The 288,358-nt window shown below is 36.9% G+C and overlaps 15 protein-coding genes, 1 long non-coding RNA gene and 2 pseudogenes across 29 annotated transcripts in view; 11 read left to right on the forward strand and 7 right to left on the reverse strand.

Moving 5' to 3' along the window:
- Nucleotides 1-5,421: 5,421 nt before the first annotated feature.
- LOC127792215 ((-)-germacrene D synthase-like) lies at nucleotides 5,422-8,058 on the forward strand. The gene is made up of 7 exons (XM_052322652.1): nucleotides 5,422-5,575; nucleotides 5,667-5,925; nucleotides 6,011-6,383; nucleotides 6,487-6,705; nucleotides 6,804-6,942; nucleotides 7,017-7,265; nucleotides 7,489-8,058. Exons 1-7 carry the CDS (start codon nucleotides 5,438-5,440, stop codon nucleotides 7,780-7,782), a joined length of 1,671 nt encoding a protein of 556 aa, XP_052178612.1. The 5' UTR covers nucleotides 5,422-5,437; the 3' UTR covers nucleotides 7,783-8,058.
- A 38,772-nt stretch (nucleotides 8,059-46,830) lies between these two features.
- On the forward strand, nucleotides 46,831-49,442 carry LOC127792214 ((-)-germacrene D synthase-like). 2 transcript variants are annotated; one of them, XM_052322650.1, is made up of 7 exons: nucleotides 46,831-46,998; nucleotides 47,090-47,348; nucleotides 47,434-47,806; nucleotides 47,915-48,133; nucleotides 48,232-48,370; nucleotides 48,445-48,693; nucleotides 48,926-49,442. In XM_052322650.1, the coding sequence occupies exons 1-7, from the start codon at nucleotides 46,861-46,863 to the stop codon at nucleotides 49,217-49,219; spliced, it is 1,671 nt and encodes a 556-aa protein (XP_052178610.1). In that variant the 5' UTR covers nucleotides 46,831-46,860; the 3' UTR covers nucleotides 49,220-49,442. The 2 variants fall into 2 exon arrangements, with proteins under 2 accessions (XP_052178610.1, XP_052178611.1); XM_052322651.1 differs by lacking the exon at nucleotides 47,915-48,133.
- Nucleotides 49,443-79,894: 30,452 nt separating this feature from the next.
- Nucleotides 79,895-83,716, forward strand: LOC127792696 (septum-promoting GTP-binding protein 1). Its single transcript, XM_052323320.1, has 6 exons — nucleotides 79,895-80,410; nucleotides 81,014-81,134; nucleotides 81,252-81,348; nucleotides 81,431-81,470; nucleotides 82,275-82,358; nucleotides 83,271-83,716. Exons 1-6 carry the CDS (start codon nucleotides 80,081-80,083, stop codon nucleotides 83,433-83,435), a joined length of 837 nt encoding a protein of 278 aa, XP_052179280.1. The 5' UTR covers nucleotides 79,895-80,080; the 3' UTR covers nucleotides 83,436-83,716.
- Nucleotides 83,717-92,062: 8,346 nt separating this feature from the next.
- On the forward strand, nucleotides 92,063-95,255 carry LOC127792264 (homeobox-leucine zipper protein MERISTEM L1-like). Its single transcript, XM_052322716.1, has 9 exons — nucleotides 92,063-92,144; nucleotides 92,300-92,355; nucleotides 92,801-93,241; nucleotides 93,324-93,425; nucleotides 93,701-93,901; nucleotides 94,018-94,171; nucleotides 94,343-94,614; nucleotides 94,702-94,797; nucleotides 94,923-95,255. The coding sequence occupies exons 1-9, from the start codon at nucleotides 92,063-92,065 to the stop codon at nucleotides 95,253-95,255; spliced, it is 1,737 nt and encodes a 578-aa protein (XP_052178676.1).
- A 1,043-nt stretch (nucleotides 95,256-96,298) lies between these two features.
- On the reverse strand, nucleotides 96,299-114,242 carry LOC127792168 (probable protein S-acyltransferase 19). Of its 2 annotated transcripts, XM_052322562.1 has the most exons (9): nucleotides 113,937-114,241; nucleotides 111,554-111,667; nucleotides 110,547-110,954; nucleotides 99,725-99,793; nucleotides 99,552-99,623; nucleotides 99,350-99,478; nucleotides 99,171-99,251; nucleotides 98,716-98,919; nucleotides 96,299-97,730 (listed from the first exon to the last, which is right to left on the reverse strand). In XM_052322562.1, exons 1-9 carry the CDS (start codon nucleotides 113,979-113,981, stop codon nucleotides 96,657-96,659), a joined length of 2,196 nt encoding a protein of 731 aa, XP_052178522.1. In that variant the 5' UTR covers nucleotides 113,982-114,241; the 3' UTR covers nucleotides 96,299-96,656. The 2 variants fall into 2 exon arrangements, with proteins under 2 accessions (XP_052178522.1, XP_052178523.1); XM_052322563.1 differs by lacking the exon at nucleotides 111,554-111,667 and having other exon boundaries at nucleotides 113,937-114,242.
- A 4,101-nt stretch (nucleotides 114,243-118,343) lies between these two features.
- LOC127791389 (protein FAR-RED ELONGATED HYPOCOTYL 3) lies at nucleotides 118,344-142,855 on the forward strand. 6 transcript variants are annotated; one of them, XM_052321241.1, is made up of 10 exons: nucleotides 118,344-118,598; nucleotides 123,361-123,425; nucleotides 138,997-141,154; nucleotides 141,240-141,296; nucleotides 141,568-141,636; nucleotides 141,729-141,797; nucleotides 141,885-141,953; nucleotides 142,041-142,091; nucleotides 142,182-142,269; nucleotides 142,369-142,855. In XM_052321241.1, exons 3-9 carry the CDS (start codon nucleotides 139,043-139,045, stop codon nucleotides 142,239-142,241), a joined length of 2,487 nt encoding a protein of 828 aa, XP_052177201.1. In that variant the 5' UTR covers nucleotides 118,344-118,598; nucleotides 123,361-123,425; nucleotides 138,997-139,042; the 3' UTR covers nucleotides 142,242-142,269; nucleotides 142,369-142,855. The 6 variants fall into 6 exon arrangements, with proteins under 6 accessions (XP_052177201.1, XP_052177202.1, XP_052177204.1 ...); XM_052321238.1 differs by having other exon boundaries at nucleotides 118,345-118,598; nucleotides 138,937-141,154; XM_052321240.1 differs by having other exon boundaries at nucleotides 118,346-118,598; nucleotides 138,937-141,154; nucleotides 142,185-142,269.
- On the forward strand, nucleotides 136,173-136,922 carry LOC127792265 (UBP1-associated proteins 1A-like). Its single transcript, XM_052322717.1, has one exon. It carries the CDS (start codon nucleotides 136,173-136,175, stop codon nucleotides 136,920-136,922), a length of 750 nt encoding a protein of 249 aa, XP_052178677.1.
- Nucleotides 142,856-143,093: 238 nt separating the features above from the next.
- LOC127791391 (uncharacterized) lies at nucleotides 143,094-186,188 on the reverse strand. Its single transcript, XM_052321245.1, has 12 exons — nucleotides 185,783-186,188; nucleotides 179,727-179,822; nucleotides 178,928-179,031; nucleotides 166,692-166,864; nucleotides 166,542-166,619; nucleotides 162,228-162,350; nucleotides 161,389-161,477; nucleotides 157,010-157,115; nucleotides 151,709-151,806; nucleotides 144,615-144,875; nucleotides 144,241-144,324; nucleotides 143,094-143,439 (listed from the first exon to the last, which is right to left on the reverse strand). The coding sequence occupies exons 1-12, from the start codon at nucleotides 185,870-185,872 to the stop codon at nucleotides 143,425-143,427; spliced, it is 1,317 nt and encodes a 438-aa protein (XP_052177205.1). The 5' UTR covers nucleotides 185,873-186,188; the 3' UTR covers nucleotides 143,094-143,424.
- A 3,971-nt stretch (nucleotides 186,189-190,159) lies between these two features.
- LOC127792266 (early nodulin-like protein 1) lies at nucleotides 190,160-192,071 on the reverse strand. Its single transcript, XM_052322718.1, has 2 exons — nucleotides 191,703-192,071; nucleotides 190,160-190,858 (listed from the first exon to the last, which is right to left on the reverse strand). The coding sequence occupies exons 1-2, from the start codon at nucleotides 191,938-191,940 to the stop codon at nucleotides 190,392-190,394; spliced, it is 705 nt and encodes a 234-aa protein (XP_052178678.1). The 5' UTR covers nucleotides 191,941-192,071; the 3' UTR covers nucleotides 190,160-190,391.
- Nucleotides 192,072-194,811: 2,740 nt separating this feature from the next.
- Nucleotides 194,812-203,026, reverse strand: LOC127791443 (putative beta-glucosidase 41). 4 transcript variants are annotated; one of them, XM_052321324.1, is made up of 13 exons: nucleotides 202,566-203,026; nucleotides 202,283-202,349; nucleotides 201,532-201,590; nucleotides 200,693-200,768; nucleotides 200,493-200,564; nucleotides 200,110-200,200; nucleotides 199,578-199,833; nucleotides 199,331-199,446; nucleotides 199,018-199,241; nucleotides 198,882-198,913; nucleotides 198,664-198,766; nucleotides 198,390-198,498; nucleotides 194,812-194,888 (listed from the first exon to the last, which is right to left on the reverse strand). In XM_052321324.1, exons 1-13 carry the CDS (start codon nucleotides 202,722-202,724, stop codon nucleotides 194,840-194,842), a joined length of 1,413 nt encoding a protein of 470 aa, XP_052177284.1. In that variant the 5' UTR covers nucleotides 202,725-203,026; the 3' UTR covers nucleotides 194,812-194,839. The 4 variants fall into 4 exon arrangements, with proteins under 4 accessions (XP_052177284.1, XP_052177285.1, XP_052177282.1 ...); XM_052321325.1 differs by lacking the exon at nucleotides 194,812-194,888 and adding an exon at nucleotides 197,755-198,291 and having other exon boundaries at nucleotides 200,693-200,778; nucleotides 202,566-202,647; XM_052321322.1 differs by lacking the exon at nucleotides 194,812-194,888 and adding an exon at nucleotides 197,786-198,291 and having other exon boundaries at nucleotides 202,566-203,024.
- Nucleotides 203,027-205,530: 2,504 nt separating this feature from the next.
- Nucleotides 205,531-206,976, forward strand: LOC127792267 (uncharacterized). Its single transcript, XM_052322719.1, has 3 exons — nucleotides 205,531-205,887; nucleotides 205,981-206,709; nucleotides 206,803-206,976. The coding sequence occupies exons 1-3, from the start codon at nucleotides 205,531-205,533 to the stop codon at nucleotides 206,974-206,976; spliced, it is 1,260 nt and encodes a 419-aa protein (XP_052178679.1).
- Nucleotides 206,977-207,952: 976 nt separating this feature from the next.
- Nucleotides 207,953-211,980, reverse strand: LOC127792269 (protein MAIN-LIKE 1-like). Its single transcript, XM_052322720.1, has 6 exons — nucleotides 211,660-211,980; nucleotides 211,203-211,579; nucleotides 210,908-210,971; nucleotides 210,731-210,820; nucleotides 210,392-210,598; nucleotides 207,953-208,069 (listed from the first exon to the last, which is right to left on the reverse strand). Exons 1-6 carry the CDS (start codon nucleotides 211,978-211,980, stop codon nucleotides 207,953-207,955), a joined length of 1,176 nt encoding a protein of 391 aa, XP_052178680.1.
- A 19,693-nt stretch (nucleotides 211,981-231,673) lies between these two features.
- LOC127792616 (organelle RRM domain-containing protein 2, mitochondrial-like) lies at nucleotides 231,674-235,969 on the forward strand. Its single transcript, XM_052323198.1, has 4 exons — nucleotides 231,674-231,926; nucleotides 235,042-235,110; nucleotides 235,213-235,319; nucleotides 235,687-235,969. Exons 1-4 carry the CDS (start codon nucleotides 231,749-231,751, stop codon nucleotides 235,786-235,788), a joined length of 456 nt encoding a protein of 151 aa, XP_052179158.1. The 5' UTR covers nucleotides 231,674-231,748; the 3' UTR covers nucleotides 235,789-235,969.
- Nucleotides 235,970-240,351: 4,382 nt separating this feature from the next.
- LOC127792490 (uncharacterized) lies at nucleotides 240,352-242,544 on the reverse strand. 3 transcript variants are annotated; one of them, XR_008021142.1, is made up of 4 exons: nucleotides 242,133-242,544; nucleotides 241,255-242,045; nucleotides 240,906-241,130; nucleotides 240,352-240,742 (listed from the first exon to the last, which is right to left on the reverse strand). It is a non-coding gene; the product is annotated as an uncharacterized LOC127792490 (long non-coding RNA). The 3 variants fall into 3 exon arrangements; XR_008021143.1 differs by having other exon boundaries at nucleotides 240,352-241,121; XR_008021141.1 differs by having other exon boundaries at nucleotides 240,352-241,130.
- Nucleotides 242,545-245,313: 2,769 nt separating this feature from the next.
- LOC127792272 (DExH-box ATP-dependent RNA helicase DExH6-like) lies at nucleotides 245,314-248,586 on the forward strand (annotated as a pseudogene).
- On the forward strand, nucleotides 247,648-251,132 carry LOC127792492 (DExH-box ATP-dependent RNA helicase DExH6-like; annotated as a pseudogene).
- On the forward strand, nucleotides 251,128-252,723 carry LOC127792273 (DExH-box ATP-dependent RNA helicase DExH6-like; the record flags this gene model as incomplete). Its single annotated transcript, XM_052322725.1, is given in 3 exon segments — nucleotides 251,128-252,059; nucleotides 252,061-252,078; nucleotides 252,080-252,723. Coding segments are annotated over 3 exon segments (1,500 nt in total), but the record flags the coding sequence as incomplete, so codon positions are not given.
- A 2,271-nt stretch (nucleotides 252,724-254,994) lies between these two features.
- Nucleotides 254,995-288,358, reverse strand: part of LOC127792493 (DExH-box ATP-dependent RNA helicase DExH6) — a 34,137-nt gene continuing 773 nt past the window's right edge. The window contains exons 1-14 of one of the 2 annotated variants that reach the window (XM_052322990.1): nucleotides 281,405-281,558; nucleotides 281,240-281,330; nucleotides 280,749-281,061; nucleotides 280,524-280,598; nucleotides 280,080-280,124; nucleotides 268,233-268,323; nucleotides 268,062-268,120; nucleotides 264,510-264,671; nucleotides 261,125-261,177; nucleotides 260,068-260,101; nucleotides 259,813-259,902; nucleotides 258,731-259,729; nucleotides 255,896-256,978; nucleotides 254,995-255,775 (exon numbers count right to left, since the gene is read on the reverse strand). In XM_052322990.1, the coding sequence (XP_052178950.1) occupies nucleotides 255,407-255,775; nucleotides 255,896-256,978; nucleotides 258,731-259,729; nucleotides 259,813-259,902; nucleotides 260,068-260,101; nucleotides 261,125-261,177; nucleotides 264,510-264,671; nucleotides 268,062-268,120; nucleotides 268,233-268,323; nucleotides 280,080-280,124; nucleotides 280,524-280,598; nucleotides 280,749-281,061; nucleotides 281,240-281,265 (3,399 nt within the window). In that variant the 5' untranslated portion in view covers nucleotides 281,266-281,330; nucleotides 281,405-281,558 and the 3' untranslated portion in view covers nucleotides 254,995-255,406. Of the gene's footprint in view, nucleotides 255,776-255,895; nucleotides 256,979-258,730; nucleotides 259,730-259,812; nucleotides 259,903-260,067; nucleotides 260,102-261,124; nucleotides 261,178-264,509; nucleotides 264,672-268,061; nucleotides 268,121-268,232; nucleotides 268,324-280,079; nucleotides 280,125-280,523; nucleotides 280,599-280,748; nucleotides 281,062-281,239; nucleotides 281,331-281,404; nucleotides 281,559-288,358 lie in introns of those variants that run through there. The other variant, XM_052322989.1, reaches the window with a different exon arrangement.

Below are 288,358 nucleotides of genomic sequence, written 5' to 3' on the forward strand. Positions count from 1 at the left end.
CACATGTACACACAAGCCATGTAACGCAACAACGCATCAGTGCACCATAATAAAACACATACCGGTCCTTGGGGCCCACATAAAACACCTGGCACCCAAGTCCCATACCAACCTGCCGCTGCCCTGGACGGTAACAAATACCTCCAGCAAACCTGTGCGCACTGTCCCGGGGCGGTACTCCCATCACCCGTATCCTTGCTGGTACTCCCGACAGCCGAGCCACAGGCTCCCTCGGAACGGTACTCCCGTCCGAGAACTAATAACTACCAGTAACCATGCAATGCATATAAAATGCAAGGCGTAATGAGCATCAACATGATACAAGGCCCCCATACATCCAGGCATCAGGCCATGCTCCGCCCACGTAGTAAATCACACGCGATGCATATGCCCGTGCTGGATGCAATCTGACCAATCTAAAATGTCCGTGATCAAGCATAACCAAATCATGATAATCCCATCATGCAGCCCGTACCCATGTGCATACCAAACCATGCAACAAAGATAAAATACATTGTAATCAGGCATGCTATAATCACATAACGGTAGAGCTAGTCAACAGTGTCTGACACCGGTCAGTCGTCAGTGACCAGGAGAGACCATCTAACTGCCTAAAATAGACCATACAACAGTCACACCGTCACCGTACAGCTAACCCTTGCCCCCACTGTCCAACCACTCTAGCCAATAAATAACCGAAAATCTAATAATAATACCCGACAGCTAAGAACCTAGTCCCGGGTGAGTACGACATCATTCCCATAGGCTTGGAGGTGATACAAACCCCCGTAGGCAACCAACGAATAATACCCTCGAAACCAGATTAATAAATTAAATTATTAAACACACCGTTTAAATTCCATAATTTATTAACAGCCAAATCCAATGAAGGGAGGTCAAATAAATTGACATCGAAAGAATCGACAATGAGGGTATAAAGAACTTGCCTTTCCGGAGATAGCCTTAAGCTCAATTTGACCAAACACGGTCAAAGTTATACAAACTGCAATATTCCAATTATTGACAAAATTAATAAAATTGGGCCCCAAATAAAATTTCAACCTCAGAAAATATTAATTACTAGTTTAATTACATACCTGGATAATTAAATCGCTAATTAAACAGGATTTAATTTGAATTTTGAAGTCCAAATTTTTGAAATTTTCCTCCGCGAGCTGCTGTTTCTTTCTGTAAATTTCTTACTATTCAAAGCACCAAAATCACGCCCGAAATCGGGCAAAAATTTGGCCGAATTTAAGTAGAGCAGGGGGGGCCACGTGGCAGCGCTGGGGAGGCCGCTGGAAAGGCCACCGCCATTACCGAAACGACGTCGTTTTGACGTCTATGGCTGAATTAAATCAGCCAAAAATCCCCCCCTCGCGCGCAGCCCCCGCGATTCGAACCCAAGACCACCTCGCACGCCCGCGACCACCCGCGCCACCCGCACGCCTTTAACCTATATGTGTAACCATTAAATTCAAAGGATACTTTTTGCCTTTTCCGAGATTCACGCCAGCCACCCCTATCTTTCATTTAATTACACAATCACCCACTAAATTAATTACAGAAATGCCCGAACTTTCTGAAAATCACACAAATTAATTTATTCTAATTTTTTTCTTTTTCCAGAAATTCCTAAATAACAAAATTAATTATCCTAATTTCTTATTTCCATAAAAATCACATAATTTAATTTTATTTAATCCCAACAACTTATTTTAATAATTCTTTTAAATCCAATTACCCCAAAATTAATTTAATTACCATATACGGGCGTTACATTTCACCCATTCGGTAAGGCGCTCAGTAGGGCTATCTGGCCTTGTAGAACGACTCTGCTAACTTTAACTTAGTACTATACTACCTTTAAATAAGTGTCCACAATGTCTCTAGAACACAGATCAAATAATTGGGTCAGGGAGCACAATTAATGTTTGACCTTCAAGTTCATTGTTAATGACTCCTTGATTTATAACAAAATCTCCTTTATCATAAGAAAGCAAATTTAATTGTTGTTGATGAAAATTTATTTAAATGGAAACTTGTTTTCAAGTTTTTTTTATACTGTTAATGTAATGACCCGAAAATTTTTCTCATTTTTTTTTTCCACATAGCGGAAGCAAAATAAATATTATACACCATAAGTTCATCTAATACAATCAATAGGGGTTTATTCATCCATAATTCCCAAAAAGTTCAATGATCTTTAGCATTAAAAAAAAAAAATACAACAATTTTGCCCCTACACTCAAAATACCCCCAAAGACTTTTTCAATCGTGATTGTTCCGTACAGAAATCTACCCAATGAGGATCAAGCTCCACTAAACTCACCCTCAACCCCTGCCTTCCCTTTACCTAGAATGATGTGAAAACAAGTATGAGCTGCAAGGCTGAGCAAATATAATTTAAAAATGAACGAAAATTCATAGGAACCGAAGCAAGTGATGGATTTACCTATTTACATTAAACACACTCACATTATGCCTCACTATATCATATAAAAATGTAAACATTCATAAATGCACACATATGGCTCTTAGTCCCACATAAGTCATATTGACACCATGGCCTAAAAATACGTATACATGACTTATGGTCATATATTTGCAAATATAAATATAAAATATTAAATTATAGACCGAAGTCCTTCCTCACGTTAGACTTATGTCTACTGAGATTTCGGCATAAAAGCCTTCCAATATGAGCCAAAGCTCCCTCGTGTCAGACTTTCGTCTACCAAGCTTATGGTATAATAACCATCCTCATATATACTTAAACAATTTCATAGAATAAAAATTCATACATGATAATACAAGTTAATCATATACTCATACATGATCATATATTATGCATCTCATCATGCTCGTGAATATACATTTATAACATATAATCTCAATCGTGATTAACCATAACGTGAAATCAATTAATATACATATTAATAACTAACATGATTTATGATTATCTATTGTTATATATATATATATATATCATATGTATATATTTCATATACTTGAATTAATTAAACAGAATCAGAGGGAAAGAAAAGAAACGGAAGATGGCCACCTAAAAATGCATTAATTGGGCTCCACCTTATCAATCTTTTATATAGTATTATAATATATATATATATATATATATACATAATAGATATACTTAATCTTGGCAGCTTGCACGTTGGAGGCTATCTCCCATTTCAATTTCCTGTTTGCAACTCGCATGATTATGCGAGCTGCCTCATCTCTATTTTATTTTATTTTATATCATACAATATCAGATATATAATCATATTTCAATTTTTCTTTTCATTTCGTTAGGTCTATCTGTTCATAATTCTTTTATTTCTTAATAACATATTATATACTAACTGTACAAATTATAACAAGTAATTTTATTCATGTGTATAATTTTTATATCAATGAGAGGGTAATTTAAAGGCTATCAAAATGTTAGTACTACCAATAGTATTAATAAAGCAAATAATCAGCATAACCTATATTATAAATCACACATACAGAACGTCCTGATATAAATATGATTAATCATAGATCAAGCAGACAAAGAAGCTTGAATCATCAAAAAATTATAGAGCTTACCACAACAAAGAACACCATTCCCTTTAAAAATATAGGGTGAACCGAAATCATATTTTCAAGATTAAATAAGATAGACATGCAAGAATTATAATATCAAATTTATTAAAAAAATAAAAAAATAAATTTTCTAAAATGAAAAAAAAAAGGTTTAAGAACTAAAAAAAATACAGAATGAAAAGAGTATGAATTTGCATCTAACAATTTAAAGAGTATAAGAACCTGTCTCAAAACAAAAGAGACATAGAAACTTGCAAGGGATTAAGAACTTGCATCAATAAAAATAAGGGAATGAAACTTGCATTAACGAGAATAAAAGAAATGAACTTGCCTTAATATTTTTTCTTTAGTTGTCGCAGTAAGCTTAGGAGCTTTCAAGATAAGAGGAGAAGATCAAGTGAATTAAACAGACGGCAGAACAGAAGAAAGAAAAAAGGATAGAACAAAGGCAACTAAAAATTTGAAGCAGAATGTACTTAAGTGTGTTCTACACTCATCAATTAACAGAGGAAAAATGCAAAGATTGGGAAGGGCTCACGCTGTTGCTGCCCTCTTCTCTTTCTTTTATTAATTACAATACATTATTATATTATATAAGATATATATTTATCAAATGGACAACACATGGGAGAAAGAGAGTGGAGGAGGAGAATATATATGTCTAATATATATATATACATATTAATTACTTTAGCAGAACACAGCACATGGGAGAGAGAAAAGAGTGAAGGGAAAGGTCCGCTGGCCAGAGAATTCCACTAACTTCTTCCATCTCCTTTGTATATTAATATAATATTATACTATTTTGTTTATTTTAATACCACATAATAATTTCTTAACACACATATATATATTTTATCGTGTACATACTTTACAGCAACCCTCTTTGATTTTACTAATATAATATGGGACACAATATATATATATATATATTCACGCATATAGCATATACTTGAGGCCTTGGAAACTATGTCTGCAAAAGCATATACTTGAGGCCTTGGAAACTATGTCTTCAATTCCCTTTGCAATAACTTATATATTATTTACATATATTTACAATGGCAGGACATGGGAGGAGAAAGAAAAGGATGGTGGTGCGGCCCAGGCGCAGGAACATTCTACCAACAACTTTAATTTTTCCATTTTCTTTGCTTAATGAATTATATAATATACCCATCCTCCATTAACTCTCATTTGAATATATATCCTAATAAAATATATCTTATAATATATTTAGATATGGCATTGCACGGCAGCCCGCTTTTTCTTTTCTATCTTCCTTCAGCTTCTCTTGTTCATATATTATATGTTATACATATTCCCCATTAGTTTCTTTCCCATTAATATGCAGGTCCAAGCTCTCAAATTTTAAATCTTATTTTTTATTAAAATATAAAATCATATATATATATATATATTATACATTAAATTAACAACTTCATGTAAGCTACAACCTGCTCTCTCACTATTTTCTTTTTTTTTTATATTATCTATTATTTATTTTAATATTATAATACCTAATTGGAGGCTTTAGAAAAAGCCCTCTAAATTCCACCTTAAACACTTAATAATAATTTAAATCCTAAAAATTTCACAAACTCTCTATCACTAATTCAGTCAAAGCTACAATAAATTTAATGTCCTCTATTAAATTCCTCAAAACCCCAAATCTCCAATAAACAAAGACACAAGAATTCATTTTTCCCTAACTCAAAATATCGGGATGTTAATTATAGGAAATTAATTAACAATGCCATGTAGGGGAATCATGTGAGGGGACATTCTTGCTATAAATGTCAATCCCAGTAGAAGCTCATGGCTCTCATGTTCAAAATAAAAGAAAAAAATGGAATTGTCTGTTCCTCTTTCTGCCGTTCCGGTTGCACAGAATCGTGTGGCTCCGGAGATCACCCGCCGCTCGGCCAATTTCCATCCTACTGTCTGGGGAGATCATTTCCTCGCATATGCTTCTTCCCAAGTTCTGGTATCAAGATAATGTAGAGAGAGTTGCATTTTTGTGATGATGAAAATGAATTAATTGGCTAATTGGGTTGGTGGTGTTGTTGATTTGGCAGGACGCGAAGGCACAGCAGCAACACGAGCAGCTGAGAGATGAGCTCAGGAAGACACTGTCCAGAGCTGCTTCTGCCGACTTGATCGATGCCATCCAACGCCTGGGCGTGGCTTACCATTTCGAGAGCGAGATCGAGGCAGCATTGCAGCGCATGCACCGGACCTGGCATCATCAACGGCTCGGTGACGCCGGCGATAGTGTTTACGGCACTGCTCTCACTTTCCGGCTACTCAGACAACACGGGTTTCCTGTGTCTTCTGGTAATTAACCAATCTGTTGCTTCGTTTAACAGCGTGTATATATGTATGGATGATGATGCATCAATGCCATGGACCAAACAACCAGATGTGTTCAAGGAACTGAAGGGAAGAGACGGCCAGTTTAAGGAATTCTTAACGAGAGATGTGGAGGCACTGCTAAGCTTGCACGAGGCTGCGCATCTCAGGGTGAGGGGAGAAGACGTCTTGGATGAGCTAGTCGCCTTCACCACTGCCCATTTGGAGTCTTCCCTACCGGACCTAGGCGATGCTCATGCCGGCAAGGTGATACATGCTCTAAACCAGCCCATCCGGACGGGCCTGACAAGGGTAGAGGCAAGGAGCTATATCTCTTTGTTTGAGCCAAAAGGCCATGATGATACACTCCTCCTGGACTTTGCCAAGTTAGATTTCAACCTGTTGCAGAAGCTACACCAAAAAGAGCTCAGTGAGATCACAAGGTTCTTCTGCTATCCAACAATATACTAAGTCAAAATAATAGAATTTTGTTACGTAGTTTGAGTTGGAAATGATTTGCATGTAAATGATATATATATTTTTTAGGTGGTGGAAAGATTTAGATGTGCAAAAAAAGCTGCCGTTTGCAAAAGATAGACTAGTGGAGGGCTACTTTTGGATAATGGGAGTGTATTTCGAACCCCAGTATGAGCTTGGTAGAAAGATGCTAATCAAAGTGGGTGTTATGATCTCTATTATAGACGACGTATACGACGCTTATGGCACTTTGGAAGAACTTGCCCTCTTCACTGATGCAATTGAAAAGTTTGATTTTGTTCACCTTGAAATAATTCATTAAACTCGTCATGCATGCATGAATTGAAATGGATCCCTCTAATGAGGTCCAATTGCTTGATTTTTAGGTGGCATGTTAGCGCTACACATCAACTTCCAGAGTACATGAGGCCGTGTTACGAAGCATTGCTTGATGTTTACGACATGATTGAGGAGGAGATGGCCAAGCAAGGGAGGTCTTATGCCGTCGACTATGCAAAATCAACCGTAAGTTTTGCTGGTTCTTGTTTAATTTTTCTCATCAAACGGCCATTAATTAATGTTGAGGTTAAATTTCTTAGATGAAGAAGCTGGTGAGGGCCAACTTTGAGGATGCCAAATGGTTCCACCGAGGCTACACTCCATCCATGGAAGAGTACATGCAAGTGGCGCTCATAACCTGTGGTTATGAGATACTTTCGACCAATTCATTTGTTGGGATGGGTGATTTGGCCACCCAAGAGGCCTTTGATTGGGTGTCAAGTTGCCCTTTAATTGTTAGGGCTTCCTCTGTTATATGTCGGCTCGCGAATGACATTGTTGGCCACAAGGTAGTTGACTGAAACATTAAGCTTTTTGGTAAAATTTTTGTTGTTTGTGACTTGATGGAGTCATTTATATGATGAGTGATTATGTTAATTCTATATAGACTAAGCAAGAGAGAGGACATGTAGCCTCGACTATGGAATGCTACATAGAACAGTATGGATATAATGAGTATATATTTGTATACATGCATTAGATATAATGAGTTGTTATGTTAATTCTATATAGTTTGAGCAAGAGAGAGGGCATGTAGCCTCTGCAGTGGAATGCTACATGGAACAATATGGAGCATCAGAGGAAGAGGCAGTGGTGGAACTTAAGAAGCAAGTTGGAGAAGCATGGAAGGACATTAATGCAGAGATGTTGCAGCCAACTAAAGTGGCAATGCCTCTGCTTGTACGAGTCCTCAACCTTGCCAGGGTGATAAACGTTATGTACTCGCATGGAGATGGCTACACTCATTCTGTCACCAACGTTAAAGATATTATCACCTCCTTGTTTGTTCAAGCTGTCCCAACATAAGCCCTGTTGTTCTCAACTAAGCAGTGTCTACGCATTATTGTTGCAAAATAACGTGGAAACAATGTTTCCAAATGCATGTTTTGATAAGGTTACGTTTGTATTCATTCATCCCTGCATATATTGATGATGCTTAAGGACGGATCACCAAAGTCTGCTTTAAGATCAATGCCTACAAGAAAAGGCGAGGCTAGATCCCCCGATTTGGCTTTCTGATGCTCAGTTTACTGTGAAGCACCAGCAAGTAAGAAACAAGAAAGTTAGAAGGTTTGTACTTGTGAGGGGAGGGGGGGGAGTGTTCCTATCATGTTGAAGGCATTCATATCCATTAATTCAATTCAATGCAGCCTTTTCCTTTTGCCTGTTCCTTCTATTTTCGTACATCATCTGCGGCCGCAGATCGGCCACGAACAGTGAAGTGGGCCACTTGTCTTCTCTTATTTTTTTAATAAAGAAAAAAAAACTGTGACACAACTATTTGGTCGATAAAGTGGGAGATTACAGTGATAATACATGGATTAGTCATCAATTGCATTTATACAATTTGATACAGTCTTTGAGATATGTACATAGATATAAAATAAAAATTATTATTTCAAAAGTTATTTCGATCCACACAACTACAATATTTAAGTTAATAGAGAATTCAGCGAACAACAAAGAATTATGAGAATTATATTGAATTCTCGTACTTTTGTCTCGTCTCGTAAAATCCTTTTATATATCTTTTGGAAATTGGGATTTACTTTATAATGAGAATGATTATAAAAATGAGCTGGTTTTGCCCGTATTATAAAGAATTAGTTGATTCCTAGTTATTTTTATGAGTTTTGGATTGAATTAAACTACAATTATTGAATAAGTGTGAGTTATTTCGATCTAAGTTCATAGTGGTTCGGACACATGCCATCAATAAGATTGGCAATGCTCATCGTGTAATTCTTTATACTAGGCTTGAAATTTTTTTGTCCCCTAAATCTTAAAAATTTATCTCAAGTTGAGGACTTTGAGACAAGCCTTCAGAATCTTCTTCTACTCAAACTATGTGAGTCATGACAAGTAAATGATGACCGTTTTTTATCTTGTCTGGAGAATATCTTAGATTTGGATTGAGTTCTCTTATTCTACTTTATTTCGTATTTTTTAAGATATGCTTGCTCAAGTGTTTTATTCCCTACGAGTATCTAAGGCCTTAATTAGCTAGTTATCTTATCAAAGTCAAATATAAAGTTCATAAGGTGTTACTTTTAGCATGATTTTGATTATTTGAATACTATCTATTATTTTTTAATGCACAAATAATTTATTTTATTTATAAGATTTATTGAATATTTCAACTGATATTAGTCACAACCTATTCTTATATTGATAATCTATCGAAGAGATTTGAAGTTATAATTTGACTTTATAAACTAAGAGGTGAATCCGAATACTTCTCTGTTTTAAGTATAATTAAAGTCTAGCTATAAAATCACAATGGTACAAATCCAGTAAGCACTATGTGATGGATTCTAACATTAATAACTTATGGAGGAAGTTTTCGTAAAACTGACCAAATACCCCTACCACTACCCTTTAATAGGTTAGTTGATATGTCGTAAAACAATTCTTTATTATTAATATTAATAAGGCTATTGGTTTTTTTAATCCTTATTATTATTATTATTATTATTATTTTAGATATTGTAATACCCGGGAATAATTTGAGGATAAAAATGATATTTGATAAGGGGCATAATGGAATTTTAGAAAAAATAAGACTATAAAGTACACTAACACAGCTTTGAACGACCGAATTAGTCAGAAGGAGTACCCCGGACCCTAAATAGCCAAGGAAAACGGTATAGTATCGACGAGTGATTTAAATTATGATTTTTAGTGATAAAAGAAATGAGATCGGGAACAGTTTTCGGTATAGCAAAAATACAGCTGCCAATTAGGTCATATTATCGAATTGTTATAGACGATGTCCAAAAAATAAACAGAGTGTGTCTAGGACTAATATTTGATGTATAGAACAACCCTTAAATGATTTCAGGTTGAATCGAGTGGATTTGAGGTCAAAACGATCAATCGGGCCTAAGTATAATTTTCTAAATTTACCCGAGAGGGGTCAAAACGATACTTTTTCGGAAGTTTCAAGGGAGAAATAAGAAGTACAAATCTTGACGGTCTTAGTGATGATGTTGGGAAGATCAAGGGCTTGAGGATAAGGACCAAAATGCAAAAGGAAATTTTTAAGGGGCTAAATTGTAATTTTTAAAAATCTGCCAAAGCATGGCAGATCTGGCCGTGGATTCGGCAGGAAAATTGGGAGATTTGGGCAGCAAATCTCATCAAGGCATGGCCTAGGGTAGTCTAAGAGGCGTCTGGAATGAGTTTTGGCCGGAAATCGGCCACGTGGGGGTAGGTTTTGGCCTATAAATAGCCAAGGGTTTCGACCGAATTTGAAGCAACAAATCGCTCAAGTTTGAGGGAGAATCGAGGGAAGCCAATAAGGGGCTTTTGATCCTTGAGGCGAGGGGAGCATTTCTGATAAGTTTCGTGAATTTTCGAGGTGTTTTGAGGGTGATTCGATGGCTGATCGGAAAGCTAGGCGGACCGCCTACCGCCGCCTGTAACCGATCGTTTAGTGGGTTTTCCGGTGGCCTTTCGGCCTAAAACCAGTGGGGTCAAGATCGATTGGATGTGGGCTTTCGATCGGTGTAGGAAAATCGGGCATCGAAGCATCTCCGGCAACCGGAGAAAGGAAGAAGATGACCGGTGCGTGACTGTCATTCGCCAGCCCAAACCCTCTTGCCCACTCGCCCGCGCGTGGGGGCGCGTGCCACCTAGGTAATTTCCAATTTTTTTTCCAAAATTCTTGCAAAATTATTTTATGTATATTTATGTAAAAATATTTGAGAAAACAGTTGTATAGATAATTATTTTATTATTAGTGAGAAAAAATAGGAGAAAAATGAGAAAATGTGAGAAACATTAAGGAGAAAATTATATTTTGATGATTATTGGATGATCATGGTACCTTGCGGCTTGAGGTGAAGTGACTCGTGAGAAGTTCAAAGAGGGCACGCAAATCGAGGTAGGCACGCAAATCGAGGCGTACCGCGTTTGTCAAAAAGAATTTGAAATTTCACCTAAAAGTGAGTGGTTCTACCCGAAAAGACTTATAGTTGCATGTGAATGGTTTACTGTGAGTGTTCATCCCTATGGCTTGGTTTATTGTGGTGGTTTGTCCAAACGGTTATTTACACATACATTGAATTTCGTACGATAAATTGTATACATCGAAATGTTGATTTTAAGTTATGCATGTTATGATTTTCGGCATTGGCATGTTGTGTTGTCCATGTGGGAGGTGGGTTGTTAACCTGTGACGTGGCTCTCGAGTGTCAGCACTCAGAATGCGTGCCAAGGGTTAGTGCTATGTGACCCACTTGGGACGGGGCTGAGACGGACTTCACTCTACGGTACTCAAGTGGCGAGGCTGAGAGTGGACACCACCCCAGGTTCCTTTGAGCAATAGCATTAAGGCCGAGGTGTCGTGGATTTTGGGGATGGTGCTGATGTGACACTCTTGGGGCTAGGGTTGCATTGGGTTTGGAATGCTTTTGAGTTGGAGCGTAAAGCCTAACAATGACAATGGGGTGATTCCCGAGTTTATATGTCGAGGTTGTCCCTCTTAAGTAGGATTGGTTTGCCAATGGGTCGGTGTGGTCGTGTCGCCTTTAGAGAGATTGCATTTTCCCCGATTAAGGATAAGTGCTATGTGGGATTCTCTTAGGCTGGGGCATGTCGGGATTTATCGGTTTTATATATGATTTTGCATATCTGCATGAAAATATTTTTGAACTCTCACTTAGATGATTCAGCATCTAATTTGGACTATGTCCCTGGAATATTCAAATGTTCCAGGTGAATGCAGTGGCGCCCAGGGAAATAATGTCATCGAGATGTAGCTGCTATGTTTAGTTTTCGTAGGTTTTTGTCTATGAATACGATGTTCAGAGGTTATGTAATATTTTGATATTTTCATGTGAAACATTGATTTGGTTATTGTAAAAGGAATTGTCAGTTATATATCATTGAGGTTTCGATCTTGCTTCCGCTGATGTGATTGATAATATCTGTCTTAGTCTAAATTTTGACATGCTAAGAGGGTACGATCGGGATTGTCGGGAAATGTCTATGATGAGAGGTTTATGTCATGTATATGATATTGAAAAAAAAAAATTCTGAAATCTCGAGGTAATGCACGTTGTGGGAAAACGGGGCGTTACAGTTGGTATCAGAGCAAACTAGCTAAAACCCCGATTGGAGACTCAAGGGTACTGGTAGGGATTGAGAATGACTGAGTCAGTAATGGTTACGTAATCTAGCTATCAAGATAGGTTTGCAAATAGGTGATGTGAATCATTGAGGTTCAAGTATTAGAATGATTTGGTATTTACCATGGATCCTAGGGAAATGAGAAACCTAGGACGGTTCGGTTAATGTTATTGAAAATAGAGTCTAAAGATTCTGATGATTGAGATTACGTCTAAGAGAGTATTGGTGTGTTCCTTTTCTAGATGGTGAAAACTCGAAGAATCACAGATCTCAATGAACGAGATGAGGAAAGCGGTAGTAGCAGTCATCGAGGTCGCTCTGTGAGTCACGCCACGAGTAGTCGCCGTAGTCGCTCTACGAATTTTGCTGCAAGTAATCACCGTAGCCGTTCGACAAATCGCGCCGCGAGCAGTAGACGACAAGAAGAGCAATCAGGTCCTAGTGAAAGTAGGCTTGATCGAATAGAGCGAATCTTAGAGGGCGAGCTGACACATGTAACGAGGAACGAGCCACCAAGGCGCGCCTTCCATGTGCTGGATCAGTATCGACAACAAAGACCCCCGGTGTTTAGAGGAAAAGCGGGAGATGACCCTAGTGCAACTGAGTACTGGATAGAGCAAACTGAGAAGCTGCTTCAACATCTGTAGTGCAGTGACGAAAAGAAGGTTAATTGCGCCACATTCATGCTAGAGGAAGAGGCTGCACGATGGTGGCAATCAGCCCAGCGGGCTCTGCAAAGGATACCCAGGCAAGCAGCGCATGATCCAAGGCCGAGACAAGCTCAGCCGATAACCTGGGAAGCATTCAAAGAAGCTTTCAATGCTAAGTACTTTCCCCAAAGCTGGAAGGAAGAGAAGACTTGGGAATTCATGAAGTTGAGGCAGACTTATTAGATGTCAGTAACTCAATACGATGTCAAGTTTACCCAACTGATCAGGTACGTGCCTATGTACGAAACTGACGAGAGGCAGAAGGCACAGAAATTTGTGGGTGGATTGAAAGTGGATCTACAACAAGCTCTCAGCTCATGTACCATCAACACTTACAACGAGGCGCTGGACAGGGCTCTGACCACCGAGATGAACTTATTGCGTGTAGGACTGATAAGATCTAATGAAAAGAAAAAAGATTCGAAAGCCACGGAGCATAAGTCAGGAGGGAAGAATTTCAAAGATAGCAAACTGTGTCCTCGATGCAATAAAGAACACCTAGGAAGAAATTGTTCGCGAGGGCATGTCAAGTGTTTTTCATGCCGCGAAAAAGGACATAAGGAGAAGGACTGCCCTAAGAAGAAAGATGTACCTCCAACTGGGAATCGAACGGGGATCACATGCTACTCGTGCAATCACCCGGTCATTATGCTAGCGAATGTCCGAAAAGACAAAAGATGGATCAACCCGGGAAGATAAACATGATGCCAGGACCTCGTACCGGACGAGTCTATTGCCTAGAAAAAGAAAATGAAGAGGTTTACCCTGGCTTGGCAAGAGATGACGAAGAGACCCATCCGACAATGACCAAAGGTATGTCAATTTAATTCAGGTTGATTTTTAATGCATTCATAGCATATGCATTAGCTTGGAAGTAAACTTGGAAACTAGGTCCAGAGATAAGGTTAAGACTTGAAATCTATAACATCAGAAGCAGATATTAAGAGCATGCAGATTATGTTAAGATGATGAAAGTCATGAGGTAAATGACTGTATGAATCAAGTGTTGCCTACTAGGAATCGGTTGTCAACCACGTTACCTGAAAGAGTTAAAGCATGATGTAGGGTGTCGATTAGAAAATCAAAGATTGGGAGATGTAATATGTTATTTTAAGAATCAGTCTGAAAGGAATTCGGATCTCCTGAAGACAAAAATAAAAGTGATTACGGCAAGAAAATTGTGGTATATAGGCCATTTTGGGGAGATGTGTAACTACCTGTAAGTGAGCTGCAACTAGAAATTATGTGAGAAACACGTAAGCAATAAGCATGTAATAAAAGCAGATTGGGATAATTGATTGAGGTATTTAGGGCATTTAAATTGGAAGTTGTATCAATATCAATGATGATAAGTGCAAAATTTCGAGGACGAAATTTCTTTAAAGGGGGGAGAATGTAATACCCGAGAATAATTTGAGGATAAAAATGATATTTGATAAGGGGCATAAATGGAATTTTGGAAAAAATAAGACTATAAGGTACACTAACACAGCTTTGGACAACCGAATTAGTCAGATGGAGCCCGGACCCTAGATAGCAGAGCAAAATGGTATAGTATCGACGAGTGATTTAAATTATAATTTTTAGTGATAAAAGAAATGAGATTGGGAACAGTTTTTTATGTATAGAACAACCCTTAAATGATTTCAGGTTGAATCGAGTGGATTTGAGGTCAAAACGATCAATCGGGCCTAAGTGTAATTTTCTAAATTTACCCGAGGAGGGTCAAAACGGTAATTTTTTGAAAGTTTCAAGGGAGAAATAAGAAGTACAAATCTTGAGGGTCTTAGTGATGATGTTGGGAAGATCAGGGGCTTGAGGATAAGGACCAAAATGCAAAAGGAAATTTTAAAGGGGCTAAACTATAATTTTTGAAAATCTGCCAAAGCATGGTAGATCTGGCCGCGGATTCGGCCGAAAAATCGGGAGATTTGGGCAGAAAATCTCGTCAGGGCATGGCCTAGGGTAGTCTAGGAGGCGTGTGGGATGAGTTTTGGCCAGAAATCGGCCACGTGGGGGTGGGTTTTGGCCTATAAATAGCCAAGGGTTTCGGCCGAATTTGAAGCAACAAATAGCTCAAGTTTGAGGGCGAATCGAGGGAAGCCAATAAGGGGCTTTTGATCCTTGAGGCGAGGGGATCATTTTTGGTAAGTTTCGTGAATTTTCGAGGTGTTTTGAGGGTGATTCAAGGGCTGATCAGAAAGTTGGGCGAACCGCCTACCGCCGCCTGTAACTGACCATTTGGTGGGTTTTTCGATGGCCTTTCGGCCTGAAACCAGTGGGGTCAAGATCGATTGGATGTGGGCTTTCGATCGGTGTAGGAAAATTGGGCATCGGAGCATCCTCGGCAACCGGAGAAAGGAAGAAGATGACCGGTGCGTGACTATCACGCGCCAGCCCAAACCCTCCAACCTACTCGCCTGCGCGTGGGGGCGCGTGCCACCTAGGTAATTTCTGATTTTTTTTTCCAAAATTCTTGGAAAATTATTTTATGTATATTTATGTAAAAATATTTGAGAAAATAGTTGTATAGATAATTATTTTGGATTATTAGTGAGAAAAAATAGGAGAAAAATGAGAAAATGTGAGAAAAATTGAGAAAATTATATTTTGATGATTATTGGATGATTAGGGTACCTTGCGGCTTGAGGTGAAGTGACTCGTGAGAAGTTCAAAGAGGGCACGCAAATCGAGGCAAGCACGCAAATCGAGGCGTATCGCACTTGTTAAGAAGAATTTGAAATTTCGCCTAAAAGTGAGTGGTTCTACTCGAAAAGACTTATAGTTGCATGTGAATGGTTTACTGTGAGTGTTCATCCCTATGGCTTGGTTTATTGTGGTGGTTTGTCCAAACGGTTATTTACACATACATTGAATTTCGTACGATAAATTGTATACATCGAAATGTTGATTTTAAGTTATGCATGTTATGATTTTTGGCATTGGCATGTTGTGTTGTCCATGTGGGACGTGGGTTGTTAACCTGTGACGTGGCTCTCGAGTGTCAGCACTCGAAATGCGTGCCAAGGGTTAGTGCTATGTGACCCACTTGGGACGGGGCTGAGACGGACTTCACTCTACGGTACTCAAGTGGCGAGGCTGAGAGTGGACACCACCCCAGGTTCCTTTGAGCAATAGCATTAAGGCCGAGGTGTCGTGGATTTCGGGGATAGTGCTGATGTGACACTCTTGGGGCTAGGGTTGCGTTGGGTTTTGGAATGCTTTTGAGTTGGAGCGTAAAGCCTAACAATGACAATGGGGTGATTCTCGGGTTCATATGTCGAGGTTGTCCCTCTTAAGCAGGATTAGTTTGCCAATGGGTCGGTGTGGTCGTGTCGCCTTTAGAGAGATTGCATTTTCCCCGATTAGGGCTAAGTGCTATGTGGGATTCTCTTAGGCTGAGGCATGTCGGGATTTATCGGTTTTATATATGATTTTGTATATCTGCATGAAAATATTTTTGACCTCTCACTTAGATGATTCAGCATCTAATTTGGACTATATCCCTGGAATATTCAAACGTTCCAGGTGAATGCAGTGGCGTCAAGGGAAAGAATGTCATCGAGATGTAACTGCTATATTTAGTTTTCGTAGGTTTTTGTCTATGAATACGATGTTCAGAGGTTATGTAATATTTTGATATTTTCATGTGAAACATCGATTTGGTTATTGTAAAAGGAATTGTCGGTTATATATCATTGAGGTTTCGATCTTGCTTCCACTGATGTGATTGATAATACCTGTCTTAGTCTAAATTTTGACATGCTAAGAGGGTACGATCGGGATTGTCGGGAAATGTCTATGATGAGAGGTTTATGTCATGTATATGATATTGAAAAAAAATAAATAAATAAAATTTCAAAATCTCGAGGTAATGCACGTTGTGGAAAAACGGGACATTACAGATATTGTATCAAAAAGTTCAAAGGTTGACCACACAACCTGTTGGGCCAATTTTTGTGGGCTCTAGTCACTTGTTGAGCCCAATATTAAATTTGGGCCAAACTGATATTGGGCTAGCTTGGTCTCAAATTGGTTCTCCACTTACAGAAAATGGACGTTAAGGGTGGTCTCTACAACCCATGTACAGATTGTCGGGTTTTCCCTGGATCCGAACCCTAAGTCTAGGCTCATATTACTAGCAATATTTGTATTTATTTATATTATTATGTAAGAAAACATCATCTTTTAATAGTGGTGTGCAAAGAGTCGAACCAAACCAAAATCAAGTAACCAAATTAATCAAATCGGGAGAGAAAACTAAACTGAACAAACCAATTAAACCAAATAACTGAGCTAACCGATAATAAAACTAACTAAACATAAATCATATAAACCGAACCAAAAACTAAAAATCGAACTAACACAAAAAATCAAACTTTCTAATAGACTGAAAAAACTGAACTAACTGAGTGACAAAAAAAAAAAAACTGAAAATCGATTATGAACTTCAAGCACTAATTCAAGAAAAGATTTAAAAAAATGATACCGTTTTATAATTCAATCAATTTGATTAGTTCGGTTATTTCGATACAGAAAATCGAATTTCTTAAAAAATATATAACTAAATCGAACCAAATCATTACAAGAAAATAACCTAACTAAATCGTCAAGGTGTTATAAATCTCATTGATAAGGTGTTTTCCTAAAATATATATATATATCATTAAGGAATATTATCTGAACAGTTTACAAATATATGAAGTTAAAACTACAACTAGGGGTGGCAATTTGTGGTGGCAGGTCGTAATCGTGTCGTGTCAAGACACATGTATAACAAGTATCAGGCTAACCCAAACACGACCCGTTTAATAATCGTGTCAAATATCTTAAACCCGAACACGACACGTTTATTAAACGTGTAACACGACACGACCCGTTTAACTAAACGTGTCGTGTCGTGTCGTGTCGTGTCACCTGTTAATCTGTGTAACCCATTTAATTTAAACGGGTCGTATTGTGTCACCCGTTAAATGTGTTATTTAGTTTTAATCAAGTTATTTCGTGTATAATTGTGTTAACGTTTTCAGATCAACCCACTAACCCTTTTAATTAAACATGTCATTTCGTATATAATCGTGTTAACATGTTCGGGTCAACCCGTTAACACGTTTAATTAAACTTGTTATTTCATGTCTAAATGAGTTAGACGGGTTGACCCGTCTAAGACATGAAAATAATCGTGTCATAAACAGGTTCAGCCCTGGACCAGGGCAGTCAGTGCGACCGCCCTGGGCCCATTATTCAAGGGGCCCAAATTGTTTTTAATAAATATTATATTATATTATTATAATTATTAATTAATTTAATATTTAAAAAAAAATCCTCAACGCCCAACAATGCTGGGCGGACTTCAAGTCCGCTTCCTTCAGCGGACTTGAAGCTTGCTTAGACTAAAAATTTATTTTATATTATAAAAGAATTTATTTTTACTTTAGATATTCAATATATAGAGAAATTTTTTGTTTTTTTGATTGGATGAAAAAAAAATTATTTTTCTCAATGAAAAAGAACGTATTGAATTATTATAAATATTCATCTTGTTTATATATTGTAGCATTTTATTCTAAATTTTAATTTATTAAAATTTGCATCGATAAAATTTATTTGACTTGAATGTAAGGGTGGCAATACGGGTTGGCGGTCGTAATCGTGTCGTGTTGAGACACACGTATAACACGTATCAGGCTAATCCAAACACGACTCGTTTAATAATTGTATCAAATTTCTTAAAGTCAAACACGACACATTTATTAAACGTGTAACACGACACGACCTGTTTAACCCATTTAATTAAACGTGTCGTGTTGTGTCGTGTCACCTGTTAAGCTGTTTAACCCGTTTAATTTAAATGGGCCGTGCTGTGTCACCTGTTAAACGTGTTATTTAATTTTAAACGTGTTATTTGGTATATAATAGTGTTAACGTGTTCAGATCAACTCACTAACCCTTTTAATTAAACGTGCCATTTCGTATATAATCGTGTTAACATGTTCGAGTCAACCCGTTAACATGTTTAATTAAACGGATAATTATATATATAAAGAGGTTAAACGAGTTGATCCGCCTAAGACACGAAAATAATCGTGTCATAAACGGGTTGACACGTTTTTAACCCGAACCCGATTAACCCCAACCCTAACCCGCTTAACTCCATGTCATATCATGTCGTGTAATCGGGTCGTGTTCAAAATTGTCAACTCTACTTGAATGTTAAATTTTTAGTTAATTTGAACATATTAGGTCTTGGTTAAAAAATAAGAGTAAATTCATCACTAAATTTAAATATATATACGAGGGTCTAAATTTTACTTTTGCCCTAGGCCCTAAAAACTTGAGGACCGGTATTGGTCATAAACGGATTGACCCGTTTATGACCCAAACCCGATTAATTCCAACCCTAACCCACTTAACTCTGTATCGTGTCATGTCATGTAATCGGGTCGTGTCCAAAATTGTCAGCCTAACTACAAGATACTTCAATGAGTTTGTTTTCTTATAAATATAAATGTAAAATATTAATTTTGGTTTATGCAATATTATATCTTTGGAAGATGTCACTTTTATGTCGTGTGTATGTTACATCAACATCTTGGAAAAAAAATAAAAAATAAATTCTTCATCAAGTTTAATACTATAATTATAAGCAAAAATAGCATATCATTACATGTGTACAATTATGTCTTCCAAAGACTAGTGGTGTGCCCTGATATGGTGCAAGGGACGTGTATGTAAGTTACTTTTGTCTTGATCTATTTTGTGATGTTATTTTCGATTATGATTTACTTTGGTTTAGTGTTGATAAAATATTCTGAACCGTAAAGATTAGTTCTCTTATATCTTGATTAAGATAAGATTAAAAATTATTTGATCAAGGTCTAGTCGAGTTTGAAGAATCCCGAACAAAGTCTCTCTCAATCAAGGCGATGGGAATGGTATTTACCATTCTTGTCCGATCCCTTTAAAAGTATGTAAACAATTAGTTCGGTTATCGAATCGATCAAAATCAACTAATTGAATTAACCAAATCGAGAGATAAAATCAAATAAAATTGATTGATTAAATCAAATAACCGAACTAACCAAACATAAACCGAAAATTGAACTAATACAAAAAAATGAAAAAAAAAAATCAAACTTTCTATTAGAACAAATAAATTGAACTAACTGATTGATAAAAAAAAAAAAATTGAAAACTGATTATAAACTTCAAGCACCAACTCAAGAAAATATTTTAAAAAAATAATATTATTTTATATTTCAATTAGTTCGATTATTTTTGGACAAAGAAAATTAAATCGAAAATCAAAAACCAAACTTTATAGAAAATATAACCAAACAAAACCGACAAGTTCGGTCGTTTTAATTCAGTAAGTTCAATTAAATTGAATTTCTTCTCTCCTCTACACCCATCTATATATAAATATATTATTTATTATATTAATCATAAAAAATATAAAAAAAATATATTCTATATATATATTTTTATAGATATAAATATATAAATTTAGAGTTCAAGGTGTCTTGTCCTGCCCTGCTAAATCTTAATAAGAATAGGTGAGGCCATCTTGCCCTACCAAGGTACAATGCAAGATCTGGGGTATCGGTTCCCATGACACAGGTTAAATAATTAGGTTATGATAAAGTATGATTCATACCAATAGGTTATAGATTCAACTTCTTGTTTTGTGCAGTAAAATAAAATTTTCACCTACAATTTATTTTTTTTTGTCAAAATCGAAAGCACAAATAATGAAAGACGCGCAAGCACTATAATCCCGAGATATGGGATACCCAGATTCAAGGTTGAGGGCGGGGCAGGCTTGCCTCATCTCCGCCCTACCCTGATGCCAACCCTAGCTTTAGTGACTACCAGGCTTCAAAATTCTACTTGGGCTAAACTTAGCCCAAAAAAAATAAAAAATCTTTCAGAAGCTTAGAGATGATTCAGTTCTCAAACTCAACAGCCCCTTACAGAGTTTCGTATTCTGTCGCCGTCACCAGAGGCGCCGGCACCATCGCTCACCCAGATCAGTACCGCCACACTTCAAATCTGGCGTTAGCCATCCCATGCTCACCCAGATCCGCAGTTGTCAGTGTCACTAGCGCCAACGCTATTCATCTTCAACCTCGCAACCTGCATCCATGTCGTCGTTGTATCCACGTCTAACTCCATTCGTACCACCATCGTCGTCCCGTGCTCACCCAGCTACCCTTCGCCGCAATCTACACCCAAATCCCTTTTTCTTCCTCCAGATCTAACTCCCCTTCCCTTCCTCCAGCATCTATCGCCCAAAACCCCTCCCATTCGTCGTCGCTATCAACCCAAATCCCCTCGCCGGATCTGCACCCAAATCCCCATTTCTTCCAGATCTGTTGTTCCGCCCAGATCTAAGCCTGCGTAGTCGACTTCTTCATCCCCTCTGATTGTCGCAGCGGCCTCCCCAGCCATTCATCCCTTCACCGATCGCTTTTTCCATCGCGATGTATTTGAGGGTAGTGATCTTGTTGTGAATGGTGATACGGGGAATGCTGAGCAACAATAATAAACAATGTAAGTTTCATGTCTAAAAAATGACATACCTCCCTCCACAATTAGGCTCTGTTTGATTGTGTATAATTTTTACGAAAAATAATTATTTTTCACTTACATTCTAATTTTTATAGTGTTTGATTAGATAATTTTTTCAAGTAATTTGATTTATAACTTTCGGTCCCGTGAGACGAATTTCTTACTTTTGCTGGAAATAGTTTTCCTAGGGGGGTAGTTTTAATTTTTCAGGAAATTCACTCGCGTGTTGCATCTATTCACCCAAATTCCATTGCTTTTGTACACCTCGATTTTTCTAGGGTTTTCCTCTCCCATTCGCGCCGACTTTGTCCTCCTGTCCCATTCGTTCCGGCTTTGTCCTCTTCCTCTTCATTGCCATCCATCACCGAAGTCGAGCTCCAACTTGGGTTTCGTCACCATTTTCACCTTCTTGTGAGTTGCTATCCACTACTGAAGACGAGCTCTGTCTTGGGCTTCATCGACATCTCCACAAAAGACCAGCTCCGACTTCTTGTTCGTCGCCATCTTCGCAAAAGATCATTTCCGATTTCGAGTTTCAGACCATAAACGCATCTTCATTTTCTTCCACAGTAAGGTTTCCGGTCACGTTCTATTCTTTTTTCTATGGATCCACCAATAGCTTTACAATTTCTCGATGCCAAATGTTGCCCAGCATTCGAATCTTCGCTCATGGTCATGGTTGTTGTTCTCTATTAACAGAAAATGAAAGGATGGGGGATACATACCAAAACCCAAAAATTTTTTGACTGCAATTTCGATTTCATTAGGTATTTTCTATGGTTGTGGCAGATTTGTATATATATATTTTTTACGTATATTTGATTTATTTTTTGAATATATATATATATATATTTGACTATTTTATGTATTTGATTATTAATTTATGTATTTGATTATTGATTATTTTCATGAAAAATAATGACAATCAAATACCAAAAGTTGAAAAAGTATAACAATTTTTAAGTAAAAAATGAAGTCAATCAAACACATTCAATTGACATTTTCTCTTAAATTTAATTCTAGACAATTTAATTATCTAAAAAATATTTTTTTTATATAAATTTTAAATTTACAATCAAACGCACTCTTAATATATATCAAGAGGATGTAGAAATATAAAAACAACTTTAATGTACTATTAACTCTTGACCCTATATATTTACAATATCTGAAGCATGAATAGTCCACGTCACAATGATGGTCATCCCCTTCCACACAACATAAACATGTGTGGAAATGCCATTTTAAACCAAAACTAATTTTAAATTTTAAAATTTTAAAAGAATAATAATGGAGGGAAAAAACACACTTTTAGCTCTTTTTTATTTCTTTTAAAATTTTATTTTTTAAATTACAATAAATTTATCTCTTAAATTTAGATAATTAGAGTCAAAATAATTATTAGAAGTAAAAATTATTAAATGTCGTTAAATATTTTATTATGTGTCTTTAACAATAATTGTCACTAAAAATATAACTAGATACACAAGCAAATAAGACACAGATATAACTAACAGATCACCTATATATGTTATTTATGCTATTATATAAGCAAACAATAGGTCATGGTGTTATGAAATATTATCGGTAAAGCATTTTTCTAAAATATACCATTTATGTATCTTGCTTAAAAAAATAAAAATTAACTATATTAATAAGATTTAAACTTATGAAGATCTCTACACAGTAGTTGACTTTTAAAACAAATTTACCACTATACTAAAGCTCGTTTTATTTAAAATTTTCCTACAAAATTAAATTTATATAGTTATTGTCTTTTTTATTTTTGTAAGTAAAAATTATATTAACAAAAAAAAGAACAGCAAAAGCAAATAAACACAAGCAAGGCATACCCCACACCAAACAACAAGAAGGAAAGCACACCCTCAACAAATGTGGGGAACTAAAACCAACAATGATAAATAACTAAACACACAAAGAGTAAAACTAGACTCAGGTCGAGTTTGTAGTAATCACAGGCCGACTTGCACTAGGAGCATGATTAGCCTTGAGAAGCATAATCGACTTCTTTTTCTCTTGCTTCTTCTATGACTTGGACTTAACCGGAATGTAATTAGAGCTTGAGTCCTCAAACAAAGAAACCAAAACAACACCCTCTTCATCACAACCCCTTATAGATGACTGCCCACCCACCATATCCTGCTTAATAAGAAGCCCCATATACATTGGACACTGCAACTCCTCAAGAGATAGGGTATCTATATTTTCCTTTGACATTGGACAAAAACGCTCTCTCATTGGATCACTTGCAGCTCTCAGGGCACTAGGATAAGGCGCATTTGTCTACTTATCACTCTTGATCAAAGACCCACGGGCTTAGCCCTCCCACTATCATTCCCTCATTTCCCTATCGCACTCGTAGTTGGATTCTAACCTACCTTATCAGGATTCTAAGGGCATCGATCAAGGGAATGGCCAAAAACCTTACACAAACTATATCTCAAGGGGACCCATTGATATTCCACTGGCATCCTCAAGAATTTTAGGTTGCCTTGATCGTCCATCAAGACCCTGATCTAGAGTAACAAATTTGGAAAAATTAGAAGAGACATCCATCTCAATACAAACCCTAGCAAATCCCGTTCTAAAGCGATCCTCAGTTGTAAAATATGAGTGTATTGGACACCCAAGAACGTTCCCTCAAAAGGAAAATTAAATATTTTAACCTAAATAAGTAACGAGTAGTAAGCGTCCCACACCTCTCATATTTTTAAAATCAATGATCTCCTTGCAAAATGCCAAGGCCCATCATCAAACACTTTTCAACATATTTATTTCATTGTCGAAACGAAATAAAAAAAAATCTGAAATTATTAGACAATACCTCGATAAGCCCAAAACATTGCTACATCCGTTACACAATATACTACACCACTTGAAATGGGAGATATTTTTTAACAAAATAACCACTTAACGTATTTTACCAATACTTCATACGTTCATTGATAATCTCCTTTGAAAATCGCTCTATGGGTCAATTATCAAATTTAATAGACAGATAATACGATAACTTTCTAAAGTATCTAAAGACTTTCTGACCCAACCACACCAGTCCAAGACCCTTTTCCGTTATCATTGGGTCGCCTCCCTCGATCGTACACACCATCCTTAGCCATAACTCGCCCTCATACAGCTGTTCGACTGAAATTCAGTAAACTTGATAAATTCGTTAGACGCAAAACCCACTATCTCGGCATTCCCACGTGTGCCCAATCCCCATTAGAAAGCAAGTGTGTTGGGTTCTTTGATAACCTAAATTACTATTGCATGGGCCAGGCTCAATTAATTCTTCCTTACCCGAATCATGCACCAGATTTCCAATAACCCCCACCTGCCTAGCATTCACGTCAAGCCCACTGATTTGCCTTCCATCTAACCAAATGCGGGGCCCACCTGACATCCCATGCGTCCAATCCTTACCCCCCTTTGGGGATTCCCATCCAAATTTGGAAATCAAATACTACTGAATTATCTTTCACTGAAATAAATAAAATACTTTGATGTTAAAGAAATCTTATCAATGGAGTTAATTTTTAAAATATTCTTCATATATTTTATTTTAAAAAATGAAAATTAATTTTATTATTAAAATTTTAACTCGTAACCTCTAAATTCATAATAAATATAATTTTACTGCTACACTAAATTTCATCTATTTTTAATTTTTTTAAATTAAAAACTAAGCCATAATTATTAATTGCCATCACACAGAATTTTTTATTTATTTACTTGGGCATGTATAACATGGGTTATATATTTAATATTAAATAATTTAAAGATACATAATATTATATTTAAAAATATATATATTTTTATCTCTAATTTTAAAAAATTTGTCTTAAAAATAATATTTGAAACTTAAAACCAACCCATCTTTTGGATGTTTCCTTAATTTTAAAAGTGGAAAAGTAGTCCCTGTGGCTGTGATGGGCTACCTTTTTATAGACACAAAAGTTGTTCGATTATAGCCATGTAAACAAAATTGATTGTCCAATTATTTTTATTTTGTAAATAGAAAAGAAAATTTCACTAAAATTATTATAATTACAAAAATGTAAGAATTATTTATAGAAGAGTAAATAAAATGAAAATGACATAAAACCCGACAATTTTTTATTTTTTTACTTTTAAAATTGTTCAAAAATAATTTCAGATAAAACAATTATTCAAAAACCTTCTAAAATTGTCAATAACATCTCGTCCTGGCGACAAGATAGAATACTAATTTATTTTTTTTAAACAAAGTGATGCTCCTACATAACTTTGATGTAAAAAACAATATCATATTACATAGTAATAATAGTTTAATATTTATTGTATGAATTTAAAATTAAAAATAAATCATGATCAAATCATCAAACACACAAAAATTTTATGTGAAAAAATTAAATTAAAAAAATTCATAGGTAAAAAAAAATATCATTAAGATGTTATTACTACAATAATTCTAATGTGTTGAGTATTTATTTATAGATCAACGATTCATCTATAGATGTACACGAAAAAGAATTAATTAATATAAATTTATATTTTAATTAAAAAATAAGTCATGAAAATAAATCTTTAATAAAAATATTAGTAAATATTTTTATTAATATTTTGGGTGCGGCCAAATCGCACCAAACCGCATCGCATTTGCGGTCTGGTTTGGTGCGATTTACCGCGGTTTGAAAATATAATACAAGTGCCTTAAAATCACTAAAAATGTTACTTAAAAATGGTAAATAAAGACACAAATATTAATAAATAAAAATAATTAAAGGTAAATAAATAGAAGCAAAAATAAAAACAAGAATGTAATTCAACATACAATATTTTAACATTGAAAGCAAAAAATAACCTGTTTAGTTTAGCAATGAATTATGCAATTAACATGTTTATAAAATAAACAAATTATCAAATTAACCTGTTTAGCAATGAATTATGAATTATGCAATTAAATTAACCTGTTTAGAAAATAACCTATTTAACAGAAAATAACCTGTTCAACATTGAAAACAAAAAATAACTTATTCAACATTTCAACATACAACATCCAACCTGTTATAAATGAACAAAACATGGCATAACATTGTTATAATCTATTCAACTATTTAGCAATAAATCTATCCAACATATTGAGCAATTATAACCTATTTAACAATGAATTATAGTTGGCAACCATCAATCATAACTAAGTATTTAAAGTCCAAAACGGCAAAAACATGCTACGCAATAACATAACCATTCAAAATAAGATAAGTTACAATCCAATCAGATCGAAATACAAACTTAAAAATTCAAAGTTCATAACACAACCACACATGCTCGAAGCCTCCAACTTCAACTTCATCACTAATCAATGTTTATAGTATCTATTGTCATAGTGGACTTATCTGTAATATTAAAAGAAACAATAAAGTTAGAAAAATAAAATGTTAAGAATTAATACAAATAAAATAATAAACATGTTTGATGAGTAAATAAAAAATTATCAGATTCAACTGATTCATAAGTAGCATGCTCTTCTAATATTGAAGTCATATCCAATGGTAAAGACGTCCCCCTCAACCAATTTTGGCAACAAATCAACGCTTCTATCATAGATGGACTCAATGAACTCCGAAAGCAATCAAGTACCCTACCTCCAGTGCTAAAAGTTAACTCAGAAGCGACTGTTAACACTTGGATGGCAAAAACATCTCGAGCAATCTCTGATAAGATATGGTACTTTGATGAAGTTACCTTCCACCAATTCAAAATATCAAAAGTATTATTCCTTATATTCTCGTTAGGCTCAACTAAGTACCTTTCAATCTCATTTTTCATTTCAAAAGCATTATCTTCAATACATTCTTTCTCAAAATCAAATTTGAACATGTTAACATCACCATCTTCATTAGAATCCACAACTGAAATCTTTTGTTCAGAACTTGTCTCACCCTGTTTATGTTCTCCTGATTGTCCATTTGAGTTATTTGTTGCATAAAAATGCACTAACTTCCCTAGAGCACCCTTGATAGAATCCATTACAAGCTTCCTTTCCTCTGCCTCGATCTACTGGGCTTCCTCTCCGCTTCGGCTCGAGCTTCCTCTCATCTACCTCTATTTGCTGCAGCCAGTGGTGGAATCGTAGGTGTGGGCTGCTAATGGATGATTCCGATTGGGGGAACTGGGGAAGGGTTGCGCGGGTGGGGAAGGGCCGGATGGGACTACCTTATAGGGTTGCGCAAGTGGGGGAGGGGGCTGCCGATTGAGATAGGGTTGCGGGTGGGGGAGACGGCTCTGCCGAATGCGATTATGGATTAGGGTTGGGTGTGAGGGAGAGGGTTGCACGTGGCTGATGGTGACTTTATATATTAATATATTTTTTTATTTTTTTTATTTTTTTCTGGGCGATTCGGTTTAAAACCGAACCGTCTGCTGTCCAAATCGGGAACCGAGCGGTTTGGATAGCCTTCAAACCATTTTCGACCGCAAAACAAAAAAACCGACCGGTTCAGTTCGATCTGGTTGGTTTTTTTGAACACCCCTATTTGGTATGCTTTTTGCCTATTTCTTTTTAAAATAAGAAAATTGTTATTTAAACATTTAAATTTAACACTTGTGATAATATTTTTTTTAGCGTGAGAAACTCGAGAAATCTTCAATCAACGCACAGTCTTTGGCTGAGATCATTCCATCATCTTTAAAACTTACAGTCTGCCATGTGCTCAACTTGAGTGGATAGATAAATGAATCGTGGGTCAAAATTAAGGACCTGCTCTCTTGAATAGGCATAATATAAATGCTACACGACTAATCACTTTGTCAATTTGGTTGACAACTCCAAATTATCGCAATATTTTGAAACCAAATTATCGTTATAATTTGAAAGTAAAATAATTTGAATTCTCGTTCACTTATTCCTCTCTCTCTTCGAGTGACCAAAATTGAAAAACCCCATTTCTCTCCACCGGAGATCTCTCTGTCTCTCCACCACTTGACGACCTCCGGTGTGACGTCGCGGTGCTGCTATTGTTGGTCCTCACCAGCAATAACCACCATCTTTGCTTCCCGTGCATCCCCAACACTACCGACCTCTCATTCACTTGCCTCTTCATCTACTCTGTCTCTCCATCGCGTGTCCACCTCCAACTTGATGCTGCGCTACTGTCATTGTTGGTCCTCACTAGCAACAACCACCGCATTGTATTAATTTTTGAGCTAATATTGACTGGTGTCATGTAATTTTTGGGTTTTTGCCTCATGGCGATGATCATAGGGAAAAGAGAAAGGCCCACCACCACCAAAGCAAGTAGGTTCCTGTACGAGTTTGACGTTTCCACACGATGTTACCAGGCACAAATGTGTGTGAGTGCCTTCGTAGGTGGGGACAATGGTGGCCAGATCGTCGAAACATCACTCCACCCACTTCTTTACTCCACATCCTAGACCAGTGCAGCAGTAGTAGCTCTTGACAAGAAAACATTAATATTATTGCATGAATATTCATTAAAACTTGAATTTTTTATCATCATAATTGACCCACCCAAATCCCTATTGCATGGGCCAGGCTCAATTAAGGAAAATTTTATTCGCAGCCACGTTTTTGCTTTTCGCAGCCATATTTTAACATACCTAAAATACCTTCTTTTAAAAACTCATTTTTACCCTCACACCCACTTTCTCCCTCAATTAATTACTCGCCACCCACCTATTAATAACGAATACAATATAACAAAAAAGATCATATGCGATGCAATCGAAAATGAAAAAATAGATGAAAATATAATAGTAAAACAACACACATACATATACAAACACACATATATACATTAACAGTCACATAAGCACCACATACACAAACATAAATATATGTATATATACACACACACACACATATATATATATATATGCACACATACATATATATATAGAGAAAGAGGAAGTGGCGGCCATGGCCCTCAAGCTTTACGGCCCCCGAACGCTGGGGTTCGGGGCCCTTGAAGGTTCCCGAACTCCAGGGTTCGGGCGCCTTAATGGCCCCCGAACCCCAGCGTTCAGGGCTCACTGAAGGCCCCGAACCCTGGGGTTTGGGAACCTTCAAGTGCCCCATTTCTTATTATTTCACTTGCCAAACTCTGTAATTCATTTCTTATTATTTCATACTCACCATTGCAAAACTATTTTCTCCTTGCCATAGTAGAGAGGTCACTCATTTCTATTGTTTCATGTATACCATTATTTAGTTATTTTCACTCAGTCAGTCGGAGTTAGCCATAGATTACTACAGTCAAATGTTGATGACGATGTGAACAGAGTTTGACGAGGAAAATAACTATTCAAAAAAACACCACAAATCATTCTACGGATAAGTAAGTAAACGAATTTTAAAAATTATAATAATATATGTATGTATGTATTAGTGTCTATTGTAGGAGGTCAGGAAGTTGGATTCGAAAAACTCTAGCAAATCCATATTTCCCGAACCCTAAAAAATAAAATATAAAAAAGATTAAAGATGTAAAATCATCACTATAAAAAAATTAAAATATAAAATAGAAAAAAAAAATCATCTGTAACACCTCCCTTTTCCTCTTACCGAGCGTGTCACTATGCTGGGGCCCAAAATATACATAATTTATTTTTTCTTTCTTTCTTTCCCGGTACATAACTTAAACCTTAAGTACTGAGTCCCGTAAAAACCCCCCTAGCAAATCATTAAAAATGCGAAAGCGATAATCGAAACCTGATATGGTACATAATCAACTCATTTTATTTATAACATAAGAATTCGTATCATAATTAACATCATATCCTCAATATTGAAATACATAAATACATGGAGATTCCATAATATTCTAACAAAGCTAAACATTAATAAAGCATCAGCTAAAATATATCCGAAACAACTTGCTGAATCATCGACCACGCCATCACGTGCCGTCATATCTCATCTTGCTCCCTACCCTAACTGCAAGTCTAAAACTGGAACGTTGAATGTTCCAGGGGCATAACCCATTAGAAGATGAAACTTCTAGTGAGGGTACGAAACATATATACAAATGCACGATGCAATAACATGAACAACATTTGCCCTTTAATGTAACTTCCCAGGCCCACTAGCCCAACACGAAATCCTAGACAAATCCCGAACCTCTGCAGGATAAGCCCAACGTTATTCCATCATTGCCCTAGGGGAATTACGGCTACACTCTGAGGGCGACATCCCATTCCCATGCACAATTATCAATATGACAATAATATCGTGTCATGCAATTATCATGACTTTCCATACAATATGACATAATGAATATTATGCATATATAAGCAATCATATCTTTTATAAATATCATGCATCATAAACAATCATATTATGTAGGATAGGAAAAACTCACAACCATGTTTGGTATAAAATTACTCACCAAATCATACTTCGGATAGAACAACTCACCTTTTGAGATAAACTTGCATTTTCTCGAAAAGCATGCGTCGCCTCGATATGCGTGTCATACCTGAATTTTCGTGCCAACTCCCAAAAGTTTCACCAATCACATCATCTCGATCTCCTCAATCATAAAATAATATTTAATCACTAAATATCCTTAATATTCCATTTATTTCATTTTTCCTTCATTTTCCCTTCATTTTCTTTCATTTTCCCTTTCCAAAAATTCCAATAAATACCTCGGGACTATTTTCTCAAATCTAATTTCACAAGAATTCATTATAGGCTATGAACTTCAAGGGAAAAATACTGAACTTACCCGGATGCTGCGTTTTCACGTAAAATGAGGCTCTTTGGTGCAAAAATCGAGACATTGAGAATCCTAAATTCAAATCTTTTTGCACAAACCTCCATAAAATAATTTTCTAGAATTTTAAGAATTTTTTCACAATTTTTCCAGCCACTCACACGCCCCCACGCGCTGGCGCGTGGGCTGCGCATGCTGACCAACACGTGTGGCCCACGCGCCGGTCATCTTCTCCGGCGCCGGCCATGCCGGCGATGTTGGTTTCCGATGCCATCTTCTTCTCCTTTTCCAGTCGATCCTCGTGGCCAAATTTGAGCCTCAAAAGAGCTCGTTAAGGCTGTCAACCGGCCACTCGAACTCTTGACCAAGGCATCCGCCACCTTCTCCGGCGAGCCTTCAAATCCCCATCAAACCTCAACGAAAATACCCCAAAATCTCCAGAATGGAACTTCAAGCCATGGACAACAAAAGCCCCATGGTTTGGAATGCCAATTCGTTCGATAACAGGGTCGATTTGAAGCTTTAGTTTCTATAATTTTTCGGCTGCATGAATGCCTATTTATAGGCTAAATCGGGCACCCAAATGCCCTTAGATGCCTTACTCAACCCCTTAGCAGTTCCTACCTCCCCTAGATCGTCCTTAAAGCATCATCATTCGACCACCAATCCCAGTTGCAGGCGTGCGACCAACCGATCGAACTTTCGATCGGTTTTTCTTGATTTCCAACTACTACGATGGCTTTTGACATTCCTTTACAAAAGTTGCTCCCCGACCATCGCTCGTGCAGCCCTGGTGCTCCATCTGGTCGTTCAGCGACTTTCGGTGGGTTGATCGAATCCTATGGCCAAACTTTGCTATTTTTGCACTTTGGCCCCTCCAAGTTTTGGCTATTATCAATTTAACCCATTTCACTTAACCCCTGAACTTTCCAACATAGCTATTGAGTCTCTCAAGTCCTAAAACATCAATTTGACCCTTGAGTATTCCAAAAAAATATCGTTTCGGCCTCCCTCTAGTAATTTCAAAAAATTACACTTAGCCCCGAATCTTCGTTTTGGCTCTAAACCTTTTCATTTCTTCTTGAAATCACTGAAGGGTTGTTCCTTATGAAAAACCAAATCCCTCTCAAGCTTCCGTTAACTTCTGAGAAGTCGTCTATAACAATTCGGTAATGCAGCCTAATTAGCAGCTGCTATTTTAGCTGTATCGAAAATTGTTCCCGATCCAATTTCTTTCAGCACCATAAATCCTATCTCGGGGTACTTGTTAATGCCACATCATTTTCTATTGGCATCTCGGCTCCAGGGCACTCCCGGTAGTTGATTTGACAATTTTTCAGACTATTCAGATACCATTTTTCTCTGAAATCCTATTTCTCTAATAAATTGCTTCTTTTGAATTAATCCAAATTTCTCGAGTATTACATCATCACTATCAATTATGAACAGTAAAATTTTGGCTGGAATACAATGTCCCCTCAATTAATTATTCAGAATTATTGACGTGAATGCCCCACCACTAATTGGCCTTCCATCAAACTAAATGCGGGGCCCACCTGACAACCCATGCATCCAATCCTGCCCTCCTAACCTGCTCAATTAATTCTTCCTTACCCGAATCATGCACCAGATTTCCGATAACCCCCACCTGCCGAGCATTCACGTCAAGCCCACTGATTTGCCTTCCATCTAACCAAATGCGGGGCCCACCTGACATCCCATGAGTCCAATCCTTGGACCCCCCCCCCGATTTCCGATAACCCCACCTGCCGAGCATTCACGTCAAGCCCACTGATTTGCCTTCCATCTAACCAAATGCGGGGCCCACCTGACATCCAATGGGTCCAATCCTTGCCCCCCTTTGGGGATTCCCATCCAAATTTGGAAATCAAATACTACTGAATTATCTTTCACTTAATTTTTTTTTTAATTTTTCTGCACAGACCACCCCTTTGTTATTATAGAAATAAATAAAATACTTTGATGTTAAAGAAATCTTATCAATGGAGTTAATTTTTAAAATATTCTTCATATATTTTATTTTAAAAAATGAAAATTAATTTTATTATTAAAATTTTAACTCGTAACCTCTAAACTCATAATAAATATAATTTTACTGCTACACTAAATTTCATCTATTTTTAATTTTTTTAAATTAAAAACTAAACCATAATTATTAATTGCCATCACACAGAATTTTTTATTTATTTACTTGCGCATGTATAACATGGGTTATATTTTTAATATTAAATAATTTAAAGATACATAATATTATATTTAAAAATATATATTTTTAGCTCTAATTTTAAAAAATTTGTCTTAAAAATAATATTTAAAACTTAAAACCAACCCATCCTTTGGATGTTTCCTTAATTTTAAAAGTGGAAAAGTAGTCCCCGTGGCTGTGATGGGCTGCCTTTTTATAGCCACAAAAGTTGTTCGATTATAACCATGTAAACAAAATTGATTGTCTAATTATTTTTATTTTGTAAATAGAAAAGAAAATTTCACTAAAATTATTATAATTACAAAAATAATTATTATAAATCGTATAAACCGAACTAACACAAAAAATTAAAAAAAAAAAAAAAAACTTTCCAATAGACCGAAGAAATCAAACTAACACAAAAAATTGAAAAAATGACGTCGTTTTATATTTCGCTCGGTTTGAATAGTTCGGTTATTCCGATAAAGAAAACCGACACGAAAACTAAAAATCGAATTTTCTAGAAAATAAAACCGAACTGAACCAACAAGTTCAATTAATTTAGTTCAGTAAATTCAGTTAAACTAAATCTCTACTCTCCCCTACACCCATCTATATATAAATATATTATTTTTTCTATTAATCATAAAAGATATAAAAAATAATCTATTCTATATATTTTCTATATGTATAAATATATGAATATATAGATTTAGAGTTCATAATGTCTTGCCTTGCCGTGCTTGACTTACCAAATCTTATTAAAGAATAGGTTTGAGGCACCCTGCCCTACCAAGGTAAGAGACAAGATACGAGGTACGGGAATTCGACATTGAGGATAGGGTAGACTTGCCCAATCTCCGCCTTGCCTCATTGCCAACCCTAACTTCAGTACCTTGGCATCAAAATTCTAGTGACGACTGTATCAACCTTCTTCCTGGACCACTCCCATCTCAAGATCGTCTAGCCACTAAAACCACGAACACAAGAGAGTAAAACAAGAAAAATAAAAATAAGAGAACACAGAAGCTTTAAAGATATTTTGAGGGATCCTCTTTGATCATGCCATCTAATTTGTCAGGTCACACCCACATGTCTAGTTATTTGTATCTTCGCAATATATTCAGTTAACGTTTAGTTGCACTGTAACACCCCATTTTTTTCCAACACGGCATTAATTTAACATTTTAGGAATATTTATTTTTTTCACATACACTTAATCCACTTCCCAATAATCCCATTTTGTCTGCTTAGCCTATCAAACTCCACAAGAAATAAGAAAAGGCATGTAATATTATCACATATGCTAAAATAAGATCGAAACTTGATATGGTATAAAACCTTAAATGCTCTATTCATATTATAAAACATAGTACCATTATTCAATATGACATCTTCAATATAAACACGTGGAGACTAATTTTTTGGCAGTAACAACTGAATACCTCAAACATAGTCAAAAGATATGTTAAATATCATCTATGTAAATGACGGCTACATCTCGAAAACCTCTTTTTCCTTGGCGTCGCTGCTTTCACCTGTAATGTTTGAATATTCTAAGGATATATATAATTCAAATTAGATGTTGAATCATTTAAGTGAGAGTTCAAAATATTTTCATGAATATATATAAGACCGTGAATAAACTAACATATCCCAACACATCTTAGTCTAAGAGAATCCCATATAGCGCTTGATTTATACCACAAGGAAAGAGCAATCTCTCTAAAGACAACATAACCACATTGACACTTTGGCATAACACAATCTTGGCTTAAGAGGAGCAACATCAATGCATCTCCCTGACACTTTGGAAACAATCGTTACCACTCTCGTCACAAGAGGGTCAACATCAACGCAGGAACCCAGCACACCACAATCACGTTAGGAATTACGTTCCCACTAAAAAACAACCCGAAAACACTACCCATTTCTAACACACATGCTAATGCCATATCCACAACATGTAACAATGCATTACATAAAAAAACATTTCAATGCACATGTAAATAGACATTTTGGATGAACCATCCACATGAAATCAAACCTGTCATAGGTCAAATCATTTGTATGAAATAAGTCAAGTTTTGATAGTAAAATCACTCACAATAAACCAAGTTTGAAATAGAAACTCTCACAATAAACCAAATTTGAACGTGTACCCATAGATTCTCATCCTTTGGTTTTTATCCTTTGGTTCACACCTACGGTTACCAATATATTATTTATATATAATATACTATATTAATATGAAAATTATCCACTAAAAATCTCATTTTGGTATTTCTTTAATTGCTATTACACCCTAAATAATCAATTAATAATTATTAAGATACTTAAAACCCAAACTTAATAACTCTATATTAGTCAATAAGTGTGTTTTTTGGAGATTGTAACACCCCGATAATTTGGGAGAAGTTAATAATTATTAATTTGCATTTGGAGAAATTTTTGATTTATTGGAATTGAATAATTTAGTGGATATTTGATAATTATTAATTATAGAGTTTAAGGTGATTATAAATATTTGCGGGTTTAAGAGGAATATTAATTTATTCTTATATTAAGGAGTTGGATAAGTAATTACTGGAAATTTAGGGAAAAATAATGGATTATGTTGTTTTAAGGAAATAGGAAATTAAGGGTAATTAATTAAATTATTTAGAAATAATTATGGAATTAATTGTGTAAATTTTCTAAAAATTTGGGGTGTTAGTGGAATAAGTGGAAATGGAAATTCGGGTGTATGTGAGAATTTTCGGAAGTTATGTGGTTTTAATATAATTTCCAGAAACGGCCAAGGGGTCACTTTAAAATTAACTTAGTGCATTTATATGTTATAGATGGAGGCTAGCCTGGTGGCACGCGGACGCAAGGAAATGCTAGAGGTCGCGGGTTCAAGCAAGGCTGGAGGAGCGCATGGTTGGGGAAAAAATTTTGATTTTAATCAACAGCCCAGCCCCAAAACTAGGCGGTGGCACCAGCTGGTTTCCATGTGGCAGCTTCTGGTGACCCAATTCTCTTGCTTTTTAAGCGCCAATTTCAGCAGCATTCGGCCAAGAAAAATGGCAACGAGCAGAGAGGAAGATAGGAAGAAGAAGATCAGCGCGCATGGATCATTTTTGGGGGAGAAATTTAGGATTAAATTAATGGAGGTTTAATTAGTCAGGTAAGTAGAGAAATATGTGTTAATGTACAGTTAGAATTTGATTTTGGGTCTGATTTTATTAATTTTGAGAGTTTAAGTTAATTTGCATCGTGTATTAATTTGGTGGCATGTGGGCATAAAAACGCTGGAAACAGTTAAATCGAAGCAAGCTCTCTACTCACTTCGTGACTCTCATTCGATTTATGAATTTATATCCTCCCTTAATTTGATTTGGTACCATAAATTAATTACGTTCGTTATAAACAATTATTGTGCGAATTTTGCTTAATTATTTTAATTAGGAGACTTCTGGGGTTAAATACCTTTGTGAGCTCTATCAATTTTGTAAACCCCATGCCTTTCCTTAATTCATTTCAGTTTCGCGTATTAATTATTTGAATTGGGGATTTGATTGGCCTGAATTTAATAAATTAAATATGAGATTTGTTGGGGTTCTATTTGTTATGAGCCTACGGGATTTTGTACCACCCCCAGTCTTTTCGGAATTATGTCGAACCTATCTTGGGGACTAGGTTCTTAGAGGTACGGGTTTATTTATGAATTTCTCTGGTGTGAGTCGGTTAAGGCTATCGAGCAGTGAGGTAGGAGTCGGCTGTTTGGTGACATTGGAGTATACTATTGTACGGCCCTGAAGTGGACCATCGGGCGGACACTCCTGGTCACAGACCATTGACTGGTGCCGGACACTGCTGACTATATCTGCCATTATGTGATTTACTGCATGATTCGTTATGTTGTATTATTATTCATGGTTTGATATGCACATGGGTACGGGATGCATGTTGGGGTATTCATTTATTGAGTATGCTTGGACACGGACATTCTAGCGTGGTTAGATTGTATCTGGCACGAGTATATGCATCGCGTGTTGTAATACCCAGGAATAATTTGAGGATGAAAATGATATTTGATAAAGGGCATAAATGGAATTGTGGAAAAAATAAGACTATAGGGCACACTAACACAGCTTTGGACTATCGAATTAGTCAGAGGGAGTACCTCAGACTCTAGATAATTAAGAAAAATGGTATAGTATCATCAAGTAGAATAAATTATGATTTTTAGTGGTAAAAGAAATGAGATCGGGAATAGTTTTTGGTATAGCGAAAATACAGCTGCCAATTAGGTCGTATTACCAAATTAATATAAACGACATCCAAAAAGTCAACGGAGAGTATCAAGGACTAGTATTTGATGTATAAAACAACCCTTAAGTGGTTTCAGGTTGAATCGAATGGATTTGAGGTCAAATCAATCAATCGGGCCTAAGTGTAATTTTTTAAAAATGCCCGAGGGAGGTCAAAAAGGTAATTTTTTGAAAGTTTCAAGGGAGAAATAAGAAGTACTAATCTTGAGGGTCTTAGTGATGGTGTTATGAAGATCAAGGGCTTGAGGATAAGGACCAAAATGCAAAAGAAAATTTTATGGGGGCCTAGGATCGTCAGAAAATTCGGCCATTTGGCAGCCTAGGATCGTCAAGGAATGGCCTAGGGTAGCCTAGGAGGCGTGGGGAAGAAGCTTTGGCCAGAGATCGGCCACGTGGGGGTCGGATTTGGGCTATAAATACCAAGGGTTTTCGGCCAAGAATGAAGCACAAAATCGACCTCGTTTTGGATGATTTTTGGAGCTTTGATAGAAGGCTTTTGATCTCTAGGAGTCAAGGATCATTTTGGGATCGTTTTGAGGCATTTTGGAGCGGGTTTGATGGTTGTTCGAGCTTAGCCGAGGGTTTGAGGCGGACCGCCTTTCGCCGCCTGCAACTGGCCATTTGGGCCATTTTCCAGTGGCCTTTCGGCCTGATTTTGGTAGGGTTGTGATCGACTTTGCAAGGGATTTCGGAGGGTACCAGTTTCATGGCCATCGGAGCAACCGCCGGCAACCGGCTAGAGATTGAAGACTGTGGCGCGTGACTGCCACGCGCCAGCCCAAATTGTCCAGCCACTCGCTCGCTCGTGAGGGCGCGTGAGGGCTCAGGTAATTTTGAATTTTTTTTTATTATTTTAAGAAAAATAAATTAGGAATTATGATGGAAGAAAATTTTGAAAAATGTTGGAGAAAATGGTCATTTTGTAATTTTTAAAGTAAATAAGGCTTATGAAAAATATGAGGAGGTATTGGAAAATTTTTAGAAAATTCTGGAAGTTAGGAAATATTTATTTATGAATTGTTATAAAGCGAAATCGAGGAAAAATCTTGAGTAGGCATTTATTAGAATTTTTGAGAAAAAATATAGAGGAAATAGGAAGAAATTATGAAAAGATTGGAAAAATAGATATTGATATGAATTTGAACAAATGTGATGTCTAGGGTATCGTTGAAGCACGAGGTTGAATTATAAGAGCGTCGGGCACGAGAATCGAGGTCGGGCACGTAAATCGAGGCGACTCGCGCTCTTCAAGAAAAAGTTGAGTTGCAAGGTGAGTGGTTCTACCCGAAAGGACTTTAAGTGACATGTGAATGGTTTACTGTGAGTGTTCATCCCTATGGCTTGGTTTATTATGATGGATTGTTCAGACGGTTATTTACACATGCATTAAATTTCGTACGGTAAATTGCATACATCGAAATGTTGATTTTAAGCTATGCATGTTATGATTTTCGACATTGGCTTGTTTTGTGTCGTCCATGTGGGACGTGGGTTGATAACCTGTGACGTAGCCCAGAGTGACAGCACTCGGGATGCGTACCTAGGATTAATGCTAGGTGACCCACTTGGGACGGGGTTGAGACGGACTTCACCCTACGGGACCCAAATGGCGGGGCTGAGAGTGGACACCACCCCAGTTGTTGGCTCAAGCGGCGGGGCTGCGAGTGAACACCACCCCAGGTTCCTTTGAGCAATAGCATTAATGCCGAGGTGACGTGGATTCCGAGAACAGTGCTGATGTGACACTCTTGGGGCTAGGGTTGCGTTAGGTTTTGGAATGCTTTAGAGTAGGAGCGTAAAGCCTAACAATGACAATGGGGTGATTCCCGGGTTCATGTGTCGAGGTTGTCCCTCTTAAGCATGATTATTTTGCCAATGGGCCGAAGTGGTCGTGTCGCCTTTAGAGAGATTGCATTTTCCCCGGTTCGAGTTAAGTGCTATGTGAGATTCTCTTAGGCTGGTGCATGACGGGATTTATCGATTTTGTATATGATTTTTCATATCTGCATGAAAACTTTTTTAAACTCTCACTTAGATGATTCAGCATCTAATTTAGACTATGTCCCTGGAATATTCAAACGTCCAGGTGAAAACAGTGGCGCCAAGGGAAAGAATGTCATCGAGATGTAGCTGCTATGTTTAGTTTTCGTAGGTTTTGTCTATGATTACGATGTTCAAAGGTTATGTAATAGTTTGATATTTTCATGTGAAACATCGATTTGGTCATTGTAAAGGTATTGTCGGTTATATATCATTGAGGTTTCGATCTTGCTTCCGCTGATGTGATTGTTAATACCTGTCTTAGTTTATTTATTATTAAATTTTGATATGCTAAGAAGTTACGATCGGGATTGACGGGAAATGATTATGATGAAGGTATATGTATCGAGATACTTATGTTGTGTGTTTGATGTTGAAAAGAAAAAAAAAATTCCCGAAATCTCGAGGTAATGCACGTTGTGGGAAAATGGGGCGTTACATTTGGTATCAGAGCAAACTAGCAAAAAACCCCGATTGGAGACTCAGGGATACTAGTGGGAATTGAGAATAACTGAGTCAGTAATGGTTTAGCTATCAAGATAGGTTTGAATCATTGAGGTTCGAGTATTAGAATGGTTTGGTAGTTATTAGAATCATTAAGGTTCAAGTATTGATGTTTGCCTTTTCAAATGGAGAGGACTCGAAGAATCTTGGATCTCAATGAGCGAGATGAGGAAAATGGTAGTAGCAGTCATCGTGGTCGCTCAATGAGTCGCGCCACGAGCAGTCACCGTAGTCGCTCTACAAACTCTGCTACGAGTAATCACCGTAGTCGTTCGACGAATCGCGCCACGAGCAGTAGACGACAAGAAGAGCAATCAGGTTCTAGTGAAAGTAGGCTTGATCGAATAGAGCGAATCTTAGAGGGCGTGCTGACACATGTAACAAGAGACGAGCCACCAAGGCGCACCTCCCATGCGCTGGATCAGTATCGCCGGCAAAGACCCCCGGTGTTTAGAGGAAAAGCGGGAGACAACCCCAGTGCAGCAGAGTACTGGATAGAGCAAACTGAGAAGCTGCTCCAACATCTGCAGTGCAGTAACGAAGAGAAGATTAACTGCGCTACATTCATGCTAGAGGAAGAAGCTGCACGATGGTGGCAATCAGCCCAGCAGGCCCTACAAAGGATGCCTAGGCAAGTAACACAAGATCCAAGGCCGAGACAATCTCAACTGATAACTTGGGAAGCATTCAAAGAAGTATTCAATGCTAAGTACTTCCCCCAAAGCTGGAAGGAAGAAAAGACTTGGGAATTTATGAAGTTGAGACAGACTGAGGAGATGTCAGTAACTCAATACGATGTCAAGTTTACCCAACTGATCAGGTACGTGCCTATGTACGAAACTGACTAAAGGCAGAAGGCACGGAAATTTGTGAGTGGATTGAAGGTGGATCTACAACAAGCTCTCAGCTCATGTACCATCAACACTTACAACGAGGCGTTGGATAAGGCTCTGACCACCGAGATGAACTTACTACGTGTAGGACTGATAAGATTTGATGAAAAGAAAAGAGATTCGAAAGCCACGGAGCATAAGTCAGGAGGAAAAAATTTCAAAGATAGCAAACCATGTCCTCGATGCAATAAAGAACACCCAAAAAGAAATTGTTCGCAAGGGCATATCACGTGTTTTTCATGCGGCGAAAGAGGACATAAGGAAAAGGACTGCCCTAAGAAGAAAGATGTACCTCCAACTGGGAATCGAACGGGGATCATATGCTACTCGTGCAATCAACCTGGTCACTACGCCAGTGAATGCCCGAAAAGACAAAAGATGGATCAACCCAGGAAGATAAACATGACGCTAGGACCTCGTACCGGACGAGTCTTCTGCCTAACAAGAGAGAATGAAGAGTTCTACCCTGGTTTGGCAAGAAATGATGAAGAAACCCATCCAGCAACGACCAAAGGTATGTCGAGTTAATTCAATGTTATCAATTTCTGTGCCATCATGGCAGATGAGTTAAAGTTCAATGTTATCAAATTTTGTGTCATCATGGCATTAGCATTAGAGTCAGTTGGGAGTCAATGAAAGGTATTTTGAGGACACGATTTAAAATAATAATAAGTATTATGAATTATTTTGGGATTCGTGTAATCGCCATCTAGAGCTACAACGGGATATTCTGGAAAATGAAAGACGTGTCTGGTAAACTCGGATCATATGGAGATATAAGGATTATGAATGGTACTTAGGACATTTCAATTGGGAGTCCTTAGCAATAGCAGTGATACAATTATCATGGATCAAATTTCGAGGACGAAATTTCTTTAAGGGGGGAGAATGTAATACCCGGGAATAATTTGAGGATAAAAATGATATTTGATAAATGGCATAAAGGGAATTGTGGAAAAAATAAGACTATAGGGCACACTAACACAGCTTTGGAGGACCGAATTAGTCAGAGGGAGTACCTCGGACCCTAGATAATTAAGAAAAATGGTATAATATCATCACATAGAATAAATTATTATTTTTAGTGGTAAAAGAAATGAGATCGGGAATAGTTTTCGGTACAGCGAAAATACAACTGCCAATTAGGTCGTATTACCAAATTAATATAAACGACATCCAAAAGTCAATGGAGAGTATCAAGGACTAGTATTTGATGTATAAAACAACCCTTAAGTGGTTTCAGGTTGAATCGAATGGATTTGAGGTCAAATCAATCAATCGGGCCTAAGTGTAATTTTTTAAAAATGCCCGAGGGAGGTCAAAACGGTAATTTTTTGAAAGTTTCAAGGGAGAAATAAGAAGTACTAATCTTGAGGGTCTTAGTGATGGTGTTAGAAAGATCAGGAGCTTGAGGATAAGGACCAAAATGCAAAAGAAAATTTCATGAAGGCCAAACTGTAATTTTCAAAAAATCCGCACGCACATGGCATATCTGGCCGAGATTTCGGTCGGAAAATCCGGCCATTTGGCAGCCTAGGATCGTCAGGGAATGGCCTAGGGTAGCCTAGGAGGCATACGGAAGAAGCTTTGGCCGGAGATCGGCCACGTGGGGGTCGGATTTGGGCTATAAATACCGAGGGTTTTCGGCCAAGAATGAAGCACAAAATCGACCTCGTTTTGGATGATTTTTGGAGCTTTGATAAAGGGCTTTTGATCTCTAGGAGTCAAGGATCATTTTGGGATCGTTTTGAGGCATTTTGGAGCGGGTTTGGTGGTTGTTCGAGCTTGGCCGAGGGTTTGAGGTTGACCGCCTTCCACCGCCTGCAATTGGCCATTTGGGCCATTTTCCGGTGGCCTTTCGGCCTGATTTTGGTGGGGTTGTGATCGACTTTGCAAGGGCTTTCGGAGGGTACCGGTTTCATGGTCATCGGAGCAACCACCGGCAACCGGCTAGAGGTTGAAGACGGTGGCGCGTGACTGCCACGCGCCAGCCCAAATTGTCCAGCCACTCGCCCGCGCGTGAAGGCTCAGGTAATTTTGAAATTTTTTTTTTATTATTTTAAGAAAAATAAATTAGGAATTATGGTGGAAGAAAATTTTGAAAAATATTGGAGAAAATGGTCATTTTGTAATTTTCAAAGTAAATAAGGCTTATTTATGAATTGTTAGGAAAAATCGAGGAAAAATCTTGAGCAGGCATTTATTAGAATTTTTGAGGAAAAATATAGAGGAAATAAGAAGAAATTATGAAAAAATTAGAAAAATAGATATTGATATGAATTTGAACAAATATGATGTCTAGGGTATTGTTGAAGCTCGAGGTTGAATTATAAGAGCGTCAGGCACGAGAATCAAGGTCGGGCACGCAAATCGAGGTGACTCACACTTTTCAAGAAAAAGTTGAGTTGCAAAGTGAGTGGTTCTACCTGAAAAGACTTTAAGTGACATGTGAATGGTTTACTGTGAGTGTTCATCCCTATGGCTTGGTTTATTATGATGGATTGTCCAAACGGTTATTTACACATGTATTAAATTTCGTACGGTAAATTGCATACATCGAAATGTTGATTTTAAGCTATGCATGTTATGATTTTCGACATTGGCCTGTTTTATGTCGTCCATGTGGGACATGGGCTGATAACCTGTGACGTAGCCCAGAGTGACAGCACTCGGGATGTGTACCTAGGATTAATGCTAGGTGACCCACTTGGGACGGGGTTGAGACGGACTTCACCCTACGGGACCCAAATGGCGGGGCTGAGAGTGGACACCACCCCAGTTGTTGGCTCAAGTGGCGGGGCTGCGAGTGAACACCACCCCAGGTTCCTTTGAGCAATAGCATTAATGCCGAGGTGACGTCGATTCCGAGGACAGTGCTGATGTGACACTCTTGGGGCTAGGGTTGCGTTGGGTTTTGGAATGCTTTTGAGTAGGAGCATAAAGCCTAACAATGACAATGGGTTCATATGTCGAGGTTGTCCCTCTTAAGCATGATTGTTTTGCCAATGGGCCGAAGTGGTCGTGTCGCCTTTAGAGAGATTGCATTTTCTCCGGTTCGGGTTAAGTGCTATGTGGGATTCTCTTAGGCTGGTGCATGACGGGATTTATCGATTTTGTATATGATTTTTCATATCTGCATGAAAACGTTTTTGAACTCCCACTTAGATGATTCAGCATCTAATTTGGACTATGTCCCTGGAATATTCAAACGTTCCAGGTGAAAGCAGTGGCGCTAAGGGAAAGAATCTCATCGAGATGTAGCTGCTATGTTTAGTTTTCTTAGGTTTTGTCTATGATTACGATGTTCAGAGGTTATGTAATAGTTTGATATTTTCATGTGAAACATCGATTTGGTCATTGTAAAGGTATTGTCGGTTATATAACATTGAGGTTTCGATCTTGCTTCCGCTGATGTGATTGTTAATACCTGTCTTAGTTTATTTATTATTAAATTTTGGTATGCTAAGAAGGTACAATCGAGATTGATGGAAAATGATTATGATGAAGGTATATGTATCGAGAGACTTATCTTGTGTGTTTGATGTTGAAAAAAAAAAATTCTCGAAATCTCGAGGTAATGTACGTTGTGGGAAAATGGGGCGTTACACGTGTAGTTTATTATGTGGGCGGAGCATGGCCTGATGCCTGGATGTATCACATTGATGCTCACTATGCCATTGCATTTTATGTGCATTGCATGGTTACCGACAATTCACAAGTCTCAGACGGGAGGACCGTTCCGAGGGAGCCTATGGCTCGGCTATTCTGCAGCTCGGGTGTCGGGAGGACCAATGCTAGCATTCGAGTGACGGGAGCATCGACCCAGGATGGCGCACACAGGTTTGTTGGAGATATATGTTATCGTTTAGAGCAACGGCATGTTGGTATGGGACTTGGGTGCTTTGTGTCTTGTGTGGGCCCTAAGGACCGGTGTGTGCTTTCATTATGCTATACTATTGTGTTGTAGCGTCTCATGGTTTGTGTGTGCCTGGGGATTAGTGTTCTGGGGAGAGTTTACTAGATATATTCAGCCTATTGCCTTTCTTTCTGTATGCTTGCTGAGTCTCTCGACTCACTTTGCTTTCCATCATTCCAAGTTGAGAAGAATAGTGTTCGGGGAGGATTACTATAGCAATCAGTAATCTTTACTTTGGATTCTGTGTGTACAAGGCAATCCCAGCTAAAAAGATCTTTGGAGTATGAGTTGTGATCAAGGGATCTGATTATGTATATGTGGTATTTGATTAATTGACGCTTTATTGAATAAGGAAATGCCCCTGAGATATATATTTATTTTTAGTTTGCTTCCGCTGTTGTATAATAACGGGGCAAATTTTTACCCTATGCGTTTAAGTTATTAGATAGTTGTAAATAAAGATCTAGGAAAAATTCTGGGTCGTCATAGTTTTTGTCTTTGTGCCCTCACCGAACCTTTATTTCATCTCAAAACCACTTCATAGTTGATTCTTACATAAAATCGGAGCTCCCTCAGGGTTTCGTTGACTTTTCGAAAGTCCCTTATGATCATTCAATTTTTTAGGTTGTATCAAAGATGTACAAAAAATTGTCTTCGTTTTAATTTCTTTCAAAGTTATAAATCTCGTCTTGAGACGCTCGTCCATGTCATACTCTTTTCTTTAGGCATCTAAATTCTGAGATACTCCATTCCATTGATTCAGCTGTTTAAAATTATTAAACTAACTTCTAGTTTTTTGAACCACTCAAGAGTAGTCACATGTAAAATCTCATTATATGAATCTTTTTAGCCTAAAAATTCTTAAAAACTTTCAAAATTAATTTATTTTATTTTGGGTATTACACACACTCTTGACCTTAATCATCCAAATCATCCATAAAACACCTTATCATAGCCACGTGTCCCCGTATGGCACTTGTGCTCCTAATTATCTTTTATTTTACAGGTCTCTTAGAGACTAAACATTTAAAACTAAAAACTAAATTGGTGAATACTCTTCTGCAACTATAAATTAATTGTTGTATCTTGATAATAACAATTACAAAAGTTAACAAGTAATTGGATCACTAATTTAATTTATAGAATAGATAGATTAGCATAAATATGGGTTTTAAAATTTATTTTGAATTTTGTAATTGAAATTCTAAATTTGCCTTACTTGAACTTAAAATTGTAAATAATATTACATTATTTAAGAAGTGTTGGAGATCAAATAATAAACCCATAATTGTTATCCCTAAGAGCATATTGATTGATTGGCCTCACCAATAATTGTAAATGATATTACATTATTAATACGTGATGCTATTCTTAATATATTGACAATAACTCATTTTCAGTCAATTTCGAAGTGAGATACCTCACCAATAATTGAAGAAGACTAAGGCCTTGTTTACTTGCAATTTTTTAGAAAATATCTTTATATTGATAGAAAATTAAAAGTTGCGTTTAAAACTATTTTTTAAAATTAAAAAATAAAAAATAAATTTTTTATTTCCTAAAATTATACTATACTTTAGAAAACATCTTATAAAGAAGACACTACGAGGGAGCACAATTAATGCTTGACCTTCAAGTTTGTTGTTAATGACTCCTTGATTTATAACAAAATCTCCTTTACCACAAGAGAGTATATTTAATTATTGTTAAAGAAATATAATAATAAATTTATTTAAATGAAAAAAAAAATTATACTGTTAATTATAGGAAATATGGGAATCATGTGAGGGGACATTCTTGCTATAAATGTCAATCCCAGTAGAAGCTCATGCGTCTCATGTTCAAAATAAAAGAAAAAAATGGAATTGTCTGTTCCTCTTTCTGCCGTTCCGGTTGCACAGAATCGTGTGGCTCCGGAGATCACCCGCCGCTCGGCCAATTTCCATCCTACTGTCTGGGGAGATCATTTCCTCGCATATGCTTCTTCCCAAGTTCTGGTATCAAGATAATGTAGAGAGAGTTGCATTTTTGTGATGATGAAAATAAATTAATTGGCTAATTGGGTTGGTGGTGTTGTTGATTTGGCAGGACGCGAAGGCACAGCAGCAACACGAGAAGCTGAGAGATGAGCTCAGGAAGACACTGTCCAACTCTGCTTCTGCCGACTTGATCGATGCCATACAACGCCTGGGCGTGGCTTACCATTTCGAGAGCGAGATCGAGGCAGCAGTGCAGCGCATGCACAGGACCTGGCATCATCAACGGCTCGGTGACGCCGGCGACAGTGTTTACTGCACTGCTCTCACTTTCCGGCTACTCAGACAACACGGGTTTCCTGTGTCTTCTGGTAATTAACCAATCCGTTGCTTCGTTTAACAGCGTGTATATATGTATGGATGATGATGCATCAATTCCATGGACCAAACAACCAGATGTGTTCAAGGAATTGAGGGGAAGAGACGGCCAGTTTAAGGAATGCTTAACGAGAGATGTGGAGGCACTGCTAAGCTTGTACGAGGCTGCGCATCTCGGGGTGCGGGGAGAAGACGTGCTGGATGAGTTGGTCGTCTTCACCACTGCTAAGCTTAAGGCTGCGGTGCCGGACCTAGGTGACGCTCTTGCCGGCAAGGTGATACATGCTCTAAACCAGCCCATCCGGACGGGCCTGACAAGGCTTGAGGCGAGGAGCTATATCTCTTTGTTTGAGCCAAAAGGCCATGAAGATAAACTCCTCCTGGACTTTGCCAAGTCAGATTTCAACCTGTTGCAGAAGCTACACCAAAGAGAGCTCAGTGAGATCACAAGGTTCTTTAGCTATGCAATAATATACTAAGGCTAAGTCAAAATAACAGAATTTGTTTTATGTAGTTTGAGTTGGAAATGATTTGCATGAAACTGATATATATGTTTTAGGTGGTGGAAAGATTTAGATGTGCCAAAGAAACTGCCATTTGCAAGAGATAGAGTGGTGGAGTCCTACTTTTGGATAACGGGAGTGTATTTTGAACCCCAGTATGAGCTTGGTAGAAAGGTGCTAACCAAAGTGTTTGCTATGACCTGTATTATAGACGACGCATACGACGCTTATGGCACTTTGGAAGAACTTGCCCTCTTCACTTATGCAATTGAAAAGTTTGATTTTGTTCACCTTGAAATAATTCATTAAACTCATCATGCATGCATGAATTGAAATGGATCCCTCTAATGAGACCCAATTGCTTGATTTTTAGGTGGCATGTCAGCGCTACACATCAACTTCCAGAGTACATGAGGCTGTGTTACGAAGCATTGCTTGATGTTTACAACATGATTGAGGAGGAGATGGCCAAGCAAGGGAGGTCTTATGCCGTCGACTATGCAAAATCAACAGTAAGTTTCGCTGGTTCTTGTTTAATTTATCTCATCAAAAGGCCATTAATTAATATGGAGGTTAAATTTCTTAGATGAAGAAGCTGGTTAGGGCCTACTTTGAGGAGGCCAAATGGTTCCACCAAGGTTACACTCCATCCATGGAAGAATACAAGCAAGTGGCGCTCGTAACTTCTACTTATGAGATGATTTCGACTAATTCACTTGTTGGGATGGGTGATTTGGCCACCCAAGAGGCTTTTGATTGGGTGTCAAGTCACCCTTTAATTGTTAGGGCTTCCTCTATTATATTTCGGCTCATGGATGACATCGCTGGCCACAAGGTACGTAGATGACTTATACATCACATTTTTTGGTAATTTTTTTGTTTTTTGTGACTTGATAAGAGTCATTTATATGCTGAGTGATTATGTTAATTCTATATAGACTAAGAAAGAGAGAGGACGTGTAGCCTCGGCTATGGAATTCTACATTGAACAGTATGAATATAATGAGTATATATATGTGTACATGCATTAGATATATATAATGAGTTGTTATGTTAATTCTATATAGTTTGAGCAAGAGAGAGGGCATGTAGCCTCTGCTGTGGAATGCTACATGGAACAATATGGAGCATCAGAGGAAGAGGCAGTGGTGGAACTTAAGAAGCAAGTTGGAGAAGCATGGAAGGACATTAATGCAGAGATGTTGCAGCCAACTAAAGTGGCAATGCCTCTGCTTGTGCGAGTCCTCAACCTTGCCAGGGTGACAAACGTTATGTACTCGCATGGAGATGGCTACACTGATTCTGTCACCAACCTAAAAGATATTATCACCTCCTTGTTTATTCAAGCTGTCCCAACATAAGCCCTGTTGTTCTCAGTTAAGCCGTGTGTATGCATTATTGTTGCAAATTAACAATTGGAAACAATGTTCCAAATGCATGTTTTTATAAGGTTACGTTTGTATTCATTCATCCCTATGCATATATTGATGATGTTTAAGGACGAATCAACAAAGTCTGCTTTAAGATCAATGCCTGCAAGAAAAGGCGAGGCTAGATCCCCGGATTTGGCTTTCTGATGCTCAATTTAGTGTGAAGCTACCACCATCAAGTATGAAAGAAACAAGAGAGTTAATTAGAAGGTTTTACTTTTGAAGGAGGGGGGGGAGTCTTGATCCTTATATAGGTTGGGCCAGTTGATATAAGAGTCGCTGAGTCAGACTCAGTATCACGACAAATTTATCTTCTGAATCTGTTGCTGATGGAGGAGCAAGTTGAGTTGAGTTTAAATTATGTAAGCGTTTATGCAAGTCTTAGGTGTGTATTTTCATGTCACTTATTGGTCAATGGAGGATTCATGTTTCTGAAGGATGGATGATCCAACCACTGCAGCTGCCGATGCCGATGCCGATGCCGGTGCCAGTTGCTGCCTATCATGTTGAAGGCATTCATATCTATTAATTCAATTCAATGCAGCCTTTTCCTTTTGTCTGTTCCTTCTATTTTCGTACATCATCTGCGGCCGCAGATCAGCCACGAACAGTAAAGTGGGTCACTTGTTCTTCCCTTATTTGTTTTTAATAAAGAAAAAAGATCATGCTATTTATACATAACGCTCTTTACAGGTGGATTTATAGGTAAGTTAAAAAGACTATTTTACCCCTTTCTCTCTTATCTCAATGACTATTTTACCCTTTTTTTTATCATCTCTCCCCTTTTCTCTCTTCTCTCTCTCCTCTCCTCCCTTTTTAGCATCGCCCGCCATAGCCTACCTCTCCCTAGCTGCTCACTGCTCGATGCTCACCGCTACCTCACCTGGCCGACTGCAGCCTCGCCTCTCGCCTGGCCAATTGTCGCCGGTGGCCAGGCGAGGATGCAACAGGTGGTGAGTAGCGGCGGTCGGCCAAGCAAGAGGCGAGGCATCGGCCAAGCAAGGCAACTACAAGCATCGACGGGCGAGTGCGAGGCAACAACGGGCAGTAAGGCAGAGGTAGAGACTAGATGAAGGTTGTGAGAGGCAATGCTAAAGGGGAAAGAGGAGAGAGAGAGAAAGAAAGAATATTGCGAATTTATGGCGAGATTATCATTCTATAAATCTACTTGTAAAAGTGTTTTTGTACAAATAGTATTATCCAAGAAAAAAATATATTTTTAAAAATAAAAAAAATATTATAAAGAAAATTCAAATAACAAAAAGTTATTTTAGTTATTTTCATCACAAATACACTCAAATTTTTCAAAACGCGAAAAATGTTACAGACAAAAAGAATGTGTTCTCAACAATCTTAAAACAAACATTTAAAACATAAACTTAAAAATGAATTCAAAATTCAAAACATAAAATTGAAACACTAGATAACAGTCCCTAACATTATAATCTGTTTTAGTTATTATTATTATTATTATTATTATTATTATTATTATTATTATTATTTTAGATATTGTATCTGAAAGTTACAAGGTTGACCACACAACCTGTTGGGCCATTTTTTGTGGCCTCTGATCACTTGTTGAGCCCAATATTAAATTTGGGCCAAACTGATATTTGGGCCAGCTTGGTCTCAAAACTCTAAATAAAGAAGTTACATAAAGAAAAAGCAAACTAATTGTTTATATGTTAACTGGTGGGGAACTTTTTGTACAAATACTATAATTTTAAAATCTATTTAAAAAATTATAATTTTTAAATTATTTATAAAAATATTATAATTTTTCCAACTCGACACCCACATAAAACACATGTCAGGTTAATAGAGCGCAAGTGGCTACTCACGAAAGCAACTTCCACTATATTAATTTTATCATAGTAACGTAGATTAGTGTGACGTTTTGATTTAAGAAATTATAAATAATTTGAAACTTATAGTATTTTTATAAATAAATTTTAAAAATTCAGTATTTTTAGCATGATTTAATAAAAGAGGAGTTGTCAATTTGAATTTTGTGTTATTTTTATCATTATATATGCAAAACCGCCCAAAAATACTTTTTTTTTGAAAGAAACATAATTAAAATTGGACTTATATTACAATTCAGACATGTTATGTTGTCGGTGTCGATATAAACTTGCAAAGAGGTGGGTGTGTGGGTCCCACCCCTCAAGTTACCCACATCGGACAAATATTATGTTATCTAATACGAATAATATAATATTTTTATATTATAAGTAATGTAAAAATGATAATTTTTGAAAATAATTTAAAATTAAATTTTAATAATTTATAATTTACAAATATTATAATTAATTTTAAATTAAAAAAACTAACTCCATATGTAAACATGTAAATGGAGAAACAGTTTACACTTATGAGTTTCCCTGCAAAATCAATATAGATTTTTGAGCGGTTTGAATTATTAGTCAAAAACAAAATTATTGTATTTCATTAGAGAGAGAGTATGTTTCTCTTCTGTCTTCATATATATATATGTACACACACTATGTATATACAAAATATATATAGTAATGCTGGGGGAGCTTGACAAATGAGTTGATAAGTGAGTTTTTTGACTATAAATTAGTGATATTTTGGATCTAAATTGAGAATATTCTCTTATCTCTTCTCTCATCTCTCATTTTTCTCCCCTTCCTCTCTAGCAAATGCCTCTCACCGTCACCTCTTCATTGTTGCATCCTCCTTAGTGATGATTTTCAATTACGATTTAATTTGGTCTGATGTTAATAAAATTTTTTGAACCGATAAACACTACAAGAAATTCAAGATTAAGGGACGGATTTTTAGCGACGAAATAGGAGAAAAAAAATTGTGAAATTAGTGACACAAATTAGCGATAGGAAATTGTTCCGTCACTAAACTAATTAAAAAAATTAAAAACTAAAAAATTCTTAAATTTTTAGCGACAGATTAATATTTTCGTCTCTAAAATTAGTAACGGAAAGGTATTTTCGTTGCTAAATTTTAATAAATAAAAAAATTAAATTAAATTTTTATTTGGCAACAGAATTGGTTTTCAGTCGCTAAAATTAGAGATAAAAAATTAATTCCATATCTAATTTTAGCGACAATAAATTAATTTCATCGCCAAATAAAAAATTTATTTTTTTATTTATTAAAATTTAGTGACGGAATGACCTTTCCGTCACTAATTTTAGCGATAGAAATATTAATTTGTCGCTAAAATTAAAAATAAAAAATTAATTTTAATATTTATTTAAATAGCAAAAAGAATTAAAAATGGAAAATTACTTTTAGGGACGGACTCCAAATCTATTTCTGTTTTAGTGACGGAATAAATAATTCATCGCTAATTTTAATTTTTCTTTTATTATTTTTTATTTTTTAGTCAATTAATTTATAAATATTTAAACTTGAGAGGAATATTTAAATATATAAATATTTAAATTAAATAAAAAATGAAATATATTTAAAAAATTAATTATACATTTATTTAAAAAATTAATTTATAAAATTTAAAAATTTTAATTTAAATAAATATATTAATTTTAAAATCATAATATTGTTAAATTCTAAATGTGTACAAAATGTAAACAAACACTACATTTGAAAAATAAATAAAAAGTTTAAAAACCATAATATTGTTAAAGTTTTGATTATTCTAAATTTTAAAAATCACAAAAATTAAATATCGATCGATTGTATTAGAATGAGTCTAGGGGTTACCTTGTCAATCTCTTACTCTTTATAAATAAGAAAAATTAATGCTAAGCTAATATATGTTACAATTTTAGTGAAATTATAATTTCACTTCGAATACAAGACTGACTTATGTATCAAAAGATTTGCAGGTGATCTCATTCACGCCCTAAATTTGTTTTTCTTTTTGCAAGAGACGCCAAGAGATGACTCTCTTGCATCTTGATCCAGAGATTATTTCACATAAAAAAATCATTATTATATTTTAACAATAATAGTGTAAATTCAATATATAATAATAATTTTTAAAACTTAACTCGAACATGCAATTTTTATTAAAAAAAATCATTTTTAAAATAAATTCACAAAATGTCTCCTTATTTTTTATGGAAGTATTATGAAAACCATTTCTAAACACTCTAAATGCTCATATTCGTGCATCGAGCTCTTTGTTGTTTTGTTGATTATTGTTTGACCTTTTTGTATGACAGTCGTATATCGCTAGTTTTTGAAATTTATTCTCTTTTCAGTGTTTAATTTTACTTTCGTTGTTTACAAGTTTTGTCTCATTATTTTTTTATGAGACTCGAGATCTACCCTGATAATCTGTAGATATTCTATGATTTTCGTTTAATGTAAATATTATTTATAAAAAAATAATTTTTTGATGTAACAAATTAATAATAAATAATCTAATATATCAAATTAATTTATTATAATTATTATATTTATAATATAATTATATTTTTAAACGAATATTAATTTGAAATACAATGATTTAAATTATTTTATTATGACATTTTAAATTATTACAATAAATTATTATTTAAATTATTTAATAATTGTCATAATTTAAATTATTTTATGCTATCATAATTTTAAATTATATTATTTTTATCAATTAAATAACAATTATTTTTATTTTAATAAATTATATTATTTTTATTTAATAATAAATATTAATAAATTAAAGAGGCGGGAATCTCCTCGCCTCTTTCCCTCCCCCCTTTCCCACCCCCCAAAAAACCCTTCTCCCTCTCTACTCTATCTAGTTCTCTTGCCCTTGCCCTCGCCCTCACTCTCGCCCTCGATCTAGGCTCTCGCTTACTAGCTCGCCCTCGATCTAGCCCCTTACTCGCTGCCTCGCACTTGATCTAGCCCCTCGCTCAAAGGTCTCCCTTGCCTCTCAGTCCATAGCTAGAGAGGTCGCATCAGTGGCTTGCTTGCTCCCATACTCTCACTAGGTGACTAGGCCACTTGCCTCTCTTCATTGTCATTAGGATACTTTAGTTCAATCTTTTAAGGTTTGGTTCAATCTTTGTGTTTTGCTTGGTTTCAAATTCAATATTATGGTTTGCTCTTTTGATTCAATCTTTGGTGTTGTGTTTTGTTATTGTTCTATTTTAGTTTGTTGTATTCTTTTGATTCAATCTTTGGTCTAGGTTCTTGGCTCCAGATAGCATATTTAACTTTGAAATTTGAAATACTAATTAGTAGAATGTATTCATTTTTGTAACCATAAATCAATTACGTAATTATGAAGACAATAGTTTTATAAATAATATAGTAACTTGTCTTTCTTTTTTCAAAAATTTTGTTCCTAAGGTGTTAAATAATAAATAAAAATTTGAGAAATATTTACTACCATTTCACATTATGATGATTTATAATCAACATTATTTGTGCAAAATCCAAATTTTGTCTTTTCTACCTAGAAATAGAATTAAAATTGCTCCTTGGGTCTAAGAGAATAATGAAAGTTTGGATAATTTTGTTTTAACCAACCTAATTAGTAATGAGCATAAACTAAGTTTTGTTTTGAAAGTAGTTTTATTGTACCTTAAGATAAGGGTTTATTTGCCAAGATAAATTGTTAATATATATATACACACACAAATATATTGAACTGCAATTGAGTGTCTAAATTTAGATTGATTTCTTTAATTATCAAATTGTATTTATTAAATTGTTAGAGTTTTGATTTTGATTTTGTTTTCCGTTGTTAGAGTTTTGACTCCGCTAAAATTTGGTTCTCATTTATCGAATTTATTCATTTTATAGGATGATTATGAAGTATATGATGCGTTGAGAATTGATGATGTTGCACATATTGAAGTGTTATGTTCTTGTGTTTTTTTTCTTACATGGGGTGTAGTCTGGTTATAGAGGAGACTTTATCGGATTTTCTCCAAAAATTATATTCACTAAAGAACATAATTAATTAAATAATTTATAGTAATTTAATTAAATTTACTAAAAGTTAGCCTTAGATTTACGTTCAGTGACTTCCTCGATGGAGTGAGAAGGTCACTGAATTGTCCAGTTGGACAGTCTGAAAATTTGATGTTGTGTTGTGTGCTCGACGAATACACATTAATTTACTCATGCATGATACGAATATTCGATAGCATCTCACATTGTTCTCCGGTTGCATATAGGAATATGTTCTAATTTATGCAATTGACTCAAATTGAGTGTAACTTGTTTGAATCAGCACATAATCTTTATCGTGCATCTGGAAAATTGGGCTAAAATACTGTCGAAATTTTGTACCGTCAGTAAATGCGTCCTAGTGGTCATATCACAACTCATTTCCGGATGGTATAGGTTCTAACCTTCAAATTTTAAGGAGTTATAAGGAATGGTTTAGTGGTAAGAAGATTAAAAAAACTCAAATAAAAAAATTGTTATAATTATAATTTAGTAATTTTTTGTTATTTAATTACCACAGGAAAAAAATGAGACTAGATCGTTAGTGGATGTACATCAGGCATAAGGAAGATGGTTATGTTTCTACGGAATTTATCAAGGGTGTTGAGGAATTTGTTAACTTTGCTAAGAGTCAAGGAGAGTGGATGGATGGGAATAAGATTAAATGTCCCTGTAATCAACGAAAGTGTAGGAACACGGCTTTTTGTGACTAGAAAACTGTGACAAGTCACTTGCTCACCAAAGGTTTCGTACTGGGGTATCACTAGTGGACACTTCATGGGAAAGTTGTCGCTACTGTAGATTCGGTCGATATACCGTACTCAACATCAATGCTTGAAGTAGAGCCAAGCAACGCATTTGAGACTATGGTAATGGATGCTGTCGGGCCTAATATCAATCCAAATATGGAGGAGGAACCTCCGAATCTAGAAGCTCAAGCATTCTATGACATACTGAGTGTTGCGAGAAAAGAGTTATATCCTGGTTGTCGAAAGCATACGCAGTTGTCGTTTGTTGCTAGATTGCTTAGCTTTAAGTCAGAGCACCATCTATCTGAAAGGGGATTTGATCAACTTTGTGAATTACTTAAGAAGGTTCTTCCTTAACCTAATACGGTGATTGATCATTTTTACAGCACTAAAAAGCTAGTACGAGGGTTGGGCCTTCCTGTTAAAAAAATTGATTACTGTAGAAACAACTATATGATTTTTTGGGGTGATGACATTGATTTAGTAGTCTACAAGTTTTGTCATGAGAATTGGTACAAGCAAATTGATCAAGTTGACACTAGCAAACGACAAAAAACTTGTGTTCCTCATAAAAAGATGCATTACTTTCCTTTAACTCCTCGGCTTTTGAGACTGTATGCATCCAATTCAACAACAGCGAAAATGAGATGGCACGCGGATTATGTGGTCGAAGATGGTGTCATGCGTCATCCGTTGGATTCCCCTACATAGATTCATTTCAATGAGACTCATAAGAAATTTGCTGCTAAGAAAAGAAATGTCAGACTTAGTCTTTGTACTGATGGGTTTCAGCCATTTGGTCAATCTGGGAAGCAATATTCTTGTTGGCCTATCATTGTCACAGTTATAATTTACCACCTTGGATGTGGATGAAGGTTACAACAATGTTCTTAACGGTGCTAGTGTCAGGACCAAAGAACCCTAAGGCAAAACTTGATGTTTTCTTATAGCCCCTTATTACTGAGTTGAAACATTTGTGGGATATTGGTGTGCATGCATATGACATCTCATTAAAATAAAATTTCTAATTGAAAGCGCCTTTGATGTGGACCATCAGTGATTTTCCTACATATTCAATGGTTTCGAGGTACACCACGATAGGAAAGCTGGCATGTCCTTATTGCACGATTCACTCGGACGCATTTTACCTATCGAAGAGTCCAAAGATTTTATGGTTTGATAACCATCGAAATTTCTTGCATCAAGATCATCCATATCAACAGAATAGGTATGGATTCAGCAAGAATACTTTGGTAAAAAAAAATAGCACCTTCTGTATTGTCTGGACCTGAGATACTTGCTTTCTTGGACAAGTTGGGTCTAGTAAAGGCAACAGAACCCAATGCTGCAAAGACTAATGTGGATAACAGTCATGGTAATGGGTTGAAGAGTAAGAGCATTTTTTAGGATTTGCATTACTGGAAAACTCATCTCATTCGACACAACTTGGATGTTATGCATATAGAGAAAAACGTGGTCGAAAATGTGTTCAATATAGTGATGAATGTACCGGGCAAAACTAAGGACACTATGAAGTCGAGAGAAGAGTTGAATCAATATTGTCGTCACATTGCTCAACCGACTTTTACTCTGAACAAGAAAGAAAAAGCCGTCATGTGTGCATGGGTAAGAAACCTGAAATTTCCTTGTGGGTATGTGTCGAACATGGTTAGATGTCTTAACATGAAGAAACTTAAGTTATTTGGGATGAAAATCCAGGATTGTCATGTGTTCATGCAAAGGTTGGTGCCCGTTACATTTCGGAATTACTGTCGCAAAAAGTATGGGAGGCACTGACTGAGTTGAGTTTTTTCTTCAAAGATTTGACATCGACCATTATCAAAAGTGAGCACATGATGAAATTAGATAACTACATCCCCATCACTCTGTGTAAGTTGGAGCTCATATTCCCTCTAAGCTTATTTGACTCTATGGAGCATCTTCCAGTCCATTTGGCTTATGAAGCAAGGATAGCAGGTCTAGTTCAATATCGATGGATGTATCCATTTGAAAGGTAGTATTTATTATATTGATAACTTTTTTTCCTATTTTCCAAGAAACATATTCATTTTGTAGTTCTCTTATCTAACTACTATACACATTTTATATAGATACCTTGGAAACTTGAAGAAAACAGTTAGAAATAAAGCTCAAGTGGAAGGCTCTATTTCTAATTCATATGTTGTGGAGAAAGCGTCGTTGTGTTCTCATTACTTTGAGAACCATGTTGTTACAAAGAATACACGAGTGTCGCGCAACGATGCTGGTGTTGTAAATGAAAGGAATGACCAGGAGGGGAAGTTATCCATTTTCAAGCATCATTGTCAACTATTTGGATGTAAAAAGTCATGAATGTTGTTCGATGAAGAATATGATGTTGTGCACAAATATATTTTGATGAATTGTCCAGAAGTATAATCGTATCTGTAATAAGATTTGTTAATTAATTTTTGTTAATTTCTAAATTATCTTTGAATTGAATAGTTTAATGTAGTTATTTTCATTTTTCTTATTAATTTGTTAAGAATTTACGATGCTGATCAAAGACAACGTAATCTTGGCATTGGCAACCACGTCATTGAACACTTAACAAATAACGAATTCCCTTCCTGGCTCAATAGCTATGTGAGTTGATTAACTGGAATATTAATTCCACCCAATTTCTTATATAACAACTTCTTATCTATCTTTTTTATTTAATAGGCTCGCGATCCTACGAACAATGTAACCAATTCATACATAAGGGATCTCGCAAAAGGACCTTTTAACACCGTTACAACTGAAGGATCAAAAACGAGGATACAAAAGCATGCAACGAAAGCGTTTTAATCAAAAACGATCCTCGTATTGATTAGAATCTAAGAGACTTACTTTTACGGCGGATTACCGGTCGGAATGGGGCGATAGGGGCAGGATGCGCGGTAGCTTCTTCGCGTGGTGGAGACGACGGCTGTCCTGCTATCCTTCGGCTCCTTCGCATCAGAACTTCGAGGCTCTCTTTCGATCTTCCGAAATATGACTCGAACTCGTGGCCTTTCTTCGGTGAAGAAGAATGAAAAACGACTTGGATGAAAAAACAAATAATGAGAGAATATATAGGGAGAACCCTAGGGTTAAAACCCTAGTGGGCCAAACCCTAATGGGCCAAGATCATTTAATTAATTTTCTAATTGGGTTAGCCCAATTAATTAATTAAAAACCCTAATGAACTATTATTTTATTCTAGCCCAATTAATTATGGATCATTCTGAATAAAATAATTCTCTCTCAATATAATTCATCCAACAAGCCAAATGTATTAAAAAATACATGAGTTACATTGAGCTACCCCGGGGACCAAAAGACAAATTATTCACGGCTACTAAAATGACCAAAATATCCCTGCTACCTAGTAGCTATATTTTGTCATTCTAAGTGTTCCAACTATCACCATATGGTAACACTGACCCCACGAATAATTTTGCATATGCCATGTCTTTGACCTACTAGTGTAATGACGAAAATACCCCTCTGCGTAACACCCATCATTTAGAAAGGAATAATGTACTAACACCTTTCTAAATGATTTCTACCATCCTTAGATCACTAGTCCAATAATCTGTGACTACTCGAATGTACTTGCTTATCACTGGGAGCTACCCAGAAGCACACACTCTTAAGTCACGTTCCCAGGGCCCTGGATTATTCGATTATTCTTGGACAATCACAAGGGGGTGAATCACAGAAACTATCTTGTATTAGTCTATCTTAGCTAATTAGAAACCATACTCCCAACTCAAAAGGATATTGATCTTTGATAGACCTCACCTACAATGAATCTAAGAATATAGCTCTAGGTTCACTAGACCACAAACTAATACTCAAGTATTAGAGTACTCGTCCACGTAGTAGCAGTGATAGACTAGCTCCATGATAATTAGTACTTTGTCATTAGCTTCTATCACAGGTCCACTCTACGCATTCCAAATGCGCTTGTACAATTAGAGTAAACAGACTGTTTACTAGCTAAGGCAAGCCATCCTCCATTAGGATCTATTGCACAATGATCTTATCATGATAGAATGCCCAGTTCTATCAAAAGATCAAGAGTAATATTTTGTTGCTTATTAAGTACCCATGATTCATGCCTAACTGTGAAGAACGACCCATCACATGAATCACTTACTTAATAGCATGGACACCTTTCCAACAATTAAATGCAAATAATATATGTGCCATAAACTGAATAAAAGAAACATCATTACCATAAACTAAACAAAACGTGTCTTTAGGGCATACATTTCCAACAACAACATACCCTGGCTACTTTGTTAATGGATTTAAATTTCATATGGTTAGCCACGGTTCGAATAAAGGCACTATGAATAGTGGCATGTGCGTTAAAGGATCCAACTACGATAATCCCGAGAAGGACTATTATGGTCGGATAACAGAGATTGTCGAGCTCGAGTATCCTTCAGTGTCGTCATTCAAGAAAGTTATATTTGTTCAAGGGCGATTGGTTTATTTCAACTTTGAACGAGGGGGTGAAGATTCATCTTGCATACAAGATCGTAGAGGTCAATGAAAAGAAGAAATGGAATACAAATGAGCAATTTGTATTAGCTCTCAAGTAATTCAAGTATATTTTTGTGAATATCCAATCTTGAGGCACCACAAAAGCGATTTGTTGGTTGTAACCAAAGTCAAACCAAGGTTTACAATAAAAGTTCCACAATCCTTTAATAATCAAGAGGCGACTCTTCCATGTGAAGCGCAGCCTTACCAAGTGGATAACATGAAACTACATGATATCGCGATTGATGATGCCCAAATTCATGAGACAGTGAATGATGGTGGCGATACTGATTTAAATGATGAGCCAGTTATGGAATCAGAATTTGACAAAGCCCCAGAGTTAAATGATGAGTTATGAAGCACGAAAATGGCTCGAAGGCGCCGTTTCAGCATTTTCGAACCGTTTCTCATTTTGAAAAAGTCAAAAACGGCCCGAAACGTTTTTCGGGCCGTTTGTGTAATTTTCAAACATATTGGGGCTGTTTCTTAATTTGAACAAATTGGCTGGAAACGCGTTTCTAGCGTACGTCGTAGCCGCCATTCTGACTGCTTCCTTCCCTCTTCTTTTTCTCCTTCCCTCTCTTCCGTAGTCGCCATCTGCTTCGTCACCGCCATCTACTTCCAGAGCGACCGTCATCTGCTTCATCGCCGTCTGTTTCGTCGCCCTCGACATTCCCTTTTGTAACACTGTAAATAAATTTTTGACTCTATTTAAGTTAGAACGTTAATATTTAATATTTTAATGGATATTTTCCTGTAAGTAACATTGTAAGTAAGTTTCGCCATCTACTGCTATATTGGGATTTTTTTTCAATTTGTGCTAATATTTTAGTGGATGTAATACCCCATGTTCGTATAAGGTTGCCACGTAATTTTAATAGGTTTAGAATACCAAAAAATTAATACCTCATGTTCGTATAAACACCGAATCGACTGCAAGGAATGCCTCGGAGTGAAATTGTCTAACAAAAATGATATGGTCTCGATATGCGTTCCAAGTTAAGATTTATGGTGGCGAAAGAAATCGAATTCGGAATAGTTTTCGGTACAGCTAAAATACAGCTATTATTTAGGCTGCAAAATCGAATCATCGTAGGAAACTCCCAAAAAATCAACGGAACCCTAGGGGGGCTCCGATTTTGCGTAATGAGCAACCCTTCAGTCGTTTCGGGATTAAACAACAGTTCGGTGAAGACACTGGGGTGAATTGTCCTTTTTGACTAGGTTTTGAGTTATTAAATTTGGATTTTCAGTATTCTAATGCAATTTAATCGATGTTTGAGGGCATCGTTGCAATAAGAAAATTACCTAAGTAATATTATAATAAAATTTGGGTTTAATATATAATTTCTCTTAATTTAAAGTGTAATAAATAGTTATATATACCTATATATACATATGCTCATGCGCGTGGCCAGCTTCTGAGAAGCTTTGAATGGCCGAGATTTGCTGCAATGGGAGAGATATTGGGAGCATAAATTGAGGAAAAAATATCTCCAAGAGACATGGTGTAGGTAGGACAGGATGATTTGATTAAATGTATCAAGCAAAATATATAAATATATATATATACATCCGTGCGCGTGTGTACGTGAAAGAGAGCTTCTGTGAAGTTCATTTTGTTGCAACTTGAATTATTCAAATGATGAAGTAATGGACAAGATTTTCATGGCCAAGCGAGATTTGCGCAAAATGGCAGCGGGATTTAAGGGGATATAGCAGCCGAATGAGAGAGATTTTGTTATTAATGTAATGTACTATATATATTTATATATATATGCACCTTGGAGAGCAAGCCATGGCTGTCTATAAATAGGCAAGAGAATCGGCCGATTGAGAGGCAAGCAAATGAGAGATCGAGAGAGAGAGGGGGGGAGAGATTGGATGAGAGCTCGTGAGGGAGAGCGTTGGAGCCGAGGGGGCCACTCGGAATGGCCAAAGTCGGCCATGGCAGCAGCAGCGAAGCTGTTGTTCGGCAGCCATGGCCGACGACCAGCAAGCATGGCGGTGGTTCAAGGCGAGATGCAGCTCACTGATGGTGGCACGATGGCCGTCGGAGGCTACGGAAGCTCAAGACGCGGCCGAAAGCAGCTGAGCCGCGGCCATGGCAGCCATGGCCGCAAGCTCCAGCAGCCAACGCGAGCAGGGGAGGCTGCTACGGGCGACGACAGTGAGCGGCTGGCTTGCGATGATGGCGAGCTGGTGCGGCAGTGGCCGGGGAGGCCGTCAACGGCGATCAAGGTGGTCGGCGGGCGCGGGAAGGAGGGACGGCAGAGTTGTCTGTGCGCGTCCATGGCGGAAGAAAGAAGAAGCAAAGGAAAAAGAGAAAGAAGGGAAGAAGAAGAAGAAGAAAAGAAAAAGAAAAAACAAAAAAAGGAAAATGATGGTAAAATTCTAGAAAATTTCAGAAAAATAGGAAATTATGTTTCAATGATAGTCTGGAGATTTTGGTGAGAAAAACAGCTCGGGCACGCATTTCGGGAATATGACACGCATATCGAGGAAGTCGGAGATTCTAAGTCAAGGTGAGTAAAATTTTCTAAAAATTCCAGAAATTCAAGAATATTATTTTATGAATTTTCGTAGAGAAATATTTGAGAAAATATTTTAGAAATATTTAATCTAGATTTATTGAGGAAAAATAGGAAGAAATAGAGAGAAAATTATAGAAAATTTAAGAAATTATGGAAAAATAGGTTTTAATTTTTATTTAAATAATTATGGTGATTAGGATACTTTGAGGCTGAAGTTGAAGAGACTGGTTGGCACACAAATCGAGGTAAGGCACGAATATCGAGGTAGCCCGATAAGCTTGAAAAGGTAAGTGGTACTTCCTCGAAAATATTTTCATCATATTGACATGCCCTGATATGTCTCCATCACGTAGACTGCATACATGACTATGAAATGCATAAATACACATTGATATCATCGATCACACGCATATGAGACCGTAGGGAGTACGAACTGGCACCGCTGCCTTACCAAGGGTGCACCCATACACCCCGGCTTCGAAAGAGGTGGCCGCTAAAATGGTAGGTAGCATGAGGGGTGCAGTTGACACCTACGATGAAAGACATTGGATACACTCATGACATAGCATTATGTACCCTTACTTAGATAGTTCATCATCTAACTTGGGTTCGCCCCTAGAACATTCAACGTTCCAGTCGGGACTTGCAGAGATGATTCTGAGATTGGTGATATGTAGTGACGTGAGACGTCAAGAAGCGAGTAAATGTACCATGTTATGTTATAATATAAGTAGTTTAAGAATTATGTACATTGTATTTATTGTCAGACGCTTATGAATTAACTTTGTAATGAATGACATGTCTAGTTATTATTATATGCATTACCATGAGCAAGTTCAATTCAGCTTCCGCTTTGTATTTATTTTCTAGTGTAGATATCTCGCACTAGATAAGGTCTTAGGGAATTTCGGGATAATGTAAAAAAAAAAAAAAAATAGACCAAATTTCCTAAGGCATAACACGCCCTGAAGAAGTGGGTTGTTACAATGGATGCTTTTGAATGGGCTGAGGGGTGGACACTGGACAATAAGAGTTGAATGTTTTGAGCCATTTTCTTTTTTGGGGGTGATAGACAATTTTTTTTATTTGGTTAATTTTAACTTAATTATGATTTAATTAAAATTTATTTACTATGGTTTTAAAATTTACAAATAACCGACTGTATTTGTGGCTGTTGTGATGTTGTGGCTATTTTGTTAGAGATAATAAAATGTTTTGTGACTATTTGTGGCTATTTTGTGACTTAAAATTTAATTACTAAGTAATAATAGAACTTTTTAAATATTGTTAATGGTTGTTTGAATACATTGTGGTTATGTTTATGTTTGTTTGAATACATTATGGAACTTATGTTTATTGTTTATATTTAAATATTTTTTTAATTTTTTTCTATATTAAAAATTTTATTTTTAAAAAAATTCCTATATTTTTTAAATTTACACTTTACCCCACGTTTCCGTTTCCTACCTTTTTAGAAAAATATTGTTTCCGCGTTTTCGTTTCCTATTGGAAACGTTTTCCGTTTCCATTTCTGTGCAACCTAGATGATGAGCAAGTTTTGAGATTCGATTCTGAAGATAAGTCTAAATCGTATCATGAGTAAGTCCTGCGATCAGAATCTGAATATGACCCCGAATCAGAAGATAAGCAAGTTCTTCAATTAGATTCTGATGATGACTTAGAATCTAATGACATAGATGTAGACTTATATGATAGTGATTAGAGGTAAATTTTATGATTTAAATATATATGTTTAATTATTAATGATATTGATTTTGCTAATTGATTTATTTCATTGTAGGTATGACAAGTGTTAGGGGACATTATTGTGCAAGACGCGGTGGTTCTAGACCTAGCTCTTTTGGGTCCACTACTGCTTCCACCTCATCTACTGTAGCACCGTATATTTAGGGGGACGTTTCACCAGCCTCCCCCCACCAGCATTTTTTTTTTTTTTGCCCCTGTAGTTGCTTCTGCATCGACCCTTACTTCAAAGTCATCAGTAGATCCATTATCCCACTCGGTTGTCAGTCCTTCTACTCCGAATCACAACATGTTATAAAGCAAAATGGCGATGGGTAACTTTGTTTTTTCTATTTTTTTTTACATTATAACATATGTTAGTTTTTATACTAATTATTATTATTTGTATACAGGAGCATTTTTTGTTGTATAGTGAACATCTCCCATATTATATCGACGATTTTCAAGAAACGTCTTCATAAGGAGGGTCATGTTTGAAAAGAAGTGCCTTTGGAGACAAAAGGCTTGTACTGGAATGAATTTGTGGTATTAAATTCAAATTAATAATTTTTTTATTAATTATTAATGTAGAAATGTTTCAGCTATTTAATCTTATTTTTTATGCATTAGTGAGGACATAATGGGCACAAAAGGCAACAAAACAATACATTGATAACATTCGTAGGTGGCATGTTAATGAAAAATCGACTTTTGTGCCAGATGATATCTAGGACCGTTGGATGCAGAAATGGGAACAAGATAAAGCTTTTAAGAAACGGTCTGCACAAGCGTCATTGAATTGCTTGAGTGAAATGAGTGGCCCTGGCGCCAATCCTTCTCACCACACTTGGGGCTCCATATCCTCAACGGAGCATAAAAGACGAATTGTAAAAAAATTAATTTATTTAATTTGTTAATATTGGTAATCTTTTATTATTAAAATTAATATATATCACCTTTTTTTTTTTTTTAGAAATGGGAGTTTGGGAGGGAGCCCACACTGATTGAAGTTTTTGAACAACCTCATTCAAAAAACAACTAAAGGAGGAGAGAGGATATACGTCGACAAACGCTCTGCGAGCATTGCTATAAGTTTTTTTTTATTGTAAATAATATCAATTTTATAATTAACGTAAATTTTAATATTTGTAATTAACTTATTCTATTTTTTTCATTAAACTGTCGTAGGAAACATACAAACAGTTGCTAGAGCAGGCAAATCAATTAATGAAGAAAAATTTTCCATGCTGATCCGTCGCAAAATTGGCGACGGATCTGTAGCTACTAAAATTTAGTGACGAGCACTTCAGCGACAGATGTGTTCTGTCGCTAAACTGATTTAGTGACGGATTCTTGGACTTTAGTGACGAAAATATTTCGTCGCTAAAACCTGAAATTCTTGTAGTGAAAGATTAGTCTTCTTCTATCTTGATTAAGGAAAGGTTAAAAATTATTTAACCAGGCTCTCATCAAGTTTAAAGAATCCCAAATTAAGTCTCTCTCAATCGAGGTGATGGGAATAGTATTTACCATTCTTGTCCCACCCCTTTAAGGGTGTGTAAACGATCCATTCAGTTATCGAATCGATCGAAATTAACTAATCGAATTAACCAAATTGAGAGATAAAATCAAATGAAATCGACTGATTAAACCAAATAACCAAACTAATCGATAACTGAACATAAACCGTATAAACTGAACTAACTCGAAAAATTGAAAAAAAAAAAAAAAAAAAACCTTAACTTTTTGATAGATAGAAGAAACAGAACTAACCGATTAACAAAAAAAATAAAATGAAAATCAATTGTAACTTCCAGTACGAACTCAAGAAAAGATTTTAAAAAATGACATTGTTTTATACTTCATTCATTTCAGTTAGTTCAGTTATTCCAATAAAGAAAACCAAACCAAAAACTAAAAACTAACCTTCCTAGAAAATATAACCGAACTGAACCGACAAGTTCGGTTGATTTAGTTCAGTAAATTCGGTTAAACTGAATCTTTGCTCTCCCCTATACCCATCTATATATAAATATATTATTTATTCTATTAACCATAGAAGATATAAAAAATAATATATTCTATATTTATATATATATAAATATATGAATATATAGATTTGGAGTTCAAGATGTTTTGCCCTGCCCTACCCTGCCTGCCTTACAAAATCTTATTAAAGAATAGGTTCAAGACACCCATCCCTACCAAGGTAAGAGACAAGATATGGGGTACTGGAATTCAAGGTTGAGGACGGGAAAGGCTTGCCCCGTCTCCACCCTGCCCCGTTGCCAACCCTAACTTCAATGACTACCTTAGCTTCAAAATTCTACTTGCACTTAACTTAGCCCATAAAAAGATCAATCACAAGCTTAGAGACAAACCAATTTTATTTCGAATCGAATTATCTAATTTAATTAAGATTAGCTCCTAGGATTACAAGATTAAACTTAAGTAAAACTTCGAGGTAAAAGGTGACATAGTGAAATAGACCAAGCCAAAAAGTAAACCCAACATGCACATGTCACTTGTATGATTTCTATTGAGTTGTATGGTTATGTTTATATAGTACACTTAGGGTTAATCTTATGTTAGAGCCTGTGGCCCATGGCCCATTTAGTATTTTGTATATATATGTATGTGTATAGTCTATAAGTTTTAATTAATTAAAAAAAATACATACACAAAGCTAGGGTTCTCTTCCTCTCTAAGTTGCACATGGTATCAGAGTCAAAACACAAACCCTAGCTGTCACTACCCACATCATCGACGACCACCGTCGGTCATGTGGCCTCCGACGGCCGCAGCTTGTCATGTCATTACCATCACTACCCACTATGTTCTCACCACTCGCGCAACTGGTCTACAGCAATTCTCCACCGTCCGGCCACTAATCACACGCACAACCACCACTATTGCATTTGCCGGCCTTCAATCTGTCGACCCCCAGAGGCCCGTCGCCGTTATCGCTGCCATGCGACAGCTCTCTCGCACTATTTTTGCTTCGATCTCTCTCTCAAGTGCTTCGATCGCAACGTTGTCTTCACCATTGGACTCGCCTCCTTCCGTCTATCCTAGTCCCAGTGGTTTCATCGTCATCCACTACTACTGGTCACCAGCCTCCTTCATTTTTCGTCGCTCCAGCACGCCGCTTCATTCTCTGTGTTTTTTCTGGATCATCTGACCTTTCTTTTGGCTTATTTAACCCCTTTTTGTCTCAAATCTGTTAATCTTGTAGGGATCCCTTTCATCCAACATGGATGGTACAAGTAAATCTGGCACCTTCTCTGGTATTCTATCTTCCTCTCCAGCCATTGCTATTGAGAAGTTAATGGGCAGTTCCAATTATATCTCATGGTCCAAAGCAGTTAAACTATGGTGTATGGGTAAAGGTTTACAAGATCATCTAACTATCAAGGCTGAGAATGTGACCACAAACAAAACTGAGTGGCAAAGAGTTGATGCTCTATTGTGCAATCTCCTGTGGCAATCAATTGATCCTTCTTTTCATCCGATCTATACTAATTATACCATGTGTTGTGAATTGTAGGCTCAGGCCAACGCACTATATTAACATTCAATGTCTATATTTAATGGTGTCTAATCTGCTTAGTTTACGATAGCAGGGTCTGACTCTTCATGATTTTCTTAGTCAGATGGCCTCTATTAAAGCTTAATTTAACTCCTTGTTACCTGCTAGTAAGACCGCTGCAGAGGATCTAGCTCAGCGTGATAAGTTCTTCATGGTGTGTACTCTTGCTGCCATTGGTCCTGAGCTTGCTCCTATTCATGATTAGATTCTTGCTAGTCCTATAGATTAAGTATATTCTCATCTTCTTCGGGTTTCATCTGTTTCTACAACGCCTACCTTTTCCACAGGTGATCATTAAGTTATGGCTTCACAGGTTCAGAGTAGTGGAGAACAGGGAAGAGATCGTGGTAATCGGGGTAAACGCCCCAAGTGCAACTACTATCACAAGTGGGGGCATACTAAGGAACAATGTTATAAGTTGCATGGTCACCCTCCTTGTGTTAATGTTGCTCATGTTGATGGTTCTCGATCTGAGTCATTTGATGGTCATCCACTATAATCTGTCATTCTCACTAGGGCTGATTATGATAAGTATCTCAAGTGTAAGACGTCTCAACAATCCTCATCCATAGTTACTTCTATCGCTTACTATGGTGACTCCACTCCCTGTCTCACTCAGTAATCCTCTTTAGGACCGTGGGTCTTAGACTTAGGTGTTTCTAACCATATCTCTGGTAATCCCCATTTGTTCTCTCCTTTTACTAATTCTATTTCTTTAGCTTCTATAACATTAGCTAATAGGTCCAAAGCGGTTGCTAAAGTTGTTGGCACTACTAAACCTTTACCTTCTCTGCCTTTAAATTCTATCCTTTATCTTCCTTATTGTCCCTTTAATTTTGTCTCTATTAATAAACTTACGCGTGCCTTAAATTGTTCTATCACCTTTAATGACCATTTTGTTACTATCCAAGATCGCGGTAAGGGATAGATGATTATCGGATGTGAGTCACAGGGTCTCTATCATCTCAACCTTCCTGCATCTCCTGTTGCTTGCGCAATGACTCAGTCTCATACTCTTATCCATAATCGTTTGGGACATCCCAATTTTTCATCGACGATTATTCTCGTTGCACGTGGTTATATTTAATGAAAAATTGTTCTAAGTTATTCTCAATTTTTTAATTCTTTTGTGCTGAAATCAAAAGGCAATTTCATACTTATGTTCAAGTATTGCGTAGTGATAATGCCCCTGAGTATTTTTTTGTTCCCTTTACTACCTTTATGTCTTCTCAGGGGATCTTGCATCAGTCATCTTGTGCCTATACACCACAGCAGAATAGGGCTATTGAGCGTAAAAATAGACATTTGATTGAAATTGCTCACACTCTTCTTCTACATTATCATGTCCCCATTTGCTTTTGGGTTAATGCTATCCTCACTTCTTGATATCTCATTAACAGGATGTCCTCCTCAATTCTTCAACACCAGATTCCTCACTCTTTCTTGTTTCCTGATCAACCATTATATCTTCTTTCTCCCCGTGTCTTTGGTTGCACCTGCTCTGTCCATAACCTATCTCCTGGTCAAGATAAATTATCTGCTCGGTCCATCAAGTGCATTTTCTTGGTTACTCTCGCCTTCAGAAGAGTTATCAATGTTATTCTCCTGACACCCACTGCTATTTTCTTTCAGCTAATGTTACCTTCTTTGAGTCATCCCCTTTCTACTATTCATCTTATTCCGAGTGTCAACCCATTTCTGAGGCAATCCATTTTCCCTCGAGTCCTTCTGCTCTTATTCTCCCTATTCCTTTTTCTACCCTATTGTAGGTTTATCATCGGCGTCATCAGCCTCGGTCTCATCCCGGTGGAGATGTTGTTACTAAGCCTTCTCTAGTGTCTCCTACTACTTCAGCAACTCTTGTTACCTCACATCCTGCTCCAGTCTCTCCACTTATTGCTGGCCTACCTTCTGAGGATCCGCTTCCTATTGTCCTTCGGAAAGGTACTCATTTTTCTTGCAATCCTCACCCCATTTATAATTTTCTTAGCTATCACCGTCTCTCATCTCCTTTTTGTGCTTTTGTGTCTTTCTTATCCTCTATTTCTATACCTAAAAATGTTAGTGAGGCACTTTCTGATCTGGGGTGGCGGCAAGCATTGGTCGATGAGATAACTGCTTTGTATTCCAATGGTACTTGGGATTTGGTTCTTTTACCCCCAGGGAAATCTTTTGTCGAATGTCGGTGGATCCATACTGTCAAGGTTGGTCCTAATGGGCAAGTTGACAGCCTTAAGTCCCATTTGATGGCCAAGGGATATACTCAGGTTTATGGTTTTGACTATGGTGACACTTTTTCTGTAACATCCCGCTCGAGCGATAGGAAGAACCGGAACAACTTACCCTGATGGGCCTACGTGAACTTCCCAGGGGGGTCACCAATCCCTGGATTACCCCAGGTTAAGCACGCTTAACTTGGGAGTTCTTTGCCAACATTCAGCCCAAAAGGTATCTAGCTGGTGTTGTTTCCTTCCTTACACTATCCTCGATATATACTAACTTCTCTGAGCTCTTGGGGTATTACATTCTCCCCCCCTTGAGCACATGATGTCCTCGTCATGCGACCTTACAACCAGTCCCAGATCTCCCCCCGATGCATGGCCGATGTGGGATTCGCTTAAGGTGCTTACACGCACCCCCCTCGGGGACTCAGCCTCCTCGCTGAGGTTTGCCCCACCACCGCGCTCAGAGGCTCGAGGGTCGGCTCTGATACCACCTGTAACGACCCGATCGAGCGATAGGAATGACCGGAACAACTTACCTTGATGGGCCTACGCGAACTTCCCAGGGGGGTCACCCATCCCTGGATTACCCCAAGTTAAACACGTTTAACTTGGGAGTTCTTTGCCAACATTCAGCCCAAAAGGTATCCAGCTGGTGTTGTTTCCTTTCTTACACTATCCTCGATAAATACTAACTTCTCTAGGCTCTCGGGATATTACATTCTCTCCTCCTTACAAAAATTTCATCCTCGAAATTTGATCATTCCTCACTCATTCTAACTATAGGGTCTTCAAACAGGTATGGATAGGAAGGACAGAAAAGATAAAAATCATTCAAGAAAGAATTAAGGAAGCTCAGAGTCGCCAGAAGTCCTACGCAGATACAAGAAGAAGGAAATTAGAGTTTCAAGTAGGCGACAAAGTATACCTGAAGATATCTCCACTAAGGATGGTGACTAGAAGCAACAAGAAAAAGGGCAAGTTAAACCCTCGATATATAGGGCCATACCGATCGAGCGATAGGAAGGACCAGAACAACTTACCCTGATGGGCCTTCGCGAACTTCCCAGGGGGGTTACCCATCCCTGGATTACCCCAAGTTAAGCACGCTTAACTTGGGAGTTCTTTGCCAACATTCAGCCTAAAAGGTATCCAGTTGGTATTGTTTCCTTTCTTACACTATCCTCGATATATACTAACTTCTCTGGGCTCTCGGGGTATTACATTCTCCCCCCCTTAAGCACATGACGTCCCCGTCATGCGACCTTACAACCGGTCCCAGATCTCCCCCCATTGCATGGCCGATGTGGGATTTGCCTAAGGTGCCTACACGCACCCCCCATAAGGCCCTACACACACCCCTTTCGGGACTCAGCCTCCTCGCTGAGGTTTGCCCCACCATCGCGCTCAGAGGCTCGGGGGTCGGCTCTGATACCACCTGTAACATCCCGCTCGAGCGATAGGAAGAACCTGAACAACTTACCCTAATGGGCCTACGTGAACTTTCCAGGGGGGTCACCAATCCCTGGATTACCCCAGGTTAAGCATGCTTAACTTGGGAGTTCTTTGCCAACATTCAGCCCAAAAGGTATCCAGCTGGTGTTGTTTCCTTCCTTACACTATCCTCGATATATACTAACTTTTTTGGGCTCTTGGGGTATTACATTCTCCCCCCTTGAGCACATGATGTCCTTGTCATGCGACCTTACAACCGGTCCCAGATCTCCCCCCGATGCATGGCCAATGTGGGATTCGCCTAAGGTGCTTACACGCACCCCCCCTCGGGGACTCAGCCTCCTCGCTGAGGTTTGCCCCACCACCGCGCTCAGAAGCTCGAGGGTCGGCTCTGATACCACCTATAATGACCCGATCGAGCGATAGGAATGACCGGAATAACTTACCCTGATGGGCCTACGCGAACTTCCCAGGGGGGTCACCCATCCCTGGATTACCCCAGGTTAAGCACGCTTAACTTGGGAGTTCTTTGCCAACATTCAGCCCAAAAGATATCCAGCTGGTGTTGTTTCCTTTCTTACACTATCCTCGATATATACTAACTTCTCTGGGCTCTCGGGGTATTACATTTTCCCCTATTGCTAAGATGTCCTCTATACATCTGTTTCTCTCGATGGCAGATATGCGCCACTGGCATTATATCAGCTAGACATTTAGAATGCATTCTTACATGGTGACCTTTAGAAGGAGATTTATATGGAGCAACCTCCTAGGTTTGTTGCTCAGGGAAAGTTTGGGCTAGTTTGCAAACTCTGTCGCTCACTATATGGGTTGAAACAGTTTCCTCGAGCCTGGTTTAGTCACTTCAGTGTTGTCATTTAGGACTTTGGTATGACTCGTAGTGAGTCTGATTATTCGATTTTTTACAAACACACATCACATGGGAGGTGTATATACTTGGTTGTCTATGTGAATGATATTGTTATTATAGGTAATGATCAGGATGGTATTGTTCAGTTGAAGAAACGTCTTTTCCATCATTTTCAGACTAAGGATTTGGGGTTACTTAAGTACTTTTCTTGGCATAGAAGTTGCTTGGTCCAGTTCTGGTGTTATTATCTCTCAACGAAAGTATATGTTAGACATTCTAGAAGAAACTGGGATGCTTGATTGTAAACCTATATGTAACATCCCACATCGAGCGATAGGAAGGACCGGAACAACTTACCCTGATGGGCCTACACGAACTTCCCAGGGGGTCACCCATCATTGGATTGCCCCAGGTCAAGCACGCTTAACTTGGGAGTTCTTTGCCAACATTCAGCCCAAAAGGTATCCAGCTGGTATTGTTTCCTTTCTTACACTATCCTCGATATATACCAACTTCTCTGGGCTCTCGGGGTATTACATTCTCCCCCCCTTGAGCACATGACGTCCTCGTCATGCGACCTTACAACTGGTCCCAGACCTTCTCCCCTTGGGGGCTGCCATCCTAGAAGCCTGCCAGAAGCCGCTCCTTGTACAGGCCCTCGAGCCCCGGCGCCACTCCCCGCCCTCATCGGACCGCTTTCGCCAAGGGTCGGCTCTGATACCATTTGTAACATCCCACATCGAGCGATAGGAAGGACCGGAACAACTTACCCTGATGGGCCTACACGAACTTCCCAGGGGGTCACCCATCATTGGATTGCCCCAGGTCAAGCACGCTTAACTTGGGAGTTCTTTGCCAACATTCAGCCCAAAAGGTATCCAGCTGGTGTTGTTTCCTTTCTTACACTATCCTCGATATATACCAACTTCTCTGGGCTCTCGGGGTATTACACTATAGATTCCCCTATGGACCCTAATGTAAAGCTCTTACCAGAATAGGAGGAGCCTCTTGCAGATCCTAGGAGATACCGCAGGCTAGTCGGAAAAACTTAATTATCTCACTATCACTCAACCTGACATTTCTTTCTAAATTAGTGTTGTCAGTCAATTTTTACGATCTCCTTGCGATAGCCACTTGGATGCGATAGTCCAAATTCTCAGGTATATTAAGGGAGCCCAAGTAAAGGACTATTGTATGAGGACATAGGTCATACTCAAATAGTCAGATATTCTGACGTTAATTGGGCAGGTTCTCCCTCTGATAGACAGTCTACTTCAGGATATTGTGTTCTAGTTGGAGGAAACCTGATATCTTGGAAGAGTAAGAAACAGGAGGTTGTTGCAAGGTCGAGTGCAAAAGCAGAATATCATGCTATGACCTTAGCAACGTGTGAATTTATTTGGCTAAAACAATTACTTTAAGATCTCAAGTTTGGGGAGATATCACATATGAGATTAATTTGTGACAATCAAGTTACATTACATATTGCCTCCAATCCAATCTTTCATGAGAGAACCAAATATATCGAGATAGATTGTCACTTCATCCGAGAGAATATTTTATCCAACTATATTACCACAAATTTTATCAATTCCAATTACTAGTTAAAAGATGTCCTCACTAAGGTTGCGTTCTCTTTACTGTTTTCAAGTCATTTTTAGTTTTCAGTTTTTTAAAATATTGAAAACGCGTTCTCTTTGCTATTTTTAAAAATACATTTTTGAAAACAAAAAAAAAATTATAAAGAAAACTCAAAACAAGTGTTTTCATCCAAAACAAACTCTAAACTCAAAACACATTTATTTATTTATTTATTCATATTTTATTATTGTAATGGGAAAAAATATTACAAAATTCATTAACTTTAAAATATATATATATATTTTTTAATAATATATTAACATTAAATATTTATAATTTACTTAATAATCAAATTTATTAAATAAAATATCATTAAAATATATTTTCAAAATTTCAAAGAGAACTCGTTTTCTAATTTTCTATTTTGAAAAATAGTTTTTCAAAATGATAAAGAGAATACGTTTTTCAATTTTCTAAAAACAGACTAACAAAACAAAAAACTAAAAATGAATTCAAAACTCAAAACTAAAAATTGAAAAGCAAAGAGAGCGCAGCCTAAGTCTCTCAATGGTCCTCGAATTAAGCATATTTGTAGCAAGCTCAGTGCATATGACATATATGCTCCAACTTGAGGGGAAGTGTTGAGTTGTATAGTTATGGTTATATAATACACCTAGGGTTAATCTTATATTAGAGCTTATAGTCCATAGTCCGTTTAGTATTTTATATATATATATATATATATGTAAGTGTATAGTCTATAAATTTTAATTAATTAAAAAAATACATACACAAAACTAGGGTTCTCTTCCTCACTAAGTTGCACAATTTTCAAATATATAAATTAATTAGTTTTGTTTATCATTAAAAGTCTGGCAAAGCATTTTGTCAGCTTGTCCCACTACTCCCACATGGGCACAAGAAATAAATAAAATGCAAAATAAGAGTGCCTTTCAGATAAAGTAGGGTTAATTTTAAATAAAATTATTATAAATTTTATGTGATGTTATGTTAATTTGTAAAAAATAATTTATAAAATAGTAAATAAAATAAAAAAGACATAAAATCGGTGATGACACTTTTCTATTTTTAAAATTGTTTAAAAATAATTTCCAATAAAAAATTATTCAAAAACTTTTTAAAATTGTCAATGATATCTTCACCTAGCGATGGACAAGTTAGAACACTAAAATATTTTTTCTAAAAGTAAAGTGATGCTCCTACCTAACTTTTATGTAAAAAATAATATCATATTACATAGTAGTAATAGTTTAATATTTATTGCACGAATTTAAAATTCAAAACAAACCATCAAACACAAAAATTTTACGTAAAAAAATCTAAATTGGTAACATTCATAGGCAAAAAAAATGAAATATCATTACGATGATATTGCTACAGTAATTCCAGTGTGTTGGGTACCTATTTATAAACCAATTGTTCATCTATAGATGTATACAAAAAAAAAGTAATTTGTATAAATCTTTCTAATCAGAAGATGAGTTAAAAAATAAATTTTTAATTATAAATGTGTCTCAATCATAATTAAATTTGAATTTTGAATCACAATTATAATATTTATAACATATGTTTAATAGTGGTTATTTAATTAACTATTTTATATAAATTTTTTACGTAAATTTGATTTATTAGGTAAGGAAAAGTGGTTAGCTACTTGAATTAATGTTGAATTTGGAACCTTTTCCATTACGCTTACTATTTGGTATGCTTTTTGCCTATTTCTCTTTAAAATAAGGGAATTGTTATTTAAATATTTAAATTTGAGATGATAATTTTTTTTAGTATGAGAAACTCGAGGGATTTTTGATCAACGCACAATCTTTGATTGGGATCATTTCACTTTCTTTAAAACTCACGATCTGCTATGTCCTAAGTTTGAGCGATCAAACAGATAACTTGTGAGAGCTTATTCTCTTGAATAGACAGAATATAAATATATAAGATATTAATAAAAAATATTAATTAAATCTCAAACTCAAGTGCTTAAATAATTTTTTCCTTCAAATAATTTAATGATAAATTTTATCATTTTTAAGTATAAAAAAATTTTAAAAATTGGAGTTGGTAGAGGCACCAATATTTTGTACCCCTCGTTTACGTTGTTTCTTTGAAATCTGCCACGTGTATAGGGAAAACCAACAAACGAACAAGCATAATGTTATTTTATAGGTAGAAGGAAATTTATCACTTCGATGTCTAATTCAGATATAGAATGATAGTTATAAAATAAGAGAGCCTAAGATTGTAAATTCCAATGCTTACTCTATGAAAAGATTCTCTTCTATATTTAATAGTTTAGAGATAATTATTAATTTAAAATTAAATTTTTTATTAGACAATAGCCAACAGTTATTCCAGACAATTTTTTAAAAATTTGATTCTTATTCTCATCCCTTTCTTAAGATTTAGGAGAAGAAATTAATTCTAAATTTATTAGAATTTATGATTTATAAATTATCCCGAATCATGAGTTTATCGTTTAATTTTAAGAGAGAATATTGGTCGACTTTGTTATTGAACATATAATTAAAAAAGTAATTAATGTAATTTTAAATGTTATTTAAAAAGAAGAAATGAAATTTTTTGTTCTCTCTTATTTCAATTAGAGGTGTGTAATCAGTTTGGACGAGACCGAATCAAGATGTGGACAATAAAACTTTCAATTGAAAGATTAAAGACCAGATTGAACTAACATAATTTGATCCGATTCAAATTGGTCTAATATATATATTTTGGTTTTCGTTTGAGACCAAGATCAAATCGAATCGAACTAAGATTAGATCAAAATCAAAAATTACCATTTTTCAAACTAAAGATCGAATAGATTCAATTCAACTTTCTAATTCAAATTAAAATGTGTACACTCACCCCTAAATTGAACTCTACAACTTTAGGCTCTTTGGCTACTTTTTATGGGTTTTCTTTTCTTGAGAAAATGGGCCATTGGGGCTGGGAAAAGGGGGGTGGGGCTAAGGAATTTCTTTGTTTACACAGCTTTTCCTTCTTTGTTCCACAAAGGGGCTTAATCTCTGATCTAGATCCACCAATCAGATTTTCACAATTTATTATTCTTTAGTCTTTACAATTTTCAATTTGTTAGGACAAAAATGATAATATAAAAAATACTTAACAATTCGAACATAATATTAGAGTAGGTATTTGGATTAATTATGTACTAAAATCGCGTCACGCTTGAGGACACGAGAGTAAAAATAATAATAAAAATAATAAAATTTTACACTCTAACTAATAGTTTAAATTTTTAGATCATATAGTAGTTGATGACTCAACACAAACTTAGATCAAATTTTAATCTTATTGCTTTTATTTGTGACTCCAATGATATGAGCTTTCTCCATTTCGTTTTTATTGTGACTTATATCATACTTCATCATGCTTGGCATATATTGCATATTAGATGATCGATAACCAAACTTTTGATACCACTTGTTGAAAGGAAAAAAAATAAGATGAGAAAAAATACAAAATGATCCAATCACACTCAAATACAAGAAATTTTTACGTAAAAAACCCAAAAAAGAAAAAAACAATAGCAATCAGGACGATAGAGAAAAATATCACTATATAGTAAAGTCTATAACTATAAAACCTAATATTATCTCTCTACACCCAAGTCTCAATTACACCTAATTCCTAGCTTTCACTGGTCTCTCACAAGTGATTTGCTCTCCTTGAATAACAAGTCAAATATCCTATTTATAGACTAGTTTCCTTGTTCGCCAAAATTAAAATTTTCTTGCTTAATAGCAATTAACAACTAACTATAAAATAGGATTACAAACTAAACAAAAAAATAATATTAGGAATCAAAAATAATCTTTAAAACTAATTAGGATTTCTGGCTGAAAATCCTAACAGTTTCTAATAAAACTTTCTCTATCTCATTTACTCTTTTCGTATGAAATATCAATCTATCATTATATAAGTTTCTTATTTTGGTCAAATTAGACCCACCATAAATCTTCAACCCTTAAAAGTTAACCTAATTAAGGTGGTCATACATTCATCTCGACAATTGGTCTAATTCAATCCGATTAGATCGTGCAAATTTGAGTAGTTGTTTTCAACTAAGATTAGTTTAGATTTTATTTCTTTGGATTCGATCAATATTGCATGAGTTGAGTCGAGGCACTTTCACTTGCATAAATTATAACCCAATCCATAATTAAGTTGTACTTCCTCTATTTTTTGTGATTCAAAATGATTAACTCTAAATGTAAATGTTGAAATCTTATCATAATCAATTGGCATCAAGATGAAAAGAAAATAAAGTTGATCCGAAACCCTCAAATCATGAAAGCATCAACTCATATGTTAATTTGTAGAGTCACGATCACCACTATTTAGACAAAGTATAATTCGATTTGTATTGTGTGAGTTAGTGTGTACATGAATTCATAGACAAACTAATCCAACATCCCTTTCTTTATAAATTAAAAAACCCTAATTCTAGAAAATCATGGTCGACACCTCATTAAGGGTGAGGTCACACGCATACTTTTGTACTTTATTTGATTTATGTAACTCATGCATCATTACATACATACTCTCCATAAATTTATTTATTTTTTATAAATAAAAAAATATATTAAATAACTTTTGACCCCACTTTTTCACCTTCTCTAGAGCATGCTTCTTCTTTCTTTTCCTCTTAATTAAGCTCGAACTTAGACTTTCCAAGTATACCTCCAACACTTGAGTTATCCGAAATATCAGATTATATTCGTTATACAAGGATGATATGTTACTTGTGTTAGTAGGGAGTGTGAGTCTTGTGCCTTCTTCTCTCAATTTGTCTATATTGGGCAACAACATATAAGTTTCGATCTATAGTAATTATACATTATTTCTAGATAATTTATATTTATTATATATTATTTTTAATTTTAAAATAATTTTATTCATTAAAAAAATATTACAATATATTTATCGACTAATAAAATATTTTTAAATTAAAAATAAAATATAATAAATATATAATATCTAAAAATAAAATTACATTCAATCTGCACTTACGGTTTGGAATATAAAATATTTTAATGTCTCGTAATAAAATATATATAAATAAAGAATTATTAGTAACAATTAAAACTTTTTATAATTCGTTATTATTTATTTATTTATTTATTTATTATATTAAAGGATAATGACAATGATATTTTATCGTTAATTAAAAAAATAGACACGTGGCATGGTTATCTTAAGTCACGTGGCACTGGTCACGATTAGATATATATGTATATATTATAATATATATATTTCTAGGGCTGCCGGCCTTACAGGATGCCTGCGCTTTATACAAGTGGACAAAGTCCCATCGCTTTGACAACCTCATTCACCAAACCACCCTCGTTCGAAATGACCAAACTACCCCCAGTCCCCCATATATCCCAATTCCCCTTCGCCACTTCAATTGACCCTATGTCCGAACCCGCCCGGAAAGCCGGCACCTTGGACCGCTTCGATGTCCCCAATGATATTCCGGTCAACAACCCCACCATGCTCATCTTCCTCCTCGCTTTATCCCATTCTGCTCCACAACCTATAACCTATTTCCATGGCTGAGAACCTCCGCGGAGCCGCCGGCAAGATGACGCAGCTCTGCCGGAGCATCGTCCGGGTCAACGTCCGGCGGAGCTTCCTCGAGCGGGTCTCGGTTTTCCGGCAGTTTTTCCGTTTTATTTGGGACCGGATTCTCGTTTGCTCCGTTGGGAAGCCGGCAAGGTACCGGCGCTTGTCTCGCAGACCGTCTTCTCCGGCTGAGGGCGCCTGCCCCGAGCTGGGCCCCGACGACCCGGCGAGTAGCGGGTATGACACCGACTCGGATTTGGTGACTCTGAAGATCAGCTTACTGGGCGATTGCCAAATTGGGAAGACAAGCTTTGTGGTAAAGATATTTCAATAATTTTTATTTTTTCTATTTTAATTTTAATTTGATATTTTTATTATTTTTAAGGTAAAACATGAGATGGGTATCCATTATTTTCTTTAATTTAATTTAATTTTAATTTTTTTTTGTTATTTTGAATGTGAAATATGAGTTGAGTATCCATTATTTTCGTTACTTTAATTTTATTTTAATTTCTTTTTTGTTATTTTGAATGTGAAATATGAGATGGGTATCCATTATTTTCGTTACTTTAATTTAATTTTAATTGTTTTTAGTATTTTGAAGGTGAAATATGAGATGGGTATCCATTATTTGCGTTACTTTAATTGTATTTGTTAATTTGAAGGTGAAATATGAGATGGGTATCCATTATTTTGTTACTTTAATTTTATTTGTTATTTTGAAGGTGAAATATGAGATAGGTATCCATTATTTTCGTTACTTTAATTTTATTTTAATTTTATTTGTTATTTTGAAGGTGAAATATGAGATGGGTATCCATTATTTGCGTTACTTTAATTTTATTTGTTAATTTGAAGGTGAAATTTGAGATGGGTATCCATTATTTTGGTTATTTTAATTTTTGTTGTTATTTTGAAGGTGAAATATGTTGGGGACGAGCAAGAAAACAGGAGCCTAGAGATGAAAGGAGTGTCTCTAATGGACAAAACATTAGTTGTTAGTGGTGCAAGAATTGCTTTCAGACTATGGGATGTGGGAGGTGGGTGGTTTACCATTTATTATGTATTATTTAAGTAATGTCCCTAGCTAGGGTTCATAATTATGTCCCTAGGGTTCATAATTAATTCCTTATCTTTGTTGCAATTGTCTGGATTAGGTGACCGGACATCACTGGATCAAGTCCCTATTGCTTGCAAAGATGCAGTGGCAATCTTGTTCATGTTTGATCTTACCAGCCGATTTACTCTAAACAGGTTTTTTTCTTTCTTCATTCTCTTCGATTCAGTTCGGTTGGGTTCAATTCTGAAAAATTATGTGATTTCTGGTTAATTGCAGTGTTATTGGATGGTACAATGAAGCAAGGAAGTGGAATCAGGTATCAATAATTTTAGGATTATTCCAGTTAATGAGACTAAAATTTGTGATTATTGTTGTTTTAATAGAATAATTTTAGTGGGTTTAATGCTAATTTGATAAATTATTTTTAAATTTTAATTTTCAAAACACCTTCTGTGTGCCCGCACATCGATCTTTTATTATAAATAAATTTTTCATAAAACAAACACTCAAAACGTTTATAATTTTATCGTAAAATATATCTCGAGTCTCATAATAAAAAAATTAAAAAAAATAATTTTAATCAATTTGATAAGAATATTATTATTTATAATATGAATACTTGATTATTCACTAAATAAAACTTAAAAAGGATCATGATTATCGTTCATCACCTCTCCCAATCATTTAGACTTTTGATGTGGATGTGGATATTTCATATTTTGATGAGATTTTGAGGGAAGAGTTATATTCTGCATGTGTATATGTATAAATAAATAATAATAAATATGGGGGGACGTTCATTTTAATTGATGGGACATGCTGCCAGTGGATAATTATTGATCATTAATTAGTATATATTAATGATACAATCATATGATAGAGATTCAGAAGCACTTCTGTGTTACCTTACAATTATGAAGGACAAAACAGATGTCGAGTTCCTTTCATCTTTTATCGTATATGTTATCCATATGCTTGTTTTTTAACTCAATCTCGAGTTTAGAATATAAAGTGTAAGGTAATGGTAATTTTTAAGTTAATCTTGTTTTCGAGTGTAGAATATAAGGTGTAGAGTGATAATAAAACGAGTTAACGATGATTGATTTCGTAATATTTGTAGACGGCAATTCCAATATTGATTGGAACCAAGTTCGACGATTTTGTTCGACTTCCACCCGACTTGCAGTGGACTATTGTGACCCAGGTAATAACTCGAAATAATATTTTTGGTAAGAATAGTGCCAATCGAGAAGAAAATGAGAGAGACTAGACTAAAATGAAATAATTAATCAAAAAAAAAGATAGAGACAGACTCGATAAAATTTTGAGAAAGACATTAAAATTTAATATGAAGTGTATAGAATTAAATGAAGATATGATAAAAGATAGAAATATATGGAAGTCTAAAATTCATGTAGTCGATTTCATATAGTGGGATAAAAGTTGAATATGTTATTATTGTTGTAAATTATTTTAGTGGATATTTATGTAAAAAATAAAAAATAAACTATTACTGTCCAATGTTATCTAATAAACAGGACGACCCCTAACCTTGAAAATATATTTAAGGAAATATTTAAGTCTTGGTGGAAGAACACGTGACTTGACGTGTAAGGGTGGAGAATTAATGTCTTAGGAGACTTTGAAGTCTTTCTTTTTCAGTCTCATGACACGTGTCCATGCTTTTTTCTCTTTTCTTGTCTTTGTCGCTGAAAGTTAGGGGTGACTTTTGATTTAAAAAAAGAAAAAAAAGGTTGGCATTAGTAATATAAGAAAAAGTAAAATTTGCTAAATTGGCCCTCAATTTATCATTTTTTGTCAGTTTGTCATTGATTTTTTGGGTTAAATTAACCCCAATTTTGTTGAAATAGGACAAATTTGAAAAGTTGAGAGGTGATTTTTGAGAAAAGAAATAATTTAGGGACTAAATTGATAAAATCAAAAAGTAAAAGCATATAGTGATTGATATAGTGGTCTAGAATTATTGATTTGACTATCTTAGATGGAAATGGATTAAAAGTTAGAAATTATATGACCGACCCAAGTTAGATAAAGACTTACAATTATCGTTGTTATTGTATTTGTTGTAATATAATTTTGTTTTTTATATATGAAGGCGAGGGCTTATGCACGAGTTATGAATGGAACCTTATTTTTTTCGAGTGCTACCCACAACATCAACGTGAACAAGATATTCAAGTTCATTGCGGCCAAGCTCTTCAACTTGCCTTGGACAATCGAAAGAAATCTCACCCTCGGGGAACCTATCATCGACTTTTAATCATCCATCCATCCATTAATCGTCGATTTGTATATGTACATAACATGATCACACGATACAAAGTGAAAAAAAAAAATTACTCTTTAGTTCTTAATTTTTCATTTTCTAGGGTTTTTGGAAATCCATAAATTTTGGGGGAAAACCTTTGTTGTGTTCTTTTTTTTATTTGCCTTTGCAAGTGACATAGAAGAGTAGAAATGAAGAACAATTGTAACGGCCTCTCATGCACGACAAATTGTATAGGCAAAATATATATTTTAACTCTTGTATTTGTTTTTTTTTTTTTTATTTAGATATTTGAATTTTTTATTTTTTTATTATACCTCTGAATTACTCAAAATGTTAATAGCACATTTGTTTTTTTTTTTTTTTTTAACTACACTCATAAATTATGCTTAATTTACTACTTTTAATAAATTTATCAAAATATGCAACTAATTTGAAATTGCGTGTAATTAAAACAATAAAAGTTTATGAGTGTAATTGATTTAAAAATTATATAATTTAGGAGTGTAATTAAGATAATAAAAAGTTTAAGTGTTTAAATTAAAAAAATGTGTAAATATATAAGTTAAAATATATATTTAGTTAATGTTATATAAATTTTTCATGTAAAATTATTTATAATACTATACATATATAAATACCATTGTTATTTTAATTATGAACTTGCTCTTAGAATCTTAAAATAGGAATGATTGATCGGTACATTTAATTAGAATATAGGAGAGATGATATATATGTAAAGGTAAGCATTCGGTCGGTTCGATGAATTGTTCAAATTAAATATTTTTTAAAAATTAAATTAAACTAATTAAATAGATGTTTAAATCAAAAAAATTGAAAAGAAATCTATAATAATAAAGTGTAAGTAGATAAAAATAATTTAGAAAATAAGTGTTAATTAAACAAAAATAAGTGTTATTTTAGTAAAAATAATATTACACAATTAAGAATAATTTTTACTCGATTAATTTTATAAATAGATTTTAGTTTAAAAATATTATTCGATTAAAATTATTTAATATTCAAGTAGAAATGATATTAACCAATTAAAAATATTTGTTACTCAAGTAAAAATAATATTACTTAATTAAAAAAATTCTCTTAGTCAATTAATAAATCAAGTACAGAAACTAACACAATTCTTTAATAATTATTATTCAATTAAAGCATTCAGTTACTTTATAAGGTACGATTTTATTCGATAACTTTTTAGTTGATTAATAATTCAAGCACAAAGATTTCAATCAATTCAATTATTTTGATTTCTTTTAATAAGAAAATAGAACCGAATCGAAATAATTAAAAAACTCAAATTTAGAAACTAAATTGAACTAAATTATTAATTTTGGCAAGTTGAATTCAGTTATTTCAATTTAGCCAAAACTTTAATCACCCCTACATATATGATACCAAGGATAACGATACCCTTGTGTAATCAAGAAGTTGATGTACAATACGAATGATAATGTACACTAAGAAGAATAATTTACACACTTTATATTGTATAAAATATCATTTGAATGGTATAAAATATTGATATCCTTTAATATCATAACATTTCCTCTTAACGACGTCTTAAATTTTATTCTTTTACATCTTAGAATGGCCTATTTAGTATTGTTGGTTTAAAAAACTCCTGTTACACTACAACAAAAATGATTTGTCGAAGTATCTTTTTTAGAGTATTTTTTATAAAGTATCCTCTAAAATACCATTTTAAGGCACAATCTAAAAAAGTGCCCCAATACAATAACTTTAATGAGACACAACAATTAAGTGCCCTATAAAATACCATTTTAGGGCACAATTTAAAGAATTGCCCCAATAAAATAATTCTAATGAGGTACGACAATGAAATGTCCTAATAGACAAATCTAAGTGTAAATCTAATATGACAGAATTTTTTAAATGCTCCATTAAAATAATTCTAATAAGACACTCTGATGAAGTGCCCTAATAGACAAATCTTAAGTGCCCCCAATAGAATAATTCTAATGAAACTTAGATGTACTATAAAATAAACATAGGCACATATTAATAAGATGATGTGTAGATTAGGTAGTCATGCGTGTGCAAGAAGAAGGAAAAGTTCAGGATTTGAGCTGATGGATAAGATAGAGTTAAGAGAAGGCCTTGTGGGGAATATGAAAAATAAATTTATAGTGATTTTTGAGACATTTTTAAGTGTTGCAACAAACTTAAATTTATAATTATTTTTGAGACATTTGTAAGTGCCTCAATACGTTTTTAGGACACAATTATACGCGGCATTATTATTAATGCCCTAATAGTTAAAATACTCCAATAAACTATCTATTAAGACATTTTTAAATGCCTCTTAATCTAAAATTTGTTGTAGTGTTAACAGCTTTTAATGGTGACTCAATGGTCATTCATCCCTCGTAATCACGGGTGGATCTAAAAATTTATGTAAGGGGACATTGATTTTTTTTTTTTTTTTTTGAATGTAAAATTGTACATCATAAATTTTGGGATAAATTGTAATTATTTTTGGACTGATTTATTATTAAAATTTATTTCTTACATTAAAAAAATATTTTTTATATTAAAAATTAATTTTTAAATATAAAAAATAATTATAATTATGAATTGCCTTGGACTTCAGGCTGGGCAACTCACACGTGGATACGCTCTTACTCATAATAAATAAAATTCAAATTCAAATTAGTCCACGATTTTTCAACTATGATTAATCAAACTTAATTTTTAATTTATATCCTTATTATTTTACAATTCTTTTAATTACAATCAATCAGAACTAATTTTTAATTTGTGACTTTTTTAGTCCAATATAAATCCAAAATAAACATCTTATGAGCATGTAGCATTCACTCAGCCCAAACGGAAAAAAAATAATTTATTGTGTTAAAATATTTTTTATATTTACTATACTAAAATAATTTTTAAAAAAATTATTGTAATTTTTTAAGAAATAATTTACTGTATTAAAATAATTTTTTTATAATTTTTTTAAAAAATAATTTTCGTAGTTTAAGTCTATTCTAGTGTTGCAGTATTCTCGGTTGAAAGTCAATACATAGGATGAAGAACGAGAATAAGAAACTAAGGTTGCGTTCTCTTTACTGTTTTCAAGTCATTTTTAGTTTTCAGTTTTTTAAAATAATGAAAACGCGTTCTCTTTGCTATTTTTAAAAATGCATTTTTGAAAACAAAAAAAAAAATTGTAAAGAAAACTCAAAACAACAAAAAGTTGTTTTGAGTGTTTTCATTCAAAACAAACTCTAAACTCAAAATACATCTATTTATTTATTTATTCATATTTTATTATTGTAATAGAAAAAAATATTACAAAATTCATTAACTTTAAAATGTATATATATTTTTAATAATATATTAACATTAAATATTTATAATTTACTTAATAATCAAATTTATTGAATAAAATATCATTAAAAAAATATTTTCAAAATTTCAAAGAGAACGCGTTTTCTAATTTTCTGTTTTGAAAAATAATTTTTTAAAATAATAAAGAGAACGCGTTTTCAATTTTCTAAAAACAGATTATCAAAACAGAAAACTGAAAATGAATTCAAAACTCAAAACTGAAAATTGAAAAGCAAAGAGAACGCAGCCTAACATTTTTTATATCATCTCGCAATTGAAAACGTCATAAGCTAATACGGTCATAAATTAAAAATTAGGTTTGATTGATCGTAATTGAAAAAATTATGAACTAATTTGAGTTTTAATCCTAATAAATATGAAGTCACAAGTTTAAATCTTTTCACGTCCATTCATGTGGACATTTTTTTTATCTTTTATATATCCAAAAAAAATTAGTGTTAATAACTGTAATAAATATGAGTTCTATTATAAGTTACTTTACTTTTTACAAAAAAAAAAATTAGGATCTCTTTGCCTTTCGTTATTAAAGAAAGGAAGTAGTTTTGATTTAAAAGCAAAATTGTACTTTATCAAACTTTGCTTTTCTAAAACTTAAAAAAAAATATATATATATATATATATATAATGTTGAAAGACACAATCATATCAAATAGACTCTTAAATTTGGGAAAAGACATAAATATGCCCTTCAACTTTAAAATAGATCCCTTGTGTCTTTAAACTTTTAATTTTGGAATAATCACACTCTTTTAACCTTTGATTTTATAACAGTCACACACTTTTTGTCCATTTAGTAGAGTGGGAGATTAAAAAGTGTACAATAGCTAAATTTTTCAACTTTTTCTTCTTTCTTTCTCACCATCATTGACCTTTTGCCTTCCTCATTGTCGTCGACTAACCCCTCGCTTTCCCCATCGTCGACCAACCTCTCTCCTACCTCGTTGCCACCGACAACCTCTTGTTTTCCTCACCGCCGTTGACTAACCCCTTTTCTTTTCTTCTACAAACTAATCTATCTCCTACCTCATCGCCAACTGACTTCTCGTTTTCCCACCGTTGACCTACCTCTCACTTTTTTCATTACCGACCAACCATGGTCTTTCATTCCTCATCGTTGACCAACCCTTGTCTAGCATTTCTCGCCACCGACCAACCCTGTTTAAAGTTGAATCGACCATGATGGCAGCTTATCCCAGTTTGTGTTTGTGAATTGATGACACCACCGAACATATTTGAGGTTAAATCAATTCGTGTTGCACTAAAACAGCAACATCGAGCAAGAAATTGTTGATTTGTGTTCATGAATTGATGACGACTCAGCTCAATTTGTGTTTGTAAATCGACAACCGTACCAAGCAAACAGGGTTGTGAATCGACAGCGTTAGCTCCGCTGTTTTTACCTTCTTCCTCCGTGAGGCTAGAGTCACCAGCTTAGACTTCCATTGAGTCTTCCACCGCTGACCCCGTTTTCGTTATGCACCACATCACACGTGACGCCCTCTCATTGGCATGGTTAATGCCATGTCAGACCAATGTAACTCATGCACAACATGTTGGTAGGTGAGGTGTGTGATTGTTACGTTGAAATGTGTGATTATTTTAAAATTAAAAGTTCAAGGACACAAGAAGCCCAGTTTAAAGTTAAAGGGGGCTAAATAGCTAAAAAATCAAAGTTAAAAAAGGCATATTTATGCCTTTGCCCTTAACTTTCTAAGAAAGGCCTAAAAATGTCATATTCTTGTCGAGACTTTTTAATTATCTTATAATAAGATTAATGTATCATAAATCTTATTTAATATAAAATAAAAGTGATAACTATTCGACCAATTTTGAAGTTTAGCAAAATTACACATGGTGTCCTTATATTTTAAGAAATTACATCAACCTCCACTTGTAACAATAGCAACATCAACTGCCAGGTTTGTTCGTATATATATATATATATATATCAATATATATGTTTAGATTTTTAGAAAAAAAATAAATTATGTATATTTGGGTAAATCACAATGAGAATACAAAACTTGTAGGTTTATTAAAATTTTAAAAATGAACTTTTATTTTTGTCAGTTTAGTAATTGAATAATATCAACTTTTGGAATTAGTTGATCGTGATTCGTTAATCCGCACTGAGAGAATAAACACGAGCGCAAAGAGAAAAAACAAACAGAAACAATAACAAGTTGCACACAAAAAAAAAAAAATTACGTGGTTCGGCCAAAACGATACCTAATCTACGACTATTCCTCTGGTTATTCCGGTAGAGTAACTGTATATTATTGCTCATGTCTATATAATGGTTTTTGACCCCTATTTATAGTGTGGAGTGTTTACAATTTGAATAAATTCTAAATGTAAAAGGATTCTGCTCTATGGATGGCATTTCCTTATCGTCTTCGAATTATCAGGAACAAACGCCGTGATTTTAGGGATTTGATTTGCCTTAGATAAGACAGGTGAATATCACCTCCAATTATTTTGTGGTCTTTCTGTTATGCGAGCTAGGCGGTTCGGCCTACGAGCTGAAAGTATCACTGGAAACTCGCTTGGTTCCACAGTCTGAGATTGGGTTTCAACGTTGTGCCTTGCTCTGACGACCTTGGCTTTAGGCCCGTTGGGCTTCGGGAGATTGGGCCAGTCCTCTGCACTGTCTCCAGCCCATAAAAAATGGTCCGTAAAATACTCATAACAAATTTCTATGTTTGTTAGTTGGAGAGAACATTCAATTTGTTTGGTTACAGAATCGACAGAATTGCTCAAATTGAATATAATGAACATAGTCGAACTGACCAAATAGATGCTCAAATTGAAAAACTCAAAAGAAATTAAAAAAGATCAAGAAAACTTAAAAAAAATCGAAAAAAAACCGACGTCTTGACATTTCGATCGGTTTGATTATTTTAACTTTTTTCAATACAAAGACTAAACCGAACTAAAATAATAGAAACACTCAAACTTGAAAACTGAATCGAATCAACCTACAGGTTGAATCGAACCAAATTGACAATTTCGACTGATTCGGTTCGATTATTTAGGTTTAACCAAAATATTGTTCACCCCTATTTATTACAATTTTATATCAAAATTTTAAATTTTGAAGTTCATTAATTGAATTTATAAATTTGTTGCAATCATAAAACACCTTTTGGAATTGCTAATTTTTATCTACAAATGATGACTTGGTGAATGAGATAGATGGTGATTGTGATTCTTTTGGTAATTTTTTTTTTTTTTTTTTCTGAAATCATAATTGTATTGCTAAAATGACATAGCAATTAGAAACCATGAACCTAAAAATAAGATACTATTATTGAAAATTTTAGCTTGTCACGTTATATTTTAATATAATGGCAACATTTAATGGGTAAATGACAATCTATAATTCAAACTAAATAAAAATAGGATACTACAATTGAAAAATGTAGCTTGTCACGCTATATTTAAATGGCAACATTTAATGGGTAAATGACAATCTATAATTTAAACTAAATAAAAATAGAATACTACTATTGAAAAATTTAATTCTTCACACTATATTTTAATGGCAATATTTAACGAGTAAACAACAATCTATAATTTAAACTAAAAAAAAAAATAGGATGCTATTGTTGAAAAATTTAGCTTGTCACGCTATATTTTAATGGCAACATTTAACGGAGTATACGACAATCTATAATTTAATCTAAATAAAAAGAGAATATTATTATTGAAAAAATTAAAGTTGCGTTCTCTTTACTTTTTAATTTTTAGTCTTGAGTTTTAAATTCATTTTTAATTTTCTATTTTAGTAGTCTGTTTTTAAAAAATTGAAAACACGTTCTCCTTGTTATTTTGAAAAACTATTTTTCAAAATAAAAAATTAGAAAACGCCTTCTTTTTGAAATTTTAAAAATAATTTTTTAATGATATTTTATTTAATAAATTTGATTATTCAGTAAATTAGAAATATTTACTAGTAATAAATTATAAAATATATATACATTTTAAAGTTAATGAATTTTGTAATATTTTTTCCATTATAATAATATAATATGAATAAATAAATAAATAAATGTGTTTTGAGTTTAGAGCTTGTTTTGGATGAAAACACTTAAAATAATTTTTTATTGTTTTGAGTTTTCTTTACAATTTTCTTTTTAAAAATATATTTTTAAAAATAGCAAAAAGAGCGCGTTTTCATTATTTTAGAAAATTAAAAACTAAAAATAATTTAAAAACAACAAAGAAAACGCACCCTAAAAGTTTGTTCTAAGATAAAAATTTGGTGAAGTTATTTATTTATTTATTTATTTTGGTTATCGAATGATTCCAAAATTATTGGCATACCAACTTTTTATCTGTGTTGGTTATATAAATTTTAACTCTTTGATTATTTTTATCTATAATCTCTATATCAATGACAGAGTCAATTAATTGCTCCCCCATTTAGATGAGCTCCCCCATTTAGATGAGCTCAGGAGTTTCGTGTTTGTAAGTATTGGTTGCTCTTCCATTTAAATCTCGAATCATGTTAGATGTACACTCATTTTGTACATTTTGAGCTACATAAGGGGGTATTATGACCAAAATATTCTGTGCTTCACATGCGCCTCATGTGCCTCTATGCGCCTCATGAGAGGCTTTTTTGTCATAATACCCCCTTATGTAGCTCAAGATGTATAAAATAAGTGTATCAATAGCATTTTCCTTAAATCTCACGTGGTCCATTAATTGTCACGTGTTTATTCAAATTTAAAGGTTAAAAATGATTAATGATGCTACCATTAAAGTCAAAAATACTTAATTAGGACTAGATAAGATTAAATCATACTAAACCCGTTCAATCTCAACCCTAACTAATTCTAATTCGGTCTTTGATTTAAAAATTTTAAGAACCCGATCTGATCCAAACCGAATGAACACCTTGATGGAAGACCAAACAACAGCCCACAAAGCTGACCAAATTAGTGAAGGACATTTTCATCATTTAATTATATATAGACGAACAAAGACCCAGCCCTTCACATGATATCCACTTTCAAGATTTCAAGGCGAAATTGTAGTTCTCAATATGAATGGTTATGAAAAGATAAGCCTCAGATGAAGGAAACAAACTGTTTCAACTAATCATCTTTCATCTGTATGTGATCACTGATCCCTCATTGTTATATATATAATCAAATCAAATCAATCCAACCCAACCCAATCACACACACACACACACATTCATAACACAAATATATATCTAGTCTCTGATGAAGAACGATGAAAGCACGCAGTCTCACGAAGCAAAGATGACAGAAGAAGCAGCAATGGCAGCAAGCCAAAGCCTGGCTTGTAAAGGCTGAGAAATAAGAAGAATAAGAAGACATGCTTGTAATGGGTACCTCTCTCTCTCTCTCTCTCTGTGATATATGATACCCACATTGTGAGGACCTTTCATCTATTGATCCTGATCCAGAATTGACATGGGGTTTTGTTCAATCTTTCAGATGGCAAAATGGACCCTGAAAACAAATTACGGTTGCAAGTCGATGAAAACCCAGAGGTAAAATGGCCTACTTCATCTACAATATGATGCATTCATCATGGTGATTGATGAAAAAGGGGGGGAAAAAAAACCCTAAAATCGAATGATTATATTCTGTGACAAAGCAAGAAGTGTCAGTGTAATGCGACACCCTTTTATTATCACAAACCAGAGATCTTCCCTCAATGATTGGAGAAAAGAAACCCTAAAAAAAAACACTAAAAACAAAGTGAGAAGCGTCATGCAATGCGACACCTTTTGTATTACCTCGCAAAGTGAGGAGCATCATGCAATGCGACACCCCTTTTGTTCTCTTCTCAAACATCGCAAAAGAGTGTCATATCGACGCCTAAAGATTTTCGTTACAACTAGGTCTGATATGCAACTCTCGACGTAAGAAGCCATCGCGATTGGTTATCGGTTTCTCTCTCTCCGAAGCATTTCTAACCTATCTTTGATGTAGGAAGAAGGTACTCCGGCGAGCAAGGACTTCCAGTATCTGGCCAGTTTGGAAATGGATTTTCCCCGAGCATCTGACCTGCTAATGATGGTCACAGTCTCTGCTGAGGTGAACAAGCCGAAGATCACGAGCCTCGCCATGTCCGCGCTCGAGGAGCTCACACAGCTAGCCTTGGGACAGGAAGCCATGTGGCTTGTTGATCCAAGCTCTGCAACTTATGTTCTTAATGAAGCTGAATACAGAAGCAGATTCAGCCGTCTTGATCCAACATTGGAGAAAATTCTAAGCTTGCTCAAGACAGAGGGCCCTGGGGAATTGCCAAACCTCAGTGGCATTGTCGAATCCTTCCCCATTGAGGATGGGCCATTGCAGAGACAAGCTTCTCAAGAGACCCAACTCGTTCACAGCGATCTGTTCCATCTCGTCGCCATGTTTATGGATGTCGTAAGCTAATCTTCTTCTTAATTAAGCAAACTTCTTTATGTGAAGAGAGATCTTAATTCCTTGTTGAAGAATCTGTTGCCAGGATCAGTGGTCGGCTGTGTTCTCATCTGTTGTGTCTAAGGCCAAGGTGTTGGGAGTTCTATCAACAGGAGAGAATGGCAGCCTTGATGGGGCTCTCAAAGTGGTATGCTATAAGTTATTTTATGTTGTTTCCAATTGTTGGCAATTTATGAGCTCCATGACAATAAAATGACTTTTCCCCGACTCTCGCAATGCTACATTGAAGTTGTGTGACAATAAAATGACTTTTCTCGACTCTCACAAAGCTAAGTTGAGGTTTCATGGCAAAGCACTCTTTGTCACCTTCTAATTAGACAAATTTTTCACTTCTTAAATGTTTTAAGTTTATCTTCTTTTAATTAACATATTGGCATGCTTTAACAATTGAGCTTGGTGCAGATGATGGCAGAATTTCATGTGCCTTCACCACTTGTTCAGACTAGGGAGAGCTACTTCTTGAGGTATTGCAAGCAGCTTTCCTCAGACACCTGGGCAGTGGTTGATGCTTCTTTGGAAAGCATTTTCCCTAACCCAGCAACTAGGTTTATAAGAAGGCCATCGGGCTGTTTGATCCAGGCATTAGGAAATGGATGCTCAAAGGTGAGAGCTAGAGAGAGAGAAAGAGATTACATATTAATCCAAACTCATTATATATATATATATATAGGCCTAATTAGTTGTGATTATATAATCTGGATTATGGGAAAAAATTGTAGGTCAAATGGATCGAACATGTAGAAGCCGACAACACGACGATCCATTACTTGTTCAGGCGAATAGTAGCCACTGGTTTCGCGTTCCATGCGACCCGATGGCTTGGGACATTAGCACGCCAATGCGAACGCAATGCTGCACTCATGGACCATCGTGGTAAGAACCATTAATGCTCCTCTTCTTCTTACACGACAAGAACGTATATTTATATATTAAACCTTAATCTCACTATGTGCGGGTGGGATCGACTATAGAAATTTAGCTCGCCCTTTGCCATGTAATGGAAAGATTAGGACTACATTCATAGCCATTCTTGTTGCTTCACAGTGATGATACTTCAAGAGGGTAGGAAGAGTCTATTGACACTAACTGATCGGATGATGAGAAGCTATTTCAATGGCATAAGCGCCACCAGAGACAATGTGTGGAAGCCCATTCCGGTAATTGGTGCCGAAGACATCCTAGCGACAACCCGATACAACTTTGATGATCCAAGAACACCTCAGGGAGTCGCCATAGCAATCGCCACCACGATATGGCTCCCCACGACACCCAAGGGTGTTTTTGACTTCCTTCGAAATGGAAATCTTCGTAGCCAGGTAGGTATGCTCTTCATCAAACAAGTTTAGCACATGCATGCATGCATGTAGATCCTCGCTCATCAGCAATGGTTGTTTTATATGCAGTGGGATCTGCTTTCTCTCAACTCGAATGCTAAAGAACTCGTTCACATTAATACTGGTTCTGACCCTGCAAACAACGTATCGATCATAGCAGTCGATGTAAGATTAACTCGAACATCTTATCATTTTAAGTCTTTTAACTGATATCCAAACTTAAAGAAAGGTCTGGTTGGTTAATGTTGATCTAAGTACTAACGGATGATGGATACTATGCATGGAAGTAGACTTCACCATTGATATATTACCTGCAAGAGAGCCAGGCGAGCCCAACGGGCTGTTATGTGGTTTATGCTCCCATCGAAGTACTGGCGATGAACTCAGTGTTGGCTGGCGAAAGGACCGACGACATTCAGATCTTGTCATCGGGCTTCGCGGTCCTGCCTGATCGACCTACGCTGGGGGAGGAAGAAGCCGGGGGGACTCTCCTAACGATCGCGTTTCAGATATGCGATAAAGAGGCATCGACAGCCGAGTATCTGCCTCCAAAAACAGTGATAACACTTCACACCATCATCTCTCAAACTGCTTCTTTGATCAGGACTGCAGTAATGCAATGAGACATATATATATATATATATATAGGAAATTTGTTAAGTAGGTAAAAGCAATGAATATGGTTGTTGTTGATAGCCTCTTGATGAATTTAGCCATGACAAGTGATGTGTTTGTGTGAGAGATTCATTAGGTTGGCGTAGGCGCCATGACATAAATTGATCATTTCATATATTGTTCTATGTAAATGCTACATGACAATATATATATATATATGCAACCTTTTTTATTTCCTTTTCTTTTTTTGATTTGACAATATATACATATAATTTATGTATATATATGTGTGTACCAATACCATAGCACCTAAACAACTCTACAGCCCAAATTACAGTCTAGATCAAATGCACCACCTAAGACTCTGCATGCTCCTGCTCACTACAACATCTATTGTTACGCTCACGATATAAAAAATAAACCAACCCTTAAAGCACTAAACAATGAGCTACCTGTCACGAACCCTTGTCTTTCTTTCTGCTAGAAACTCACAACACTCCTTGATTCCATTGTTGCCAAGGCCAAGCAAATTTGGCTTTTCTTCGGGGAAAAAATAAAAATTCCTCGCGAACAAGCATCCAAAGAATAATGTGTATATGTATAAGTGTTCACATATATATATGAAAAAAACTAGGATCTTCCACGGGTTCAGACGCGCGTGTGTGTGTGTGTTTCTTTTAAACAACTAGCTCCATTAGATCAAGATCAAGAAAACCCATTTGGGCCCTTGATCTAATGGAAGGAATTGTTTAATTAAAGAAAAGAAAAAGGTCATAGCTAGAAACTTAAAATGTTGAAACTTAACCATACATCAATAAAAATGACCCAAACCACACGAGATCAGAGTAAAACTTATCCTATTCCCATAATGCAACCTATTGGTGTTATGATCTATCACAAGGGAAGTTCAATGTTCATGGTTATACCATGACCAGGAGCACTTTGTAATGGAAGATCAAAGATGGTAAGTAGAAATTCTCATTCAGTATCCTCCTGACAACAAACATTAAGGAAACAATGGAGAGGAAAAGAAGCACGGCCAGCAAATATATACGAGGAAAAGTAATCTTTTGAACTTTGAATGAAGTTCAATCAAATCATACAGCAGGGCTTAAAGAACCCAAGAAGAAGCCTTCAGTACAGTGGTAGGGAAGGCATTCTAGGGAGTGTCTTCATTCTAGTTAACCAATGAGTCAATCTATAGTATTAACATGTTATAAGATACAAAATTAGGGCAGAAGAAACCACTAGAACCGGGCAATTTAGTGTTAGACAATAGCAGTTTACGTTTGCAAGGTTCCAAGGGAGGTTTCTTCGGCTTCTAGAGACTCACCATCATCGACCTGCTGGATGAAAATTTACCTGTTTGTGTCCTGAATTGCTTCAGGAACCTCTTCCAGTCAGGGGTCCTATTTGAAATCCCCAGGTATAAATACAGGAAGCTGGTTCGAGGTTGGATCCCTTTTGTATCTGGAATCCCGAGCGAGGTTCATGGCCGCCCTATCGTGTCCCTGTGTCAGAGCCGAGGTCTCACTTCTCAATCCGTGCCTAACTGGAACTGTCAGCAGTGGGCCACCAAAGAAAATAGACTCCCCTGTGTATGTCAGCTTCTCCGACTGCTCTAATGGAGGCTTTATGACAGATAAGGAGGATTCTCGAGGCATCGCCACAGGCCTTCCTTCAGAATTACCTAATTCTACATTATGGTTTGATCCTCTCTGGAACGAGGGTCTGGCCCGCGCTTCTGAAGCTGAGACAGGGACCGAAACATATCTTCCAACTTCTTGGTCCCAAATAACAGATGTCCTTTTCACCTCTCTCAGGAGATTAATGGCTGCTGGTGCCGGTGCTGGAGCTGGTGCTGAACCTGAGGCCAATAATGGATCACTTGCACGGCCAACCCTTTGCATGACCTTTTGACTAAATCCAACAGAAGTATTCGAGATGATTGGCTTATTGATGCCAGCTAAAGCTGCCCGTGAAGTTGGAAGCCGATCTTGGACAGGGCCAGGCTTTGAATTACCTGCGCCGAGATGGCTTACATCATAAGCCTGAGGAAGGGGACTTAGCGTAACAGACTCGTGAATATGACTTGGGCTGCTGAAGCTACTAATGCTTTGAGTGCCAGTTTCATATTCATCCCTGCTACCTTGACTAGGAACGAAAGAGTTTCTCAAAGGAGATGGTCTCATTTCGTTTTTGGTGTCTTTGATTCCTCCCATGTCAGTGCTCACACTACTTCTGACACTCATGTTGCTACTGGAGCTCATTTCAGCATCTGGAGTATGACGATTATCAACAGGCCGCAGCACAGATGAGGATGCCCTGGCTTTTTCTGCAGCTCTCACGGCCTCATTTGAGTCCAACTTTGCAAGCTTCCAGGCACTTATCCGAACAGGCTTTCTTGGTAACCTATTCCCTGCTGCATCTGGATCAACTGTTGATGGTACCATTCCAGGTTCCAAGTGAGGTACAACTTCTTCCTGACGTAGTCACAGGGCAAAGAAAAAATAAAATTATTAATCCCTCAACCAGGCATAAATTTCTCGCTTCTTTTTTCTTAGTTTGTGCAATAAGACCAAAAAGAACTGGCAAAGATCAGTTGGCAGTTTCACTTTTGCGCGCTAAAAAAGTGTCCATCTGTGATGTGAAGAATCTCAGAACAATAGAGAAATAGAAGCATTAACAAGAGCAGAACTAGTTGGCATTAGATTCAGGGAAAAATTAGCATATTATTGAGCCAGATTTTTTTTTAACGTTTGCATATGAAATTTGCAGGGAAGAAACAGAAATATTTGAAGAACTTTTTGCCTTATCCATGTGCATGTATAATAACTTGTAAGAGCTTTTAGGCTTAACCAAACAATTTAAGCTTTTGAAACAATAAGTTGTACAAATCGGTATGAGATATCTATTCTGAGACTTATTTGGTTCCTGTCTCATGGTAGCAACTATAGGAGAGGCAGTGCCCTAAAAGTATCTTAAAATAAAATCAGGCCACACAGTTGACAAAAAAGAAAATATATATCTTCGGAATATAACTTATTGGAAAAAATCTAAAAATTAATATTCTGACAAACCAAATAGTTGGCTATTATTGTTGAGAAATTGAGCCACATATTCATTTGGAAGCTCAACTGATTGGATATGAGTTGTACATTTAACTTTAGTCACTTTCATACAACCTAGCTCACCAGTAACTATTGGGGGAAAAATGAAAATTTCCAACAAGCATTGCTCAATTTTATGAGTAGAAACTATGTAATTAATGAATCGGGATATAGAATATACAGCGAACATGTTTTTTGTAAAATTCAGCAGTGCATGAAAGATCCTATAAGGAGACATGTCTAGGTATGTATACCATGGCCCGTATGCTTTCTATTGCAATTAACAGTGAAAGCATATGATTTAGTATTTGTGTAGGATACATGAATATATGCATGCTGCACAAACAAAAAGTTATACCTGATAATCAACAAACACCCTAGGAGGGGTGCACCATGCTCCCTTGTATTGCAGGCCCAGAGAACTTCCACCACTGAAGCCTGTCGTAGCAGACCCTGTTGGGCTATATAACGCCAACGCATTTGCTAGTTCATCTCCTGATGCTCCTGCAGGGGCCTCACTCATGGCTCTCATGGCAACAACATATTCATAGGTTGTAATACCCTGGTCCAATGAAGAAACCAAAGAATCAAGAATGAGAAAAGAAAAGATTTCAATAGCATCACATAGCTATTTAGTGTGAATATTTTTCCTTATTTGCCAAATTTTTCTAATCACGTGCCACCCGTGTGCCATGCTCTAATTGAAATGTACATTATAATAAAGAAACTTCAAGAGTTATTTTCAAGTTCACATTGCTCATTGACCAATGGAGCAAATGGAAAGCCAAGAGTCATCTGAGCCTCCACACTAACCTTTCTAATTAGTATCATATGGAAAAAGAAAAGTTCACCCAGGGGTACACATGCCAGCAATGAAACTGCTGTACAAACAGCCTGCACCAAAGCAATTCAATCAATGGTATAATCATTCTTCTAATTTCATATGGGAACCATAAAAAGTTTCAGCTTTCGTTCCTGGGTTGCATACGTACCACAACTGTTGCAAAGGGAGCACGAGAGAAACCATTCCCCAGTCTACCAACTATCTCAGCCTCCATGCTTTTCTTATTAACAAAGCAACGCACTAGAACAGCAATGCCAACCCCAACCTCAACAAGAAGCTGAGAGAGAGAGAGTCAATATAGCAGTTCAAACAATCTGGTCCAGAAACTATTAAGCAAGCCCAAAACATACCCAAGCAAGGCTGATGGCCATAAGAGAAATGAAAGTCATATAGTTTTTTCTCCCTACACAGTTGTTGAGCCACTGTGATAATCAAAATAGAATGTAGTTAATTCCCATTACAATACTATGAATATCTTTGCCACCAAGCTACAGGACAGGAGTAGTAACAGCAGAACCCATACCCGACAATGGTGATCAAACCCATCCACACATTTATCACAACTTCTACAGTGTTTGCTAAACTTGCGGACCTGCAGCATGAAAAGCATCCAGGATAAGCTTAAAGACCATGGTAGAAAAAATCAATATACTTCATTTCCAGTGCATAGGTGGAATAGACCATCTATCTTGTCATTTATTTGCACAGAGTCATAACACATACATCAAGAACACAAGGCAAAAGGAATATAGAAGTGTGGAATCTCTTCTGAGATTTGCCAATTAAAAGAACTTGCACAATCATAACATTTGACAATTAAATTGACTCAAATTGCAGTTGGGAAAAAACCTGCACTAACATCTGGGGATTAAAAGGCTAACTAGCAGTCATCTGGTGGTAGGTTGATCCTAACAAGATATCAAAGTAAGGATAAGAGGTGGACGTGTGAGATGGTGAGGCAGTAGATTGATGCTGGTGGTGCAGATTTCAGCAATCAATGTGACAAATGAATTGAGCTGATGATAAATTTGATAATTCATTGGCTCAATAAAACATCCTTGGTTTTGTTGAAGGATATTCAAAAGCATAATACCAGACAACAACTAGGTCTACCTTTGTTTGCATTTATAATAAAACCATATCATAGCTCTACAAGTATAGCCCTGTACAATGCAATTATGTGTGTGCATGTATCCTTAATTATCACTCTCCCTCTAAGTAGAACATATATGCATTTGTTCCACATTTGTTGCAACTAAATCTCACTCTTAACTCACCCATATGCTTTAGCAAACCAATCTGCAAGTTGACCTTCTAATGTCACATTGAGTAGTTTTAATTTCTTTTTAGAACACCTCTTCTTGAACATACTGACAATCAAACTCAATGTGTTCAGTGCTCTCAAGCAATGTACAACTAGAAGCAATACAAGATGATGCCTAGTTATCGCACATTAACTCCATAGACTGAATTTTGTATGTCGAGCTCTTCTACAATATTAAAACCATATCAACTCAAAAGTGGTTTGAGTCATGCCTCTCTCTTCTCAGATTCAATAGCAGATGAAACCACCATGTTTGGTTATTACTCTTCCAGGATACTATACTACCCCCCAAAGAATATACAATACCCCATAGAACATGTAGAAAACCAGCATATGCACATCTGTGCATCCAAAAACAGCATATGACGACCACCTTGATACAAATACATTCAGATTCAGGCACACCCCAAAGGACCTCAGAGATCATATCACTGCATGAGGGGAATCTAGAAATCGACAATTGACTAACACTTACAGCAAAAGATATTTAGCCTACAAATAGTCAAGTAATTTAGCTTTGCAACTAGTCCCTTGGAGCCTAACATACTCATCTTAGAAAATAAATCAAAAACATATTTTCACTAAGAGAGACTAATACCAGGCTGGGCTCTAACTATCACAGTACCCAATAACCAAGAAAAATTTTGAAGTGCAGGATGGTCAGCATGAAGCATAGAGTGTGAAAATGATTTCAGTTCAACTATACCCTTAGCATCATCACCACTAATTACAATATCATCCCCATATACCAGTAATCACATCATTCTATTTCCAAAATGATGACGGGAAACAAAAAGATGAACTCATCAGTAAAGACCATATTGCATAACAATATCATTGAATCATTGAAACAAAACAAAAAAAAGACTGCTTTAATTCATATAACGATTTCATCAATCTACCCATCAATCCATAAGCTCCCCTAGCAATGAACCCTAGAGGTTGCTGTGCTTCATGTAAACTTCATTGAGATCCCCATGCAAAAAAGTATTCTTAACATCAAATTGATAAGAAGGCCAATGCAACAGAACAGAACAAAAAATACAAGACAAGCAGATCCATCTTTTAGCTATTGGAGAAAAGGTCTCGAAATAATCCGGGGGATGCACTATAGTACAGCCGCTGTATTGAACAAACTTATAGCAAGTGTACTGCACCATCTAAAATTAATGCTCACAATGCATACCCATCAAGATCTAACCACAGATTTGTCCAAAGAAAGGGACAACATCCCAAGTATCCTCAGCTCAAGGAGTAGAGATCTTTTCTTGCATTGCAGTTATCCACCCAAGATGAGACAAAACATTAGAAACAAAGTTGGGAACAAACATAGAAGATAAAGGCAAAGAAGAAGAAATATGAGGACAATGAATGATAGAACACAGTTGGAGATTGGATAGGAAAGCATAAAAATGTTTACCTTCCAAATTGATAGGGAGGTCTAACTCGTGGTACTTGAACCAGAAGACAAGATAGTCTGGTAGTGCACATCATGAGTAATGGAGGCTAGCATTTTACTTGATGTCATTTATACACATGTAGATCAACACGAGATTGTTGATTGAGAGGACAAACAGATAGGTATGTAGAAACACCAACAAGAATAGATAAGAGTTACAGTCAAAGTGACGAGAGTATCGCAAGTACTTGAAAAGTATGGCTCAAGGTCTATAAAGGAATGAAGCCAAGTAAGGTGTGCGGTGAACTCAAAAAAAAAAAAGTTCACAACATAATTAAAGAATGTTGACTGTAACATTGATGCCCCTTCTATGACCACAAGTAGCCCAAGCCAATATAATTATAAGCCACAACATCAAACTTGTCAGTTACTTGCCAGTTGATAATGGAAATCAATACATCCAAAATTACAAGAAAGAGGAAAGATGAACTCGTGAGGAAAAAGGATAGAATAGAACCAGGACTTCACTCTTTAAAACTAAATAAGGCATCCTCTAAATGAGATAGGTGTAAAAATGAACTTAATCCAGAAAGATCCAGGAACATTCATGCAAGAAAGAAGACAACATAGAAGCGGTTCCCAAAAGATGTCCAGAGGAGAAGAAAGTTCTTTTTTGGGGGGCAACAAAGCAGCTAATGGTTGTGTTGGTGATCTCAACACTTACAGTTTGGTGTGGAGTATCAAGGGCAAGAAGACAATTAAGCAGTGCTAAAATCCATCATGGAATCAACAAAAGGGTTTTAGTGAATCCTCTTTGGTATCATGGATGAGTTGTGGAAACAGTCTGTGTGTGCACACATGGTGGGTTGGGGGCAGGGAGGCTGTGTACAAATAAGACCGTCTGCTAAACCCACAAAAATGAGAAGCCACAAGCACTAGGGACACTTTTTACTCTCTGGTATTGTCATTATGAAGGATGTGTACAAATAAATTGAATTGGGTTTTTAATCTTAACAAGAGAAACACAAAAAAATTGTAATTAACTCAAAAACTAATTTCCACCACGTAAAGCCTAGTAATACTTAAAAAAATCATCAAGAAGGATAATATTTTAAGCCTTAATCTCACTAGGTGAAATCAGCTATGTACATTCTATATCTTGCCAAATATCTCCATATATGGCCATATCTTCAGTAGGGGATTATAAAACATATCATGCCTAAGAGTTTCCCAAGAAATTTTTCTTTGTTGTCCTCCACCTATTTTGTTAAAATCTCCCTTTTTCTTGCACCCATGCTTGAAACTTTGATAGACCTACCCACTAAATGGAACCACCTTGACCAAGTCCATAACAATTTGACATACCCATGACAGATTCTTTAATGGACTTACAGGCTTACACCATTATAGAGCAGTACCTTCACAACAAAAGAAGTTGACTGCTTACAAATCTAGACCCAAAAACACATCAAACAAAATACCCTTCCAGTAAAATGCTAGAAATAGATCAAAAATGTCACCAAGCAATAGCCAAAAAGAAGGTGAGTCTGAGGGCAGTCATCAGAGGTTGACACACATCAGAAAATTTCCCATGAGTGCACTCGCAGGCAGACTTATAATGCAGGGAAAGTGATAGGAACCCGATTGAATTCCAAAAAAACAATCCACTATCAATAGTTCCAATTCTTTACAGCAGCAAAACAAGAATGAAACAGGGCATTCGAGAGGCCCTAACTCTCCCAAATCACTATCAAAATTCAGCTACCTCACTCTCCCTCCTCTCTTCCTACTTATACCACTCCCGGACCCCACTCTAACTGAATTCCCCATTCACATGCTAATTATTCCCTCAGCAATGTGAATTACAACTCTACCCCCATGCGCACATGCTGGTTGTTACACCTGCATGTGCGGACCGCCCCCTACTCCCATCTTCATGCCTTCGGCTGCTTGATGCGTCTTTGATAGGTTCGGTGCACCGGCGGCCTATCATTACTCCCCTCTCGGACTTTCACCTTGTCCTCAAGGTGAAAAGCTGGAAACTGTTGCTGAATCATGTTGTAGGGCTCCCAAGTTGCCTCTAATGGTGGTAAACCTTTCCACTGGATCAAAATATCCAGCCCTCGTAAGTTATAACCCTTCCCAGGCCAAACTCCCAACACTGCCTCTGGCTCAACCTTCAGTTCTAAGTCAGCCTGCAACTAGAGGGGAATTTACGCCCTTGCGCCCACCTCACCCTTGGCCTCTCTCAACTGGGACACATGGAAAACCGGGTGGACATGGCAATGGGCTGGTAATTTAAGTTTATAAGCCATCAATCCCACCCTCTGTTCAATTTCAAATGGCCCATAGTACCTAGGAGCCAGCTTCTCATTAGGGCGGGCAGCTAGGGACTTCCTTCTATACGGCCTTAGTTTCAAGTAGACAAAGTCACCAACCATAAACTGCGCATCCCGTCTTCTCCGGTCAGCCCCCCTCTTCATGATCGCTTGAGCACGTACCAGCTGGTCTTTGAGCTCTTCCAATGCTAAATCTGACTCCAACAATTACTGTTCTACTGCAGATACCTGCGTTGAGCCCTTGTCAAACCTGATCAAGGTTGGTGGTTCCCTCCCATAAACAGCTTGGAAGGGAGTAACCTTTGAAGGGTATGATGTGTTATACCACAATTCAGCCCATGGCAGCCACACATACCACCCCATAGGTCTTGCTGATGCAAAGCAGCGCAAGTAAGTCTTTAGGGTCCGGTTGAGGACCTCCGTTTGCGGGTGATAGGCTGTACTACGATTGAGCTTAGTACCTTGAAGTCGAAACAACTCCTCCCAAAAACGGCTCATAAACACCTTGTCTCGATCCGAAACAATAGTCCGAGGCATACCGTGCAGCCGCACCACTTCTTTTACGAAAATACCAGCTACTACTCCTACTGTAAATGGGTGTTTGAGACCAATAAAATGGCCATATTTGCTGAGTCTATCTACAACCACAAGTATAGAATTCATATGGCCCGATCTCGGCAACCCCTCAATAAAATCCATAGCTATATCATCCCAAATCTGGCCAGGAACCGAAAGAGGCTGTAAAAGACCCCCTGGTGTTAAAGCCTCATACTTATGTTGTTGGCAAATGTGACACTTTCCCACATGGTGGCGTATGTCCCGCTTCATACCCACCCAATAAACACTCGCTGCAATTCGTTTATATGTCTTTAGGAACCCGGAATGACCTCCTACACTGCCATCATGACCCTCATGGAGCCAAAGGAATTAGGGAAGAACCCTTAGGCAGGAACAGCCGCCCTTTATAAAGGAGCTGGTTACCCACCAACTGAAAATCTGAGTTGTAAGCCGGATCTGCCCGTAACTTTCGTATGATGTCCTGTAAAGAAGCATCTTTCGCCACCACTTGGACCAGCTGATCGAGTTGCACCACCTTTGGAATCGTTAGTGCGAATAGAGCTGCTGGTTGATTAATTCTCGAAAGGCCATCTGCAGCCTTGTTTTCCAACCCCGGCCGGTAGTGTATCTCAAAATGAAAGCTTAGCATCCACTTTTGATAATCCGAGCTCACCATTCGCTGCTCAAACAAAAACTTTAAGCTTTTTTGGTCTGTTCTTACTATGAACTTCCTTCCCCAAAGATAATGTCTCCATTTCTGGACAGCAAACACCATGGCCATCAGCTCCCTTTCGTAAACCAATTTTTTCCTCTCCGATGGTTTACGAGCATGGCTGTAGTACGCAATCGGTCTAAGATTCTACATCAACACCGCCCCTAACCCATGCCCTGAAGCATCGGACTCAATTATGAAGGGTTGATCAAAGTCCGGAAGTGCAAGAACTGGCAGCAACACCATTGCTGTTTTGAGCTGCTGGAATACTCGTTCAACCTCTCCATCCCAACGAAAATTGTTCTTCTTTAATTTCTCGGTGAGGGGCCAAGCCAACTTGCCATAATCCTTTACAAACCTCCTATAGTAACCCGTAAGACCAAGGAATCCCCGCAATTCCTTCAAGGTAGTAGGTGCAGGCCAGTCCAACATGGCTTGCACCTTGCAAGGATCAGCCGACACGCCTTGCTGGGAGATGATATGGCCCAGATATTCGACCTCCAACTGCCCAAAGGAACATTTCTTCTTGTTGGCATACAACCAATTTGCAACCAACACCTTCGGCACACAACGCAAGTGCTGCAAATGTTGGTCAAAATTTTGGCTATAAATTAAAATATCATCAAAAAATACCAGCACAAACCGACGCAAATACTCCCTAAATACATCATTCATTAAAGATTGGAAGGTGGCCGGGGCATTCGTCAATCCAAAAGGCATGACGAGAAATTCATAGTGGCCCTCATGTGTTCGAAATGCGGTCTTTGGTTCGTCTCCAGCCTTGACTCGAATCTAGTGGTAACCAGATTTGAGATCCAATTTTGAAAAAACCTTCGCGCCATGTAGTTCATCCAGGAATTCATCGATGACTAGAATAGGAAACTTGTCCGAAACTGTTACCTTGTTGAGAGACCAGTAATCTACACAAAACCTCCATCCCCCATCCTTTTTTTTAACAAGCAACACCGGGCTAGAAAAAAGGCTAACACTTGGTTTAATAATACCAGCTGCCAACATCTCACGTACCATCTTTTCAATCTCATTCTTTTGAAGATACGAGTAACGGTAAGGTCGAACACTAACCGGGGAAGTGTCGGGTAGGAGATTGATGGCATAATCTTTATTTCTGGTAGGTGGCAGTCCCTCCGGGTTGGAAAAAACTCCTCCAAACTCAGCCAATAATTCCTCCAAGCTTCGGGGCAGTCCCACCTGCAGTTCATTGCATTCGGCAACCACCTCTCCAATTTCCAGCAGCACTCCCTCCCCATTCTCTTTAAATGCCTTCATCATAGCTTTTAGGGAGACTAATGTCTTACTTAAGCTAGGATCACCCTGCAATGTCACTGCCATTCCCCCCACTGGAAACTTCATGGTCAGATTCCTCCAATCCACACTCATCTTCCCCACCGAAGCCAGCCACTTCATGCCAAGAATGACATCAGAACTTCCTAACTCAAGGGGAAGAAAATCTTCCACTATCTGCAGGTTATCCAGTGTCAGTTTCACCCCCTTGCACACTCATGCTCCCTGTACAGCCAACCCAGTTCTCATTATCACCCCATACCCAGCTGTCTTTGTCCTCGGCAAACTCAAGCGTTGCACCAACTCGGATGCGATGAAGTTGTGAGTTGCACCGCCATCCACCAGAACGACCACTGGCTGCCCTTCTATGAGTCCCCTTAGCTTCATCGTTTGAGGTGTAGTTAATCCCACCACCGAATTCATGGATAATTCAATCACCTCTCCCCCATATTCCAACCCTTTATCGCCCCCCCTGCACTTCTTCTTCTTCTGCCGCAGCCTCGCCTATTTCTTCGTCATAGATCATCAACACTTGAAGCTCTTTGTTCTTGCACCTATGGCCAATTGAGTATTTCTCATCGCAACTCCCGCCTTGCCTTCCACTCAGCCTCACTAAGCTTCTTGAAAGGAAAGTTGCCCCCATTACCAGTGGGGTGAATCCTAAGGCCTGGCTGATTTACAGACTTTTGGGAGGAACCCAAACTTTTCGCTGGAACCGGTGACATCCGACCTGCGATCGCGGTTGCTGTGGAATACCCGCTCCTGGTTGGTTCGGTTGCCCGATGGCAATTCTTAAGAGCTACGTTCTTGTCCTCAATGTTCTGGGCCACGACCATAATTCGATCGAGCCCCCGCGGCTGTAACACCCTGATCTCAGCTCTTATCTCTGGGGTGAGGCCGTTGAGGAATTGACCTTCCAAAAATGCCTCAGGAACCTCAGGCACTGCTGCGGCCATGGTCTCAAACTTCAAACGATACTCCTTCACCGACCCCTCCTGCCGAAGAGCTAAGAAACGCTCCTCTAGCGACCCCTCCTGAGTGGGGCGAAACCGGCCCAGAATTCCTTGCTTCAAGCCTTCCCAGTTCCGAATTCCTCTTCGCCTTGTCTCCCATTGGAACCAAGACAATGCTGCTGCTTCGAAACACAGGGCTGCGGATTCTATCTTCTCCTCGTCCGTTAGTTGGTTGACAGCAAAATACCTTTCAGCTCGAAAGATCCACTCATCCGGATTTTCTCCTTCGAAAATGGGCATCTCCAATCATCTTCCACGTTAGTCCGACCGGTACCCGCCCCCGATACCCCCCTCTGAGTCGCAACCCCCCACCACCCCAAGAGTTACTTCGGAATCCATGGTGAATTCCAAAGGTCCTTCTCGCTCCTTGGACTTGTTCTTTCTCTCCCGCTCCAGTTCATCCCACTTCGTTCGCATGAAAGCGAACTGTTCAAGCATCACCGCTACATTGCGCTCCACCGTCGGAACGTTCCCTCTAATGTCGTCAACTCCCCTTTATACGCCTTCCATCTTCGACTCCAACTCACCCACTCTCTCCGTCAAATTCACCATCAGGTTCGGAATGGCTCTAATACCAAATTGATAGGAACTCGATTGAATTCCAAAAAAACAATCCACTATCAATAGTTCCAATTCTTTACAGCAGCAAAACAAGAATGAAACAGGGCATTCGAGAGGCCCTAACTCTCCCAAATCACTATCAAAATTCAGCTACCTCACTCTCCCTCCTCCCTTCCTACTTATACCACTCCCGAACCCCACTCTAACTGAATTCCCCATTCACATGCTGATTATTCCCTCAACAATGTGAATTACAACTCTACCCCCATGCGCACATGCTGGTTGTTATACCTACATGTGCGGACCGCCCCCTACTCCCATCTTCATGCCTTCGGCTGCTTGATGCGTCTTTGATAGGTTCGGTGCACCGACGGCCTATCAGAAAGCATACATGAGAGGGGGCAGTGTGGGGCTTTAGTGGCAAGTGAACCCTCCTATGGGGCAATGTTGTTAAAGCACGCAAAAAATGTGTAAAGCAGTTCTAGTACATTTTCTTGTCAAATTGAATTGCAAATGATTAAGCACTAAAGGTGCACACTTTTTCATTAAGCACAAAGCGAGCTTAAGTGCACTTTTTTAATTGTTTTACAGTAGAAAAGAGTTGTTACTGTGTACCCTAATAAACCAAAACACACCCGTCTATTATACAAATATCTTGGAGTGCTGTAGAAGAGAATGATTCATTGTTTGATCATGACTTTTTCACACGAGGTGTTGTTGCTAATATAGCTAGACTTGAAGAGTCTAGAATTAATATTAGAAGCAGAGGTAAATCAACAACTGGAACACCAGCTTCAACTCAAGTTCACAGCCAGTTTTGGTTGAAGAAGTCAATTAGACGGCAATGATGAGAAGATGATTAGAACTATAATGATGAAGATGACTTTCTTCATTGAAAATGAATTAAAGACCCGATTTTGCTCCATTTTAGCATGATTTTTTGTCTTGACAGTGTTATCTAGTAATTTAGTTGCAGTCATTATATTATCTATTTTTTTTCCTAACATTTGCTCTTTGTTACACTTGAAAGCGCGCTTAAGCTCTAGAAGGTCTTTGTGCCTGAGTGTGCTTAGAGCCTTTAAAAACACTGCTGTGGGGTCCACTAATCTAGAAACTGCTCTGCAAACTTCATTTCCCAACCTATTCACTATATAACTGCAGCTTGGCATTGTTGTGAAAAGCACACTTAATCAAGCTTAAGCACCAATAAAGTACAAAGCACAGTCCCAGAGCTTTTTCTTGCCAAAGAAGTGCAAATTAAAGCGCAACTTAAGCGCTAAACGCAAGCACTTTTTTGTTAAGCGCAAGGCACACTTATTTCTTTTGTTTTTTTTAACCTTTTTACAGGAAAGAAAAAAAAAGTTTCTTTTTTTTTTGGCTGAACATTAAAAAAAAGTTCTTACTGTGTACCCCAATACAAAAGAACACACCCATCTATTATGTAAATGTCTTGGAGTGCTGTAGAAGAGAATGATTCAGTATTTGGTCATATTTTTTGACATATAGGGTGTTGTTGCTAACATTGCTATGATAAATATGACTTCCTTAATCTAGACTAAATCATTGAAAATGAATTAAAAGACCCTCTTTTTTCTCTTTTAGCATGAATGTATGTCTAGATAGTATTGTTTACCAATTTAGTTGTAGTTATTATATTATCTCTTTATTTTTTTCTCAAATCTGCATTTATATTTCGATTTGGCGTGCTTGCACTTTGCACTTCGCACTTAAGCTCTGGAAGGCCTTTGTGCTTGAGTGCATTTAGAACCTTTAAAAACACTTTGGCTTGGTACGATTTTAAAACAAAAATAAAAATACTGTAACACATTGTGATACCAGGTAAACTTGATACAAATTTACAGAATGCTGGACAAAGAAACTAATACTGCTTATATATTTTCGTAGTAAAAGAAATGTGCATATATATTGCACTTAAGTACATAAATACATAATAACATATATTCTTGACAAACAACTACAAAGGCTTCAAACCATCAACTTTTATGTACGGGTATGTAAACAGGAAAAAAAAAACAGGGGAAAATCAAAGTTAAAAGAAAGTTGTAGAATATAAATGAGCAGTTACAACAGACAGAATGACAGATGAGAATATCTCTTAGAGTGACATAAAAAGTACCTCAGCCTCACACAATGTGCAGTATAGTGCATCTTCACCTGTGTCTTGTTGATCAGCTAAACTATCCTGTTTGTGGCAATCTTCAAGTACAAAAACTGCGCACAGAACTCCGCCAACACTATGGCATGATGGTCTTCTGCCAGGGGCTTCCACCTGCATCTCTGTTCGTCTTACTTCTCCTACAGGACCTTGTCTACTGAAGTTTACTCCTCCCAAGGAACTTCTAGAAGTTGATGATGGAGAAGAATGTATTGCCATGCCAAGTTCATCAAATTTTCTGGACTTGGCTGATAACTCAAGATTTGAATTATGTTTGTTCATCAAGTCATAGTCAAATTTAGACATAATGCCAGGATCTGCAGGATTAATTGCAGTAGCCCGCACATAAAGAATGAAAACAAGAAGAGCCTGCAGCAACATAAGAAGAGAAACACCATCACAAAAGCTATGCATGCAATGATAACCAAGAGCGAGAGTTCACTAAATACTGTTTTATTTCTCAGTTACTTATATTATTTTTAAAATTGGATATCTTTTATTGTAGAATGAAACTGTGGCATGCCAATGGCCTTATGGTCCCATTTTTTGTCCCATACATGTCATGATAAATTCTTCTACCACGAACCAAAAACTAGTGATAGCAACAATATGGATGCAATAAATCATGATACTTATGCTAACCCCTTTTTCATGATAAGTAGCAGGCCCACCACTGTAAATAACAGAAAAAGGATAAAAGCATAAGATGAACATGAATTGTATCTTCAATGTGTCTCAATACAAAATAATATACCAGAATAAAATCTCTAGTTTGTTTTTTCTTTCTTCCCCTGAAAGAAAGAAAAATGCCCTATAGTAATTTGGGACTTGTGGATAAAGGACTTAATTTTCTTTTCTCCGAATCCAAGTAGTTAGACTGCAGAATGAGCACTTCCTGATCCACTATCATTTATTAAATGCTACTGAAATACAAAAGCTGAAATAAATTCCATTTTCAAGTAACCTACCAGTGGCGAGTAAACAGCAATCGAGGCATACTCCAAAATGTGGACTCCAAGGAAAGGTGCAAAGAAAGCATAGAATGCTACAACCAACAGGCAAAATACAGTAACTGCAACAACCTACCAAATGAAATGGCCAAATTTCAACAAAAGATCATGAGCAATTACAAAAATGATTGCTGGAACTCAAACTCCAAGAGATGCCAACTCCAACAGACAAACAATATAATTCAAAAATCTACACCACAATGGATATCATCAGACTCATTTGCAGAAGAAAAAAAACTGTCAACATGTTTATGGGTAAAAATGGATCCGGCATTAATAAACATCAAGCCATTCTATGAACACCATGAGCTTATCTTCCTTATTGCACTAAACATAGACCGCCATGGGCTCATCTTCCTAATTGCAGCAGTGCATAAAATGTAGGGTATAGTAGATTTTAACAAGCTACTAGAGAAGCCACTTTAATATATGGATAATGAAATGGAAACCAGCGATAAAATCAATTTCAGTTTCAGTGCTGACAGTGTTAAAGAAGATAGGAAAGAAAAATTGAGAGAAAACTGAAGAGAAAGAATTGAGATCCAAAATTCTGAATTAAGATCACAAATGATACAATGAGATCAGTTGAGTTTACATACTACTCAACTGAATCTCTAAGAAACTAACTGTTACTGACTACTGGCAGTAACAAACAGAGCAGGTAACTGTCGTTTGTTGACACAGAAAATAACTTGCCACATGGACTGAGAATAAACTACCTACTGCTAACAACAAACTACATCATCTTCTCTTTTCTTCATCTCTTATTCATACACAGCAAGAACTATCCTTAACATTCCCCATCAAATGACACCTGTTAGCTTGTATAGAAGCATCTTGCTCTGCTGGCTCGTGGCATAGAATTCTTTAGGACTTTGTTCTCAACATAAATATGTTTGCAAAAGCCACAACATGATTGCTTCATCCTGTTTATTGAATTTTGATCAATCGTTACTAGAACTCAACAGGAGAGGTAATCACATATTTAGCTTTGGAGATTGTCTGCCTCATGCCCAACTGATTGGAGGTTCAATTAGGGAAAACCTTCCAAATGTGCAACAATAACCTGGGTTATATTACTTCCTTTCCTTGTTCTGTTAAATTTGCAATAAAAATTCCTCTCGACATGACAGAGAATCTCAGATTGTTATGAGGAAAAATGCGTACAGTTCAAAGCCAGTGGTTATAAATACAGCATGCAAATCCTTTGATAAACAATATGGATTTTCTAGACATGGTTGAATTTTCTTTTGCAGTATAAGCTGTGAGGAGAGGCAAGAAGTCAAATGGTTGATTGAAGGCCTTCAAGAGAGGAATTATGATGGCATTAAGGGAGCACAAAAGTGGGATGGGAGAGGGCCTACACGATACAAAGAAGTAGCAGTCAAGAGTCTTCAAGTGGGAGATGGAAGAAAGCGGATGCTCCAACTTAGAAGTGTAAGCTCAGTGCAGAAAGCTGATGTCCAAGGTTGGTAGGCAGTTCCTTGTGGCTCACTACCCTATAATGGGATAATGGGGTAACCTCATCCATGTAGCATCACCAACATGACCTGGAAGTATATATGAGTGTGATGGCAGCCATGTCCATCCTCCTTAACACCTTTCAGTGGGGCACATCTCTCTCCATGGAATAGTCTAAGGCAATCCTCAAAGGGAAGGATGCGTGCTTAATACCCTTATCTCCAACCTCCAATCTAGAAGTGGTAAAGGTCCCAAGCAAATGAGACCCAGACTCAACCTAGGTTATTTGTTTCAGCCCATGGTTAAAGATTACCACTTGATGAGCATGATTCTCATAGGCAAGCAACTCCTCTTGACAAAGGCAATACAGTTGAAATGTGGCTTTAACACCGACGGTGAAGGGCTCAGATAGTGTACTCACAAGGCTTGAGGTATCCCCTTTGGGGCGAGCTGTTGATTGCAGTTAACTACATCAAAGTGTCTAGTCTTTCTTTCGAAATGGCTTTCCTGAGGCTAGGCTTCCCACTAATGACCGTTACCAGAAGGAGCAACTCGTCATGTTTTAGCAGAGTTAATCATCTTTGCAGGGAGATGTGTGCACGGAACTTTGTATCATTTCTAGTGGATTAGAACCTCGTTCAAAGATCAGTCAATTCTTAAAACCCAGACAAGGAAATAAAAACAAAAGAGAACAAAAATAAAGCACACGTCTCAACCTGGAATCTACACGGTAATAACCCACTGGAACCAAGTGAAACCCACGCAAATTGACACACAGATCGCCACCAAAACCTACCCACATCAGGAATTTACTAACCCATAAAGAAAAATCAACAGCAATCAAAGGCAAAGCGCAATGAGAGAGGGGATAGGATCGTACCTGGAAGGTGTGAGCCGGCAATTGCCATCCATGTTTCCTCACCATAACTCACTGTCTTCTACAGGTCCGCAAAGAGAAAGGGAACAATATTCAGGGCTATAAATAAGTTAATTAACACCCACCAAAGACAAACCAAACCCTAGACCACCACTCCCAGAGAGACAGAAGGCGAATGGGGCGGCGAGAGAGAGTGTGTGTGCCTGGTAAGTGTTCGACAAAAGGAATGAAAGAAGAAGACGCCAAGTTGACGACTGAGGTATGGAATAGCGGTGGGTGGGTACAGCGAGGCCCAGGCTATAAAGGGCCGGCTTTGACCTCATTTGAGTTGGATAAGACGATTGTCGCTTAATTTGTCCAAATTTATATTTTTCTCCTCGCACTTTTATTTTTTATATAATTATTTAATTTTTTATTATTTTAATTATACCTTTAAATTTATATTTTAAATTAATTTAACTTTTATATTTTTTTCTTCTTTTTTAACCACTTAAGCTTTTTATTTCGATTACATCACTAAATTTTTATTTTTTAGTCAATTTAATTCTTATATTTTAACATAAATAGAGTCTGACGTAAATTTCATCCTCTCACTTTATCTTTTTTTATCAACAATAATTAAATTGACTCGAAAATATAAATTCAGAAATATAATTTAAATAATAAAAAATTTAAATGACTAAACAAAAAAAAATCAAAGTACAAAGCTTAAATTGATTCAAAAATTAAATTTAAAATATAATAAAAATAATAAAAAATTAGGTAGCACACAAAAAGACGTAAAAATATAAGAGCAAAAATATAAATTAGCCATTGCATTTCAAATCCAATATACCTTTAAAAAAAATTCGATGTAGAACAATTATATTTAGACCTTATTTGTATGACCGAAATAATGATTTAAGTGAGAGGCTTTAGTATTAATTTCCCCCACCTAAATATTAAAATTCAAATAAAGATGAGTATTCAAATTCTAATTAAAATCTATTGGACCTTAATTTAGTCTTCAATTCACATTATCTTAGCTTTGATCGAGTTTCGGTTCAACCTATTCTAAGATTGAAAATCGATTTAAAATAAATAATATTATTTATTATTTATAAGTAATAATATAATATACTTAAATATATTATTAAAATGTTACATTATATTGATTCTGTTTTAGATTTTTTTATGAAATTTTTTGTTTGGAACATATATAAATATATGTATACATATTTTTTTTAAATTACATATTAAAAAATAAAAATAATTCAAAACCGAGTAAAATTGAATTAAAGTAAACCAATCTAGTCCGATTTGATTTGAACCGAATGAACACCCATATATATAAATAAGGATGAAATTCATATTTTAGCCACTTAATATATCAAACAAAATATCTATAATAGATATATTCGTCAAAATGACATAATTTACATGTTTTTTAAAAAATATATATTTTTTATGTAAAATAAAATAAAACACTAAAGAATTTAATAATATTTTGTGTATGATTTATTGTCAAAACAATAAGAATTTAGTTTGAGTATTGTTGACTTCGGGGATTGGTCGATCGTGATTTATTCGTCCACCATGAGGAAATAAACACAAAATAGGAGAAAAGAAAACACACCAAGGAGTTTTACGTGGTTTCATTAATGTTTCGGTGGTCAGCACCAACAAGTACTCCAATGCTCTAGTCAATAAAAGAGTAAGGTTAAGGTTGTGTATCAATATGTCAGAGGAAAAAACATATAATATGCTCTCTTCGTAGTTAGCTTGTATAAGAAGAGGAGATATCCTCATCTCTACATGTGTCGTGCGTTTGCAAGTGATGAAATTAAGTATTTGATGTCAGTGAAAGTACCCAGATGATAGCACAGTGTCGACATGACTCTCATTAATGTGAATGGGATATGTCATTAATGAATATGGGATCTGAGGCTAGTATGCGGATACCCAATATTGGTTGCAATGATGTTGTTACAGGCTGGTATAGGGCTAAGATAAGACCGGCATAGGCCAGGAGATGGGCTGAGAGGGTGGGGTGAATGTTCTTTGGTTGTCCCGTGGTCTTCTTATTACCTGAACTGAATAGTTAGTCTAGCGAGCTGGAAGCATCGTTGGGAGTTCGTTTGATTAGGCCAGTGAATTGTAAGCATCGCTAGGAGCTTGCTTGGTTTAACGGTCTAAGCTCGGGTTTCACCGACACATGGCCTTATTTTGACGAACTCAGCCTTGGGCCTAATGGGTTTCAGGAGATTGGCTCAGCCTACGGCGTTGAGCCCAACCCATAAGAAGCAGTTTGAAAAATACCCATAACAAGCATCAAAATCAAAACAACTTAATAAAATGTTTTTTTGTTTAAATAATTTAAATGATATTTTCTCAACAATCAATGAAAATTTGGTAAAATATTTAGTAGTTTAGATTCAGATATTTTATCTTTTATTTAGTTTTTCATTGTGATGCTTGAGATTAGGGGTGTACAAACGGTCGGTTAGGATCGAAATCCACTAATCGATTAAATTGAACTGATGAGCAAATTCGAACCAAACCAATTAGTTAAACAGAAAAATTGAACTAATCGATAATAAAAAAAATCATACCCAAATTGTATAAACTAAATTGAACTGATTAAATCGAAAAAAATGTAAAATAATCGAAAAAAATGATGTTATTTTATAAATATCAAAATAATATTATTTTAAAGTTCGATCGATTCGATTAGTTCAATTCTTCTAACTAAAAAATCAAATCGAACATCGAAAATCAAACTTTTAAGAAAAATCAACCAAATCGAACCGATGCAAAAAATAAACCAAATCAAAACCAACAAGTTCAATCAATTTGGTTCAATTAATTCAGGTAAACCAAAATTTTACTCGTCCCTACTTAGAGATATGCCCTAGTAAAAGATATAGATACTTTTAATTTTTTTTATTTTAATAAATTCTTACTTAAAAGAAAAAACCACCACTCAATGAATTTTTATTTACTTTTTTTTATCTATTACAAAAATGGGACTTGAAGCCTTTATAAGGGCATTTTTAGTAATTTAGCAAGGAGCTTAATTAAAGTAATTTTGGGGAGTTTGGGGGCTCAAAGTGGAATTAAAAAGGTTGTTATCTTCGTGTTTTAGTTTTGAATTTATTTTTATTTTGTGTTTTGAGTATTTATTTTAAAATTATTGAAAATGCATCATTTTTGTTTGTAGAGTTTTTTGCGTTTTGAAAATTTTGATCGTGTTTATGATGAAAACAATAAAAATGATTTTTTGTTGTTTGATTGTTTTTGTTTATTTTTTATTTTAAAAATTATGAAAATAAATAAGTTTTCACTATTTAAAAAAATTAAAATAATCTAAAAATAACAAAAAGAACATGATCTAAATTTTTGAAATGCAATGGGCTCAAATATAATTTTATAAGATTGAGGGTTTGAGACAAGTGATTAAACCAAATGACAAATAAACATAAAGTTGTCAAAAACATGTTAGTTTTCACTTTTCAAATCAAAATTAAATTGGAGCATACAAAACTAAAATTAAAAATTAGAAGTTCTACCAGACGAATCAATAAAAATATCTAAACAATCAACTTTTAAGGGAGCACAGATGATCCATAGCATGCATTTGAGAGTTTGGAATATTGCGAGGTTGTGGGTTCAATTTTATTTTCGTGTGGGACTGTACAATTGTCTGTGTCTATTCAAAGAGTCAGGCCTCAGGTTTTGGCTAGTAACAAACTTGTTCGTACACCTAAGCGGGGTTTAGGCTAATCGTGAGTTTCAGAAATGGTGAGATAGTTCAAACCAAAAGTTATTTATGTATAGAGTTGCAAATAAGTTGAGAGCTGATCGCGAGTGGCTCGGTGTTAGGTTAGACAAAAGCTTTTTCAAATTTGTTCATTAAAGTAAACGAGTTGAATTAAAACTAATTTTGAAGTTCGATTTATAAACGGGTCGAGTTTGAGTTTAGTAAAGTTCAACTTGTTAAATCTTGAGGACGTATTTGATTAGAGACTTATGAATACTAATAAACTCGTAAATATACTCAATTAGAAGTTTGCGAATAACTCGTGAACAAAATTATTTATAAATACATTAATATATTTATTTATAATTTTATAAATATATTATTTAACATAATATTATTAAATTAAATATATTTAAAATTATAATATATATTAATTTAATCATATAATATAATATAATATAATATAATATATATCTAATAATAAAATAAAATAACAAATTAAACTTAAATAAAATAACAAATTATAGTGAGGAGCCTACACTCAGTTTACATGAATCGAACTCGAGTCTAACAACCGGCCCGCGAGTTAAACCTAAATTCAGTAAAACCCAATTTGACCCGACTCAATTGGAGTATAACTGAAACTCCTCGAGTAATAGGATGTAGACCCGGGACGTGGTGGATGAACAATAGGCGAGGACGACGCGCGGGTCTTGGGGAGGAACGCGTTGAAATTGAGGGGCGAGTGGGAGAGGAAGCGTGCGTGTCTGCTACAGCTGCAAAAACAAACAAACCCTAAATTAAATTTGGGGCTGAAAGGAAGAGAAGCGGCAATCCACTCGCCGAACGCCCTCGCGTGGATTTGCAGCGGCAGAAATATCGTCTGAAGAGGAGAGTCCTTCTTCTACATAAAACCCCACGCTCAGGTACCCTCGCTTGTTCTCCCTCTCCCCTCCCTCGCCCCCTCCCCTCTCTCTCTTTCCCTCCCTCTGCCCACAAATTCTTTCTAGGGCATGATTTTTCGATTTCTTTCTGTTTCTTTTGCGTATAAATGCGCCCGGATGAGCGTTTCCTCAATTCGTTCAATTCCCGTTCTTCTTGTTTGTGTATGGGTATTGGGTCACCGTCGTTCTCAAATTCAACTGAGCAATGTCCCCCTCTGCCTTCTGTTTTTGTTACCGGCCTGTTTTTCTTTAGAATTTTCAAGGTTGTGGGAGAAAGATAAGAACTTGTGAATCTCAGCTCTTTGGTTTGGATACTGGCCTAAGAAAGTTATAAAAAGCGAGAGGATGTACAAAACATGTTAGTCGTTGCCACATGATCGATGGCTGATTTCTGAGGACCAATTGCTGAAGGTTTCCCTTCAGTAGAGACAGTATGAGCCTGGATCGTATGTTTTGGGACGATCTGGTCTTAATTTTGTTGTGAATTATGGAATAGTGAAAGATCTGGAGTGAGGCAATAATAGTGGAAGGGCATCTGGGTGGAGCCGGTATGCCAATATCATTTGGATCCAGTTGATTCTGGTTGGGTGATTTGTGTAAAACTACCTGGGACTAGTATTAGATGGCTTTCTTCCCCTGTTAGAGGCTTCCTTTTCTGTCATTGAGGTTATGGGTCTAGCCCATTTTGGACGGTTGGATAAAAACAACTGTATTATTAACATCTAAAGCTGGATTATTATCATCCATACTATATTAAAATGGGCGTTATTTGAGTTCGCCGTAATGTAGGGCCAGAGCCAAGGGGCAGTCCGGCCTCACCTTCCTCCGACCACTGCCAAAAAAAAAAAAAAAATCCCCCTTCCTTCTCCCTCTGAAGACAAATCCCCTCAAAGAGAAAAGATTAAAAATTTGGTGGCTAATTAATAATCTAAATTAACAAACTATATCATACCCTAATGGACCTAATCCCATCCTACTAGGAAATATAATCAAAAACTAAGTAGGAAGATAATCAAAGATTATCTATGAAAGAAGTAACAACGATAATCTTTTCAAAGATTAAGAAATAAACAAAAGAAATAAAATAAATAATGCTAATTCCTGTGTTTACTAATAAATGTGGAGAAAGAAATATTACGTTGATAATTCTAAAGAAGATAGAAAACAACAACAACAACATATCCAGTCTTTATCCCACTATGTGGGGTCGGCTACATGAATTCTAGACTTCCATGTATTTCTGTCTTTTGTCATATCCTCATTTAGATCCATATATTTCATATCAAATTTTAATGTCTCTCCTAAAGTCTTCTTGGGTCTACCTCTATCTCTTTTTGTGACTAATTGTTCCATTTTATCAACTCTCCTCATAGGAGCGTCTCTTAGTCTCCTTCTCACATGACCAAACCATCTTAGTCTAGTCTCTCTCATCTTCTCCTCGATTGGCACTACTCCTACCTTATTACGAATAACTTCATTTCTAATTTTATCCTTTCTTGTATGTCCGCACATCCATCTTAACATCCTCATCTCCGCTACACTTGTCTTTTGCTCATGCTGGTATTTGACTGTCCAACATTCTGAGCCATACAGCAAGACTGGTCTTATAGCTGTCTTATAAAATTTTCCTTTCAATTTTAATGGGATTTTACCATCACATAACACCCCCGATGCATTTCTCCATTTTAGCCAACTTGCCTTAATTCTATGTGCAACATCCTCATGGATTTCTCCATCTTTTTGAATCACTGATCCCAAATATCGAAAATGGTCTTTTCTTTGTAAGATTTGGTCTTCTAATTTTATTATAACATTATCCACTCTTGCATTTTTACTAAATTTGCATTCCATATATTCTGTTTTCTTTCTACTTAATTTAAATCCCTTAGATTCTAAATTGTTTCTCTACAACCCAAGTTTAGTGTTCACTCCTTCTTTTGTTTCATCCACCAACACTATGTCGTCTGCAAATAGCATACACCATGTCACATCTGTCTGAATATCTTTAGTGAGTTCATCCATTACTAGGGCAAATAAGTATGGACTTAGTGCAGAATCTTGATGTAGTCCTATTGTAGTTGTAAATGGTTCAGTATCCCCTCCGCATGTTCTGACCCTTGTCTCTACACCATGATACATGTCCTTAAGGGCTTGTATATAGGTTATTTTGAATCATTTCTTCTCTAAAACCCCCCATAATACTTCTCTAGGGACCCTATTATAGGCCTTTTCTAGATCTATAAACACCATATGTAGGAGTTACAAAAAAAAAAAAAAATTAATGATAAAAAAAAATAGTAAAATAGTTGAACCAATAAATATCTCTATGTAAACATACAAATATATGGGAGAAAGAGGCATTATGGTTAATAAAATTATTTAATGTGATCCTGAAATTGAAAAGGATGCATAATGAATGGAGAAAAGCACCATGCTGCCCATTTACAAGAACAAAGTAGATTTCAAAGTTGTACTATAGATGGATCAAGCTAATAAGCCATATTGTAAAATTTTGTGTGAAGGTGATATAGCAAAGGTTAAGAAGAGAAACCAATGTCTGAAAACAAATTTGCTTTTTAGTAGGTCAACAATAAAAGCTATCTATTTATTGAGTTGTTTGATGGAAAAAATAAAGAGATAAAATGGAGGATTTATTTATAGTGTCTACAGATTTAGAAAAAAACTTATGATTTGAGTTTTCAAAGAAGTCTTATGGAGGGTTTTAGAGAAGCAAGGAGTCCAGGTTATTTATATACACATTATTAAAAAATTTGCATTATCAAGAAAAAAAAAGCTTACTTTTGTTAACAGTCATGAAGGTATGTGCCAATATAATATATTTGAGCTGACCATTTGTTAAATTTATAGTGAGTGAGATTTCTAGCTTGGTACGGCTCATTTGCCTAAAATAGAGAGTTTGTCATGGCTTAATCCTATGCTAGTAGCGTATTAAGGAAGTCTTTTAAGTACCTTTCTGTCACGACCTCAATTGGAGGGTTGGAGAATTACGTAATTCTTATAGAATTACCAAGAAAAGAACAGAATGTGGAAGAGGAATTGATAGTTTGAGAAAGAAGGAGATGGAAGAGAGATAGAATTGAGAGATAATTCGAGAGATAGAATGGGAGAGAAATCAAGAGGGACATAGGATGTTCTTATTCCAAAAGATGCTGTCTACTATTACACCAGCCTTCTTATAGGCTCTCTTCTAACGATCTTGTAAGTTGTAACTTCCTAACAACATTCAGCTAACCTTTAACTCCCTAACAGCTTATGACAACAACCCTTGTTAGTTACAGCCGTTATAGCCCCAATTGTCTCTTATACCCCTAGGTTCGTAACAATTTCTTACTCTCAAAATGTACAAAAATTAATTTCAACCAATAGTTTAGGTGAGACTCATTTAGTACCCACGTGTGTAAAATATGAACATAACTGAGTTTAGGATGTTATGGTAGGTGTGTGGCCATATAGGAAAAAGCAAAATAAGAAATGAAGTTATCCATAATAAGGTTGGAGTGACATTTGTTAAAGGTATGATGTGCGATCTATGTTTAAAATAGTTTGGAGACAAGAGAATATTGAGACTCACTGGTGTGGAGAATGAATAGAATAGAAGTTTGTAACAGAAAAGTGATAGAATTCTCACAAAATGATAGAATCTCCCAATCAAACAATAGGAATCTCCGATTACAAAGCTATGAACAAACACAACAAAAGAAAACAAATATTGGCCTATTCAAGAGGGCCTTCTCTCCCACAACTCCTTCCAAATTCTCTAGCTACCCCCCTCTCTCCTTTTCCCCTGCCTTTTATATGTATTCCCTAGTCCGTTGCAGCCACGTGAGTTGTTATTCTCCCCCAACCAAATGTGACTCTTCTGCCCTTGTGTCTTTTTGCTTGACTGCCCCTGCATCTCCCCTCATTTTATGTTGCTGGTAAGTGTGACGAACAGGGGCCTTATCAAAAAGGTAGGGAAAGACCAAAGAAAATTAGGTAGGCAACTCTTGGGTATTGACATGAAATGTAATGACCTCCCAGAAGATAGTCATGGATAGAGATGGTTGGTGAGCTATATTCTATGTAGATGACCCACTTGGTGGGATTAAGCCTTCATGTTATTGTTATTGTAGTTTTAGGTGAGACATGTGATGTCAGGGATTTCTCTTTTTTGCTTCATTTGAGATTTGATTGCATAGTCTATATGGTTACAAATAGAAGAAAGTTCCAATAGAAGAAGTTTTCTGCATTTGGTTCATAACTGTTACTGTTATAAAGAATGAACAATGAAGAAGTTGCTCTCCTTCTGAACATCAAGCAAACGTGTGGCACAATCATCCCTTCTCTTTCCTTTTGTGTGTGGAAATCCGATTTTTGTCAAAAAGAAAAGATTAACTTTTTCTCATGCATCTGCATTGTTAATTATAAATTTTTGGGCAGAAAGCATTCCTTACCTGCCCAAATTTTTACTTTCTATGCAAGCTTGTGGTGTTCTAATTCCATGAATGTCCGCTAGGAGTTTAACTTACTGGATCTTATATCTTTGCCACTCTAGGATTTGAGCATGCCTGTCCAAAACATCCCATAATTTAGTTAAAATTTTTGTTTATGAACATGAATATTTCTTAGTTATCTTCACAAAACTTTGGTTAATATTGGTAAAAGACTTGAATATAAAATGTTTTATACCAATGTTAATTTTATATATTTTTGACATACGGCTTTGGGTATTTGGAATTTGCAGGACTGGAATATAAAGATTGGAGAATGTCTTGAAGGATTAGGATTGTCTTGCTAGCATAAAATCAGGTTTACTCTAAATTAGATTAGTTTCCTCTGTGAATGATTAAATATGGCAATAATAAGTATTATCACATTTTGGTATAATCTAAGTAGGGTTTTCTCCATTTGTCGATTGTGCTTGACATGCATGTATCATGTCTTCACTATCATTTAAAAAAATGTTCCCGAAAATTGGATTCATGAAGGCAATCCTTTTCTGATTTAACAAACCAAAATTTCTGGAATGATATTTACCATGCACAGCTAGTTGTTGTCAAGAGGACTATAAATCATAATAGAATGTTTGGAAAGCTACTCAGCATGAACTTATTTGTAGTTTGACGAGGAGGAATATTTTGTGCTAAATAAAACATGCCAGTAAAATATCATTATCTATAATCTGAGGAGTTCTGCTGGGTTTGATACAGTTTAATGTAAAATGAAAAAAAGAAAGAGTAAGAGAAAAAGAAACCAAACTGGTATGGCAGTTGACCTACCAAGCACGAAATGGAATTGGTTTTCAGACACCTTGTTTTCTCATCTCAGTCTTTGCTCAATCTCTCTTTCCTAAAGTTCCATAGTGTGGCTCATTAGCTTGATTCTTTTACAATTTCCACAACTTTAAACATTTCCTTAATTCTTATTGATGGGCTATAAATGCTCTTCCTCCCCTCGTCCCCCCCCCCCCTTCCCTTTTTTTTTTAAATTTAAAGATCACGTTAAATAATTCTTTTAATCCTCAAATGCCCTCTTCTCTTATGGATTTCCATGCTTCTATTGGGATATGATTTGGTTTAACTACTTTACTATTCTTCATCTTTCTGAATGCTTGCCTTATTTTGTTTGGTCATTTAGGTTTATAGAGCATGTAATTCCTATCTTCTTTATTTTTAGTAAGATGTCCCAACATAACACTTGTTTCTCCAAATTTCATTAAATAACTTAGAGAAATATTCCTTCTGAAAGTAAATAAAAAAGAGAAAGAAAGAAAACTGAGAGGAGGAAGAAGATGTATGTTCGAAAAATGAAGTCTCGAAAAAATTACAACCAGCTTTGTTGAGTGTATATACTACTCAAAAGCTCTAACAAATTAACTGTTCTTGACAGCTAGCAGTAACAAACTAGCTGCAAGTTACAGCAATCAGCTTCTCACAAAACAAACAAACACAACTGAAAACTAAAACTAACTACACCAGCTGTTCTACTTTCTTTCTCCCTCTCTTAGTCGTACAAAATGATAACAAGAATTATTCTCAACACGTTACACTCTACTTGATTGCTCCCTCATTTACTAGTACTTGTTTTTCGTCTTTATGTATGTATGTATCTCTTTGTTAGGACCCTTGTTAGTCACACTTACCAACGACGTAAAAGGAGGGAAGAAGCAGGGGCAACTAAGGAAAATGACTCAAGGGCAGAAGAGTCACATTCGGTTAGGGAGGGAATAACAACTCATGTGACTACAACGGACTAAGGAATACATATAAAAGGGAAAGGGAAAGAAGAGAAGGCAACTAGAAAATTTGGAATAAGTCATGGGAGAGAGAAGACCCTCTCAAATAGGCCGATATTTGTTTTGTATTCGTTCATAGCTGCTGTAAGCTTCTGTAATCGGAGAATGCCTATTGTTTCAATTGCTAGATTCAATCAATTTTGTGAGGGTTCTACCATTTTTGGTATTAGAGCACTGATCCGTGGGAGTGACCGTCTCTGAGAGAGTGGGAGAGTTGGAGGGGAGATTGGAGAGTTATCAACAACAAATAGAGGGGAGAATGGAGGGATTGCAAGAAGGATTGGATTTGATGAAAAATGAGTTCTAGAGGGTGCAAAATATAGAGAAGAACATGGCGGTGATGTTGGACCAATTCAATCTGTTGATGGAGAAATGGGGGGGAGCAGGAAAAGGGGAGGAAGGGAAAACAAAGTGGGGAGAAAATACCCATGGATTCTTCCCTCAGCTTGGAGGATACGTCGGAACTTGGGGAAAAGAGTAGGGATGCAGGTAATGGGTTCGATGGCTTCGGGATGCTGGAAGTTTGAAGTTGGTGTTTGGAGATGCCTATCTTTGAGGGAGGCGATCTTGATGGATGGGTATTCAGGGCCGAAAGATATTTCGCTGTGAATCAATTGACGGATGTGGAGAAGTTGGATTCCACTGCCCTTTGTTTTGAAGGTGCTGCTCTCTCATGGTTCCAGTGGGAACAAAGGCGAGGAGGAACTCAAGGCGATGTTGCAGAGTAGATTTCGATTCACGCAGGAAGGTGCAGTCGAGGAAAGATTCCTCGCTCTCCGGAAATGGGGGTCCGTTAAGGACTACCGCTTCTGCTTCGAGACTGTGGCATCATCACTTGAAGACATGCTGGAGGCCTTGTTGGAAGGACATTTTATCAATGGGTTGAAACTGGACATCAAGGTCAAGATGAGGGTGTTAAGGCCTATGGGCCTGGAGCAGATGATGGATGTGGCCTAACGGATTGAGGAACAGAATCAGGTGATCCAAGGAAGTACTTTCGGATCAGGCCCAAGCAAAGTTCAGGCCCTTTCAACCCTAGTCCAAATTACCAGCGAGTGGCGATTTCGCCACCTTCGCCACCATTTCAAAAATTGGTGACGCCCAACCCTGCCCCCTCACATCAGCCTCCGGTCCTCGGAAAGTGGAGCAACCCCCCTTTCAAAAGGCTTAGTGAGAGCGAGTTGCAAGCCAAACAAGCGAAGGGATTATGTTTTCATTGTGATGAGAAGTACATGGTTGGGCACAATGCATGAACAAGGAGTTGCAAGTGATGGTCATTTATGAAGAGGAAAGGGAAGAGGAGGAAGAAGGCAGAGAGGGAGCCGAAGTAGGGGAGAATTCTGGGGAATTGGGGGACATAGTCAAAATGGGGGAAATGGTGGGGTTATCATTGAATTCAGTAGTGGGGTTAACACCTCCACAGACTATGAAAGTAAAGGGGGAAATAGCAGGCCAGGAAGTGATGATCTTAATTGATAGTGGAGCTTTCCATAACTTCATAGCCGCTGATTTGGTGTAGAATTGGGATTGATTCAGACACAAACTTGAGGATATGGTGTGATCATGGGTTCGGGCATGCGATACAAGGGGTTGGAGTATGTAAGGGGGTGACCTGTCATTGCAAAATGTGGAGGTAGTCAAGGACTTCCTACCATTAAATCTAGGAAGCTCAGATGTTATTCTCGGGATGAAGTGGTTAGCCACACTTGGGGAGACACAAGTGGATTAGGGCTCATTAGTTATGAAGTTTAGAGTGGGGGCATGGTCGTAACACTGCATGGGGATCCTAGCCTCAGCAAAACATTAGTAACTTTGAAGTCGATGATGAAGGCATTCCAAGAAAATGGAGATGGAGTGCTATTGGAATTGGGAAGCTTGACAGCTGAAGTCAAAGAGGCAAAAGGGGAAGTTCTTGGCATTCTGCAAGAGCTACTACCAGACTTTAAGGAAGTCTGTGAGGAGCTGTGTGGGCTTTCCCCACATCGGAGGCGGGATCACACTATCACATTGCAACCAAGGGTCCCTTTGGTAAGTGTACGACCTTACCGTTACCCCCACCTCCAGAAAAATGAGATTGAGAGATTAGTTCGGGAGATGTTGGCAGTAGGGCTTATTAGGCCGAGTATTAGCCCATTTTCTAATCCAGTGTTGCTAGTCAAGAAGAAGGATGGTGGGTGGAGATTTTGTGTGGACTATAGGACTTTAAACAAGGTAACGATCCTCGATAAATTTTCAATTCCAGTTATTGAAGAATTATTGGATGAACTAAATGGGGTTGTTGCTTTTTTTCTAAGTTGGACTTGAAATTGGGGTATCATTAGATACGAATCGCACCTAATGACATTCCAAAGACTGTTTTTTGCACACATGAGGGTCATTATGAATTTTTGGTTATGCCATTTGGTTTAACAAATGCATCCCCCATGTTGGAATATCTCCCAGCTTCGAATCACCCAATTACACTCAAACAAACAGCCGAAACACTCCCTGAATCACTCACCCGAAACACACACACATTTTGCGATAAAATAGAAAACAAATCAGCAACTAAAAACAATCAAGAACACCAAGAATTTATCCTGGTTCGGTCTTTAGAAAGACCTACATCCAGACTGCCCTAGGCTCTTTTATCTTCACTATCTTGAATGAACTTTGAAAAGAATTACATGCACTAACCAATCCCTTTAGCCTTATACACAGACTGCCTGAGAGATTGCTCTACCAGAATTACAAAGATATCCCCTCTAAGAACTCAAGTATAACACCAGCGCATACTCCTCTCTTCCTCACTGCCCAAGATAGAATAAAAGAGTACTCCTAAAGCTAACACCCGACCTCTATTTATACAGCATAGAGGCGGTAACAGAAAGCTATTCAAAAAGACGGAAGTTACAGCTAACTATCGGCTTTAACAAACTGCTAACTAACATTCTAGAAACAATCCTTCTAGAATAGAAATACCAAGTGATATAACAAATGCTTAACAGAAAGAAAAGACACCTTTCTCGAGATATATATAAGCTAATCTAATACAAGTGATTTCTAACAGATTCTCCACCCACTTGATTTGATTTGCTTCCTCACGAGATCTCCTTCTGCTACTTGAATCTTCACTTGCTGCTTTGATTCTGCTGTCAATCTGACGGAGTCAATTTTAAAATATTCAAGCAATGCTTTAATTTTGAAACAGGAACAGCCTTTGTGAAGATATCTGCTGCATGTTCCTCATCTGAAACTTTGGTTAGAATAACAGTTTTATTTTCAATAACTTGTCTAATAAAATGATATCTTATGTCTATATGCTTTGTTCTTTCATGATGAGCTTGGTTTTTAGATAAGTGGATTGCACTTTGACTATCACACATTAATATAGTCTTAACATCTACACCTAGAATCTCTCCTATTAATCCTTTTAGCCATAAAGCCTCTTTAAATGCATCTGAGAGGGCTATATATTCAGCTTCGGTAGTTGACAATGCTACCACATGTTGGAGGCTAGATTTCCAACTAATAGAAGAATTCCATAACCTAAACACATAGCCTGTTGTGGACCTTCTTCTATCGATATCTGCAGCATAGTCTGCATCTACATATCCTTGGATTATAGGAGGATCTTCTAGACTTTCACCACTATAGGACAGAGCATAATTAACTGATCCTCTAAGATATCTACACATCCATTTTACAGCTAACCAGTGAGGCTTTCCTGGGTTAGCCATAAATCGACTTATAACGCTCATTCCGTGAGCTAAGTCGGGCCTTGTGCAAACCATTCCATACATTAAGCTGCCTACAGCACTTGAGTATGGGATGTTGGCCATTTCCTTCTTATTCTCATCATCCTTTGGGGACTGTTCTGATGATAGTTTGAAATGAGGTGCAAAAGGCACTTTAACAGCCTTTGCAGTTGCCATTCCAAATCTTGATAACAGTTTTGCTAAGTATGTTCTTTGAGATAGATAAATTTTTCCATGTTGCTTATCCCTAGAAATTTCCATACCTAGAATTTTCTTTGCTTCACCTAATTCCTTCATCTCAAATTCAGCTTTTAGCCTTTGCTTGAGAAGCTGGATTTCTTTAGTGGATTGACTTGCAATAAGCATGTCATCCACATATAGCAATAGATAGATAGGAATTCTAGGTGAAACATGTTTAAAATATATGCAACAATCATAGGAACTCCTTAGATAACCTTGATTTATCATAACCGAATCAAATTTTCTATACCATTGTCTTGAGGACTGTTTAAGTCCATACAATGACTTTCTAAGGAGACACACTTTCTCCACCTCTCCCTTAGCTTCAAACCCCTTAGGTTGGTCCATGAAAATTCTCTCTTCAAGGTCTCCGTGAAGGAAGGCAGTTGTAACATCCAACTGCTCTAAGTGAAGGTTCAATTTGGCTGTGATGGCCAGCAGGATTCTTATAGAAGAATGCCTTACTATAGGAGAAAAAACTTCATTAAAATCTATTCCTGGGACTTGAGTGAAACCTCTAGCAACAAGCCTAGCTTTGAACCTTGGCTTAGGATTGACTCCAGCCCCTTCTTTGATTTTAAACAGCCATTTGCAGCCAACTACTCGCTACCCTTTAGGCCTTTCCACCAGCTCCCAAGTCTGGTTTTTCTTAAGGGAATTTATCTCAGATTGCATGGCTTCTATCCATTTATCAGCATCCTTAGAAGACACTGCTTGCTCATATGACAAAGGTTCTTCACTAGCTATTTCCGATGCACTAATTAGGGCATAGGCTACTAAATCTGAGTAGCCGTATCTTTGAGGTGGTCTATGGGTTCTAGGCTGCCGGTCCCTAGCCACACTATATCTATCCTATTAGGTTGATCTTCTATGCTAGAGTCTACCTCACTGTCATCTTCATCTCCTTCAAATTGAGATGATTCATGGTTATGGCTATGTTCAGGATCTGAATTAGAGCTCGGGTCTAAAGAGTCATACTCAGCTTCTGAGATATTTTGAGGCAAACATGGAGAGTTTTCTGAGAGCTCTACTGGTACTGAAACTCTATTTTGACTCTTATCTTGCTGAGTTTTATCTTCATTTTCATTCATAGCCAAATTTTCATCAAATGTTACATCCTTAGTTATTATAATCCTTTGACCTTCAGATTCCAAATTCCATAGTTTATAACCTTTCACTCCAGATGGATATCCTATAAACAAGCATTTCTTGGCCCTAGGCTGAAGTTTTCCTTGTTTTATATGGGCATAGGCAAGACATCCGAACACTCTAAGGTGGTCAAGGTTTGGCTTATGGCTTGACCATCTTTCATAAGGAGTTAAGAATTTTATAGCTGTTGATGGGGATTTATTTATAACATGGGCTGCTGTTGATACAGCTTCTCCCCAAAATTCTTTAGGTAAATTTGCATAGTTTAACATGCATCTAACCCTCTCTAAGAGGGTTCTATTCATCCTTTCTGCAACACCATTTTGCCTAGGATTACTGGGTGCAGTTAGGTGTCTAATAATCCCCCCTTCCTTACACATTTGATTGAAATCCTTATTACAAAATTCTAACCCGTTATCGGTTCTTATAACTTTGATTTTCTTGCCTTTTTGGTTTTCCACCATAGCCTTCCATGCCCTAAATGTTTCAAATGTATTATCTTTTGACTTTAGGACATATACCCATAGCATCCTAGAAAAATCATCTATTATAGATAGGAAAAATCTTGAGCCACCATGGGATTCAGTTTGAGCTGGACCCCATAAATCTGAGTGGATATAGTCTAGGGGTTCTTTTGATGAGTGTATAGCATTTTTACTGAATTTTATTTTTGCTGCTTTACCATATATACAAGACTCACACTTGCCTATACCTATGGTCTGTCCTAAATCCAATATACCTTGCTTTGAAAGCTCTTTAAGGCCCTGCTCACTGATATGAGCCATCCGTAAATGCCATAGAGTTTCCTTAGATTTTGGTATAGGATTTATGGCTGCTGTTTCCCCACATACTGTGGTAGCCTGCAAAAAATAAATTCCATTTCTCAGCCTTCACACATACTAAGGACCCTTTAGTTATTTTAACTACTCCTTCTTCACCTTTAAACTTTAAGCCATTCCTATCCAATTCCCCAAGAGAAACCAAATTTCTCTTTAATTTTGGGATATATCTAACGGCTGTGAGGATTTTAAGAGAGCCATCATGCAACTTTAGCCTAATGTCTCCTATCCCTTTTACCTCACATTCATGGTCATTACCTAGTAAGACCTTTCCTCCATTAAAGTTCTTAAAGTTTTGTAGGTAGTGACGATTTGGAGTCATGTGAAAGGAGCAGCCAGAATCTAATACCCATTCATGGCTTTCAGCATTTTCACTTACAACTAAAGCTTCAGAACTATCATAGCCATTATCACAAAAGTTTACTCCTCCCCCTGAACTCTCCTTCTCAGCTAAATCCTTTTTCCTTTTAGGACACAGCCTCTTAATATGGCCTTCTTGCTGACAGTAGTAACATTTGATTGGGCCTTTTCCATTTCTAGATTTAGACCTTGACTTTCCCTTATTTTTATGATCCTTTTTAGTACTTCTTGATCTTACTGATAAGGCCTCACTAGGGTTAGATTTACTGTCCATCCTAATTCTTAATTCTTTAGAGTTTAGAGCCCCTATTACATCTTCTAAAGAAAGTTTCTCTCTACCGTGTTGGAGGATATCTACAAAGTTTTCATAGGACTTTGGTAACAAATATAGAAGAACTAGGGCCTTGTCTTCGTCATCATATTTCACATCTATGTTTTCTAAATCTAAACATAGTTTGTTAAAGTCATCTAAATGCTCCTGCAATTTTTGATTGTCATGCATTTTAAGATTAAAAAACCTGGCTTTTAGGAATAATCGACTGGATAGAGTCTTCTTGAGGTAGAGATCTTCCAGCCTTTTCCAGATTTCTGCTGCCGACTTTAACTTCGATACCTCCCTTAAAACTTTGTCTCCAAGACTCAGAATCAGAAGGTTGAATGCCTTTTTCTTGATCTCCGCCTGAGCCTCATTCTGAGCAGTAGTTAGAACTGGTGTCGCGTTTTCAGTTGATGACTGGGATACCTCTAATTCCAGCGCCCCTTCTAAACCTTGACTGCAGAGGAAGGCTTCCATCTTGATCCTCCATAGGCCGAAGTCGTTGGTCCCATCGAATTTGTCAATGTCGTATCTTGCTGCAGTTGGTGCCATCGAGTTTTGAGTCTCTAATTCTCCCTCCTGAGGTTTCTTGATGAATCTTGAATGTCAATTGAGATTGAAGGTTCTGATACCAAGTTGTTGGAATATCTCCCAGCTTTGAATCACCCAATTACACTCAAACAAACAGTCGAAACACTCCCTGAATCACTCACTCGAAACACACACACATTTTGCGATAAAACAGAAAACAAATCAGCAACTAAAAACAATCAAGAACACCAAGAATTTATCTTGGTTCGGTCTTTAGAAAGACCTACATCCAGACTGCCCTAGGCTCTTTTATCTTCACTATCTTGAATGAACTTTGAAAAGGATTACATGCAGTAACCAATCCTTTTAGCCTTATACACAGACTGCTCGAGAGATTGCTCTACTAGAATTACAAAGATATCCCCTCTAAGAACTCAAGTATAACACCAGCGCATACTCCTCTCTTCCTCACTGCCCAAGATAGAATAAAAGAGTACCCCTAAAGCTAACACCCGACCTCTATTTATACAACATAGAGGCGGTAACAGAAAGCTATTCAAAAAGACGGAAGTTACAGCTAACTAACGGCTTTAACAAACTGCTAACTAACATTCTAGAAACAATCCTTCTAGAATAGAAATACCAAGTGATATAACAAATGCTTAACAGAAAGAAAAGACACCTTTCTCGAGATATATATAAGCTAATCTAATACAAGTGATTTCTAACACCCCACATTCCAGTCCTTAATGAATGAGATTTTTAAGGAGCACTTGAGGCAGTTTGTTTTGGCATTTTTGATGACATTTTGGTTTATAGTAAGAATATGGTAGAACACAATGAGCATTTGAGGTGTGTATTACGGGTCTTAACAGCTCATCAGTTGGTATGCTAATGCAAAAAAATGTCAGTTTGGGCAAGCGAGAGATTGAGTATTTGGGACATGTCATCACCCAAGATGGTGTGGCTACGGATAGCGCTAAAGTCAAGGTGGTTATGGAGTGGCCCAGCCCTAAATCTCTGTGCTAACTTCGAGGGTTCTTAGGCCTTACGGGGTATTATCGGAGATTTGTGAGGAACTACAACAAATTGGCTTGGCCATTGATAGAGCACCTCAGGAAGGATAACTTCTTTTGACATGAGTTATCGGAGCAAGCTTTTCAATCTCTAAAACGGGCTATGATAGATTTGCCAGTGTTGGCCTTACCAGACTTCTCAAAGGAATTCATTGTGGAGACAGATGCTTCGAGGCATGGATTAGGGGTAGTTTTGATGCAGGAGCAACGGCCTCTTGCTTTCTTCAGCCACTCTCTAAATCTGATTGGTCAAAACAAATTGGTGTTTGAGAGGGAGTTGATGGCGATCGTATTTGCAATAAGGAGGTGGAGACATTATCTATTGGGGTGGAAATTCGTTATTCGGACTGATTAACGAAGCCTTAAGTTTTTGATGGAGCAACGGGTGGTCAATTTAGAATGTCAAAAATGGGTAGTGAAGCTGATGGGGTACGATTTTTAGATTCAATATTACCCCGAGTTGGAGAATCGAGCAGCTGATGCCCTCTCACGCCTCCACTCCCCTGTCACGTTGATGGCCCTCATCATTCCTCGTGTCTTGCAGCTAGACCTTCTAAAAAAGGAGGTCGAGGAAGATAGTAAACTCTAGCAAATCATTAGGGTGGTGCAGATTGATCCCTCTAGCAAACTCGATTTTGCGTGGGTGGATGGCCACTTGCTATTCAAAGGGAAGTTGTATCTTCCTAAAGGCTCCACTCTAATTCCCCTCATGTTGAAGTAAGGACACGATGGGCAGATTGGGGGCCATTTCGGTTTCCTCAAGACATATAAACGAATATCCGCCAATGTATATTGGGTTGGGATGAAGCGGGACATCCATTAATTTTTCCGTCAATGCTCAGTGTGCTAGCAGAGTAAATATGTGGCACTATCGCTGGGTGGTTTGTTGTAGCCATTCCCTATTCCTTATCAAATCTGGGAGGATGTGTCGATGGATTTCATCGAGGGATTGCCAAAATTAGCGGGAATGGATTCTATTTTGGTGGTTGTAGATCGACTAAGTAAGTATGGACATTTTATTGCTTTGAAACATCCATTTTCAGCAGCCAGCATAGTAGGGGTCTTTGTGAAAGAGATTGTTCAGTTACATGGTGTCCCAAACTCTATTGTTTCCGATAGAGATAAAATCTTTCTCAACCATTTTTGGGAAGAACTATTTAGGTTGCAAAGCACTAAGTTGAATAGAATCACCTCATACCACCCTTAGTTTGATGGCCAAACGACTTTGGAGATGTACCTCAGATGTTTTTCTTCCTCCAAACCAAAGGCGTGGTGCAGTTGGTTGCCTTGGGTTGAATATTGGTATAATACCTCTTACCATGTTTTCTCAAAGTTAACTCCACTTCAGATAGTCTATGGGTGTGAACCTCCCCCTTGCTAAGATTTGAGAAGGGTACAACGACTGTCTTTGTGTTAGAACAACAGTTGCTGGAACTTGATTCGGTTTTGGAGGAGTTGCAGGTCCAATTGTTGCAGGCGCAAGAAAGAATGAAAGATATAGCAGATAAAAAGTGGCATGACGTTCATTTTGAGGTCGGCAAATTGGTTTATGTGAAAATTCGCCCCTACAGATAGAAGACATTGGCTTCTAGGTCGAATGAGAAACTGTCACCTAAGTTTTGTGGACCTTTCGCAATGGAGAAAAGGATCGGGAAGGTGGCATACAACCTGTCTTTACCACCCTCCTGTGCTATTCACCCCTTATTTCACGTCTCCCAGCTTCGCAAGGCTGAAAGAGTAGTGCAGGAGGTTACTGATATCCCTGACCAGCTAACTGCCGAGCTAGAGATGAAGGTGGAGTCGGAATTCCTGTTGGAGGTTAAGGTCGGACATGGGAAAAAACTTGAGGAGCCTTGATGTTCTTTTCCAATGGAAGGGGTTGCCACTCTTGGAGGTAACTTGGGAGCCATATGATAGGACCCTTGTTAGTCACATGTACCAGCAAAGAAATAGGAGGGAAGAAGCTAGGGGCAGAATAGGATATTGGGAGAGGGGGAAAGTGACAAAAACAGTTGAAGGGTAAAAAGGGGAAGAGCAACCAAGGGAGCATGGCTGATAGCTGAGGCCGTTGGAGGGGAGTGTCGCTGGATAACAACTATAAATAAGAGAGGCTAGGAGAATATTAGAGGATGACTTTAGTATTGAGTTCTTGGGAGAGTTAAGGGCCTCTTGAATGCCCTATTGTTCTTTATTTTCCTTGCTGCAAATTATTGGAAACCATTGATATTCGATTGCTGTGAATTTGCTATCTGGTATCCTATCAATTTGGTATCAGAGCATCTCCGATCCTAATGGAGGACCTGACCGATCGAGTGGGTGACTTGGAGATGAGGGTAGAAGGCATGCAACGGAGTATTCAAGCGGTGGGGAAGAAGGTAGCGAGCTTGCTGGAACAGTTCGCTTGGATGCAAGCGAGATGGGAAGAGCAGGATCGGGAGAGGAAGAACGAGGAGAGACGGGAGGAGCAAGTGAGAGAGAGGAAGGGGAAGCGAGATAAGGAAGACCCACCTGCGAGTTCGCCCTTGACAAGGGAGGGAACACCGGTAGCTGGAGCGAGAAGTGGCGAAGGGGTCGATGGTGTCGGAAGGCAGGAGTATCGTGGGAGACGCCTGGAAATACCCATCTCTGAGGGAGATGATTCGGATGGCTGGGTATTTAGGGCTAAGCGCTACTCCGTTGTGAACAAGCTGTCCGACACGGAGAAGATGGAGGGGATGCAGAAGGGTGTCGACGCCATAAGAGGGGAGGATCAAGAACGGGAGAGGAAGATCAAAGCGAAGAAGGGAGATAGACCTTCGGAATTTACCTAGGATTCCGAGGTGACGCCTGGAGTTGGAGTGGGCTGAGGGGTGACAAAGGCAGAGAAGCGGGAGTCCGCGACTCTAGGTTTCGAAGGAGGGGCCATTTTGTGGTTCCGGTGGGAGCGAAGGAGACAAAGAGAGATTCGTGTGGGTAAGAAAGCATACCTGAAAGACGAAGCCATAGGGCGCCGCCATCGCGTCCTGCTCAAGCAATGGTGAAGAAGGGGAAGGCTAAGAAGAAGAAGCTTCAGAAATACCAAGCTCCAATCCCAACCAAAGACACCGCGATGCCAATTCAGTCCGATTCAGATGCCGACGATGATTCCCCCTCCGGTGAGACCAAGCTCGAGAAGATCCAGAAACTTCTCGAGCCCTACACCAAGTACCAGCGTATTAACTTCCTTGTCGGCGCCGTCGTGCCCAACGCTTTCCTATTCACTTGCTTCCGCGATGCCGCGGATCGCGACATATCACGTCGCAAGCTCGTCGTCTACGGCCTCGTGTGGGTCACGACTCGAGAAACCTTAGTCTCTGCCTTCGAGTCATACGGCGAGATTGAGGACTGCAAAGTCATCTTCGACCGGGTCATGGGCAAGACCAAGGGCTACAGCTTCGTCCAGTTCAAGACGAGACGGGAAGCGGCCAAGGCATTGAAGCAGCCGAGGAAGATGATCAGGAATCTGATGTCAAGGATGGCGGATCTGGTAACGTCCAAGGAGGGCACCTTACCGATGATTGGGGCGCCATTTGCTTCTGATCTTAAAAATCTGGGCCAGCAAAAATATGAGAAAGCTGGTAATTTGGTGGAGTCTCACCTTGAGGACAAGGTGAGTTTCATGGGCGGAAGTAATGATAGGACCCTTGTTAGTCACATGTACCAGCAAAGAAATAGGAGGGAAGAAGCAAGGGGCAGAATAGGATATTGGGAGAGGGGGAAAGTGACAAAAACAGTTGAAGGGTAAAAAGGGGAAGAGCAACCAAGGGAGCATGGCTGATAGCTGAGGCCGTTGGAGGGGAGTGTCGCTGGATAACAACTATAAATAAGAGAGGCTAGGAGAATATTAGAGGATGACTTTAGTATTGAGTTCTTGGGAGAGTTAAGGGCCTCTCGAATGCCCTGTTGTTCTTTATTTTCCTTGCTGCAAATTATTGGAAACCATTGATATTTGATTGCTGTGAATTTGCTATCTGGTATCCTATCACCATACCATCAGATACTACATCAATTCCCTGAGTTTCACCTTGAGGACAAGGAGAGTCACATGGGCAGGAGTAATGTTAGGATCCCTATTAGTCACACTTACCAGCGACGTAAAAGGAGGGGAGAAGCAGGGGCAGCCAAGGAAAATGACTCAAGAGCAGAAGAGTCACATTCTGTTAGGGAGGGAATAACAACTCACATGGTTGCAACGGACTAAGGAATACATATAAAAGGGAGGGGGAAAGGAGAGAGAAGGCAGCTGGAAACTTTGGAAGAAGTCGTGGGAGAGAGAAGGCCCTCTCAAATAGGCCGATATTTGCTTCCTTTTGTTTTGTATTCGTTTATAGCTGCTGTAAGCTTCTGTAATCGGAGAATTCCTATTGTTTCGATTGCTAGATTCAATCAATTTTGTGAGGGTTCTACTGCTCTTTCCCCATCTTTTGTATATATTCGTCGGCATAAATTTTCATAAGCTCTTGACTACCTTCACTATCTTTCTTTTTCTTTTTTTTTGGCCAAAATATATCACTTTGTTTTTTTCATTATGGCATCCTAATTCAGTCTCCTTAATATTTGTGCATCCTGTACATTAATTACCTCAATGAAGAATCTGATGTATGGCATATTAGATATTACATGAATACCTAATGATTGGAGGCTTGTTTAGGGTTAGAAGGCTAGGAAAATTGTGGAAGAGGCTAGGGTTTTGATATGTAATTCCATCATGTTTGTGGCTTGAAATTGTTCAGAATTAATTTCTGCCATGATGTGGTGCCTTGTTGTCTCCTTTTTCCTGGTATTTCAGTCTTTATGTGATTGCAAGTGATAAAATTGCTCTAGTTGTGTGTTATTGGAGTATGTCAGATTTGGCAATCTTCTGGGATCTGCTTTTGTTGGAAGAGTCTAAAGTTGGGAGTTTGGGGACATGTGGACCTCATTTTAGGATGGCAGGATTATCTGGGGATGCAACAAGTGGACTTTTCTGTAAATGTCCTGTATGCAATTTCCAATAGTTATTTCCCTTGTAATCATATTTGGCGTGTGTGAGACCTTCCAAAGGTCGCTTCCTTTATTTTGACTCAGATTGGACTTACACTTGCCATTGATAATTTTTGAAAAAGGCAAGATGTTCTAATTGCTGTTACATGTGCTATAGAGCTTATTAGTATCTGGATCATCTTCTCCTACAGTTGTGGCATAATTGTTTGATAGTTGTGGAGCATGTATTTGTACGTTTTGAGTTCCTGCTGAAATCTGTCCTATCTTTTCCTAATTGTGGCATAAAGGTGGCAAGGTTCAGAAAACCTTAGGAAGTTAGGGATGTGTGAAATCTGTCCTATCTTTGCTTATGTTGGCAGGAGACTCTCGTGAGTATTAAATGGTCACAGTTCACAGAGCTAACATAAGTTTAAAATTTGCATCAAGGTGGATGTAGACACATTTGCTTGTTCATATGACTTCTGTAATGATACCTTATTAGTCATGGAAAAGTACTTCATTTGAATATTAGGCTATTTGAAGTATTATGCTATATTTTATGGTGCATAAGATTAACAGGCCAGTGGTATGTTTCCCATATTTTAGGAATCATTACTCACTATAACTTATTCATGTTTTTGCTCGTCTTAATTTATTCCTGTTTGCTCAAATGTTTGACATGTTTAATGTCTCAAGCAGGGAGTGTTAAATTTTTATTTTACTTATCACCATAATATCACACAGTTGTGGTTATATTGTCTAATTTGTATTTTCTCAATTCCCTTTATGGTTTTCAGGTGCCACCGGAAATAATTTAGTGACAGTATATTGGTTCTTTCCATGGATATTGACCTTAGGTTACCTTCTGGAGGACATGATAAGGAAGATGAAGAACCAAATGGGATGGACCATATCTTGGATGGGGAAGACAAATTACAAAATGGAGATGGGGGAAACGGGAATATGATGGTTGTTGGAGATGAACTAAATGCTGGGGATGCTGGGAACATGAATTCTCCCACAGAAGACATGGTGGTGTTCAAACAGGACGCAATACTTGAGCCACTTGCAGGCATGGAATTTGAATCACATGGTGAAGCATATTCTTTTTATCAAGAATATGCTAGATCTATGGGATTCAATACTGCTATACAAAACAGCCGGCGGTCAAAGACATCAAGAGAATTCATAGATGCAAAATTTGCTTGTTCAAGGTATGGTACTAAGCGTGAATATGAAAAATCTTTAAATAGGCAACGTAGCAGACAAGGGAATAAGCAGGAAATGGAGAATTCAACTGGTAGAAGATCATGTGCAAAGACAGATTGCAAAGCATGCATGCATGTGAAGAGAAGACCAGATGGTAAGTGGATTATACATAGATTTGAGAAGGACCATAATCATGAGCTTTTACCTGCTCAAGCTGTCAGTGAACAAACTAGAAAAATGTATGCTGCCATGGCAAGACAATTTGCTGAGTACAAAAATGTGGCTGGTCTAAAGAATGACTCCAAGAGTCCATTTGATAAAGGTAGGAATCTGGTTTTGGAAACAGGAGAAGCTAAGATGTTGCTTGAATTTTTCACGCAAATGCAAGCTGCAAATTCCAACTTCTTTTATGCAATAGATATAAGTGAAGAACAACGTCTCAAAAATTTTTTCTGGGTTGATGCCAAAAGTAGGCAGGATTATGTCAATTTCAGTGACGTTGTCTCTTTCGATTATACCTATGTTAGAAACAAGTATAAAATGCCTCTTGCTCTATTTATTGGGGTGAATCAACACTATCAGTTCATGCTGCTTGGATGTGCTTTGTTGGCTGATGAAAGTGCAGCTACATTGTCTTGGGTAATGCACACATGGCTAAGAGCAATGGGGGGACAAGCTCCGAAAGTTATTATCACAGATCAAGACAAAGCTATGAAATCAGTTATTTCAGAGGTTTTCCCATCTGCTTCTCATTTCTTTTGTTTGTGGCATATACTTGGAAAGGTTTCAGAAACTTTTAGTCATTTAATTAAACAACATGAAAATTTCATGGCAAAGATAGAAAAGTGCATTCACAGGTCATGGACCCGTGAAGAGTTTGAAAAGAGGTGGCAAAAGTTGGTTGATAGGTTTGAACTAGGGGAGAATGAATGGATCCAGTCACTGTATGAAGATCGAACTCATTGGGCACCAACATACCTGAAAGATGCCTTTTTAGCTGGAATGTCTACAGCTCAGCGATCTGATAGTGTAAACTGTTTCTTTGACAAATACATGCATAAAAAAACTACCGTGCAAGAGTTTTTGAAACAGTATGAAGCAATTCTACAAGACAGGTATGAAGAGGAAGCAAAGGCTGATTCAGATACATGGAACAGACAAGCTACCTTAAAATCTCCATCTCCTTTTGAGAAGCAAATGTCAGGAGTGTATACAAATGCAGTATTCAAGAAATTCCAAACTGAGGTCTTGGGTGCAATTGCTTGTCATCCTAAAAGGGAAAGACAAGATGAGACAACTGTTACTTTCAGAGTTCAAGATGTTGACAAGAATCAGGAGTTCATTGTCACTTGGACTGAGTTAAGTTCTGAAGTGTCTTGCTTATGTCATTTATTTGTATTCAAAGGTTTCCTATGTAGACATGCAATGATTGTTCTTCAAATCTGTGGCCTTTCTGCTATCCCATCTCAGTATATTTTGAAACGGTGGACAAAAGATGCCAAGAGTAGGTGTTTGATGGGAGAGGCATCTGAACAGGTACAATCTAGGGTTCAAAGATATAATGATTTGTGTCAACGAGCAATGATATTGGGTGAAGAAGGATCTTTATCCCAAGAGAGCTATAATCTTGCTCTGCGAGCGCTAGAAGATGCATTTGGAAGTTGTGCAAGTGTAAATAATTCTAATAAGGATCTTACGGAGGCTGGCACATCACCTGCTACTGGTCTTCTCTGTATTGAAGAAGAGAACCATAGTAGAAATATGGCCAAGACAAATAAAAAGAAGAATCCAACCAAGAAAAGAAAGGTGAATAGCAAGAGTCTAGTGATGGTACTCAATCAATATAATAATATTTCATATTGACTAAACCTAGTCACTCCCTGGATTGCAGGTAAACTCAGAACAGGATATTATCACAGTTGGGCCCCAAGACACCTTACAACAAATGGTTTGTCCTATCCTAAGCTAACTACTCTAGAAAGAGTCCATTTAATTAAGCTAGATTGCAGGCGATCATAATACTACTAGGAACACTGATCTTTTTTATGTGCCTGCTTAAGCTCAAGAACTTGGACGTTTATTTCTTATTTTAGTTAACAGAGCATGTAAGAGGAAGCTCAAAAGTACGGCATGCTTTGGGCACCAACACAAGATGAATTTTGCAATTATCAGAAGCTTATACTCAAATAACTCTACTATTATGCTTGGAACTTCTGCAGGACAAATTAAGCTCAAGACCTGTTAACCTTGATGGCTATTTTGGCTCACAGCAGGGGATGCAAGGAATGGTATGATGAAGCTTTCTTTAATTAGGTTAAGACAGTTGGGTTCATTATAAAATGGCTTTCTATTTTATTCTGGTGCTAAATGCCTTTTGCAGGTACAATTGAACTTAATGGGGCCTACACGTGATAACTACTATGGGAACCAGCCAACCATACAGGGATTGGTATGATTGTGATTAGTATGGTTATGCCTGTGCACTTTGATGTAGATATGATAATTGATTCTTAAATTTGTTTTTTTGTATCTTTAGGGGCAATTAAACTCTATTGCTCCAAGTCATGATGGCTATTATAGCACTCAGCCTAGCATGCATGGGCTGGTATGTTTTGCTTATGGCATCGACCATTTTTCTCAGTAAAACAAAACCATTAGTTTAACTCATAATCCCATCCATTCATTATTTCAGGGTCAGATGGATTTTTTCCGGGCACCTCCAGGTTTTACATATGCCATTCGGGTCAGTTTACAGGATTAATTGTATGGTAAATGATATGACACTTCATTTAGATGCATAGACACTTGCTAATATGGCTGCTTTTCTTTGTAGCAGGATGAATCCGACGTCAGATCAGCACAACTACATGACGATGTGTCAAGACATGCATGAAGATCCCAAGTCTTAAAATATCAAGCTGGTTAACATTTCAACTTTGTTCCTAAAATCATTAAAAAGTAAAGGATTTTGCTGTGATCATCACTGAAACTGATCCCGACAACTTTTATGTCACTTACAGATGAAGATGGAGAATGTTCAATGTTGTTTATGTCGATGGGTGTGCAGAGACCTGAACTTCTCTAGTACTTGTGAGATAAGAGAAAGGCAAAAAAGGGCAGGATGTTTTGGTGTGGGCGGATTTGGCTTACAGCCCTCGCTTGTAAAGTTTGTTGTATTCATCAAAATGTGTCTCAGGTTCGGACCAAATAGGTTAAGTTGTGAGGAACTCTGTTTAGTTTTATCAGCAATGAGTCATGTGCAGCTGCTTGTCGTCCTGACAAGTAGTGAATGTGATTTTGTCTGCAACAAGGCATATGCAGCTGCTCCTCATGAACAGGTAGTGAATGTACTTTGACGAACCTTTTGTGTAGCTCTAAATAGATTGTAGGCTATGCCGCTGAGTTGCTATATTTTTCCTTTCTTGCCCACAAAATTCTCATTTCATTATGTTGTAGTCTTCTGTTCTATACTTTCTGGCTCCTCCTACATTGAAATTATTGCGTGAATCAGTCGCAAAGTGTGTTTGCTCTGTATATTGAAGATGTTTTGGAATGCTCTTTCAGTATTTGGAGGATTTGAAATTCACATAGAAGCAAATTCTAGAAAGAATTCACCTTCTCAAGTGCACCATTAGACTACGAGCTTTGGTAACAACACGAAGGTTGTTTTGTTTGTGATTGGAGAGTGCATATAGGAACGATTTTGCTTCAACTCTTGGAAAGCAGGGAGCAGCCACCAAAAAAGTGATAAATCCTTCTTTAATGTGGAGTAAACTTGGAGCAAATTGTTTTTTTTTTCTTTCCTTGTATTTGATCAGTTTTACAAATTAACAGGTAATGATAGAAACAATATTTCGTATTATGAATTACAATTAATGCTTTAAATATACATGTTACAATGATTGATTTTACGTGCAACAAAAGCTTCCGCCAGCATTCTTCTACTGGTTGAAGAGTGTTCTCTCTATGGAGCCTGAGCCAAGATCTTACAATGGAAGCATACCATGTTCACTTCCAAAACCACCTGTTATTCTTGTAGCCATTCGTTTCTTCCAAACCCAAGCTTTAGCTTGCAGTCATGCCTTCTTGGCCTGCAACAATAGTGCCAACAACATTATCGTCATCATTAACAACATTTTATCCTAACTAGGTTAGAGTCATGACACGGCATTTATAATGTCATTTGATTTTTAAAAATTACATTAACAATACAATCTATGTAAAAGAACAAGACAGCAAAATTCTATGCCGGATGTTCTTCTTGTAAATTCCCTCGCTAGAGATAATAGTACAAACAACGATTGAGACAATTTATTCCATGAAGAAGAAATCTGGGACCAAAAACATTTCAACAGCAAAACAAGTTGATGACATAAGGTTGTCAAAAGTTCTAAAATTCACAGGCTGATGTCCCTGATGTTTCGCTTTCTAGTTACTTCAGTGAAACAAGTGGCTATCGATATTGAACAGAATGCAATTGTGAACCAGGGATCATAGTTGTCTTCTGTGTTGTTCAATGATGCATGCTGGCCAGATATAGAATAAAACAAGGTAACTGAATACCTTTTATTTGAGTGAGAGGTCTATGCAAGAAGATTCAATGGGTAAATCTCTTCGCATGCTATGCACACAAGGAATCAAAGAATCAACAGAGAGATAAAATTGGTTGACCTTGTAGTATGAAATTAATAGCATTAGGGTTCCTAAGTTCCATAATAGTTGACCTCACATCCATCCATTCAAAATTCATCATGTTTCACATTCATCGATTGTAGGATATAAACTTAGATCAATAATTCCCCATTACAGAATATTGACATGCGATTTTCAAGATGATGTAGGACAAGCACTCTTAAGATTCCACCAAAAAAAGATCCAAGAAATAATTGTACCTTTTTTAGGTACTTCTTATGGAGTTTAATTGCCTCATTGCATGCCTTTTTGGCGTCCAGACTTCCTGTAATGTCAGTCAATATCTGAAGAAAGAGCGAGAGACAAGTCACTAAAAGGCAGTAGAGTTACAGCGTAAATACCAAATCTTGCAGCATAATTCACTAGTAAAACGAGCAGAGTGTCGTCAGGATGTTTTTATTGATAAAATATGTTTGAGCAGACTTTTCTCAGGGTTTTGGCAAGGGTAACCATCAAGAAGGAAACTGAAATAATCGCATTTACAGTAAAAGAAAAGACTTTTAATGGTAACATAACAATACCTCCAAAGCCTGCTCAATTTCCTATTAATGAAGAGCAACTTCCTGGGACTTACCTTAACAACATCATCTAGGCCTCGGGCCTCCGTGAGTAACCTTGCGCTTCTATCTTTCAGGACACTGGCCACGAGAAAAACAGAAATGGGTAGTGGGGCATCAGAATTTTTTGCTCCATTTTTCATATTTTCTCTCTCAAACTTCCCACATTGGCTTATTGACTTGGGTTTTACTTTAGATCCCTCAGGTCTTTCTGCAACCGAATGGGGTTCCTCGTAGATGGCGAACAAGTCAGGGTCATATTCCAGAGCCCACATCATCTGTTTAGCAGGAAAGAAACATGACAGAAGTCCAACAAACAAAAAAGCATATTTCTTGGTCAAAAGACCAAGATAGAAAAAAGAGTTTTTAAATATTTAGAGAAACCATTAGCGCATTACAAGAACCAAATGCAAATGGCAATGCACGTGAAAAGAAAAGATCCGAGAAGATAATTTCTATATCCTTGTTGGCATAAATTGCCTTGTTACCTGTGCCATAACCATATACTAGGAAAAGGAAAAAAAAAAGGGAATGCTTTCATGTCCACTGGTAATACTGGGACTCTGGATGGGAGTTCAAATAATTCAAAAAGCTTGAACAACTGACTGCACCTTCTGATGGCTACCAAGTTAGCAGCTGACAACCACGTTATTGATGCATTGAGACTTTCCTTAATGTCAAAACAGATTCCATGGAGGGAACTAGCTGTCAGTTTATGTTTTTTTGGTATTCTGTTTTAATGTTTCAGTCAATGCATTTTCTGTGAAAGCAAAGTAGTTGGTTAAATTTAGGAATGTTGGAAGTTACATTAAGCATGTTAGGAGTAGTAGAGATAGTTATGGCTCAATTCTCTCTCATGTAAATTTGTTGTACAAGTACTTCAATGGAATGAAACTTGTGTTGTGGTTTTTTCTCTGAAATAATTTTCTGCATTTTATGTTCTGCCATTTCCTACAAATGGTCTCAGAGCCTCCTTCTTGTGGGTCTGTGAGTATTTTTTTTTTCAGGAAATTTTTGTGAGTTTGTGAGCTGTTCATTTTTCTATTTTTCAAACGGCTTCAAGTAAATTTTCTGCTCCTAGTCCTGTTTTCACAGGAGAGAATTATTTATAGGCTATCAAGATGGAAGCCTACTTAAAGGCCTTGAGTTTGTGGGAAGTTGTTGAGAGTGAAGCTGATCCTACTCCTCTTATGCAAAATCCAACACTGGCATAGATTAAGAAACACAAAGAAGATTTGACTAGAAAAGCCAAGGCATTAACTTGCATACACTCAGCAATATCAGATGTAATTTTCACAAGGATAATGGCTTGTGAATCACCAAAGAAAGCATGGGATAAATTGAAGGAAGAGTTTGAAGGTAGTGATAGGGTAAAGATGATCAAGTTGCTAACTCTTAAAAGAGAGTATGAAATGTTAAGAATGAAAGATGGGGAGACAGTCAAGGAGTATTCTTCAAAACTCATGGAGCTTGTGAATCAAATTCGACTTTATGGTGAGGCATTTGAAGACTCAAAGGTGGTGGAGAAAATGTTGATCAACTTGCCTGACAGATTTGAGTCCAAGATCTTAACAATTGAAGAATCTTGTGACTTGAAGCAATTGTCAATTGCAGAGCTTATTAGCAAACTGCAAGCACAAGAGCAAAGGACCTCTATGAGGTTAGAAGAGAGCATTGAAGGAGCACTTGTGATGAAGCATAAAGGCAAGAAATATGGAGGGAAAGATGGGTAGAAAGGGAGAGCTCCATCAGAAAGCTCAAAAGAGTTTCACAAAAAAGGGTAAGTTCCCACCATGTAGAACTTGTAAAAGGACAAACCACCTTGAGAAAGATTGCTGGCACAAAGGTAAACCTTAGTACCGATGTAGTTATTGCAAGAGGTAAGGGCATATATTGAAAGGTTTTGCAGATTGAAGATGGAGCAAACTGAGCAGCAACCTGTGGAACAAGCAAATCTGATTGATGGTCAACCACAACCTGAGGAATGTTTGTTTATGGCCACTACATTTTCTCAGTCATGTGGCAGCAACCTATGGCTTGTTGATAGTGGCTGCACAAGCTACATGGCAAGTGATGTTAACATGTTTAATTCACTTAAGAGATCCTACAGAATCAAGGTGAAATTGGGAAATTGAGATCTTGTACAGACTGAGGGCAAAAGAACCGTTACTATTGATACTAAAGAAGGTACAAAGTTCATCTCAGATGTTTGTTATGTTCCTAGCCTAGGTCAATATCTGTTAAGTGTAGCCAAAATGATGGAGAAGGGTTACTCATTAAATCTTAAAGGTGAATTTTGTACTGTTTCTGGTGTTGATGGCTGTGAAATTGCAAGATTAAAAAACACTGATGATAGTTTTCCATTGGATTTTAATATGGCTACACATGTTTATAGTGCCAAAACTGATGATGGTTTTCCATTGGAAGAAAATGAATTGGTGAGGGATATGTCTACAATTAATGTAAGTTATAATATTTGTGAATACTGTTAAAGGGCAAGATGAATAAAAAAGTCTTTTCTGTCAACAAGGCTTGGAGGGCAACTAGCAAACTTGAATTGGTCCACACTGATGTTTGTGGTCCAGTAAGCATTCCATCTTTGAATGGAAGCAAATATTTTATCTTGTTCATTGATGATATTATAAGAATGGTTTGGGTATATGTTAAGAGTTTGTCTGGAGTATTGATGGCAGTGATAGCAGTGTCTTTACACAGGTTATTATGAGGTTTTAGAGGGTAGAGACAGGCGGTGGCCTCACTTGTAGCTGTTAAGTTGGAGGTAATATGGTAATATCAATACCCGGTTTTGTAATAGCCTAGGAGTTTTTGCCCTAATATTCTATAAATAGGACAAGAGGGGCTAGGCATCATTAGCACATGATATTATTGTTTCACGAGAAAGCTTTGAGAGAAGAAAGGCTGTGAATTTAGAATAGCTTTTGTAATCTTGAGAGAAGGCTTGTAATGTACTGGTTATTGTTCTTTGAATCAAAGAAGGCTGCTCTTGGAGGGTTCTTAGGCTGGATGTAGGGTTGTCCCAAAGGGCAATCTGAACCAGGATAATCTCGGTGTTCTTGTGGATGTTTGGTTTGCGCGTTCTTATTCTTTCAATTCCGTTTCTGTTGCTGTTCATTTTGTATTTACTGTTGGCTTTTAATTCTGTTTGTGTATTCTGTTCTGATTGATATCATTCAAACCGTGAATGATTGTGTATGTGAGAGGGGTGTTTTTGGCTAAAGATTCATATTTAAGTAACCCTAGGATAACAGTATATTTTATGGCCAAAAAATTTGCAGTTTTCTCCATTTTCAAGAAGTTTAAGGTTTTTGGTGAAAAACAAAGTGGATGTTGTATCGAGACTTTGAGTTCAGATAATAGCATGAGGTACAAGTCTGGTGAGTTTAAAAAGTTTCATGAAGATGCAGGCATTAATCATCAGTTGACAGTAGCCTATACTCCACAGCAGAATGGGGTGTCAGAAAGAAAAAATAGGACTGTGGTTGAGATGGCTAGGTGCATGGTCTTTGAGAAGAACTTGCCCAAGAATTTCTAGGCTGAAGCTATAAATACAGCTGTCTATCTTCTAAACAGACTCAAAACAAGGTCTTTGGTTCATAAGGGTATGACACCTTATGAAGCATGGTTTGGCTCAAAACCATCAGTTCTACATCTGAAGGTCTTTGGTTCAATATGTTATGTTCTTGTACTAGCTATGAGAAGAAGTAAATTGGATGAAAAAGCAGAATTAGATATCTTTTTGGGTTATGCAGCTGACAGCTCAATCCAAAGGGTGTAGAATTTATAGTATGGAGACAAAAAAGATTATGGTTTCCAGAGAAGCTGAGGTAGATCAATTTGCTTTCTAGAATTGGGAGAAAAATTTAGTTGAAAAGCAACCGGCAATTTCATCTCAAAAATCAAGCTTAGGAGGAGCAACTGAGGTTTCTAAGTCTTCTGCTGCAAGTGAAGATGGTGGCGATGATTCAGATTCTCCAATTCTGGAAGCTAAATCTCTCTCTGAGATTTATGAAAGTTGCAATGTAGCCAATTCAAATCCAACTGACTTTATTGAAGCTTCCAAGCATGAAAAAGGGCAGAAGCAATGAAGGAAGAGATTGCTATGATGAGAAGAATCAAACATGGGAGCTCACCACTAAACCAAAGGGAAAGAATGTAATTGGTGTCAAATGGGTCTCCAGAACAAAGTTGAATCCTGATGGTTCCATTTTCAAGCATAAAGCCAGGCTGGTAGTGAAAGGATATGCACAAATGACTGGTGTGGATTATGGATCTACATTTGCACCTGTGACAAGGCATGACACCATCAGATTGCCTCTTGCCTTTGCTGCTAAAAATGGATGGAATGTGTATCATTTGGATGTCAAGTCTTACCTTTTTAAATAGCATTCTTGAGGAGGAGATTTATTTGCACTAGCCTCAAGGATTTGAAGTTGCAGGTCATGAAGATAAAGTCTACAGATTAAAGAGGGAATTGTATGGATTGAACCAGGCCCCTCAGGCCTGGTATGCTAGAATTGACTCTGACTTGATCCATCAAGGGTTTAAGAGGAGCGAAAATGAGGTTACATTATATGTTAAAGGCCTGGAAGATGGTGAGCAGTTGATTGTGTCCTTGTATATGGATGATATGTTGGCAACAGGAAGTAATTTTCAGCTTTTGAAAAGGTTCAAGCAAGAAATGCAGCAAGAGTTTGAGATGTCTGGCTTGGGGTTGATGAATTACTTCTAGAGAATGGAGGTTTATCAAATGGAAAGAGACAATTTTCTTATTCAAAGAAAATATGCCTAGGATGTGCTTAAGAAATTCAAGATGGAGGGGGGTAAATCAGCTGCAACAACACTTGTTCAAAAAGAAAAACTAGGTTTAGATGACGGAAACTGGATGCTACTATTTACAGAAGTTTGATTGCAAATCTGCTCTATTTGAGTGCTACAAGACCTGATCTTATGTTTCCAGCCAGCTTATTATCCAGGTTTATGCACTCACCAAGTCAAGCTCACCTAAATGCTGCTAGAAGAGTGTTGAGATACATTAAAGGCACAGCTGATTTTGGTGTGGTATGAGAAGAAAACTGATGGCTATTTGCAGGGACATGTTGACAGTGATTGGGCTGGAAGTATGGAGGATTGAAAAAGTACCACAGGCTATGTTTCTCATTCGGTTCAGGTCCATTTTCATGGAACTCCAAAAAGCAGGAGGTGGTAGCTCAGTCAACTGTTGAGGCTGAGTATATTTCTGCTGCTGCTGCAGCTAATCAAGCAATTTGGCTTAGAAAATTAATGATTGATTTGGGGGAAGAGCAAGTTGAGCCTACTGTCATTTTGTGTGAACAAATCTGCCATTGCTATTGCAAATAATCCTGTGCAGCATGGTAGAACTAAGCATATTAAAGTCAAATTTCATGTCATAAGAGAAGCAGAGAAGAATCCAGAAGTTAAGTTGCTGCATTGTAAGTCTGAAGTGCAAGTTGCAGACATGCTTACCAAGGCACTTTCCAAGAAGAGATCTGAAGATGTAAGAAGCAAACTTGTGGCCTCAAAGAAAAGTCTCAAGGAGGAGTGTTGATGCGTTGAGACTTTCCTTAATGTCATAGCAGATTTCACAGAGGGAACCAGCTGTCAATATATGTTTTTTTGTATTCTGTTTTAATGTTTTATATGTTTTGTATTCAGTCAATGCATTTGCTGTAAAAGCAAAGTAGTTGCTTAAGTTTAGGAATGTTGGAAGTTACATTAAACATGTTAGGAGTGGAGATAGTTATGGTCCAATTCTCTCTCATGTAAATTTGTAGTTGTTGGATCTCGTGAATATTGAAGAGATGCGTTGTAGTGTATATTTAGAAGTTTCCTATTTAGTGTTTCCAAATCAGTTTAGGATACTTGCCTAAACTAGATTTAGGAAACTTCCTACAAGGCTGTATATATATTTTCCTTTCTTGTTGATAAAGTTTCCTATGTTGTAATTTTCCCTTCCTATAAGAAGGGTGGCCACGTACATATCATAATTAATTCAATCATTTTGATATTCAGCTTTTATAGTAGTATATAAGTATTTGAATAGAATGAAACTTATTTGTGGTTTTTTTCTCTGAAATAATTTTCTGCATTTTATGTTCTGCTATTTCCTACACACATATCAAAGGGTTCATAAACAAGCATTCATGCATTTGCATGAAGGTCAGCTGGATAAAAAAAAAATAATACGGTTCTTTATATAGAGTAAAGCTCAAACAATTCTCTGGATGGATTTACAAGTTAGAATTGGGAAATTTAACATATAGAGCTGCCAATCTGTATCTTTCCTCCAGCAAAATAGAGCCATACAGGAGTTATCTCAACAATTTTAGTAACCCAAATGTGCCCCTCCCCCCAAAACCCCCCCAAAAAAGTAAAGAAAGAAAGAAAGAAAAAAAAAAAGAAATAGAAAGGAGAAATTCTGACGCACAACATCTCTGAAAGATAGGAATATACCTAGACAAGTACCGACAAGCAAATATAAAACAGATCTGTGGGCTAGAGCTAAATAAGATACATAGGCATAGAAAAGTTACTAACTTGTTTACCTGTTAGGGCCCTTACTAAATTATTCAGAAGCACAATAAAGTTAGGATCTTAAGGTTTAATATTTAAGAAAATTTTGTAATCTAGAACAAGGAAATATGGGATACATCTGTGGCACATTAAGAAAACAATACTAGGACCGTTGAGAGTAAAAATAATAATGTAAAAGATAAAGTTAACCCTTTAACAACTTAAGCTTTTAGATGAGATGGTGGTTTCTGGTTAGTGATTTAATATGGTATTAGAGTAGATAAAAGTCTTGAGTTTAAACCTCACTACTAACCTAATATTTAAATTGTTGCACTTGGTTGAACCAATTATGCAGTGAAGTCTAGCCACGAGTAAAGGGGCATGTTGAAAGTAAAAATAATAATATAAAAGATAAAAGTAAACTCTCTAAGAAATTTATTTGCTTCTCCAAGAATACTTACCAAAGGCACTTTGTCAGCCTCCATTTTCAATTTTTTTTTTCTGTAAATCATTTTCAATTATTTCATCTTGAATATATAAGGAGTTAGTAAGAACATACCTCCCAAAGATATAGTGAATCACCAAAAGAGAATTCTCGACGAAACAAAACCATAAGCATTCTAACAGCAAACAAATAGTCACCTCCACCTAGGGTCTCTGTGTACCAAGACCAGAAGTCAAATGTTGTTGTCAGTATAGCTAATAAATTTCAACCCAACATGTTTAGATAAGAAAATAAACTTGTAATTCACTTGCTAAATAGTATAGATGGAAAATTGAAAACGGATACAAACCAACTAACAAGAAAATATCAAGCAAACTATTCTGAAGACCATAAAATTGTTACAAGACGGAGTGGATCATGGTATCTTAGTAGTTCAAACCATTTCAAACATGATACCAAAACGTAACTCTTGTTGTGTGTACACTACTTTTGGGTATGGTAACGACAATATGTCCTTAAGGAGGTCTTAAGCGGTATTAAAAAAAATCCTAAAAGTGGCTATGTAACGCCTCTTAGCTTATATTACGTTTTAATGGAGCTTCAGGATTTATTACATATGCTTGACTTACATGTGCGCCTTATACCATATGACCTACTATTAAGTGTATGGACTTGACCGCCCCCCAGGGCATAGGTCGAGTGATCGGACAAGCGATATGCCGAGTTCGCATCGATGGGTCGTGAGTCGATCCTTGCCCTGCTCAGTGAGGCAAAGCCTCACACCTGCGATATACCTGCTCTACAGAAATCGAGGGCACGAGCGGTGGGGGGCGTGCAATGGTGGTCGTCCCAAGTGTATGGACCTGACCACATGCCTATTCAGTCAGTGCGTATGTATGTGCACATGGATGTAAGCCCCTCTCACGGCCACACAAGAAGTGGGTCACCACTTGTTTTTTTTTTTCCTATTACATTTCAGTCCAATGCTTTTGGGTGCATATGAGCGTACAAATGCTGGCATAATGCTTTTGTATGTAGATATATTCTAATTCAACTAATCCCAGCCATGCATGTATTTGGATAACCAAAAGCCATCCCCCTCCTGAAGAAAATCCTATCTGTTCATTAAGTTAGGGAAATATTGAAACTACCTTCTCTTCTAAACCATCTCCTACTGCCACCTCTACAAAGATAAATAGCAAATTTTCTGGTGTAAAAACTTCAGCTAAGTCACCACAATAAAGTGACTTGCCACCACCTGCTTCTAAACCAACACAAGGACAATATATACACAAATATATAACATTGCATTCAGTACACTGTACACAATTTCAGAAGCTTAATTCGACAGCAGTTCAGTATTCTCATTGAAGCAATTGAATCCATTCTCCAATCCTGAACCTTCATCAATCAAGAGGGATGTCCAAGAAATCTGCTAAGAGAGTATAGCTAAAAGTGCATGTGGCATAACTGCATCTCATCATTCTGTAAAATCTACACATAAATTATGGACTGTTCAACAAAACAGTCAAGAATTTGCATTATCTTTCAAGTGCTTAATGATTCTGTTGAAACCTTTCACTTCCAGCTACTAATTAGCATACTTACTGTCGACTGCTATTCCAATGCTCAATTGATTGCTAAGCTACATTTCTGACAACTCAAAGGAGCAGGGTATCACACATTATCTACTTCTTACTCTACTGAGATACTAAATTACCTCGAACCAAGATACAGTACACATGGGTAGGCCTTGTATCTGATAGAGAGCATTGCAACTCTGCAACTTTCAGATCCTTGAATTAGTTTTCTATTTTAAATTTCCAATTTTACCATATTTTTGTGCTCATTTTTCATTTTCATTTAAAAAATGAAAACTTAATACGTTGTTTGATAATTTTGGTTTGTCTTTAGTTTTATTTTTTATTTTTTGTACCTTTTTCCCTTTTCCTTCCCACTAGTGGTGGAGTTGCCAGACTTGCGCAACTACATTTAGGCAGTTGACGGTCACTGACAACTGTCTAGGAGTTGCCTCCTAAATCCAAATTTCAGTGCAGGGCGCTGTCCCGTGACTCTTCCACGCGAAGTCGCAAGGGAGTCTTCCTGTCAAACGGATGTCTCTTTGATACCTTCACATGTGGGTAGGCCCTCAGTTCCCATTTTGGTCCCAAGTCTGGTCTTCTTTATTAAGGGTTTCACTTTTCTCACATCTCAACATTAAACTAAGATAACGTCAAGTATGAGTTTATCATAATATCCTCATTTCATATGTATCTGATGTGTAACTTTAAAATGTCAACATACTATTTAACATGTTTTACAGATACATACATGATTTTATACAACTCTCCATATCGTATCTAACCAAAACTGGTCTTTCTTTCCATCCCTTGCATTGTCTGGAATGTTAAAATGCAACAAATGAGAAATAATCTCAGTATATCATGGCAATGTAATCACACGCAATGTTCATAAATCACATAATTCATGAAGGCAACTTCAGTTTTTCCCTATTCCCCTTTGGGCACCCTGGGTCCATGCCCATCATACCTCACACCTGGCTACATCATTCAAATGGGCTAAGGGCACTGAAAGCTCACCCTTGTCTTTTTCACACACCTCCCATGCCAAGGTCTCACACACACACACACTTGTTTTGTAACATCCCCCCCAAAAACGGATAAACAGGAGGAAAGTTTGAGATGATGATAACCAAGCATAATGAATGCAGTTTTTGAAACTTGGAGATTTAGATGAGATGGATTATCATAGTTTTGAGCATTAGGATTGAGCTTTGAATCTAAATGGAGATAAATTTGATTTCAAAAAATAAAGTTTCAGAGAGGAGTTCACAGAAAATTGGGAATTGCAATCAAACACAAATAAATCAAAAAATGAACGGAAGAGATTCTGATATGGATAATAAAAAATTGGGATAAAGTATAATGAAGACTATCGGATAATCTTGTAGACAGGTATAAAAATCAAGCATATACGAGTTCTACTCATCACAAATCCAAAAATTCAAGGATTATACATTCTGAAAATTTATTCCCATGCATGATTGGAAAGTTTTTCACATGATATGTATGTTCTCAATTCTGTTATTTGATGATTAATGTGAATTTGAGAAATTGTTTTGAGAAACATGAAAAGATTTATTGATGGTGTTTGCATATGGTTATAAATTGTTATGGAACCACAGTGAAGACAGGGATTACTCTGACAACTAGAATTTGACTACCTATATTGTAACACTCCATGTCACAGTGTACTTTTGAATACATTTAGTGAAAGCAAAATTCCAATTTTGTGGTATTTATGAACTTTGGGAGATTATTGATTAAATTAAATGTTTAATCAATAACTAAGCTTTGAGGGTAATTAAGTTAAAGGGAGTGCGGGTAATTCAAATTGAGACATGAGCCATGTTAAGGATTTAATGTCAAGTACATAGGTGTGCTCAATTTGGAAGATGGTTAACCCAAGCGAAAATCGTTGTATACCGTGGACATTTTGGTGTACCAAAATTGATGTTTTAAGCTTATGATTCACCAAGGTTGAGTAGGGAATTGTTAGTAAAGGCACAGGGGCTAATTACTTGGGTAACCCTCAGATATCTGATGATCATAAGAGTGTTTAAGATTAAATTAGTGGCAAATATTATTATTTAATAGAATTGGTGGCTGAACTCCTTCGAGAGGGAAGTTGCAATTCTTAATTAACATAGAAAGCTACTTTCCTTAAGCACAATACTCACTCTTCCATTCATGTGGCAGGTCTATACTTGCATATATACGCATTTAGCATATTGCTCTTCTCTTTTCATCCCTTGGAAAGCTCCACAGGTTCCTCCATCTTGTTGCAACCAAGGTCCATTCTTTGGTTTCATAACAGCAGCTGTGGGAGTTCCATCATTTTCTCTTTCCCTCTTGTTAATTTCTCCACTGCGTTTATGGCTAATATACATTCATATACACACAGATATGGCGTTTATACCAAAACAGAAAGTCCTTCACAACTTCAAGAGCTCTCAGCAACTTCTTGGCCAGGACAGAAACCCAGCTTCTGCAGCCTCACCTGCAAGCAATGAGATTTTTCTGCAACTCTCCCTACCTATTAGTGCATATATATGTATATATAGCTGCAGTGCTATAGCATTTCAACTCCCATGTTTTCCTACTCTCTCTTTTCTATACATTCTTCGCTGCATCCATGGGTATTTATAGGAGGCTGGCAGGCTTCCATATACAGTTGGTAATGTGAATATATGTGTGAGAAGGCTTGGATAGAGGTTAAAATCCACCTCCTGTTGTCTACATCAAATGAGCTACATAATTTTGTTGCATGCACATTTTTGTTGGTGCATGAAGATTTAGATGATAATTTTGGGTGTGACTATGCAAGTTTTGGAACTGAGACCCAATCCAATCATACCCGTTTTTGATTTGGTTGTGTTAGTCCATCTTGCTTCCTGGTTGGGTCAATTTTGGGTCTAAAATTATGTACCTGTCATCATTGGGTGGGGTCTATGTTCATATAAAACTGAAACCAACCGCATGCATGAGCACCACTATCATGAACTTGGGCTCTAAAAGTGCACATTTTAGACAGATATAAAACTCTGGTAGAAAATGTTGCAGAAACTTGAGGATAACATTTAAAAATTTTCAGGAAACAAGGATACATTTTGGATGCTAAAAGAAAACTCCTCAAACCTAAAAGAAAACTTGTAAAGAACTGTGAAAATTTTTTGGAAACTAGATCTATTGATTTCTATGTTCTTTTCCTAGAAGTTTTAATTAAATATCAATTTGATTTATTAAAATATTTATTAGAGCATTATCATAAACAATGCCTGTGGATCAAGTAATCCCTTCTAGGGTTGAAAGTATTCCTCCATATAACAGTTGGTCCTAAGCTTGGATAAAAGGGGAGGATTGTATTAGATAGCTGACAATCAACATAAAAATCGTTGATTTTTTCAACATGAATTCTAAACAAAATATTATGATTGAAGAGTTAGAATTCATGTAGCTAACTTCACATAGAGGGATTAAATTTTGTGATGATGATGATGATTAGTAGCGGACCCTACATAGTGGGATTATGGCTTGGTATATTGTTGCTTAATAAGACACTAAAATTTCTATTTACTACTGTAAAATTTTTTATATGATTGGTATTAGATTTCTCATTCTATTCTTAGTGATACTCGTAACAGTTTCCTCAATTTTCATTTATGCTATATTTTTAGGTAGCGTTTCCTATTCCCTTTTCCTATATCGACTTCCATTTATGCTCCTTATAATGGAAACAATGGGTTGCACAGAAGCATAGTAACCACAAAATTTTCGTCAAGATAAAAGAAACAAGATTAATTGAGGAATTAAAATATCAGCATTAAGATAATACCTAAATGCTGATGAAGTTTTGGGTCAATAACTTGGGTAATTGTTGCCAAATTAGTAAGTTGTGTTTCCACCCCAACAGATCTTTCTGTGCATCTGAAATTTCCTCGCTGCAAAATTTGAAATAACAAAAACATACAGTGAGTAAATTATTAAAACAAGAAAAAGTAAAGCTTAAATTGCAATATCTACAAATGTAAACAGAGAGGGATGAAGGTTATGAATACAAAAGCATAAACAGATTTAAATAAGAAACAGTTGACTATTACTGATAATATACATAGAGATACTTAATCATGCTACATATATATGGTGTTGGAAGATTTCAAAGATGAAGTGAGAGAGAATCTGCTCAAGAGCCTTGTTAATAATGAGACAGATAAAATACTTGGCAGGCTGTAAAAGTGAAAAAATTCGCTAAATTCGATAATTTACATCTCTAAGGATGAAATCTTCATGCATATTCACACTATAAGGTTTGCTTTGTTACCAAGCAGAGCTTTTGTTTATTCCTGAAATACTAATGATTTGATTATCATTGGTTCTTAATTTAGGCTAGAACCCTTAGCCTTTACATGGAAATTCTCCTTCATGCACAACTGGGTTACCACTGTAAATCCAATGAAAGGGTAAGCAAAGCCATTTAAGGATCTTAATCTAGGCCACCTTATTCCAGTTATATGTAACCCGATAATTGAAACACCAACATGTGTGAAACTAAGTGTAATTTTAAAGAGAACATTATGGTGGATGTACACCCATACAAGAAAAGAGAGAATTAGAAATGAGGTTACTCATAATAAATTAATGCTATTTGAACACAGTGTTTTGACACACAAAATTATAAGCACTTCTTCAAGGAATTAATAACACTCTACATAAAATTATTAACTACTTTTCAAAAAATTATAGTATAAGTGTTTATTTTTCAGAAATTATACACACTTTTTACACAACAAGAATGTTTATAATTTTTAAAGTGTGTATAATATTTGAAAAGTAGGTGATACTTTGTGAAGAAGTCATGTGAAAGTACTTATAATTTCGTGAGTGTCAAAACACATTGTCCAAATAGCATTACCATTCATAATAAGGTAGAGAATGAAGTTATTGAAGAAAAAATTCACAAGACGCATTTAAGATAGTTTAGACATGTAAAAAGAAGACTAATAAACACATACACGAGGAGAGCGGATGGAATGCAAGAAGTTTGTAGAAAAAAAGGGTAGGGGAAGACCAAATAAAACTTGCGAGAAACTTTTAGGCAAGATATAAGATGTATGGTCTTACAAAAGATAGAATTATGGACTACGCAGCCAACCCCACCTGATGGCATATAAGGATTGGTGGTGGTGATGAGGTAAAAGCATAAAATCTTTTTTTATAAGTCAAATGAACTCATCCCAAGTGGGCAGCTCCCCATTCCCAACCTAAAACCAAGTTAACTTATAGAACTCATTACATAATACCTTGCCAATGACCAAAAACATAAGGGCTCTTAAAGGCCCCATGGTTCACAAATTGCTCTTCCAAAGAACATCATTACACAGAGCAAACCTCCAAAGCCACCTACAAACAGGTACTTCTCAAAGAGGCTTGACTTCCTAATACCTAAACCTCCCCCAAAATCAAAAACATGGACTTTATCACAAGGCATTAAGTTGTACACGAACTCATTCCGTACCACCCAAAGTTAGTCTCTCTTGAATTTTCAAGTGTACTTTGAATCAACACCATAGTTAAAAAAGGCTACATAAACATATGCAAAGAGCAAATGGTACTCTTATTGAGTGTAAATTTGCAAATGTTTGATGGGTATTATAGATCTGACATAGTATTCACGCTTGAGCACGTGAGCCTCTCGTGGTTGAACCAAAGTTAAATGAATAAGAGTAAGAGTACAACACTATTGTTACATCTAACTTAGATATTATCCTCAAACCCAAAGAATAAGTATACCGTTGCCTTACCACTCACACCAACACTATAACAGATTATCTATTGTGTAGTTAAGAAAATTTTCCATCAGTAAAATATCCTCGCCTTTGATAATCAAGGCCACAAATTGTCCCATACAAGGAGACTTGCAAGAAAAATAATCCACTGCTGATAGAGCTACAACAACATTAGGAACACCACCCACCATCTCATTAAGAGACAAGTTTCCATCCTCACTAGCTCCAATATTCCTTCCTAGAGAAAACGACTTAACAATAAATGCTTAGTTCAACATGAAACCATCTCCAATCATCTGGAGCCTAGGAGCCTCACTGGTCAGACAACCCAAAAATTCTGTCTCTGTAAATTGAAAAGTAGTAGATTTGGAGACAGATCAAGTCTGCAACTGTACCACAAAATAAACAATTAAAGGATTCTACATGGGCTTTAAAGAATGGATATTTTGAATAAGGCCCACCTCATCCCCATTGTTTATCCTACTAGGGTAGGCCATGTTACACTGCACAACGGGTATGGGCATAAACCTCAACGAAACAGACATGAGGATTTATTACACATCCGATCCTGCTTAGGCCACCTAAAGGCCCTTGGGGTTGGGTCATGATGTTGTGGAGCCCAGGAGTTGGGGACTAAAGTCTCTAAATTTGAAATCCCAAGTATGCTAAGTCTCAACTAGTCCACCAACAGCAATACACTCCTGTTTGAGTTAAAAACTGTAACAGAGCCTTGGATGCTAATCAGCACATCCAGCCATGAGCTAACCCTCTCTAGCTCAAACCCCTTTCCCATTCTTTATAGCTAACAATTAAAAACAATAATTCCCTATCCCATCTTTACCAATGTTAGAATACCTTCATTATTGGCACTGATACGTGCCTTAGACCACCATAAATAGTTTATTACTCTTGTTGCTTCACCTGTTCCAATAGCTTGCATAGTTATCCCTTTATAACTTTCAAGATTTTAGCAATTAATATAATCCTCAGCCACTTAGTCTGCGAGGCCTTCCACCATTTCAGCCAGAATGGATCAGATTCAAAGGTCCAAGAACCTCCAAAAATACTTGGATGCTTCTTTGGATGGTAGGATAAATAAGTTGAAAGAGCCATTGAGTTCCCTTGACTTAAACAACAATGTGACATTCCATTTTTTGTTTACACAGCATTGAATTTTAAAACCATCTAGAATAGCCCCTTTCCAGACTTCCAAGCCACGAACTGCAAAATGCTGCAATCCACAAAAGCTGCATAAGGACTCTGGGTCAATATCCAGATTGCAATCACCCCTGAAGAAAGGCCATTCATAAAGAGAACATAGAAAGAGCTTTCTTTGAGAAAATGAACTCCCTCCAAGATCTAGCCACTACCTCTCATGCATTGTCTGCCATATCAAGACACAGAATTAACTTCCACTGCATCTACTAGCAAATCATTCCATGGTTTACTTCTATTCAGCAAGTTCTCTGAATGGGTTTAAGTCTAAATTATAGTGGACAGTGGATCTTGTTCATGATGACACAAATTACTAGGTGCTATAGTAGTTTTTTGGTACCCTAGAACATGACAAATCCCGATGAGTCCATGAAATTGCAATAAGTCACCACCAACATGATAAAACTTCAAACTTGTTACTACATGACATTGTGAAATAACTTGAAGATATTCCATTACTAATGGATAAGTCTAGTAAAAGATGGCATATCATTTAGAACTAATGAATGAAGATGCCCTACAATAGGTGTAAGGATGCACAACCAGATCAAAATTTGGAACATTCAGTGGGTAATCTAACAAGAGAATAAGAAATCAGGATTTTTGTTAACATTTGTACAAAACTCGTGATGTTTGATCCAACAAGTTTTATGCTAGAGGATTTGTATTAATATGGAGTAGAAATATCAATCTCCACTTCCACGTAACATTTGCCTGCATGCAAAATTTGGTTTATCAAAGGATAACCAAATCTTTTAGTGTTATGGTATTATGATATATTGTGAAAACTGAATAAATTCTCCATTGCTTCGTATGTATACATACAAGTCCTCTTATAGAGAAGAGGATTATACAACATAGGAAAGATTACTAAGACTAAACAATAGGAAAGATTTGACTATACACAAATAGGAAGTTTCCTAAACACTATAGGAAAGTTCCCTAAGCACCAATTTAGAAATCTCTGAAAAAACCACGGATATGATTAGCTTCTAAACTAAGGACACTTTGACTAACAACTCTCTTTGAGGTGCTAGCTAAAGTTTCCTTTTTTCTTCCTTTGGGAGCCAACATAAATTAATCGTCAAGAGTAAAAGTTGTTCTCAGCTTTGTGATCCAGAGGATCATCCATAAAATGAAATCTGGATCACGAACCTAACTAAAATCATATGAAGGATTATGTGAGTACAAAGTATATATAATTTATATATACCATTTTGCGCATCAAACGTTCAAAGCACCAAAATGCATCTGCTTCATCTTCAAGAAGGATGATCATGGGGGAGCAAAGATCACTCATTCCTGCCAGCACATAGATAAAGTTTCATTTTCAGAACCAACAACTTAACTGCAAATATAAACAAAGAAGTTTTACTGTATAAAGACTTAATGCATATAAAGTTAGCTAAAAATAACTGCCATTTTTTGGAAAGTGTCTTAGATTTATAAGGGCTAATAAGATTGGGAATAACAAGAAGTTGCAAGTGAATGAATTTCAAAAGAACAAAAAATCTCATTTGAAAATTCAGGGCTTTCACAATTGATATCAAACTGATCATGGCACAGATTTGTGTGTGCTCTTCTATTAAAGGAAAGAAGAATAATAGAATTTTTTTCATCAGGTAGTTGCCTTGCATGGCAGATTACAAGTCCTCAGAAAAGGATAATTCCCATCTTCCATATACCCATTGAGAGGTGTTAATTAGTAATGGGTTAATGACATTTTTTTTACTTGTAGGCAAAGGGTTAATCAGCCTCTTCAAATTGACTCCAAGAAAAGGAAAAAGAAATTGTTGTGAGATGAAACAAAGAGGAAGTAAGGTGTTAACGCTTTTAAGAACTGAGAAATGATAATAACTGAAACTAATGATTTAGAACAAATTTCATAAATGGAAAAATTAATATTCATGTAAATTCCATTACCTGGTGTAATATGGTATTGGCTAGTAATATCTATATATAAGCAATGGAAGCCAAGATTCAAATTTTTCCCTGATTGGGGCAATTTCTTTCATTGAAGCTAGTAATAAAGAAAGATAATGTGACAACTACCTTGGCAGTACCCAACATCGGTGTCAAACCAGGCATATATAGAGAGAATATCCCAAAGTTTTGATAAATTCTCTTTCTTCTCATAGAAAACTAGGGTCCTGTCAGTGCGAACCACATCAAGACCTAGCATAAATATCCAAGTATGAGAAGTTATAACATGTTGAACAGTTCAACTGCCAAAACTATTGAACTGTAAGAACACCGTAAAAAATTGGAGAAATTCTGACAACTAACAGAATGTTGCTTTCTTTTTTTTTTTTTCTTTCTTTGCTAAGTAAACATTAATAAAATGTTTCTTTCAGTGCCTAGTAAAAGAAAGCAAATGAAAAGTCAGGCCAAAGTATATAGAAACACTAAAGTTTTGACTAAAAGCAATAACTAAAGGACTTGTAAATAATCCATGGTAATCACATTTAAAACAAAACAATGTAGGTCAGTCCACAATATCTTTAGATGTGAATGTCAAAACCAGTCATACAGCAGTATTATCAGAACGTTTCCGAGGACAAATGTGAAACTAATGCTTCAGACAACAGGAGCACTCTGTTCACATGCCTCAATTAGAAATTTGAAATATGATACTGACTGTTCACTTGATTAAAATTGACTATGCATAGTCTGTACTGGAGTGGTTCATCATCAGAAGAACAGTAGTGGGTTATAGCATTTCCTTTGTCTGGGGGTGCAAAGAGTGTTTTCTCATCTAAAGGCAGAGGTGAGCTACTCACTGTCCAATGACCAGTATGGACACAGACCAACAGTGATGCAAAAGGAGAGGAAAGAAGAAGAGAGATGTTCTTTTGAACAGGGAGATTTGATCACATAGTTATTCTCCCACGCTGGATGAGTGTCAGGTTCATGGGCCCTTTTTTCAGGAAACCTATTGATGAATGCCTGGTCAGCTCCAAAAAACTTCTGTGGAGCTGAAGCACCTCCAAGACCCCTCCCCCACCCCCAAAGACAATTTCAGCTCAATTTTGCATTTGTCAGCTGACAAAAAAGAATGGACAATTATCAACCCTCAACAAAGCATTTTTAAACTCAAAGTAAAAGCACCATTCACAATTTTCAATTTGTCGGAAGAATTTTATTTGTGATCAAGTTGACTGGCCAGGAATTCTTCAATCCATTGCATTATATGTAACATCACAGGCCTGGGTCATAAATCTCATCTTGCCATAATTCTGACCCATTTCAGTTTCAAAAATTCTCTCTTAGCTCATACCTACTGTCACAGGCCTGACACATGCCCCCGTGCAATGCCCCACTTGCCCATGTGAGGCCAGCCTTTTTCCCTGGGTGACAAGCATAAGACTCTTTAAACAAGGCATCTGGATAGAAGCACACTTGCATTCACAGCCTTTTGATTAGTAAACCGGTAGGACCCTGGAGAAAATCCATGGCGTGCAGCTGGCCCTCAGCACTAGGGAGTCATGATGCGTGACATTCTCCCCCACACAATTCTGCAACACCCTTGTTGCATTGTGACCCTTACCTACTCCATTCCCACAGAGCGCTTAGCGCAACACCATCTCCTAAGTGGACCCCTGCCTACTCCTTTCCCACAGAGCTCTTGGCATGTCAATGCCTCCAACCTGTCGTGCTATCTCCTACACAGCCATCCGATACATCTTCGCATACTTCTTGATGCCTCGACCCAAGATCTCTTGGTGCATACCTCTGCACTGCCACCAAGCACCACTCTAATACCGCATTTTCACGGGCCTGGCTCATGCCCCCGTGCAGCACCCCTCTCTCCTTTGTAAGTCCAACCTTTTTCCCTAAGCAACAATCATGTGACTTTTTAAACAAGGCATCTGGAGAAAAGTGCACCTGCATTCACAGGCATTTGATCAGTAAACTCACAGGAACTTGGAGAACAGCCATGGCATATGGCTAACCCTCAACACTAGGGAGTCACAGGTTGTGGCACTACACAATAATTATCACACATGAGCTCTAAAATCACTTGTAGGACTATGACCCTCCACCAAATATGCCTGCTCAAGTTACTTTTTGGGTTTATGGATCTTAGTAATATGCTTAAGACCTCCATAATGTACTACTCATGTGAGATGGGTTGGGTCATGGCAAGTTACCATATATATATACAAGGAGGAACATGCCTAAGAATACAACTTATCCATATAATGCATGCAATCTTTAATAAAAGATAACATTTCTACCATGACATTAATGCACCAATAAAAGTTATCAACTAAGCGATCCACTTCATATGTATCCTGTTTAGTACTATTATTTAGGACTGATAGACAGCTGATTTATTAGAAGATTGACAAAATATCTTATGGCTATTTATTTGGAGATTGACAAAAATATCTTATGGCTAATTATTAGGAGATTGATCAAATATCCTATAGCTGATTATTAGGAGAATAACAGAAATTATATTTTTAGTGGTACAGCTGTATTTTCCCCCCTTCAACTAGTATAAGTAGAGCAGTAGGTCAGAAATAAATGTGCACTTCAGCCTCCAGTTTTTTCCTTCCAATCTCTTCTTCCTTTCTCTCTTTGAAACTTTTTTCTTCTCTCTACTATTCTCTATTTTTTTAATTGATCCTTTTTTGGTGTTGAATAAAGATTAACAATACTACATGAAACATGTAACAAAAGATAACATTTCTATCATGCAACCTGATTTTCCAATAAAATTTATCAATTAATCAAATCCATTCATAAGAATCATTTTTGTTGGGTCTTGAAAAGATTACAAAATGTTAGCACAATTAAAGTTCTTTCTGAATGATGATTCAATCACCAATTGTGCCAAAAGCTTAAACAATTAGGACAGAGAAAAGTTTCCATTTATTTTCTCAACGCAACCTCTCTACTGTGGCCATGCTTTCATTTTCATAGGCTAGTCAAACTCCTGCAAGTATTTAACTATTGGATACATGGCAGGATTACTTCAAAATCTAGCGCTTTCTCTGATAGCATTTCATATCCTAAAAACTTGAACTATAAAGAAGTGGGTCAGATAATGTATATTAAGTTCTCTTATCACTTCTATAAGAGCAACTATACAGGTAAATTGGTAAGCAAAAACAAAAAACTATACAGGCAAACAGAATCAAATAAGGTGCATGAGCACATGATAAAATAGTCTATAGCAAACAAGAATAACAAGGAGAAACACAAATGACAAGATGTGAATGGAGAATCTCCAGGAATCAAATCTCTAATAAGATGTCGAATTGTTGACCACCAACTTATCTGCAAACTTATATTGTTAGAGAGATTAGTACTTGTCACTGCTAGGCTGTGACAATGGTTGCTCCCCTAATTCGGTATGAATTAGAAAGATACAACAAGGGAGAAACAGAGTAGAACAGAGAGAAGGGAGAAAGAGAGAAGAGAGAGAGAGTTAGGGAGAGATGAGAGAAGGTTGAGGAAGAATTAGAATTCTTTCTTTGATATTCGATGATCCATCCAAGAGAGCCTTGGGGAGTATATACAACCTGACAAGGGACACTGCCACAGCAGATCCTATCCCAGTTACAATTGTAACAACCTTCTTTGTCCTATTCTAGCCCTCACACGTGGGTACCCTCTAGGCTAGCAAACTCATTCAACAGAATTACAGCAATAAAAGAAATAGCAAAAGTTACAGCAATAAAAATCAAAATTTCTGTAACTAAGGGCGCATCTTGTGACAGTAGTTTACCATTTATTTTCTCGTTAGTAATATAAAGTTGAAACCATTAAAAGAATACTTTTAACAAGTAAACAACTAAATGACTCGACCAAATAACTTTCCTTCCCACTGTGATTAAATGTCAAAGAATTCATTGTCCTGGTAAGCAAACGGTTACAAAGTGACTAATTAAATAACATAGTTGTAATTTTTAACTGATTGGCCTGCAATGCCAACACATATAGCAATTTGAAAGTGTAACCAATGACCACGCGTACATACCTCAGTTGTTACCAAAATGCACATAGTGTAAAGCATTCCACACCACATTATTTTAATCATGTAATGCAGCAAATAATAATGCCATGGGGATGAGATTCCATTTCCTTCTAAATTTAAAGAAATAGAATTTTTCACTTCTCTTGAAATTGAAACTATACTAGAACAAAATTCCATATAACATTTTCCAATTTTGGGAGAAAAATATAAAAATCAAATGCATATTGTGAAGATAAATAATGTGACATCAACATTCAATATACGGATCATAAATCACAAGTATGCATGATTTAAGGCTATAAATGGACTCAGCAGCATTAGTGAAATCTAAAAGGGAAAAAAAAAACAATAAAATGTGCCTTCAGTTGTAGATCACCAACCTATTTGATGTAGAGTAAGCTTCCATTGGATTATTTTCTTGTCTACCTCTTTCACGCATACTGAACTGCGGGATATGCCTGTATTTACATGATTTAAAAAATTAGTATTCAATCAACAGACAAATATTAGGTAGGAGTTGGTCCCGTTACCATTTTCTTGAGTAAGTGAATCCGGTCCCTCATCTAGATTTGCTTCTAGAAGCACTATAGGATCATTGGTAGGATCACCATCTTCAGTTATTACAGGTGCTGTTATATACCTACCACTTCCAATAATGGGAAACATTTGGCGGCAAACTTCTTTCAGTGCAGCATATTGTGCCCTGAATGCACATTGGAATTGATGTTAGTGGAAGTAAAGACCCCGATATTTTCCACAGCAAAAGAAAAAAGACCAAAAAATTTTAAATGTCGAAAAACAACAACAATAATAATAATAAATAATAGAAATGTTCCAAAAAAAAAAAAACAAGGAAACCTGGTCCATTTGAATCCTAGCCCAGCCTAGAAGGAAGCCCCAATCCATTTGAAACCTGGAGTAATAGGTGGGCCAAGCCAAGGAAGGGGTGTCTTGGTTGGGACCTAGAAGCCCATTATAGCTTGCCTTCCTGGGCTCAACAAAGGAGAATGCCCTCTCCTTATTTGTGCCACATGTAAAAAAGTAGAGAGGGAGAGACTAGGCTGAGTCACCTAGAGAGAGAAGGGTGAAAAAGGGAGATGAAGAGATAGATACAGCATGAGAGAGTGAGAGATTGTGTGAAGAAGGTGAGAGCAATGAAGCAGTAGGTCGCCCTTCCCTTCTTCCTTTTCAGTTTTCCTCTTTTCAGCCCTTCCTTTCTCCTTTTCTCTCCGTACAGCTGCAACCCACAGCACCATGGCTAGTGCTAAGGAAGCCCTCTCCCTTCCTCTCCCCATCCCTTTGCTTCCTCTTTCCTCCTCCTATGGTTGCAAACAGAGGCAGCTGAAACCTTTAAGCCCATTTGGTGACCGGATTATATAGTGATGGAATAAAGTTAATGATGGGATAAAATAGGGATGAAACTAAATAATACTATTGCACATTTGATAAATGAGGTCTTACCTGAAGTTATAACTATTTTATGTTTGGAATGTTACATTGTGAATGAGGTATTACTAGCTATTAATTGCCAAATAACTAATTTTCCAAATATATTATAATCATAGAAAATATATTTTTAAATTAAAAAATATATATTTTCATTAAAAAAATATCTTCAAAAAATTTAATTTGAACCAAAAATATATATTTTTAGAAAATATCTTCTAATTACCAAAAATATATATTTTTAAATCAAAAAGGATATATCTTAATTTTAAAATATTTTCTAATCTTTATGTTTTTTAATATTTATATGTAAACTAAAATTATAATCTAAATAGTATTTTCAGAGAAAACATGCATCATAGGGGTGAGATAGAACTTAAAAAAGTCATACTGAAGAATTGCACATGAATGCTCACGGTTGTAACAAACTTTTTTGAGACCTTTGTAATTAGCATGTCTTATTCATAAAGCCAGAGGGTTACAGCTGGGAAGAAATTAACAGACTAGAAGTGGAAGATGAAAGTTGGCAATTCAGCATATTGGTGGGACATAGGAAGAAGAAGAGAATGCAGGCCGAGGAAGAGAGACTTGACCATTAATTGAGGAAAGGGAAAGGGTGGTGTGTTTATATCTAGGGGCAAAATTGTCCATACAGTCCAAATTCTTAATCCCACCCAAGCAGGATTAATTTATACCTTGGGGTGGGTGGGATAAGTTAGTCCAAGGATTAGTTAATCATACTTCACTTTAGATATCAAACGAGGTAATACCATGTCAGAAGGTAACACCGTTTCTTAAAACCCTCTAGCAAACATTCTGTTAGGGTACAAGTGTTTTTGGCTGAAGAAGAAATTGAATAAAAATGGGGTTTTGAAGCCCCAATCAGACTTCACCAAAGAAATAAACCTGGCACCACTTTCCAACCTAAATAAATCAACCCAAACAAGGTGACTCATTTTCAAAACCGGATGCAGGGAAAAAAAAAAAGGCTAACCAAAAGACTAACCCAAATTTGTCTTGGTTCTTAGAAACCAACCTGAATTCGATCAATTTCTATAACTACTTGGTTTTGACATATTTACCAAAAACTGACCCAGTTTTAACAAGATCATATGTATAAAGGTTTGGAGTGGCACCTATTGAAAACAAAATAAGAGTTACAATTATTATGGTTTGGATGTGTAAGAAAGAAGCACCTGTGAGGCGAGTGAATGCAATGGAGGAAATTTGTAGTAAAAGCAGTAGAGAAAAACCGAAGAAAACTTGATGGAAAAACCTTAGACTAGGATATAAGTGCCTTATAGAGGATATGAACATAAATAAAAATGGTTGAAGATCTAGAATTCAAATAACCAACCCCACCTAGTGGAATAAAGGTTTGTGATTGTTGTTGTCGTACTGAGGGTACTTTTCAAGCTTGATATTCAAGTTAGATAATTGTACGCATAAATTACAAGCAAGCTATTGGGAATAAGAACCTGGGATGTTTAGGACTTAAGTTTGGCTAGGGAAATTATGGGTTGTGTTTGCATTAAGTTGAATATCACTTTATCCATAATTTTCATTGCCAGCATTGTTGTATGGCGTAGAATGTTAGATAATAAAGCAACAACATGTGCAAAATAAAAGCATAACTATAGAAAATCATGTGATTATAATTTTTTATTTACGTGTACAGTTATTTTTTTTATCTCTAGGTGACAGTTTTTCTTTCCTTAATCGAATCAATTTTACCCTTTCTTAACTGACTCTATATGGGCGGTCTCTCCCTTGTATTTTCTATATATATGTATGTCCTATCAAATGAAAATGAGAGAAATTATTTCTGTCCAAAAACTTCATGGTATCAAATAGGGGTTAGAAGAAAAGTGAGAAGGGGAGAGAGAGAGAGGGGGGGGGGGGGGGGGGGCGAAGATGGTGAAGATCTCTGCCATCATCGACCACTACACATCTCTGGTCATCTCCTTTAACTTCGTCCACCATAGCTACATCCTCAGTCACAACCGTCACCGTCGCCCACAACCATCACCATTGAAGGGACAATCGACCAAAGTCACGAAACTAAGTTAGAGAAAGCGAAGGGTTGCAGAACGAAGATCGATGGCGAAGACAAAAGGGTTTGCAGCACAAAACCAAAACAACCATCACACTCATTAGAGAAGATGAAAAGGCGTAGCCTAGAGCTGCACTCCAGCATTGAAGATGGTAGAAGTTGGTCACAGGTGGACGCACAAAGAAGGAAAACAGTCGCACTAAAGAAGGCTAATTCACCAGCTGGAAGGTTGTCGTCATGTATTCATTCGATGACAACACTCACAACTACCCCTACGATTACTGCCTTGTTGCCGGCCTCGCCAAATATCCTAAGAAGGTGATTTGCACGGACTCGGCCAAGAAAACCTCAAGAGTTTTTAAAAAAAATCTGTCTGCCACAAATGAGTTAAACAACAGGTATGTCAAGTTGTCTTTATTTTTCTGGAGGTTGCTACTTTAGCATTTATGGTGGCTTCATCTTATTTTTGTTGTAAGTGTTATTGCTTCAACCCATGGGTAAAAAAAAGTATTGTAAGGGTTATTGCTTCAGCCTAAGTGTAAAAAAGCATTGTAAGGGTTATCACTTCAGCCCAAGTGTAAAAAGCATCATAAGGGTTATTGCTTGATCCTGTGAAAAAGCATAGTGTGGTTATAGTTGGACCCATAAAAAGCTACCATTGTAAAAGAGGCTAGTGCTCGCTCATAAAAGGCACTTGATAGGAAATTTCATCCTCCACAAGATGGCACAAGAGAATGTTACAAAGGAGATGTATTCCAACCCTGAAGACACATCAAGTCAGAGTAAATTTCATCCTCCACAAGATGACACAAGAAGTTTAGGATGTTTCAAAGGAGACGTATTATGACACTGAGGACATAACAGAGGGATTGTCAAGGAGACTTTTCAGTTATCCAATATCTTAATCGTCTAACTAGATATTAGAAACAACTCAACATGTTCAAAATGATCTAAATAGACATGCACTTCATAAAGAAAAATTGAAGGTGGACAAAAATCTACCGAAGGCTCAATTTGAAGATGTGAAGATCCAAGTTGGGCTTTCATAATATTTACAACCCAACTTGAGGAGGAGTGTAGAAAATCATGTGATTATAATTTTGTAGTCAGGTGTACAATTATTTTTTTTATCAGAAGGTGACAATTTTTCTTTTCCTAACTGAATCAGTTTTTCCCTTTCTTAATTGACTCCATATGGGCAGTTTCTCCCTTTTATTTTCTATATATATGTATGTCCTATCAAATGAAAATGAGAGAAGTTATTTCTGTCCAAAAAACTTCAATAACAGAGATGAAGATGTTATAATGGATATGCAACCATCTAAGAAAGGACAAAAGCAGAAATGAGATTATTCGTAATAAGGTTGGATTGACTCCTATTGAAGATAAGGTGCTTGAGACACGAATAAGATGGTTTGGTAATGTAAAAAGAAGACTAATGGAAGTTCCTGTGAGAGTGGATGGAACGAAACAAGTCTGTAGCAAAAAAGTAGATGAAGACCAAGAAAAGCCTTGGTGAAAAACTCTTAGATATGAGACAAATTATAAAGGTCTTGAAGATATGGCCAAAGATAAAAATGATCAATGAGCTAGAATTCATATAGCCGATCCACCTTGTGGTATTAAGGCTTAAGGGTGGGTATGTTGTTTGTTATTATAATCTTGATTTTCATTGTCAGAAAATTATTTTAAATTCTTTTTAAATTTTATAATATGTTATGCAAGCTTATGGCCAAGCCAACCTAGTGGAATTAAGGCTTGTAATTGTTCTTGTTGTATGTTATGCATACTTATCTTGATTCCTTCAGTGTACAGCTTACGAACTCCCAGGGAAAGCCTTGTTAGTTATTCCTTTAATATCATAGTTAGGAATTTTTGGATCATTCAATTTATGTTGAAATGGATACTGAATACATTCTGATTTAGAGAAATCTCTAATTTTGCATGATTTGAATAATATGGGATTTTGATATTATGCAAATGTATGTTTGAAAATTGCTAGATCTTGATACACTTGTGCACTTGTTTGGAATATCTGAACTATGAATTGGGAAAAACAGGTGTTCGACAAATTGTTCTTGGATAAACCTTTATCAAAATGTTGTAGTCAAAAATATGTTAGCTTTGCTGCACCTAGGTTTGACCCTTGTTAGCAGGGGTGTTGCTAACACAACCAATACATGTAAATGAATTAGATTAGTTAAGTTGCCAAGGATATGTATTTACCCAATCAGCAAGATTTTTATTGACCTTATGACTTTGTGTTTTTCAGTTCATTAATTAGTCATTCTGCTTAGCATACTCCCACATGAAACTAATATATTTATATTTTATTTCTTCGAAATCTTTCTTGCCCAAAGAGGTGCACAAGATGAACCTTTCGCAAATAAAAAATCATTTTTCAGTATTGTTAAGGATATAATCAGAAATGATTCAGATTAAATCAGAAATTAGATATAATTAGATTAGATTAGATTGGATTGTTTTGGATACAGTATCTTGGTCAGGTTTATCTTGTGTAATATATAAATACTCTTTTATATCAATTAGTTCAGGACCCAAAGATTCATTCAATTCAATAGATAACAAGTATGATATATCTTTATCATGCATGTTTCTCAAAGAAAACTTATCTCTAATAAAAACTCACGCACTCACTTGTCCTAGTTTGATTATATTGTCTATCATTTATGCACCTAGTATTTTGACCTTTTCTGTTATTGTTTATGTTTTTCAGAACCAAGATCAATGTTGAAACAAACACATCAGTGTTTGAAGGAGCTGGAAAAAATTTTGGTAAGCCCAATACAATGCCCATGTGTGCACTCCTTTTGTAAACTTAAATATTTTTGTTCTTTTGTAATAGTTAGAGATCAAATCTGTTTTTCTTACAGGATTTGAGGAGTTGAAATGAATTGATTTTCACTTGTTGAAATGGATTGTCTTAGAATGGATCCAACAGATTTGAATCAGAAATTAAATTGATACAGTTTCTGTAGAATTCCAGCTATGCATCACGATGTCCTACATGCTTTCTAACTACTAGTACCGTGAATGTAGAATGGACGGCTGCAGCTTATCATCTTATCTGGAAGCAAAGTTTTTCATCTTTGGAGATATCTTCTTATTCATCTGTTCATGTATTTTGTTTATCTTATGCATTGTTGTAATCTAGTCCTAAAAATTAGGAGTCCTCATCCTAATATCTAGAAGTTAAAGACTAGGAGATTTTTTAGGAATTCTTTGCGGAAGTTTGTGTGTATAATGTAATCTTTTCTCTCGGATTGAGACTAAGAAAAAGAAGGAACAAGAAGTTCCAGTTTCTTCATGGTATCGGAGCAGTAAATCTGATCCATTGCATGCTTGTTTCTGATAAGCCATCATGGCTAATAAAGGTGAGACTTCAGCATTTGAAGTAACATCCGAATCCGGAGGAATGGTCATTCCCATGTCCAGCATCCCTGAAGGTCCTATTCTTTAGATTACTGGACACAAATTGAATGGCCAGAACTTCATCCAATGGTCACAATCAGTCATGTTGTTCGTCTGTGGAAGAGGCAAGGAAGATTACCTCACCGGAACTGTTGTGCAACCTCAAGAAACTGATCCTACCTACAAGATTTGAAAGGTAGAAAATAGCATGGTCATGTCATGGTTGATAAATTCTATGATGAATGCAACAGGAGAGAACTTCATGTATTATAAAACCACAAAGGAGATATGGGATGCGGTTAAGGAGACTTATTCCAATGTTGATAATACTTTGGAGGTGTTCGGAATAAAGAGTGTGCTTTATGAATTAAGGCAAAGAGATATGTCTGTAATAGACTATTTCAATGCTTTAACTCGCCAATGGCAGCAGTTGGATATTCTTGAAGAAAAATCATGGAAGTGCTCAGAAGATGCTCAATAATACAAGAAGATTGTTGAAAAAGATCGAGTCTACCAATTCCTCCTTGGACTCAACAAAGATTTGGATGATATGAGGGGAAGAATACTAAGTATTAAGCCACTCCCTAGTGTTAGGGAAGTCTTCTCAGAAGTTCGTAGGGAGGAAAGCCGAAAGAAACTAATGCTAGGATCACAACACCCTTTTCTCCTGGCTGAACTCTGCCATGGTAGTCCAAGGAAATTCCTCCAATCGTGACAAGCAGCAGAAGAACAGACCAGTGTGCGAACATTGTAAGAAAGTTGGGCATACTAAGGACACATGCTAGAAGCTTCATGGCAAACCAGCAAACTGGAAACTAGCCCGAGAGAAAGAAGGACGTGGGAATACTACTGAATCACAAATAAATGCTGAGGCCAATCCATTCAATAAAGAACAACTTGAAGCCCTTCAAAGATACTACACAAACTCTTCAAAATACTACTACTGGATCTAGTACGCTAGCCTCAAAAGGTAACTTCCTTCATGCCCTAAGTGTCCAACAAGAAAATCCAAAGGCTTGGATAGTTGACTCGGGTGCAACAGATCATATGACAGGAGATATATCTTTGTTTAACAAGTATACTCCTTGTCCTGATAGTAAGTATACTGTCCGCATAGTAGATGGAACTCTATCCCAAGTAAAAGGCATAGGATATGTTATGGTTTCTGGGAGAATTAACCCTGAACCAGTTCTTTATGTCCCTAATCTCAATTGTAACTTACTTTCAGTGAGTAAACTGACAAAACAGAGAAACTGCATCACTAAATTCTCTTCCAACTTGTGTGAATTTCAGGAATCAAACTCGAAGAAGAGGATTGGCAGTGCGAAGATGTGTGCAAGGCTCTACCTACTTCGAGTTGAAGATGTTCAACTATCACAATCAGTTTCAAAACCGTGTAATGCACTAAACTCTAGCTTAAATACCCTTAGTCCAGCCATGTTGTGGCATTATCGATTAGGACATCCAAATTTTATGTATCTCAAGAAATTATTTCCCTCATTATTCAATAAGAAGGTTGCGCTTTATCAATGTGAGGTTTGTCAACTTTCTAAGCATACTCGTGCTACATATACTAATCATTCTTACAAATCCTCACATCCTTTTTCTATGATACATAGTGATATTTGGGGACCATCTAGGGTCCACAATATCACCAGTGCTAAGTGGTTTGTCACATTCATCGATGACCACACTAGACTCACTTGGGTGTTCCTAATGATAGAGAAACCAAAGCTTGAAAGTATTTTTGAACACTTCCACAGCATGATCATGAATCAGTTTCAAACCAAGATTCAAGTGTTCAAAACTGACAATGGATGGGAGTACTTCCATTCCAACCTTAATGCCTACCTATCCAAACATGGTATTTTTCACCAAACTTCTTGTGTTGACACTCCACAACAAAACGGAGTTGCCAGAAGGAAAAATAGACATCTTTTGGAAGTCTCCAGATCTCTTATGTTGGCATCCAACATCCCTAAACATTTTTGGGGTGAAGCAGTCCTCACTACCACCTACCTTATAAACCAGATGTCTTCCCGTGTGTTGAACTTCAAAACCCCATCTCAAACTCTTCTTAAAACCTATCCTCACACCAAATTACTCTCCTCCATTCCACTGAAAGTATTTGGGTGCACTGCATTTATTCATAATACTCAGTCACAACGCAGCAAACTCAATCCAAAATCTCTTAAGTGTGTCTTTCTTGGCTATTCATCTCATCAAAGGGGTTATAAATGCTATTCTCTAGCCACCAAAAAATTTTACAACACTATGGATATTACCTTCTTCAAAAATCAGCCATTTTACACCAAAACTGATATTTAGGGGGAGCATCACCCTCATGAGGAATATCAGTTTCTGGATCTTCAACCTATCTTTATAATCTCTCAGCTTCAGTCTTCCAATGATCCTAAGGAGCTAGTTGTGTATTCAAGGCGTCAGAAAATTCAAGGAAAAGTAGAGAACTGCAACATTCCGACCACTGACCAAGAATCAACTCCAAATTCTGAACCTCCTAAAGTTGATACAGGTAATACACTTTCTGCTCTTGCTCCTAAATCTGACATTGAAACCCAAGTACAGGAGACCTCAGCTGATTTAGACATGCCCATAACCCTGAGGAAAGGAGTCAGATCCTGTACCCGACATCCAATAGCGAAAATTGTCTCATATGAAAAATTATCGCCCAATTTTCATGCATTTTCTACTCAATTGGACAATGTGCAAATTCCAAAGGATATTTATGAAGTTCTCAGGGAACCTAAGTGGAAGATGGCAATGATGGATGAAATTATAGCTCTTGAGAAGAATGGCACCTGGGTGATAACTGACCTCCCCAAAGGTAAACAACCAGTTGGTTGCAAGTGGATTTTTACAATTAAATATAATGCTAATGGGAGTTTAAATCGATTCAAGGCCCGACTAGTTGCCAAAGGATTCACCCAATCTTATGGAATAGACTACGAGGAGACATTTGCTCCAGTGGCTAAATTAAATTCAATTCGAGTCTTGCTTACCTTAGCAGCAAACTTGGATTGGCCACTTCACCAACTTGACATCAAGAATGCCTTTTTAAATGGTGACTTGGAAGAGGACGTGTATATGGAAATATCTCCAGGATTCGATAACCAAGGTAAGGATGGGAAAGTATGCAAACTTAGAAAATTATTATACGGGCTCAAGCAATCTCCAAGAGCATGGTTTGACCGGCTCACCAGAGTTCTAAAAAGGTATGATTTCCTCCAATGCCAATCTGATCATACTTTATTTGTGAAATTTTCAAAGGAAGGAAAAAGGACTATTATTATTGTGTATGTGGATGATATAATCATCACATGAGATTACAATGAGGAAATTAGTAATGCAAAGAAGCTGCTAGCAAAGGAATTTGAAGTAAAAGACTTGGGATTCCTAAAGTACTTCCTTGGGATGGAAATAGCTCAATCAAAAAGAGGAATTTACATTACCCAAAGGAAATACGTACTAGACTTGTTAAAGGAGACGGGTATGATTGGGTGCAAACTATCTGAAACTCCAATGGATGTAGCCTACGAGTTTGATGAAATTCAAGGAGATAGTTTAACAAACAAGGGGAGATATCAACGGCTTGTGGGAAAGCTCATCTACCTCTCCCATACCCGACCTGACATCGGATTTGCAGTGGGCATGGTAAGCCGAAGCATGAATAATCCAACAAAAATGCATCTTAAGGCTGTTCATCGAATTCTTCAGTATCTTAAAAGGAATCCAGGAGAGGGCTTATACTTCAAGAAAACAAAAAACAGAGGAATAGATGTATTCACTGATGCAAAATGGGATGGTTCCATAAGTGATCGTCGATCTACGACAGGCTATTGTTCCTATGTTTGGGGAAATCTTGTTATATGGAGGAGCAAAAAACAGTTAGTGGTTGCGAGGAGTAGTGTTGAAGCAGAATATCAGGCCATGTCTTATGGAATATGTGAAGGAATATGGCTTATGAGGTTGCTAAGGGAGTTAAAAATGCAACTCAATATGTCTATGAGATTATTATGTGATAACAGGGCCACAATAAGTATTGCAAAGAACCCAGTCCATCATGATCGAACCAAGCACGTAGAATTGGATCGACACTTCATTAAAGAAAAGGTGGAAGCTGGTACAATGAACTTGATTTATATTCCAACTGTATCTCAGACTGTAGATATTCTAACAAAGGCACTGTTGAGACAAACCTTTGAGAAACTGAAGTCCAAACTAGATATGCTTGATATACATAGCCCAGCTTGAAGGGGAGTGTAAAATTCCAGCTATGCATCACGATGTCCTACATGCTTTCTAACTACTAGTACCATGAATGTAGAATGGACAGCTGCAGCTTATCATCTTATCTGGAAGCAAAGTTTATCATCTTTGGAGATATCTTCTTATTCATCTGTTCATGTATTTTGTTTATCTTATGCATTGTTGTAATCTAGTCCTAAAAATTAGGAGTCCTCATCCTAATATCTAGAAGCTAAAGACTAGGAGATTTTTTAGGAATTCTTTGCGGAAGTTTGTGTATATAATGTAATCTTTTCTCTCAGATTGAGACTAAGAAAAAGAAGGAACAAGAAGTTCCAGTTTCTTCAGTTTCAATTTCAATGTTTGAGGCATCCATGACCCTAGTAAGCCAATGGTTCATGTGGGTCATCTGCCAGTCCCATTCCCCATTTTATGGGGCATGACAATAGCAGATCTCCAAGAGTGTCCCAAACTGGATGAGGTCCAGAAGTAAAAGAGATAAGATATTTTGACAATAAAAAGGATGAAATTGTTTAGATTACAATAAAGAACTAGGATGAATAGTTCATTTTAATACAACCAATTTGACAAAGGCACTGTGCTAGTTAAATCCACTTTCTGAATTAAGTACGCCTTTTTTGTAATCTTATGAGTTAAATTATGTCTACCAACCAGTGCAGGGTGCACGCATTCAAACAGGACAAGGCATCAAAAACCAATAGTTTTTTATAGGTTAACTATAACTGAAAGTATACAAAAAAAAAAAAAAATCAGCAGCATTAGGCCCAAGTGTCCTTGCATAAACAAGAAGTGAGAAGTATACAGCCAATAGGAAGACAGGAGGCATCTACAATGAAGCAGAAAAAGATAAAGTATGCATATTTTTAATGGGATCCACAAATGATCTTAATAGACTGAACAAACTGGTGTAGAGGTTGTACCTTCATTGTTAATATCCCACTGGTACATTCTAAAACACAGTACCTTTTCAATCCAAATAAGTAAATTTAGCCCTCGTAGTGACTCCTAATATTTTTTTTTTCATATTTATTCTCTTACATGTTTACTTAGGAAGGGGAAAAACCTAGGCTCTCTGAAGGCTTTCAGGAATCTTAAAAGGGATTTCTAAGTGCATGACCAAAGACGAGTAAGGCAAAAATCTGCTTCCTGGATTTTTGAGTGATACATATTTATGTAAAAGCTTGTAGATCTGGCTTCACAACATAGATGAAGGGAGTTCCTATACCAAGTAATTAGAAGACAGCTTAATTCCCATGTACAAAAACTTGGGTTGAGTTTGTGGCAATGCAGGTTCTTCTTTCCTTGGTGCTTTTTCTGATTGCAGCATTGGTGAAGGGTTTCTCATTCTCCATCTATATATATAGCTTTTCCCATTTTGTTTATGCAGTGACAGATATATTTCTCAGTTTTCTGCATATACATATGTGGTGGGTGGGGTAGTAAACCAGACTACATACAGAGACAGAGTGCTGACCCTGATGAAATATCATCCCCAATACCAACAGTAGCAGTTAGTGTACATGGTAGCGAAATAGGGAAGCCAACTACCTCCGCTGATGCCGTATTTGCTCTCGTTCATCAAATGTGCTCTTAGGATCAAAACAACCAAGTAGAAACTCCCAAACTTCGCTTCTAATCAATGGATGGATCCCCTAATTTTACCACCAATACATACTGAAAAGTGTTAAACCTCCAAATCAATGTTTTCCAGAAAACGAAAAAATTTATGAGATATAAAGTATGTACTAAGAGAAGAAATAGGAAAGAGTTGATTGCATTATATGCGTTTACAAATAATGTGCAATTCATTTGCCTTTATTGTAGAGTTACATTTCAAATAATGAAATGGGAAGGTAAGTTCATATAATTAAATGATGGATCTTTCCCAGGTACAATAAATTGGGCATAAGCTGTATATTTCATAACGTAAAGCATACAAGATAATGATGATGCGGCAGTGGTGATGATAGTTGTAGGTACACCAGAATAATAAACAAAGACAAAGGAAATACAACATCAAATGAGTATCATGTCCAATCATGTCGAAAACAAATCAGCACCCAAAAGGAAGCATCCGTGTTTCCTAACAATAATTCTTTCTTCCCTTTCAAGTAAAATTACTTTCTAGAGAAATACCTCCAATTAACATTACCGCATACTCTACATCTCTACTCACTGTTAAAAGATACAAAGTAGACATGCTGAGATTAGATTGATTAAGAAATGACAAACAGCAGTTTATTCCAATAAGCTTGTAGGACTTAATCATATTGCTTTTCTATACTTATCTGCACAATATTATCTTAAGGAACTTCTGAGAGGTTTGAGCCACAAGATAGAAACTTACCCCTCGCTGGATTCGACCAAGTACCCTGCCTATATCCAGATAACCTTCTGGAGTAAATGCAGCCTGCCATTTACGCACACTAAGAGTTTTTCCAGCCTGATAGATGGAATAAACATCAGTGAAAGAATTAGAAATAGCACCAGAGAAATGGGAAAATGAATTACTAGAGATGATCTTCATTCTTATATCACATACAATAATTTGAATCATATCAGGAATCATCATCAAAACGTATATAGATGAACCAATCCCAGTTAGAGAATACAGCTTCAAGTCTCTCCCACCAAATAGGATCCTATCCAACAACGATGCCAATATAGGTGACACATTTCCAGGTTGCATTTGAACAAAAGGCAAATAAATTAATTTAACAGTCAAGTGTATGTTCAGAAGTCCTCTTCTTTTCCTTTTCTATCTTCAATAACTTCAAATGCTGTCTACTTTTTTACCTTAGAAGTTGCCTTTTGCCTACTCAACGGGGACATCCATTTTCTCCACCACAAACACAGTCAGAACAATCCATTTTCAGTTAAATTACCATTCCGTACATCATCAAATCTTCTAACAAGTTAATCCTTCTAATTTAATTAAAATAAAATGCAAACTTCTTTGCTCATATCTGTGCCCATCAGTAAATACTAACCATATACACTGTCGACGTGTGTTTTCTAATTTGGTTATTTTTTAAGTTTAAGGAGCAAAAAACATGATGTCAAAAACTTCCCAGCATGAGATACAGCAATGTCAGATCCTTGGATCTGACAAGGGTTATTTTAGTAAGATTGGAAGTAAAGAGGGAGAATTGAGAAGAAAGTTGAGAGAGAATCAGGAAGAAAGAAAGATTGAATCTTCAATTGCCTGAATTCCTTCCTCTTACAACTACCCTTTCGTAGGGATCCTCAACTACTCTTCAGTTGCAGTAACTGAAAGCCCAACAGCCTTGTAACAGCCATTGCTTCTAACTGTTTTACAACAACCGAGACAACCACTAATTGCTTCTAACCAATCTACAACAACAGCAACCCTCAACTTACACAATTACCCCTCCCATAGCCTAGGGTCGTGATAAATCCTCCTTTCTTCCTTTCTTCCTTTCTCCTCTGCACTTCTTCATGGGGCAGTCGGAGAGTAGCAGCGTTCGCAGCCATTGAATATTCTTCCTCTGTCTCAGTTCCATCTTTTAACTCAATAGTCTGAATTGAGTGTAGCTGAGCCTCTGGAATCTCTGTTTCTTCTTGGAGAACAACCTTTTTTCCACCTTCTTCCTTTCCTTCTTCTAATCCTTCCATGTGCAGTAGCACCTCCGACATTTGTGACCGGAACTGAATTTGTCTCCACTTTTGAAGCATAACCCAACTTCCTTTTGTTGAGCCAACTTGCTCATATTAATTAAGTTTTGATGATTAACAAAAATATTTTTATGATATAAATGTTTTCTCTTATTCATGCAAAAAGTAAATTTATTTTGAATTAAAAGAGAATTGCTTTTAGACATGTTTTCTTGTTTTAATTATTTATGTCTCAAAAGCTTATATTTGAATTTTCAAATTTTGAATTAAAGGAGAATTGTTTTTAGACATGGTTTTTCTTACTCATGCAAAAAGTAAATTTATTTTGAATTAAAGGAGATTGCTTTTAGACATGTTTTCTTGTTTTAATCATTTATGTCTCAAAAGCTTATATTTGAATTTTCAAATCTTGATTTCTCATGCAAACAACAACAACAACAACATATCCAGCCGTTATCCCACTATGTGGGGTTGGCTACATAAATTCTAGACTTTTATGTGGGTTACATCCCAACAGATAGTTTGTCTAGAATTCATATTTGGATCTGACTAGGTTTTACCCTGGCTGTCGACTACCTAACGCAACCCTCCTCCTTTATCCGGACTTGGAACCAGCAGTTGATAATATCTCCTAGCGGAGTAATGATGAAATGAAGTTTCAACACCATCTTCATATGGAGAAGTTTCATGAGATGGTGGTGAATGAAGATAATTGATTTCTCATGCAAAAAGTAAATTTATTTTGAATTAAATGTGAGACATGTTTTCTTATTGTTTGAGAAATTCTAAACATTTTTTGAATTTCAAACTTCATATTAACCCTTTCTTTAGTGGCTAAAATGCTTATAAATATCCCCCCTCCCAAACTCATATTTTGAGTATCCAAATACTTGCATTGCATATCCAAAGCACCTAAAAGCTCTCAAGCAAAACATCCAAGCAATCCGAGACTCTCGAAATATTATTGCACATCCACCGAAGAGCCACGAGGCAAGAGGAGAAAAGTTTTTCAAGTCTTCTACAACAAATCTGAACTTTTCCATTTGAGATTTGAGGTTACAAATTTATTTATTTATTTAAATATTATTGCCTTGTATAATTTGTTCTTAATTGCTTATTTGTGCCCAAGTGTGGACAAATTATTTGTAACATTTAAATTACTATTGTGGATTATATAGGTTTCCTAGAACCATTAAAATCTAGGTGAATCTAGTTTTCAAGGTAAGCTAAGAAGAAAACCTTGGTGTAGTGGTTTCCTAGAACCCGTTGTAATATAGGTGTGTATCTAGTTTCCAATGTGAGCTAGTGTGGAAATCTTAGTGAAATTATTTTAGTGGAATCCCAAGGGTGGTTAGACCTTGGGAGAGTGGACTAAGTATATGTAAAGACACCGAACCACTATAAATTGTCTTGTGCCTCATAGTATTTATTTTTGTTATATCTTGTGACTTACATTTATTATTAATCTCAAATATAATTTATTATATTTATCAAATATATATTTTTCAATAAAATCATTAATCAAGAATATTTATTAAAATTAAAAAAAAAATTAATCACTCAATTCACCCTCTCTTGAGTGGCCATACCCTAAGGGACCAACACCTTTGTTGTTTTGTAGCAAAAGATTTAGTTGTATTATAGTTAGGATAATCTTGAGAGTTCCCTTGGTTTCCTTCTGCTTATTGACGGAACGAAGGCTAGACTCCAATGGAGAACGTGTACTTCTTGAAAATCGTTCCCAATGCAAGTTCCTAGAACCTAGCTTTCTTTGCAGTATGCTTGACAGTGGCTGGTTGCATCATCTTCACCGTTGCCTTAGCTCATCTTTCAAGCCACTGATAAAACTTGACACAAAGTAGGGTTCATCCGGGATCGGGTAAGAAAGAGTTTACAATGATCTTAGTTCTTCAAACCTGATTAGATAGTCATCCACTGCCCCCAAGGCCGGCCCTAAGGGTAGGCGACCAAGGCAATTGCCTAGGGCCCTCAACCATAGAAGATTAAGTTTGGATTTTAAATATATACTTTAAATATATAATAAATACGTGCTAAAATATATAATTTACACTAACTCTATTTGAGCTTAGTTGGTAGATTGGTGGGTTATAAATCAAAAGTTTCTTAGGTCACTGGTTCAAGTCACTCCATCAGCACGTTTGAATTTTTTTACATTTTAATGTTTTTTAAACAATAAATATCAATTCCACAAATTTTGTAAGAAAAATTAATGCTTTAGTAAATTTTTTTACACTTTAATGTTTGCTAAATAATAAATACCAATTCCACAAATTTTGTAAGAAAAATTAATGCCTTAGTGAATTTTTCTACATTTTAATGTTTTTTAAATAATAAATATCATTCCTATATCAAAATTTTGTAAGAAAAATTAATGCTTTAGTCATTGAACCTTTGAAATTTTTTAGTTAAATTTTTTAAACTTGAAAGTCAATAATATAAACCATTAATATTAGATTCGATCTAAAGTCTTGAAAGTCTAAGTCTCCAATAAAATTTTGGTTTATGGGCTTGCTTAGAGCCCCCAAAATCTCAGGGTTGGCCCTGACTACACCTTCATATTTCAATTTGTTGAACTCCGCTACCACGTCTGTCATTGATCTTTCACCGAAGCAAGCACAAAATTCTTCCACAAATTCATGCCAAGTCAATTCTGACCTTCCACTGTTCCAACCTTGAAACTACGCATTCGCCACGTCGTGAAGATACGCCGCTACCAGATTGACCTTCGACCACACGATAGTAGTGAAAGAACCTTTCACAACTCCAGATCCACCAATGCGGCCTACCCCTTTCGAATGCTAATGTGTCCAGCCTCAGCATCAGGGTATTGGCCTGACATGTATATCCCCCTTTGGTGGAAGCCCTTGCTGTAAATTTTGGCCGATCCTCTACTTCCAAAGGATTCAGAGTTTAGCTGCAACTCCCTGCTCCTGCCAAGATCGGAGCCTTATCCGCTCTCAGAGGAAAATTCGTCGGTAAACTTGCGTTGGGCAACCTCGAAAACAAGTTCAGAATAATACTCAACTGTTGGCCAAACCTAGAAAACTCCTCCCTAAGATTAGAAACATACTCACGAACACCGGTAATCTCAGCCTTCAGGTTATTCTCTACCGACGTCATCATGTCTCTGGTCACTACATTCTCGACCTTGCCATGACTTAACTCCTCCTGCGTCTGACGAAGCCTAAGTTCCATCATCTCAATCGACCTTCCAGTTGCTCCTGAGTTTGGCGAAGGCCAATCTCCATCATATCCAATCGGGCTTCCAATTGCTTCATTCTTGTTCCTTGTGCCCTGCCTTCCCCAATCGTTACCTCCAGTTGACAACAGAATTGGAATGAATGCCTTCCCCAATCGCTACCTCCAGTTGACAACGGAATTGGAATAAACCACCTTGTTCAGCCTAATCGACTCTCTTGACGAACCCAGCCTCCACCTTCGAACCCCAATTCAGCGTTAGAAATCCCGCTCCAATTGCGACCACCCTGGGTCTGTCGGCACCACCTTGGACTTGAGTCCACTCCACTCCTGTCTCTTCTAACTTGCTTCGCCTTCAATTCAGACCCAAGATTGTCGAAATTTGCTTGGGTGTTAAGTGCAATTGACACCTAAGAAGCGCTGGAATTCAATTGCTCCAAGAACCGTCGTATCCACCGTCGTCGGACTCCCACACCAATCACGAACCCTTGGGACTGACCGTGTCGCTTTCGTCATACTCACCTACCTAACCCGCTTCTGTCCGATTACCAAAACTGCCGACTCTAATACCACTTTGTCAGATCCAAGGATGTGACAAGGGTTTTTTTAGTAAGATTGGAAGTAAAGAGGGAGAACTGAGAAGAAAGTTGAGATAGAAATGAGAGAGAATCGAGAAGAAAGAAAGATTGAATCTTCAATTGCCTGAATTCCTTCCTCTTACAACTACCCTTTTATAGGGATCCTCAGCTACTCTTCAGTTGCAATAATTGAAAGCCCAACAGCCTTGTAACATCCATTGCTTCTAACTGTTTTACAACAACCGAGACAAACACTAACTGCTTCTAACCAATCTACAACAACAACAACCCTCAACTTGCACAATTACCCCTCCCATAGCCCAGGGTCGTGACAAGCAACACATCTGTTTTCTAGTTTTGGAGAATTATGTCGAGAAAACAGCTTTTATACCATTGTTAGGCACAGAACTAATACCACTCGATGCAGAATAGATCAAACAGAGTTAAATTCTGTCATGCCCACACAAGATCAAAATCAGAGACACAAAAATAACGTTGCTTGACGGATTGCCTATATCCACTGGTGAAGAAGGAACAAAATTCACTCCGTGAACAATGAATTACTAAAAAGGAGAAACTATTTCACACTCAACCCCAAACCCAAATACACCCAATATCACAATCTCACTGAGATTCGCATCTCTCTAAACCACAACCTAATTAGTGTGCACCCGCCACAATATGATAATCACATATGAAACTTTTTATAGAGAGAATAAGATAGGTCATATCTCCTAGCTAAACTCACTTAGTTTTGCATTGATTACAGAAATCCAATCTCAATCTCACTTTGGATTGGGTTATCAAAATATGCCTTCTGTCAAGGTTCTATAATCAATACACCAAATTACAACCTCGAAACACACATAGAGCACCCAAAGGAAAAAGAAAAAGCAACACAAAAATTGACAATGCGAACCATTTCTAGCAAAAAGTGAATGCAAGTTTCAGTAATCCAAAGAAAGCGCACCTTGATTCTGAATTTAGTGATGGGAACATCGGTGCAGTCCGGCCGAACCTCGTAGAAAGAATCAGCGGAAGTTCCAGGATCCCTCCACATTGTCAAAATATCAAACAGAAAGAAAGCAAATCAAAACCCCAGCCGAGTTATCAGGGCCAACCAAATCCAGAACCAGCACGCACCGAGAGCTGAATCCCCTCGAAGAAAGATCGAAAACCCAGATCGGATTCCACGAGAACGTTTGAAGAGGACCCAGATCAAAGCAGGGAAAACAACGGGAAACGGAAAACTGTCGATTTTTTTTTTTTTTTTTGGTTTCTTTTTTGGGATTTTTTGGGGTTAATGTTAGAAGAAGAGGGTGGTGCTGGTGGCCATGGCCTGCAATGGCTGACCGGGGAATGATTGCGGGCAGTTGGGGCTGGGTTAATTTTGGAGAAATTATTGTTTGTTTTGTCCGTTTGTCGGTTGGTTGGTTGTTCGGTTGATGAAGTGGCGGGTGGCACGACCACTTGGAGCAACGACTGGTTCAAAGCTAGACTAAATCTTACGCACTTAGACTTGGTCAACCCTTCTCTATAGATATATATATATATATTGTAAATATCATGTCAAAATTTTATTATTATTTGGAATTAGATATTGTTTGTCACAAAAATTATTAACATTATGATGTTTGGAAATAAATACCAATCTTGCAAATAACATGTTGATCCCTTAATGAACGACCACTCAAGAGGGGGTGAATTGAGTGGTTAAAATTTATTTAACTTCTCACTTATTTTATTTGATTTTTGAGAAGAATTATTATTGAAGAATTTTTATTATAAATTTTTATTTTATTACACCTTATTGATTAGATCAATTGAGTTATTAATTAATCAATCTTAAAATATTGCAATTGATTTATTTAACTAATATTACAAAATTGAAATCAACACAATAAATAACAAAGCAGTAAAAGAAAATGAACACATCGATATATAGTGGTTCGGTGTATCTCAAACACCTAATTCACTCTTTCAAGGTCTAACCACCATTGGAGTTCCACTAAATCCAATCAATGCCAAGATTTTCCCTTATCTTACTTTAGAAACTAAATCAAACACACATAGACGCTTATATATAAATTCAAATCTAGGCAACCGATACAAGTGACAATCGAGTTTAAATGTTACAATACTTGTTCACACTTAGACTTTAAATAAACAATGAATATTAGCAGTTACAAAATAATATTAAATATGATAAATATACTCTCAGATCAACCGAAGACAAAGAGATGAATATTCAGCACTTCAATCCCCAATAGCGATAGGCTCTTCGTTTCATACGAAATCGAAATCGTAAACCTTGAGAAGCAATAGATCTTAGAGAGAGTTCTTGTAGTTGCTTTGAGATTTCAAAACGGCATAAGTACCCTTCTTGACGTGCATATGATGTATATACAGGGGCTAAGGCGACCTATATAACGTTTAAAAAATTTTTGGCCATAAAACAAATTAAGTTGACTTAGAAGCTGTTTGGCTTAGCGATTTGACCGTTTATAAGCTGCATAAGCATCTTTAAAGCTAAGCATGAAGTGTTTGGCAACATAAAAATGCTTAAATGCTAGGTAGTTTAAACGCTACTATAATAGCGTTTGAGAAAAGCTGGTACCCTTCAGCTTTTGCATAAGAAGTTATTGCGTTGACTAATGCTATTACTATTTTGCCCTCAAATATTTTGAATATTTACACCTTGTCCCTTTCTTCTCCCATCTTTGAGCTTCTGCCATTATCGCCGCTAACGTCATCGCCCTTCCTTCAGATACGTCTTTACTATCGCCCCTCCTCCAGATTCGTCGTCGTCATCACCCCTCCTCCAAATCCGTAGTCAGCGTTGTCCAGCAAAGTCGCCTCAAGCCGTCGTCAGGTCGTTGTTCTTCTCGTTGGTACAGCGTGTATATATATATATATAACAGCATAAACGTAATATATGTTATATGTATATATGTAACACAAAATAATATATATTATTATTATATATAACATATATAATATATATAGTAATATTGTATTAATATATTTTTAATAATTATATATAATTTATTAATAGTTAATAATAAAATTTTACATCATTAAACATTATGTCTATTTTGGTCTTCTTGTCAAATTTTAATAACTTATCAGCTCTTTCAAACCAAACACATAAATATTAATTGATAACTTAAAAACACATTATCAGCTTAAACTCTATCTAACTTTTAACTTAAAAGCTAAATAAACCAAACAACCTCTTAGCCTCACAATGAGTCGACTTATTTTCAATTAAGTCGACTTAGCTGAAAATGTCTTTCTGTCAAGTCGACTTATCTACAATTAAATTGACTTATTGGTCCAATTTTTGTAAAAAAAAAATTTAACTTATTTAAAAACTCCTTGCAAGATGAATTTCATAAAAACATTAATGTTTGATAACTAAATATATAAGAAATATTTTGAGAAACATTTAGGGGCCTTAATTTGCATATTCAATAATTGAGCATTTTTGTAATTCATCAAAACACCAAAATAAATTTAAGTACACTAAGTTGGCTCAACATAACAAAAAGAAACATATAAAAAACTATAATACTTAGGGTGATCAAAATTTTGATTAAATCGAAATAACACGAACCGAACTGATTGAATTTGATAGTTCACTTCAATTCGATTTATACACCAGTTCAGTTTAGTTTCTAAATTTGAATTTTTTAGTTATTTCAATTCGATTTAGTGCCTTTAGTGAAAAAATTAAAATAACAGAACCGATTGAAATCTATTCACAAAAATTTATCGAATAAAAGTTATTTTTAATTAAGTAATATTTTTTTTACTTGAGTAACACTTATTCTTACTCGAGTAAAATTATTTTTATTCGAGTAACAAATCTTTTTAATTGAATAATATTTTTTAACTGAAATTTGTTCACGAAGATTAATCAAGTAAAAGTTATTCTTGATCGAATAATATTATTTTTATTCAAATAAAATTTATTTTTACTCGAGTAATACTTATTTTTTTGGTTTTTTCAATTTTGTTATGCTTTTTTTTTTTATTTTTTTTGAATTTTCAATTTTTTCAATTTGAAAAACTATTTGGTCAGTTCGATTCGATTTTTAAAAAATATTTAGTCCATTTAATTTAAACAATTCAGTTGATTCAAGAACCAAACTCATGAAATACTCACTCCTGATAATACTCTTTCAATTATTTTCATGTTCTCAACTCATTCAAAACTTTCATCATTGGCTCACCCTATGTAAAAGATTAGTATATATAGTTACTATTCTTATTGTTATTTTCTTCCTATTCTTAGCTCTGTCAAAACTCTTATCATTATTTAATAAAAAAAATAAAAAATAAAAAATCTCTCATCATTGACTCACCACATGTATAGAATATTAGGATAATTATTATTTTTCTTTTTCTCTTTATAGGTATAATCATAATGGCGACAACTATTTTATGTTTCAAAGATTTGCATCAATAAATTTATAACACTTGGATGTTATTAGATCTATGCACACTAAATGGCTTTGTCAACTACAAGTTTCGCCAATAAAATGGGTAACTAAAACAAACAAATCATCCTATATATCAAAGAGCTTATCAAAAAGGAAAATGCTATTGGTACATCTTTGTGTACTCCTTGAGTTACATAAAGGTGTACCAATGACAAAAAAGCTCATCATGAGGCGCATAGAGACGCATGAGGCGCAGGGTATTTTGGTCATAATACCCCTTTATGTAGGCCAAGATATACAAAATAGTTGTACATCTAGCATGATTCTATCAAAAAATATACTTTGATATTTAAATCATCTATCGATAAAGGCAATGGGTCTCCGCAAGTTGGGAACAACACCAAAAAGGCAAGAAATGTTATAGAAGAGGAGTTACGATTTTTTTAGATATCGGTAATGGAAATGGAACTAGAATTTAGAAAGAATTGAAGAAGAAAGTTTATCTTCATTGTAGGGTCTTGATCTTGTGCTCTCCACACATCATTGCATGTGAAGAGATGAAGGCACATTGCTTAATGTACATGTGTATACAACATGACACACGAGATCATTTAATTTAATTCTATTATATATATAAATCTTGTGGCTTTAAGTCGTTAAAGGTGTTTTCATAAATGATTATGATTTATTTTAGACGTTATCAACAAATATATCGGTAATCGAGCCTTTGATGTAACTAGATAAAAAAGATATGTGTATTGTATATATCTTCGTTTTAAGTTTTTGTGATTTGAGTGTCTCCAAAAAGAGTTAGTATATTTGAAGATCAATATGTATAGAATTCACATATATGATCCAGACATAAAATTCTTGCAAATATATATTCGTGGTAAAAAAAACAACTTTATTTCTATACATAACACCAATTATTTACTTTATTTGTAAACAAATAAATATCAAACATTATATGTATACCATATATATATATATATATATATTCCACCATGAATAATTAATACACGATCACGCGTATGGTGGAGATCAAAGTCAGAAAAACCCAAAGAGAAATCAATCAATCAATCAATCAATCCATCCGACCGACTCTTAAACCAAATCATCAATTAACCATATGGATCAGAAAACCAAAACCCACGAACCCAGAAGAAGAGCTCCAACAATGGAACCAACGAAGCTGATGCCAATGGGAGACGCAGCATTTGGAGGGGTCTGCTCAGTGGGCGCCGGAGATGGGATTATCTCCACCGGTCCCGTCGGAGGCGACGGGTATTCGCTCTCCGGCACAGGTGCCGGAGCCATGACAGATGATCCCGAAGGCGCCGGAGATGGCGACGCGGCGGTTGTTCGGTTGGAGCCGGCTGCGGATCGGTTGCTTCTGTCCGCCAAGACCACAACCACCAGCTTCTGGTTCTTGTGGCAGTGGTCTCCCATGCCACTGATGAAGTAGAAAGGCCCCGAGTGATCCACTGTGAAGACGGTGTGGCCGTCTGAGAATTTGGCAATGGGGGCTTCCGTCCTGCAGCTGCTGTAGTCCTCCTTGCTCACATGAAGCACCGAGTCTTCGTCCGCCCGGTACACGAACACTGTGGCAGGCAAGACGTTAGATAGCTCTGATACCACTTGTTAGCTAGGTATTACTCTATATGTTTGAACAATCTTGAAACAAAAGAACAGAAAATGACTTGTGTTGACACAATAAGCGACCCATTGAGTAGGCTAATAAGAACAAAATTAATTTACATTAAAAATCAACCCTAGCTAGCTATCACCTAGTTGGGTCGGCACAGATATCATTGTTCTGATGAACATAATTAGTTAGATTGGATAAAATGTTCATTTGTTCAAAGTAGAATCGCTTAAGAGTCTTGTTCCAAAATCTCAATCCCTGCCTACCCACATAATTTTTGTTGGATGTGGGTAGAGTTTGCACTTGCATGCTTTGTTCAAAACTAAAACCAATTCAAGAATCCTTTATATATATATATATATATTATCGAAGATTATAGTCTAATAATAGATAATAGTATATTGATAAATTTGAGATCTAAAATTCAAGTTTGTAAATCTCAATTACTCCTCCACTAAATCCCAAGTAATTATATAATCTTACTTATGAAGAAAAAGATAAAAGTAGTGTATATTTCAATCTTACTAATAAAATATATCAAGAATAATTTTAAAAGAAACAATATTTAGTTAGGTTGGGTGGAAGCAATAAACATTAATTTGGAGCGACGTCGCTTTCACTTCTTCTTGTCGTATTAGTGGTGTCTCGATTAAGCACGAGATATGTTTAACAAGGTGGGGTCGGGCCTTACTAACAAGGCATTAAAAGAGGATTTTACTCGAGGAAAACGAACGGTGTACAAATGTGTATGGATGTTGTATACATACAACAAGAATACGTAGAATTGTAGCTCAACTTACGCAGACTGTCCCCAATTTGAAAGCGGTTGTTTTCTGCCCATTGTTGGTAAATGGTGCCATTATCAGAGGGCACGGCCCAGCCTTTGGCACCCCCAACCTTGAACTGATAGGCCTCGCCTTGCGGCAGCACCAGCAGCAACAGCCCCAGCAAGATGTGCCAGTGGCAGGCTTTGTGGCTGCTTCTGCGAGCTGCTGCTGCTGCTGCTGATGATGATGATCTGAGAGCAGACATGACCATCTGATCTCAAAGGTATCTAGCTAGCTATGGGAGGTCTCTGGTGATGAAGAAGATGAAGGTGAAGTCTGAAGATGAGGGAGAGGGTCAAGGGGGCTTTATAGACTAAGAGCTGTGGGGATGAAGCTTCTAGCTGGCTGTTTTGCTGCTTTTTGGATTTCTTCTCTCCCAGTGCAAAGCATAAGAGCTACTTTCTGGGACAGCCTTCTAACTGTGCATGACTTGTGATATATATACTTTGCTTGATGATCGTCAAGAATAATTCATAGCTTCAGCTTAGGGTTAGTCAATCTTTAACGTTTTTAAGTAAATTTTTTAACATTTAATATTTAACTGAGGCATTCTAGAATTTGTGGATATCGGCAAAAAAATGTTTTATTGCTTAGTATTGTATATTGACTTTTTAAATTGATTGAGCGCTTAATACAATAATAAATTTATTGATCGAAAATATCATCGTCAAACCACTTGCACTTTGTAAGGAAAAGAACTATTAAATCGCGCAATGAAGTCTACATACAAATATTTTAATGTTTAAATCAGACACTGAACACTTAAATATCGTGTTAAAATCAGTATTAGAAACATGTCTCTTTCAGAATGAAAGTTTATCTATTTACGAAACTTTTTGAAATTTACAAGGATCAGAACTACTAAAATTATTATCTTTATAGATAATGTCTATATTTTTCGTAAAATTCTCAAAAAAAATTTCACATATCGAACTAATCCTATTTACATTTTATGCCGCACCTTCCTACCCCTCAACAAAAAAAATTACATTTTTTAGTCTAAAAAATTATTTTAGACTTTTAAGTTTTATATACATAGTATATATATATATTATGTATATACATATTATACACGGAAAAAAATATAAGTAAAAGTTCTTTCGATGTCATTTGACGGTAATAGTTTACTTTTTAAAGTTTTTAGGCAAAATTTTAAATAAAATATTTTTTTTCAACAATAAATATGTTTAAAAAATCAATTCGATTATGAGTTTAAATCTCGTTAACAAAGGGTTATTTTTTTATTTTTACGTAAGATATATAAAGGATATTTAAAAAATATATTTTATTAATATAATTTCATAATATCAAAACATAATATTTATATATATAATAGTATAGAATATATATATATAGATATATACATTTATTTTTGTTACGTTCCATCACGCGTCCTCAACCACCCTACCCTTAGAGTTACACTGAAGAGGTAAATCACGAGATGTGCCCGAGTGACTAACGTGGTAGGCCTTAGCATCACTAATGCCACTATCATGGTTCTCCCTCAAAAAGAAGCATTCTGTTTCTTCCAACAATCGAACCCACTGGGAGCTCCCAAATAAGTTTTTAGCCTGCTCATTTGTCACTCAGCTATGCCCAAGGGTATATATACGTGTTCTTAATTATTGAGGATTTGTTTGGCATGGCTTATACTGAAGCTGTAAGCACCCTCGCGCGGATATCCCTATTGCCTGGAATACCCGAACGGGAGCACTTATGGAAGGGAAAAAGAATGAGACACAAGACCAAAAATCACCCTGGCACGCATACACAAGAATTAAAACAATGGAAGCGAAAGCTATATACATGCATGCACTACGGGTACTCCATTGTCACAGCGGTCACATGATAAATACATAAACAAAGACTCCTGTGTCGACATATACGAGACTCGAGGAAAGACCTGGCACAGTACAAAATAATAGAGTAAATCCTACTCAGACATCAGAGTTGACAGGGACATGACGGGACTGCTTGTACACCATACCGATTTTGTCGCTAGAAGTTGACTCCCTTGCCATGGCCCACGCTGCCATTACCTGGAATGATGGAAAACAAAGTGAGTCAAGAGACTCAACAAGCGCAAGGAAAAAAAGGCTGAAGGCTGAACATATCCAGAACATTCTCCCCAGTACACCAACCCCCAAGCACACACAAGCCATGAGACGCTACCATGCAATAGTATAGCATAATAAAAACACATACCGGTCCTTGGGGCTCATACAAGATACATGGCACCCAAGTCCCATACCAACCTGCTGTTGCCCTGAGAGGCAACATGTATCTCCAACAAACCTGCTCGCGCAACCCCGGGTCGGTACTCCCGTCACCCGTCCATGTCGGTACTCTCGACACCCGAGCCATAGGCTCCCTCGGAACTGTACTCCCGTCCGAGAACTATATACTACTAGTAGCCATACAATGCACATAAAAATGCAATGGCGTAGTGAGCATCAACATGATACACTGGCGCCTATACATCCAAGCATCAGGTCATGTTCCGCCCACATAGTAAACCACATGCGATGCATATGCCCATGCTGGATGCAACTTAACCAAGATAGAATGTTCATGTCCAAGCATACTCAATAAATGAATATCCCAACATGCAACTCGTACCCATGTGCATATCAAATCATGAATAGTAATACAATATATATAATCATGCAGTAGATCACATACCGGCAGAGCTAGTCAGTGGTGCCCGGCACTGGTCAACGGCCAGTGACTAGGAGCATCCACCTGACGGTCCACATCAGGGTCGTACAATAGTCTGCCCCAACGTCACCAAATAGTTGACCCCTGCCCCACTGCTCGATAACTCTGACCGAACCATAAATAAATCCCAGAAAAACCATAAATAAACCCGCACATCTAGGAATCTAGTCCTCAAGTTGGGTCCAACATCATTCCCAAATGGAGTGGGGGCGGTACAAACCCCCGTAGGCTCACAACGAATAAAATTCTAGAAGTCTCGGATTTAATTTAAATTAAAACAAATGTATAATAATTCAACAAATAAGGCTAGGTGCCGAATTAAAATAAGGGAGGTGATAAAATACGAGAAATCACGGGGCCTTTCATGAGAATTAAAGATCATGAGGAGAGGGTTAGGAGTTTGCCTTTACACGACTGTTTCCTGCATTTCTTGCACTCCCGCTGCAAAGTAAAACGTTTAATAGCGATTAATAAAATCATGACTTGCATTAATTAAATCTAACCGTGTAATATAAATAATTTAACTGTCTAAAATCCTACGTAGGCGCACTTCAAATAAAATCTCAATAAATCTCATATTTATTTTAAATTAAACAACGCCAATAACATCCTCCATTTATATATATAATTAATACGCGATACCAAAACGAGTTAAAGGAAGACGAGGGGATCATAAAATGGAAAGAAATTGTAAGGGTAGATAAGAGCTTGCCTGTATCTAGTCGTTTACAGCGTTTTACCCTTAAATGCCACCAAATAATACACGCTCTAAAATAGAATAACTCTCAAAATTAATAAAATTGGACCCAAAACAAAATTTCAACTGTACAGAATGATTATTACATATTTATTTACTTACCTGGCTAATTAAATCGCGATTAAAACGAGTTTAATTTTCAATTTTCCCCTAAATTCCTCCACTGGCGCGCCTACTTCTTCCCTGATTTTCCTTCGCTCGTTTGTTGTTAAAATTACTCCCAAAACATGTTGAAATCGGCCTTTAAAAAGGCAAAGGAGAGAGCCACCAGCGCATACCATGTGGCAGCCAAGGGCTGCCCACCGCCTTGTCCAAAACGACGTCGTTTTGGGCAAGGTTTTGGCTGAAAAATCAGCCAAAATCCTTCCAGCACGCGCGGGCAAAATCGAGCCCGCGTACCCCGCCTGCACACGCGCACGTGTAGCCGCTCGCGCCAACTACTCCCTCATACATATAATGCACGCGATTATATTTAAGGTAACTCGCGACCCATTTTCGAGAATTATTCCAGCACCCAGACTTTAAAAAATCGACACTTTTGCCCCCACTTCACAGTTACCTTTTATTTCACTTTCATTCCATAATTTTCAAAAAATCTCCTAATTTAATTTATTTTATTATTTTTATAAATACTCCCCAATAATAATTTTTTTCCTTAAATCCTCAAATACTTAATAATCACATTAATTACAATAATTAATAATAATTAACCATTCCCAAATAATTTAATTAATTACCTTTAATTCCTTATTTTTCTCAAAATCACATAAATAAATACTTCTTCTTAAATTCCCAAATATTTAATAATGTCCTCAAATACCAGTTTAAATAATTATTATTTATTTTTAAATTTTGAAATATTACAGAAGCTTAAATTTAAACATACGAATGGTATTTTAAAAGCCAATTAACTTATGAAAAACCTTTAGCGTGTTTGATTTATTAATGTAAAAAGTTGTTTTTTTAAAAAATCTAGAAGGCAAAAACCAAATAAAAAGTATTGCCATAAGCCCAAAAAAATGGGCTGAGCTGCTTATTAATTAAAAAGGCAATTTTTGGAAGTTGTATCGAACACTTGAAATTTTTTTTGTGGTTGCTTTGTTAATAACGAAGTTTAACTTTTATTAAATATATATTTAAACTTTAATAATTGTAAAAATTATATAGCATTGTTAAATTTAAACTAATGGAGCAATCCAAAAATTTATTTTTTATGTTTACAAAAAATCATCAAAAAAATGAAAAAATTCGAAAAGATGGTAAATTGCACTCTCACCCTTCCATTACTAAGTCTGTCACTTAAATCTTAATTAAACTAAATTAAATTAATCAAAATGATAAGTAAGTAAAATTAAAACCAAATATAATCAAACAAAGTAAAAAAAACAAAATATTTAACAAAGAAAATGCCAAAAAAACCTTTGGGTTGCCTGACCAAAGAAAAAGTTCTTTTCTTTGGCCTTTTTTTGTTTAATTTTTGTTTTTTTTAATTTGGTTGGTTTAATTTAGTTTTAATCTTACTTAATTATATTTAATTAATTTAACTTTGCTTAATTAAGGTTTAAGTGATGGAATGGAGAGGGTTTGAGTGCCATTTTTACTATTTTTTAATTTTCTTCTTTTTTTTATGAATTTTTGTAAAAAAATAATTTTTGAATGAAAAGTTACTTTTACCGCGTTATATAATTGTTAAAATTATAAAAGTTCAAGTATATATTTGATAAAAATTAAAGTCTATTATATAATTGACATAAAAGATAAAGTTCAAGAATTTTTTCATAATTCGTCCTTTTAAATATAAATAAAAAAAATTATATTTAGGCTAAATTCCACTAAACCTCCTCAAAGTGTATAACTTGAAGTATTTTTATACCTTCACTCCAAACAAAAGCCTTGCATGCTTGGTAACACATGCTCTTGTTTTGTTGAAATGTCTAATAGTTTTATTTTTTTTAAAGTATATGTGTCTAATGGGATGTTTTGAAAGTTCAAAGTGCCACGTAACTTTTTTGGCAAAGCACAAAAATATTTTTATGTCTTAATTCACCCGTGAAAAAATGTTAAAGCATAAACCTTAAAACCCTAATCATTACTCGTGCATTTCACGTTGAGTCTTTGTCTCTAATTATTGTTTGCTGAGGTGTTTAATAGTTTTATTTTTTTAGAATACAGGTGTCTAATAGGACGCTTCGAAAATTCGAGACGCCACACGATTATTTTTGGTAAAATACAAGGGTATTTTTATGCCTATATTGTGTTGACATGATATCACAACCCAATAATATTACGCCACCATGCATCTAAATCTAATTTCTTTTTTGTCCCTTCAAGCATTCATAATATAACCCCGAATACAATTTTCTTGTGGAATTTTTTGTTAAAGTAAAAAAATAAGATGAGAAATAAAAGATCCAATCACACTAAAACACAAGTGATTTTACATGAAAAACTTTAAAAGGGAAAAATCATGACCGTTAGGACGACAGAGAAAAAATATCATTATGTAGTAAAGTTTACAATTACAAAACCCAATATTATCTTTTTAAACCCAAGTCCTAATTACACCGAATTCCTAACTCTCATTGATCTCTCACAAGTAATTTGCTTACCTTAAATAACAAGACAAACATCCTATTTATAGACTAGTTTCCTTATTCGTCAATGCTAAAATTTCCTTACCTAGCAACATTAATTAACAACTGAGTATAAAATAGAATTATACACTAAATAAAAAAATAATATTAAGAATAAGAAATAATTTTCAAGATTAATTAAAATTTCTCCCTAAAATCCTAACATTTTTAATTTTATTCTCTATGTATGTCTTGTGGGATACTAGCAGCCATTGACCTTGTAGCTCACCATCAACTATAGAACTGGAAAAAACCATTGAAAATTTAACATGGTTCTGTCTTGACAGATCTTAGCATATTCCTAAACCAGTATACAGAAGATTTTGGAATCCTAGTAAGATTGTTCTTGTAATCCACATAGTACAATCCAAACCGGACTGTGTAGCCGGAGTTCCATTCCCAATTGTCAAGCAAGGACCAAACGAAATAGCCTTTCACATTACAGCCATCTTGCCTGCATTTTCATTATTTGTTTCGGTCGATCGTCAACTTTTGTTGTTATGATCGACAAGCGAGCTAGAATTCATGTAACCGAGATGGTAGCACCCTTACCTTACAGCAGCAGACAGGTTCGAAAGGTACTCCCTGTGATAGCTTATCCTCTTATCATCCTGCAGAGCCTTGTCTAGAGAGATGTATGGTCTATTGGGGTCGTCCATACCTGCATTCGACAGCCATGCATAGACCGTTTAGTTAGTTAGTTTACGATGAATTCTCCTCAATCGAACACTCTATATATTCTACCTAATTAGATAGCAAGCATAACAAGTAGCACTGGTAATGTTGCTCCTTAGAGAGACCCTAATTAGAACTGTGGGCTACCCACCATTTTCGGTGATTATAACCGTTGGATTCCCATATCTGTCCTTGAGATATCCTGCCAGCTTTCGAATGCCCCATGGAACAATGTGTAGCCAGGATGAAGCAGCCTGGAAGAAGGAGAATTCTCATCAGCAGTCTTCTTCTTCCACTTCTTCTTCTTCTTCTTCTTCTTCAATCCTAGCACTAAAACATAATTCTGAACAATAGGAGGCTGAGACATACTCTTTCTCCAATTGCAACTCCATGCCTGGAAGCTGAGATCAAGCAAGCACACAACATATCGGTTATGGTTCGACATTAGGCAGGTTCATTTCGATGCATCGATCAACAATATATTTCGAGTTTTGGCACATCTTACAGGTAGTAATGACAGCAGAATCAGTCCAAGCATCCCGCAGAAAGAACTTCCTAGCCCTGCTTCTGTCGTTTCGCGCATACAATGTCGTGTAGTGATTTATCCCCACAAAGTCCAGGCTCCCGGCTAGTGATCTCGACACCTCGCGAGTGATCTTCGGCAGCCTCCCCCCCACCAGCTCCTTCATCCAAAGAGGGTACTCGCCAAAGAAAAGTGGATCCAGGAACCTGATCATCAATCAATCAATCAATACATCAAACTCTCATGCTGCAACATTAATTTAGTTCTACAAGGCTTGTATAATCAAGTTACGTACCATCCCAGCCCAAAGGCCATTGCTCTGTCTGCAGCATCTTTATCCTCATCTCCATCAGAGAATGGCTCATACCACTTTGCATCCAGTGCCATCCCAATCAGCCCTCCCTGTCTTTCCTGGAAAATCCGAAAGAAATTAAATTGCCAAGAAATTAAATCAATCAACTTTCACCCACCATTCCTCCCTCTTATATATCATCATCAGATCCGAACCAACAGATTCATTTCAGAATTCATCAGTCTCTTACCTTGAAATGGCGCTCGTAAGTGGAGTAGGCAGCAGCATGAGAAAGCAAGATGTTGTGAGCTACAATGTAGGGCTCTGTGGAAGACTTCCCTTTCTTGCACACAAGGTGGCCTAAAATGGAGCACCTCCCCGGAGCTTGGATGCCGAAATCATAGCCCTCGATCGACAAACCTCGAGGCTCATTGATGGTGATCCAATACTTGACTCTATCGCCAAAAGCTTGAAAACAAGTAAAAGCATAACGCTCGAAGTCCTTCCTGTCCAAGAAAATTATTGGGGACTCCATATAATGTGATTTTGACCACGACAAATCACTATCTTTAAGGTGCGGATTTAATCTGCTGCCTTAACATCAGCATCGGACAATATAATTGTTGCCTACGGACAACAGATCTAATCCCCTTTAAGGTGTTAGCTCTAGAGCAACTCGACACATATTTTGAGAGAAGAAGAGAGAACAATCAATCTAAATCCATTGGCATAGGTTCAAACACTTTGAAGATGTTTGTAAAACAGCTCTCTCTAATACTTACACTATTTGATTGCTTAGCCACCCTTCATATTGATCTTCAAGCTTCTGTGGAAGATCCCAGTGGTACAACGTTACATAGGGCTGCATTCCTGCTAGAAGAAACCGTTCTCCGTTAGTTAATTCTAGCTCATCGATCATTTCTATCTCCGTGGTATGTATATTATTGCAAATAAGGTTCTTATTATGTTGGGATGAGGTTCCCTTCCAAACTCCTCTCCACCCCAGGCCCCACCAGTGAGGAAAGGATGTAAATCAAGGAACCGGGCAGCCCTTATTAGTTTCGATTCTGGGTGCATTCATGCAAACGTAACGGTGCGACACTTACAAAAATCACCCGAACCACCCGGCTATGCCCCTGGGGGCAGGTTCTTATTATGTTATTACCCTTTTCGAGTAAAGCATCAATGAGCCTGTTGTAGTAGTCCATTCCTTCCGGGTTTGCTTCTCCTGTTCCATCTGTTATCGGAGGGCAGTAGCAAGGAAATTAGATGATTTGTGAAGGGCATTCTGGTCTGTTCACACTTATGTAATTACCAATCATATATATACATATATATATATAAATATATGCGTTTGTATCTTACTTGGGAAAATTCTTGACCATGATATGGAAAATCTGTAAGCATCCATTCCCAGGTCCTTCATCAAGTCTATGTCGCTCTGCAATTTTCTAAGCTTATCCATTTTAGTGTCTCATAGCTTATATATATATATATATATGATTTGAACATATCATATACATACATATATACACACATGTATACAAATATAATATTGTTGATCTTATCTTTTAAAGGGGTAAATTACACCTCAACAGTACCTTGAGGTTGGGATTTTACAACTCCATTTGTTTTTATATCATGGTTAAAATTGTTAATACGATAAAAATATTTATATATTTTTTTTCTTCTGCTCTTTATCTAGCAAATTGGCTAATATTTAGCAATTTGTTAACCCTTTTCTCTCTCTCTCTAAACCGTCACTAACCAAATAGAGAAAGATCGACACAGAGTCATATTAATCATATTTTGACTAGTTCACCATACAAGGAGAGAAAGAAAGGAAAACGGAGAGAAAATGTGATAATATTTTGTCATTCTCCCACATCATTGTTAAAATTGTTAATATGATAACAATTTCGTCACATTTTCTCCTCTCTTCCCTTTATTCTAAGAATTATCTAGAATTTAATAATTTGTTAATTCTCCTTTCTCTCTCTTTTTAAATTATCACTAAATTAAAGAGAGAAAGATCGACATGTAATCGAATTCTTAGCTAGTTTGTCGTACAAGGAGAAGAAATGGAGGGAAAGGGAGACAACATGTGATGGTATTATGGTCACAACAATAAAGGAAAAATGTAATTGGAATTGTAAATTAAAAGAAAATTTATGTTATTTCTCAAAATATCAAAGAATATTGACCTTAAATCTATGGTAGTGATCCACCGCTGTGTCTGCATTGCTGAAGTCCACTATCCTACCTGCAATTAATTAAATTTTAAAACTAATTAAAGAATTAAGAATTAACTAAATATATTACATTTAATAATTAAAAATAAAACTAAATACAAATAAAATAAAGAATTAAAATAAAATTATTATGAACGATATGGCTTGCAATCCCTAAAAGATTGGCAATGGGGAAAGAGAGAGGGTATTTTTATCTATAAATATAATTTATTTCAAGCAATAACATTTAATATAAAAAGGATAATATAATGTGAATGAAGATATTTTAGTCTTTTAATCCTCCTTATATAAACCCGTATATTAATCTGTCTGGCTTTCAAGAATTTTTCCAACATTCAATATAAAAAGTGTCATGTTATTTGTACATCATTTATGTATATTTTGGAATACAAGGTATATAAATGATATAAATACCTCCTACCTCATTACGTGTCACCACTTTGGGTGGGGGTCTTGTCTCATTACGCTTCACCACTTTAAGTAGGGGTATTTTAGATATCGGTATATCATTATGTAGCCCAAGATATAGACAATAATGTATCAATAGCATTTTCTATATAAAAATATGATTTTTCATTCAAAGCATCACTGTCACATAATTTTATTTGTACATGTATAGTCTTAATTTGTTGTTAATTTAAAACAAAAATAGATCACAAGATGAGTTGCCATGGTACAATGGAAGAGGGTACCCTAACCTAACCTGGCTGCCTGGAGAAGGTATCCCAAATGCTAGGTCCCCTGTTTCCTTCCTTCACAGCCCCTTCAAACTGCCACCCAAAAACCCGATAAAGTATCTTAATATACCATAAAAAATTATCTTTTTAATTATTTAAAAAATACCCATTTTTACCTTTATAAATCACAAAAGAACCCAAAAATGTAAATCATTCTCATAAAATATTTTTTAAAAAAAATCAATTACTCGAGGACAGGAATATATTATATATATATGTGTGTGTATGTATGTATGTATATGTATATACCTGGAAAGCCGAGGAGGCGGTGCCGAAGACGAACCCATCTGGAAAGTCGGCTCGGCCGCCGCCGCGGGGAGCTGACTGGCCGACGATGAGACCAGCGAGGCAGACGAGGATAGAAACGGCGGTTCGCATAGCCATGGACGACGTCGACGACAAGCTCATCTTCACGCAGCAACTGGGGGCGGGTCCGATTGGCTCCGCCGTTCGGGATTGATCATTCACGAAGCGAAAGGCCCCGGGGGGGGGGGGGGGGGGGGGGGGGGGCTTTTATGGCTTAGTTGTGAAGGCAAAGACAAACGCGGCTTAAGCTTTGAAGCAAATTCATGGAGACTTGGTGCGAAAGTATAAAGGCACGTAGTCGGCCTCAAAGAATCTCCTGGGCTTCCACGCTACAGCGTCGACGAGAATATGTTCGGTCGACGGCGGTGGATGAGACGGCTAAAGCTAAAGCCGGCTGGGTGGGTCGGTGGGTGGGTGGGGTTAGATATATCTATCACGTAAAGCTTTCATGGTGTATACGCGACTCCAACTGGAATTTTTGGGCCGGGCAATGCTACATGTATATGTATATTGATATTTACATGGGAAATTCTATTGGGAACCTGCCAAATTACTCAATATAACCCGTTGTTTTAATTCCTCAACTACCCTCTATTAAAAAGCTTTTATTACCCTTACCTAACTACTTTCTCCTAACTACTTTCTTAACTATTCGCAGCCAATCTCCCATCACTTTCATTAAATTTTTACGAACGTTTCTGATTCTAAGCTTCGCAGCCCCATCTCCGATCAGTTTCACTAAACATTTGTGAAGGTTTCTGATTCTAACGATTACCTTCTTCTTGTTTCTATTAATTTTAACTTTTTTCTATGGATGATTATATCCAAAAATTAATGAGATGGGAAGAGTTTTATGGAGAAGATGATAAGTACCAGATCGTGCATAATGAGCAGGTGGATTACAATGAATCGCACCAACAGCACGCCAATATTCTGGTAATGTATTTTAGATTGATGCATGCTATTAACTGATGCTGAAAATCACTATATGAATGGCTAACTGATGCTGAGAATCACTACATGAATGGCGGCCCGAGCTTCCGACACATTCCAGTCGAGGATACCCAGCTTCCCCGACTGTAACTCTTCGGGGAACCCGAGTTTCCCCAACGCATTCCAGTCGGGCATACCCAGTAGCTGGGTATGCCCGACTAGAATGCGTCGAGGAAGCTCGGGTTCCCGAAGAGTTACAGTCGGGGAAGCTTGGCTTCCCCGACTCTTAGCCGTTGGGAACCGTTGGGTTTCCCGACTGTTAACTGTTGGGAAAAGTTGGGGTTCCCGACCTTTTCGAGTCGGGAACCCGAACGTTCCCCGACAGCTTCAAGTCGGGGAACCCAAGGGTTCCCCAACTCGCAACTCTCGGGGAACACTTGGGTTCTCGACTCGTTACAATCGGGAACCCAAGCGTTTCCCGACAGCTGCCAGTCGGGGAATGCTTGGGTTCCCGACTTGTTACAGTCGGGAACCCTCGAGTTCCCGACTCACATTGGTCGGGTTCCGACTCACACCCGGTTTTGACCGCTGTAAGGAACCCGAGGGTGATCTCAAATGGCCCGAACCGCGATTCCATTCTCCATTTTGTTATTTTTAATTCATATATTTTATTCATATTTTGGTTAAAGCACAACCCATTTTTAATTTATATATCTTATTTTTGTTTTGATAATAAGGTCATCATCAAAATTTAGAGAATGTTGAAAATGAGAATTGCATATCGTTTGATGCTAGTCAAACTTTTGTTATGAATGAGATTTTCAGTAATAGAGAAACGTTGATTGAATGGGTTAAGACAGTTGGAAAAGAAAATGGAATGGTTATTGTTATAAAGGGTTCTGAATCTGGGGGTATAGGAAGAAAACCTAGAGTTCGTCTTGCTTGTGAATGGAGTGAAAAGTATAAATCATCAAAAAAAGGAGATGAGACAATAGGAGAAACAAATCGTAGGACGACAGGTTCTAAAAAGTGTGGTTGTCCATTTGAGTTACTTGGTATTAAATTGTCAAATGAACACTGGATATTGAAAGTTGTATGTGGATTGCACAATCATTTACCAGCAGCTCAACTTAAACGTCATTCATATGTTGGCTGACTTACAGAGAAAGAGAAACAAATTATGATAACAATGTCTAACAATCTTGTGAAGCCAAGAAATATTTTAATGACGTTAAAGGCAGAAGATAAAAAAAAATTGAGTACCATCAAAACTATATATAATGCACGACAAAGATATAGAGTCATGGATAAAGGTGGTCGACCACAAATACAACAATTGATGAAAAAATTGAAAGATTGTAATTATGTGGAGTGGCATAGAAGTGATACATTATCAGATTGTATCACAGACTTATTTTGGGCTCATCCGATGGCTATAGAGTTATTTAAAACATTTCCCCATGTGTTAATAATGGACTGTACATACAAAACTAATAGATATAAATATCCACTGCTAGAGATCGTTGGTGTGACGTCAACTGAGCTAACTTTTTCTATTGCTTTCGCATTTATGGATCATGAATATGAGGATAATTACACATGGGCAATGGAGAAATTAAAGAGTCTAATAACTCACAATACATATCCAGGAGTAATTGTAACCGATAGAGAATTGGGATTAATGAATGCAATACAAAAAGTGTTTCCAACCACGAGCACCTTGTTGTGTAGGTGGCATATATCAAAAAATGTGCTTGCCAAATGTAAGAAATTATTTGATAGAAATGAGACATGGGAGAAATTTATGTTAAGTTGGAACCTAGTTGTTTTTGCATCGACTGAGGATGAATATGAACGTCGTCTATATGAGTTGACACTTGAGTACTATGCATATGAGGGCGCACTTAATTATCTGAGAAAGACATGGTTGAATGATTATAAGGAAAAATTTGTTGCAACATGGACAAATAGAATAATGCATTTTGGCAACGTTACTACAAACAGGGCTGAGAGTGCACATGCAAAGTTGAAGAGACATCTTGGATCTTCTCAAGGTGACTTAGAGTCATCATGGACAATTATCAACAGTCTTATTGAGTTACAACATGTAGAGATTAAGGGGTCGTTTGAAAAAAGTTTAATGTTGGTGCAACATAACTTCAAGCCAGCAATTTTTAGAGAATTGCGAGGTGTTATATCGAGAAGTGCATTGAATATGGTACTAATGCAGTTGCAACTTGCTCATAAAATTGGGATAGACAAAGTTTCATGTGGATGTGTGATTAGAAGCACATATGGTTTACCTTGTACACATGAAATTACAGAGTTCATGGTACAAGAACGGCCAATTCCTTTGTCAACTGTGCATCCTCATTGGACAAGGTTGTAGATAGTGCAGTCAGCTTATGATGGTGTGTCATCGCAGGTAACGATTGAGCCAGAAATAGAGAGTATATATAAAATGTTTTATTCAGAACCGGGGCCAGTGAAACAAGTATTAAAGCAAAAGTTGAGAGAAATAGTTAATCCAGACACAACTTCACTACAACCACCAACCATAAAAGTTAGGACGAAGGGTAAGCCAACATCGAAGAAGAAAATTCAGATTGATACATCCACCAAACGTGATCCGTCCTTATTTGAAATAGTTCAATCTGGTCAAGATAGTAGATCCCTAACAACATGGATATCCAAGAGAAACACCAACCGACTCAAGGGGTATGATGATTGTTTCCCACCACAAATACAACCGTTCTTGCATAGTATTGTCAATGTAGAATCAGATGGACATTGTGGATTTCGCGCGATAGCAGGGTTACTTGGTATGAGTGAGCACAATTGGAGAGATATTCGTTTTAGTCTAATAGGAGAGTTGCAATCTTTTCGTGCGATGTATACGCAATTATATGGATCAGAAATGCGTGTAGATGAGTTACTACATATATTGTATTGCTTTGATAACATTGCACCGTGCGAGCATTGGATGACTTTACCTGACATGGGCCATTTAGTTGCTTCAAAATACAATGTCGTATTGGTGCATTTGTCACGGATCCAGTGTTTTACATATCTTCCACTCAGATCGATCCCTCCTCCAGCAGTACAGCACATGATGATTACTATAGGATTTGTGAATGATTGTCATTTTGTGCAGGTATTCTTACTTATTTTGGTATTTATTTGTTTATATTGTAGATTTCATACGTTTGTTTTAATAATAATTTTTGTTGCATATGTCATTTATCAGGTATTCCTTAAGCCAAGGTCACCAATTCCTCCTATCGCACTGAATTGGTACAGATTTCGATGTGATAATGCACGTGATTGGGAAACGCCATACATATCCAGAATTCAAGCATTTTTGTCTCTAGTAGGTCAAGATGTGGCAACACAGGAAGTTTTTGACTTATCTGACACATGATTCTTATTCTTAGATTGTGTTTCCAAATAAAGCTTAAGGCGATGATTTTTCGGGCAAGTTTAATTTTCATAGGTTTCAGCCCGTGATTGAAACATTAACTCATATCATCACTTATTGGCAGCCCAATTTGAAGTCCATAAGCCCATTTACTATCTCTTTAGAGGAGAAATGGGCATAAACCCATTTGCTCAAGAGATGGAGAAGCCCAGTCCATTACGTATGATAGCCATCTTTTTGGCCGAGAGAGGAGGACGGTTGGGCGATTCAGGGCTGGGTTTCGTTGGGCTTAGTGGTCTTATTTTTGGAGTTACCTAAGTGGTGATTTGTTATCCATATCTGAGCCTTTCTATACTTTATGTATATTTTTGCATTTTATTTTGTGAATTATATTGCACTAATATCTTGTTTTATATATTTCCTATTCACAAACCTATTTCACACAAGATATATTTGATTTAATTGACCCATAATTAAAGTTTATGATATAAAGGAGTCTGATATAAACAAGTTTATAATATCTTGTTTTATAAATCACTTATATCACATATAAGTATTTAAAATAAGTTTTGTTAGTAACAATAAAATTTCTTTTTAAGATAACACGGTTAGCTATTCGAGTTATGGAAATAATTTTTAAATAAACTAAGAAAATTAAATCCAAACAAAAAAGGGTTGGCACCATTTATATCTTAGCAACATATCCGAACCTCATCAGAAGTAGTCAAATAGATAAGACTCTACTCACTATAGCAAATACAAATAGTCCCATATTACAAAAAAAAATTAATCTCTATCAGTTCTTTTTCTTGTCTCTTGAGGGGGGCCTGGAGCTGGATGATGTGGATCTGAACTCGTAGGTGGTGGATTTATAATTACTGCCGGATGTGATGTAACCGTCGTCGGTGTTCGTACCATACTAGAAGGCACTTCTCAAAATACTGTATATGCATGAGACCCAGTACGAATAGTCAAAATATCATATACCTGAAGACATGCCCGTCTCCACGCATCTACATCTTGATGGATCCACCTGATATGACTTGCCTAAGAGGAGACAGTGATGCCATGATGCGCTACTGACTGCACTCTCACCCTGCAATTAAAACACAATAAAAACAAATCATAATAAAACTTTTATATTTTTTTTATTTTAGTGAGAGGTTTATACTCGCCAGTGTACGAGTGCAGTTGTAGTCCAAATTTATATTTATATTTTCTGGATGAATCCAGGTCGTCCACTGAGAGATTTATTTATGGCAAAAGAAAAAGAATGTCACACACACGCACACGCATTTGGACAAATTGACAACAAGATTTTTTATGGTTTTGTTTTTAGACAACAGATACTAGAAAATAAAGTAAGGCAAAAATTGAAATAAACATTAAACGTAAAAATATGAATTTGGATAGTGCTTGAGTTAAAACAATTTCAGTACCAACCCGTTGATTCCCAAATTTTAGCATAAAAGATTAGCAACATTAATTTAATTTCAGATATGAGGATTTGTTATTAAATGCAATTAGAGATTATGATAGTTCTAGGTTAAGCAATCCCCATACATGATATGCGGGATTCTAATTTAAGCAACTACCATAAATTCAATTACAATTAATATACAAAACAACTAAATTAATCATCCGGATTTGGATATGATAGCGTTTCCAGTTTTAGTAACTCTCATACATGGCATGAAAGCTCTAAGTTAGGCTTACGCTCCAATCCAAACCTAGTGATTTTTTAATAATTAATACACACTCATACTGAAATTTAAATTAATGTTACTTATTTAAAGCGCAGCTTTCTTTGGGAATCATTGGCGTTGGACACTGTCCTTGCCTTAACCCAATATTAGATTTAACTACTCATTTTTATTTGAAAGTTAATTGACATAAATTTAAATGACGTAATTTAAATAACAGAATTTAAATGACAAGAAATTTAAAGGCATAAACTAACCGGCCATTTAGGCGGTGAATAATTAAATAACAAGAATTAAAATGACAAGAAATTTAAAGGCATAAACTAACCGACCATTTAGGCGGTGAATAATTAAATGACAAGAATTAAAATTGCAGAAATTTAAAGGCACAAATTAACCGGCCATTTAGGCGGTGAATAATAAAGTAATAATAAATGACATAAGAATTTAAAAGAAGAAAGAAAAAAAAGTAAGATTATAAGAGAAAGTACTAAAGAAAATGAGAAAGAACAAGAACAATTCTCAAAGAGAGAATTATAAGTAAACAACTAAACTTTTATTCAAGAATAATAATCACACTTACAAATGCAATCAAGTGAGCTATTTATAGGCCACAAGATGCAATACAAACCACACAATTTCAATTATTCAATTAGACATAATTATATCTAATGGGCACTCACACACTTAAAGTTAAATGGATTTTAGCTATAATAGACACCTAATATTAAATGGATTTTAGCTAAAATACATACCTAATAAAGCACTCATAAAGTTAAATGGATTTTAGCTATAATATCCACCTAATAGTTAAATGGATTTTAGCTAAAAAACACACCTAATAAAGCTCTCACATAAAAAATAAAAATAGATTTCTATAAATTGGTTTTTAATCTTCATTAAGATTAAAAATAATCCTTGGGCCTTCTCCAAATAATATTTTCCATGGGTTGCTCAAATTGGGCCTTAATTCTTCATGGGTTTGAATTCTTCATGGACTTTAATTTTTCATGGGTTTGATTTCTTCATGGACTTGATTTCTCCATGGCTTTGATTTCTTCATGGACTTGAATTCTTCATGGACTTTAAGTCTTCATGGGCTTGAATTCTTCATGCCTAAAAAAAATAAAAATAATTTAATGTTATTAATAAATTATATATTATATATATGTATTACACATGACACATATATATTAGATTATATTATATATATATTACATGCATGCATATAATGATATATATGTATTATATATAATTTTATATATTATTATTATTTACTTTAGAACTTCATTTCATTTCATCTTTCAATTTAAATTTACATATAACCATAAAATATATATTAATATCTAATTTAAACCATATTTAAGATCGAAAGAAGGGTATAATTATAACAAAATTTTTACAAAATTAACCACTAATCAGCTACAAGACACAATTATTTTAAATATACAAAATTAAACATAATATATTTAAAAAAATTACAATTACAAAATTAATCTTACCACATCAGCAAGAGTCACTCTATCTCGATCACCTCTGTCAAACTCGGATCTATTTGTAGGATTTTGTATGACTCGATGTGTAATGTGATGATACCATGCCAAGTAATCTTCACTGCACTCCCATGGCACTAGGGCAAGTCCACCCCGGCGGTGTGCTAGTAATAAGTGAAAATCCCAGCGAGACCAACTATCATTGATAAAATCATAAATTACCTTATACGTTGCCGTAGCTCTACCCCGCTTGGCTTCAATAGGAGATAATGGAGGTGGAGGTATATTCTGCTTATGCCCAAATTGTCGTAGAACCCTCTCCGGATGATATGGCTCAATCACGCCTCCACACTTAAGACATCTGGAGAAGAACGCAATCTCATGCAATGGGTGTTGTGCACGATGCCTCCTATATGGTGTCCATATGACCTGCAGATGTTTCAGAATTTCAATGATAAGCAATATTAAGTTACAAAATATTATGTGTGAACAGAATACCTGATCTTCAGTTAAGTCATCAAGTCGCTATCGCAAAGATTGCAAAGAATCGTACTCACGAACAGGAAGCCAACGATGAGCCCTAGGCAACTCGTCAGTATATGATAGATTATGTTTACTTCTAGTCAATGGAAAATGTTCGTATATCCAAGCCTGTATACATTTAATGTAAATAATTGTTAAGATATATGGAAAGACATAGTAAAAATATGCACAAAATAATAAAATTTAAATTATTACCTCAAGTAATGTTAAATATCCACAGATTCCCTTGATATCTCTTCTACTCGTAATACCCAGTTGCCTATATAAATATGTCAAACAAGCAGCCCCCCATGCATACGTACCAGATATACTCAAGTCTTCCAACAATGCAAGATAGGAAATCGAAATCATGCTACCACTCTTATCCACAAATAATGTTCAACCTAATAAAAATAACAAATATGCCCTACTAGCATTGTACATCTCTTCATCCGGAGCTAAATTTGGTACGTTCATAAATGTTCTTCTTAGCCAATCTAATTTCACATACGGTCCCCGAGCCTCAGCTATCTGGCCTGCTGGTTCTACTACTGAGACCCCAAGTAAACGACAAAGTAAATTCTGAGCTTCATTACCTGTCAAATGAGGGACTGATACAGGGCTGCCAGAAACTGGTATCTTCAGAATAGTAGCAATGTCATCTAGCGTGAGTGTCATCTCACCAAATGGTAGATGAAATATGTTAGTCTCAGGTTGCCATCTTTCTGAAAAGGCTGACACAACTGTAGGATTCACAAATCGATACGTGGCTTCTATCAAAGGTGCCAATTGAAATCTTACAACAATATCATAAATACGTTGCTGATTTACCAATGGCCAATCAGGAATTCTTTGTCCATGGCTATTGCACTTTAATACACCTCTTTCCTATTACATAAAAATAATAAAATAATTACTAACATTATAATAATTATTTTAAATGTAAAATTATTTTCATAATCACGTACCTCTCCAGCCCATATGCTAACAGCAACATGATTTTTAAAACTCTTTAAAATGGATGGATCTTCAGGGCCTCCCAAAAATAGTTCAGTAGTATCATCCGGAGCACTAATAGATGGCTGCTCTGGAGCACTAGTAGATGGCTGCTCCGGAGCACTAGGAGGTGATGAGTCTAAAGTACCTGGCTGCTCAGAAATGTGCGCCTCTGAGATAGATGTATCAGCTACAGAATCACCATCATGGCCCTCTACCCTCCTCCTCCTCCTTGTGGAAGCTGTCGGACGCTGACGAGCTCCCTCTACTCCTCCTCCTCGAGTACGTGCCATGCCTATAAATGAATGTACCATATTAGTTATTTTTAAAATAATAATAATCTATTACAAAATTAATTTAATTCATATAAGAATGTTATATTAAATGTCTAAATGCATGATGACAAATAAAATTGTTTATAATAAAATTAATAATAATTAGATTTATTAGAAAGGTGAACTATAAAATTATAATTAATATAAAAAATAACATGTGAGATTAATATGAAATCAATGATATTTTAAAAAAAATTCAAGTGGCACAAAACTAAAAAAATAAATAAATAGATTTATAAATCTATTTATTAATTATACATTTATAAATAAATCTAGTTCCGGTTTCTCCAACCCGAAATTGCAAGTTCGAGAACCCGGAACGGGTTCGGACTCCCGCACCTCGCGGTGCTGGGGATTGAGATGGCTCCGCACCGTGAGGTGCGGAGGTCTCTGAGATCTCCGCACCTCGCAGTGTGGGGGGTTTCAGAACCCCCGCACCGCGAGGTACAGAGGTCTCAGGGGTTTCAGAAACCCCCGCACCTCACGGTGCGGAGGTCCGCGGTTGACGATAGCGGCCATGGTGGCTGCCATCGTCGCCGCCAGGGTGGGGGAAGGGGGTTTCTAAAACCCCCGCAACTCACTGTGCGGAGGTCCGTGGTGATGATGGCGGCTACCATCGCGGCCGATGATGATGTCGTCATGTGCGATTATTGAAGAAATTAAACATTGAACAGAAGGCGTACCTGATTTCAGTCCGATTTCTTCTTCCTCGCAAAACAATGGCCGAAGATTGCTAGGGTTTGTTTGAGAAATGTGAGAAATGGTGTGGCTGGTGTGGCTGTGAGGGCATATTTGGGAATTTATGGGTTGTAAATAGTAATTCTTGTGGTTATAAAGAGTAAAAATGAAAATTCAGTTAAACGGGTTATATTGAGTAATTCTACGGGTTCCCAATAGAATTTCCCTATTTACATACACCATGAAATGACGAAAATATCCCTTACTCAAATAACTTCCACGGCACTTCTAGTCTTGAGAAATCCACCATTGTCGTTGCCCCCGCACTGCCATCACCCCACTAAAGTTGGTAAATGGGTGGGCTAGCCTGGCCCAACCTGCCACCCACTTGACCCATCCATTTCGTGGGCCAAGCCAAATTTAGCCCGCAAGGTAAGTAGGCTAGGCAATAGAAATTGGAGGCCCGACACGACCCTATATATGGCCCTTAATATATGGGCCAAGGCAAGTCGGGCCGAACTATGAGTCATTAATTTTTAATTTTTTTAACATATTTTTTTTAAATATTTTTTTCTCAAATACAACAAATATTTTTTAAAATATGTTTATAATTACAAGCAATTGTCGAATTTTTTTATGCTTACAATTTTTTGTGTCAAATTTTTACAAGTGATTATCGAATTTAGACTGAATTCAATTATCTTCTTAGTTTTACGTGCTTACAAAATTAAAACAGATTTGAGTTATGATTTTCAATTTCTTTTATTTTTTTCATTTTATGTGTAATTTTTAAGTTTTTATATATGGTTTTCGTAAACGGACGAAATAGGCTAAACGAGCTGAGGACCAAGCTGGGCCAATGTGGAGGGTCGTGTCGCGGGCCACAAAGCATTGGCTCGACACGGCCTTACATTCTTAGAGAGGGCCGGCTTGGCCCGTTTGCTATAGTACCGGGCTAGGCTAGGCTAGAAGGCAGGCCCATGGGTTGTCGAGCCCATTTGCTAACTCTAGCCCCCACCAACACCTCAGCTCACACCGTCGTTGCTCTTACATCACCGGCCACAACTGCCAATCGCACCTATCTTCATCCCTACCGGCCATTGCTGTTGACATTTTCGAACTCTTCTCGGCCACAGATAAGAGAACTTTATCGTGACCATGGATAAAGTCCAAGATCAAACTTCATTGGGGGAGTAAGTCTCAAAGGGGATGAAGTCCGAGATTAGACTTCATCTATTGATGAAGTTCGATCGAACTTCATCGGAGACTTTATCTGTTAAGTCTCCGATCATCTCTATTTTTGACGCCATTAACGATCATCTATGTTCTTTGTTTTCACCGATGGTATTTCCCAAAAACTCAAAATCGAATTTTTTATGACTCAAACTATCCAATGACATCTACTCATATCAAGCAACAAAACCCAAAATAAAAAAAAATCTATAGCTCGATATACAGAGGAGACCTAGAAATGTATAATGATGTTGAGTTAAAACTGATAAAAAAGCAAAGAATTTAAAGGTTCATAGATAAAACAGTGGTCGACAAATTATATTTTGTGTTTTTTTGAAACGTGAACGATAGAACATTGCAGTTATAATTTAACAATGAGGGGTAGAAAATGCTTTAATCACTCACTGTTTTCTTGCAGCAGCTGCTGACGATGGAAGGGGCGATGGCAGTGCAACGATCAGGGTGAGGAGACGATTGTCGGTGGTTGCTTGAGGCACCCATGGAAAGGGGAAAAAGATGAGAGAAGAGGTGGCCACGGGAAGAGAAGGGGAAACAATTACAGGTGAGGATATTTTTGTCATTTTGACGTCTTTCAATCATACTTTCAATTATCCATTATGTACCAGTAGCATTATCCTTTTTGGACCAAGTGTCTACCTTTGAGGTCTTAGGCGTTCCCTTATGATATTTTTAATAATATCTATGGATTAATATGTGGTACATTTATTTTTAAGGATGAGCAAAATTTTGATTTAACTGAAATAATCGAACTAAATCGATTAAAATTGTCAGTTCAGTTCAAGATAAGGGTTGGTTCTCTTCAATTTTCAAGTTTGACAATTTCAGTTATTTCGGTCCAGTTTAGTTTTGGTATTGAAAAAAAACTAAAATAACCAAATCAATCGAAATATCATTTTTGCTCAAGTAAGAGAAACTTTTTAATGGAGTAATATCATTTTTATTTGAATAATCTTTTTAATCAAGTAATATAATTTTTACTCAAGTAACAAATTATTTTAATCGAGTAATATTTATATATTGAAATCTACTCATAAAGGTTAATTGAAAGTAGAAATTATTCTTAATCGAATAATATTCTTTTTAATTGAGTAATATTTCTGGATTGAAATCTACTTAAAAAAGATTAATCGAGTAAAAATTATTTTTAATCAAGTAATATTTTTTTTTACTCAAGTAACATTTATTCTTATTCGAGTGACACTTATTTTTGATTTTTTTTTCAATTTTTTCATTCAATTTGTTTTTTTTTTTTCATATTTGTTTAGTTTTTCAATTGGCTCGATTTTTTTGATTTTTGATTTGTTCGATTTTCATATTTGTTCAATATGTTTGGTTTGATTTTTTACACAAGTTCAATTATTTCAATTTCAATATTGCTGAACTGACTAAATGTTTACCTATTCATATTAGTGTGACAAAGAATATAACACATTAATATACAAGTATCCTAAGAATGGTGTCATAAGAAAATATCCAAATAGCATTTCCTATAAAAATGAATATTCTGGTAATGTTATGATTGATGGCCAATAAAAAATTCCATCCATGATGGCTTGGGGGAGAATGGTTCTGTTCTGTTACTCACATCAAGTTTGCTTGACACGGGTTAGCAAAGGAAGATATGTGGAGGAGGGGGTAAGGCCCATGCCTGTTCTCTCATATTTGTCCGTGCTGAGCAAATGTTATGTTGCTCGACGTGGGTAATATAACATTTTCCTGAGGGAGTATTGGGTGTAATGTGAGTAAGATAATATCAAATCAGCCCTACAAAAATAGTTCATGAGAGCATAATAGAGATTGGGTGATATTCATTTGCAAGCATAGAATCTCTTCATTTCAGGGTTTGTTTGATATGAATTTTTCACTTAACTTCTATTATTAAAAGTCTATATAAAGGTCCAAGCGTTTACATGCAAATAGATGATGTTGGGGCTAGGCTTGAGTTCGAACACAATTGCAAGGGTGGGGTTTTGTCTCTCAATATGATCTCCAATGATCAAGCTAAAACTTAGAAAGGAGTCAAATGTTAAGGTTTTACTTCTTATTAAGGGTGTGCAAAAAATCTAGTAAACTTATTTAACTAAACTGAACTGACCGGTTAGGTCGAATTGGTTCAATTAGCCTTAATGGTTTGTTTGGTTTCGATCATCCATTTAGCAAAAAATTAGGTAATCGGTTCGGTTCGGTTATTTGGGTCAAAATAATCGAACCACCCAACCCGTATAAGCATAGCCCACAACACACCCTCCCCAACCCAAGTTCATTGTTCAGCTTTTGCACACCCTATAGCCCAAGAGTCGCCCCCCACCTGTCGAAGGCAACAACATCAAACCCTAGGTCCCTAACCGGCTAACCCTTACCTCGTTGTTGTTGTCGAACCCGAACTCCATCGTTGTTGACTTGTCTCCCCCCCCCCCCCCTAACACCCAACCCCTCTATGCCAGATAGCCCAAGAGTCACCCCCCACCTGTTGAATGCGAGAGCAAACCGAACCCAACCGGCTAACCCTTACCTCGCTTTCATCGTCGGCTACCTTCCATTCGTCCCTTTGTCGTCGCCCCTTCGTCCTTTCTCTCTCAAGAGATCAAGAGTGAGTGATTTCAAAACTTTAACCCTAACTTGTTTCAGATTCAATTTGTTAATTTGTTTCAGATTTAAGTTTGTTCATGTCCTTCAACAGGGGAGGCAATTGCGATGTGCTTCCAGCACTATATCTTGGCATTGGGGACTGCTATGACGATCCCTACATTTCTTGTTCCCATGATGGGTGGAACTGATGTGAGTGAATTCTCAAAGGAATTGTTATTCTTACAAATTTTACATACAAAAAAATGTCATTAGAATGATGTCGTAAAGTGTATGTTAGATGCTCCTTTTAATTTATGGTTATCAATCAGTTAGTCTTTCTCTAAGTCCTCTTGGTGTAGAATTTGTGTTTTTATATCATTGCTCATTCTCAAAATACCAATTTATCCAGTTCTCTTTTTTGTTGATTTGCCTGATTTGTATCTTGTTTTGCTTCATTTTCTTCCATTCAATCTTCGATGTCACACATTGTTGTTTTTATATTTGGAATTGATGAGGGAAGATGCCCTCGGGTTCATAATTACTCCTATACCCCGAGAATATAGCCAGTAATAGCAAAGACGTGTTCACTAGGGAGCCAATCTAAGGTCGCCATTCAGCCTAAGTTTGAGAGGGACACATGGCAAATACGTCTTAGCAAACCGACTAGCCTTCTGCTGAATGAAGATTCCCTGGATTCCTTGGCCATCAATCATCGTTCCGAAAATCATGGAGGTGGGTGGGGATTATCTTGAACCCCTCGAAAACGATTACCATATCCATACCATCAAGATCATGGCTCTGCAAAGGACGGGATCCAGATCCTGAAGGTTTGAAAAGGGAATTCTTATCTTGGCAAGAGGATAAAAAGAAAGCAACCAAGACGAGTAAGCAATCCATCTCTTCCTTAAATTTTCAGCTACATACTTTAGTTTGGATAACTCTATGAACTGACTTGAACGTCGGAGTGATCACGGGGGAACGAGTCCCCAACTCTTTTTTGCAGGTACTTGGTCCAAGACAGAAAAAGGTGATTGGCTTTGCATTATCAATAATAAAGGTAATCAAGTCTTATTCTGATTTCGAATTTTCTTTTCATTTTTCACATTGTTATACTTGGCTGTTATTATTTTCCTATAAATAAGGTTGAATAAATGAATGTTAATTATTTGTCATTTGGTTTCAATTAGATTAATTTTTGTGTAGGTTCAGTTCGATTTTTTGGATAGGTTTTCGGTTCGGTTAGCTCAAATTCAGAATCGGTTAGTGTAAATGTTTGGTTTGGTTATATGCTTAAGGTCGGTTCGGTTAGCTAAAATTGGGCGTTCCAATTCATTTATAACCGAAAGCACACCCCTACTCCTTATATAAGTTGAGCCAAGAATGACCATATAAGATTGTCAGCGATAACTCTAGCCAAGAACTTTGGGTTTCAGTGAAAACCTTTAGTTGCGAACCATTTCACTAGTTAGTTTAAGATTCAACAGGATAAATGTCATGATTTGTTCAAGGCACACGTTATAAGTTTAGGGCTTATTTGATGGGTTAATTACATCAATAATCACTCAACTTTACATTCTGCTACTATTTGGTCATTGAACTTTAAAATGTTACCTATTACTTACTGATCTTTCAAAATTATTTTCCATCCATCACTCGTTAGGTAACAGTTAATTAAAGTTAATAATGTCAAACGAAAAATACATGTGGCGCTGATGTGGACTGATAGTGCTATTAACTATTAATCACAATCTGCCACGTGTCCAAACCACCCTTTCTCAACCCACCTCATTCTTCCTACCTCTTCATTCTCTCTCTCTTTTGCCTCTGGTTTTGCTAGCAGTAGCAAATTCGTTGTTCGCCACCGTTGTAGCCGTCGCAACCTCCATAGACGTTCGCCGCAATGACCTGCATCGATGATCGCCATCGCAACCTCCACCGTTGCACCCACCGTCGCAACCTCTATCGATGGAGGCAAACGACAATTGTTGCAAACCTCATAGCAACCCATTTAAATATGCTCTCTTTTTCTCTCTCTCTCTCCCTCTACAAATAATTCATTCATAGATAACATATTGCAGTTTATTCATGCATATAATAGCTCAATTCAATTTGATTATAATAATAAAATTCAATATGAGAGAGAGAGAGAGATTAGGTAGGAAGGAAACATCAAACATACGATGGATCTATGAATAGATTTGTGTAATTGCAAGATAGTCATAAGAAACCCGGAAGAACCAAATAAGGAGAGTAAAAAGGAGAGAAGAGAGTTGAAAGAAGAGTTTTAGATTCAGAGGCGCGCGCGCACGCACACGCACACACATATATAAACAAAAGCTTATGATGAAAACAACATGCAAAAGCAGCAGAAGCAACATTATAGTAATTATTAAGCTCAAGGGTAAGTAAGTACTATTTTGATGATAACAAAAATATTTTTATAATATAAATATATTTCTTTCTCATATAAAAAGTAAATTTATTTTCAATTAAAAGTGGGTACAAAGAGTAAATTTATTTTGAATTAAAGGGGGATTGTCTTTAGACATGTTTCTTTGTTTTGATTATTTATGTCTCAAAAGTTTATATTTGAATTTTTATTTATTAATAAATGCATTTCTTACTTATGCAAAAAGTATATTTCTTTTGAATTAAAGGAGAATTACTTTTAGATATGTTTTCTCTTTCTCATACAAAGAGTAAATTTATTTTGAATTAAAAATAATTGGTTTTAGATATGTTTTCTCTTATTTATGCAAAAAGTAAATTTATTTTGAATTAAAGGAGAATTGCTTTAGACATACTTTCTTGTTTTAATCATTTATGTTTCAAAAGTTTATATTTGAATTTTTAAATCTTGAATTAAAGGAGAATTATTTTTAGACATTTTTTCTCTTACTCATGCAAAAAGTAAATTTATTTTTGTAAGCACCCCCGCCTGGACTACCCGAACGGGAGCACTTACGAAAGGGAAAAAATACTGAAACACGAGACAAAGACCACCCTGGCATGCATACTCAAAAATGAGAGCAACAGAAGCAAAGCTAAACACATACATGCATTACGGGAACACCGCTACCACAGCAGTCACAAGAAAAATAAAAGAACACAGGCTCCTGTGCCGACACACACAAGATACGAGGTATGACCTGACACAGTCAGAAATAAAAGAACAGACCCTACACAACCATCAGAGTTGACAGAGATTGACGGGACTGCCTGTACACCATACCGACTCTGCCGCTAACTCCCTTACTCAGACCCATGCTGGCACTACCTAGAATGATGGAAAGCAAAGTGAGTCGAGAGACTCAGCAAGCATGAAGAAAAGAAAGGCTGAAGGCTGAACATAACCAGAAAAACTCTCCCCAAAATAAACCCCCAGGTACACACAAAGCGTGAGACGCTACAACATAGCAGAATAGCATAATAAAACATATACCGGTCCTTGGGGCCCACACAAGACACATGGCACCCAAGTCCCATACCAACCTGTCGCTGCCCTGAAAGGCAACAAATATCTCCACAAACCTGCGTGCGCAATCCCGGGCCGGTACTCTCGTCGCCCGTCCCCGTCGGTACTCCCGACAACCGAGCCATAGGCTCCCTCGGAACGGTACTCCCGTCCGAGAACTAATAACTACTAGTAGCCATGCAATGCACATAAAAATGCAATAGCGTAGTGAGCATCAACGTGATACAAGGTGCCCATACATTTAGGCATCAGGCCATGCTCCGCCCACATAGTAAACCACACGCCATGCATATGCCGCGCTGGATGCAACCTAACCAAGCTAGAATGTCCGTGTCCAAGCATTCTCAATAAATGAATATCCCAACATGCATCCCGTATCCATGTGCATATCAAATCATGAACAGTAATACAATGTATCTAATTATGCAGTAAATCATATACCGGCAGAGCTTGTCAGCAGTGCGTGGCACCGGTCAACGGCCAGTGATTAAGGGTGTCCACCCGACGGTCCACATCAGGGCCGAACAATAGTCTACCCTAACGTCACCAACAATCGACCCCTGCCCTACTGCTCGATAACTCTAACCGAACCATAAATAAATCCGAGAAAAACTGTAAATAAACCCGATGAAATCATAAATAAACTCGCCCGTCTAGGAACCTAATTCCCAGGCTGGTTCGGCATCATTCCCAAAGGGAGTGGGGGCAGTACAAACCCCTATAAGCTCACAACAAACAAAACTCTAGAAGATTCGGATTTAATTTAAATTAAAATAAATAAATAAGAATAACAAATAAGGTTAGGAGCCGAATTAGAGTAAGGGAGATGATAAAACATAGGAAATCACGGGGTCTTTCATGGGAATTAAAGATCAGGAAGAGAGGGTTAAGAGCCTGCCTTTACACGATCGTTCCTTGCTTTTCTTACACACCTGCTACGAAGTAAAATGTTCGCTGACAATAAATAAAATCGCAGCTTTAATTAAATAAATCTATCGTGTAATATAAATAATTTAATCGTCTAAAATCCCTCGTAAGCGCACCACAATAAAATTCTAGTAAGTCTCATATTTATTTTAAATTAAATCACGCTAATAAGATCCTCGAAGCCAACTTAATAAATTAAATTTAAATCAAACAACTCAAAATTCTATAATTAACAAACGGGCCGAAACAGACGAATGGAGGGTATAAAATATGAGAAATCACAAGGTTTCTCACGGGAATTAAAGAATACGAGGAAAACATTAGGAACTTGCCTGAAACTAGTTGATTCCGACCTCTCTCAAGCTCCCGAGACAAATTAAATCATTTCCTAGCAAATAACACAACCGAGACTCAAATTAATTAATTTTAATCGCGTAAAATTTATAATTTAAACATATCAGGCTTCTACTAATTTTTACCCACGTACCTGGTCACTTTCCACGCCGAAATAATTCCAAAATCCCTTATTTTTCCTTAATTTCTTCCTTTTCTTTTATTTTCTTCTCTTTCTTCTTCTTCTTCTTCTTCTTCTTCTTCCCTGCATCTTCTCCCCTGCGCATGCACGAGCAGTCGCCCTCCCTTCCTTCTTTTTCTTCTTCCTTTCTTCCCCGCGGTTACTGCCTCCTTCTTCTTCTTCTTCCTGCAACCAGCGCACCAGTGGCGCAGCCGAGCTCCACCATCCGCCGCCGCCTCCAGCTCCGCCTCCCACGGCCGCACGCGCCACCACTGTTACTGCCTCGCGTCGCCGTCGCCACCGCTGCTCCGTGTCGCCCATGGCCGCAGCGAGGTGCTCAGCTACCATGATTGAGCTCTCGGCCAGCCTCCCATGGCCGCCCTACACTTTGTCTCTCTCTCCCTCTCTCGGTCTCTCCTTCTCTCTTTCTCGCGAGCTCTCTCCTTTGCAATCTCTTGCGAGCTCTTTCTCTGCTCGCTCCCTCTGTCTCTCCTCTGCTCTTCTTTGAAAAACATGACCACTGGCCATTCCTAAACCTCCACGCACACGCACACAACTACACAGAAATGATTTCACATTAAATAATTCACTAAATTTAATCTAGGTAGATTTAATTTACACTTTTATTAATTTTGGGTTATTACAATTCTCCCCTCCTTAATAGAATTCCGTCCTCAAAATTCGCGTTCAATCCATGTCCTTAAGATACGCTTATACCGCTCGTGATATTATCCAACATCACCTTCAGGACATTCCATATCATCATTTTCCAATTCTCCCAAGTCAAAATCTACTACACATCCAGTTTGACTTAATATACTAGCATATCTTCCCAATTGGAACACGATATGACCATTAATACCTTAACCCGCTTAAGGAACTTCATCAATCAAATTACCTACAACCACAAGGTTTACCTATTACAATGTCATAATCCAACCATTCTTCAAGGCTATCTCACATATCATCCTAAGGCAAACTCAAAAGTCAGAGATATTAAATCTCAATGATTAACTAGTTTGCAACACAAATCTCACTGCACTGCAGCTAACTTCAAGTGCGTTCGGTAACGATAGGAGTAGGGCTATCCTCTTACATGTCGAGAAGCTAATACTCGGTAACGTGACCTAAACTTGCCATGTACTTACGACGCATGAGAACATGGGAACAATACGACATCCTCAATCAAGAATTCAACAGCAATATCCTTAAGTCTGACTTTTTCAACTGATTCTCAATCAGGTACACAGCATTTTCTCGGTAGTACTTTCTCCTATAATTTGTCGCGAATACTCGGGGTCCCGTCAATAAATAGGGGTAGTCACTTAACCAGGACTATCAAAAATAGACGTTCTCCACTCAATACATCTCGAGGTCTAAGATGTCACTCGATAGTCTCCCCTCCTTAAAGGGATCGGCATATCCAATTATGACTTATTCGGTGACCACCAACCCTCAATCTTGTCCTTGCTACTAATCTTAACTCCCAGTAGCTAATTGGCCGTACCTACTCTCGATCGCTAAATACTAACTTTGACTTCCTCAATAACTCTTTCCGGTAGTTGGGACTCGATCTTTAGAACCGGACTTTTTTACTCTATAGCCTGTACGACTAAAAACACCTCACCGTATCAGTAACTATCTAATCCCCAAGGCATCTCATAGGTCTTGCTTTTGGGGAGAAGTAACTTAAAGATGTGGGTTAAGCATTCTTCTGGCTGGCATAACAAGCTATGTCATGCTTCTGTCGATGTACCACTTGACCAGCACCCAGGGGAATCTCATCCCCTCAATCGGTTAATAACCGACCCTAGGGCATGTGGTTCGTGATCAGTACCACATGTACTCATAGCAACTACTATCCTTGCAGCAGAACCCAACAGTTACTTAGACCTGTATCCAATTTTAGCCTTGGCCATACACCTGGGTATCTCCCACAACAATAATCTTAGAGGAAATTTTCTTATTAATCCTAATTCACTTTATCACCAATGTTCTACGGCAATGCAAAACGTCTATTACCACATTTGCTTAATCATATTTATTACAGAACCTCACAGCCTTAGTCATTTACCACGCCAATCGCGGCGTCACTTGAACTCCGCTCCACCTGTGAGAACTAAACACCTACACCCTAGCCAGGTAGTAATGCCAAATCTCCAAACAGCATAACCGTTGTAAAAGCCAAGTCCTCAATTCCATAATAGGCTTTCAGTGAATTCTCATCACATATCTCTCTTGGGACTTTGTATTAGTGTTCCGAGTTATCCATCCAGATTCAATTAAACTTAGGGTGGATGCTCTAAACCTCCAAGGAAATGCAAACCCCCTTAGAACTTCAATTTACCATCAGACTTCTATAGCACATTCCCACATAGTGGGACCTTTTCGTGCCATTCCTAGCAAAATCCAATCATGGGCCTCCAGTTCACCTTCTACCACGACCTCATCTCTCATAAAATTGACACAAGCCTTAATAGGGCATCGACAACGCCTAGCGAGACCAAGGAAACTCCAGACCGCTATCTCTGTCGCCGGTCCCGACTAATCCATAAATACTACGAAGGCATCGGTTAGCCCCAAATGGCATGGCCAGAACTCCTAATGGTCGTACGAGTACGATAAACAATCATTAGGAAACACCTCAAAGTTAACCCGACAAATCATCTACTAGGGACATTTATGTCTTAAGGCTGCTTGGCTCAATTGGAAGGTCAATCCCTTACTAAGGCAATCTTCCTGGTAAATCCTCAAGAAAGCCAAGAGTATCCCTCACTCACTCACAATCGAGGAAGGAATCCAGCCATACACACCCTTATCATGAGCAACGTGCGCCTTAAACACAGCTTTAAAAGTTCCCCTAATCGAGGTATGTGTTATCTCTAATCCACATCACCAATAGACAATGATTAGGGACCTAACAAGTCCACCACAAAACAAGTGTCAGATCCACTCGGCCTTAGTTGACACAGTCCACAACCAAATGTCTATCGCAAGTCAAACCTATGACTTCCCATGTCCATACTATTCATCACATCAAGTCACTAGAATACTCTTTGCTATGAGCAATGTCTACTTGATTCTTAAGGATCCCAAAGCTCATAAGTTTACTAAATATATCCCATTACCCAATACCTTCAAGCATTGCACATGATGTTTCTCACACAACTCCCATCCTAACAAAACTCATGATTTACAACCATGCATTTTCATTACAGCCCTTTAATAACCATACTAACTAGAACTCCCCTCGTCACCCCTGGCAACCGAGGTAACTTCATCTGCCAAGTAAGCTAAGTCCTCATTACTAGCTACGCTGGGGCTGGGTTCAACATGTCCCTCTGGTGGCTATGACGATACCCTCACGGTGGCTTGGATTGACTGAGTGTCCGGTAGTGCTCCAATCCTAGGCACGTCCTATACCAGTCCTTGGTAAGGCTCCCAAATGGCAGCTTGTTGCCTCACAGCCCTAGCAAAAACATCATAATGGGAACGAAGGCTCGCATCATTCAACGTTACTTCTATCAACCACCTCCACACGTCATTTATGTGCTCATGGGCGAACAAGACTTGTCTCTAACAGTCCCCAAAAGATCTCGTGGATCGTGTCTTGAGACAACTCGTCAAGCCGATACATATAACTCACTACGTACTCATTTTCGTCTTGCTTGCCTCCCTATCCAGAAGCAAACTCCTATTCCCACTGACACCATAAACAATGCAATTCTGGGAAGGCATCTGAATTGGGTAGGGGTACATTGAGATTTAATCCACCGGGTTCCATTGGGAATACTCAAAAGCAGCAAACAACACCAAATATCAGGCGAATACATTAAAGCTAAACCAACCTCTAACCCAAACACCTAGGGGCAGGCACCAGTCCTAAATAAATCCAATTTATACCACCTCACGATCCCATCCTAACGTGCACTTATCACCCTTGCAAAATATAAATTGGGACACCATCTCTCCCACGAATCAACAAAACTCAACTTGACGCAGCCTGGCCCTATTCGATTCACCTAGACCTCCTTAACTCTACTCGACAACCTTGGTGTACAGGAACTCGTCCCAAAAATTGACTCAACTACGCTTTGATAAGAATAATGTAAGCACCCCCGCCCGAATATCCCCAGACGCCCGGACTACCCGAGCGGGAGCACTTACGAAAGGGGAAAAATACTGAAACACGAGACAAAAACCACCCTGGCATGCATACTCAAAAATGAGAGCAACGGAAGCAAAACTAAACACATGCATGCACTACGGGAACACCGCTACCACAGCGGTCACAAGAAAAATAAAAGAACATAGGCTCCTGTGCCGACACACATAAGATACGAGGTATGACCTGACATAGTTAGAAATAAAAGAACAGACCCTACACAACCATCAGAGTTGACAGAGATTGACGGGACTGCCTGTACACCATATCGACTCTGTCGCTAACTCTCTTGCTCGGACCCATACTGGCACTACCTGGAATGATGGAAAGCAAAGTGAGTCGAGAGACTCAGCAAGCATGAAGAAAAGAAAGGCTGAAGGCTGAACATAACCAGAAAAACACTCCCCAAAATAAACCCCCAGGTACACACAAAGCGTGAGACGCTACAACACAGCAGAATAGCATAATAAAACATATACCGGTCCTTGGGGCCCACACAAGACACACGGCACCCAAGTCCCATACCAACCTGTCGCTGCCCTGAAAGGTAACAAATATCTCCACAAACCTGCACGCGCGATCCCGGGCCGGTACTCCCGTCGCCCGTCCCCATCGGTACTCTCAACAACCGAGCCATAGGCACCCTCGGAACGGTACTCCGTCCGAGAACTAATAACTACCAGTAGCCATGCAATGCACATAAAAATGCAATGGCGTAGTAAGTATCAACGTGATACAAGGCGCCCATATATCCAGGCATCAAGCCATGCTCCGCCCACATAGTAAACCACACGTCATGCATATACCGCGCTGGATGCAACCTAACCAAGCTAGAATGTCCGTGTCCAAGCATTCTCAATAAATGAATATCCCAACATGCATCCCGTACCCATGTGCATATCAAATCATGAACAGTAATACAATGTATCTAATCATGCAGTAAATCATATACTGGCAGAGCTTGTCAGCAGTACGTGGCACTGGTCAACGGCCAGTGACTAGGGGTGTCCACCCGACGGTCCACATCAGGGCTGAATAATAGTCTACCCCAACGTCACCAACAATCGACCCCTGCCCTACTGCTCGATAACTCTAACCGAACCATAAATAAATCCGAGAAAAACTGTAAATAAACTCGATAAAATCATAAATAAACCCGCCCATCTAGGAACCTAATTCCCAGGCTGGTTCGGCATCATTCCCAAAGGGAATGGGGGTGGTACAAACCCCCATAAGCTCACAACAAACAAAACTCTAGAAGTCTCGGATTTAATTTAAATTAAAACAAATAAATAAGAATAACAAATAAGGTTAGGAGCCGAATTAGAGTAAGGGAGATAATAAAACACAGGAAATCATGGGGTCTTTCATGGGAATTAGAGATCAGGAAGAGAGGGTTAAGAGCTTCTCTTTATACGGCCGTTCTTTGCTTTTCTTACACACCCGCTGCAAAATAAAACGTTCGCTGGTAATAAATAAAATCGCAGCTTTAATTAAATAAATCTACCGTGTAATATAAATAATTTAACCGTCTAAAATCCCTCATAAGCGCACCACAATAAAATTCCAGTAAGTCTCATATTTATTTTAAATTAAATCATGCTAATAAAATCCTCGAAGCCAGCTTAATAAATTAAATTTAAATCAAACAACTCAAAATTCTATAATTAATAAACGGGCCGAAACAGACGAATGGAAGGTATAAAATATGAGAAATCACAGGGTTTCTCACGGAAATTAAAGAATATGAGGAAAGCATTAGGAACTTGCCTAAAACTAGCTGATTCCACCTCTCTCAAGCTCCCGAGACAAATTAAATCATTTCCTAGCAAATAACACAACCGAGACTCAAATTAATTAATTTTAATCGCGTAAAATTTATAATTTAAACATATCAGGCTTCTACTAATTTTTACCCACGTACCTGGTCACTTTCCACGCTGAAATAATTCCAAAATCCCTTATTTTTCCTTAATTTCTTCCTTTTCTTTTATTTTTTTCTTCTTCTTCTTCCCTACGTCTTCTCCCCTGCGCATACACGAGCAGTCGCCCTCCCTTCCTTTTTCTTCTTCTTCCTCTTCTTCCTTTCTTCTTCTCCTTCTTCTTCCTTTTTTCCCCGCAGTTGCTGCCTCTTTCTTCTTCTTCCTGCAACCAGCGCACCAGTGGCACGGCCGAGCTCCACCATCCGCCGCCACCTCCAGCTCCGCCTCCCACGACCGCGCGTGCCACCGCTGCTACTGCCTCGCGTCGTCGCTACCACCGCTGCTCCGTGTCCCCCATCGCCGCAGCGAGGTGCTCGGTTGCCATGGCCGAGCTCTCGGCCAGCCTCCCATGGCCGCAGCGAGGTGCTCAGCTGCCATGGCCGAGCTCTCGGCCAGCCTCCCATGGCCGCCCTGCACTTTGTCTCTCTCTCCCTCTCTCGGTCTCTCCTTCTCTCTTTCTCGCGAGCTCTCTCCTTTGCAATCTCTCGCGAGCTCTTTCTCTGCTCCCTCCCTCTGTCTCTCATCTGCTCTTCTTTGAAAAACATGGACACTGGCCATTCCTAAACCTCCACGCACACGCACACAACTACACATAAATGATATCACATTAAATAATTAACTAAATTTAATCTAGGTAGATTTAATTTACACTTTTATTAATTTTGGGTTATTACAATTTTGAATTAAAGGAGAATTGTTTTTAAACATGTTTTCTTGTTTTAATCATTTATGTTTCAAAAGCTTATATTTAAATTTTTAAATACTGATTTCTCGTGCAAAAAGTAAATTTATTTTAAATTAAATGTGAGACATGTTTTCTAATTATTTGAGAAAGCTTAAACATTTTTTAAATTTCAAATTTCATATTAACATTTTCTTTAATGGCTAATGTGTTTGGAAGATATATATATATATAAAGTAAGTATGGAGGCTCAAGATGGAACAAACTTGATAGAGCATTCAAATAAGAGTGAGAAGGTTCAAAGTGCTAGAAGTGTGCTGGCTGATGAAATTCTTAACCGTTGGTGACTTGTTTGTAATTGTTTCTAGTTATAAGTTTGTTATTTTTACTCACTTGTTGTGTGAGGAGATTGTATTTGATAGTAGTGTGCTAATGGTTCTTACTTAGGCAAGGGATTGTATGTTAATTCTATCTCTAATTAAAAGCTAGTGTTGATTTTCCCTAGTGGAACCTCAAGCTAAATCTTGAGAAAGAGGAGTAGGCTCTTTAGAGCCAAACCTCTATAAATTTCTCTTGTTCTATGTAGTTGTGTGATTTTATTGTTTTCAATTTTACTACAGTCACCATATATTAAGATCACAAATTTAAGAGTTTTTAAAAGAGATAAAATTATTAATTTTTGAAAAACCCAATTCACCCCCCTCTTGGGTATTTTTCTAGGCAACAATAATATTTTGAATCCACATGCCTCCATCGACCGAGGCTAATGACAGTCGTTGCAAACCAAAGGCATTTCGCAGTGGTTGTCATTTGCTTTCGTCAATGGAGGTTGCGACAACGATCTTCAATGGAGGCTGTTGCAACGAACATCGATGGAGGCTACAGTGGCTGCAACGGTGGCAAATGACGGGTCTGCTACCACCGGTGAAAGTAGAGGGGAGAGAAAGAGAGAGAGAGAGATAGAGAAAGAGAGGAGGAAGAAGGAGGTGGGTTGGGGGGGGTTTGGACATGTGACAGATTGTGATTGGCAATTAATGTCATTATCAGTCTATATCAACGCCACGTGTATTTTTCGTTTGATACCATTAACTCTAACTAACAGTTAGCTAACGAACGATGGACGAGAAATGATTTTGAAAGATCAATGGATAATAGACAACATTTTAAAGTTCAGTAATCAAATAATAACAGAATTCAAAATTGAGTGAGTATTGATATAATTAACCCTTTGTTTGATGATTTTTTTTTTTTTTTTGCTTTACTTATATTGTCGAAAGCCCATTGAAGTGTTTGGTTGCAAAGCTCAAGCAACTTTTAAAATAAAAAGCTCAACCCATTTTTCAGGCTTCTAATAGCACTTTAAAAAGAACAACTTTTGTTACAAGTTCTTCTAAATCGTCTCAAACAAACAAACCCTTGTCATGTTTGGATGAAAGGTATGAAGGGGCAAAAAATAGGACGAATTGGGATAGGAATAGAGAGCCTTACCCTTATTTAGATGGAAGTTTCATAACAAAATGTGAAGGAAATAAATGATACCTGATACCCTCGCGTCCCTTCTCACACCCTTATTTTGTTTACATCTCGATTTGGGGTGTAAAGAAGGGGAAGAAAATATATTTATAAATATAATTATTATCTTTTACTATTTTACCCTTGTTATTTTTTGTAACCATTTTAAAAGTAAAAAAATATAATTATAACTTTTTTTTTATCATTTCATCACTTTCTATTCTCCTTTCAAATAAAATAAAATTATATTACACTTATTTATATTTTATTCTCATCAAACAATGAAAGGTTATGAACCTCCCGTTACTTTACGTTAGGAAAATGCTATATACTCGCAAATAACTTTAACAAACAATTCTCCTAAATTGAAGTAACACAAGTTTATAATAATTCTATTTAAAATTAATAATAGTTCATAATAATAATAAGTAGATTTATTATTAAATTTAAATAAAATTATTATAAATTTATGCGTGTCATGCTAGTTTATAAGAATTATTTGTCAAACTTATTTAGACCAAATCCATATTTTTGACTCTGTGCTTTTACGCTTATTTTGTATGATAATTCAAATTTTTCGTTATTTCTATTACACTCTTGAATCTACATTTTCGATTTAATTTAACTTATATACTTTTATGTGTGTGAAAAGAAAAAAGATAAAGTGAGATGATAAAATACATATCACATTTTGTTTATATCAAAATATAGGAGTTAAATTGACTTGAAAATATAAATCTAGAAATGTAATTGAAATAATAAAAAATTCAGATTATTACATAAAAAAAATTAAAATACAGAAGTTAAATTAACTCGAAAATGCAAGTCTAGAGGTATAATCGAAATAACAAAAAATTCAAATAGCAACACAAAGAAATGTGAAAATACAGAGAAAAAAATATATATTTTAATTCTTGTACTTGTATATTTTTTTCATTTAGACACTCAAATTTTTTATTATTTTAATTATATCTCTGAATTTGCAATTGCGAGTCAATTGCAACTCTGAACTTTTTGTTATTTTAATTATATTTTTAAACTATACAATTTCAATTTAATTACACATCTCGATAAATTTGTCAATTACACATCTCGACAAATTTATTAAGAATGATGAATTCAGGGATGTAATTGAAACAATAAAAAGTTCATGAGTATAATTAATTCAAAATTATATAATTTAAATAATAAAAAATTTAAATATCTAAATGAAAAGAAAATGTGAAGTAGACTAATTTGGTTTGGCCAATTTATTTAGAGTAGTACTACTTTGCCCAACAAAGCTACTAAGAGGTGTCAAAAAGACCAAAATACTCTCGCGTCAATTGCAAATTTTCAAAAGCTACCACTACTTGTCCGTTGCTTTCTCTTCTCTCAATGGCTGCCGATGTAACCACTGACCACCGTTGCCTTTGCCTTGTCACCTCACCGTCGACACCTTGCTGTTGTCGCCTCGCCTAGCTACCATCGCCTCACCTCTCCGATCGCTACTGAGGCGATGTAACGGCGATCGACGAGACGATGGCAGCGAGACGAAAAGGCAAAAGCAATGACAGTCAATGGTTGCATCAGCGACCATGGAGAATAGAGAGAATAGTGGGCAAGCATTGGCAACTTTTGAAAATTTATAAGTCAGTGGTTACATCAACGACCATGGAAAGAAGAGAGAACAATGGGCAAATAATGATAACTTTTGAAAATTTTCGAGTGAGGCATGGGTATTTTGATATTTTTAATACCCCAGGATGAGTCCTTGGGGCAAAATATATTTACTCACTTATTTATGTATGCAACTTTTTATCATTTACCGGTTTTGCCGTTCACCGCACATAGGCTTAATCAATCGACTCTCAAGTCTTCAACGCCTCCGACTATAAATACCGCGAATCCTACGCTCCGCCCTCCTCTAGCTGCAAAGAGGAGCGCAAGGTTTTTGGGAACTTGGGAAGAGCTTGCTAAAACCCTAGCTATGGCCATGGCGATGAGGGCGGCGGCGGCGGCGGCGGCATCGGCTTCGGCTGCACCGCGGGGGCTGAGAGGGCTATTCTCGACTTTAAGTTCGACTTCGCTGTTCAATCTGCCGTCACCAACCAATCAAACAGAGAGGCCTCCTCCGCCTGAACCCTCCACCAATCTCTTTGTCTCTGGTACCTATCTCTTCTCCGGCCTGCTCTTTAATTTTTCCAATTTCCTTTTCGCTTGGTTCCGTTGCACGCTATTCTTGTGCTTATATATTGTTCTTTTGCTGATTAGCTGTATGTTCCAATCCCTCTCTGATGAATATGCCTCGTATCCTTATTCTTTTTGGCTTGAATTGTTGTGTTCTCTTAATAGCTCGCTATTATAGTCGGTATCTGGCTGATGAGTTTATATATCAGTCGCCTTTAAATATGTTCAAGGCTAAGGGATCTGGTGGGTTCTTAGCAAGCACCATAATCCTAATGTTTTCTTAGCTGGCTGATATATCATAACCATGGAAGAACTAATCTCACGAGGCTGGATTTTTAGTGTAGCAGTGTGTAGGTGACACTCAACTGTAATAGCCCTAATCTCCCTTTGATTTTCATTCACCAAATTTGGCTGTGTCTTTGAGTGGTAGGTTGACTATTATCCAAGTTCAAAATGACCATCATCTCCTCCAAATCTTATTTCTCCATTCTAAGGAGAGAAAGGCACTTCCTATTTCATTTTTTTTTTTTTTTTTGGCTGGGTAAGGCCACATATTTTGTTTTATTTTCGTGGCTAACTCCAGCATTGGCACTGCAGTATCACCACTTGGATCACCTACATGGTTCCAAAAGCAACACACTACTCACTCTTGGGAATCCAACTATTATTGTTAGAAACTACGAGATGCAGGATGATTGGAAGAAATCTGAATTTTTGTTGGTTCAGACAAGACCTTTTCCTCAATAATATTTCATCCATTGCCCTTCTAATATAGGGAGTTTTAACCATAGCGTGTCTGGATCGTCAGCCTAAAAAATGGAGTCGAGGCTGATGAGGTTAATCCTTTCTTTATTTCCTTGGCATTTTTTCTTGTAATATTCCTTATCTTTGACCTCCTATTGTACTAGTAATAATAATAAACTAGCATTTGCAATTTGAATTAGTTATCTCTATTCTTGGTCTTTGTGTAGATCATTGAAATTGCTCTACTTGCGTTCATGACTTAAGTCAAGATTGTTTGGTTGACAACTTATAAAGCCATACGATGAAATTCAATTGCTTACTCATCATAATTCAATCACCAAGAAGTTGTGTTTTCAGTACAAATAAATCAGATTCAATCTTTGCAATCATGAAATATCTGTTAAGTATAATTTCTGTTACTTGTGTTAGTTTACTTCCTTATCCTCTGAGCCAACAATCTTTTGAAGAGATTCCATCTTATCATTGGACGCTGTTCAACTAGAAGAAAGTTTTGAACTTTTTTTTTTTTTGTACAGTAGTTGTTTGTACCCCAATGAAGTGAATGTGTAATAAATGCAAATAATTTTGCTTGATTGGTTGCTTGTCTATGTCAGGCTCCAACCTTTCTAGGATTGATGATTGACCTAGTTTCTCTTTTAACTGTATCACTATCATTCTTCTCAATTGTGTCATGTGAATATCAGGCTTGTGGTTTCAAATGCAATAATCTAACCATCCAAAAGAAAACAAAATTTAGTCATTGAACAATTATTAGTTAAAAGGTCTAAAAATATTAGAAATTGTAGTACATACTTTGATAAAAAATTGAAATTTCCAGTGTGATTGATATGCTATTCAATATTTTGGCATGCAAGTCTAAACAACCTTCATATTATGCATGCAACATAATCAATCAAAATAACGTACACAAGGATTTACATGGTACCCTAAGAAACATACACTAGGTAGAGTATGCCAGTTGGTAGAACCCTCAACACAAGGTAGAAATCTCATTGCTTGCTCAATACATGTGGTTTATTGTTTGTTATGCTTGTTGAATGTTGTCAATGCTTTTCTAGATAAGAAGAACGTAGATCCATTTTTTCTCTTTCATTCCAAGTAAAAATATCATGGAATAAGGTTTGATCCTATTCACTCTTCTCTCTTGATAGCTCTCATACGAGTATGAGTGCTATCCTTGAAAAATTATAGCACTAATAACCTTAAAATTTTGTTTTCATTAGTCTTCAACAGTTTGGAGGCACTTTTGTATTCCAAGACATCTTTCCATGGTCAATTTGAGTTTTAGATCAAATCTACTGTTTGGCTTTTGAATGGGTTGATAAGCCATTCAAACACTTAGCAAAAATCAACTATTAGAATATAGGGATCTCAAGAGTATCCGACTGCTCTGAGGGGTGGGTTGGGACATCTCTGGGTATTTGAATGCTAATCACTTGGATGCATGCTAAAGAGGGTTTGAACGCCCTACAACTTGATCAAGTTTTTGGAAAAGGTTGAATGCTATCATCTGAATTCCCTAAGGGTTTAAATGCCCTGAAACTTGATTCAATTTCCAAGAATGCTCGTGTACATTCTTCCGCATTCATCATGCAATCCCTGTCATCAACATACTTTGGACTGATTATGTATTATATATTTTCAAATAAGGTTCACATACTTTGGAAATTTAGACCCACAGTCACAAATAATTGTGGCAATCTCAGCCTATTAATTTACTTTGGAAGGACCCCAAATTTCATTCATACAATTGATGTGATTTTAGGGGTGGCTCACGCCATTCTCTCACCTGAGGATGCTCGCCTTGCCACATATTTACCATTAATTTTTTTGTCTGTTCCTTGTACGTCCTTGTGAAGGGAACCATCCAAGATTTGTTGAAGGGAATTGGTGCTAGGTATCACATGTGCACATGTACACGCATATGGACACATTTAAATGATGAATGAACATGCAATACTCTTAAGAAATGTATATTTGGTTTTCTGTTCGAAGTGCTAGCAGGATCTAGACTTGGATATGAACTTGATCTTTCGCATAACGTCCACAATGGCTTCTCTCTCTCATATCCCATCCTTATCCTTAACGGAGTTTTTACTATACACCAAGATGCTCTTTAGAGTTCAGATTGTAATTTGTTTTTTCTTCTTTTTTCCCCAATTTTGTGATTCCAGGATTTTGTGCTCATATCTTGGTTTGTTTTATCCACAGGAATATGTTATCATTAATTCTGGTGTGGTATCTCATGCTAGACTTGATATATTATTGGTGACTGGCCTTATCTTATTACTGCACCGTCACTAGGTTGAGATTTTGATGTATTTTCAGGGCTTAGCAAACGCACTACTACAGAAGGACTTAGAGAAGCATTTTCAAAGTTTGGTCAAGTGATCCATGGTCTGTTGTGCTCTCCATTTTCCCGTAACTTTTACTTCATGATTTGGTTGAAGCTGCTACACTGAAATATATGATCAAATGATGTTGTTTTGCTGTCTGCAGCAAGAGTGGTGACTGATCGGATGTCTGGATACTCCAAGGGGTTCGGTTTTGTAAGATATGTCACTGTTGAAGAGGCTGCTGAAGGCATAAAGGGCATGGATGGCAAGGTGAGGACGCAACATTACACCATAAATAAATGCTTTAAACATGCACATATCACAACCACCTTGCTTGTTTCCTACTTAAAATATTCTTTTTTTTTACCACCACTTTTCCTCTTATGCCGCCACCTCACACTGTCACACCGAAGTTTTAATGATTTTGATTATAATCTCAGCATAAGAGAATGATAAAAAAAGAGAGTTTTAAAGGGGGTGCGAGTGAGTGCGACAAGACTTATTCATTCTTCTTCATAATACTTGTGTTAGAATGGGGCAGGCATTGTGCCAACAGATAATTGTCGGGTCGGGTTGGGATATTATGATGATAAATGATGGTTTCTTCTTTTGCCTTTTTGTTTTGTCTGTGTTGTAGTTCTTGGATGGATGGGTTATATTCGCAGAATATGCAAGACCAAGGCCTGAAGCTCCTCCTCCACCTCACAACTTTAATGGACCATATGGTCAACAACAATAGATGATGATTATTTATTATTATTAGAAGAATCATCCTCACTAGTCACCAGTCATTTTCATTTCAAGAATACTACCGTATTCGCTTGATTGCTGCTCTTCCATTATTGTGCAGTAGTTGAACTGCCACTCCCAGTACTATGTCATGACTTACTACAAAAGCAATGCTCATTTGTTGTTTAATATCTCTTCTATTCTAATCATTTTCATCTCCATTTTCTCCAACCCTTTGAATGTTTTCCATTACTTTTTTTTTTTTATGTTGTGCTCCCTTGGAAATGTATGTTTCTGCTTTCAGGCTTCCTTTGTTTCGAAGTTTTACTCAACACTTTTTCAGTGTAAAAACATTTTTATATGGGAAAATAATTAATAGAATTAATTAATTATATTTTAAAGATTTTTTTAATTAATTTATATTTTATCTCTGTACTTTTATATTTTTTTTCGTGTTATCTTCTGAAATTTTCGTTATTCTAATTACATTCTTACACTTGTGGCAACTCAAATTTTATTTTTTTTTCATGATAATTTAAATTTTTTATTATTTTAATTATATTTTTATATTTATTTTTTTAAATTAATTTAATTTTTATATGATTAAAATAAATAAAGTAAGATGATAAAGTACAAGTCATTTGATATGTTAAAATATAAAGATTAAATTTAATAAAAAATATAAATTTATGAGTATAATTAAAATAATAAAAAATTTAAATTGTTACATAACAAAAATCGAAGTGTAAGAGGTTGAAGGGTATAATTAAAATATTAAAAAATTTAAATAGTTACAAGAAAAATGTGAAAATATTGAGAGAAAAATATAGATTTGGCTAATATTTTTTCATGCAATGCAAATAAAATATTTTAGAACTAAATAAATAGAGAATTGAAGGTGGATTTGGAAGTCAACATCAGTTATATTACCGGGACTGTGGAACACTGAAGGAACGAATGAAGTCGAGCACAGCGGATAGCTGCTCCCCGGGAGCCGTGGTGTCGAGCACGAGCTTCGGAACGTCTCCGGCGTCGTAATCGTAACAGCCGTCGTACCGTTCCAGCAGCCTCTGTAGATCCTGCCACGTGGACGGCTTATGCCAGCTGGCGTCGCTGGCCGCGCCCCTCTGCTCCAGCCGAAGGCGCCACTCCGCTTGGTCGCTGGGCCTGCACTCCACGACGAGAAGCCGAGCCCCGGACTCGGACGCCAGGTCCCTGAGGCGGTCGAGGTGGGCGCGGCGGGAGAGGGGCGAGTCGAGGACGAGGCTGAGGCCGAGGCGGAGCTGGGTGGCGGCGACCCGCCAGATGACGTCGTAGGAGAGGTCGTTGAGGAGGTCGGGCGGGAGGTGGGGGCGGAGGGAGAAGGTGGAATCGCGGACGTCGTCTTTGTCGAGGAGGGGGCAGCGGAGAGCATCGGCTAAGGCGCGGGCGACGGTGGATTTTCCGGTGGCTGGGTGGCCTTTCATTGCCACGATGAGTGGTGGGACTTTGGCGGCTTCTTCGTCGGCTGCCATACAAGTTGTTTGTTGTTGAGAAGCAGACGACGACGATGATGATGATGAAGTGCAAGACTATAACCAAATCCAATAGGATAAGATTAAGGGTAACTTAAAGTCTGTTCTTTTCATAGTTTAGATATTGTATTTTAAAATGTTCTTATTAAGCAAAATTAAATTAATTAAATTTAAGCATAACCAAAATAAAACAAAAAATAAAAAAAAAATTATTGACAGTTGGAACTTAACTTAATAGTTAGGTGATAGGTTTCACTGGTCGCCATTCCAAGCCAGTGGGTTTCTTGGAACTTATTAGCAAAGAATTATATTAGATGTATATCATTTTTGTATATTTTAGACTACATAAAGGGATATTATGACCAAAACACTTTTTGTCTCTATACATTTTAGGCGTTTTTATGTGTTTTATGAGGATATTTTTATTATTGATACACCTTTGTATAGTTTAAGGTATACATAAAAGTGTACCAATAACATTATTTATTAGTAAAGGGCTCCAAAAATCAAAAATCAATAATCGAAGAAGTCTATTGTTGGTGAGTTCATCGACGGTTGAAATTAAGAGAGAGAGAGAGATAAGTCACTTAAAAATGGGAGGAAGAAAACAAAAAAAGAAACATCATCATCTAATCTCAAATTGGAGGTGGGAAAGGCAGCATTCCCTTTTGAGAAAGACCATCTTCAATGTATAACACCAAACTTGATACTATTTTGGTGTCAAAAAGAAATCTCCACTATTTTGGTGCTCAACACCAAATTGGTGCAAAAATTATCTTCAAAAAATATTCTATAAATAATTGTTTAACCAATATTAATTAAATTTTTCAATATAAAATATTATTATTAAAAATAATTAATCACATTTTATAAAAAAAATTAATAATTACTCATAATTTTTTTACAAAATATGTTATTCTAATTAATTTTTCAGCTACTTTTTTAATTAATTTTTTTACCTAATTTTTATCAAAATAATTGTTTATCCACCTAATTATTTATCCATCTCATTTTTTTAACTAATATTTTTAATCAAACTAACTATTTATCTCATAATTTTTTTTCACTTAATATTCTAACTAATTTTTAAACGGTAGTTTAGAATTAAGTATATCATGTATTTTATTTTTAAGCTACGTTTTTTTTAAAAACAATTTCCTATTTTGTCATGTATTTTTAATGTAAGTTAGTGAGAATATTATTACTTTTTATTATATTATTAAATTTTTACATTAAGAATATTATCTTTCTATCAAGTAATTATTGAAATAATAATTTTTAATATACATAAATAAAGTTAGTTCATTTTATATTAATATAATATTTATAATATATATTAAAATTTTAAAAATATATTAAAATATATTCAATATTATATTCATTTTATATATCTCAATAAAATATTTTCAACAATATATATTCTTTATAATAATTTAATTTGTATTTATAATTATTAATCAAAATATATAAATATAATAAAAGTAATAAATGGAAGAATTTGTTTTGGAGTTATATTAAGAGGGGAAAATTTGAAAATAAAAAAAATAAATTTGATAGTGAATAGTATAACACCAAATTTGGTGCTTGAAATTTGTGCCCAGCACCAATATGATGTATTCATTAAAGTTTGTTTTGACACTAAATAGGTGTTCGACACCATTTTGGTGTATTCATTAGAGATGCTCTAAATTACACTTCATAATATTATATTTTTAGAATTAACACGTATTTTTTCTCAAATTTTATGCTTAAATCGCATTTTGAATCAATTCATTGATTAAATAGATTCCAAAATGGGTTGGAATGAAAATGTTTGAATCAAATTTAGAAATAAGTTCATTCCTTTTGAAAGATTGGGAAAAATAAGGAAAATTAGACCAATTAAGTTATGAAATTTTTATTAGAAATCCCATCGATCCTTAAAAGAAAGAGAGATAAAGTCGTGATTAATAAAGTTTTAAGGGAACCATCAATTTCGATGGAGTTCCTAAAAATAAAGAAGTTTAAAAATTTCATTGTAACCAATAGAGTTTTTAGTAAAATCTACCTGATTAAGAAATTGTTAGAAAACAAAAGAGAGAGAGAAAAATATACCACTAAAATCGACAATCCATCATCGTCTCCCACCACTTATGAAACCCCCAAATTGCCATTGATCGAAATAGACTTTCTCAACCACCAACAAAGACATGCCAAAGAAAGAGATAGGTACAAAGAAGAAATTGGGTGATAAAGTAAAGGAATAAGAAAAACATATAGGGCGACATAGATGCAAATGAGAGAGTAAGAAGAAGAAACAATGACGATGACATATATATATATATATATATGGGGAGAGAGAGAAAGAGAGAGATGATTGATTTTAAGCGAATGGAAAAATGAATAGCAGTGTGTGCACTATGTTTTAAATAAAAAGTTGGTCAATACAATTTTGCAAAACTTCGGGGGAGGTGTTTGAAATTTACCCATTTATTTTAATTTGATTTAGTTAAGGTTTAATAACATTAATTAACATCATTATTAACCAAAAAGGTGTCAAAGCAAAAATTACAAACCAGAAATCATTTCTAAACCATAAGGATTTTCTTGAAAATGGCCTAAACCGCAAGGGGTTTAAGTGCAATTTACCCAATAAAAAACCAAAAGAATAAGCAAATCAAGAAAATATATTCTGGGTAATTTTCAACACAAACTGATTCGATACTTGTTTTAAATCAATAGTTTAAAAATATATATCAATGACAAAATTTAGAAAATTTATTACATCAAAATAATTTTCAACATGCATTGGATTGATGACTTAGTACTAACCCCTTGGGTATAATCCTCCTCTAAGCTTGTAGTTATGAGCCCCTTAAGTTTTATCCAAACCCCTTTTGATTTTGAATTTAATTTCCCCTTTTATTTCTAATTCCCCAATTAATCATTATCCTTATCAAATCCTAACCAGCTAATAGATAAGGTTTCCTTCTTATTTATTCCTCTAAATTTACGCTACCATTCCTAATCCCTTTTCAACCAAACTTAAGAATCATATTTGGTATTCAAAGCAACAAGAATGTGACACGAGAAGGCCAAGTAATGATCTGAGTAGTATCAAAATGGTCTTCGAGCAAGGCAGCATACTGCTAAAACAATTCGTTTATGTTTTATCAAGATTTTGAGAGACAGGCAATTAACCCAAATGGCTGACATTTTGTTTCAGCACTAGTGACAGCAATTTTCAATTGTTTCTGCATATGCATCTACATATACATACACACACACAAACATACATGTAGCTAATTTTTGGAGGGAAAAAGAAACATACCCACAGATTGTTCTTAAGTAAGCACTCTTGATCTTGACATATTTTTGCAGCTTTTGATTTGATCTTGACATATTCTTGGCACCCTTTCTCCTTCTTCTTCAAGGTCAAGGTCGTTTCTTTTTCCTCGCATGTGTTTCTTGCTTCATAACATTCCATTCTTCTGATCAATCTCCCCACCATCATATACATATACATATACTAGTGACAGCAATTTTCAATTGTTTCTACATACACACACACACACACACAAACATACATGTAGCTAATTTTTGGAAAAGAAAAGAAGGGGAAAAAGAAACATACCCACAGATTGTTCTTGAGTAAGCACTCTTGATCTTGACATATTTTTGCAGCTTTTGATTTGATCTTGACATATTCTTGGCAGTTGGCACCCTTCTCCTTCTTCAAGGTCAAGGAAGTTTCTTTTCCCTCGCATGTGTTTCTTGCTTCATAACATTCTTCTGATCAATCTCCCCACCATCAGATACAACCCACAAACAAGAACAAAATGAAGGATACCTGGATCATCTTGAATGAAACAATGCATTCCAGACAGGAACAATGTAAATGGTAAGTACAGGGAGAACATACAACAAAAGACCAGACTCTAGTGTATCTGTATTGACAAGTAACAGTCATTGACATTTCTCACCTCTTTTTGAAAAAGGTACAGCAAAATGTCCCGAGTGCCCCCGCCTGCAAAGTTCATCACCCCTTCAACTACCATCCCCAAGAGCAGATCCACGACCCTCTAAATACTCAAAAAGATTTTTAGTTTCTCAATTCATTAGACAGGTAATAGACACCCAGAAGACGAATAAAACTTGTGCAAGCTTTCCCATTTAAATCATATATATCAATGACCTCCAGTACCCCTGTACAACGGTAAAAGCAGGGTTATAGGCATACCCAAACTGCAAACAGTTTCAAAGAACTACCATATATTGCAACACCAAAGTCATGAAGCATTGCCATTTCTATACAGCTCTAAAAATTAAGAAGCCGCACTATCATCATGTCCCCTTTGCTTTGGGAATCAAGCACTATATCTCAACTACTCAGAAGTAACATTCATTCTCTATCTCTCGCCAAATTGGCCTAACTAAATCCCCTAATTATCAAGATCAATTACTGCGCTGCAGCTTATAAGAATTGCCCTTTGGAGCAATTGGTCCCCGTGCAGCCGGACCAAATTCAGGCCTCTGCTGTGGGATTTTGTACCTTGAACCAAAAGGAGAAAGGCTGTGACTAGTTTGTCCACTACAGTCACTGTTCTGTTCTGATAATATGAAGGATACTTCTGGTGCACACCACCGGACAAAAGTGATCTAAGAAAACGTTTCCTCCCTCCAGGTGCGGAATGGACAAAAGTGATCTATTCCGCTGTGACTAGTTTTCTTGCAGCAGCAGTAGGGACAGAAATTTTCTATGTCCAGAAATTCTCTGCACGTAGATGTACATGCAAATATATACATAAACATACACATTACTGATTTTTGGAAACGGAAAGAAAAAGGAAAAAAAAAATACCCATGGATTGTTCTTGAGTAGGCACTCTTGATTTTGAAATATTTAAGCTTTCATTTTTGCAGCTGATGTAAGACTCAACCGTGTGATTTGGAATCTGTTCCACTACATTTGATCTCAACTTACTTTTGGCACAGTTTCTCCTCCTCCTAGGAAGTTTCTTTTTCCTCGCATGTGCTTCTTTTGACTCGACTCTACGAAAGGCTCGTTCAAACGCCACTGCTCTAAATTGCTTATCAAGAAACACTGGGAATCATTCATCTTCATCGAATGGAAACACAAGAAGCGGCCAAAAACTGTCCGCCAATCTTCAAGAACAGGTCGCCAAATCTCTGATTCTCCCAGAGAAATCCACCGATCCGATCCCTTCCCTTCCTCGTTCACCACTCCGTCGCAATTAGTCTTCTGGAGGAACAACGCGGCTTGCTCGCTCTTCTGGAACGATCCTAGACGACTGGCGACTGGGAGGGAGCGAGGGAAGGAGTTGGAGCCTTTTATCATCCAAACACAGCTCTGGCATGACATTCTCCGCCATGCCTTAAGCCTTTTTATTCTGTTAAATATTTATATTTAATTTAAAAATAATAACAAACAATTCTTATTATTTAATCCATAAAATGATTATTATTTTTGAAAAAATAATTAATAATTTATGAATAATAATTGTTAATTATGTGTATATTAGAACTTAGTGTGAGTCTAGCATTACATAGAGTTGGTAAATGAGTCGAACGATTCATGGGTTTGCCTCTACCCAACCCGGCCAGATAGAGTTGGCAAACAAGTCGTGCCAGGCCAATATTTTGAGGTCCTGCCTAGCCCGACTCACCAAAAATGAGGATGGTGACCAAAATAGGGATGACCTATCAAAATGGGAGTGGCTCACTAAAATGGCCCAACCCAACCCACCTTAGCCTGTTTATTAAGGGTCATAGGGTCGTGTTGGGCCCCATTTTCCATTGCCCGGCTTGCCTCCCTTGTGGGCTAAATTTAGTTTGATCCGACTCGCACATTTACCAACTCTAGCATTACAACTGCTTATTATGCACAAAAATATCTCGAGAGTTTTGTTTTAGTGTTTTTTAAAATATTTTTATTTTTAAAATGTTAAAAAATATTTTTTAATTATTTTATAATATTAAAAATCACCAATGCGTTATCGGTCCCGTTTGTTGCAACTTAATTAAAGAAATTATAATTTCTAACTTCTTAGATTATAGTTTTTAAAACTTAGAATAAGTTATTAACTTGTTTGTTACAATTTCTCAGAAGTTGTAGTTAAACAGTTATGGTGTTTGATACCATAAGCTGTAAAATAACTTATTTTTGTATAATTGTCCATAATACCCTTAATAGTTATAGAATGATAATTTAAAAATTAATTAGTATATATGTATAAGTTTCAAGTATTATAAAAAAAATTAATTAGTGTATAGAGAGAAAGAGAGATGGCGAGTGAGAAGAAGAGATTTGAAAATGGAAATAGCGGTGGAGAAGAGAAACCCTTGATTGTGTGGACAAAAAAGTAATTCTTTGTTAAAAATAGGGGCAAAATTATCAAAAAAAAATGTAACTGTTTAATCAGAAGTTGTAGAAGTTGGGGTATCCCAACTTTAAAAAAGTCAGCTTCTATCCCTTCTAAAAGTTAGTAGAAACTATAAGTTAGAATTTTAAAAGTTAAAACAGTTAGAGAAGTTAATATATAAAAGTTAAAAGCTAGAAACTAAAAGTTTAAGCTGCAACAAACAGGCTTATTGTCCATAAAAATCTCATGGAAATATAAGGATTTTTTAAATAAAAAATATAAAGATATTTTTGTAAATATAATTTTAATATATAAAATTATAAAAAATAATTATTAAATTTAAACAAAAACATAAAATCTATAAATCCATTTAAATAAATTCTAAAAAAATTATAAATGTATTTTAAATATTTTTTTAAAATTACAAAATAGGTCCAAAAAATTTATGAAATTGCAAAATGGTTTCAAAACGTTTATAAAAGGCTCCAACTCCTTCCTTCTCTCCCTCCCAGTCGCCAGTCGTCTAGGATCGTTCCAGAAGAGCGAGCAGGCCGCGCTGTTCCTTCCGAAGACGAAGTGCGACGGAGTGGTGAACGAGGGAAGGGAAGGGGTCGGTGGATTCCTCGGGGAGAATCAGAGATTTGGGGACCTGTTCTTGAAGATTGGCGGACAGGTTTGGCCGCTTCTTGTGTTCACATTCGATGAAGATCAATGATTCCCGGTGTTTCTTGATAAGCAATTTAGAGAAGTGGCGTTTGAACGAGCCTTTCGTATGAATCGAGTCAATCCAACACGATGCTCGTTGAATAAGTTGAAGTAATTGATGAAACGGCTGTTATTGAGACGATTTCAGGGTCTGCATTTGGAAACGTAGGGAAAGAGAAGGAGAAGGAGCGCGTGGGGTTTGCTAAGAAATCTGAGAGGATTGATCAGAAGAATGTTATGAAGCAAGAACCAGACGCGGGGAAAAAGAAACGACCCAGAAGAAGGGGAAAGGGTGCCAAAAACATGTCAAGATCAAATCCAGTGGAACAGATTCCAAATCACATGGTTGAATCTTGCATCGGCTCCTCTTAAAAGAAGAACAAGAGTGCTTACCCTTAAAAGACTCCTGCATTAAAGGATTCCGAGCAAACATGGGGATACAGAATTGCTCTTGATGAGACCATTGATCAAGCTTGGTCAAACGGAGAATCTTGCACCCTCCCAGATTTGGTTTATTCCAAGAAATCTCAAAAGTTTAAAATTACCAGCATTCATCAAGTGGGGGTAACACCACTACCGGTGTTACCCCACTTGATTAAGTAGTTGATTTCTGTTAATAACGGTGATAAAGTAGTTGATTTCTGTGCGCTCCTTTCTTTTGCTGCTGACTGCCGTTTAGAAGCCCGTGATGGAGCAACAGAGCCACCGTGGGCTGAAAGGGAGAATGCGGGAGAAGCTGCTGAAGTTGTTAAAAAGACGTGGAAAAAGCCCTTTCCAACACCGAGGAAGAAGAGGCATTACTTGATAAATACCTATCCACTAGCAATCCAGAACTTGTTGATATTGTCCCGAGAGAGCAATTATTGAGGAAGATTTGTATTGACACTGAGGATGGAGTTATCCTCGTTTTCTTTCCTGGGTGGAGGAAAGAGAAGAGTTATGACCCCTACAGTAATGTATCAACTCTTCAGTCTTCTTGGACTTCAAAAGCCAGTGCAAAGCAACAAGAGGGATGTGCAGGATGCTGGCAGCCTGGAATATGTTATAACCTTTATTCAAAACTTTGAGGTGCTTTGTTGCCTGACTTTGAAGTACCTGAGATCAGGAAGACCCCCATTGAGGGAAGCTGCTTGCAGGCAATCTTTTTGTTTATCTCTTTATATATCCCTCCAGCTCCTTTGCAAGTATATAGCCTTCGTTGTTGGCGTACCTGGCATGAAATCACATTGGCTTTCAAACACATTGGTCTCTTCTATTAGCCCTTTGCTGAATCATCCTTTTTCAAAGTTTCTTGAGAAGATAATACTATATTGAAGAGTAATGCTTTAGTTGCTGGATGAGATTGCCGTACTCATCCATTAATTGGCAAGATGCTGTTTCCAGCCATGTCATTGAACTCCCTTGAGCCGGACTTAACATTGGCTTGTGCATCTGAATATAGAGGCCCAGTTATGCTTCCTATGTTGCCTGATGAAGAAAAGAGAGCTGCAGCGGCTAAATCTCAGCAGGCTTCATTCTTTAGTGGGAATAGTGACCAGCTAGGTTTCGTAGCAGCATTTGAGTGGTGGAAGAAAGCCAAGGCAAGCGGCCTAGAAGCACAATTTTGTTCTCAATACTTCATATCCTCAAGCACCATGAGTATGCTGTGTCAAATGTGTAGGCAACTTCATCTTGAACTGGGGCGGCATTGTTTTATTCGAGATGATGTATCAAGTTGTAGCTTAAAGGCACATGATCCAGGTATACTTCATGCTGTCCTTGTTTGTGGTTGTATCTGATGGTGGGGAGATTCGGTCCACTTTACAAAGGCAGGCAAAGATATGTTGAAGAAACTGCTGCTTGTGAAAAAGTTTAATTGCATCCTCATTCCATCGACTTTAAATTATCAAGTAAGAAATCTAAAGATCAGCCTTTGATTTCCTAGGATGAAATAACCCTTGGAGATGGAGGTCTGTACATAAGGAATTGTAGTTTTGTTCCCCACTCCCATTATTAATGGAGGTTGGGATTTTGAAATGTGGGTAAAGGAAAGGAAAAAGGACTGTGTAGGGTTTGCTAAACATTCTGAGAGGATTGATCAGAGGAATGCTATGAAGCAAGAAACACATGCGAGGAAAAAGAAACTTCCTAGGAGGAGGAGAAACTGTGCCAAAAGTATGTCAAGATCAAATCTAGTGGAACAGATTCCAAATCACGCGGTTGAGTCTTACATCAGCTGCAAAATGACAGCTTAAATATGTCAAAATCAAGAGTGCCTACTCAAGAACAATCCATGGGTATTTTTTTTCCTTTTTCTTTCCATTTCCAAAAATTAGTAACATGTATGTTTATGTATATATTTGCATGTATATCTATGTGCAGAGAATTTCTGGACACAGAAAATTCACTACTGCTGCTGCAAGAAAATATCAGGAGAAAAAGATTAATAAGGTCTCCTTCTTTGCAATAAACCAATTGTGTTAGTTACCTGTGTCTTTAATGTTAATAAAACATAAATGAAGACTTTTGGATGCTGCCTTAATCAAAAACCATTTGACATTCAAATCATTACTTGCCTTCCCATGTCACATATGTATTAGTTTTAGTACTGGTATATGTTCAATACTGCAGGGACGTTAACAAAAAATTAGACCGTGTAATTTTATTTATTGAAAGAGTTGGAAATTTTCTTAATTGTACATGTCAATCATATTTCAATGAAAACCTTTAGAGACATGCTTCCTTCAAACCCTCAGCTACGTTTGCTTAGCTTATATCCTCTACATCTATTTCTTCCTAGGATTATTGCAAGCTCAGATGCGCCTTCTCCCTCTCCTCCCTCCACCCTGGAAAAAGGGGTAAAAAGCCCAACAGTAGCTAAAGAAACATTGGTTCTTGCTCAATTTAGATAATGATAAATTATTCTATGGCAGATACAAGTGCTACCCTTGATGCGGAATGGCTTTCACAATATTTTGGCTCCAGCCCAGTTATCAGAATCCTTGGCTTCACTTATCCTATAAAGGCAGAAACTACTGATTAGCATGGTACCAATTGTTTGCTCAGAGTAATTTATTCATGATCTTTTTGTTGCTGCTATTTCAGGTTATGACTTTCTACTTGGATGATGTTCTTAAAATTCTGGGAGGAAGATATAATCACCTTGGTTCTACTCTTAAGTACTCTTGCATTAAAGGATTCTGAGCTAACAGAAGAATACAGAATTGCCTTTGAGGAGACCATTGATCTAGCTTGGTCAAGCGATGAATCTGACACCCTCCTGGATTTGGTTTATTCCAAAGAAATCTCATAAGTTCTAAATTACCAGCATCCGACGAGTGGGTAACACCACTAATGGTGTTTGATGAAAAGGATATAGTAGGTGGTATCTGTATGCACCTTTCTTTTGGTGTTGACTGTCATTTAGAAGCCAGTGATGGAACGACAGCCCCACAGTGGGCTGAAAGGGAGAATCATGGAGAAGCTGCTGAAGTTTTTAAAAACACATGGAAGAAGCGCACATGGAAAAAGCCCCTTCCCATCACTGAGGAAGAAGAAGCATTGCTTGATAAATATCTATCAGCTAGCAAACCAGAAATTGTTGATATTGTCCTGAGAGAGCAATTATCGAGGAAGATTTGTATTGACACTGAGGATGGAGTTATCCTCATTTTACTTCCTTGGTAGGACAATATAAATAGAACAAGGGAGAGAGTACTTACTAGCTCGTATTTTAAGACTCATCTAAGATTTTGATAATATCTCTTCATTTGATGATCCTGCCTGCGGGGCAGAAGAAGGTTTTCAAATGGCCTCCTTCTGCTTGCCGTAAAATTATTCTTTAAACTAACTTTGTTGATACTGCTGTTACCATTGATTGTGCAGTTTATGTTATAGACGGTGGGCGGAGGACAAAGAAGGGTTATGACTCCTGCAGTAATGTATCAATTGTTCAGCCTTTTTGGACTTCAAAAGGAAGTGCAAAACAATGAGAGGGATGTGCAGGACGGTGGCAGCCTGGAACATGTTATCACCATTATTCGAAACTTTTGAGCTGCTTCACTGCTTGATTTTCAAGTACCTGAGAAAAGGATGATGCCCGTTGAGGGAATCTGCTTGCAGGTCATTGAGATAAACGAAGTTTGAATGAGTTGTGCTGGAGGTTGTAAATCTTTTTGTTTATCTCTAGATATATCTCTCGGGCTCCTTTTCAAGTATATAGCTGTCCTCGTTGGCTTAGCAGGCATGAAATCATGCTAATGCCTTAACATTGGCATTAGCATCTGAATACTGAGATCCATTTACTCTTGCCATGTTACCAGATGATGTATCAAGTTGTAGCTCAAATGCACGCGATCCAGGTACACTAAATTCTATCTTTGTTTGTCGGTTGTATCCGATGGTGGGGATATTGGGTTCGCCTCACAAAGGTGGGCAATGATATGTTGTAGAAACTGCTAACATCCTTATTCCATCCACTTTAAACTATCAAGTAAGAAATCCAAAGATTGGCCTTCGATTTCCTATGACAAATTACGAAATAACCCATGGAGATGGAGGTCTGTACATAAGGAATTGTAGTGTTTTTGGGCCACTCCCATCATTAATGGAGGTCTGGATTTGGAAACATAGGGAAAGGAAAGGAGGACCATGTAATGTTTGCTAAGTATTCCAAGAGGATTCATCACAAGAATTTCATGATGCAAGAAACACATGTGAGGAAAAAGAAACGACCTAGGAGGAGGAGAAAGGGTGCCAAAAATTTCAAGATCAAATCCAGTGGAACAGATTCCAAATCACACGATTGAATATGACATCAGCTGCAAAAAATGAAAGCTTAAATATATCAAAATCAAGTGTGCTTACTCATGAACAATCAACGAGTATTGTTTTTTTTCCCTGTTTGTGTGTGTATATATATATTTTATATATATATATGCACAAACAAATGAAAATTGCGATCCCTACTCCTGCAACAAAATATCAGGTGAAAAAGCTTAATGGGGTTCTCCTTCTCTGCAATAAGCCATGTGTGTTACTTACCTGTCTCTTAAATCTTAAGAAAATGTAAATGAATACCTTTACCAGTATGCTGCCTTAATCAAAACCATTTTGATACTCAGATCGTTACATACCTTACCATTTCACATTTTTGTTGCTTTGAATGACAAATATATATAAGCTTTAGTACTGGTACTTGTTCAATAACGCAGGGGCATTAAAAAGAAAAAAATAGATCACAATGTTATTTAGTAAAAGAGTTTCAATTTTCTTAATTGTACACATCAATCATTAAAAAAAAAAACAATTTTTGTTTTTGTTTTCTTTTTTGCCTTGAATTTATTTTCTTCTTTATTATGTTAATCTACTTCATACCCTGCACAGACATGCTTGCTTCATATCCTCAGCTACGTTTGGTAAGCTTATACCCTCTACAGACATGTTAATCTTCCTAGGATTTTTGCAAGCTAAGATATGCCTTTTGTCTCTCCTCCCACCACCCTGGAAAAAGGGGGTAAAAAGCGCAACAGCATACTTAGTGAAATATTAGTTGTTACTCAATTTACAAATGAGTGCTACCCTTGATGCGGATTGGTTTTCACTATATTTTGGCTCCTGCCCAGTTATCAGTCCCAGGCTTCACTTATCCTATGAAGGCAGAAACTCCTGCATAGCACGGTACCAATTGTCTGCTCAGAGTAATTTTTTCATGATATTTCTACTTGGAGGACGTTCTTAAAATTCTGAGAGGAAGATATAATCACCCTGGCTCTACTCATAAAGACTCTTGCATTAAAGGATTCTGAGCTAACAGAAGAATACAGAATTGCCATTGAGGAGCGCATTGATCTAGCTTGGTTAAGTGATGAATCTGACATCCTACTGGAATTGGTTTATTCTGAAAAAATCTCAAAAAAGTTTTAAATTATCAGAATTCATCGAGCGGGGTATTAGATGGAAAGGATAAAGTAGGAGATTTCTGTATGCTCCTTTCTTTTGGTGCTGGTGACTGCCATTGAGAAGCTGCTAAAGTTATTAAAAACACATGGAAAAAGCGCTTTTCAACACTGAGGAAGAAGAGGCATTACTTGATAAATATCTATCCATTAGCAATCCAGAACTTGTTGATATTGTCCTGATAGATCAATTATTGTGGAAGATCTGTATTGACTCTGAGGATAGAGCCATCCTTGTTTTCTTTTGGACGATATGAATACAAGAAGAGAGAGAATACTTACAAGCTTGTATTTTAAGGACTCTTTTAACACTTTTAATAATGTCTCTTCATTTGATGATCCCGTCTGTGGAGGAAAAGAAGGTTTTCAAATGGCCTTCTCCTGGTTGCCGTAAAATTATTCTTTCAACTAACATTGATGAGACTGCTGTTACCATTGATTATGTAGTCTACGCTATAGACAGTGGGTGTAGGAAATAGAAAAGTTATGTCCCCTGATATAACGTATCAACTCTTCAGTCTTCTTGGACTTCAAAAGCAAATGCAAAGCAACGAGAGGGATGTGGGGGACAGTGGCAGCCTGGAATATATTGTCACCTTTATTCAGAACATCGACCTGCTTCATTGACTGATTTTCGAGTACCTGAGATCAGGAGGACGCCCATTGAGGGAATCTGCTTTCAGTTAATTGAGATAAAAAAAAAAAAGTTTGAATGAGTTGTGCTGGAGGTTATAAATCTTTTTATCTGTCTCTCGATATATCCCTCGGGCTCCTTTTTCAAGTATATTCAAGTATATAGCTTTCATTGTTGGCTTGCCAGGCATGAAATCACATTGGCTTTCAAACTCATTGGTCTCTTCTATTAGCCTTTGCTCAATCATCCTTTCTCAAAGTTCCGCCACAAGATAACACTGTGAGGGAGAAAGGTTTCCTGAGCAAAATACTGGATCCTCCCGTGTCTGAAACTGTACGTAATGCAGTTTTTGTTCTTCTAGAAATTGGCGCCTTATCGCTTGATGGCAAACTAACTGAGGTCGGAAAGAAGCTCGGTTGTCTACCAGTCCATCCATTAATCGGCAAGATGCTTTTCCTAGCCATATTATTGAACTGCCTTGACCCTGCCTTAACATTAGCTTTTGCATCTGAAAATAGAGATCCATTTACTGTTCCCATGTTACCAGATGAAAAACAGGGAGCCGCAGCAGCTAAATCTCATCTGGCTTCATTTTTAGGTGGGAATAGTGACCAGCTAGCTGTAGAACCAGCATTTGAGTGCTGGAAGAATGCCAAGGCAAGTGGCCTAGAACCACGATTTTGTTCTCAATACTTTGTATCCTCAGGCACCATGAGTATGCTGTCTCGAATGCGTAGGCAACTTAAGACTGAACTGGTGCGGCATGGTTTTATTCCGGATGATGTATCAAGTTTTAGCTCAAATGCACACGATCCAGGTATACTTCACGATGTCCTTGTTTGTGGGTTGTATCCTATGGTGGGGAGATTGTGTCCACCTCACAAAGGCGGGCAAAGATATATTGTAGAAACTGCTTCTGGTGATAAAGTTCGATTGCATCCTCATTCCATCAACTTTAAATTATCAAGTAAGAATTCCAAAGATCGGCTTTTGATTGTCTATGATGAAATAACCCCTGGAGATGGAGGTTTGTACATAAGGAATTGTAGCGTCGTTGGGCCACTCCCATTATTAATGCAGGCAAAAGAGATTGCTGTGGCTCCTGTTGGGGATGCAGATGATAAAAGTGACTGACGATTCTGATGAAGATAAAGGGCAATAAGGATATAACCGAGTGGCATGAGATATCATATGCAAAATATGGAGAGAAGATTATGTCTTCTCCTGATAATGCAGCTAAGGTTGTTGTCGACAGGTGGCTTTCCTATGAGCTTATGGCCCTTGATTTTGCTCAAATCTACTGCCTTAGAGGGAGGCTGTCTGCAGCAGTACTTTTTCACGTTCCATTTGCACTTGTGCACTGTCCTGCTGCATACCTGAAACTCTTTGTTTCCTCAAAACACATTGGTAAAATTACTGAAATCACATTGGCTTTCAAACACATTGGTTCGGAGAAAGGTTTCCTATCGTGTCTGAAACTAACTATACGTAAGGCAGTTTTTGTTCTTCAAGAGATTGGTGCCTTATCGCTTCATGGCAAACTAACTGAGGTCGGAAAGAAGCTCGGAAGTCTACCGGTCCATCCATTAATCGGCAACATTCTTTTCCTAGCCATATTAATTGGAAAGATGCTTGGACTGAGGGTGTGGCAGGTCGTAGGTTTTAGAGAGAGTGGAATGGTCCCCGCTAAGACCTTTTGAGTTTTTCACGTTAAAAAAATAACAATTAATTTTTTGAATAATTTTACTGATTAAAACTGTCTAAATTTTATCAAAAAATTAAAAATTAAAATTTAAATATTGAATTGACTCAATAAACTTTCATTTAAATTATCTTTTATATTTTTACATGTGTGTGTCACATACTACCTCCTCTAATTTTAGTTAAGCAAACTTTGAAAAATTTTATATTGAAATTTTGGTTTCTTTTCAAGCCAATCATGCGAATGATGACTTAAATTTTTAAGCAAAATACTAACAGAATTTTAGTTGCTTAAAATTTTATGTGAATGATTATTATGAGTTTTAGAATTTATGTAAATATATCTCAATTTATTAATATTTTTAGTGAATCATGCAAAAGATCTTTAATTTTTTTGGTTATGAGATTAGGAATTTTGATTTATCTAAATAAATTTAATTTATGAGGACATCTAGTGTTGGTTACCAACTTACCATATAGATAAGACTAATTTAAAAATTAATAAATTATTTGCTTTATCAAGCCCATATATATGATTTAAATTAGAAATGTATCCTTCATTAGGCCATTAAAAAGAGAGATTTTGAGAGAAATTTTTTCTAGTTCTTTGTCGGATCTCGAGAAGAAGAGATCAGAGACAAGATCAAGAAAAATAAAAAAATAGAGAAGACATAAGTGAAGAGAAAGCAAGAAGAAAAGCATTATAAGGAGGCATTTGGCCTAAGGTACCCTAAAACCAAGGGAAGAGTCCCACAAGTTTAGCTCTTCTTTTACTTTCTTGCTCAAATCTCGGTTCATCTACACCATCTTAATCCCTAATTAAGAATATGAATATGGCATTGCTTATGGGTATTCTTCAAAAAATGGTATTATGTCAATAAAACTAAACAATGCCTATATAACTATGGGCAGTCTTAGAATACTTGTAAAGTCTCAAGACTTTAAGCCTCTTAAGTCTTTGCAATGTATCTTCCAAAATGATTTCAAATATAATTGCTAACCGACCGAAGCCATTTCTAGACAGAAGTTTTATTCCTGAGAGGTCTATAACTGATTATTTGATAATGGTGCTAGACTTGGCTCATACTTTCAAGAAACAACGAAGGGGAAGGAGATCTAATGGCAGTTTATCAATTGGGATTAAACAACGCGAATGGACTCTCCTACCCTTCATTGCTTAATGGTTGTGTATATATAGCAGGAAAGATTCTTCCAACAAGAGAGGCTCCCTAATTCTCCTCATCTGTTTATTCTTGGAATTGAAGCTCTATCTAGATCAAGAGTCTTACTGAAACCTGAAGAAAGTAAAGAGATCTAAGGCATAAAGCCCTACAAGAGGTGCAAAGCCAATCAGCCATCTATCGTTTGATCCTTCTCGGAGTCCACAGCCAAGAATTAAAGAGAGATTCTTGACGGTTCTTGGGACAAATCTGAAGACAAAGAGATCAAATACAAGATACAACAAAACAAGAATCAAAGAAGCCTCTTGCAACCAAGGGAGCCTCGCGGAAACAAGGCTTGCGACGTATGGCCTCACGACAAGGAGGCTTGCAGCAAGAGGCCTAGTGGCAACAAGGCTTGCGGCATATGGCCTCGCGACAAGGGTCTCCTCCCAATAAGACTAAAACTCACTCAACAAGCAACACGTGTTAACACCAAACATTCTTGAAAATCGTGCCCTATACATACCTAGCTACAGGACAATGAACAAGACTTCTGAATTTGATAAAAATTTCAACACATTGACTATGTTTTTATTGTTTTCGTGAACAATTATCTTCATCTGGTACTAACTTAAGCATCGAAGGGTCATCGCAAGTGAGAATTCCCGCAAGTCTTCTAATCCATTTTCGAGTCTCAACAGAGCAACATTCTTAAGGAGAGATCCTTGCAACGAATATCTTACAACAAAATCCTTAAGACAAATATCCTTGAGGCGAGATCCTTAAGACGAATATCCTTGAAGGCGAAATTCTTGAGACAAGATCCTTGTGATGAAATTCTTAAGGCGAATATCCTTGAGACAAAACCCTTGAGATGAATATCCTTGAAACGAAATCCTTGAAATGAGACCTTTGCAACGAAATCTTTAAGGCAAATATCCTCAAAGCAAGACCTTTGAGGCAAACATCATTGCGGTGGAGATCTTTGCAACGAAATTCTTGAGACAAACACTCTTTAGACAAAATCTTTAAGATGAGATTCTTATAACAAGATCCTTAAGGCGAATATCGTTGAGGAGAGACACTCAAGGTGAACATCCTTACAGCAAAAATCCTTGAAACAAACATCCTTATGGCAAAATCCTTGAGGCGAATTTTCTCACGACAACTTTTCTTACAACCTCATATCACTAGACACCAAGCCCAAGCGCTCACAACAATGGATCCCACATTATAAAATTTAATTATTGTAATTTTGACAACAAATGTTAATGGTAAGATCTAAAAGATTTATGATTTCTCAATTCATTGGACAGGTAATAAACACTCAGAAAGACGAGTAAAATCTGCAGGCTTTCCCTTTTAAATCAGATATATCGATGGCCTCCAGTGCCCCTGTACAATGATAAAAGCAAATAGTTTCAAATAACCACCATAGACTGTGACACCAAAGTCACGAAACGCTGCGATTTCTATACAGCTCTAAAAATTTAGAAGCCGAGCTATCATCACGTCCCCTTTGCTTTGGGAATCAAGGACTAAATCTCAACTACTCACAACTGAAATTCATTATCTATCTCTTGCCAAATAGGCCTAACTAAATCCTCTAATTATCAAGATTGATTACCACGCTGCTGCTTAGAAGAATTGCCCTTTGGTGCCCACACAGCCGGACCAAATTCAGGCCTCCGTTGTGGAACTTTGTACCTTGAACCAGAAGGAGAATGGTCGTGTCTAGTCTGTCCATTCCAAGTCACTGTTCTGTTCTGATGATACGGAGGATGCTTCTGGTGCACGCCACCGGACAAAAGCGATCTAAGAAAATGGTTCCTCCCTCCAGCTTCAGTAACCATTGGTGTTGATGAATCCACAGGTTCCAATGGTGCTGAGATCCCTCGCAGCCCATCAAAAGATAGGGCACAGGCTATTGCATTAACAGAAGCACTCAGAAATTGGGGAAGAACTTCGCCGGGAAATGTTACCTACAAAAGATTTAGCAATCAATTAAATTTAAGAAACAAACAGTTGCAGGTATGCAGGACAGTGAACAAGTACAAATGCTATGTCAAAAATATCAGAAATAAAATTTACGATGAACCTACTTTAAAGAGTACTGCTGCAGACAGCCTCTCTCTAAGGCAGTAGATCTGAGCAACATCAAGGGCCGTTAACTCATAGGAGAGCCACCTGTCAACAACAACCTTAACTGCATTATCAGGAGAAGACATAATCTTCTCAGCATATTTTGCATCTGATTTCTCATGCCACTCGGTTATATCCTCATTGCTTTCATCTTCATCAGAATCGTTGTAGTCACTTTTATCATCTGCATCCTCAACAGGAACCACGGCAATCTCTTTTGCCTGCATTAATAATGGGAGTGGCCCAACGATGCTACAATTCCTTATGTACAGACCTCCATCTCCACGGGTTATTTCATCATAGACAATCAAAGGCCGATCTTTGGATTTCTTACTTGATAATTTAAAGTTGATGGAATGAGGATGCAACCGAACTTTATCACCAGAAGGAGTTTCTACAATATATCTTTGCCCGCCTTTGTGAGGTGGACACAATCTTCCCACCATAGGATACAACCCACAAACAAGGACAGCGTGAAGTATACCTGGATCGTGTGCATTTGAGCTAAAACTTGATACATCATTTGGAATAAAACCATGCCGCACCAGTTCAGTCTGAAGTTGCCTACGCATTCGAGACAGCATACTCATGGTGCCTGAGGATACAAAGTATTGAGAACAAAATCGTCCTTCTAGGCCACTTGCCTTGGCATTCTTCCAGCACTCAAATGCTGCTACTACAGCTAACTGGTCACTATTCCCACCGAAAAATGAAGCCAGCTGAGATTTAGCTGCTGCGGCTCTCTTTTTTTCATCTGGTAACATGGGAAGAGTAAATGGATCTCTATATTCAGATGCACAAGCCAATGTTAAGGCCGGGTCAAGGCAGTTCAATAATACGGCTAAGAAAAGCATCTTGCCGATTAATGGATGGACTGGTAGACAACCGAGCTTCTTTCCGACCTCAGTTAGTTTGCCATCCAGCGATAAGGCACCAATTTCTTGAAGAACAAAAACTGCATTACGTATAGTTTCAGACACAGGAGGGTCCAGTGTTTTGCTCAGGAAATCTTCCACTTCACAATTTGGATCAAGTAGCTTCACCTGTCAGCAACAAACAAAACATGGCATCAAAGAATGCCACTATCTCCTTGATAAAATGTAGCAGCTATGACACATGTAAATTTTGCTTATGCAGACCTACTGCCCATTGCACGCGCACTAAAGGATCTACAAATTTGTGATACTCTATATCTGGAAGCACATCATTTTCGTACATGGGTACCAAGGAAGATAGATGAGGTGATGTCATCAGATAATCAAATAATTGTTCTTCCATATGGTATTATGTTATTGGCAATCTAGTAATTTTCAGTTTATATCACAGAAATGCACTTGCTTGTTGACAATTTACATGTCTTAACATCCTTGGAACATAACCCACCCCTAAATAATAATAATAACAGCAACAATAATAATAAATAAATAAAACACATGCACATGCACACAGAAAGATAAGGAAATTGTTTACAAATTCAACATATAACATCCATATAAATTTGGAAGCACATTCATTTATTTAAGTGGGTGCCAATGGGTTGTAAACAGAGGACAATAAGTGAGGTGATGTCAGCCATCTATGTCTGGAACCAAATCCATTTAATCAAGTGGTTCCCAGTGGGTTGTATATGAAGGATGATAAGTCAGGCGATGTCGTCCAGTAACTAAAGCATTATTCTTTCTTAAAGTATTATCTTCTTGTGAAACTCTGAGAAATGATCATCGAGCAAAGGCTAAGATAAGAGACCAATGTGTTTGAAAGCCACTTTGGATTTCATGCCTGGTAAATCAACAATGACAGTTATATACTTGCAAAGGAGCCCCAGGGATATTTCTAAAGATAAAACAAAAAGATTTACAAGTAATATTTATAGCCTTGGAAAAAGAAACAACTTATGCCAAAGTCTGAAGAGAAGTTTTATAGAGGGTTTCAAAAAACGAAGGGAGCCTAAATTGCTTATATACAAACTATTAAACACAAGTATCATGAAGTAAAAATGTGTTAGAACTTGTGTAAGAGATACTAAAGTTTTTCCAATGTCAATAAGATTACATTAAGGATCTGCACCGAGTCCTTATCACGTTGCTCTCCTGATAAATGAGCTCACAAAGCCACAAAGCATATCCAAGAAGAGATACCTTGATTTATGTTATTTGAAGGCAATACTGTTTTTATGATGAGATAAAGAAAGTTGAAACACTGCATCAAAGGTATGCAGGGACCCTTCGAATCCAAACACTCCCAGTTATGCAACTTGAAAAATTGTGTGCATGAAATGTTAAGTTTATAAAAGGGAGAATTATGGATGATATTATGGTGAGACTTAAGATCAAGTCACTCTAAGGAAAGATCAATACAAACATCTTATGTCAAAAAGATGAAAAAAGATATTAAGAACGTTACACGAAGAATTAATACATAATGGTTAAAAAGAAAAAATACTTAGCATTTTAGTTTTGAAAGAAATGTTTTTTTTATCAAATGGCCAAGACCACTTTTGTTGCATGGCACAGAATATTAGGCAATAAGCACACAAAAAAGCAAACAATGAGCGTTAACTTAGATGAAAATGTTAAAATGCATGTGTAATCATATAAGAAAGGACATGATTAACAATGAGATTATTCATAATAAAGTTGGAATGACTTCAATGGAGGATAAGATGTGTGAGACAGAGACACTACTATAAGTTTGATCAGAACTTAAAAATGAATATAGCATTTGTTGTGTAGTTACATGTTAAGCGCGGAAACATTGCCAGCACAACTTATTCAAAGTTTCTTTATCTCAATTACCTGCAAGCAGATTTCCTCAATGGGAATCCTCCTGATCTCAGGTACTTGAAATTCGGGCAATGAAACAGCTCGAAATTTTGAATAAAGGTGATAGCATATTCCAGGCTGGCAACGTCCTGCACGTCCCTCTCGCTGCTTTGCACTTGCTTTTGAAGTCCAAGAAGACTGAAGAGTTGATACATTACTGTAGGGGTCATAACTTTTCTCTTTCATCCGCCCACTGTCTATAACGTAAACTACATCATCAATGGTAACAGCAGTCTCAGCAATGTTAGTTGAAAGAATAATTTTACGGCAACCAGGAGGAGGCCGCTTGAAGACCTTCTTTTGCTCTACAGACGGGATCATCGAATGAAGAGATATTATTAAAAACTTAGAAGAGTCCTTAAAATACAAGCTAGTAAGTATTCTCTCCCTCGTTCTATTTATATCATCCCATCCAGGAAGGAAAATAAGGATAGCTCCATCCTCCGTGTCAATACAAATCTTCCTCAATAATTGCTCTATCAGAACAACATCAACAAGTTCTGGATTGCTAACAGATAGATATTTATCAAGTAATGCTTCTTCTTCCTTGGTGTTGGAAAGAGCTTTTTCCATGTGTTTTTTAATAACTTCAGCAGCTTCTTCCTGATTCTCCCGTTCAGCCCATTGTAGGGCTGTCGTTCCATCACTGGCTTGTAAGTGGCAATCAGCACCAAAAGAAAGAAGCATACAGGCATCACCTACTCTACCCTTTCCAGCTACCACCATTAGTGGTGTTACTCCACTTGTCGAATGCTGGTAATTTAAAACTTTTGAGATTTCTTCTGAAGAAACCAAATCCAGAAGGGTGTCAAATTCATCGTTTGACCAAGCTAGATCAATGGCTTCATCAAGGGCAATTCTGTATTCTTCTGTTAACTCAGAATCCTCTAATGCAGAGTCTTTAAGAGAAGAACCAAGGTGATTTTCTCCTCTCAGAATTTTTAGTACATCCTCCAAGTAGAAAGTCTTGACCTGAAATAACAATAACAAAAAGATCGTGAATAAATTACAAGCAAACAATTGGTACCATGCTACGCAAGAGGAGAAGCCTTTACAGGATAAGTGAAGCCAGGGACTCTGATAACTGGGCAGCAACCAAAATATTGTGAAAACCGTTCAGCATCAAGGGTAGCACTCATTAGTACCTACCATGGAATAATTGATCATTAACTAAATTAATAACTAACATTTCTTTAGCTATGTTGTTGGGTTCCCCTGCCCTTTTCCAGGGTAGAAGGAGGAGAGACAGAAGGTGTATCTGAGCTCGCAATAATCCTAGGAAGAAACAGATGTAGAGGATTTAAGCTTACCAAACGTAGCTGAGGGTATGAAGGAAGCATGTCTCTGCAGGTATGTCATTGAAATAGGTTAATATAATATAAAAGAAGAAAAAGGAATGTAAGGCCAAAAAAAAAAATACACCAAAACAAAATTGTTTTTTTTTTTTTTTGTTTAATGATTGACATGTACAATAAAGCAAATGGTAACTCTTTTAATAAATAACATTATGTGAACTAATTTTTTTAACGCCCCTGCAGCATTTAACATATGCCCATAGTAAAACTAACACATATCTGTCATTCAAAGCAACAAGAATGTGACATGGGAAGAAGAGTAATGATCTTAGTATCAAATTGGTTTTTAATTAAGGCAGCGTACTACTAAAAGTATTCATTTATGTTTTATTAAGATTTAAGAGAGATGATCAACACAAATGATTTATTACAGAGGAGGAGACACTATTATGCTTTTCCGCCTGATATTTGTGTTGTTGCAGCAATAGTGACAGCAATTTTCATTTGTTTCTGCATTGCCCCTCTCTTGAATATTTGGAACAAATTGTTCACTGTTGTTGAGGAGATGTGGTTCACCTTTTATAACAACATTGTACCAAACCTTTATCCCATTACTATGTGGAGTCAACCTTTTACAGTTCCTGAATATACTGAGGTCCTGGCACTAAGGTGGCACAATTTTGTTGAAGAATGGCTTATTTTCGGTGAAATGAAGCATTTGGAATAATTGAAACAGTAGAATCTTCAAAAATAGGCAGTCTTACCTTATGGAAGAGTTCCTCAGGAATCCACGGTAGGATTACTAAATTCTTTTTCTCATCCTTTTGGTTAACAAAACAATTCTTCTTAGTTACCATTCAAAGGCTTAAAATTACCATGGTGCAATCCTTAAACCCTTCTGAATCAAGTCCTATTCAACCAAAACCCTTGGGCCTTGGGTAAACTCAGGCAATAGCTGTTGCCCAGGCCATCCCACAATGTGAATTAAAAACAAACAACCACCCTGTAGATTTTTAAAACAATCTAATTCCATCTTGCTAAAAAGAACGGTAAATTTCCTGAAAGCAAGTACCTCATAATTGCTAGCATGAAATCAGAGTAGCGATCCCTCTCATGAATTTCATCCTATCAATTCAAACAGTTACAACCATTAGAAGACATCAAATCAACAAAAGTAATAATAAACATAAATTTTTTGTTTTTTTTCCTTTTCTACTTCAGAAACATAACTGCAAAAGAAATAAAACAGACTAATTGATGTTTCATAAATGGGTTTGATCTCACAGATCCAGCCACTTAATAGTCAAAAGAAACCCTTACTCCACCACCCCACCCCCAAAACAGATCAGATCAATATCCTGATTCGTTTTTGCCATACTATGATAAACAATAGAGCCTTGCAGTAGGTTGTTTGGTCTCAAATGGTCAGTTCAGCTGATCAAAACTAAGAACCCGAGAGATGGTTTGCAATTGTTCAACTCAATAGGAGTGTGAATGGGCTGGGTTGGTTTGGGTTGAGGTTCAACCCAAACCCAACCATACAATTTTTTTATGAATCTTAATCCAAACCAGCCCAAAGCAAAGATTTACAACTCAACTAACCCAACGATAAAACACTGGGTTGGGTTGGGTTCTTGGGTAGGCCATCTTGTAAAGCCCTCTTTAGTTATTGCTTATAATATAATTATCAAGTTGTGTTGAAGTGGGAAAAAAAAAAGATTTGCCTATAATTTAATTTTACTAAATGACTAATTATGCATAATTAAATGGGAAAAAAGTTTCAATATAAAATTCATAATATATTGTAAAATATATTATAAAAAGAATGAACTGTTTAACTTCTATTAAATAATTAATATATTGTAAAATATTAGTTATAATAAATGTATGGTTGGGTTGGGTTAGTTTGCGTTAAAATTTTTATTAGTCTCAACCCAACCCAAACCAAAGCTTTTCAAAAAAGTCCGAACCACAACCCAACCCAAAATAAAATAAAAACCAAACCAAACCAATAGTTTGGGTTGGGTTGCTTGGGTTGTTTGGGGCTGGTTCGGGTTTTGAACAGTCCTACAACTTCACGGTAAAAAGCATAAGGTAAAATAGTTTACCAGAAAATAATTGGGCACAATGCAAAAGATAAATTTCGATTCTTTATCTGAAAATGAGCTCAAAAGAGCATCCATCCACACAAGTCAATCTCAGTTGCAGCACAAGTAGCTTGGATGCTCCACACCTATAGACTTGTTATTAGACTGTTCAGCAAAGTACAAGCCCATGCAACTGATGAGATTCAACACAATAGGTAGGATTTTCCAGAGAATTAGGTGAGTTTTCTGCTATATTGCAACTCTCAATTACAAGGAGAAACAATGGAAATAAGCAACAAAACTGGGCATTCGAGAGGCCCAGGACTCTCCTATCAAAACTCCAAGTTCTTTCACACCTTCTCTCCCTTCTAACCTCCTTTTTATAGGTTGTTATCCCTCCAGTCCATGCACATGCTGGTTTGTTACACAAACCAGCCAAGTGCCTAATCTACCCCTGACGCACATGCTGGCCGTTACTCCCCTTCGCGGTGTCACCCATATTCCCTTGATCCTTGTTACGCCTTTGGTATGTTTGCCGTATTGGTGGCCTAACAGCAACAAAGTGCAACCTCAAAGCATGATCAAACATAAATTTCTAATTCTAAAGACAGTAAATTCCCAAAACCCTTGAACTTTTTTCATCTTCATATTTTCCACTGTTTGAAGATCACTCAACAAAGGCTTATATCCCTGATATCCATATCAAACAATGGAGGAGAAAAAAGGATACAAAAAGATGCCCAAGAACCAAGTAGTCGGGATTTAAAATGTGAAAGAAGCCATGTTCAAAGAATAAGTATGTGGCCTAAGAAATCGAACTATAGAAGGAAAGGCAAAGCAACTGTGGATTGAAATGGCTATTGCTATTTGAAATATGGAAAAAATGGTTCTAGAAGAGTCAAAGGGAAAAATCCCACACCAAGAGGAATCTTGGTGGCAGAACGAAGAGGCAAAGGAAAAAATAAAAACTAAAGAGAGCTTGCTACAAGACTTTAACATACATGTTGTAATGAAGAAAACCTAAAGAGATAGATTTCGGCCAAAAAAAAAGCAAAGATGGTAGTTAGTGAAGCAAAGCCAAAAGCTTATGAACATCTATACCAATGATTTGACCCAAAAGAAGAAGAAAGAGATACATAATTAAACTAGCTAAAGTAAGAGGAAAAAGAAAAGGTGTTGAAGTCAAGCAAAATGCATAAAGAAAAAAAAAAATCAAAAGGCACTAGTAGATGAGGGGGCAATCAAGGAAAGATGGAAGGAGAATTTTTTGAAGTTATTTAATCAATGTAGAGAAACAAGTGTATGTTGGGGCCCTTTAATAGCTCAGAAGAAGATAGAAATTACATGTTCTATAGGCATATATGGACAAGCAAAATAAGGCAAGCATTGAAACAGGTTAACAATAATAAAGTAGAAGGACCAGATAATCTCTCCTTTCCCTCTCTTCTTTTCTCAGCTCCATATATCAAAAGCCATGGTATCAGAGCCATCGAGGGGTGAAACAGGTGAATTTGAGCAGATTGATGTTTGATTTACATCAAATCCTGTCTAAGAGGCAGCTGCAATTTGTATCCTCTTGGTTTGAGGATTTGCATCCATTGTATCTGGTGATCTGGTTTCTAGATCTGGCAATCTGGTCTCGGTTTCTGGATCTGGCGATCTGATCTCTGCACTATGATCAGGTGTTTTTGGTGACCCTAAAGCTGCAATCTGGTTTTCTTGTCTCCAGGTGCTGTCTTGCTGTGTTGTTTGTTGGAACTAGGGTTTGTACAACATGTCTGGTTCAGAGGTAACATCCAATACTTCAGTTGTTCCCAGTTGATCTGGTACACCTCTGATTACAACTGTTAAGCTGAATGGGAAAAATTATTTCTCCTAGTCAACTTCAGTTAAAATGTGGTTTCGAGGCCAAGGGGTTAGTGATCATCTAACTCTAAGAAATTGACTGAAATACCAAAGAATGATGGGGCATTGTGGGATAAAGTTGATGTGCAGCTTGTTTCTTTGCTGTGGCAGTCAATTGAACTAGATCTAGTGCCTCTATTTTGTGTCTACGAAAGTTGTGCAGAAATATGTGGCTCTACTTCAGCACTTCAACATCAGTTAAAATACCTATGCAGAAGATAGCACCCGCAATGAACCATTATATGCAAAACTAAACTTACACATTAAGGGCTTATGAAAATCACATTAAAATGGCTAAAGAGAATATGGCACCTGACAAGGAACCATTATGTAAAAAGCTAAAATCACAGAAATGGCTTATGAAAAATAGCCAAAGTAAGGTACCTTTGATCGATATAGACAATGGAAGAAACATCACAACTAAAATAAAATAAAAGAGATGCTAAGATATGATTAGATGAATACCACAATAATGTGGGTTAAGTCAGAGACATTATCCCTGGCCAGTTTTCTTGAATCTCCAGACTTCAGCCCTCCAGTGCCTCCAGAAACCAGCACCCTTAATAGAATCCCATTAGTGCAAAACATAATAGATGAGTGCCTCCCACCTTTGCTCTCCATGCGTATCTGGGTTCATAGTAGAGACCAGTCAGAAATAGTAAAATTCATGTATCTTTAGAAGGCACAAAAGAGGGGAAACAAAATTAAAAAGAAAAAAGAAAAATATTTCTTCATATACATTTCAATTCAATTACAGCCTTAGAGGATCTGTAGCTAAAATCTTAATTCTTTGATGGAAAATCCTGGTACATACAAGTTCAATTACAGCCTTAGAGTTGTAAAAGCCTAGATCTTAGTTCTTTGATTGAAAATCCAAATCCTATAACACTAAACTTGTGCTTTTTAGCATTTATATGACCACATACAATTCAATATAAAAAGGTTTATGAACGCTAAGCTGAACAATTTGCTGAACATTTGAAGATATGAACAGGTTAGAGAACACTTAAAGGAATCTTCTCAACACTATAAAACCAAGGTTGATGCCCATAGGAGGAATATCGAGTTCAATGGAGACGTGGTGATGGTTTACTTGAGAAAAGAAAGATTTCCTGCTCGTTTTTATAACAAACTGAAGGAACGGGAGTTTGTCCCTTGTTGAGTACTCAAGAAAACTTGGTCCTAATGCCTATAGCATAGAATTACCACACGGTTTGTCAATCAGTCATGTTTTCAATATCATGACTTGTATCCTTTCTATGGAGATGAGGATCAGATTGTTTTACATCCAACAGAATTTTCAATCACTACTCCAAGCTCCAAGCATGAGACAATTGATGTGTTGGGCAGGCAAAGCATTATAACAAGGCATGGGACTAAATACTCAATACCTAGTCCATTTTAATGGGAAGCCGAGCACAGAAGCCACTTGAATTTTGGCTCAAGAACTCAAGAAGACTGACGAATCCCTTTGGGCTGACTGGACTTCAAGCTCGATGTCAAGCTTTTCTCAAGCAAGGGAGAATGATAAAGGATCAAATTGATGAAGTTTCTAGCATCTATGTGTCACGACCAACTTGTTATTTTTATTTCTATTTTTACTTATTTTGCTGAAATAGTTAGTTATTGTTTTTATTATCTGATTATTCCTAGTTATGGAGTAGTAGAGAGATAGTTAAGTAATTAAGGAGCACTTTACTAGTAGTGGAGGAGTGGTAATTGCTCTATAGAATTGTGAGTTGCTTATATATACAACCGTAACCCTCATAGCCGGGATATCAATGTGTGAATTATCAAGTTTATTAAATTCTTTCTGTGCTCCCTCAAGTTTTGTCTATTCCCCCCCCCCCCCCTCCATTCTCTCGGATACTCCCCTCATTTCCGTCAGTTCTCCCTAATTTCAATATGTTCCCCCCTTCAATTCTTGTTATTTCTCCCTCAATTTCCAGTTTTATTTCTAAGAAAACATCACTTAAAACTAGAGTCCTGACATTTGGTATCAGAGCAATCCGGTTCTTGGCTGGATCTAGGTGTTTTCGATCAAAACTTTGAAGGTGAGTAGAACAAGACAGTTTCTGAAAACAGTTTCAGAGGCAGTTACCGATTATTGGAAGCAATTTCAAAGACAATTGTTGTTCAAAGTGAAGTTAAAAGGATTCGACTAAGGAAATGGCAAAAGGGACCAGCGCAAAGCACATGGAGGCGAGGTTGGATGCCATGGAGTTGGGTTTGCGGCAAATTCAAGAGGAAATGAGTCATTGCCGGGAAGAGAATGTGGCCACCAAAGATGTTGTGCAGTCATTGGAGAAAACATTCGAGAAAGGTTTTGCTAACATCAACCAAAAGCTAGATGACTTACTGGATTTGATTTCAATTAAGTTTCAGGTCAGTATACCAGTAGATCTTTATTCAAGATCTATTGTAGAACCAATTCCAGCATAAGTTGGAATCCACCTAAGACCTTTGATTTGCAAGAAGTTGATGAATTACTAACAATAGATCAGGCAATTCAAGATGCCAGGAAAGGAATAGTGGTTGCCGGACAAGTTAATGGGACATTATTGGAGGAGAAATCCATGGAAGATGAACCTTGGTTTGGAGGAGAAATCCATGGAAGATGAACCTTGGGTGTACACCAGCAAACAAGAAGTAAAAGATGATTTTAAGGCATGGTTGGAGTCAGTAAATGTTGAATCCAACTGGACTTGGAAGCCGAGGAGGATGCAGAATGAAAAATTGAAGCGGACCTGAACGAGAGAACCTTGATGTGTTTTAGAAGATGATGGAAGATCGTGAGGCTGCTGGAATACTTACTGCTAAAACTAATTGGCGTGATTACTACATGAAGATCAAGGATTATGCACCCTACAATCTAAGAAGAATGAATTAGATAGTGAAATCAGGGATTGGATGAAGAAATGTCAATCCAGTTACTGAGATTTCTTGGGGACAAGAAATCTTTCAAGGGGGAGGAAATGTCACGACCAACTTGTTATTTTTTATTTCTATTTTTACTTATTTTGCTGAAGTGGTTAGTTATTGCTTTTATTATCTGATTATTCTTAGTTATGGAGTAGTTGAGAGATAGTGGAGTAATTAAGGAGCAGTTACTAGTAGGGAAGGAGAGGTAATTGCTCTATAGAATTGTAGGTTGCTTATATATACAACCATAACCCTCATAGCCAGGATATCAATGTATGAATTATCAAGTTTAATGAATTCTCTCTGTTCTCTCTCAAGTTTTGTCTATTTTTCTCCCTCCATTCTCTCGGATTCTCCCCTCATTTCTATCAGTTCTCCCTAATTTCAGTTTGTTCCCCCCTTCAATTCTTGCTATTTCTCCCTCAATTTCCGGTTCTATCTTCTAGGGTCCAGACACTATGTTAATATTTTTCTAGTCAATGGCAGGAGATAAGTGTTGACTATAGGAATGCGCGCAGTCTCTGGGAATCAGTTATGTATTAGAGCCTTGAACAAGCTTTGTCCTCCTATATATACATCATGAGAAATGAAATGAAGAGGCAGATGGAATACTGGAATATTTAACAAGAATCTCTTTGCTAAAAAGAGTGGAGAGAGAGAGAGAGATTCATCCTAATCAAGAGTGTAACTTGGTCACATCAAGTGGCATCCACAATTAGCATCGTTGAGTATCATCAATCACCCCATGCCTGAGTGGCATCCTGGGTTATTATGCTAATTCCCAAGGACCCTCCAATCCTTGGAACAGCCTAGCAAGCCTCCTGGCCTGTATACAGAATAATATTAAGATTTCCTCCTGGCAGGTCCTTTCTTTCTCTCTCTAATTCTCCTTCTCCTTCCTGAGAAACTCCGCTCACATCATACTAAATATTATGCAAGAGTAGAAGTTGATGAAATAGATAATACACAAAAATATAATAAAAGCATTTGCAAGACACATTCATAATATAAACCTAGCTCTGGCATGGTATACCGAGCTAATGTGTTTACTGCAACTGTGCAACATGATGATAATATACAGATCACTGACATTACCTTGTATCCCACACTATCTCCAACATTTTCACCTCTTTCACAAGAGATTCTCTCAGCAACTACACATTAAAGAATAATAATTTTATAAGTAATGTAAAGCTCCAAGTTAGCGAAAAAGAGGGATAAGAAAGCAAGAAATTGATATACATAGGCATACAGAGATGGTATTACCTGATACTGCTGAAATTCGCCGTGGTTGAGTGCAGACTATTTTACATGCCTCGCCTTTGCCCCACATATAATCTAGGAGAAACTGTGGAACCTGAATTAAATTGATAGCTCAAGTGTCACGTATAATTTTATTGACGGTTAAAAGATATCCACATACAAATAAAACTTTGCAACATAAGGATAACAGCATGAAACACCAAAGCCTTTCTGATGTGGAACCAGGAACAAGATCACAGAAATCATAATATCAAATGACTTCTAAAAATAACATTGACAATACAAATCCATAAAAAAGAACAATGCGGCAAAATTTTATGCCAAAACCCTTCCTAAGGCAACCCTCTAGCGAGAGAATGATGAAATAAAGTTTCCAACCTCCAACATCATCTTCATATGAAAATGTTTCATGAGATGGCAGTGGATGAATATAACTAATATAATCATGTTTTATCACATAATTGATATTGTGAAACCAACTTGACTTTATAGATGAAATACGATGGTAGTCCAAAATTGAAATGAAGCTATACAATACCACTATTGAAAAAATTAAATGTACAATCCAAAATTCAAAAGTCGGTTAAATTTGAGGTCTTTTCAGTAATTAACCCTATCATATAATATATATATCTCTCAAAATCAAGTAGCATATTTAAAGTTTATAAAAAGCTAATACCAATCTTTTATTTTGTTTTTCTGTAGACAAACTGCAGCACCCAAATTATAGAGGGAAACAAATAAATGTAGTTTAAAAGGAAATAGGGCTTCTGAAGCCATTGTAGATTAGGATAAATTAATCATATTCGACGAGATTGGGAATTAGGTTCAGATTCTAAATGGAGATCAAGATGAGAGGGATTATCATAGTTGTGAGGGATTAGGATTCAAGGTGTAAATTTGGGGATAAATCAGAAAAATGTGCAGATATTGACTGAGGAGGATTTGATAAGGAATGGGTGAATCGGAATTGGAAGCAAGCAATTCCTCGTTGAAGAGGGCTTAGGATTGAATATGTAACTTTTGAGGACAAATTGGAGGGGGGGAAGAAAAAGAAAAACCTATGTGTTATCTGATAAGGATTATGATTAACTAGAGAATTAGACACAAAAAGGGGAAATTGAATGCAAAATGAAAAAGGAATAGGATGAACCCTAAAAGGCATATAAATACAAGCAAAGAGTAGGATTAAATCATCAAACTTTCATCTATGAGAATCAAAGAGAAGCAAAGTCACCGGATATTTGTGGATTTTCTCTACAAAGGGATCAGGTGAGTGGTTATTTTTGCCATGTTACATATTTTGAAAGTTATTCCATGCATGTTTTGGAAAATTGTTTTAACATGATATATGTTCTCAATTATGTTACTTAACGTACATACATGAACTAATGATTTGAGAGCATTGATTCGTGAAATTGTTTTGAGAACCATGAAAAGATTCTTGTATATTGGCAGACTGCAAGAACTAAGCGTATCATTGGCTAGATCCAAGAAGAGTACTAGGTCACCTTATACATTGACGGACTACTAGCAGGGTTGCAAATGACCAAGTCATTCGCGAGTTGCTCAGTGTTATGCTCAATAAAAGCTCTTTCAAATTCATTCATTAAGGTAAACAAGTCAATTTTGAGCCTAACTTTGAAATTCAATTTGTAAATGAGCTAACCTTGAGCTTCGAAAACTCGATTCGTTAAGACTCGCGAACAAGTTTGATAAATAACTTGTGAACAGGCTCATGAACATGCTCAATTAGAGGCTTACGAATAGGCTCATTCATAAATACATTAATAAAGTTTATTTATAATTTTGAAAATATATTATTTAATATAAAATCATCAAACTTTAAATTTATTTTTAATAGAGATGACCTTAGAGACAGAATATCTAAAGATGAAATTCATCTTTGAGACAGATCTACACAAAGATCAAGGTTTAATTCCCAATCTTTTCCTTCCTTCTCCATTTTTGTCGAATCTCAGTCGTTTTTATCAAATCTCAATCGTTTCCCTCTTCTTCGACGCAACCGCCACTACCATTCATCTCCCTTGCCATCTTTGACATCGACTCTGCCATCATTTTTCGTTGTCGTCACCTTTGTTGCCTAAGCCACTTGTCACTATCGCTATCATCGTCGTCGCCGCCGCTATCTACCGCCGTTAACATTGCCACTATTGTCCCCTTCTCTCATTGTCATCCTCTTTTCGTCTTTGCAGGTATAGTTTCTCAAGTTTGAGCTTAGCTCGCCAAAAGCTAACCGAGCTACTTGCAAGCCGAGCTCGAGCTCAATGTTTTTCTACTGAGCTTATCATAGCAAAGCTTGGCTCGATTGCATCCCTAACTATTGGAACTAGGTGCACCAGCTAGATCCAAGATAAAAGGTATTGGCTAGAACAAGGAATAGTATTGGGTCCCCTCTTGCATCAATGAATCTAGGCTATATTGCCATTGAAATGTTTGTTAAAATGATTGTTTACTTACATTGTGGAAATTGAAAGTTGCACCACATGGCATAGTTTTTATTGATTCATGATATTGCATGGGGAATATTGGTGAATATTTGTGAACTGAAATATGTTTTTGTTGTGTACGCATGAAATCTTTTATTTTGGGCATTGATCTATTATGTAGGATAACCTTCACTAGGCTTTAAGCTCACCTATCTCCATAACAATTTTTAGACGAGTAGGATTAACGAGGCTCAAATCGAGGGATGGTAGTGGACTCCGTCTAGGATAGTTATTTTTCAATTACTTAGCTAATTCAATTATGTAAATCTTGAGGATATAAGAGATTATTGTTTTAGTCTTATTTCTTTTGTAAGAGTTTGGATATTTTTCATTGGAATAAGATGAATGGATTTTTAGCCTTTATGAATTTTTGTCTTGGCTTAAGGTACTTGGACAGTCACAAAATCCATAGAGGGGGTTGTGACACAAACCCAAAAGGAAAAGTTAGTCCAAAAACACCTCTCTGAATGGGAAGGGTATTCCCACAAGACATGAAAAACCATTGTCCATGGTAAAGTTACTTTCCTAAGAATGTGACATATCAAGCATGGGTGCATCTTTACTACAAGACAAGGCATGGTTTGTTGGTGACAATTAAAAAATTGTTTTAGGGAAATGTATATGATTTTTTAACAGACTTAAAGTCCATGGTTTTATCTATAGTTATAGATAGTTAGTCGGCCAAGATTGTAGGGAACATTGTTACCCAATCACAAGCCTGCATTTTGCAGCATCAAACATGAATATTTGATGTAAGGAACCCAGCAATTGTATAGTCTTGGTAGTTGGTGAGTTGCTTCTTGAGTTAAGAGGCTTACAAGTCCCTAATGTCATTTATGAGTTTCATGATGTTCGGTAATATCTATGAAGCATGGACATGGGGACATGACATTTTTCCAAAAAAAAAAAGTGGGACACAACACGGTCGAGATACATTAATTAAATTTATTTTTTTATATTTGTAAAGCATAATAAAGTATCCAAACTCATAAATATGCATTTAAAATTCATAGGCCAATATTCTAAATGAATAACTCTAATCTAATTAGCAGTCAATTCATAGTCCAGTCATCTTCATCTCTCACAATCTAGCCAATGTTGAAAGAGCTAGAGAATATAAGTGTGAAGAGTATGAAAATTGAACAATTGTACAATGAAAACATGGAAAAACAAAAGAATCATGCAATTACCAAGTCCTGAAACTCAAGAGTAAAAAAGAAGCACTTACTTTTAGTCTTTGAAGTGTTCACATAGGGAACACACGTGTCCTACAAGTGTGCACGCGTGTCCCTCTTGTGTCCTTTCAAAAAAATTTAAGAAAGTGTCAAACATGCAACATGGGTGTGTCCAATATGTGTGGGAATGTCTAACACATTGACAACACCAGTACAACAACCCCTAGGAAATGTCGGTGCTTTATAGGGTAGCATGGATCATTGGATTGTACTGAAATCTTGTGAGAAAAGCATTTGTTAAGTTGAAAGCGAATGAACTTCGTAAATCCCCTAGAAGTATTGAGAAGTTCTTAAGGGTAGAATCACGTGCGAGATAGCATCGCAACAAGTTGAGTTTGAGTCATAAGGACTTGGTTATAATTGGTTCGGGAATGGGCAAAACACGAGTAGATACAACTTGTCTGGGATTATAGTTGCCTAAAATTGAGAGTAACATGCATACAAGCATTATCACAAGAAGGAAGCTAGCAAAGAAATTGAAATGGGACGAGATTTTAGGTTCAAAGCCTAGAAGAAGCAGGAAAAATCTTTTAAGAGCAATTCAGTCGACCAAATTTGGAATATAATTGACAGAAAGATACCTGAAAGCAAAGGAAAAGCAGTGTCTTGATTCAGAGGACTGAAAGGACTTTCAGTGGACTGAACGGACCATTTAGTCAAACAGAAGGTGAAAACCAGTCAACCTAATAGCATATGGCAAAGCCGGGAGGCATTCTGCCTAAATTCACTTGACTGAAAAGAGCATTGAGTCAACTGAATGCTGTTGGACAGGGAAAAAATTAGTTGAACTGCCAACTTTGAGCGTAATCTGAGGGGGTCAAATTAAGTCAGATTGACCTGAATTTTGGATATGTTCAAGCTCTATCAGAGAGGATTCCAACAAGATATAATTTGTAATTGCTGGACAAGATTTGCTAGGTCCAATCAATGAACCATGTGGAAGCGTCCAGAAAGGACTGCATTCTGAAAATCAAATAAATTGGTGGCATGTGAATGAACAATGTAGTTATTCCAACCCAAGAAAAGTTTGTAAAAATCAGACGTGGTGCAATGTGTAGGTCTAATCCACTTCGGAATCATGCCCATAAACACTTAGCACATGAGATAAAGATCCAAATCCCTTGCCGCTTCTGGTAGAAGGGTCACGAGAGCTTGGTTAGAGATCGTGCCACACATGCCCTCAAACAATATTCGGCAACCCAAAGGAAAAATTCATACTCACATCTAAGGTGCGTGCAAAACATGCTAGCTAACAAGTGTGATGCTATGAGACAATTGGAGAGGCGTCCCTCTCAAGAAATGGCCGGTAAAACTTACCCTCTACAAGTGTATTGGTTTTATCCCTACCAAGATAACCTGCTAACCCACCAACATGCATTTACCGCATGGAAGCAATAGAGAACATAAGATGTTCCTCCAATCAGAATTTGATGGTTGGAGGTCTCCACTTCTATCAAAAGTCCATGAGCCACACCAGCACCATCCCCGCTCCCTTCCATGTTGGCAAGATGGTCAAACAGTGGCAATATACAGTGCAGTGTGAATAGTAGATGTCCTAATCAGAGCAACAAGGTTTCGTAGATACTGCAGGTCAGGTTAGAGAAAAGGCTATTCGAGATTAAGAGGCAGAAAGAGAGAATAGAGCAATCCACAAAGAGAATTTACAAGGAAGAAATCAGTAGAGTGTTAGACGTAATGAGTCCCCATGTGCCTACACCCCCAACCCCCCCCCCCCCCCCCCCAAAAAAAAAAAAAAAAACACAAAAAAGAAAAATGAAAATTTGCCCATTCTATAGCTTGTGGATCCAAAGACCCTCCTATGAAGACTGAAATTGTTAGGTTTTTATGGAGAAATCTGGGATGACAGAAGTTTCCAAAATTTTACTGGTGGCATTTTAGAGCAACCTTTGATGCCCTGATTGTTTCTCTCAAATAAGTCATGAGCTGAATTCCCTTAGAGGGAAAACACCTGTGGCAAGCCCTACTCCTTGGCTGCCAAACCAGAAAACCCACAAGTAGCCTGATCAGGAAAAGGTTACTCCAAAGTCCAATCACAAGGGCTTCCGAGTAGGCTAGCTCTTGGGCAAGATCCCAGGACAATGCTATGTAAGCTCCTAGCTCACAGTTCAAGCCCAAGACAGCATTCCTCAACTCTACAATCTATAATCTGATCAGCCACAAGAAACCAATCAAGGATTTTATTTCCACATACAAAAAATTCAGGTCCCTAACACCACCAAACTCAGTTTCTAATGGCAAACAACTTAAGGCCCTACTTGTCAAACTAGTGAGAAAAACTTTGATATCATTGCACCCTTTTTCCTAGTAACCCAAAGCAAGGCAAGACGCATTGAGGACCCTTTCAAAAACGCAATACTTACAATAAATATGCCACTGTCCCCATCAAGTCCTCTTCCTTTTCACTCTTAGAGACTTTCAGAAAGTAAAGATAAAAAGGAAAGGGCATACTTGTCACAGCTAGACAGTCTGCCGCTCCACTAACAGAAGGGGACTCTTTAAGTACTTCAACCTCTAATAGATTTTCAACCAAAAGGCCTCCTTAAGATACTCTTAAAATCAATGCCATCCATAGGCAGTTGATATCCTCAAGGTTCATAGAACAAATCAACAATTGAATCCCATTTCCAATTCCTTTTTATTCTTTTTTTTTTTTTCTTTGAAAATTCTCTTACCAATCAGCATTATCCCAGTAAGATTGTTCCTGCATGACCACTCTCTACTCCATGGAAAAAGAACAGGCATTTCAACCCCCTATGTTAAGCAGAAAGGTCCTGGATTTTCCTTCAAGCTAATCAATTGAATTCCATTTTCTCTTTTCCCAGTCTTTAAAACTCAAAATGCAACAATATGCTCCCAATCATAAATAACACAAATGTCTTTAAAAACCTTAGCCTTTTGCAACTCTATTTACAAACTTCCTCCCAATACCATATCTGTATATCTTACTTCAATATTTGACTAACGGCGTCTCAAATCCCATTACAATATCAGATTTGACTAATAGCATCTTAACTACATAGCAGATTTAACTAACAATGGCATCAGATTTAACAATTTATTGATTTCAACTGTATCGCTCAAAATAAAAAAACAAAAACAAATTTAACAACCAGCCTATTAAACTATATTTTCTGAAAGGACAGATAACCTACAGGTAGTAGGTAAATAGTATTTTCTCTCTGGTGACATGCTGCAGGATCAATCTAGTTGTCATAACTCAAAGTAGCCAAAAAACCCATAATTTTTCAGCAGAAGAGGTTCCTTACAAATAACTTAATTCTCTGTATCAGCAGCGTACACTGGAAGTTAGAGAAAGTCCAAATTTGAGGCAATTAAGGGTTTATTTTCATCTAAAAGAGTTAGGTCAACATTCCATGATACAATATCCACTGGGAATAAAAATCAAAATTCCAACTAGACCCTCACAGCCAACCTTCTGTCACATTCCTAGGGTTAGCTAGGATTGTGATAGGAATTAGGAGAGAAATCAGAATTGAAGGAAGGGGAAAATCAGTAGAAAGAGGGAGAGATATTGAGAGAAAGGGGGGAGATACGTGAGGGAGATTGGAGAGAAATCTTAGAGAGAGAAATGAGTGTTTCTTACATTCAAATTCAGCATATCCCATCTGGTTACAATAGTTTTTATATAGGCATATCAGATTGCATAACCACCCTCATGCTTCTAGGTAATTGTTAAAATATCTCCTAATAAGCCTATTACTACATTACCCCTTTAATGCTCCTCGGGTCATGACAATTCCCCCCTCCTTGAGAGAGTTCTTATCCCCAAGAACTTACAGCAACTAGCCATTGCTTCATCCAATTCCCGCCTTTGCTATCTGGTCTATCTATCTTTCTTTCTTTCTCCTTCTAGGCCTCTTCTTCTTCTTCGTTCTGAAGTGTCCAAGATCAACTCCAGGCCTAAGTTGCCCCACTTCCATAGGAGAAACTTTATCGAATGCAAGCCCCATACAACCACCTCCTCCTATAGCTGTCCAATCAATTTCGGTCTTCCATTGAAAAACATGATCAGCCACACCTGGCCTGATATGGTTAGTAGTTGGAACTTGGAGTCTAAAGGAAGAGTTAACTGTATCCATGGCTTCCTTAGATAGTTCATCCCCATCCCATACAAGTAAGTAAGCTAAGCAAGTATCCCTAGCTGCAGTTATTGCATTTTCATCCAGCCCACTGCCATGTTCTATTGCAAAATTACCAGCAACATCCCGGAAATGCAGCAACGGGAAATTGTCAACTTGCCTTAGATACTTAGACGAGGGTTGCTTGTGAACTTCAGAACTAGGTGCTGCCACGACCCCAATTCCAACAGTCAGTTCCTCTGTCAATACAGTAGACAGAAACATGAATTTTCCCGCTAGAGCAGCTGTAGTTTCGTTCCTTACTACCAAACTTTTGACTTTTTCAGTTATCTCTCTCAGCTTCCCACCAGTTATCAGTTGTCCCTGAGATTCCTTACTCAATCCACACATCTTCACAACGTTAGAAGATGTTTTCGCCAGGGATACATGCTCAATCTTCCTTGCCAACCAAAACCAGCCCTAATATTGCAGCTCACCAACTGGAATTTGAACAATTACAACAACAAGAAACTCCTTTCCCAAAGCTATTTCCTGATCATTGTCGTACACCCCATACTTATCTTCCCCACTTTCCTCTTACAGCCTTTCAGTAGGTGCTTCCTGAGGTATTATTTCTTCTTCAAACTCCTCAATCACTGCAGCTGAATCCCTCTCCAATTCTAGAGATTCCTTGGTGTCTCTTGTCATTCCTGTCAACTAATTGAATGCCTCAAGCATCTCTTGTTTTAGACTTCCGAGATTATCATCTGGATCATCCTCATCAACAACCTCATTTCCAAAGGAATTAGAGTACTCCTTTAATTCTTCTTTTGTCCAAACACCCTGAACCAAGCCCTCGGTTTTTCTGTTGTTGCTGCCAGCACTGTCCTGATAGCCACCATCCTTGTCAATTCTACCGAAACCAGTATCCTTCTTCCACTCCACGTTGGAGGTAAGCAATGAATCGCTCTTCCATAATCTTGACTTCTCCTTCGGTTGCTCAATTTTAAAGAAGTCCTCTTTATTAAAACTTCCCTGATAATCCTCAAAGAATTCTGTAGGGAAGCTATAATGATACTTCTTAGTAAGTATCATTGCAAACTCCTGCAATTGTTCGTGTAGCATCTGACCGAATTCCTTGCTCGATTCATGTATTACATTTCTTATTCCCTTGTCCAATTGGCTGATCCCCTTCTCCTGTTTCCTGTTGTTTCCGGTGAAATTGCAACCTTCTTCTGCTGCCATTGAGGCTCCAATTGTCTCATGCGTGCACTGCTTTCCATGGCTGATTTTTCACAAACCGTATACTTCGAAATCCAACGTTTCTGTTGTGCAAATACTTCCGGACTTGATTGAATTCTGTTGTGCAAATACTTCCGAACTTGATTGAATTCTAATGTGCAAATACTTCCAGACTTGATTGAATCGGTTTGGCCTCTAGATTCATCTCACAAAATCCCTGAGATCTGGATCTGCTTTGCCTCCAAATCCAATTCAATTCCGATTAACTGAATCGGAGATGGACCTCAATTAATCGGATCGGCCCTCAATTAATCGGATCGGCTCTACCTCAATTCACCCTTCTTGCCCAATCACCAACTAATGCTTGGAGGACACCACCCCCCCCCCCCCCCGGGGCACTCTTCGAGTTCACCTTTAAAATCCGTCTCACTCTTCACCCTCTGATCACCTCAAAACGTCCACTACAGTTCACCGTTTGAGTCGGAATCCCCAACCGATCAAAGCGGCAGCATCAGCAATGCACCTAATTGAATTCGCACTTGTCTCCCCCATAATCGTTTCTCACCATTTGGGATCGGACTTGCTTGCTTGTGCTCGCCTCACCCAATCACTTCTCTGAAACGCCTCTGGACCATTAACTCACTGATGTTCTACAGTGGCGTAGGAACTTGCTTCTCGTCGTCAACTTCCTAATTTGCGTTAATTGCCAAAGGCCGCCTAAGTTCCAGCGGAAAAACGATCGGCTCGCCACCGATCACCCACAGCGAACGTTCCTATGTTCGCGTCACCTCCAACCTGCTACTTGAATTCACTAGAATGATGCACAACTTCTTGTGATATAATTGGCTACCAAATCTGTCGAAATTGCTTTGCCCTTCCACTTCGGCCAAGAATTACTGCAATTCGCAGCCAAGCATCACCTCTTGCTTCGCCTTCCAAGTTCGCCTAGCTTGTCAGCATTCACGGCCAAAATCATTGGCCTGTTCCTCCAATCTCTACGAGTCTCCTCTACATCAGCTTCACTAATTCGCCTTTATCACCCTCTAGGATCAGGTTGGATTCACTGTTCACACTCCCCTAACAACACCGAGGCCTACAGAAATTGTCGAAGCTCTTGAACTCGTTCAAATCTCCTGAAAGCATCGCTTAACCAGTTCCACCCCTAGTCGTCTTGCTCTGCCTGTCCTAACGTGCTACTAAGATCGCAAGAATTATCTTTGGAACTGTTCATCTTCAATTCCGAATAGAGTTACCAACACTCTTAGCCAAGAGTCACTCTTCCGTGCGTCGGAATCAAATTCCGAGATTCAACTGTATCGAACAGCATCCGTCAGAATTTAATCAACAAAGAAAACCGCCAAGGAACGATGCTCTAATACCATTTGTCACATTCCTAGGGTTAGCTAGGATTGTGATAGGAACAGTGTTCTAAAAATCGGGCTAGGCACCCACCTAGGCGCCGCCTAGCCGCTAGGCGGCCGCCCCGAAATTGCCCTAGTCGGGCCTCCTAGGCGCCCGCCCGAGTAATCGGCCGACTTGGGCCCCCGGGCAACCCAGGAGGCGCCTAGTTGGCCAGCGCGCCTAAGGCTTTTTAGGGCTTTTTTTGCTAAATCATAAATCGAACCTGTTAGTGTCTCCCCCTCTTCACTCTTTTCTCACCTCAACGCCGCTACCTCAACGCCGCCAAGCTTCATCGGCCCGCCAGTAGCTCACCGCCATTGCTGCGTCCACCTCCATCCTCGCCGCCAAGCTTCATCGTCACCGCCTCTTATCTGTCGCGTCCTCCTCGTCCTCGTTGCCTCAGCGTCATCGCCCCAGCCCCCGTCCTCGCCGTCGAGCTCCATCTCCGTCGACTCGTAACCTCTCTCTCTCTCTCTCTCTCTCTCTCTCTCTCTCTCTGTGGGTTGTGCATTCGCTGCGTTTCTGGTTTCTTTTTTATGTTTTTTATTTTTTATTTTATTTCATTTTCTTTTCTATTTATATATAATTATTAGATTTATATTTAATTTTTATTATTAATTATATATATTCTATAATATTTGCAAAAAATCTGCTACTTGCTTATAGTATATTAATGCTTTTCAACTTTGATTTAATTGAAAATAACATCAATTACATCATAAAATTTAAAAAATAAAAAAAATAGCAATTTTCTAGGCTCTGCCTAGGCCCCGCCTAGGCGCTAGGCCCCAGCCTGGCGCCCGACTAGCGCCTAGCGCTTTTTAGAACACTGGATAGGAATTAAGAAAGAAATCAGAATTGAAGGAAGGGGGAAATAAGTAGAAAGAGGGAGAGATATTGAGAGAAAGGGGGGAGAAACATGAGGGAGATTGGAGAGAAATCTTAGAGAGAGAAATGAGTGTTTCTTACATTCAAATTCAGCATATCCCATCTGGTTACAATAGCCTTTATATAGGCATATCAGATTGCATAACCACCCTCATGCTTCTAACTAATTGCTAAAATATCTCCTAATAAACCTATTACTACATTACTCCTTTAATGCTCCTTGGGTCATGACACCTTGTAAGGGCTTGGTGCATGTACTTCCATTTCATTGTACTCTTCAAAATTAAAAGCAGCACAAAAAATGGGGAAGCTAGGCTCCCATGTGAAAACATAATTCATTTCCACCAGAAATGAGACTGATGCAACTTAGAGAATGCATCTTCAAAATGTTTCCCTGAAAACTGTGCCTGTTTGTCAAATAACGTTAAATTGTTTCAAGGAAATAAATGAGAAAGTAGAGAAAAAAACTGTAACCTGTGTGGTTTTTCCGCATCCAGTCTCACCAGATATAAGTACTACCTGCTTCCAGCATATGAAAATACAATGTAAGTCCTTCTGAATCGATGGCAAGCAGAATAATCAAATATCACAAGCCACCATATAATAGGTTAAAACCAATTCTAAGTACACCAGATATTGTTGCCAAACTGGTAAGCAGAAAATGTGCATAAATAAAGACAATTGACTGGTGACACTCCCTCTGTCACTATCTCAAAATGGACAGTAACACGAGAGTCTACCATATAGGTATTCTTCTATTTTCAGAACCAGTGCCCAGTAAATCATTTGCCCATATGTTAGAAAATGAGGAACAAAACACTCCAAGAAAGTGATTTAAGCAAAATTATACACAAAATCAAAAATTAAAAAAAATACAAAATAACATTTTAATCCAACTATGCAAAAGGGAATGGAAACCTGATTAGATTCTATTGTTGATGTAATCACATCCCTGAAAGATGCAATAGGAAGCTGAGCCCTTCCTTGAGTAATCTGAGAAGGATAAAACACAAGAAACTATCATTCCAACACAAATTACAAAATATTGTGTCCCTAAAATAATTCCAATAGAAAAATAAAATTTTAAACAAGTAAATCCAACCAAGGATATATTCAAAAATTCAGCAACACAAGTCACCAAACCTGTTTCAAGTTTGGGGTCTTTTCTACACTGGAAGCAAGCCAATCCAACTTTTTCACAATGTCATCCTTGTTCATTAATGGCTTCAGAAAAAAATCATCCCTTTTTTCTTGTAATCTTTCAGTTTGTCCACTGTGTACTGCAACTATCGAATCAACCAAATCTCGATCTTCTGGGGGATACTGGGTAAATAAGTCCTGTAAAACCTTTTGAGCCTCTTCTGAAAATGTGAAAGGAGTAAGGTTCTCCTTCCCTATCATGGTGTCCACTTTCTTCTTAGATTTGTAAATAGAAACTTGCCGCTGATTCCCACGCCTACAAAAATTCCAGTCAATGAGAATCAGGAAGTGAAAGATGAACATACTATTGCCTATAAAACTGGAACAATAAGACCAAGGACACTGAAGAAACTAGCCAGCTTTTAATGGTATCAATAAACAGAGAACAACCATTTTTTACATATATGAATTTGGAAATAACCATTTATGCTTACCCAGAACTTTTTGAGGTCATGCCCATTTTCCTACACAATACATGTACTACAGCACGCTCCTCATTTGTAAGGTTGGCTTCAAAAGTATATGCTGCAAAAATTTGCAAAACTATCAGATAAAAATCTTTGCAAAACTATCAGATCAACTACATGTAGTCTATATACCTTAAGTGAGATGATATGTTTAACTTTATGTAGTAATAGAACAAGACAATGACAGATGCAAGACAGCATCACAAATACCAGTGCCACAGTTGCTCAACACAGTTGCAGAGCAACAACATTATGCCCTGAAGACTAGCATCTGCAAATAGCAATCTTAACCAAAACTTCAAAATAGTTTTTAAGTTTAGTCAATGAAATGGATCCTCAAAATTTAAGGCAAACTAACATAAATATGAAAGAAAACGATACACAAAACAAGTAATCAAACAAGAATGTATAAGGCTAAAGAAATTCAGTATGTTTACTTTAAAATTTTTGAAAATATTCAAAATGAAGTCACATAATGTGAATATCGAGTATTACTGCTACTGCACTACTGGATTGCCCCAATTGAAACCTTATAACTATCTAAGTGACATCTCTCCAAACTCCCAAGGCTCTGCTGTACTAAATGTTCAGAAAATCAGCCGGGATAAGTGAGTAATCAAATGAGACCGTCCCTCTAACATAAACCAATCTAATTACCATCTAATTTTAGGCTCATAAGTTGCCCAATCGGGTTAGCAGCTCCTGCATCACCTACATCTCTACGACGATCATCATACAAGTTTGCCACTACGATTCCCCTAGTTCAATTGCTAATCAACACCAAGCGCAACAGAAGCTCACTAACCTAGCTCTTCAATTGGCAATCTAATTCTCCCTCTCAGTAGCAGATATCCATGCTCAGATCCAGATGCCATAGCCAGCAAGAAACCCCCAGTTCTGACTGCATGTAAGGTTATATTGGTGATAAGATTACGATTGGGAATTTATTTTTTTGCTTTTTCATTGTAAATAGATATCGAATACAACAGTTTTCATTGTAATAGTCCTCATGGCATCAGAGCCAACATAACAAATCAAATTCCTTTTGAAATCCGCTGAATAACACAATCTCCTCTCAGAAAAGTCGTCAACAACCCTTGGCGAAAAGTTATGAGAGAGTATTGGACAACATGGCACTTGTTTCTCCACCTTCATTGAATAATTTTGAGAAGTACTCCTTCCATCTCTCCTTTATAAGAAGAGAAACTGAAGTGTCTGAAAACCAATCTGTTTCATGCTTGGTAGGTCAATATACTTGCTGAAGAGCCTAGTGGAAGGTTATAGGAATGAACAAAAAGGATTTATAGATGGTGTTTATACATTTAGAGAAAAAAAAACTTATGAGAAAGTCCATAGAGATGTCTTATGGAAGGTATTAAAGAAGAAAATAATCCAACTTGCTTATTTATAGTAAAGATGTCTATCATACAGAAGAAAACACATGTCCCAAAAAAAAACATGTGGAGGATGCATTGAGGTTTTCACAATTACAATTGGACGACATCAGGTATCTATATTAAGCCCTTATCTCTTCAATAGGATCTTGAGTGTGAGGGTTCTATTAAAAGGTGTATGTCTATAATCGTCTATTTTCATCAAGGGCAAAATAGAATACCCACCCTTCCTTTTATGATTCTATATGGACATATCCAGTTATTGAGTTGAACATATGAGCAAACCCAATTCTACCTACTTTATGGCTATGGTCATCATCTTGTCCATATAAATTAGAAAATATATGTTAAATACTCAATAAGGGAAATTTTCCTGACCTCCCCTGAGGTCCACTAGAAAAGTAAGAGAACCTCTCCAAGTCGTGAAAATGACAGTGACCTCTCGAGTCCACCAGAGATGGAAAACAGAAAAGGGATCTAATTCCAACGCTGGATGTCCCTGACTAATTAGAATGAGGCAAGGCCAGAAAAGATACAGCTAACAAATGAGGTTTATTGTCCAAAGGAGGCTTCAACCAGCTTTTGCCTTCAGCAAGGGTGTCAACTACCTTTTCCACATTTAGCTGGGCTAGACAACTCCACAATGATAATAAGGGTTATCTATGACTTGCGACTTAATCAACTACACAACAAACAAGGAAATCTTTGTTTTCCAAATGCAATAGAAGACACTGATTAAAAGGAATTCAGGTTCCATATTTGAAGAAGGGAGGCTTTAAGAAGCTATAGGTGATTTTGACTGACAAAAACAAGACTTGGCATTGAAATCGAGAGGAATCCTAGAATTTTAATGGAACTATGAATGGAAATTCTGTAATGTTTAATGGGAATGGGACTATAATGCAGAGATACCATATGGCTGACTAGTGGCGACAGCAGATCAAGGCGTGCTCTCATACCAATCAAGTAGAAAGTAGAAAGTAGAAGAAGAGAGGGAAAACCAGAGAGAGGAGAGACAAAAATGGGGACAGGAGAAGGAGAAGTTGAAGAAGAGAGAGACATCTAGAATAGAAGATAATCAATAAACTTTATTCAACCTCAACCATCTTCCTTCTTTACATCAAGGGAAACTTTTTACAGAGTAAAAAACCCTATTAAAAATAATTTAAACCGAAACAAATTACAAAAATCTACTAAAATCCAATCACAAAAGCTATCAAACCTAATTAAAATTCAAACAAAATCTAAGATTCTAATATCAGGTGCTAAAGTTTAATAATTCTAAATTTCTTATCGGTAAATCTACCTCTTTAAACAAATATGACCATTTCCCAGCCATGATGTTCCTTCCATATCTCTCAACCCTGTTCCAAACCAATTTGGCATCGCAATACAAACCTAGAGGCAAACCCAGATGGATTGTAAGGCATCATCTTATACACCAAGGAAGATCCCAGTCCTCTAGGTTTTCTACCAGCTACCCCACTGGCAAAGATAACCTCATTGTAGCTATGATTAACACCAAAGCACATATTCCAAGCACACAAGACTTGAATGACCCTAAGCCCCCTAATAGAGGACTGCAAAAAATAATGTTGTCCGGCTAGAGTATATTGAACACCTTCACCACAATATTCCTCTCACTATCTAGATCAAAGCTTACTAATCCAACTAGCCTCACCTCCTTTTGAAGCATAACTAATGGCTTCCATGTTCCATCTACATAATAAACGAGAATACAAAGAGAGGATCTCCCTTTTCAAACCCCTATAATTGTTAAATAAATCATGGGAGACACCATATACCATAATGGAAAATCTAACAATAATTATACAAAATCTGATCCAATATCTCCATGACCTAACCCCGTCTTACCCATAATGATGAGTAAAACTCCCAATTAATATAATCATAAAATCTCAACATCCAACTTAGGGGGTGTCTGGCCTGGCTAAAATTATAGGCTCTAATAAGCTATAAAAGCTCATTTGGAAATTTTAGATTTAAGGAGGCATTTTGGTCTTTTACTTGGTCAACAAGAGTTGTAACAAACAAGTAACAAAAAATTTTAAGAGCTTATAAGCTTCATTTGACCAAAAAATAAGCTAAACCAAACACCCTCTTACAAAAGAGTCCAAAAGAGCAACTCTTAAACAAGAATTGACGAATACATAAACCACTAGAATGCCATGCAAAATCTAACAAACTGCCAAGAAAGCATGTTCAGAACCATCTTCTATAATTTGATGGCAAGAGACCTTGACAAGAATCTTCTAAACAAGCCCAACCACACTAATAAGCCTAATCCTTTCCCTTCTCTATCCCACCCTTCTTACGAATCAATTCAATGAAAGAAGTAATTGAACTCCTCTAAAAGTTACCATTCTCATGCTAATCTACATGAAGTCTAAAACCCCACACTTGACAACATTGATCCATCATTGGAAGAAAGCCATAGACAACCCATCAGGATGAGACTTCATCGCCATTAACTCTAAACACCACATCCCCAATTTATCCATTGAGAAAGGTCAATCTAACGACTACTGCTCTTCAGAAAGAGACTTACAAAGGCCAAATTGAAGTTAGATATACAATAGCCTCCTCCAATAATAGAACACTCTTAAAATAATCAGCAAAGCATGTTAAAACATCCTCCTCTTTGCTAACTTTTGCCCCATCCCAGCAAGTTCACTTGAAAATTTTGTATCCTAAAAGTGTCAGCCATTTTACAGGGGAAGAAAAAGTTCCATATTTCTATCTTCTTCTTTTGGTAAAGATCACCCTAGACTCATGCCTCCAGCTAATGTCCTCCAGAACATGAAGCCTACCCATTTCATCCTTCTTCTTGAGCCCAGCTAAATATCCTCTTCCAACATGCTACTGCTTTAACCCATAACATCCATGATTCTGATTTCATCTAGAAGTCTATCAATTTTAAGCCTCACCGTACCAAAAACTTTTTATTCCACAATTTAAGATCTTTTAATAATTTGAGCTTTCTAATAAGACAAAAGCAACGAGTGCCTGAACAACATTAACATCTAACCACCAAAAACCATCTTGAAGAAACCATCATCCTTAAACCAGGTATGGTCATATTTAAATGAAGTATGAACCTACGTAAGAAACCCAAGCTCCAAGGGATAAGAATAAGACTAGGGCCAGCTCAAAGAAGATCGATCAAATCACAACTTAATAATGATACTCCCAATCACTAGAAATAAGGAAGCAATCAAAATGAGGCTTAAGCGACTGTCATTAGATATAAAACACGTAAAGTACCATATTTTCAGACTGACAAGACTCCCATCTTGAAGTCGCTTCCTTGTTTTTTCCATTTTTGGTCATTCATGATTGCTACGATTCTAGGAATATCCTTGAAGTCTTAAACTACAATATAGAAATGGATTAATGTATGTTAGAGTTGTTGTCTCGAGTAAGGCTGATTTTGGCAGTAAGAATGCATCGATATTTAAAGGGTATAGATAGGCGGTGACCAACTTGTAATTAGAATTAAGTTGGGGGGTTAAACCGGTAATATCCATACCGGTTATGTAAATGCCTAGGATTTAACGTCCTAATTTCTATAAATAGGGCAGAGGGCTAGGCGTTTAGGGAGAAGCATGATACTCATGAGAAAGCGAAAGAGGAAAGGCTGTGATATTAGAATAGTTCTTTGTAATCTTGAAAGCTCGTAATCATGGGGCGTAGAAGGTGTAGTGATCGCATTCTATTCAATCAAAGAAGGCTGCTCTCGGAGGCTTGAAAGGCTGGATGTAGGGTTGTCCTAAGGGGCAATCTGAACCAGGATAATATTTGTGTTCTTCCTGTGGCTTGATTTATATTTCTGTCAATCATTTCAATTCTGTTCTTCTTCGTACATAAGTGATCTTTAATTTCAAACAATCTGTGAGTGTGTGTGAGATAGTGAGGCCTTAATTCCGTCTAAAGGAATCAAATTCTAAGTGCTCCCGAGTTAACAATGTATTTTATGGTTGGTCCAAACCTCAAAGAAAGTAAGAACATTTAAGGAAAGAATAATCGGATAAAATAACATATTTCAATTCAAAAAAGGAGATTACAGTTGTAAATAGCTTCTTTAGAAACTCTAAATGCAAATTTTGATGGATCCGGTGAGCATAAAGGATTTTACTGTGATTGTTCGCTACTAAATTTCTAGCTACCAGCTTAATCAAAGACACTGGCGACTCCAGATTCACATTAGTTGGGAAGATCAAGCTACAAAAGAAATGGAGTTTGTTCCAAGACTCAAATGTGCGTGTCCCCAAGGTGAGTAATATTCTCCTCCTTGTACTGATATTTATTGTGCTTTCCATTCATACCAGGAAAGTTTGAACCTTGTCATGATGGAACCAAACAAGATGCAAAACACAGTAGTGGCAATGTGAAGTGGTATTACTTGGCTGTGATCGGTACCAACAATGAGCCTCAATAGTGCAGCTTTGAAAACATTACCTCACAAAAGAATTAATGTTATTAACACAAAGACACAAAAAAAGCGGAAAAGCCATGCAAAATACCATTCAGAAAGCCTTCATTTGAATTAATGTTATTTATACAGTGATGGCATAAAAAGTGGGGCAGGGAAAAATAGGCAAAATATCATTAACATATCTAAAGGTATATAAATGTCCCCCCCCCCCCCCCCCCAAAGAGTTAATGGAATACAACAAATGCAGAAAAGAATGAAAGGTGACACAAAATTCAAAAAAAGGAAATTGGGTCATCTGAATCATCCAAAAGAGGGGTGAAATGTCACTGCTTTTAGTGACAGTGGTTTTAGTGAGAGGTTAAATGTCCAAAACTATATGACTTCTCTCGCCAATGTCACTAAGGGGTGAAATGTCTACTAGGGCTCTCTTTTAGACAATTCGGTCCAAAACTATATGACTTAGTCTAGGGCCCGCATCAAACATGATGAAGGAATATTCGAGAACCATCTATCCCTTAGTCTAGGGCAACTGACTGGTATAACACGCCCCACCACAAGTATATAGAATATCTCTTCAATAAATCTATTTTATGTTGTTCCCCAGCAAAAGGGACAAATAAGCTCACACCAAAACAAGAATGCATAAAACATAACAGGAAAAATCCTAACCAAAACCTATTTAATTCTTTCCCCTGCCAAGAAAATGTTGGGAGTAAGTGTGTGTGTGTGTGTGTGTGTGTGTGTGTGGTTTTCCTTACTTGCTAAGTCTTTGGAAGTCTTCCCTAAGTCTTTGCAAGTCTTTCCTTCCTTGCTAAGTCTTGCAAAGTCATTCCAAGTCTTTCCTTCATCTCCAAGGTCTTCTAGTCTTACTTGGCCTCCAAGTTCATCTTTACTCGGTCTCCAAGTTCATCAAGCCTATATATATTTCCCTAGGCTTCAATGAGGTTTCATGAGACTTGATTTTCTTTGAGTTTTAAGACTTGTTTTCTTCTTTGAGCTTTAGAAGAGCTTGGTTTTCTCGAGTTTTTCATCACTGAGAGCGAGCCCGTCCTGAGTTCTGCTAGCTCCGGTTGTTCGTGGTTGCCGTTCACCAAAGAGGTTGTTTCATCCTACTGCGACAGTCGTCGCAGTCGTCGCAGTCTGCTTGCTGCCAGGGCAGGGCGCTAACTGTCTTCAGGACAGCGCAAAGCGTGACTTGACCTACTTCTGTTCCTGCCTCCTTCACGTTCCAAAAAT

This window comes from Diospyros lotus, chromosome 15, assembly GCF_014633365.1.
Source record: "Diospyros lotus cultivar Yz01 chromosome 15, ASM1463336v1, whole genome shotgun sequence".
NCBI lineage: Eukaryota > Viridiplantae > Streptophyta > Magnoliopsida > Ericales > Ebenaceae > Diospyros > Diospyros lotus.

Bases quoted from the DNA above. Each gene is read 5' to 3' on its own strand.
- LOC127792215 (XM_052322652.1), top strand. From the start codon at position 5,438: ATGGAATTGTCTGTTCCTCTTTCTGCCGTTCCGGTTGCACAGAATCGT. The intron at 5,576-5,666 runs GTATCAAGATAA...TTGATTTGGCAG, and splicing joins ATGCTTCTTCCCAAGTTCTG to GACGCGAAGGCACAGCAGCA. The intron at 7,266-7,488 runs GTAGTTGACTGA...AATTCTATATAG, and splicing joins ATGACATTGTTGGCCACAAG to TTTGAGCAAGAGAGAGGGCA.
- LOC127792214 (XM_052322650.1), top strand. From the start codon at position 46,861: ATGGAATTGTCTGTTCCTCTTTCTGCCGTTCCGGTTGCACAGAATCGT. The intron at 47,349-47,433 runs GTAATTAACCAA...CCAAACAACCAG, and splicing joins CGGGTTTCCTGTGTCTTCTG to ATGTGTTCAAGGAATTGAGG. The intron at 48,371-48,444 runs GTAAGTTTCGCT...TAAATTTCTTAG, and splicing joins TCGACTATGCAAAATCAACA to ATGAAGAAGCTGGTTAGGGC.
- LOC127792696 (XM_052323320.1), top strand. From the start codon at position 80,081: ATGGCTGAGAACCTCCGCGGAGCCGCCGGCAAGATGACGCAGCTCTGC. The intron at 81,135-81,251 runs GTGGGTGGTTTA...TGTCTGGATTAG, and splicing joins CAGACTATGGGATGTGGGAG to GTGACCGGACATCACTGGAT. The intron at 81,349-81,430 runs GTTTTTTTCTTT...GGTTAATTGCAG, and splicing joins AGCCGATTTACTCTAAACAG to TGTTATTGGATGGTACAATG.
- LOC127792264 (XM_052322716.1), top strand. From the start codon at position 92,063: ATGAAGAACGATGAAAGCACGCAGTCTCACGAAGCAAAGATGACAGAA. The intron at 93,426-93,700 runs GTATGCTATAAG...AGCTTGGTGCAG, and splicing joins TTGATGGGGCTCTCAAAGTG to ATGATGGCAGAATTTCATGT. The intron at 94,172-94,342 runs GTAAGAACCATT...GTTGCTTCACAG, and splicing joins TGCACTCATGGACCATCGTG to TGATGATACTTCAAGAGGGT.
- LOC127792168 (XM_052322562.1), bottom strand. From the start codon at position 113,981: ATGGTGAGGAAACATGGATGGCAATTGCCGGCTCACACCTTCCAG. The intron at 99,794-110,546 runs GTACTTTTTATG...TTCATGCTGCAG, and splicing joins GCACATTGTGTGAGGCTGAG to GTCCGCAAGTTTAGCAAACA. The intron at 99,479-99,551 runs GTATGTTTTGGG...TCTCTCTCTCAG, and splicing joins TGGCCATCAGCCTTGCTTGG to CTTCTTGTTGAGGTTGGGGT.
- LOC127792265 (XM_052322717.1), top strand. From the start codon at position 136,173: ATGGTGAAGAAGGGGAAGGCTAAGAAGAAGAAGCTTCAGAAATACCAA.
- LOC127791389 (XM_052321239.1), top strand. From the start codon at position 138,980: ATGGATATTGACCTTAGGTTACCTTCTGGAGGACATGATAAGGAAGAT. The intron at 141,798-141,884 runs GTATGATTGTGA...TTGTATCTTTAG, and splicing joins AGCCAACCATACAGGGATTG to GGGCAATTAAACTCTATTGC. The intron at 142,092-142,181 runs GTCAGTTTACAG...TTTTCTTTGTAG, and splicing joins GTTTTACATATGCCATTCGG to CAGGATGAATCCGACGTCAG.
- LOC127791391 (XM_052321245.1), bottom strand. From the start codon at position 185,872: ATGTGGAGGGATCCTGGAACTTCCGCTGATTCTTTCTACGAGGTTCGG. The intron at 166,865-178,927 runs GTAGTTGGCTTC...ATGTGCATTCAG, and splicing joins CAAATACGGCATCAGCGGAG to GGCACAATATGCTGCACTGA. The intron at 144,876-151,708 runs GTATGTTCTTAC...CCTGCTAAACAG, and splicing joins ATTCACTATATCTTTGGGAG to ATGATGTGGGCTCTGGAATA.
- LOC127792266 (XM_052322718.1), bottom strand. From the start codon at position 191,940: ATGGTCATGTCTGCTCTCAGATCATCATCATCAGCAGCAGCAGCAGCA. The intron at 190,859-191,702 runs GTAAGTTGAGCT...TGCCTGCCACAG, and splicing joins TCAAATTGGGGACAGTCTGC to TGTTCGTGTACCGGGCGGAC.
- LOC127791443 (XM_052321322.1), bottom strand. From the start codon at position 202,724: ATGAGCTTGTCGTCGACGTCGTCCATGGCTATGCGAACCGCCGTTTCT. The intron at 200,565-200,692 runs GTAAGATACAAA...CTCCGATAACAG, and splicing joins ATGGTCAAGAATTTTCCCAA to ATGGAACAGGAGAAGCAAAC. The intron at 199,447-199,577 runs GTAAGAGACTGA...CGGATTTTCCAG, and splicing joins CTTACGAGCGCCATTTCAAG to GAAAGACAGGGAGGGCTGAT.
- LOC127792267 (XM_052322719.1), top strand. From the start codon at position 205,531: ATGCATTTTGGCAACGTTACTACAAACAGGGCTGAGAGTGCACATGCA. The intron at 205,888-205,980 runs GTACAAGAACGG...GTGTCATCGCAG, and splicing joins ATGAAATTACAGAGTTCATG to GTAACGATTGAGCCAGAAAT. The intron at 206,710-206,802 runs GTATTCTTACTT...GTCATTTATCAG, and splicing joins ATGATTGTCATTTTGTGCAG to GTATTCCTTAAGCCAAGGTC.
- LOC127792269 (XM_052322720.1), bottom strand. From the start codon at position 211,980: ATGGCACGTACTCGAGGAGGAGGAGTAGAGGGAGCTCGTCAGCGTCCG. The intron at 211,580-211,659 runs GTACGTGATTAT...TTTATGTAATAG, and splicing joins TTAGCATATGGGCTGGAGAG to GAAAGAGGTGTATTAAAGTG. The intron at 210,821-210,907 runs GTAATAATTTAA...AAATGTATACAG, and splicing joins GATATTTAACATTACTTGAG to GCTTGGATATACGAACATTT.
- LOC127792616 (XM_052323198.1), top strand. From the start codon at position 231,749: ATGGCCATGGCGATGAGGGCGGCGGCGGCGGCGGCGGCATCGGCTTCG. The intron at 231,927-235,041 runs GTACCTATCTCT...ATGTATTTTCAG, and splicing joins CACCAATCTCTTTGTCTCTG to GGCTTAGCAAACGCACTACT. The intron at 235,320-235,686 runs GTGAGGACGCAA...TCTGTGTTGTAG, and splicing joins TAAAGGGCATGGATGGCAAG to TTCTTGGATGGATGGGTTAT.